This window comes from Lemur catta, chromosome 2 (genome assembly GCF_020740605.2).
Source record: "Lemur catta isolate mLemCat1 chromosome 2, mLemCat1.pri, whole genome shotgun sequence".
NCBI lineage: Eukaryota > Metazoa > Chordata > Mammalia > Primates > Lemuridae > Lemur > Lemur catta.
Genome location: NC_059129.1, coordinates 20,497,568 through 20,779,421, shown reverse-complemented (window position 1 = coordinate 20,779,421; position 281,854 = coordinate 20,497,568). Strand labels below are relative to the sequence as shown.

At 50.4% G+C, this 281,854-nt stretch overlaps 6 protein-coding genes and 1 long non-coding RNA gene across 27 annotated transcripts; 4 read left to right on the top strand and 3 right to left on the bottom strand.

Annotated features, from left to right (window-relative positions):
• Positions 1–7,934: 7,934 nt before the first annotated feature.
• On the top strand, positions 7,935–102,243 carry GNA12 (G protein subunit alpha 12). The gene is made up of 4 exons (XM_045541229.1): positions 7,935–8,325; positions 52,329–52,544; positions 97,554–97,604; positions 99,039–102,243. Exons 1-4 carry the CDS (start codon positions 8,020–8,022, stop codon positions 99,606–99,608), a joined length of 1,143 nt encoding a protein of 380 aa, XP_045397185.1. The 5' UTR covers positions 7,935–8,019; the 3' UTR covers positions 99,609–102,243.
• Positions 102,244–115,351: 13,108 nt separating this feature from the next.
• AMZ1 (archaelysin family metallopeptidase 1) lies at positions 115,352–123,918 on the bottom strand. The gene is made up of 9 exons (XM_045542137.1): positions 123,428–123,918; positions 123,029–123,152; positions 122,627–122,725; positions 122,268–122,505; positions 121,897–122,064; positions 119,161–119,289; positions 118,704–118,873; positions 118,053–118,229; positions 115,352–115,969 (listed from the first exon to the last, which is right to left on the bottom strand). The coding sequence occupies exons 1-9, from the start codon at positions 123,916–123,918 to the stop codon at positions 115,409–115,411; spliced, it is 2,157 nt and encodes a 718-aa protein (XP_045398093.1). The 3' UTR covers positions 115,352–115,408.
• An 18,231-nt stretch (positions 123,919–142,149) lies between these two features.
• On the bottom strand, positions 142,150–156,972 carry BRAT1 (BRCA1 associated ATM activator 1). Of its 4 annotated transcripts, none has more exons than XM_045543019.1 (14): positions 156,948–156,972; positions 153,780–153,921; positions 150,679–150,833; positions 147,736–147,883; positions 146,951–147,323; positions 146,548–146,667; positions 145,710–145,801; positions 145,327–145,445; positions 145,060–145,246; positions 144,774–144,847; positions 143,964–144,066; positions 143,760–143,858; positions 143,437–143,612; positions 142,150–143,066 (listed from the first exon to the last, which is right to left on the bottom strand). In XM_045543019.1, the coding sequence occupies exons 2-14, from the start codon at positions 153,904–153,906 to the stop codon at positions 142,371–142,373; spliced, it is 2,469 nt and encodes an 822-aa protein (XP_045398975.1). In that variant the 5' UTR covers positions 153,907–153,921; positions 156,948–156,972; the 3' UTR covers positions 142,150–142,370. The 4 variants fall into 4 exon arrangements, with proteins under 4 accessions (XP_045398975.1, XP_045398974.1, XP_045398973.1 ...); XM_045543018.1 differs by lacking the exon at positions 156,948–156,972 and adding an exon at positions 154,182–154,274; XM_045543017.1 differs by lacking the exon at positions 156,948–156,972 and adding an exon at positions 154,152–154,243.
• Positions 156,973–157,431: 459 nt separating this feature from the next.
• Positions 157,432–216,199, top strand: IQCE (IQ motif containing E). 16 transcript variants are annotated; one of them, XR_006733398.1, is made up of 24 exons: positions 157,432–157,618; positions 166,017–166,064; positions 167,863–167,908; positions 170,936–171,064; positions 171,834–171,968; positions 173,570–173,640; positions 179,674–179,787; positions 179,891–179,941; positions 183,340–183,410; positions 184,370–184,442; positions 184,724–184,773; positions 186,410–186,573; positions 188,131–188,189; positions 189,313–189,518; positions 191,216–191,320; positions 192,958–193,048; positions 198,012–198,182; positions 202,465–202,488; positions 207,502–207,612; positions 208,148–208,269; positions 209,266–209,363; positions 210,403–210,488; positions 212,085–212,246; positions 212,570–216,199. XR_006733398.1 is itself a non-coding variant. In XM_045543023.1 (23 exons), exons 1-23 carry the CDS (start codon positions 157,583–157,585, stop codon positions 212,181–212,183), a joined length of 2,157 nt encoding a protein of 718 aa, XP_045398979.1. In that variant the 5' UTR covers positions 157,432–157,582; the 3' UTR covers positions 212,184–216,199. The 16 variants fall into 16 exon arrangements, 13 of the variants coding, with proteins under 13 accessions (XP_045398979.1, XP_045398980.1, XP_045398978.1 ...); XR_006733399.1 differs by having other exon boundaries at positions 212,085–213,293; positions 213,386–216,199; XR_006733397.1 differs by having other exon boundaries at positions 212,085–215,674; positions 215,985–216,199.
• Positions 216,200–222,428: 6,229 nt separating this feature from the next.
• LOC123632571 lies at positions 222,429–227,502 on the top strand. The gene is made up of 3 exons (XR_006733396.1): positions 222,429–223,682; positions 225,082–225,200; positions 227,351–227,502. It is a non-coding gene; the product is annotated as an uncharacterized LOC123632571 (long non-coding RNA).
• Positions 227,503–227,974: 472 nt separating this feature from the next.
• Positions 227,975–258,777, top strand: TTYH3 (tweety family member 3). Of its 2 annotated transcripts, XM_045543015.1 has the most exons (15): positions 227,975–228,281; positions 243,860–244,029; positions 244,212–244,323; positions 244,490–244,710; positions 245,076–245,171; positions 246,443–246,515; positions 246,782–246,857; positions 248,383–248,438; positions 248,828–248,920; positions 250,161–250,253; positions 250,474–250,610; positions 252,646–252,819; positions 253,294–253,369; positions 254,290–254,390; positions 255,832–258,777. In XM_045543015.1, the coding sequence occupies exons 1-14, from the start codon at positions 228,159–228,161 to the stop codon at positions 254,368–254,370; spliced, it is 1,581 nt and encodes a 526-aa protein (XP_045398971.1). In that variant the 5' UTR covers positions 227,975–228,158; the 3' UTR covers positions 254,371–254,390; positions 255,832–258,777. The 2 variants fall into 2 exon arrangements, with proteins under 2 accessions (XP_045398971.1, XP_045398972.1); XM_045543016.1 differs by lacking the exon at positions 254,290–254,390 and having other exon boundaries at positions 228,054–228,281.
• Positions 258,778–265,180: 6,403 nt separating this feature from the next.
• Positions 265,181–273,695, bottom strand: LFNG (LFNG O-fucosylpeptide 3-beta-N-acetylglucosaminyltransferase). 2 transcript variants are annotated; one of them, XM_045543012.1, is made up of 8 exons: positions 273,202–273,695; positions 268,792–268,840; positions 268,230–268,329; positions 267,989–268,142; positions 267,752–267,837; positions 267,246–267,411; positions 266,724–266,809; positions 265,181–266,529 (listed from the first exon to the last, which is right to left on the bottom strand). In XM_045543012.1, the coding sequence occupies exons 1-8, from the start codon at positions 273,625–273,627 to the stop codon at positions 266,463–266,465; spliced, it is 1,134 nt and encodes a 377-aa protein (XP_045398968.1). In that variant the 5' UTR covers positions 273,628–273,695; the 3' UTR covers positions 265,181–266,462. The 2 variants fall into 2 exon arrangements, with proteins under 2 accessions (XP_045398968.1, XP_045398969.1); XM_045543013.1 differs by having other exon boundaries at positions 267,992–268,142.
• Positions 273,696–281,854: the final 8,159 nt, after the last annotated feature.

Genomic DNA, 281,854 nt, shown 5'->3' with positions numbered 1-281,854 from the left:
CTTCCTTCTTAAAGTTTATTTTGCTGTTCTTTTTCTAACTCTTTATTTCAGATGCTTAGCTCAATAATAGTTAATGTTTCTTTTGTAATATAATTTTTTTTTTTTTTGGGGGTAGAGACAGAGTCTCACTTGTTGCCCAGACTGGTCTAGAATTCCTAGCCTCAAGTGATCCTCCAGCCTTGGCCTCCCAAAGTGCTGGGATTACAGGCATGAGCCACCATGCGTGCCCTGTAATATAAATATTTAAGACTGTGAATGTCCCACTAAATTCAGCTTCAGTTGCATCATGTTTATTTTGATATGTGATAATTTCATTGTTATTTATTTTAAATATCCTTTAAATTTCATCTTTGCTTGATGAGATTATTTAGAAGTGTATTTTAATTTCTATAGCTGGAGTTTTCAGAAGATATCTTTGTTAATGATTTCACATTTCATTGCAACATGGTTAGAGAATGTGGTCTGGATGATACAATCCTTTAAAATGTGTTGAAACTTGCTTTATGGCCTAGTATTTAGTCTGTTTTTAAAAACATTCCCTGTATTTGAACAGAACATGTATTCTCTAATTCTTGAACACACAGTTCAATGTATCTATTAGGTCAAACTTGTTCATTGTTGCTTCAGTTATCTATTGGTGCATAACAAATCACTCCAAAATTTAGTGGCTTAAAACATTTTATTTGGTCCTGATTCTACACCCTGGGCTGGGCTCAGCTGGGTGGTTCTGTTAGTCCTTCATGTGATTGTATTCAGCTGGCAGATTGACTGAGGACTGGGTTCAGCTAGGTGGTTCTGCCAGTCCTTCATGTGATTGTATTCACCTGGCAGATTGACTGAGGACTGGGCTCAGCTGGGTGGTTCTGCTAGTCCTTTGTGTGACTGTATTCAGCTGGCAGATTGACTGAGGGCTGGGCTCAGCTGGGACACTGGGATGGGAGGAAATTTCCTCTTCCGCAAGTACTCTCAGGGCCTGTACCTTTCCCCATGGTCTTTCCAGTAGGGTAGCTGTACTTCTTACATGGCTTCCAGAGCTCCAAGAACACAAACCCAGGAGCTATCAGGCATTCTTAAGGCTTAGAGCTGGAATTGGCAGACTGTCACCTCTGCCACATTCTATTTGTCAAAACAAGTTCCAGCCCAATCCAGATTTAAGTGAAGGGGCTACATAAGGGCATGAATATGGGAGAAATGGTTGTTTAATGTAATTAATATAATAGACAACCACAATTGTATTTTTCAACTGCTTGAACTATCAATTACTAGAAGAGTTATGCTAAATCCACACCACACCCCAGAAGTGATGATGGATTTCTCAGTTTCTCCTTGATGTTCTGTCAATTTTTTGCCTTAAATATTTGAAGCTATGTTAATAGGTGCATTCAAGTTTAGAATCATTGTATCTCCCCTGTGAATTAAAGTTTTTATTGTATAAAATGACCCTCTATCAGTAGTAATTCTTTTAGACTTAAAATCTATTTTGTCTGCTATTAATATTGATATGCCATACTTCTTATGGTTAGAATTTGCCTGGTAAATCTTTCCGCATTCTTTTACTTTGATCTTTTCTGGGTCCTTAGGTGTGTCCCTTATGAGCAATCATGTAGCTGGACCTTGGTTTTATTTTATTCAGCGTGACTGTCTTTGTCTTTTAACTATTTTAGTCTGTTTACATTTGTTTTGGTGAGTCTTGTATTTGGATGTATTTCCACCTTCTTGTTTTGCCCTACTTGTACTGATTTTAATTCGTATGCTTCTTTTTTCTTCATTTCTCCCATTCTTTTGTATTGATTGACTTTTGTTTTCTCATTTCATTTTTCCCTTCTGTTAATGTGGAATTTAGACATTCTATTTCTCTCCTTTTGTGTTTACCCTAGAAATTTTAACATGAATATTTAACTTAACAAAGTTTAACATTAATAAAAATATTCTCTTCTCAAACAGTTCAAAGATCTTAGAACACTTTAATTGTGATGACTTCCTTCCCTACATATATGCCTTCAGTGTCCAATATTTTAGGTTTTTTTTCCCCTTAGTAAGTTAGAGTTATCGTCATTAATATAGTCAATGACATGAATTATCTCCAGGTTCACAAAATGTCCACCATTCCTTTTGAGAATTTCCTTTTTAAATTATTTTTCTTTCTTCCTGAAACATGTTGTATTGGTTTTCTAGGGCTGCTGTAACCAAGCACCATAGACTGGGTGGCTTAAAAACAAATTTATGGCTGGGCGCAGTGGCTCACGCCTGTAATCCTAACACTCTGGGAGGCCAAGGTGGGAGGATCGCTTGAGCTCAGGAGTTCAAACCAGCCTGAGCAAAATGAGACCCCATCTCTACTAAAAATAGAAAATAAAATTAGCTGAGCATGGTGGTAATCACCTGTAGTCCCAGCCACTGGGGAGCTGAGGCAGGAAGATCACTTGAGGCCAGGAGTTTGAGGTTGCTGTGAGCTAGGCCAACACCATGGCACTCGCCTAGGCAACAGAGTGAGAGACTCTGTCTCAAAAAAAAAGAAAGAAAGAAATTTATTTTCTCACAGTTCTGGAGGCTGAAAATCCAAATGTAAGGTGTCAGCATGGTTTGTTTCTCCTGAGGCCTCCCTCCTTGGCTTGTAGACGGCGTCTTCTCCCTGTGTCTTCAAACGTGGTCTACCTTCTGTGCATGGCGTCTGTGTCCAAATTTCCTTTTCTTATAAGGACACCAGTCATATTGAATTAGGGCCCACCCTCATGACCTCATTTTAACTTAATCACTTCTTTAAAGACCCCCATCTCCAAATACGGTCACCTTCTGGGGTACTGAGAGGTTGAGATTCCAACATAGGAATTTTGGGGTGGGGGGTGGAGGAGGAGACACAAGTCAGCTCACAACACACACTATTAGTATAAAATAATCATCTGTTTTTGCTTATTAAAAATATCCTTATTTTCCCAGTTTTCTTGGGAGATATTTTTACTGAGTTTATGATTCTAGGTTAATGTATTATTTTCTCATGATGCTTTTAAGATATCATTATCCATCTGGCTTTCGCTTTTGTCATTGAGATGTCAGCTCAGCTTATGTGGTTCCTTGAGGATTACATGAGTTAGTGAATGCAAGTGCTCAGAACTGAGCCTGACACCTAGTAATAAGTATAGTTATTATTATTTTCTCTCTGGGTGCTTTTAAGATATCTTTGTCTTTGATGCCCTTCAATTTCACTATGGTAGATCTGGGGTTAGATTTCTTTTGATCTGTCAAGTGAAGCAATTCATGTCATTTCTCAATTTAAAATTCCCAGCTATTATCTCTTCAACTATTACCTCTTCCTCATTTCTGTCCTTTCTGGAACTCTGTTTAGATACATGTTAGACCTTTTCCTCTCTTTCCTGTCTCTTTTTTTTCCATTCATCTTTTCCATACCTGTGTCTGTGTTGGGTTCAGTGTCATTTTTTCAGACCTATATTCCAGTTCATTCTTTTTCACCTGCGTTTTAACCTGCAACGTAACATAGCTGTTAAGTCTCTATTTCAAATATTTTTCATTTTTAGATGTATTAGTTGGTTCTTTCCCCCATTTTTTATATTCTCTTATTTCTTACCAATACATTTAATATCCTCTTATTTCTTTAGAAATATTAGATATGTTTATTTGATGGTCTATATTTGATGACTTCAATATCGCAAATCTTTGTGGGTATGATTCTGCTGTCTGTGGTTTGGGCTGGCTCTCTTGTTATGCCTTATTTTCTTGTGTTAGGGGTTTTTTGTTTTGTTTTGTTTTTTAATATGCACTCACTTTCCTTGGAACTTTATCTGATAAATGATTGATATCCATGCTGTTGGTTTTACCGGGTCATCCTTTCACTGAATGCAGAGCCTTTTGTGGGCCAGGGTTTAGGCAGGGGGTCTCCTATCAGACTCCCACCTGGAATGAGCTCTGTTTCCCATCTCTGCAGGAGGAAAACAGAAGGTCAGATTTACAAAGGTTCAGCAGATATCTTCGGGGCAGCTGGAGACTTTACTACTTACCAGTTTAACTCTGAATTTCTGCTTTCACTTTGATTTTGGCCTCTGAAACTTTCTTAGGTCAGTGACACTTAAAAAAAGGTTTTGAGTTGTTTGCACATTTTTAATTGTTGCTGCAGGAGGATCGTCTGGGTATTTGGCCCACTATACTGTCAGAAAAGGGAGTTGATTTATTATTTATTTAAATGTTTCCTCTCCTCTATCTCTTTCCCCTTCTTCTCTCTGGAACTCTTATCAGTCATGGGTTAAAGCTCCTAGATCTCTCCTCTAACTCTCTGATTCTTCCTCTTACAATTTCTAACTCTTTATACTTTTCCCCTGGGTTTTGAGATGTTTCTTTCATTTTATCTTCTACGTCTCTCATTTTGTTTTCAACACTTCTTAATGGTTACCATTCTCTGTTCTATTCACTTTTTAAAACATCATGATTTACTGTTGTGGTACAATGTGTTTACATGCGATGAACAGTTCTCCTAAGGTGGGATGATGATGGTGGTAGTGGTGATGGTGATATAAAATTCCCATCTATTTACCACTATTTGAGATATTCTACTTTATCTTCTCTCTGGCTCCTGGATCTCCTTAAGTCTATTTAAATTTTCTTTTTCTTACTCATAGCTCATTGATTTTCAGGGACAGCCTTCAGGGTCCCTTGTGCAAGATGTTGCTCCTTTCATGAGGGCCAAGAGAAGCTCCCAGGTCTCAGCAGTGCTACTGTTGGCAAGCTCCCATGTTCTGGGGTGGGGGAAATACCAGTTCCCTCCCCACATGCAGCTCTCCCACACTCTCCCAGGCCAGAGAAACCTTACTAGGACCACACAAGGAGACTGCATGTGTGAGACCCAAAGGGATCCTGTTCTCTTGGGATCCTGGGCCCCCTCCCAGGCCTCTGAGCTGCTGATCCCTTCATCCCCACCTAGCTGGAGAGGGAGAGAGTCCCATGGCTGCTCCCTTTTCTGGAGATTCTAGGTGAGCTCCCTGTTTCACACCTATGTTCCAGGCCCTGCCATCAGACCCTCCCTCCTGGCTGCTCCTTAGCTCAGGAGGTAGAATTGAACACTAGTTGGGAGGAGCATTCAATCCACCCCTCCTGCCTCTATAATGATTTTTAAACATGTGGTAGCCTAGGAAAGCATGTCTGTGGGCCATCTGTTTACAAATTTCAGTCTTGTGTATTCTTTTCAGGAATTGTAAGCTATTACATTTATATGGATGTACCTAAATTTACTTAACCAGACCATTTCCCAAGTTTTAATTTTAATATCATACAATATACTGTCCTTATAGATTCTTCGTCATCATGCCATTATTATTGTGCTAAATTTGCAGTACCTGATTCCCAAAGCTCCCTGATGATGATAATGTTACAACTTACTGAGTGCCTATTATGTGTTGGACCTTGTATGTGTTAACTTATTTAATACTTGTCATGGACCTATTTTTATCCTGATTTTACAAATAAGGAAACTAAGTCTCAGAGATGTTAAGTGACTCATTCAAGGTCACACAGCTAGTATTAATAGATGGTGGAGCCAAACTTTAAAGGTCTCATGCTTTTCACAATCCCGTATTATACATGGAGAAAGAACTGTCAGACTTTCAGTCCAGGATCTGCAATTTACTAGTCATATTTCCCTTGACAAGTGATGTTAGCTGCCTGGGACAAGATTGTTCTATTATAATCATCTCTGCCTTGCTACTCTCCCAGCAGTGTAGAGAGGACAACTGAGATAATGCATGTGGAAGGACTTTAAAAATTATAATATGCCATGCAAATGTATTGGGTATGCAAATGAGCTTCAAGCATCTTAGCCCATTGGCAAATGTGAAGGATATGTCCAGAGACCTCATCAAATGTTCCAACTGGATACTGCTAACAGCATATAATTCCTCCCATAAAATGCCATAACATGTCCCTAAAAAAGTATGAGACCCTTTAAAACATTTAATGATTATATAAATACAGGCATAAAAGCTATTTATAAAAATTTAAAATTATTTATAAATGTTGTCTGGAGCACTTGCTGAAACTGTTTTGTGAATCACCTTCTCTTGGTTTCTTTCCAGCGAATGAGGACTGAACTCTGGTTCTGAATTCCAGTCCCCTCTTTATTGGTTCAAAATTCCCTAGTTCTGTCTCAGAAACACTGCTTTCTTAGGCCTCTCTCATTTCTCGTCACTTCTATCTTAATACCTGTGCTTGGCTTTCATTAGCAGACCATTTTCACAAAAAAAAAACAAGACTTTCTTTCTAATCATCTTTCAAGGATTGCTAAGTACTTCATGAGTGATACAAATTCATACCATAATTTGTAACCTTTGTAGCAAATGGAAAATGCCACATATCATATGCATTCCAGATCCTTAGGGAATTTAGATCTCTGAATTAAATCCTTGAATATCATGGTTCTGTGGCAAAATGTAGGGAAGTATTTAGTAAGAATGAACTTAGTCTCCACTTTGCCCAATAATTTGAGCAGTCTGGCTCCCTAACTAATGTATATAAGTTTCTTGATGCAAAGGCTGTGTCTTTTCCATCTTCAGATTCCTCTCCAGAAAGCCCAAGTGCCTGTCATTTTCATGATTATGCAAAAATTATTTATAGAATGGAATCATTCAGTAATCATTCTTTCTATTGAGTACACCTGTCTCTAGGTAGAAGTAGAATGACATGGTAACAGTTCTAATTGACCCTTGTGTGACTTGGGTTGGTCGCTTTTCTGCTAGTCTTCATTGCATCCATCTGTACCTGGTAGAAAGGGAGGTTTGGAGAGGATAATCTTTAAGATCGTGGTTCTCAAATCTGGCCAATCACCTGAAGATCTTAAGGGATACCTGAGCTCCTTCTAGGAGCTTCTAATTCAGTAGATATTACAGGCAAGAATCTGTAATAAGACCAGCTGATACTTATCAAGAACTTATTTTGGGCTAGGCAGTGCGCTGTTTTGCAAGTTCATGTTCTCAGTTTATATCTTCACGACAATTTGAGGTAGTTTCTATTATCACTCCCATTTTACAGATGAAGAAATTGAAGCTAAGGACAGCAAAGAGAAAAAAAACTGCTTAAAAGGTTACGCAACTAGTACAACTAGTAACTGGTTGAGCGGAGATTCCACCTCGGGCCCAGGAACTCCAGACCTCGTGCTCTCTCAATCGCTGTGCTATAGAAGAGCTTTTCGGGCAGCTTCTGGTGATTTTGATGATTAAGCCCCCCAGAGGCCCGTGCAGCTCTCAAATGAGAGTGCATGTGTTTGAAATTTACAGCCCAGCCCTCTGCAGTGTTTCTGGATGGAAAATGGTTTAGGAACACGACCATCGGAAGAAATAAGACGAGCAGCTAGACCTCTCATCGGCATTTCGCAGCTTTGGGCCAACGTCCTCATCCACTGCGCTTGAGGTCCCTAGTCTCACAGGCTGACTGGACCTGGGAACCAAGGCAGACTCTTTCTGTACACCTGGCACTTCTGGTCATGCCCTGTTCCGCGAAGCCCCAATCCCAAGCTCGTTCTCCATGATTGACGTAACTTCAGAGCAATTACAATTGGCCATGGCGGACGGCCGCTCCGCCTCCCCGACGACCCCGCCTCCCTTTCATTCTGAAAGAAAGAACCTCGGCCTGGGAGTCCAATGAGAAGCGCCCCCACCCCAAAGATCCCGCCTCTTTCGGCGCCGACCCCGCCCCGAGGGCGAGAGGGATGCCCGCCTCCCGATGCGGATCGGACCAATCGAAGAGCTCGCTCGGCCGGACGGACAGCAGCCAGCCCAATCCGACAGGCCTCACCGGCGCCGCCCCGCCCCGCCGCGCCCCTCCCCCGCCCCTTAGCCGGGCCCGAGCGGCGGCCGGGCGGGTGCGGGCCTCGCAGCGGCGTCGGCGGCGGACGCGGTCTGAGGGGAGCGGCGGGCTAGCCGCGCGGGGCGTGGGGCGGCGCCTCGGCCCGGCTCGCGCTCGCCGGTGGGCGCGTCCATGGCCCCCGGGCCCGGGCGGGGCGCGGCCGCGGCCTGAGGGGCCATGTCCGGGGTGGTGCGGACCCTCAGCCGCTGCCTGCTGCCGGCCGAGGCCGGCGGGGCCCGCGAGCGCAGGGCGGGCGGGGCGCGCGACGCGGAGCGCGAGGCCCGAAGGCGCAGCCGCGACATCGACGCGCTGCTGGCCCGCGAGCGGCGCGCCGTGCGGCGCCTGGTGAAGATCCTGCTGCTGGGCGCGGGCGAGAGCGGCAAGTCCACCTTCCTCAAGCAGATGCGCATTATCCACGGCCGCGAGTTCGACCAGAAGGCGCTGCTCGAGTTCCGCGACACCATCTTCGACAACATCCTCAAGGTGAGCCGGCCCCGCCCGCCCGCCCGCACACCTGCGCCCAGGTGGGGCGCCCGGGCCGGCCGTGCCTGCGGCCTTTTGTGGCGGGTCTGCTGCGCTGGCCCGGCTCCCTTCATTGTCCGCTCCCCGGGCCCTGGACCCCCGGCCCGGCCGCTTCCCCAGCCCCACCTGGGCGGCCCGGTGCCCCCAGGCGGTCTCGGGGGCGACTTCAGGGCAGCGCACCGGGGATGCTCAGCTCTGTGCCGCCTGCGCATCCCGGGCCTGGTGGGCCGGTGGGAGTGGGAAAGCTGGCTGACTTCTGGGGATTGGGGGACGGGCGAATCCTGGTACTGGAGAAAGCCTCCTTCTCGCAGGGTGGCATCTGCCCGTTGCCCACTTACAGCTTGGTGGGTTGGGGGAGCCCAACTCGCCCTGCCATCCTGCAAGCTCCGACGAACAATGTAGCCTGGAGGGGAACTGGCCACGAGTCTCTCTTTTTAAACTTTTAGTAGGAAAATTTCAAGCGTGTACAAAAGTAGAGAAAATTGAAGGAGCTGTAACGTACCCCACCCTCAATCTCAACCGTGATCGTGTTCTGTGCCAATCCCGTGCACCTATGCCCTCCCCACAAGATCTCTTGGCAGATCCCAGACTTGGTGTGGTTGCATTAGACAATGTTGCAGTATGTGTCGCTGAAAGATAAGGCCTTCTTGTAAAAACATAACCACAGTACCGTTAGCAAACCGAAAAATTAGTAATGCCTCCTTAATATCACCAAATATCCAGCCTGTGTTCAGAAGTCTTCTGTTGTGGCATAATTGTTTTGTTTGTTTGAATCCGCATACAACTAAAATCCTTGCAGTGTGATTCGTCTTCAGGTTCTCCTTCTGTCTCTGGCCATGTTTGTGAGAGAAACTGTAGCATCAACAAAGTCTGGGTTCCGGTCTCACCACTGCGAGCCTGTGCTAAAGGCCCCAAAGAAAGGAAATCTGGAGAAAACTGATGATGAGGGAAAGTAGAGTCTCCTGCACCTAGATAGGATTTTGTTTTGTTTTGTTATTTAGTTTTATCTCTACCCTTTTCTTGTCCCCTCACCACTTTTTTCCAAGCCTGTTTTGGGGAAACCAAGTTACAGGTATGAGAAAAGTGTGTCTCAAAGCAGAGGTGGAGAGAAGTTTGTCGTACCAGAAAACCTGCCTAGAGACTAGATTTTATGGTGCCTGAGGGATTTTAAATTTAGCAAAGGGCTGTAGAAACCCATCTGGTACATTTCTTCCACTTCAACCACAGGGACGCTCCAGCTGAGCTCTGGAGATGAAGTGAGTCCTTACTGGGATCTCTGTGCTGGAACCCTGGGCTCCAGACTTCCGGGCCAGTATTCCCACTCTACGTATTTGTTATTAAAATGTTTCATTTAGACATAGCTCTTTTAAGGATTGTGAGGGGGAAAAAAATAATTTGGATGATAAAACATCCCTTTTCATTTCACCTCTTTCAAAAGCCTCTCAGTGAATTCGAGCTCTGGCCAAATATTTCATAAACTCTAAAGACTAGGTGCCCAGTGTCACTCACTGGGGATGGATTGTGTGTTTAAAATTCCCCTCATTTTCTGGGGTGAAGTGCATTTGATTGTCTCTCAGGACCTGCTCCCTAACTTCCCTGCCAAAGATCCTGATTTTATTTTTGCTGCTTTCCTGGACCTCACATTTAAGTCAAAGTATAGAGATTTGGCTATCTCCAGTTTCTTTCAACTCAGGAGGTGGGGAAAAGATTCAGAAACATAGAATCTGAAATCTAAATCAGTGTATTAGTGTGTTTTATAAAACTCAGTCTTAGCCTTTTCCTGATGCATATAAACATTAACTTTCGCTGACTTATCAACAGAAACAAGATGTGTTAACTAGTATTTTATTTTTTTTTATTAATTATAGTTCCACACTAAACTCACTAGTTGGAAATTCATCTTTCAATTTAAAACCAAAAATCCTTCCCTTCCCCCCACCCCCCCCACCCTTTTTATTTGGACAGATCCCTTCAGAAAGAGACTTTAAATAAATTGCCTTGTGCTTTAGCAGTGGACATTTGAGTGATACTGTCCAGAATAATATTTGTGTCTATGTAGAGATTTAGCGTTAACAGGCTATTTTTAAGCACTGTGTGCTATGAACATTGTGCCAGGTCCTTTCATATATGGCATTTAATTTTCAGAATGCTCCAGATGGTATTATCTCATTTAGCCAATGAGGAGATTGATAAGAGTTTAAAATCTGTGCAAGGTCAGTTGTCTAATTAGCAGGTGGCAGAGCTGGAATCCAAACCTAGTCTTTTTTTTTTTTAAATAAAACTTTCGCTTTCGAAATAATTGTAGAATCCTATGTGGTTGTAAGAAATAATAGAGATCCCATGCACTCTCCACCCACTTTCCCTCAATGGTAATATCTTGTAAAACTATAATACAGTCTTATAACCAGGATATTGACATCAATACGGTCAAGATACAAAACATTTCCATCCCTGTAAGGATCCCTGATGTGGTCCTGTTATAGCCACTCGGTCCCTCTTACCCTACCAGACCCTGGTGATGACTAATCTATTGTCTAATTTATGCAGAATGTGACCTTTTGGAATTGGCTTTTATCACTGAGCCTAATTCCCTGGAGATTCACCCAAGTGGTTATGTGTATCAATAATCCCTGCCTTTTTATTGCTGAATAGTATTCCATGGTATGGATTTACCACAGTACACCATTTAACTATTTACCTATTGGGGGACATCTGGGTTATTTTCAGTTACTGCCCATTATGAAGAAATCTTCTCTGAACATGTATGTACGTGTTTTTCTATGTACATAGGTTTTTATGTATCTGGGATAAATGGCCAAGAGTGCAATTCCTGGGTTGTATGGTAGTTAAAAATTTTTCTAACATGGCTTACACATTTCCATCAGCAATGTATAAGAGATCCAGTTTTTCCACATCCTTGCCAACATTTGATGTTGCCACTATTTTTTTATTTTAGCCATTCTAATAGGTGTGTAGTGATACCTTATTGTGATTTTAATTTGTATTTCCCTCATGGCTAATGATGTTGAACATCTTTTCACGTGTTTAATTGCCATCTGTATATCCTCTTCAGTGAAATATCTCTTCATGTTTTTTACCCATTTTCTGATTAGGGTGCTTTTTTTTTTTTTTTTGAGATGGGATCTCACTGTGTTGCCCAGACTGAACTCCTGGCCTCAAGTGGACCTTCTGCCTCAGCCTCCCAAGTAGCTGGGATTACAGGTGTGAGCCACCATGCCCAGCTATGGTTGCTTTTTTTAAAAAAATTTGTTGAGTTTCAAGGGTTGTTTATATAATCTAGTTACTAGTCCTTTGTCAAATATGTGGTTTGCAAATATTTTCTCCCAGTCTATAGCTTGTCTTCTCATCCTCTTAATAGGGTCTTTAATTTCAGTGAGGTCCATTTTATCAATTTTTCCTTTTATGGATCATAGTTTTGATACCAAGTTTAAGAACTCTTTGCTTAGCCCAAGATCCCCAAAGTTTTATTTTTTTCTTAAAAATTTTATAGTTGGACATATAAATCCATGATATATTTTGAGTTAATTTTTATATGAAGTATGAGGGTTAGCTGAAAGTTCATTTCTCTGCCTTCTAGTTCTAGTACCATTTGTTGAAAAGACCATCCTTCCATTGAATTGCTTTTGTACCTTTGTTGAAAATCATCTGGGTGTATTTGTATCCTTCTATTTCTGGATTCTCTGTTCTGTGTCACTGATCTCTTGTCTTTCTGCCAGTATCACACTGTGTTGATTTCTATAGCTATAAAATGGGCTTTAATATCAGAGTGATTTTTCCCACTTTTTAAAGATTGTTTTAGCTGTTCTAGGGCCTGTGCCTTTTTTCAGTATAAGTTTTAGAATAAACTTGTCTATGTCTGTAACAACAACAAAAAAAACTTGTTGGGATTTTGATAGCAATTGCGTTAAACCTATAGATCAGTTTGGGGAGAATTGACATCTTTACTATGTTGAGTCTTCCAATTTATGAATACAGAATGTCTTCATTTATTTAGGTCTTCTTTGATTTTCTTCCATCAGCATTTTGTACTTTTCAGCATTATATCTTATTCATGTTTTATTAAATCTATACCTAAGTATTTCATTTTCTTTAAAGCAATTGTAGGTGATATTGTGCTTTTATTTTCAGTTTTACATACATGTATTGTTAGTGTGTAAGAATGTGATTGATTTTCATATCTTGATCTTGTGTCCTGTGACATTGGTGAACACAATGGTTCTAAGAGCTTTCCCGTGGATTTCTTGGAATTTTCTACCCAGATCATCATGTTGTCTGCAAATAAGGACAGTTTTATTTCTTCTTTTCCAATAGATAGATGTTTTATTTCTTTTTCTTGCTTTATTGTGATGGCTAGAATTTTCATTGTTGAATAGTGGTAAACACAGTGATATCTGTTTCTTTCCTGATATTGGTGATTTGTGTCTTCTCTCTTTATTTTTGTCAGTCTTCCTAAGGTTTATCAGTTTTATTGACTTTTTTTTTTCCCTAAAAAGAACCAGCCTTTTATTCTGTTAATTTTTCTCTGTGGTTTTCCTGTTTTCAATTTCATTTATTTTCGTTCTTTATTATTCCTTCCTTCCTTCTTGCTTTGGGTTTATTTTGGTCTTTTTTTTTTTTTTTTTTTTTCCGAGTTTCTTGAGGTACAATCTTATTTGCTGAGACCTTTCCTTTTTTCTAATATAAAGATTTTAAGTGCTATAAATTTACCTCTTGGCACTACTTTATCAGTGTCCACATATTTTGATGTGTTCTGCCTTCATTTTTATTCAGTTTCATGTGTATTTCCTTCAAGATGTCTTCCTTGACCCATGGATTATTTATTTAGAAGTATGTTGTAGTTCCCAAGTATTTAAAGATTTTCCTGTTATCTGGTTTTGAGTTCTAGTTTGACTCCATTATGGTCAGAGAACACACTTTATATCATCTCAGTTCTTTTAAATTTGTTAAGGTTTGCTTCATGGTCCATTTGGCATATGTTCTGTGGTCCTGTGTTGGGGAATGTTCCAGAGCCACTTGAAAAAAATGTGTATTCTGTTGTTTGGTGGAGTGTTCTATATATTAGTTAGATCCTGTTGATAGTGATATTGAGTTCTGTATCATTGCTGATTTTATGTTTAGTAGTTCTAAATAGAACATTAGAACTATCAGTTCTGTCAGTTGCTGAGAGTGGGGTGTTGAAGTCCCCAACTATAATTGCAGATTTGTCTATTTTTCCTTTGGTTCTGTCAGTTTTTGCTTCATGTATTTTGAGGTTCTATTGTGTGGTACATAACATTTAGGATTATTAGGTCTTCCTGGTAGATTAACCCTTTTTCATTATGTGATGTCCGTCTTTGTTTTCAATAATTTTCTTTGCTCTGAAATCTGCTTTACCAGCTACTTTAATATAGCCACTCCTGTTTTTATTAATGCTTTCATGATATATTTTTCCATCCTTTTATTTCCAGCCTATCTGTGGTGTTGTTTTGAAGTTTTATATAGACAGCATATTGTTGCATCACACTTTTTCTATTAATTAGATAGTATATTTAGGTTATTTACACTTAAAGTAAGGTCATTATATGTGAGGGAATAATATGCCCATCTTATATTTTTGATTTTTGTTCTGTTCTTTCTTGTGAGTTATTTAAACATGTTTTAGGATTCTATCTTGATTGATTCATTCATTTTTTAGTATAACATTTTATATCATTTTCTTGAACCCCTGATCTCAAGAGATCCTCCCACCTCGGCCTCCCAAAGTGCTGGGATTAGGGGCACAAACCTGTGCCAGGCCTACTTCATATCTTTTTCTTGGTAGTTGCTCTAGGTTTACAATATATGTATATGTAATTTATCCCAGTCTACTGGCATTGGTGTTTTACAACTTTAAGTGTAGAAACTTTATTTAGGTCCCTTATCTTTCCCACTTATAAAATATAAACATCTTAGTATTTCCTATTAGACTTTGAGCACTACATCAGGTGGTTTTACTTCATAAAATATGATTTTTAAAACTCATAGGAAGTAGGATAATATGTCCCTTTTGCCCTCTTTTTACCTTTTATATTTAGCCCTCTTTTTACCTATTCTGATGGTCATCTTTCCTTTCTGAAGTTCTAAGCCTTCCTCTGTTGTCATTTCCTTTCTGTTTAGAGAACCTCCTTTAACCATTTTTTAAGGGTAAGTTTGCTTGCAACAAATTCTCTCAGCTTTCCTTTGTCCATGAATGTCTTTATTTCCTTTCATTGTTGAAGGATATCTTCACCAGCTATAGAATTCACACTGACAATTCTTTTCTTTTAGTACTTAAAAAATGTACCACATTCTTCTGTCCTCCATAGTTTCAGAAGAGAAATCTACTGTCATTTAAATTGGTCTTCCTTTGTAAGTTAAATGTGTTATTTCTCTGGCTGCTTTTATAGTCTTTTGTCTTTAGTTTCCAGAAGTTTCATTTTGATTTGTCTTGGCATAGATTTCTTTCAGTTTATTATATTTGGGGTTTACTTAGCTTCTTGAATCTGTACATTTATGTCTTTTGCCAAATTTGAAAGTTTTCAGCCATTATTTCTTCAACTATTCTTTCAGTCCTACTCTCTTTCTCCTCTTCTGGGACTCTGATGATAGGGCTGTTAGCACTTTTGTTATTGACCTCTAGGTCCCTGAGACGCTGTTGCCTTATTGAGTGGGGTTATGACATCAGCTCCCCTCTGGGCCTGCCCGATGCCAGGGAAGGGGAGAGGGGTAGCAGAGTGACAACCAGCCCAGCCTCCCAGCACCACCTTCTGCCTCATTGGTCCTGGGTGAGGGTGGAGGCTCAGTTCCCCAACTAGGCCCTGCTGATGCAGGAATTAGAGCACCTCCTGCTTTTTCCAGGCAGAGGATGGGAGGTTAGATAGCTGCTTGGCCCTGATGGACCAAGGTTAGATCCCAGTACCTGGTGGACTACTTGGATCATGCCTCCTGATTCCTTGGGGCAGGAAGAGGTTAACACTTCCCTGTCAACCCCATTGAAACCTCAGTGGATGGTTTATATGGTTTTTCTGTTGGTATTTGGCTGGACTAGGGCAGACATTGCCAGAAGGTCTTCTGTTGTAAGACCACCCTTTTCTGAGTCCTTTGGCTATGGGAACAGGCTCTTCTTGGAGCTCTTTTGCTCTGTGCCTTTTGGCTGTTCCAGCTTGGACGCTTCTGCAGTACTCTGTCCTGGATGGTAGGAGGCAATACGGACACCTAGGGAGCCCACTGCTATGTCATTGCTCAAGTCCTGAGATCCCCAGGCAGCCTGCCTCCTCCTTTCCACCTTCTTTTCTGTGCTTGCTTGTTGGGTTATTTCCAGAGCGTTTTTAGCTTTAAGGAGGCAGACCTGGGAGGAATGTAGCTCCTCCAGCTTGGAAGTCTCTGTTGTCCTGGTCTTTTGGATCCATGTTCAGGGCTTTTCCTTCATGATCACAGTGATGCCTGAATTTGAACATAGGATTTCTGTGACTTCATTACCTGCTATTCTCTGCGATTAGTTACTTGAATCTACTAGTTGCTTTGACTTGTAGCTTTCAAGTTGACGTGTTGATTATTTTAACCAAATCATTTAAGGGGAGCAGTATTTGACCTTCAGTCATCTGTCATGTGATATTTGGAGTATAGCTGTGCTTGATGCTAGATAGTGTTCTGTTGACAACTGTGTAATAAGAGAAATTATAAGCTAAGAGTGGCCCTATGTGGATCGTATCAGTTTTAAATGGAACTGAAGATTTAAACTTAAGGCTTATCTAGAGATGTAATTATAGGGTGATCTTCAAACCAAAGAAGCCAACATTGTGTAATGGATCTGGTGTTTAACTTGCGTCACCTGAAGGCCCGTGTCATTCCGTAAAGACAGGTGGGCTCATTTCATGCTGTAACTATTATAGTTTGTTTGTGTTTAAACAAAACAGATGGAGTCTTCTTTGCATCTTCTGTCAAGTGGACTGGACAAAGCAGCTGCTTGTTATAAACTGATTCTCCTTTGAGGGTGAACAGAGTATGAATAGTAGTTGCTGACCATGTGATAGGTTAGTCCTTATGTTTCTTTTGCAAATTAAGATATTAATATTTGTCTCTACATTAGGGTCAATGTTCAGATATGTCTAGGTACATTGGTTTTACAGAGTGGAAAACATTACATTATTTGCATTCTGTGTTAGTATATCTGTTAGAGAAGCCAATACTTTATACATTGGTTCATTGAACTGGATTTGTTTAGAATTTGAGCTCTGGAAGTGCAGCATCTATAGGACCAAAAAAGAAACAGTGGTTACTCTTGGGAGTGTTTGCAAGTGGATAGAAAGTCACTAGACAGCAGTTCATCTAGTTGTTCTGGATGTCAAGGAGAGGAAAATATCCCTGATCTTTGAAGCAGAGGCCAAGTAGATGGTAGCTCTTCCTGAGCTTTGGCATCCTTTTTACTGTCTAGTCTAAAAGCCACAGCACCAACTTTGTCGAGTGGCCCTGTTACATCAGACCACAGCAGCAAAGGCTAACTGTAATGGGTATTCACTGGTGTTAGCCAGCGCACTACGCCTTAGGTAGTCAAATAACTGCTTACACTGAGCTGAGCAGAAACTACTCACCATGGGCACACTCAGGCTCAAAGAATTTGTGTTAATACTGTCATTGCGTTGGTGGAGTGTTCCAGTGACGGTATATGGTATGGTTTCCACCAAGCCCTCAAGTGCCTGTTTGTGGCAGTCAAATGGAGGTTCCCTGCTATTGCCTGGGAGAGGCCAGGCTAGATGCTGAGTCCACGGGAAGACCTGCTGTGTTGTTCAGAGCCAGGCACTTTGTGCTGTGCTGCGTACACAGTGGTGAGTGGAAGAGACACGGTGCTGGCCTCATGGAGTTTATTCCTAGTTGGCTTCTCAGGGGACAGGAAACACAAGAGGAGGACAGGGCATGAGACAGAACATCACTGCTTAAGTCGCTTGGAGGACAGGGAAGCTCTTGCCTCGCTGAAGGAGGCCATTAGACCGTTTGTGGGATGTGTGAAGGCATTCATCCAGACTAGTGTAGCAATATCCTGGGGCCAAAATCAGTGATTCAGACTGCTGAGGAATTTGTAACAAAACAATTCAATGCTTAGTATTGGTCAAAGTGAGCATACCTCCATAGTCACTGGCAAAACACCATGTGATGCAAATTGCATTAATTGTCAAGGTGAAATTTTGTTCATCTTTGTAGACAAGATACACAGTGTTCCAAGAGAAAGACTTGACATTAACCGAGCAAGGAAAGGGAGTAATTATTTAAAGTCTCACCTTACTTCTGGTTTCCATTATAGATAAGAGGAAATAGCTAATTCAGATGCTTGTTTTTATAATTTTTACATACTTATTAACAGGATTTTAAATCTATTATCCACTCATATTCAGTTTTATGTCCATAATTCTTGGCACATACAAGATGACCAATAACTATTATTATTTATATTTTTCAAGAAAATGAAGTTCCGTAATTTCCCTTTGAAGGTGGGGAAAGGAAATGTTTGTCCCTCGGGTTCTGATGAGTTGATTGAATAGATGTAGGTTGAAGACTCTGTTAAAAGTGTGGAGTGATGTGGAACAGGAAGAGAAACTCCCTGGGAGATTAGCTGGTCAGAATTGAGAAATAGAAAACTGGTCATTTCCTTCTTATCAGTACGTAGTTGGTACGGCTATAAAGTAATGAGACTGTTTTTAAACAAACATACCAGAACTACCAGAACATGCTATTTAATGCAGATGTCTCATTAAAAGTAATCATCTTGGGAAGCCAAGTCAACAAATACCTATTTGTTGACTTAATGAATGTTTGTTTATGTGCTACACACTGCAGAAGCTGCAAAGATGGCGCAGACAGCCAGCCTAGAAGGAGTGATAAATGCCTTCTCTGTAATGGGAGCGCCGTGTCTGTTATCTCATTTGATCCTTAAGTAACCCTGCAAGCTTACATTGGGGTTTTACCCTGATGGGAAGGATTTCCATTTTTCTAGCCCCATGTTTCTCTGTGGTGAGATTTCAGCTACTGTGATTCTCTTGCCTTCTCTTGCCATACCTCGTCCCCCTTTGTTCAGGGAAGGAGGAGTGACTCCCGTGACTGGGGAGTTTTGAGAAGGCTGGGCCCAGTGCCCTCCAGGTTCTTCCTTCAGGAGCCACCCTGCCTGCAGGGAGCATGTTTCTCACTTCTTCCTGCCACAAGCTATAAGGGGCTACCTTGCCTGCATTTGTCCACCAGTGCCAGTGGCCAGGCCTACTTGGCTGAGATCTGAAACCTAACTCTTTAATAAGAAAGCCAGGATTTTGATCTCCATCTGTCTGACTCCTGTTTTGATTTCCAAATTGATTCATGACTTGAAAGTGGAAAAAGAAAAATTGAGTGTCATGCGAGTGTGAACACTGCAGCCCAAGGGCTAATAGTCTTCTCTTTTGGGGCCGTGTAGTGCTTCTCCTGACCTCAGCCCTAGCCCCTGAAAGTAGTACTGGGGAAAGAAGGTGAGTCAGTGCAGTCCTGAACATTCTCACTAATACTCTCCAATTTAGAGAGCAGCAGACCCAAGAAAAAATTAGGATAAAAACACTCAAAAGCAGGCCTTCGCAGAGGCAGAAATCATGGCACTGTCCAGAGCATTGTGCAGACCCAGAGCTCCCAGGACCAAAAGTGAGCTTGAGATCTGAGACACTCATCCTCGCAGCCCCAGACAGGTTTTCAGCTTTCTTCACCTCGTTTCCTCGTATATAGATTGAAGGGAACATCCATCTGTCAAACTCCTCCTCTGATCTGAGAAGACAAACAAGGTACAAATGGGATCAGGGCAATCAGCCTGGACCCCTTCTAAGAAGAGTAGTTGGGTAGAGAGTGAAGCACAGGAAAGCTTAAAGGAAATGATCTGGCAACTCTTGAGTACTGTGTCCAAAAAGAGAAAGAAGGAAAGAAAGGTGAGGGGAAAGATAGCATGTAAAAGACAGATGAAAAATCAAGATGTTAGTTGTCACAGCTGGGACGATAAATAAATAAATTTTAAAAAATCAAGACTGGATAAAAAGGTAAACTATGAATCACAAGTAGACTGCCCAAGAGTGCTTTGTATTGTATAAGAATAATAAGCATATTGATTATATAAAACAAGAGCTCAAGGATATGAGAAAACAATAACATGAGATAAAAAGGGAAATTGCAGAGTTAATGAAATAAATTGAAAACCCGGAGTACCATTATAGGTCTCGTAAAGAAGTCAGAGGCAGGCAGGACCTGAATAAACATAAATGAATAGTAAATTGGTAATGCAGTGAGGGGATGCGCCCAAATCCAACTCACCACCACGTCCCCCAAAGCTGTGGTGAGGCGTCGGAGAGACGACAGAACTCCCTCAAGTGTTTGCCTGTAAGATATACCTAAAACCTCAACATCCAAAGAAGTCTTAGGTTTTCTTATCTATCCCCAATGAAGGAAGTAAAACGTGTGTATTTGCCAATTCCAAGGCTACTTTCTCCTCTCATCTCTCTGATTTTAACCTGCTTGGGACAGGACTGTTTATCAGGGACTGCAGGTGCCTTTTTGTGCTGTTCGCCTCTCTGTTCTCACTGCTGTGTCCTTCATACTTCATTAAAAGGAACAGGCCATTTTAGTGGGTTTATGCACTAAAGAAGGACCTACTTGAGTAGAGGGAAAGCTATGTCTTCGGCCACCTGCTAAACTGAGGTCCTCAAGAGCAGGAATAGTTTTTTTGTTTGTTTGTTGTTGCTGATGTGTAACGTTGTGCCTACATGTAATAGGGGTAGAAGACTGGGGGCAGGCACCTACGACAAGTTTGTTAAGCAACTCTTGGGTTTTTCTCCCTGCTGCCTCCTTGGTACCACATAACACTGAAAACTTTCGCATGTGTGCAGCTTTACAGTTTCCAAACCTCCTTTCACAAAATTATCTTTTTGTTAACTGGTAGCTTCACAGTAACTGGAAAAAGACACTGGGGTTCTATTTCAGATAAGAAACTGAGATGGTTGACCCTTTGTGACATTTGACTTCGCCTATTGGGAAGCTGATGACAGTGGACTATGTTCATTTAGTTAGGTTCAGTCCTCTTAAAAAATGGAAATATTGCATAAATGGTGATAATGTTTCCAGCAGTAGTTTATAGATTTTTCTATACTCTGAGGTGAATAGTAGATTTGGGAACTCTAGCACATTGTAATAATTGCCACAAGTGAATGTAACCATGACTGAACCTCATGTAGGACGCAGTGTAAAACTTGGAAACACACACATGACCACACTTACACTCACACACCTGCACACTCACATACACACATACTACAAGATAGTTCATTTCCTATGATCCTGTTGTAAAAATATATGTAACCATACCTAGAAGAAATATCACAAGAATAACAAAATATTAAGTATTTATTTCTATGATACAATTATGGACTTGTTTCTTTTTAACATATTTTCTAGAGTAAATATTATTTTAGAAACTTCGTTGGTAGTAGCAATTTTATAATATGAATCCTTAGGGCTACAAGTTAACTGTCCAGTAGTGATTATTTAAAGCCTTTTCTCCCTGTGTTAATTCCTCGGCAGTTTTCAGGAAGTTTTCATTTTGAATTGTAGGTGTTTTAACTTAATTTCTGGCTTGAATCTTGCTTTAGAATTTTTGTAATCTTGAATATTTTCAGAATGTGTAAATATTTGCCGAGGAAACCACAGAATCTTTAGCATTTTTTTTTAAATTGGAAACTTGTTTCTTAATTTTTGGTAACTTCAGTAAAAGAGCCACCAACTTGAACTCTCTTGCCTACTATCTGGTACAAATTAAAACTCTTTCGTTAAAATAAGATGCCCTTTTCTAGCCTTTCATTAATTTAAAAAAAATAACATTAAAAATGAAATACTGGGGATAAGGAGAATGTTTTAAATGTAGGTGTTTTTGAAGTAGATTAAAAGACTTAAATCTTGAAATGAGCCTTCTAAAACATTTTGTCCAGCGTTTTTATATGAATAGTTAATTAGCAATACATTATAATAGATAAACATGTATATTTTCTGTGGTATGTTTTTATAATTAATACTCAGGTGATTCTTTCCTTGCATATGACTTCTTTTTCTGGGTAGTTTTGTCACTGATCCTGTCATCTACCCTGTTTTACATAAAGTCCTGGTGACTCCACATCCTGCAGCTGACAGGGAGGCCCCCCGCCCCACCTTGTGCAGTAGCCCCCAGTCAGCCCCTGATGGTAGTTGGTTGGTGGTGGTTCTCCCGGTTTAGTTGGTTAGTTAAAGTGGGACAATATTTGAATTTCTATGGGACATCAAAGAACGTTACCTAACCAGCTAAAGTTGCTTTAACAGGACCTTTTTTGGTTTTACTCTGTTATTATAAATAATTGGAGTAAAACTCACATCACATAAAATTAATCATTTTAAGTATACATTTAATGGCGTTTAGTAGATTCAATATGTTGCTCAACCACCACTTCTATCAAGTTCCAAAACATTCTCATCACCCCGAAAGGAGACCTAGACTCATTGAGCAGCCACTCCCCAGGGCCCTTCCCCCAGCCCCTGGCAACCACTACTCTGTTTTCTGTCTCTATGAATTTACCTATTCTGGATATTTCATATAAATAGACTCGTACAACATGTAACCTCTCGTGTCTGGCTTCTTTCACTTTTTTTTTTATGAGTAATCTTTATCTTCTAGAGCAATTTTAGGTTTACAGGAAAACTGAGCAGAACATACAGAGAGTTCCCACATACTCCTTGTCTCCCCCACCCCAAGTTTCCCCTGTTGCTAACAGCTTGCATTAGTGTGGTACATTTGTAGTAATTGATGAACCAATATTCATATATTATTATTAACTAAAGTCCATAGTTTACATTAGGGTTCTGAACCTCTTTGTGTTATATAGTTCTATGGTAGATTTTGACAGATGTCCACCATCACAATATTATACAGGATAGTTTCACTGCCCTAAAAATCCCTTGTGTTCTACCTGTTCATCCCTCCTTCCCTCCCTCCCCCCAACCCCTGATCTTTTACTGTGTCCATAGTTTGGCCTTTTCCAGAATGTCATATAGCTGGAATCACACAATATGTAGATATTTCAGATTGGCTTCTTTCACTTACCAATATGTAAGCTTCCTGTGTGTCGTTTTATTTCTTTTTAATGAGGAATCATATACCTTTGTATGGATGTACCACGATTTGTTTATTCATTTACATGTTGAAGGACATCTTGGTTGCTTCCAAGTTTGGGCAATTATGAATGAACACTTAAACACTTGTGTGCAGGTTTTTGTGCAGACGAACATTTTCAACTCATGTGAAGCATGATTACTAGATCATATAGTAAGAGTTTGTTTAGTTTTGCAAGAAACTGTCAAACTGTTTTCCAAATTGTGCATTCCCAGCAGCAATAAATGAGAATTCCTCTTGCTCCCTATCCTTGTCAGCATTTGGCATTGTCAGTGTTTTGAATTTTAGCCATTCTAGTAGGTATGTAGTGGTATTTCATTGTTTTAATTTGCAATGCCCTACTGATATATGATGCTGAACATCTTTTCACATGTATATTTGCCACTTGTATATGTTCTTTTGGTGAGGTGTCTGCTCAGATCTTTTGCCCATTATTTGAGTTGTTTGTTTTCTTATTGTTGAATTTTAAGAGTTCTTTGTATATTTTGGTCACAAGTTCTTTTTTTTTTCCCCAGCTCTATGAGAAGTTCTTCATTAGATATGTGTTTTGCAAATATTTTCTCCCAGTCTTTGGCTTATCTTACTCTCTTAAGCATAATGTTTTCAGGGTTCATTTTGTGTTGTAGCATCTATCAGTGCTTTATTTCTTTTTATGGCAGAATAATATTCCATTGTATATGTGTACCACATTTTACTTGTCTATTTATCAGTTGATGGGCATTTAGGTCATTTCCACTTTTTGACTGTTATGACTAATGCTGCTGTGAACATTTATACAAGGACATGTGTTTTGTGCAAACAGAGTTTTTCATTCCCTTGGATATATACCTAGGAGTAGAATCACTGAAACATATGGTAACCCTGTGTTTAACGTTTCTAGGAACTCCCAATCTGTTTTCCAAAGCAGCTGCACCATTTTACATTGACTCCAGTGATGAGTGAGGGTTCTAATTTCTCCACATCTCACCAACACTTGCTATTGTCTGTCTTTATTGTTATAGCCACTGTGGTTTTGATTAGCATTTCCCTGATGATGTTGACAGTACTTTCATGTGCTTATTTGTTTCGTTCTATTTTTGAATGACACTTCTTTTTGACTTCTTGACTTTTACTACTTCTTATTTAATAAAACCTCTGTTTGATTCATTATCTTTTTATGATGATCATATATATTTGAGAGCTAATGGCTATTTTGGGCACTCAGATAGCAAAGAATAGGAAATATCCAGTAATTTAAAAGAGCTTTTTTATTATTATTATTTTGAAGAGAATGTTGGGAATGTTGAATTGGAATGAAAGTACTTCAAAGACTTGTTCTTCCCAGCTGTCTAATTGCTTTAGGCCTGCATTTCCACAACAGCCCTCTGGCTGGCTTCCCTGCTCCTGCTTCCCTTGGTGTCCTATACGTGACGGCCAGAGTACGCTTTCTCAGATATTTTTCATGAGGCTGTTTTCCTGCTTTAGAAATTATAGCGGCCCTTAACTTCCCATCAGATCAAATAATTTCCAAGCCAGAGACGCCCACAATAGCTGTGCATTGGCACAAATGTACTCCCCGCTTACAGAGATGTCTGCCTTCTTCCCTACTTCATACTTTCTTCGTGAGGTGGCTTCTTTAATGTTATCACATCAAATGAAAACACTCCCATTTGGGGGAAAGGGAAAAAGCTTCCTCATGTACTGCTGAGGAGGAGCACATGCTGGGAGCTTCCACTTGCCCCCCCCCCCCATAATCTATATGGGTCAGTCCCCATGGGGGGCTTACCTGTATAGATTTCAAAGTTGTGTGCTTTCTGGCTTGTGGGGGGCCGGTGGGGCATGCTGGCAAGAGATCAGAGGGAGGGAGGAAACAGTGAGATCAGGGTATTTATTGCCCCCTGAGGTTCCTTCCTGTACTATTTTTTGTGGTATTCCCACACCTTTGTAATTAATCACTAATTTGAGTGTGCACTTTTTTCTACCAGGTGCCCAGATTGATTTAGGGTGCAAATTGGCACAGCCTCTTTTGAGGGCAGTTTGATGATTACAAATGGTCATGAAGACTTGTGTACTACCCAGGGCCAGGTCTCGGGTAAGACAAATCAGGTATCTGTCCATTCTTAGGCATAGATGTCACCCTTGAGTGGCCTGAGAGAGAGAGAGGAGCCTCCTTAGTCTGAAAGTGCTTCTTAAACTTTCATATGCATGTAATCACCTGGCAACCTGTTAAAGTGCAGGTTCTAATAAGCCTGGGGTAGGGCCTGGGATTCTGCATTTCTGTAAGCTCCTAGGTGACATTGGTGCTGCTGCTGGTCCTCGGCTATGCTTTGAGTAGCAAGGATATTCATTGCAGTATAGTTCACAGTATTAAAAACCCAGAACAACCTAACTGCCAACAGTTGGGGATAATTTTAACATGTAATGGTACCACACAGCCATTGGTAAGTCATCTAACCTAGTGGTCCCCAGCCTTTTTGGCAACAGGGACTAGTTTCTTGGAAGACAACTTTTCCACAAACCAAGGGTGGGAGATGGTTTTGGGATGATTCAAGTGCATTACATTCGTTGTGCAGTCAGACCTCTCTGCTAATGATAATCTGTATTTGCAGCTGCTCCCCAGCACTAGCATCACCAACCCAGCTCCACCGCAGATCATCAGGCATTGGATTCTCATAAGGAACAGGCAGCCTAGATCCCTCACATGTGCAGTTTACAGTAGGGTTTGCACTCCTATGAGAACGTAATGCCGCTGCTGATCTGACAGGGAGGAGGAGCTCAGGCAGTGATGTGAACGATGGGTAGCGGCTATAAATACAGATGAAGCTTCGCTCTCCTGCTGCTCACCTCCTGCTGCTCACCTCCTGCTGTGTGACCCAGTTCCTAACAGGCCAAAGACGGGTACCAGTCCATGGCCCTGGGGTTGGGAACTGTAGATCTAACCAATTGATATTTATTGAGCATCTTCTAAGTGTTAGGTGCTTCAGGTACATTATTGGGGGACAAAAAAACAAAAACAAATCCTTGCCTCATAGAGCTTATGTTCTAGTGTGGAAAACACAATAAACAGATACATCTTATAAAATGTTAGAAGGCAACAAGTGCTGTGGGCAAAAGCAAGGGCAGGGCGAGGGAGTTTGAGGGGAGCCACCCAGGAGAGCATGCACCTAGGGCACCTGTGTGGCAGGTTGCGTGGCAGGTGTGGAGTGAGAGAGGAAACCCTGGCATGGGGCAGAGGCAGGTGCAGGCCATTGTTAGGATGTGGCTTCAACGCTGAGTGGCACAGGGCTCCTTTTGAAGGTTTCTGCAGAGGAGTGACAGGATCTGACCTGGACACTCACAGGGTCACTGGCTGCCATCACTGAGGGAGATGAGGGTGACGCCAGCATACTGAGTGGAGATGCTGGGAAGGGATCAGATTCTGGAAATGTTGTAAAGGTGCTGATGTTGAAAATAACATTTTTGAGACATGGAAACATGGTTGTGCTATGTCTGGGAAAAGGAATGAAATATTTTTTGAGTACAAAATAATAAATGATGGTGGTAGGGTATAGGAAATGACATTCACCAAATGTAATGAGTGTTTATAATTAAAAGGGATTCATTTTTTTCTTACCTCTATTTTCTAGAATACACATTACTTTTATAGAAAATAAAAACTTACAAAATATTTTGCTTCTTTCTGTACATAATTTTACTGGCTGTCCATTATTCCATCGAGATTACTCACTTGCATCAAATTTTGTAGATATTTTTTGTTTTTATATACTGACCACCCCCCATTTTGTAGATATTGACATATAGTTTCTACTTTATTATGTCTACAACATGCTTTCTTAAATTTTATTTATTTTAGTTTTGTTTGTCTAGCCAACTAGAATTTAAGGTCTTTTGAAGTTCAGGATTGCATTTTTATTTTCTCTGTATTCCAGCTTGTAACAGATTCTTCCTAAATGCTTATTGAATGAATTATTCTAATTCTTTTGAGCAATAACTGGCCTCATCCAAAACAGTTTTATTTTTCTAAATCTGCAGAGGTCTATTATTAGCATGCTTGAAAGACCCAAGAATGATTGTCTGATTCTTTCAGGTTCTCATTCCTTCTTCCTCATGTTCTCTGTTCGTGTTTCCTTCCAAGTGCTCTCCCTACAGTCCATCAAAACGTTCTTAATTGGAGCCACAGTAGAGTTGTGGTGTCAGAGCACGCTTTTGCCCTTACTGCTATCAGTTCTTCAGTTAAAACCTTTTTCTAGAAATAGTTCCCTCTTGTCTATGTGTAGTTGTGTGAAATGGGTCCCTTGGGTTTATTTGTGTATGATATGAAGTGGGGAGGATGCTCCCAGGGAATGGGGCTTTCTCTGGACTGCACCAGGAAGTGGCCCCTCCAACAAAGCCTGCCATAGATGCCACAGACCCAACTTTTTTAGTTACAAATAATGTATGAATAGTAATTGCAAATTAAAATTACTTTTTTCAAGGCCATTGTAGTGGTTGGTAAATAGTGTTCCTGAAAGACTTACTTACTGTCTTTAATCTCTTAAACTGTGTTGAATTCCAGTAAATGTGAGATCAGGGAATGGGCAGAGGGACTCTGATGATAAATTCATGTGGCAACTTTTAGCTAGTGTTCTTAAGAGTGCACTTAAGCAGACTGTCTTAGGGATTGGGGGGTTGAGAATGTTTGTCTTGTTCGACTCCTTTGTAAGTCACTGTCTTTGAATCTTTATTAGGTTTTGAGAAAGGGACTCACTTAAGTTATATCTTATATTTGGGAGGTAAGAGTGTACCAAATCTAAGGCCCACATAATTCAGAATTATCACTCTTGGTTACTGGACAGTCTACAGATACTAGTTCCAATAGGTGGATCTTTGAATTCTGAAGAAATTGCCCCAGTGAAGCCTTAGATGTGAAACAAAGGAATGGAAAAAGCTGCAGAGGAGAACATCTCAAAGAAAGCTAGCTTTTTTTTTTTGTAGTTCAGAATTTGCAAGTTTAAGTAAAAAGTTATAAAACAGAATGAGAAGGCTGAGTAAATACATAGGAACATTTTTTAGCTAAGTTTATAAGTTTTGGTGTTAATCTGAATCATCTTTGTTTATGTACATGTTATATTTTACATAGTTCTAGTTGGTGTATCCTGGAACATGGGTCCTGAGCAGACATTCAGGAACCTGTTCTAGTTCCCCTTGTCCCTGGGGCCTGGCACAGTGCCAGCACCTAGTAGCCATTCAAATACTTGTTGGATATATCAATAAATACTTTCAGAGGAAAAAAGTCTGAATTACTTGAAAACCAAATTTTAATATTGATGATCTTGTAAACACAATAGTTTTCATGTTTAGTAACACGAGGTCAGGATTCTACTGATCAGGAATATAGTGTAACTTCATGTTTCCTGGCAACTAGCCCTTTGCTGGTACGCTTGCCAGCTGGAAGAAAAATCTCTTACCTGGTATTTCCAGCTCTCTTGCTAAGGTAGAGGGCAAAGTAGAGCGAGGAGCTCAGAAAACAGAATAGCTGGAGGAGTTTCTATTGTCTAATGGGGAAATTGTTCAGGGGTGAATTATTTTGCTTGGGGCCACCCAGTCAGTCTGGAGTTACAAGCCTCGTTTCCTTATATAGAGTCATTCATACAATTTGGGAGTTTCATGAGTAGACAATAAAAACAATTCCCTATTCATTATTTTCTGTAACTGACAACATGTGGGTATAATTTCTCTGCCTCAGCTGGAGACTGACATCCATTTTCTCACACTGTCTCTATATACTACCGAAGGGAACGCTGGTTGGTTAGTTCATTCCCATGGTCTTTCTGCATGGGTCAGCACCAAGGCAGTCAGCTAGCTGCAGGAAGTGGCCTGTCCCCTCTGTTAAAGGAGAGTCTCTTCTCAGGATATAGCTGCCGTGATTGGACTGATTGTGTTTCACAGCCTGTCATCTTAGAACATCTGTAATCTAAGCATCATCACAAAAATTCTTAACCCTAGCATAAGCAGAGCGTTAATCAGAAAATCATTGATTATTAGCATCTTGCACTTAGACATTTTTTTTTTTTTGTATAATGAGAGTAATTCCTGTGGAGTTTTGTCTGTATTGATTAAATGTGGTTGCACTTTCATTTTTAGAAGATTCTGAGACAGGGGCAATGGTGGCCAGTTATCCAGGAGGGGCTTGCTGGTTGGGGAGAGCAGGCCTGGAAAACAGGCTGCTGGCAGTGCGGGTGTCATTCCCACACCCTGTGCTTGACAGTACTGGAGAACTTTCAACTTTATATATACATACATATATCTCTCTCACTTTATTGAGATGTATCGTACTATTTACCCATTTAAAATCTACAATTGAGTGGTTTTTAGTATATTCACAGAGTTGTGCAACATCATCACAATCAATTTTAGAACATTTTCTTCACCCCAAAAAGAAACGTATACCCATTGGCAGTCACTCCCCATTTCCTTTCCTCAGCCCCAGGCACCCACCACTCTATTTTCTGTCTCCCTTGTTTTGCCTTTTCTGAACATTTCATATAAATAGAATCATACAATATGTTGTCTTTTGTGATTTCTTTCGCTTAGCATGATTTTCTCAAAGTTCGTCCATGTTGTAGCATGGTATCATCATTCCTCTACATGGCTGAATAGGATTTCATTTTGGTATACCACGTTTTGTTTCTCCATTCCTTAGTCAATGGACGTTTGGGTTGTTTCCGTCTTTTGGCTATTATGAATGATGTTGCCATAAACATTGTGTACAAGTTTTTGTGTGAATATGTTTTCATTTCTCTTGGGTATATACCTAGTTAGGAGTGGAATTGCTGTGTCAAATGGTCACACTGGGTTTAACATTTTGAGGCACTACCAGACTGTTTTCCAAATTGGCTGCACCATTGATGGTGCAGTAATGTATGAGGGTTCTAATAACACTTGTTTTTATCTCTCCTTTTGATTCTGGCCGTCCTAGTGATGTGAGGTGGTATCTCATTGTGGTTTGATTTCCGTTTCCCTGATGGTTAATCTGGTGGAGGAGCTTTTCATGGACTTACTGGGCATTTGGATATCTTATTCAGAGAAATATCTGTGTAGATCCTTTGTCTGCTTTTTATTTGAATTATTCATCTTTTTATTATGGACACTGGGGGATTTTTTTTAAGGAGACTGTTTTTGATTAGTGTTTCCCACTTATAATCTCACTTTTTAGTAATAGCACATACACCTCCACAGCTGTTTAGTTTTTTATTGCTGCTGTAACAAATTACCGCATACTGAGAGACTTAAAGCAGGTGTTAGCTCACAGTTTCTTGGGCCAGAAGTGTAGGCAGTTGGTTGCTCTGGTCTCATGAGGCTGAGGTGAAGGTGACAGCCAGACTGCTTTCTCTTCTAGAGACTGTGGGGACAAATTGGCTGCCAAGCTCATTCAGGTTGTGGCAGAATTCGGTTCCTTATGGTTGCAGGACTGAGGTCCCATTTCCTTCCTGGCTGCCAGCGAAGAGCCTCCCTCAGCTCCTAGGGGCCCCACTCTGGTCCTGCACGTGGCCCTGCATCTCAGAGCTGGCAGCAGCACGTGGAGGGATCCTGTGCACACTTGGAATCTGCCTGGCTTTTCCATCTTCCCTTTCTGTTTGTGAGGACTTGTGTGATTACATTAGGCCCACGAGATAATCCAGGATAAGCTCATTTTAAGGTTGGCTGGTAACCTTGATTACATCTGCAAAGTTTTTCACAGCTGATTAGTGATTGATTGAATAACCAGAGACATCTTTAGAATTCTGTCTACCTGAACAGCTCTCTGCTGCCCCGTGGCCCTGAGGCCATATGGTGAGGAGGCCAGAAATAGGTTGTGAGGGTTGTACGGCCCATCAGGGAGAATAGAAACAGAAAATAAAACCTACAAGAAAGGCTAGTTTGATCCACCTCCCTGGTTTTTTCTTTCTTTTTATTATAAATTAATATTTTCTTTATTACAAGCTATGGTTAGTTTGTCTACCTTCTAGGTCAGTGGTTCTCAGTTGGGGTGATTTTTCTCCCTGGGGGGACATTTTTTGTTGTCATGAGTGGTGGGTGCTGCTATCGTCTAATGAGTAGAGATGCTGCTAAACGTCCTACAGTGCACAAGACAGCCCTCCAAACAATTTCAGCCCAAAACATCAGTAGTGCCAAGGTTGAGAAACCCTGTTCTATGACAAGTGACCAGTTTTTTAGTGGCAGAATTACACTGTTACATATATTTGTTGAATTGATTTTAACATGTTGCATTGAATTTTAGTCCCATTTGAAACATTAAGAGTAATTTTATTGTGTTTTAGTGCATTTTAAACTATTTGATAGTGATTCATGTGTAGTGTACTTACGGAGACTTGAAAATAAAACTAAAAAGAGGAGAGAAAGAAAAAAGAAGGAAGGAGGGACAGTAATAAACACCCAAGTATTCATTACCCACAATTAAGAGGTGGTAACCTTTGTCATATTTACTATAAGTATTTCTCCCCCTTTATTTGCTTCCAGTATTTCTCTTATATTCCTCTCCTTCCCAGTTGATACTGGAATAGACTGCTGGGGTTGGAATCCTGAATTCACCCTTCTCCAGCTCTGTGACCTTGAATAAGTTGCTTTCAGTCATTTATTCCACAAATGTCTGAGTGCCAGGTGCTGTTTTCAGCATTAGGAACACAGCAGTGGCCAAAACAGAGTCCTTGCTGCTGTGGAACTTACATTCCGGGAGGTGGTGGACAGGTTAGGAACAAGTAGTGAATAAGTAAAGACATGTATAATGTCCGGTGACACATGGTCTGCAGAAAACTAAGGCAGGGTAAGAGAGGTGAAAACTGCCTAGGGTGGGTGGCGGCTGTGCAGTTTGAGAAGGATGGCCTCTCTGGTTAGGTGATGTGGGAGCAAAGACTTGCAGAGGAGGCAAGCCATGCTGATGTCTGGGGATAGCACTCACCGGGCAGAATAAACAGTGCCCGCAAAGGCCCAGAGCCCAGGCGAGGGGGAGAGAAGTGGGCATGGCGTAGGGGGATGAGGGAAGAGCGTACAGTCCTGAAGGCCATGGCAAGGAGTTTTTATTTAAGATGGAGTACGGAGGGGAAGCCATTGGAAAGTATAAGTAAAGAAGTGGAATGATCCGACTATGTTTGCGTAAGAACCACTCTGTGTGCTCAGTGGGGAATGTAGATGGGTGGGAGGTGGGTGGTGGGTAAGAAGGAAGGCAGGGACATTGCCTGGAGGGCTGCTGTTATCCAGACTGTTCCATTAGGTGGGAGCGGCGAATGGTAAGAGGTCATGGGAATGCATTTCATATCTTTCATCATTTCACTGGCCTCAGCTTCTGTGAAATGGGGATAATAATTGTAGCTATCTCACGGCTGATTTAGGAGTTAAATGAGTTAAGACTTGCTAGACTTGTGCCTAGACATAGTAAGCGTTCACTTAATGTCAGCTTCGTTGTTCTTGCTGCTGTTGCTGCCGCCCTTCTCCCCAGAGGAGACACTGTCATGAATTGGATATCTATTCAGTAGTCATAGTTTTATATTTGTATTACCTATATGCAGATCCATAATCAAATTTTTTGTTTTTAAGAATTTATATAAATAATATCATTTTGTATATGTCATTTAAAATATTGATTTGCTCAGCATTATGTTTGCATTCTGTCCCTGTTGATACATACAGATCTAGTTTGTTCATTTTACCCATCACATTACTTACAACAATTTATAATCCATTCCCCTACTAAAGCATATTTAGGTTGTTTACAATTTTCTCTGCTACCAACAGTGCTGCCCTCTGTGTCTGTGTCCACGTCTCCCAGGGCACTGTGGCCAGGGTTTCCCCAGGACATACGCTTAGATGAGGAATTGCTGAGTCAGAGGTATGTGCAGTTCCCGCCTTGCTGGGTCCTGTCAACTGTTGCTTCTTATGGAAAGTCTTGGTTAACAAAGCTCTTAAATGAACTTGAAGACTGTATTCCTTATTTTAGACAAATGAAAACTCCACTGTGTTTGTGTAGCTAGATTATTGAGACTTAATGCTAAGAAACATGAAATCCCTTATTTTTTTCTCGTCAAGCCTGTTCCCCATCTGGTTTCTCCTGACAGCAGTTGGGACAGTAGAATTACTTGAGGGGCTCTTGAAGGTGCTCAGCTTGGGCTCCATCCCCAGGGACCCTCATTTAATTGATCTGGGGTGCAGCCTAGAGTCGGGAGCTGTGAAACGCCCCAGGCAGTTCTCAGGTGCAGCTCAGGCTGAGAAGCACTGACCTGGGAAGAGGATTCAGATGTTAATGTGATACAGACTCACCTGGGGAGGAGGCTGCCAAAGCCTTAGGCATTGCCAGACACTTTCTGAAAAGACCAGTGGTGGATATTTCAGGCTTTGCAGGCCAAAGGGGCAGTATCAATGGCATCATGTGGGTACCCATACAATAGGAGAGAAAACAAATTCCTGTAAATTTTTTATTGATGAAATTCAAAATATAGCCGGTCGTGGTGGCTCACGCCTGTAATCCTAGCCCTCTGGGAGGCCAAGGCGGGTGGATCGCTCAAGGTCAGGAGATCGAGACCAGCCTGAGCGAGACCACGTCTCTACTAAAAAAATAGAAATAAATTATCTGGACAACTAAAAATATATATAGAAAAAAAAAAAATTAGCCGGGCATGGTGGTGCATGCCTGTAGTCCCAGCTACTCGGGAGGCTGAGGCAGGAGGATCGCTTAAGCCCAGGAGTTTAAGGTTGCTGTGAGCTAGGCTGACGCCATGGCACTCACTCTAGCCCGGGCAACAGAGTGAGACTCTGTCTCAAAAAAAAAAAAAGAAAGAAATTAAAAATATAGTAATGATAATAGGGTACAATTTTTTGTAATACAGGTATACTAATGAGAAGCATGGAATTCTTGGGGGGGGGCATAACATTTCACTTAATTGAGATTCAAAGTTAGTGTTACTTACCATCAAATCAATTACAAATATCCATCTGTAAAAGCCCATTCCTAGCTCACATGCCAGACAAAAACAGTAGGCACATATTTGGCCCACCTGCCCTGCTGGAGATGAGCGGGCGGAAGCATCTGTCCTGTTCTGATCTAGGGTCGTGAGTCCCGGCCTCTCTGTCTTGTTTCTGTGCACCAGGCAGAACAGCATTCCCTCCCGCTCCTTGGACTGGGGCGGTCTGGGGAGAAACAATTCAGACTGGATTGTGGGGCTGCTTAACAAAGCTCAGCTCTGAAGAATATGACTCTCAGATGACCTCAGAATAACGGTGAATGCCAGAGCTTTGAATTTGCTAGTACACATTAAAAACAATTTCTTAGAGGCTCTGTTCTCCCCTAATTCTGGTGCTGTGTGATGAGGGAATATATAAGTAGAATCCTAAGTTTTATTGTCATCTTGACCGATTGTGGAAAAATTTGAACATGCCTTCACCTTTCATAGCTTGGTAAATGAATAACCCGAAATGCCAAGCTCCCAAATGGGCAGTTTCTGAGTCTACTTTGGCAGACTTTCAAAGATTTTTTGATAAAATAATACTTGGACATTAAATCTCTCCTATTCCTAAATTATACTTTATAATATTTTTAAACAGTAGTCAAGGAAAAATCCATAAGACCCACGTGGGGCCTGGGCCACCATGATAGCCCTGTGCTTACCACTCCTTTTAGAATCTTCTCTCCCACACACTCCAGCCTCTCTGATGTTTTGTTTAGTTTTTCAAAAATGCTAAGCTCAAGGCCTTTGCTCACAGATTCCTTCCACTAGGAAGGCTCCTCCTGCCGCTTGCAGGCCGCCTCCTCCTTATCTTAAGGTCAGCTCACGTGTCACCTTCTTAGCAGCCTTCCCAACAAGACCGTTTACTTAGAGCAGCTGCCTTTGCTGTTCTTTCTGTCTGCTGATTGCTTTTTCCTTTAGCACACAATTACAGGTGCTGGATTGCAGTTACTGGGCTTATTTGTCTGTTGGCGTGCTTTTTTGTGTTGCACCTCCCCTAACTTGTAAGCTCCGTGTGGGGTGGCGGGGGGCAGGCCTGTCTCATTCACTGTGTGTCCTCGGTGCCTGCCACAGCACTGATCCCATGGTTACTCTGGTGGATGAACAGAACTGGACTGAAGGGGTTGAGTGTGGAGTGCCTGCTGTCTGTTAGGCACTAGAAGTGAAATGGTGAGTGTGTCACAGGCACCATACTCAGAGCGTGTGGCCTAGCAGAGATGCCTAGAAATCATTTCAGCGTGCTGTGGGGAAGAAAAGGTATAGATGGGTGCTGCAGCAGAGCACAGGGAGGGTGCTTAAGAGGTTTCATGGGTAAGTCAGGAAATCCTTTCTAGAGCATGTGTCAGGCGTAGGCCGATAAACTTTTGCAGAAGGCTGTTACATACAAGGAATTTACTTCTGGAGGGTGACTGACACAGTGCCTTTTAGAGCTCTTTCCAACTCTATTCTGTGCCGTGAAAAAAAAATCAAGCAGAAAAAGGAAATAAGGAATTTTGTGGTAGGGGCCGAGGTTTTAAATAGGATGGTCAGGGAAGGCCTCACTGAGAAAAGCATTTTGAATAAAGACTTGATGGTTGCAAAAGAAATTTCCTGAAAGTCTTGGTTTGTGACTTTGATTTTATTTGTGAGCTTAGATGAAGTTGAGAGGGGGTTTTATTCTGGTGTCTTTAATTCAGGTTATCGGAATTCTTAAGGATAACTTGCATGGTTGACTTGCATGGTTCTGGAACCATACGGAATGGAAACTGAAAGTGCTGCCATGTTGAGCACACACTGATTGCAAACCCTGGGTCCAGGGTGAGTCTTGCTTGGAGCAAGGCGGAGTCGCCTTGATCTCTGTATCAGTCAGGGCTCTCCAGAGAAACAGAACCAACAGGGCATAAGATTTATAAAAGATTTATTTTGGGAATTGGCTCACGTGATTATGGAGGCTGAGAAGTCCCGCAACGTGTGTCCGCACGGTGGAGGCACAGGGAAGCCAGTGGTGTTATTCAGTTTGAGTCCAAAGGCCTGAGAGCAGGGGTGGTTCTACCAATGGTAAAAATCCCAGTCCCCAGGAGAGAAGATGAGATGTCCCAGCTCAAGCAGAGGGGCAGGAAAAGAGCTGTGGATTCCTCCTTCCTCTGCCTTTTGTTCTATTCAGGCCCCCAAGGGGCTGGAAGATGCCCACCCACAGTCCGCTTCAGTGAGCCCACCAATCCCGATGCTAATGTCATCAGGAACACCCTCACAGACACACCGAAAAACAGTGTTTAATCAGGGCATCTCATGGCTCAGCCCTGCTCACACATGAAATAAATGATCACAATCTCTCTGTTCCCATCTTGTAGACAAGAAGTCCTTGCAGACTGGCAGACATAGGCATGGCCTCTAGTTCCAGAATCTTATAACTAATGGGAATGTTTCCTGCTTCTCCAGCTCCAGTGTAACACCTCACATGCTGATAGCTCCATTTCCATCTTTTATTTCCTTAACAGATTGGTCTGCTCACCATTGAGCATGTGTGGATTTTCCCATCTTAGAACTCTCCTGGAATGACTGTCATTTTGTCCCCAGCCTCTTCCTCCTGAGGTGTAGTGGATATTGACATTGCTTCCTACAAGGTGTGCTTTGCTTGAGTCAGACAGTGACTCCTTGGTGTCTAACCCCTTATGCAAACTCCACTGCCTGGGAATTTCTGTCTCCTCTGGGGATGAGGAGTCAGGAGAATGGGATAGGAGGGAAACTATTCCCTACATACCCTTTTGTACCCAATGAAATTTGTACTATAGGCGTGTATTCATCTATTTTTTTTAAATAATATAAAAAATAAAAGCATCCCTCTACTGAGAAAGAGCATTCTGTTTCATCAAAGCTTATAAATATTTACAATTTTGAAACTTTGTTTTATCTTAGAGCTAGAAAACAAACCATAACCTCTTGGTATTGGAGGTGAAGCAGTTACATTTTAAAGGTCACTAAGTTCTTTTGATGTTATGTATGTATTTATCCTTAAACCCATCAAAAAAAGGCCAAATGACTGTACTTTGTTTACCAGCTTTATCATTAGTTAGAGGTAGAGTTTTTTAGACATGTAGACAGACTTGAGGTTTGTGATAAATGTCTGCGTTCAAGTGGCTCTGGGAGAGCACAATCACAGAAAGTGGCCATGACTGAACAAGGGCACAAAGTCCCCTGATTTTAGCAAAAGCACCAAGGTCTAAGGATTCTGCAATGTCTTAGCAGCTTTAGAAGAAAAAGAAAGTAAGCCAAGAAAAACATCAAACGATTTATCATAATTTTGAGGAAAAGCAAATGTGAGTCCTTAAGGGTAGAATTCTTACTTTCTTGAAAACTGAAATTAGTTTTTTCATCAAATTAGTAACAAAAGGATTCACTCACTCGGTTTTCAGGTTTCTGATGAAGAGCAGGCTCAAATGCTGGTTCTGTTTAGCACTTGGAATCCTTTCTGACTGCCCCTTAGGAAGTTGTAGTGCTGCCTTACTGGGGGAACTTTCTGGAAGCTTCCCTCTACAGTCAAATAACTAATGTTTTGTGTGTTATAAAACAGATTTCCTTCATTTTCATGTGGAAGTGAAATGGGACTTTTTGCCTGGTTCTTAATGGAAGGTGTTTTTTGAGAAGTGGGCACTGGTGTCCAGCATGGCCTGAGGGACTGTTTTTTCAATAACAGACTCCATCCGAAGGGATCCCATGTCTCAGCAGGGTGTGCGCTGCTGGAAGGACTTGGTTGACCATGAGAAACCAGCATGGCTACTAGGCTGGCACAACAGTGTTGATCCGTGTTGCCTGATAGCATTTGATGGAGTGTTGCTGATTGGGAGCCTATCAAAAATGATTCTTGTTTTGCAATCCTTCTTTACTACTTTATAACCTTGTTAAATATGAGCAGTGCACATTCAGGAAAATTGATTTTACTTTGCTGTCTCTTCTCAAATGATTTTTTAAGAAGTCTACATAGTTAACAAAAACTTGATAAAAGTTATTTTAATGGTCATGACATAAGATGTATCTGAGTAATAGTAAGAGGCAAACTTATTCTTCTATACCTTTGAAACATGTTAACACTTCTAGTTGTTCTGGGCTCTGCCACAGTTGAGAAACCAGAGTTCTTTTTTTTTTTTTTTTTTTTGAGACAGTCTCTCACTGTGTCGCTCAGGGGTAGAGTGCAGTGGTGTCATCATAGCTCACAGCAACCTCAAACTCGTGAACTCAAGGGATCCTCCTGCCTCATCCTCCCGAGTAGCTGGGACTATAGGCACACGCCACGGCACCCGGCTAATTTTTCTATTTTTAGTAGAGATGGGATCTCATTCTTGCTCAGGCTGGTCTTGAACTCCTGAGCTCAAGCGATCCTCCCACCTCAGTCTCCCAGAGTGCTAACCAGAGTTCTTACAGCTTTATTGCTCTTTCATCTTGCATGTAAGTTGGCATAATATCAGCCAGTTCACTTCTGAGTATGAGGTAGTCACTATGCCCTGAGGGCTAGTAGAAGGGAAAGCACTGGTTGTGTGCAGAGAGCCAGGGGTCATAAATGTGATAAAGAGAAGTCAGCCCTACCCAGTTTAGGAGCTGAGCCAACCTTTTTGGACCTCAGTTTCCTCCCCTGGACCCCATCTTGCCCAGCCCAGGGGCTTTGGGCCTGGTTTCCTATAAGTCTATATTTACTTTCATATTCTGATCTCCTTTTGCTATTAGAAGATGAAATCCCCTCACTTGGCTACTCTAGGAACATCTGTTTCTTCTGATTCTCTGGACCTGCTGTCTCTAAAGGCCAGGCTGCTGGTCTGGGTGTCCCTGTTGAATTAGAGCATTCTGGGGCCTACTTCCACATCTTTTCTCATTATCTTGCCAGTGACTACTGGGATCCATCATTTGAGACCCAACTTTTTTTTTAATATTTCTAATAGGATCTGGAGCTACATTCCTCCTAAAGGATTTGACATGGTTATTATTAGGAGTACTACTAATGCTATTATTATTTTACCCACTTGTAGTGCTATGGTCTGAATGTTTGTGTCCCTTCGAAATTCATATGTTGAAATCCTAACCCCTTAGGTGATGGTATTAGGAGGTGGGGCCTTTGGGGGTTGATTAGGTATGAGGGCAGAGCCCTCAAGAATGGGATTAGTGCCCTTATAAAAGGGACCCCAGAGAGCTCCATCACCCTTTCCAACAAGTGAGGACACAGTTGGAAGGTACCATCTATGAACCAGGAAGTGGCCCTCACCATACACCAAATCTACTGGCACTTTGGCTTTTGGACTTCCGGCCTCCAGAACTGTGAGACATAAACTTCTGTTGCTTGTAAACTACCCAATCTATAGTATTTTGTTATAGCAGCCCTATCAGATTAAGACATGAACAGCAAACCCTGAAAATTAAGCCAGATACTTCATAAGAGATCCTCTCCCCCCTTGGGGTTGACCTTTTCTAATGTCAAAACATTTCCGTTCAAGACAGTGATTATGATTATAGCATCTGTTGACTGGGAAAAGGTATGATAATGGAAGGCTGCTCCGAATTCATCAGTGCTTTTCAAAGATTATTTGTATTTTACTAATCATAGTAGTATCTGTATACTTTGGAAAAAATCACACTCAGAGGTACTTCTGTGAAAATTGCTTCTTTTAGGTAAACTCTGTCAGTCAATTTTCAGCTTTAATTTACCCACAACAGTAAATTAAACTTTCTTCTTTCTGGTTGAACTTTTCCTGCCCACAGGCATTTTTCTTTTATCTTTGACATATGAAAAGAGGATTGTTTTAAAAGAAATTTCCAGACCCATTATACAACTAATCTTTTTTTCAAATAAAGTATGGGCCAATATTTGTTAGCCGCAATGATGAGCAGTAGTCATATGGTGAGATTTCCAATAAAAAATAAATTGAAATACTAACTGTGTTTGTTTGGTGTACTTTTTGACCGATTTTGGTATAAGGCAAATCTAACTAACATAAATAGCTAATATAAAATATCTGTTACTTCAGATATTCCTCACTGCAGTCTATGAGGTAGAAAGGCTTGTTGCCCTTATTTTGCAGATAGGGAACCTGAGGTTCTTTCATTCATCCAGTCAGCAAGGAGAGATCTACTGTGTGCCAGGCCCTGGGAACACGGGAGTGGATGGATAAAACAGAGACCCCGTCCTCATGAGGCTTGCCTTCTGGTGGGGGGAGAGATGATAAACAAGACGATGGGTGAGCTGTAGAGTATGTCAGCAGTAAGCGGTAAAGAGAAAAGTGAAAGAGGGAGCTCGGGAAGGATGGGCTTGCAGTGCAGGAAGGTAGTGACTTTGCAAGAGATGGCCGGGGGGCGAGGGGCTCACTGAGAAGCTGACTTTTGGGTGAGGACTAGAGGGAGGTTGGGGGAGTAAATCTGGGGCGATAGGGTTTCATTTGTCAGGAACCAGAAGTGCAAAGGCCTGAGGCAGAAACAAGGAGGCCAGTTCTGGGCCCTTCTGAGGACCTGGGCTTTGCTCTGAATGAGATGGGGGGCCTTGTAGGGTTTTGAGCAAAGTGGGGGTGAGAACTTAGGTTTAACCTGCTGACTTGGCTGCTGGTTTTGAGAATGGACTGAAGGGAGTAAGTGTAGACATGAAGAAACTGGTTAGAAGACTTGCAATAATCCAGGTGAGAGATAGTGGTGACTGGACCAAAGCGATAGCTGTGGGAGTGGCAGAAGTCATCAAATTCTAAAGATAGCTCGAAGATAGAGCCACAGCATTTGCTGAGGAGGGAGGAGTGGGATGTGTTACTCCTAGCTGGTGGAGGCCTGAGGGGACTAGGGTCCTCCTATGCAGTACAGGCCCTCTCTCAACTCCATCTGAATTCAGGCCTGCAGGGGTGGCTGACTCAGAGTACCTGGGCGCTTTCCTCCTTGGGCCAGCTGCCAGCCTGCAGGGGAGGCACAGGCTCCAAGGACAGTTGGTGATCTGCAGAGGGTACTGAAGTAACTTTTCTAGTGATACAATGGTAGCAGGGCCCATGTACTGCCAGTTATAGTTTATCCTTAGCTCAGGCTGTTGGCTACTGAAGCGTCCTGCTATAGGTAGAGTGTTGGAAGTCACTGTACATGATGCTCACTATTTCAAGAAGGGAGTTGGATGTGAGTGAGAAGGAAACATATTAACAGAATCCTGAAAGAGATATTGAAAATTTCAGAGACCAACTCTTTGCTCTTTTATAAGTGCTAATAAAACATGAATTAAGATTTTTGGTTTTAGCTATATAAACTATTACCCATCCAGTCCGCAGAAGAAAGACAGCTGGGAGCAGGCCTTCCTCACATAGTAGCCCAAGTCCTAAGATGACAGAAGCACCTAAAATAATAATTAAGTTTTTAGGTAATTTCACCTAATACTTTACCATAGCTCCTCCATGGGGCAAGGAGCAGAGGTATGTTCCTGAGAGTTCTTTTTAGCAAGCTGAGTTGCTGCTCTCTCCTAGTTCTGTTTATGCGTAAGACTGGCCACTTATTTTGAGATGCTGTGGTGTCTTTACGGTTTAGTGAGTCTGCCTAATGCTGAATTTAATTTATTGCCATGTCCTAGTGCATTTTTGGTGCCGTTTATGTTACCATTGAGATGATTTTCTACAGTAGTAATTTTATCTTTAAACTTTCCTCCAGTCAGTCTTATCACCAGCTTCGAACTTTCCACCAGATAGTTGCAGAGGCGTGGAGTGAGAACAGTGAGCAGGCTGGTGTGTTATCCTGGCTATTACTTTTCTCTTATACCTTATTTTAATGCCTAATTAATTCAAGGGGATTTCTGTTTATATAGACAGTAATTGACGTAAACTCTCCCCCCAAATTCAAGGCTCTCCTGATTTTGAAACTTCTAAGAACTCAGGCTAAGTGTTTGAAATTGTTCTTTATGCCTTGATATGGAAAGTTTTACTGGAAGTGTTGACTGAGCCTAGTTTTCTAGTTGGAAACAAGAGACTTTAGAAATTCAGACACGGTTGGGAAATTTAACTTGTTGGGTTCTATACTTCAAATAACCCCAGTGTCTATTAATTTTCTATTTTATCTAATTTTGGGTTTTCAGTATACATATACTAAATTTGCTTCATTTTCCATTGCTAATTATTGTGATTTCTCTTTGAGGTATGGTTTGAGAATGTGACTGCGTAAATATTATTGGAGAACAATTTTTGTGAAGCAAATAGATCAATAAAAAATAATTTGGGAGAAATTAAAGGTAAATAAAAAGTTACCACATATAAATGTGTAAATTGGTGAACCTTTCTGGATAGCAGTTTAATAATATTTATAGAAAGCCTCAAAAATGTGTGCATGCTTTTTGACCTGGCAGTTTCCTAATTCAACATGTAGGAATTTATCACAAGAAAGTAGTCATATATGTGAAAATCTGTATGTATCAAGGAGTTCCTTACATCATTGTTTATACTTTCCATGCATTGCAAATATTTCATATGGTCAGCAATAGGGGATTAGTTTAATTATAGCATATCCCATATGTTGGACTACTCTACAGCTATTACAAATCTTGGAATTGTGTAATATTTAATGACATGGGAAATATTGCTAGAACTGGTTTTAAACCCACATGAAGATAAAAAGAATGAGACAGATAACATTCTAAGACATTAATAACAGTTATTTCTAGGTAATGATATCTTTTAGGATTTAATTGTCTTCTTTATGTATTTCTGTATTTCCTCTATTTTCTACACTAAAAATATATTCTTTTTGTAATCAGAAAGACAAATTCCATGTTTAGAAATGTTACCTACTATGCAGCATTGCTGTCCAGTAGAAATATAATGTGAGCCACGTGTGCGCTTTACAGTTGCTAGTAGCCACATTAAGAAAAGTAAAAAGGAGGTAAATTGATTTTAATAATATATTTTATTTAACCCATATCCAAAATATAATTCTAACATGTAATCAATATAAAAAAAAATGAAAAGAAGTTTACATTTTCTTTTCATACTCGGTCTTTGAACTTCAGTATGTATTTATAATACATCTCACTTCAGATGGACCACATTCCCACTGCTTGGTAGCCGCATGTGGCCAGGACAGAGCAGTAGCTTAGGATGTTCTAATTCCGGGGTGCTGAGATAGTGTAGATGAATTAAGTTTTTTTAACTCTTCGGAGATTAGACTAAAGTAGAATCTGAACTCATGAAATTTCTTCTAATTTAGCCAGACTTAAAGCATGTCCTATACTCCTAGATTTTAGTTACTATTTTTAAAAAATATTTCAGAGAATACCAGAAATGTTGGGTCCTCAAAGGTCAACTCAGATCTGGTTCTAGTCTCTGTGCTTGCTGCTCGCTATGTGCAAGCAGACAGCAGACGAGACATCTGCTTCCTGCCTTTCTGTGTCCGTATCTCCCCAGACATACCGATAGCAGTAGAGAAGACCGTTTAAAAATCTCTCACTTTAGCATCACTAAATCACACTTGATAGCTGTGTAACTTTGAGCTTGTTTTCTCATCTGTAAAATGGGCACAATAATGTTCACCCCAGAGTTAGAAAGATTAAATGAGCTAATGATGGTAAGCACTTAACACAGTATTGTTCATATGGCAAGTGCTTAGTATGATGCATGATGCACATGGTTACAGCTTCTCTGAAACAGCCTTGTGGTTCGTAGACCAGCTTGACGTTGATGCGTGTCTGCATCTGCTCATTCATTCGACACCTCAGTCAGTATTTAAAGGCTTTGTGGAAAAGCAGAGGGTCACTTTTGTGACCTCTCAGCCTTTATTTACCACAATATGCTGAGACTCCAAGCTTGATCAGGTTGGAAGCAGTAGCAGTTATTCAGGAAAGGATTTTAATGAACAACTGCCACCACAAACTACACATCATGTTGGGGTAAGTCAGAAGGCAGTCTTTCTAAAGTGAATGTTAACGGTGTGTCTTCTTCAGTCTTTAATGGTAGATAAATATTGTGTGGTCACCCTGTGGTTTCCAGACCACACCTTGCAATCCAAGGTGGCCCTGACAAATGGGCCGAGAATGTGTTTCATCAAAACCAACCAAGTGACACTGCCCTCAAAGGACAAAGATTTCACAAATGTTCTCACATCTCCTCACACAGCTGCTTTCTACTCTGTTATCAATTCTTTACAAAACCCAGCTCATGACTGTTTGGACTCTGACAGGCAGCCCAGTTCTGTTAGGTTTGGAACGGTGGGGCATGAGAAAGGGCCAGCCTCAGAGCTGCCCATCTGCGAGGGTCCAGCCCAGTGGCACTCAGCAGTCCAGAGAAAAATTATGTTCTACCATTGGAACCCAGTCTACATACATGTGAGTGTTTGTACATGCACACACATATACGTATCCATCCATGGATATCTCTCCATGTAGATAAGTCTATTTTACCTAAAACAAAAATTCCATGAAACACTTACCTTTATTATTTATAATTTATTCAGATGTTTACCATTTTATTCTATTTCCTTTTTTAAAAAATGCCCACTAAATTATTTCACAGTGTGGATCCTAACTTGAATTTTGAAAATACTGAATTAGCACGTTAAGCTATGTTACCTGTTTGTAGTCTTTGTAGGCTTTTTCCACCTTGGAATAATATTTAGTATTTATTTATTCTCAAATTTCTTTAAAACTTTCTGTACTTAAGAGGAAGATTTCATTTCCTCACATACCAGTGTTGGCCATTTATTGAAATGTTTAAGGAAAGAATTTCTGGCTGGGCACAGTGGCTCACGCCTGTAATCCTAGCACTCTGGGAGTCCAATGCAGGAGGATCACTCGAGGTCAGGCGTTCAAGACCAGCCTGAGCAAGAGCGAGACCCCGTCTCTACTAAAAAATAGAAAGAAATTAACTGGACAACTAAAAATATATAGAAAAAATTAGGCTGGCATGGAGGCGCATGCCTGTAGTCCCAGCTACTTGGGAGGCTGAGGCAGTAGGATTGCTTGAGCCCAGGAGTTTGAGGTTGCTGTGAGCTATGATGATGCCATAGCACTCTAGCCCAGGCAACAGAGCGAGACTCTGTCTCAAAAAAAAGAAGATTCTGAGGCTGTGACAGCCTGACACCTGGAAGCGTAGAATAGAAAAGAGTTGGTTCGTAGATGGCTCCAGGAGGTGATTTCAGAAGTCTCCAGCCTGCTGGCCCCTGAGTTGTGAAATGTAGCATGCGTTTTCACATTCTAGTTTAGGAGCTCTGAGGAAATCTGGTCTGATGTCATATTCCTTTTTTTTTCCTTTTGACCTTCGGGAAAACCTTTTCGAGGCAACTGCAAAAAGCTGATGATAGTTTGCTTCTCCTGTGCACTTCCTACACCTAGAGTTTTTCCTATAGTTCCATCTATTCCCAGAAAAGTCTTTTCCCATTGCCCCATGCAGTTAAATTTGCCAAAAACTTACCCAAATGTCGCCCCTCCCAAGCCATCATCCCCTCTGGATTTAACTTGGGAGAACCTGGTTGGTGTTCTGCTTGCACAAACTGGCCTCTCACTGCTTTCCCTGCTCTGCACATCTGAGTGAACCCAAGTCTCTTGGTTTTAGATCTCATCATCTTGTGGTGGGCTCCTCGGGTGAGGGCACTTGGAGTCACCTTCCGCTGGCTCTCCTGCCTTCAGTGGCTGCTTGCCTGCTGCCTGTTCCACTTACCACGGGGGCTTCAGGCAGGCTGTGGCCCGGTCGTGCTTCTTTTCCAAAACTTTTGATTGTCTCCTGTTTCTTACAGAATAAATTCCAAATTTCTTAGCTTGCCATGGTCTGTCTTTAGGCTGCACCTCTCACCAACAGTGATGCTTCCGGTTGTGCCTACACGTGCCTCCTACCTCCACCGTGGGGTTTATCTGTGGACTCCGTGTCTGATGCTCTTGTTGCTTCTCTGCCCATGCTGTGTCCTGCTGGACTGTTCTGGAAGCTCTCAGAGCAGGAGCCACGTTCACCACCGTTCAGATCTTTGCCCCGTTGCCTGGCACTTTTCCTTACATGAGGCGAGCCCTCCATAGAGTTGCTGGTAGGACTGTGGTGGTGGTGGCTTTCCTAGAGAGATCATGTGCTTGTCCCACTGGAACAGCGCATTTGTTCCAGAAAGCAAACACGAAGAGTCATGGTGGGGACGGGGACGGGCTGGACGAGGAGGCCGTCCAGCTCTGCACTGGAAAATAGTAGAAGCTCTGGTGACTGGCATGTCTGCACACTGCTGCCCTTTGTCACTTTTCCTCTGACCTTTAAATTAGAAGCTATCCTGCACTTCAGTTTTAGAGGGAAATGAAGAGGCGCTGTTTGCTCTCTGGATTCATCAACTTAAAGACATGCATCCTGTTTACATTTCTGGCAGCATTTCTTTTGTTTGGATGATGGCCAAAAGCAAACAACTCAGCCTAGTGGGTTTTTAAAAACAGAGCTTTCCAAGTACACATGCTGTTGTTGTCTAACTGAGTGAACATCCCAAACCTTAAAATTTTCTTAACACAACTGTTTTATCCTAGACAAAAAGCTCATATTATCTACTAGCATTTTATGTCTGTCTTAGGTTTAGTATTTATTGTGGGAAGATTTTAGTAAGGAATGACTAATCTAAATAGATTTGGTTTGATTAGGGGCTAAACTAACAAAATCTATTTTGAAATGAGATAACAGGATTTGCAATTTTTGGTCTTCATCCAGTAAAACCTAAAACCCCCCCAAATCTACATCCCCAGCGGACAGGGAATCTATTCTTTGACTAGGAGTTTAAATTGCTGGATTTATAAGTTGTCTTAAAAATGTGATCTTTGAACAGTTCGAAGTGTTACATTGTATTGAGATGAAGTCATCAAATTGCTTGAGACTTTAACTGTTTATATTTGAGTAGCTGAATAACATATGGTTATTTAAAAAATTAATACTTCAGTAACATCATTTACTGAAAGAAGGACTTTCCTCAGAGTCATTAAAGCAACTTAAGTAAATTGTCTTCTATTTTTTTTTTCTTAAGTATATGTGAGTTTTAGGATTTTCTTGGCATTTGTGTTTTAGGAAATTGGTCTTTTATTGGAAAAGGAGAGGGGCAAGATGTTTTATTTTTATAGTATGCCTCCTATGCTAGTATTTTAAGACATTAACAACTCTATATATTGATGGCAAAATGTATAACTCTCAGTTCTGCAAAAGTACAGTGAATACAGTGTTGCCACATACCTTAAGCTCAAATGAGAGCTTACATCTCTCTCTAAAACAGGAAAAAAAAAAAAAAGTGAACTCAGAATTTAAGCAGATGTCCTAAAGTAGAAAACTTCTCTAGAGCTCAGTTTTGGATTTTTTCAGAACAAAGTTGGCAGAGAGCAGTTTTTGACTAGAATAATTTAAAAAGGCAAAAGAGAGACATTTTTTTTCTTGGTGCCTTTTTCCTCCACATGAAGTGAAAAAGGTATCAAAAAACGGGCTGTAGTTAACTGTTTTAATTCAAAGTTTGTCAGCAGTTTTGCCATCTTCCTTGGATGTTGAAAAAGAGAATAAGGAATGTTCTGTTTGTGGTTGGGTGCAGTTAATTTGGACCAGTTCCAGCTTGCTTGGGTGGCATTGTGCAGTGGGAATACAGACTGCTGTTGGATGGGCCAGTTTTGTGTGTTTTTTAAAGCAAACCTGTGTTCACCCCAATAATCGAGAAAGGCCTATGTGTGTAGTGTTAGAAACAGTCTTTGTAAATGACCTTCAGCTTTCTGAGTCCATTTGGCCCCCTGCCTTCATCTCCAATAGATAACAGTGAAGCTTCCCAGGGGTTATAGATTTGATTTAACTTGTGAGTGAGGTCATAGTCTTTGTGAAGCTAAACTTATTAATGTGTAAAAATAGCACCTGAAAAGATGTCTGGTGGGTCAGACCCAATTTGCTGTCCTTGAATTGTATGAGCAGGGCCTTTGCAGATGATGGGTGGGGTGGTGACCTGAGTGGGAGGGTAAGGGGTGGGAGGCTGAAATCCTGTCCAAGCCCCGTTGCCAGGCTGGGGACTGCATCTTCCTTGACGACGGGAGGCTTTGTTTGATTTGTACAAAGGTGCTGAGACCCTTTGCCAGAGACCTCTCAAGAGAAATCTGTGCTACCTTCTGTGTGCTCAGATAATTTTTGTTGTGTGTAATGTGGAAAATAGGAATCATCTTTGTTTCCTTGGGTTCTTGAACCTCTTTGGTTTTCTCCCTTTAGAAAGGCAGGAGTTTGATGTGATATAGTCAAAGAAAGTAGGGAGATGAGAAGGACCCAAAGGCAGGAATCAGAAGAGAACAGGGAGGATTTATTTAAATCATATTTGCCTTCTATATACGTTCTGATCCACTGTTGTCACATGTTTAAATGAACCCACACTTCAAAAAGCTCAGTTTGGGACCCGTCTCCAGTTAGGATTTTACCGTGCCACACCTTTTCCTACTAATAATCTCTTTTCCTTTGATCTCTGGTAACCTTCCATCTCCACTCCACATAGTTGGAACATACATTGCCATGATTGCTAGTTAACTTTAAAAAAACTTTTTGTTTTGAAATAATTATAGGTTCACAGGAAGCTGCAAAGATAGTATAGAGCAGTATTACCCAGTTTTCCCCAATAGTTATGACTTACATAATTACAGTACACCATCCTACCAGGAAATTGACGTTGGCATTATGTGCACGTGGGCCTGTGCCCTTTTTATCACCTGTAGATTTGTATAACCAGCACCATGATCAAGGCCACACAGATCTCCTTGTGCCACCCCTTTCTAGTTACCCCTCCCATTCCTCGCTACCTCTAACTTCTGGCAACCACTAATCTCTTGTCCATCTCTATAATTTTGTCATTTCAAGAATGTTATATAAAGGGAATCACATAGTATGTGACTGCTTGAGATTGGCTTTTTTCAGTTAGCATCATGTCCTTAAGGTCCGTCCAGGTTGTTGTGTGTCATTAATCCATTTCTTTTTATTGCTGAATGATATTCCATGGTATGGCTGTACTACAGTTTTTTTGCCAATTTTTGGCTGTAACGAATAAAGCTGCTATGAACATCACTGTACAGGTTTTTGTGTGGACATCAGTTTTCATTTCTCTGGGATAAATGCCTGAGAGTGAGATTGCTGGGTTGTATAAGTGTTTATTTAGTTTTTTTAAGAAACTGACAAATATTTTTCAGAGTGGCAGTACCATTTTACATTCCTACCAGAAATGCACAAGAGATCCAGTTTCTCTGCATCCTTACCACCACTTGGTATTGTCAGTATTTTTTATTTTAGCTGATTTAGTGGGTATATAGTGATAACTTATCAAGGTCTTGATCTGCTTTTCCCTGATGTCCAAGTGATCTTGAACATTTTCACCTGCTTATTTGCTATCGGTATGTGTTCTCTGGTGAAATATCCCTTCATGTCTTTGCCCATTTTCTAACTGCATTGTTTGCTTTTTAACTGTTGAGTTTTGAGTGTTCTTGGCATATTCTAAATGAGTCCTTTGTCAGATATGTGGTTGGCAAATATTTTCTCCCAGTCCATAGCTTGTCTTTCCAGACTTTTAAAGAGGGTATTTTGCTGAGCAAAAGTTCTTAGTTTTGATAAAGTTCAATTTATTGGTATTTTTCTCTTATGAATCATGAATTAGAGTCACATCTAAGAACTTTTACCAAGCCCTGGGTCCTGATGATATTCTTCTGTGTTACAGTTTTACATTCTCAGTTAGTTTTGTATAAGCTGTGAGGTTTAGGTCAAGGTTCTTTTTTATTTTCTTTGCCTATGGATGTCCAGTTGCTCCCACACCATTTGTTGAAAAGGCTCTTCTTCCTCTATTTAATTGCTTTTGCACCTTTACAAAAATTAGTTGGCTGCATTTGTGTGGGGCTATTTCTGGGTTCTCTGTTATGTTCCATTTGTCTGTGTTTCTCAGTTTGCCAGTACCACACAGTCTTGATACCTTAGCTATATACTAAATCAGAGAGAGTGATTCTTCCAACTTAATTTTTCCTTTTCAGATTTGCTTTAGCTAATCTAGTGCTTTTTCATGTAAACTTTGGAATAGTCATGTCTCTATCCACAAAAGATCTTGCTGAGATTTTATAGAAATTGTGTTAAATGTCAATTTAGGGATATTGTTACTATGTTGAATCTTTCAATCCATGGATGTGGTATATCTCTCATCAACAGTTTATAGTTTTCAGCCTACAAGTGCTATACATATTTTGTTAGAGTTATATCTATTTTTTAGTGACCATTGATAATATTGCATTTTTAATTTCGGTTTCCACATGTTCATTGCTAGTATCTAAAAAAAGAAAATTCCCACTGCTTCACTTGACTAGCCTTTAAAAAAATATTTTTAAATTGACTTTTACGTGTGGATTTTATATACTGCATCCTTGCTGGATTCATTTGTTTTCTTGATAGATTTCTTGGGATTTTCTACATAGATCATCATTTCATCTACAGATAGGTTTACTTTTTTTTTCTATCTGGTCTTTTATTTCTTTTTCTTGCCTTATCACACTATCTAGAACTTTCAGTACCATGTTGAATAGCAGTGATAAAAGTAGGCACCCTTATCTTGTTCCTGGTCTTAGAGGGAAAGCATTCAGTCTTTCATCATTAATTATGAGGTTAGCTGTACATTTGTGTCAGTGTTCTTTTTTAAGTTGAAGAAGTTCTCTCTCTATTCCTAGTTTGCTGAGAGTTTTTATTATGAATGGGTATTAACTTTTTTTTAACCCATATATCTGTCTCTCTAGCCAGATTCTGAGTTTCTAGAGATTAGACAGTACTTCTTCAACAGTTTGTTTTCTCCACAGTGCCTAGCTCAGTGTTTTGCCCTAAGTCAGCATTGAACAGATGTTTGTGGATTGGTAGAACTAGTCATGGTCACCGGTGGCAGACAGACACAGTTCTGAGGAGGGAATTCACAGGAACATTTCTAGCCAGACTGTCCTGGTCAGCTAGGTCTGGAAGAGAGTTTGTAACTGCTCTTTTTGGTCATCGTTACGTTTGACTCAGTGGTTCAAGGCAGAAGCAGAAGTTATAGACACCAAACTGATGCTGCAGCAGAGATGTGAAAAAAGCAGAATTGATTCATCTCCTCTGTGTGTTGAAAAGGAAACTTTTTAGGATAAGCACTAACTAAAAATCATTGAGTTGTGTACTCCAAGTGGGTGAATTGCATGGTATGTCAATTATATCACGATAAAGCTGTTATTTAACACATTGACTGCCACATACCTTGGGGCCGTGGTATTTTATTACAAAAATAGAAAAAAAACTTCAAAAACAAAACGATTCTTTCTAATTTAATGAAAAATTTGTTATATTTTATTGTTTTCTGTGCATGAGTTATATGCAACTTGAAAAATAGTTCTCGAGGCTCCCTAGGTGAAGAGACGTGTGAGTTACATATGCTTCACAAGGCCCCAGGCTCAACACTAGTGTGAGTTAAATACAACTCACATGGCAGTTAATATGTTAAAAAGAAATAAAAGGTAAGTGCCAGGTGGGCAGCTGGCCCCGGTATTCTCTGTCCTGAAGGATAGGGTGCTGCTCTCAGTCGGTTCTGAGTCCCCTAGACAGAAAGTCACGCACTTGACAGCCTTCTCAGGGCCCTCTGCTACTCCGCACACACCTGGTATTGATCATGCGAGAGTATTTGGTGTGTCCCCTCAGAACTCAGAAACTTTCGTGGATCCTGTGTTGCTAATTTTGAAGCATTAATCTAAGAGTGGTGAGCTACACCTATTCCCTGCACAGTGAGGCAGCTTCTGCTGAGACGGAGCATATTTCCCAAGCTGGACGCTTTCCCTAATACTATTTTAGTTTGGGCTGTTTCTCCATCCCCTTGACCCTGTCTGTGAGGTAAGAAAAGGGCAGAAATACTTACTTTATTTTTAACAGTGAGGAAATAAGCAAAAGAATGAAAAATACTTTCTCATCATCACAAACAATGGTGGCGTTAAATCTAGAAATGATCCCCTGGCTTCTTTTTGAGTGGGCGGCCTTCTTGGCTTGTGTTATGTTTTAGTCTTTTCCTGTCTCATGACTGCTGACTGCCTGATTTATATGTTTTCCCACCCGTTTTGAGTTAGAACAAGCAGTTGTATCCTTCTGGCATCAAGGAGCTGCCAGATCTCAGTCATGATGAAAAGTAGTAACACTGGGAGTGCTAATAGTAGTACATAGTCCCCCATCTGCGGTTTTGCTTTCCACAATTTCAGTTACCCACCGAGATCCTAAAATAGGTGAGTACAGTACAATAAGGTATTTAGAGAGAGAGAGAGAGAGACACCATATTTACACAACTTTTATTACAATGTATTGTTATAATTGTTCCATATTGTTTTTGTTAATCTCTTATTAACTTGTAAATTAAACTTTATCATGGATATGAATATGTAGGAAAAAACATAGCGTATGTTGGGTTCAGTACTATCCATAGTTTCAGACTGGCATCTTGGAATATACCCTATGGATAAGAGGGGACTACTGTGGTTGATGTTCTATGTAGTTGTTTTTAAAACCTTGTCTTTTTTGCTGATGTGGTTCATTTTCCAGTGAGGCTTGCTGAATTTGTTGCCACTTCTTTTCCCTCGTCAGTGTTCTCCTTCCCAGTAGCTTTTCAAATGAGTGACAGCAAAAGGCAGACCTGTTTGTGTGGTACAAATGTACATCTGTCTTGATAAGGTTATGTTATTAGGAGTTAAGACATTTCATGCCACACCAAAACAAACCAAGAGACAAATCCTTACAAATTGATAGCTTGTGAGTTTTCTGTTTTGTGATAGTTGGTGCCCATATTGTAGTTCTCTATTATGACTTAGTATTTGAAATACAATTAAATCTTCCTCTATTTCTTTTATTTCCTAGGGCTCAAGGGTTCTTGTCGATGCGCGAGACAAGCTTGGCATTCCTTGGCAGTATTCTGAGAATGAAAAGCATGGGATGTTCTTGATGGCCTTTGAGAACAAGGCGGGGCTGCCTGTGGAGCCTGCCACCTTTCAGCTGTATGTCCCCGCTCTGAGCGCACTCTGGAGGGATTCTGGCATCAGGGAAGCTTTCAGCCGGAGGAGCGAGTTTCAGCTGGTGAGTGGGCCCTCCTTCTGGGCTACGTGATTGTGGGTTTTTACAGGACTGTTTTTGACCGTTAGTAGAATTTCCTTAAAAACTATATAACAGTACAGACAAGCTGTAAATTGCCATAAATCCTAACATTCAGTGACTAAAACACACGATGGAGACAAATTAAGCTCCCTAAATTGTTCAAGAGGGAGCAGAATTCACTCAGGCTAGATAAATGTTTTTGTTCAAGGATTAAGAAGTATTTTTTATTTATTAAAGATGGGTGCAAGTCAAGGAACTGAAGTTTTTTAGAAGATCTTGTGCATAGTAGGAAATAATTGCCCCCCTAAAACAACTTTCTAGTCCGAGATGTGTGGATACAGGCAAATCATGAATGTTTTCAGATCAGTGCCTTGGAAACTAATCTGACCCCCGCGAGGAGTTCCCTTCAGATTTGTCCTTTCACTTTAAGGTCTGAAAGTTTCAAAAAGGCTAGTCATTTTAGTCATTTAGACTCATTTAGTACATGGGTCTATAACCAGAAAATTGTGTGTATTTTACCCGTTGGCATTCTGGTTTTTTCCTGATAACCTTTCAGCTTTAACTGTATGTAAAGAAAAATATCCGATTTCTCCCATAACCAGAATAGATGTGCACAGCTAATACTAATGCACACCCAGGATATCCAGAAATATACTGACTTTCATATCCCTGTGCCCACTGAGTACCCAGAATCCTAAATTTTAAGTCATTAGTCCTTTATCTTTCTTTATGCTTTTGTTATAGTATGTATTTATTTTTAAACAATATACTTGAGTTTTACCAATTTTCAGACTTCATATGTATGGTTTCTTAGTGTATATACTCGTCTGTGACTTACCTTTTCACTCAACGTGCTGAAATTTGTTCACATGATACATGTAGCAATGGTTCTTTCATTTTTACTGCTGATACTCCATTGCACAAAGATACTAGGATTCACACTTCTGTCATCAGTGCACTTTTTGATTGTTTTCATATTTTGCTATTACAAACATACTGCTGTGGTCTTCTTGGTTGTCTCCAGATGCGCGTTCAAGGGTTTCTCTAGGATGTATACCTTGGAATAGAATTTCCGGGTCATAGGGCATATATATCTTCAAATAGACGAGGCAATGCCAAATTATTTTCCAAAATGGTTGTACCAATTGTGTGTCTACCAGCAGTGGAAAAGCATTCCTGTTGTCCCGCATCCATGTCAATATTTAGTGTTATTGGACTTAAAAATTTTTAATTATATCTCATGGTTTAATTGAAATTTCCCTGAGTATATTTATTGACTATAAGTGTTTTCTCTTCCTGCAAATGCCTATTCATGTCTTTTGTGCATTTTTTCCTACTGAGTTATTTTTATTTTTCTCATTTCATCTGAGAGGTGCTGCATATAGTTTACTAACAATCCTTTCAGTTCAGTTTCCACATACTCTTTACTGAATTTCCCCAGTGTTTACATCTTAACACAACTGTAATACAATATCAAAACCAGAAAACTGACATTGGTACAAAACTATTAAACTATAGACCCTGTTGAAATTTAACATTTTCTGTCTCCTGTCCTTGTGTGCTAGGATCCCCTGTGTTTATCGTCACGTCCCCTTAGCCTCCTGCTATCTGTGACGGCTCCTTGTCTTTCCTTGTCTTTTGTGGCCTTGACACATAAAGAGCACTGGCCGGTTATTTTGTAGAATTTCCCTATTTGAGTTTGTCTGGTGTTTTCTCATCATTAGAATGAGGTGATTCATTTTGGGGCAAGAAAACCACAGAAGTGACTTTGCGCCCTGCTCAGAGCATTGTATCAGGATGTGCATAATATTGATATGCCCAGTTACTGGTGATGTGAGCCTCGGTTGCTTGGTTAAGGCAGTGTTTGCCAGCTTTCTTCACTGGAAAGTTACTATTTTTTCTCTATGTTGTTAATATCTATCTTGAGGAGATACTTTGAGACTACGCAAATGCCCTGTTTGCCTACTAATTTTAATGTCCATTGAGGGATCTTAAGGATGACCTTTTTACTAACCCTTTTTTCATCTGCACATTCTTTCACCAGTTGACTTTAAAAGTTAAAGAGTCAAAAGAAGTAGACGATGTGGTTGCCATAGAAAGGACATTTTAATCTCCTAAAGGGCAGGAATGTAAGAAACAACTGGGTAATACAAGTTAATACCTGAGTGTGGAATTAAGGGTTAAGTCTTTGTCCCCCATAAACTCACATGATCTGGAAGATGATATTCTAGTCTATTCAGAACTTGAATAGAAATTGCAGCTATCAATTGAGGATTTACAAAAGAAGGAAATATAAACACCAGAGCTGATTATTTACAACGAATGTTTAGTAAGTATTGTATCTAGGATATCAGTGTGGTGGAATGGCTTTGCCAGACTTTTGTCCTTTGCCTTATTCCATTGGATACCGTGTTTCAGAGCTAGAAGGGCCCTCTGAGCTTGGTAAGTCAAGCCCTTGTCTTGGCACAGACATGGAAATGAGCCCAGAGAGGCTATGGCTTGCCCAAGGGTACATCTTCTTAGTAATCACTGTGAAAAATTTGGGCCCAAAAGTCCAGTCTGCTTATTTCTCCCTATAGTCATCCATTCACTCAACACTTAACGTAGTACCTACGTGTGTGCCTGTCTCCAGAGAGCTTTTAATCTAGACATGGACTTAGCATGTGATTAGGGAAAGGTGGCTGCAAGGTGAGTTAGTAGGCATCCCTTTGTTTTGATCTTGGTGCTTCCAACAACAAGACTTTTTGAAGATATGACTACCTGGAAAACTTATTGTTCAAGTCAATTATGTATTTTTAAAGACTATAATAACCAAATGCAAGTATGGCAGTGTTAAATTCTTATTTATTGGGTAGTGGGTAAGATGGGTGTTTGTTATGCCTATATGTTGTACATTTCTGTATTTTTTCTTTTTCAAAAAAATATTTACAGAGCATTTTATTAAAATAGCTAGATAGTAGGTCCTTAATAGTCATCATTGTCAAGATGTACATTTACAACAAAATTCAAAGAACGTAATTGTCTTAATTCACTGTCATTAGGGCCCCTGTCCTGCCCCTTCAGGAGGCACTTGTTTCTCTTCTTGACTCCTTTTCTTAGTGGCAGAAACCTTCCCAGAGTGATGTTTTGGTGACTTGTTTTTTGCTTTTCTTTCCCCTTCCTGGCTGACCTCTTACAGCCTTTGACAGTCTCGTGCAGAGACCCAGCTGCTACATTCATCGCTGTCTGCCAGGTGTTAGGCTTCTCCCTGTTCCCTCTGTCCTCTCGGTTTCTCGGTTTTTCTTGCCATTCCAGTCAGATAGAAGCAAAAAGAGGAAGAAAAAGGGCTGTGTCTGGCGATTACCTTGTGACGGCCCTTTCTCCTCTGAGGGGAGTAGTGTGGGGGCCCGGGGGAGGGACGGGAAGGGGGTCTTCCCTTTCCAAAGAGGAGACAGCCTGGCCTTCTTCCTACTGATCCCTTGTTGTGTGTGTTCCCTGCTGTCCACTGCCATTTACTCACGTTGGGTACCCTCTGGACATCACTTCTGTGGCTCAACAGAAGAGAAAAGAAGAAGACCTTGCCCTGTTAGACCTTAAGTTTTAAAGCACAGTTAAGAAAGACACAGTAAGACACTCATCAGAGAGGTTTTTGTCAAAAGTATAACTAACAAAAACAGTATCTTCTTGTGTGCCTTTTTTTTCCTTGAGACAGGGTCTTACTCTGTCACCTAGGCTGGAGTGGAGTGCAATGAAGCAATCGTAGCTCATTGTAACCACAAACTCCTTGGCTCAAGTGATTCTCCCACCTCAACCTCCCAAGTAGCTGGAACTACAGGCATGCACCACCACACCCAGCTAGTGTTTTAATTTTTTTTATAAAGATGGAGTCTCATTTGTTGCCCAGGCTGTGACCCTCTTTTTTAATAAAAAAAGATGTTAGAATTTTTTAAACATAACTTGAAAATTATCATTAACTGATGTGCTTATAATATGCATACAGACGATATTGCTATGAATTATCTGTTTTCGATGACACCTTTTAATTTGGGGATCTAGTTAATTAGAATGGTACAACATGAGTATATCGGTGTCTTTGGTGTATAATTCCTACACTGAGAGTGACCTGAATTTGTACATCACAGTCCTCCTGCCATGCCATGTGTGGGGTTTTTCCAGTGAGTCCTTTCTGTGTGCCCGGTACTGTGCTAAGGACATCTATCTCATTTGCTCAAAGAGCTGGTCGGACAGACAGACACAGAAGCAAGTAATTGCAATAAAATGTGATAAGAAATATAGTTGAGGAACACACAGGCTGTATTAGGCTTAAAGGTAAAAAAGTAGGCAGTTCTACCTGGCAGGAAGAGGTCAGGGAGATGTTTTTGGAGATTTTTCTAAAGGTAGGTAGGGATGAGCCAGGGAGGGTTGGGATGAGGTGGCAGAGGAGTGGCAGAGATGGGGCCCAGGAAGCACCCAGCAGCTGCAGAAGTTCCCTTGACCCAAAAGTGGCAGGGGCTGTCCCTGCAGTCAGGCAGGAGCATGTCCCAATTGGCATGCTTATGGATACAAGTTCAGAAATCCCAGCCCAAACTGGCGTAAACCGTAGAGAGACTTTGTTGGCTCAAAACTGACAGGGTGTGGGGGATGGAGGGTGAGACAGGAGCACCCTGTGTGTTTCAGCTGTGTCTCTGCTCTTTCCACGGCTCTGCTGTGCTTCTCCATGCTGGCTTGTCTTGGGCCTGGCCTGCTCTGTGCGTGCAAAATGGCAGCACAGCAGGAGGCCTCACGCACACATCCAGCAGTGGCCCAGGCACGTGGCCGGGACATACTGTGCGTGGGATGGAACCCTCCATCCCTGCACTCAGCACTGAGGAAGAGGGAGTAGCCTGCCCGGACTGGTGGTGGGTGGTCCTACCCAGCCCACTGCTCAGTGGGGAGGAGGTGGCTTTCAGGAGGTAACATGCTCACAAAAGCCACATGTGCTGCACCGAGTAGTTTGGACTTACCTGTAGGCAGTGAGACACCACTGAGGTGTTTAAAGCAGAGAATAACAGATCCGAGTTGCAGTTTTTCCATAAATTGCTGTGAGCCTTACATAAGACGAGTCCACCTGGAGGGCTCGCTTAGACTCCTGTCAAGAGGCAGTGAGATCTAAGCCAGGGCAGAGGTGGTTTGGATGTCTTAGGGTTGTTTCCTTGCTAATCTTTGGCACAGCGCTTTGCTTCCCATCTAGTTCATTGTAATCTTCATCATCTTCCCTCCAGACATGCTGTGTGAGCAGGCTGGGAAGATCTCTAGGACTAGGTACAGAATTGCCTGAATAAATGAACCAGTTTTTGTTTTCATCACATACTCTTGAAATTGTGGCCCGTCGACAAAATGTGACAACTGAATTGTCACTATAGGTTTGGTGTGTCATTCTTGCTCAAAGCATTGGATAACTGTGCTGGGAGTTTGATGCATTCCTTAGAGTCCTTATATGACTTCCTGTTTTCCAGTTATGAGCCGAACATGTGCTTGCTACACAGATGGGTCTGCTGCTCGCAGAGGCTGGTCACTTTTTCTGTCCTCTGATACTTCATGTCTCACACTTCATGGATGTTAAGAAAATTCACTGTATTATGAATCATTTTTTACATCCTTTCACTTATTTCAAAGTGGCAGAGCATTGTCCTTTCCTGAAAATGTCTTCATTCATTCTTTGGCCTAGGAAGATGGAGTTAGGGACTCAGCATGGAAGAGTCGGTTTATGCTGATTGCACAGCGCTTCTTGGTTTCTTCTGGAAATCAGGTGATGGTGCATATTGCAGAGATTGTTTTTTCTGTCATATTTAAAGGAATCAAATCTTTGTAACGTTACTAGAGATTGCTAGAAAAGATTGGATGTATAGGATGGATTTTAGATGTGGAGAGAAAAAAAGAGGAAAAATATCCATGGTGGTTGTGTGTGTAGATACTGCTGCTGTAAAACCAAATGAGTGTCAAGTTTTAAGAGGAGATTATCCTGCGCCTTAGCGAGTAACATGCTAAGTATAAAAAGAATCACTGAAATCACCATCCTCGTGTCTACCCTGAAATCTACATGTGTTGCACTTAATTCTGGGAGCCATCTGACCCTCAGGTTAATTGCATAGCACACGCAGCCATGAGCTGGTTGTCAGCATGGCCTTCTCTCCCGCCCCTCCTGCCCCTCACCCAGATGTATGGGCTCTTTAAGGGCCAAGGGCTGTGGAAACATGGTTTACAAGTTCTCAGGCTCAGAATGCTTTTTTGGTAAAGCTCTAGGATAAAGTAGTGCCCAAAATGCTCCTTTGCATTCCTGGAACAACTGTCAGTTTATGCTGTGTGATAGTTGTGTCTTTTTAGGAAAGAACAAACCGATCACTTGACACCACAGGTTAACCTTTCTTTGGAAACTTGCCTATGCTTTTGCTGATATTATTTTAATTGACTTTCAAAATGTTTTCCCCAGGCTTTCTTAGTAAGCTTTTGAGACACTAGAGGGCTGGACTGCATGGAAGAGGAGGTGATTTGTAGCTACAGTAGCTTTTTGTAATTTTCTCTGAGACCATGAGAAGCAAAATGACTTATATGACCGATGAACAGCACTGCACATTTTCTGTAAATACTATGTCCTTCTAGGAAAGAAATCTATGTAGTTATTGGTGGTTACTGTCAGATACTCAGGGGACAGTTTCATTGTAGCTGGTTGATTCCAAATAAGACGTGAAGTAGCAGCAGTGCCTAAATGACAGGTTATGTTCCTGGGTTGTTTGGGGACAGCACATAAGTGTTTTCCATGTGTCCCTGCAGACTCTGTTATTGGTCATCTCTTTGCCCATCTGAGTTGTAACTAGGCCCACCCAGGATTAGATAATGACCCTTTTGCAAGTATGCTTTTTTGCCTTTTCCTTATTCTTTCCTCTTCTCTTTTATTAAGATACCCAATAGACTTGATTTTTTAAAAGCTGTAATCCAAGGTTTTAGTCAAGAGGGAAAAAGGAAAATCCCCAGGAAATGCTGATGAGGACAGTGCTTTTAGCCTCTCATGTTTCTTGTGGTAAAGTTCGGACATTTCAAAGTCTCTTTCTACTTTGGAACTATTTTATAGCTGGTGGCAGATGTTCCTGGGTATCTCTACTGCATGTGATGGAAAACCCAAAATAGCAGTGGAACTTAAAGTGGTACATTTTTTTCCCCGCTAATATGAAAGAAGTTCAGAGACAGCCAGTCCAGGGATGCTGTGGTAGGTCTATGTCCAGATTTGTCCCGGGTCCTGCTGCAGGGCTCCTGCTCCCAGGCTGGGCCACCAGACTGCAGTGCAGCCAGGCAGAAGGAGGGTGTGGAAGAAGAGTGTACCCTCTTCCATTTAGGATGACTTCCTAGTAGTTAGGAAATCTCATTGGCTGGAATTTAGTCACATGACCACACCAATGTGGAAGGCTCACAGTGCAGGCTCTTGGTTGGCAAATTGTTCAAAGGAGGAGGGGCAGGATGGGATGGGAAGAAGCCTTGAGCAGCCTGGGAGAGCCTGGACAGGTACGTAGGGTGGCCATGGGAGGTTTCTTCTGCAGATTCTAACTCCAGTGTTCCCTACATTTGTTTTCTCTCTTTCATGATTAACAGACTTGAGAATATGGCTGCAAATCCAGATTTCATTGTTCGCTTTCTCTGTGGTTTAGAGTAGCCATGGGACTAAGTTCTGGATCTTATTCTTGTAATGCCATTTGCCCCCAGCCTCTCTCCCCAGTCCCTATGGCTGATCAGCGTCATGAATCTGGTCAGCGTGACCCCACAGTTGGAAGTGGCACACACAGTGCCGCAGAGGCACCCAGCCCGTCTTGTTTAAGCCTCCGTGTCTTGGCTTGTAGCCATGGCTACAGTAGCTTCCTGGAGTGGCATTTCCTGGAAAGCGGGGAAGGAGGTGGGTGTCTGGGGTAAGGGAGAAGAGTGTTCTAGCCAGAAGAATAACAAGTACAAAGGCCCTGAGGGGGGCTGGGCTGCAGGAGGTTGATGTGACAAGGAGCCGAGGGAGCAGATGGGGTGAGCATTGGTTGTGAGGGGGCCCGTGAAGGCTGCTAGCAGGACGTGGATTTGGGCAGAGGAGGCATGATATGGTCTGGTTTACATTTTGATGGGATTGCTGTGGCAGCTGTATAGACAATAAAAACAAGACCTGTTTGGAGGTTCTTGCGGTAATCCAGGTGACAGATGATAGAGATGACAAGATGCCATCAGGGTCTGGACACCTTAGGACTGGAGAGGAATTTGGGGGCCAGTCTAACTGCTCATCTGGCTTACGGGCCTTGAGAAATTCTCTAACCAAATCCTACTTGATATTGAGACCACCTGATGCCTGACATGACAGCGCTAATGAGCAGCCTGGCCAAGAGTAGAGTGCAGAGAACTAGAATAGCCTAAGTAGTTTAATGCTTATCTGGATCCTGATCCCAGCTCTGGAGGGGGTGGGACACTTAGTTTTCCTCCGGGATGGTTCTTGCCTGAGGACACAGAAGCAGGAAGCTGAGGTATTTGCTATTCTTGGATCCTGTACTGGTGAGAAACTTTCCTGTTCCTGCTTATGGTGGTGGCCTTTCCCCTTCATTTCATTAATCATGAATAGTATTGTACACGTATAAACCTCTAAAAATCTACCCCTTTGGGGAAAATGAAGGGTTATGTATTTTAACATAGTTCCTTAAGCTGGTGACAGGGAGGCCCAGGGTAGAAATGTGATATATAATAGAATTAATAATGAAATATTTTTACATGATAGCAAGGCCCTAGGGAAACCCTAAAGGAAAACAATGGGTTTGATTACATAAACATTATTAACTCTTGTGTAGCAAAAGTCAGTGTAAAGAACATTAAGAGGCAAATGACAAATTAGGGAAAAAATTACAACATATTAAAAAAAGGTGTTTTTTATATGTTAAAAGGTACATAAAACAACTACAGGCTGCATGAAAGAGCTCTTATGAATCAGTGAATGAGGGATTTATCCCCAATGGAAAACAGTGAAGGAAGAAATATCACCAACCTTACTACTGATCATGGAAGTACAAATTAAAGCAATAATGAGATAACTTTTTGTCGGTTCGATTGGTAGTGATTTTAAAGTGTAATACTCGAGGCTAATTGGATCACAGAAAATAGGTACTGTCATCCATAGTGGTAGGAATAGAAAGTGACAAGGTTTCCCAGTTGTCAAAACACCAGTAACTCATCCAAGGAAGTTATCCTAAAGCAATAAATGTAAGATTTCTGGCTTCTAGTTATAGTGGGCTAGTTATCCAAAGACCTGCTGAAAATAATTTAAAATGCTAGATAAAATGTTAAAAATAACTTTACAAAAGCCTCTAAGTGGTGACAAGATTATAAAGGATTGCCAGGCCAAACCCTGAGAGAGAGAGTGAGAACCTTGAGGGAGAAGCAGAGCACTCGCGGCTGGTTTCCCTGAGTTCCAAACTCTGAACCTGAGCTGTGGCTTCTGACAGATCTGGGGGGTCTCGAAAGGGCAGGTGGAAATTTAATTCTTGTCAGAGTTGGGGGATCTGATAGGAGATTCCCCTGTAATGAGCTGGGACCTCAGAGGGTAAGGGTAAACGGAAAGGTGCCCACAAAGGGGTGGTAAAGCGGCAAAGAAAGGGGAAAAGAGAAGACAGAACCACCTATGGGCTGGCTCCACAGGGATTGACATCCCAACTCACAGCACCAGAGCAGTCTGGCAACCCCGACACTGTAGATTTAGTTTAAAGTGACAGCAAATAGATAATGTACCCAAGTGCCTGTTAGAAGCAAACAGAAATCCTCTCTGAAAAAGACACTTTCATCCTATACCTTGGAGATTCCCCACAGATGGTGTGTTTTTTTTTAAAGGCAAGGGCATCACAGAGATGACCAAACTCACAAGGAAACAAGGTACAATGCCTAGAATCAGAAGATATAGCAGACAGCTGAATCAGATCCATCCACAGTCTTCAGATATTGGACTTATCAGGCACAGATTTTAAAACAACTGCACTTAATGTGTTTAAAGAAATAAAATTTGGAAAATATCTTCAGGGGAAAAACTGGACACTATTAAAAATGACATAGCATATTTTATTTTATTATTTTTTTAAGAGATGGGGTCTCTCTGTCACCGGGGCTGGAGTGCAGTGGTATGATCATAGCTCACTGCAGTCTTGAACTCCTGGGCTCAAGCAATGCTCAGCCTCCTGAGTAGCTGGGACTATAGGCATGAGCCACTGTGTGTGGCTGACATAGCATATTTTAAAGAAATAAACTAGAACTTCTAGAATTTAGCAATATAAAACTAAAAATTCAGTGAGTATGTTAGGCAACAGAGTATTAGTAAACTAGAAGAAATAATGGAAGAAAGTATCAAGAATATAGAACAGGGCCAGGCTCGGTGGCCCATGCCTATTATCCTAGCACTTTGGGAGACTGAGGCAAGAGGATCACTTACGGCCAAGAGTTCAAGACCAGCCTGAGCAACATAGCAAGACCTCGTCTCTATAAAAAATAGAAAAATTAGCCAGGCAGGGTAGCACATGCCTGTAGTCCCAGCTACTCAGTGGCAGCTAGGAAAAGCAAAGTATGTCCTAAAGAAAACTTTTCTGAGAATTTTGCACTTAAGCCAAAATAAAATGGCTGATTTATTAACTTGTTATGACCTTTTTCTTTCTTCCTTTTAAAAAAAATTGTGATGAAACATGCTTTTTTTCTTTTTTAAGGCTCTTGTCACTAAACCTTTCTAGCAGACCAGTATCAACAATTGAACAAGTGTATCCCAACAAGGCTTTGGAAGAGTTCAGGTTAAGGTGGCGTAGCTAAGTTTGCGTGTGAGCATTTCCTCTAAGGGATTCTTTGTGAATGTGGATCCAGTTGTAATTTACCATTTGATAAACAGGACTTTGCAACAGGGAGTCTGCCCACAGCCCTCGGCAGTCTCTGTCTCTCTTGCTTCCAGAAAGAACAGTTGCCATCAAGCTTAGCTGTACAGACCCTTTTCACAGTTCAGATCTGGGACTTGTACCCCTGAACAATCTGATCCAGCTAGTCCCGGGGAGGTGGTTGGGGTGGGGGTGGGGTGCTCAGCTGTGTGTCTGGGAAGCTCCTTAGGGGGTTGTGGTGCACAGTCAGTATGGAGAGGCATTGACGAATCTCTGATATCTCTTCCACTCCCGATGTCATTTGGAGCCTGGTTCCTTCTACTTTACTTTTCAAAGGCAGAGTTTGATGGTAGACATACATTCCTAAGAAAACCCACCACTTTAGAACAAGCTGTTTAGCTATGACACAGCCAGTTGTGTCCAAGGTCCTCCTAATGCTCATAGGCAGTTCTGTTTTCCTGCTGTGTTTGTGAATAGAGCTGGCAGAGAGCTGCGGCCCCCGCTGCTGTTGAGATACTCACTGGGCACCATGGTGCTCCTGAGCTCTGGTGGCTAAGACAGAAGGGATTAGGAATCAGGTCTTTATTTTCAGATTATTTTTCTCCTCTCTGTTATTTTTTACCACTCTTTATCTTCCAGGACATGTGTAAAATGAAGAAATCTTTGGTATGTACAGCACAGTGAATTTTTACTTGTGTAGATATACTAATATAACCAGCCACCACCCGTATCAAGATAAAGGACATTTTCAACATCCCAGAAAGTCCCTCCTGCTTCTTCCCAACTGATACCATTCCTCCAGTGATAAAGCTATTTTGACTTTCATCACTATAGATTAGTGTTTTGCCTGTTTCTGAGGTTCCTTTAAATGGAATAGTTTAGTATGTGCTCTTATGTCTGGCTTCTTTGCTCAACATGACGCCTGCGAAATTCATCTGTGTTGCTACGTATTTTGGTAGTTTGTTCTTTTTTCAGTATAGCCTTCCATTAAATGAGTACACCATAATTTATTCCTTCTGTTGATGGACATTTTGTTTGTTTCTAGCTTTTGGCTATTGTGAATAAAGCTTCCTTGAACATCCTTGTACATATGTTTTAACGGGTATATGCACTCATTTCTCTTGGGAATATGTCTAGGAGTGAGATTGCTGGGTTTGTAGGGAAATGCTGCCAATTGTTTCTCCAAACTAGCCGTACTAGTTTATACGCTCTACAGCAATGTGTGACAGTTACTCCATGCTCTAGCTAATATTTGGCATTGTCCTAGTTTTAAGCATTCTGGTGGGTATCCCATTGATATTTTACTTTGCATTTCTAAGTACTTTGCAGACTAAATAAGTTCAAAACCTTTCATACATCTATTGACCAATGGAGTATCCTATAACAGGTTTGTGCAAATCATTTGCCCTTTTTTCTGTTGACTTGTGTGTCATTTTCTTGGGAATTCTTGGTATGAGTCTTGTCACATTGTGAGAATATTTTCACCTATACTGGATTGCCTTTTTCTTTTTAATAGCACTATTGAGATATAATTTATATACCATAAAATTCACTTGTTTTAAGTATACAGTTCAATGGTTTTTGGTAACTTTACAAAGTTGTGTAACCATCACCAATACAGAGTTGTCAGCTGTGGCCTCAGATATTGCTAACTAATGAGAGAGAAGTAGAAGCCCAGATAGAGCCAGCAGAGGCATTTCCCTAGCTTTCTCCTTGCTGTTCAGTCTGTACTCAAAAGGTTTCTCTTGGTCTCCGGCCAAGATGGATTACAAGGGACTGGATTTACCCACTTTGCCTGAAACAGCCAAAAAACTGGACAAAATATATGAAACAACAGCCTCAGGCAGTGAAAGACAGTGATTCCTGAGAGATGGGAACAAACAAGTGGCCCACACAGTTGCCCCACTTGCTGCCTTGAGAGAGTTTCCAAGGGGTTGCACAAAGAAGAGGACCCCAGATGGACCCCAGCAGACTCCTGAATTGAGAGATGGAACTGAGGTGCAGGGAGACCTCAGCAGCCAGAATTTGCAGGACAGATGTCAGAGAAGAGACTGCTGCCCATAGAGAACTCCAGAGATTTGCAGAGACCTTCCTCCAATAGTACAGTACTTATTGTAGCATTCAATGAGAAAGATACCCAAGGCCAAGACTAGTGGGAACAGTACCCAGTGCCATACAGGGTTGGGAATAATGCCTAATACACAGAAAAAATATTTGAAACATTTTGGCCAAAATTTGTCCAAATGTGCTGAAAACTATAAGACAGCAGGTCCAAGAAACTCAACAAACCCCAAGCACAAGGATCATTGAAGAAAATTACATTATGGCACATAATAATTAAATTGTTTGAAACCACCAGTAAAAAAATCTTAAAAGCAGCCAGGAAAAGAAGAAAAAAAAAAAAAAAGAGCAAAGACATTATCAGCAGATTTCTTACAAGTGAGAAGACAGTGGCCAGTGGAGCAACATCTTTCAGGACTGAAAGGGAAAAAACCCTTTCAACCTAGAAATCTAAAAAATATTTTTCAAAAATGAAGGTGAAATAAAGACATAGAAAAAGTGAATGAGTTTATCACCAGCCTTATAAGAAATGCTAAAGGAAGTCCTTCAAGCAGAAGGACTATGATGCCAGATCAAAACATGGACCTATACAAAGGGATACAGAGCATCAGAAATGGTAACTATCAAATACATGGTAAGTATACAATTTTTTCTTATTTAAATATCTTAAAAGACTAAACAAAATAATGTAAAAGTAAAATGTGTAATGACAGGGGCACAAAAGCTGGGAGGGGAAAAATGGAAATACACTATTATAAAGGTCCTATATTAACACGAAATGGTATAATATTACTTAAAGGAATGCTGTGGTGATAAGTTAAAGAGGTATACTATAAACACTAAAGCAACAACTAGAATAAGAAAACAAAAATATATAGCCAGTAAGCCAACAAAGGAAATAAAGTGGAATCATAAAAAAATCCTCAATCTAAAAAGAAGGCAGGAAAAGACAAAGAATAGATGAGACAAATAAAAAACAAACACTGAGAGGATAGACTTTAATCATATCAAAACACGTTAAATGGTCTTTACACCCCAATTAAAAAGCAGAGATTCTCAAACTGGATACAAAAGCAAGACCCGACTATGTACTACTTGTGAAAAATGCACTTCAGATATAAAGACACAAATGGACTCAGTGTAACGGGTGGGAAAAGATCATCAGGCTAACACTAACCAAAAGAAACTGGAATGACTATGTTAATGTCAGACAAAGTAGATTATTACCGGAGATAATGAGGGTCATTTCATAATGATAAAGGGGTCAGCTATCAAGAAGACATTAACAGTTCTGCACATTTATGTGGCTAATAACAAAGCTTCAAAATACATGAAGCAAAAACTGATAGAACCAGACAGGGAAAATGCAACAGCCTGATATCTGATATCTCAAAGTGTCAGAACATAAGGAAATGCTTCAAAACCAAAAGGATGGGAACATGTCAGAAGGACACAGGAGGCAACCTGAAAAGAGTTCCCAGTAGCCAAAGCTGGAAATACTTAAGCACCAAAATAAATAATGTAGCATTGGATTATAACCCAAGTATAAAATAAATATACATGAGTCCATACTGATATAAGTAAATGATTGAATAAATAAATAAGTTGGGGTGGAGAATGGGGATACATCTTACTTATAAAAGAATTGCAAATAATATATGTAGATAATCCCCCCTCCAGGAGGTATAGATTAATTCCCTCCAACCCCCTTGGGTACAGGCTGAATTACTTCCAAGAATGGAAAGGGGGAAGTAGTAACTTTATAGTAGCAAAACCTGGCAAAGGCTGCCTTAACCACGTGATAGTAGCTTTATGATATTCCACACCCCTGAGGATATGGTGCGAGTAGCACTTCATCTCTGTGTTGTTCTTCCCAGAAAACACATAAACCCCAGTCTAATTGTGAGAAAAAAGTTAGACAAACCCAAATTGAGGGGCATTCTGCAAAGTATCTGACCAGTACTTTTCAAAACTGTCAAGGTCATGAAAAAGAAGGGAAGATAGACACTGTCACAGAACAGAGCACAGAGACATGAGCACTAAGTGCAGAGTGGGGTCCTGGATCATGGTGGTGGCTGCACAGCAGTGCGAATGTACTTAATGCCACTGAAATGTACACTCAAAATGGCTATAATGGTAAATTTCTCTTACGTATATTTTACCACAATAAAAAATAGAACTAAAAAATGCAAACAAAAAATGGAATTATAAGGAAAAATGGGCAAATCTGTATTATATTTGGAGATTTCAAATAAGTGATAGAACAAATAAGCCAAAAATCAGTAAGCCTATAGATTTGAACATTATCAACCAACTTGACCTAATTGACCCAAAAACAACAGAACACAAATTCATTTTCAAGTTACACAGAATATTTCCTAAGAGACTATTTTCTGAGGCCATTAAAAAAAAACTCAATATATTTAGAAGGATTCTAGTCGTAAAAAGTATTCTCTGACCACAATTTGATTAAATTAGAAATGAATAACAGAATTTCTGGAAAACTCCCAAATATATGGAAACAAAGTAGCACATTTATAAGTAACTCATGGGTCAGAGAAGAAATCAAAAGGGAAATTAGAAAATACTTTGATGTGGTTGAGAATAAACATACAATACCTCAACATTGGTGGGATGCTACTAACGCAGTACTTAGGAAAACCTTTATGGCACTAAATGAACATAGTAGAAGAAAAGCCTCAGACTTCTCTGATCTCAGATTCTACCTTAAGAAACTAGAAAAAGAAGAAAAACAAAACCTAAAATAAGCAGAGGAAAAGAAATGTGAAAGATCAGAGCAGAAATCAATGAAATAGAAATACAAAAATTAGATGATCAATGAAACCAAAACTAGTTATTTAAGAAAATCAGTAAAATTGATCAACTTTTAGCTAGACAAATCAGGAAAAAAGAAAGATAAAAAATTACCAATGTCAAAGAGAGAGGTGATGTCACTGCAGACCTTACAGTTATTGATAGGATAATCAGGGAAGATTATGAACAACTTTATGCCAATATAATTCAACTTAAATAATAGACACAAATTTCTTAATGGATACAGATTACCAGCACTCAAGAAGAAAAAGATAACTTGAATAGTATTATAGCAAAGAAATTAAATACGCTTAAAACCTTCCCCCAAAGAAACACCAGGCCCAGATGGATTTACTGGCAAATTCTACCACAAATTTAAGGAAGAAATCATAGCAATTCTACACAAACTCTTCTGGAAGTTTGAAGAGGAAGGAATGCTTCCTGACTCATTTTATGAGGCCAGTGTTAGGCTGATACCAAAACCAGAGAAAGACATCACAAGAGAAGAAAACTACAGGCCGATATTCCCTCAGATAGAGATACAAAATTTCTGAACAACCCAGAAGAAACAGTCTATTGTGTCTCTTCTTCCCAGTTGGTCTCCAGATTCAACACAATCCTGCTCAAAATCCCAGCAGGATTTTTTATAGAAATTGACAGTTTGGTTCTAAAATATATGTGGAAATGCAAAGAACCTAGAATAGCTACAACTTTGAAGAAGAATAACAAAGTTAGAGTACTAACACTACCTGATTTCAAGACTTATTATAAAGCCACCACAGTAATCAAGACAGTGTGGTATTGGCATAATGATGGACAATTGGATTCATGGGACAGAATAAAGAGTCCAAAATTAAATTTTGTTTAATTATTTTTTACTTTATTTGTTTAATTTAACTGAAATTAAATTAATGAGTCCAAATTTTTAAATGTTCTGCCTTCAAAAGACACTGTTAAAAGAGTGAAAATAAAATGTTTGCAGTTGTATATCTGATAAAGGATTTTTGTCCAGAGTATATAAATAACTCTTAAAACTCATAATATTAATAAGAAAACAACCAAATTTTTTCTAACGGACAGAAGATTTGAACAAAAAGATTAGCATCATTAGTCATGATGTAAATGCAAATTAAAACCATGGTGAGATACCACTGTTCTCTCTTAGAAGGGCTAAAATTTAGAAGGCTGGCCATACAAAGTGTATGGGCTTGTGGAGGGATTCGAACTGTCATCTGCTCCAGGTGGAAATGTAAATTGGAACCACTGTTTCAGAAGAGTGCATGGCACTTTCCTAAAAGTTAAACATGTAGTTATCACGTGAACTAGATACTTAAAAGAAATGAAAATATATGTCCATATAAAGACTTGCACACAAATGTTCATAGCAGCTAAAAAGTGGGAACTTGTTCATCAACAAGTGGATGGATAAACAAGTGGAGGTACATCCCTCCACTGGAATACTACTGAGCAAGAAAGGGGAGGACTGCTGAGACATGCAGCCTTATGGGCGAATTTCAAAATAATCATGCCGAGTGAAAGAAGCCAAACAGAAAAGGGTACATGTTTTATTTCCATAGGATTCTAGAAAATGCAAACCAGTGTGGAGAACAGAGCAGATGAGCAGTTGGCTGGGTAGGGAGGGAGTGCAGGGGCTTATGCGGGGACAGATGGGACCGTTTTGGGAGATGGCTATTTGTGCACAATCTCAATTGTGGTGATGGTTCCACAGGTGAATGCAGATGTTAAAAGTCATCAAATTGTGCGTTTTGAATATGTGTAGTTTCTTGCAGTTAAACCTCAGTAAAGCTTTTTTTTTTTTTTAAATGCTCTTAATTCACTGTGTGTACTTACTGAGTCAGATTTTAAATGGAGTATTTTCCTGGTGCCATGTGAAAGTAACTCATTGAAAGGGGCTTCTCTGAATGTCGCTGTGTTGTTTTATATTAATATATTCAGCCCTATAAGCCTTGGGATTTGACTTGACAATGGTTGGGGAGGGGAAGGGAAAGACTGCCTTTCTCAAAGAGCTCCCAGAACGAAGCATCTCCCTTAGGTAGAGCTGGATCCTCCTGAGGGTCTTCCCTTTGCACAGCAGGCCCTGCTCCATCAGCCCCTCCTCCCTGGGCCAGTTGGTCCCATGACTGCCCAGCCCTGGAAAGCAACTGCATTGTCCTTCTTGATTTAAATAGGGCATTTCAGTGTAATTGTCTGAAGACTGATTGATATATTCCTTTTCAGGTTTACACCTGTTCTTGCCAGTCAGTAAGAGTAGTCTGCTGGAGATGTTTTATCAAGCAAGTGTGTGGTCATGTGGAGGGATTCGAGCAAGCTGCTTTAAAGTGCTTTCATGACAAGTGCCACAGAATTTGTAGAAAGTGTGATACAGAATTTGAAACTTTTAGCATCTATTAGAAAAATTTAATTGTCTAGACCTGAGGTCCCCAACCATTGGGCATGGACTAGTACTGGGCCGCACAGCAGGAGGTGAGCCGTGGGCTAGGGAGTGAAGCTTCAGCTATATTTACAGCCACTCCCCATCACTCACATAAAAGCTCTGCCTCCTGTCAGATCTGCGGTGGCATTAGATTCTCATAGGAGCCTGAACCCTACTGTAAACTGTGCATGTGAGGGATCTAGGTTGTGTGCCCCTTATGAGAATCTAATGCCTGATGATCTGACGTGGTGACGCTAGCGCTGGGGAGCACCTGCAAATACAGATTATCATTAGCAGAGAGGTTTGACTGCACAATAGATGTAATGCGCTTGAATCATCCAAAACTGTTCCCCCCACCCCTGTCCATGGAAAAATTTCTTCCCTGAAACCAGCCTCTGGTGCAAAAAAGCTTGGGGACTGCTGGTCTAGACCCTCCCTCCCTTCGCTCTCTCCTCTCCCTCTCTTCCTCCTTCCCTCCCTCCCTCCCTCCCTTCCTCCCTCCCTCGCTTCCTCCCTCCCTTCCTCTCTTTCTCTTTTCATTCCTTCCTTTTTTGCCTTTTACGAAAAAGAACAAGCTGTGTATGTGGAAGGCAGGGATATTTTATTGGGAGGAGACAAAGGGAAAGGGATGAGAGAAACAATAGGTTATAACCCAGCATCCCCATCTTGTTGCAATTTAGTTTAACCACACTAAACAGTAGGCTTAGTTGTTTTGCAACTTGTGGCACACGGGATGTTGTTTTGTATTTTCTAGAAGGCTGAAGGGAATGCAGTTTGCTTGCTGAAGTTTCCTGATCTCTGCACCTCAGGTTGCTTTCTTTCATTTTGATAATTTGGTTTGCTAATTCTACTCCCTGTCCATTTGCTGTGGCAAGAAGTCACTGGAGCCTGATGCTTGTTGTACCACCAGGTCCACGTTCATATGATCTTAAACCATTGCTGAAATCCTACAAGATAGTTTGGCCTGCTTAGGCAAGTGCCATTATTCCTTTGGTATACAGTGAAGGAGCAAATGGCTTTGATAATTCTGGTTTATTAATGATCCTGCATGAGAAACAAAGTTACAAGTGTATGATCTCATTAGCTCTGGTACTTAGTGAAGTCTAAGTCTAACATTTTGTTTGGTTGGGGGGTTTTTTTTGTTTGTTTTTCTCAGATGGGTTCTTGCCATGTTGCCCCGGCTGGAGTGCAGTGACTGTTGACAGGCACAATCATCATAGCGCGCTACTGCCTTGAACTCCTAGCCTCAGGAGATTCCCCCACCTCCCCCTGCCAAGTGGCTGGGACTACAGGCACATACCACCATGCCTGGCTAAATCTAAGATTTAATGCCAATTCTAGTAGACCAGCATTGCCCTATAATAGGCCCAGTTGAACTGTGTCAAACTTCATCTGTTTGTGCTTGATATGGTTCTAGAGGCTATTGAGCCACAGTGTATCTAAATTTAAAATTTACATGACCATATAATTTGATATTCAAATCAGGGCATGTTTTGCCTGACAAATAATTTTGCTAAGACAATAGGCTTAAACTGGGACTCTCCAGAGCAAACTCAAGGCATGTGGTTATCCTTTTTATAATATATTATGGCAATGAATTTCAGTAAAGTTGTGAATTTTAGATTTGTGACTATCTGTGCAGTTAATAATTTGAACATATTTTATTTTCATCACAATACTAATCTAGATCTTGAATATTAATCTCTATATGTCACCATGATCTATTTTTATTATGTTTTTTATTTATGAAGGTAAACATGAAAAAGTACTTGACCCCCTCCCTTCTCCCTTGTGATCAAAACAACCCTAGACTTAAACTGTAATGAAATATCACTTTTCACTCGTCAAATTGGGAAAAAATTAGATTGAATATATCCAGTGTGGTGAGGGTATAAAGAAATAGATATTTTAAACCTTTGTTCATTGGGATATAAATTGATACAAGCTTTTTAAGGGAGAGAATTTGGCGAGAGCTATGGAAAAAAATATTTTAATGTGCATACTTTTTGACCCAGCAGTTCTATTTACAGGCATCTAGCTTAGAGACATAGTTACACATGTCACAGAAGTGGTCTGCATGCAGATAGTTACTGCAACATTGAAGGTGGTAGCAGAGATTGAAACTATGTAAATGCCCACAATGGTCCTATTTACTAGAGAATATTGGCAGGATGGCTGTTAGAAGGAATGAAGATCCACATGGAAGTATGTCCAAGACATGGAAAGTGTAAAAACCAAGTTGCAAAACAACCTGTAGTATTTGATCCCACTTACATAAAACTAAACAAATCGTAAAACTATAAATTTCTACACATACATATACATACATTAAATACAGACACAAAGGTGGCAGAATGTACACCCAGTTGATAATAGTATGGTGGTTACTAGGGGATGAATATGAACTTTCTTTTATCCGTAGTTTAAGTTTTCTTTACCTTGAGAATGTATTCGCCTGTTATCTAATTTTATAAAGGAATTCACTTTTTAATGTACATAACTGCATTGTAACAATTTTAGAAAAGAAATAATCACTATTAGCATTTGGTTTCATTCTACTCTTTCTTTTCCTGTATATTATATCCATAATTTTTAAATTACTATTTTTAAGGCAGGGTCTCAGTGTGTCGTCCAGGCTGGATTGAAATTCCTGGGCTCACTGAAGTGATCCTCCCATGTTGGCCTCACGAGTATCTGGGTATCCATGATTTTAAGGACTAATCTCAGAGGACTCTAGGATGTCCTTTCATTTCAAGCAGCCCTCTAATGCAGTCAGTGCTTCACTGAGTTCCCCAAAGCAGAGAGATATTGAGGAAACCTTAGCTTGCTAAGGCAAGATCTAAAAAGGAAAGCTACTCACTTTCTTTGTGTGAAACTACATGACTTTGAAGCTGAGAGATATAGGTTCGAATTAGCAATTTCTCAGTCACTACATTTGGTGTATTTAAACTTTGAAAATGGAAACATTTCTGATGACTTATCTGGTGGCAAAACCTGATCTGACACAACTGGGACTTGTTTGGTAGCAAAACTGGCCTTACTCACTATTGGGCATTTATAGTCTCCATTAATATAACTGTGTGTGTGTGTGTGTGTGTGTGTGTGTGTGTGTGTGTGTGTGTGTGTGTGTGTGAGAGAGAGAGAGAGAGACACACACACACACACACACAAATATATGTTACTGTAGAAATATTAGCATTTTGATGAGGTGCTACCCCAGCCCCCAGCTGGTGATATTTTGTAATGTATAGAAAATGTGCCATATTACCTTTCCAAAATCTGAAAAATTCTGAATTCCAAAATACATCTGGTACTAAGGGTTTTAAGGTAAGGGATTATAATACAAATGAAGAAGTGAAGAATTAAAAATTAAATTTGAAACCAGCCAGCCAAGAGTTGATTTTAACTGCTAAAACGACTGGGAAATGGTTGCTCTTAGGTGTGTGATAGGCCTATATAAAGAGTATTCATATCATCATTGTTCATTATAGCAAAACACTGGTAATAGCCCAAATAGCTATCGAAAGGATCAAATAAATTTTTGTACACTTATTCAGTGGAATGTTTTATAGCTATTTCTTTAAAAGTATCAATCCTTGTATTATATGTAAAAATTAACTCAAAATGGATTAAAGACCTAAACATAAGAACTAAAACTGTAAAACTCCTAGAAGAAAACATGGGGGAAAAGCTTCATGATACTGGACTTGGCTTATTTCTTGGCCATGACACCAAAAGCACAGGCAAAAAGAAAAATAGACCAATGGAACTACATGACACTTAAAAACTTTTGTGTATCAAAGGAGACAATCAACACAGTGAAAAGGCAACCTATGGAATGGGAGAAGTATTTGCAAATAATATATCTGACAAGAGGTTAACATCCATCCAGAATATATAAAGACTCCAATGCAACAAGAAAAATCAACCCGATTTAAAAATGGGCAAAGTATCACTTCTCAGCCTTTTGGCTAAGATATGTGTAAAAATAAGCAAAGTACTTGAACAGACATTTCTCCAAAGATGATATACAAACAGCCAACAAGCCTATGAAAAGATGCTGGATATCACTAATCATCAGAGAAACCCAAATCAAAACCACAATGAGGTATCACCTCACACCCATTAAGATGGCTGCTATCAAAAGAGAACAAACAATATAGCAAGTATTGGCAAGGATGTAGGGAGATTAACCCTTGTACACTGTTGGTGGGAATGTAAAGTGGTGCAACCATGTGAAGGTTCCTTAAAAAATTAAAAAATAGAACTACCATATAATCCAGCAATTCCATTTCTGGGGATACACCCAAAAGAATTGAAAGAAGGGTCTTAAAGAGATATTTGCACACCCATGTTCATAGCATAGCAGCATCATTCACAGTAGCCAGAAGTTGGAAGCAACCCAAGTGTTTACTGATAGATGAATGGATAAACACAATGTTGTGTATGTGTGTATATAATAATATACACACATACACAATGGGATATTTTTCAACCTTAAAAAGGAAGGAAATTCTGACATATGCTACAGCAGGGATGAACCTTGAGGACATTATGCTAATTGAAATAAGCCAATCACAAAAGGACAAATACTGTCTAATTCCACTCATATGATATCTAAAGTGGTCAAATTCATAGAAACAGAAAGTAGGAGGTGGTTACGAGGGGATGGGGAGAAGGTATAAAGTTTCAGATTTGCAAGATGAAAAAGTTCTGGAGATGTATTTCACAACAATGTTTATTAATAATATGCTTAACACTACTGAACTGTACACTTAAAAATGGTTAAGATGGTAAATTTTATGTTGATGTGTTTTTACCACAAAAAGCAGATGTATATTGTGGTAATATGGAACAGAACATACAGGATACATTGTGATAAAAACAGTATACAGAACTCCCTGCTTGGTGGTGTTGATTTTTTTTTACCTTTAATTGAATATTTGAGTCACAAAACTTGGAGTTCTCAAGTTTACAGAGCACCCATTATTCTTTGCCCATTCATTGATTTAACACACTCTTACTGTATTGACTTTTGCTATCAGCCTGGCAAAACCGCTAAGTTATTTTTTCCTTAAGTTTTAATGTAAGTGATTATAAATGTCAAGGGTTAAAATTTTGGAGAGTTATTTGGGGTTCCTAGGATCCAGATTTGTGGGATTATGTTTCCTTTAAGAAAAGGTTTTCATTTTCTTCATGATACAGAGAGCAACCAGATTACTTTTCCACCATTAAAATGCAATCGACCTACCTCAACACTTTGTGCATTTAGCCTGAACAGAAGCATTTTAAATAATGAATGCTTCCTTAGGTCTCTAAGGATTTCATTCGCTAAGAGGATTGGGCCAAAGTAAGTCCAGCTGTCATTAATCTCTGCATTCCCTTCAGGATCCATTGGCACATGCTGTGAGAAATGAGAGAGGAGACTTCAGATGCTGCCCCAGTTCCCAACTGTGGCTAAAACTACGAGGGTTTACTCAGCTCCCCTCCAGTTTTCAGAGAAACAAAGGAAAACTCAAATGCATGCAGACGGAACCCCAGCTCGGAAGGCAGGCCTTGGCTTTGATTAAACTAGCAGATGGGCACTGGATCCCTAAACCACCGTAGAGAAAACAGTTCCTACATACGTTAGAAACTAAAGGCAAACCTGCTGACTGGATGCCAACAGAGAAGAGTCTGGATTATGACATGAAAACTGAGCTCCACCATGATAATTTTGAAAACTATTTGTTATTGGGATGGCTTGGAGGATTGAAATAATTGAACAAGTAAACATAGTGAATCTCAACTGTAATCTGCTCAGCAAAATCCCAGGAACATAGGTGCACATCTCAGTGAGTAATAAGCCAGGCAGAGGCCACAGTGCAGCAGCCTGAGGGAGATTCTGAGAATGCAGACAAGTGTCCCTTTAGGGCAGTGCTCTGTGCTGTTCTCCTACCGAATCTCTAAGGAAAGTCGGATAGGGGGCCAGGCAGACATGGTTTGGTTTGTCTGTGAGCCCCTAAAGCAGCGGTTCAGCAGAGGGGGCACCGCCGTGTGGTCATCTCACTGCAGAGGCCCTGCCGGGTGGCCCAGGAACCTTATTGCTCCAGGCCTCTGAGAGGGAAGCAGAGACTGTGAGAGAGAAGTTTGGTGTAGGAGAAGTTTCTTAGGAGAAACTTTGGTTTCTCTGGACATTCGCTGGCTTTCTCATTCTTTTGTTGTTGTTTTTATTTTAGAGACAGGGTCTTGCTCTGTCACCCGGGCTGGAGAGCGGTGGTATCATCTTAGTTCCCTGCAGCCTCCGTCTCCTGGGCTCACCCACCCTCCCGCCTCAGCCTCCCGAGTAGCTGGGACCACAGGCGCCACCACACCCAGCTAATTTTTTTTTATTCATTCTTATCTAATGAAACAGAATTTCATGAAAGAAACTCTGAGTTGGCATTTAATTGGCTGCTTTTTTTGAAATTCTACTTTCCTGGTAGAATATGTGCTCAATTTCATGAATACAAAACGTCTCCAATGATAATTTTTAAATTTTTTAAACTTTTTGTCTTGAGATAATTTCAAACTTATAGAAAAGTTGCCTGAGTAGCTCTGAGCACTTCAGCCTGCCCCTCACCTGACTCATAGCTTCATCTCTCCCCCGACCCCTCCCCTTCTTGGGTAGATAATTTTTTTCTGAATGGTGTCCTTACTCCTGGCCACCTCTCCACCTCAGAGTTGTAAGATATGCACATCCTGATATATGATATACTTCAGTCAGGTGCCAAAATGTTTTAATAAATTATGCAGATAATGATTTTCCCCCTTTTTCATAAGGGCACATTGTAAAGAGGGCTTTTTTCTAACTCTTAAGAGGGAGTAGAGGAGTTTTAGTCTTACGTGAAAAAGGATTTTGACAGTAAATAAATTTGATAAAAATGTGTAAAACCGAGCTAAACTGCCTTCTCAGGAAGAATGTCTCTGGGCCTGTGCTGGGCATGAGGCTCCTCCAGGAGGGAGGTGACATTTCCTCCCCTCAGACCCTCACCAGGAAGTCCGTCAGGGATGACTTCGGGAATTCCCAGGCTATACCAGGCCAAGAGTTTGCTTCTGCCTTTCTTCATAGGGGATTCTCAGAGACCAAAACTCTGTGTGAGCACAGGAAGGAAGGTGAGCTCAGCCCCGCCAGCGTGCCGGAGCTCGCAGGGTCGTTTGTGTTCCTGCATTTACTGTGGGAGCGCAAGCGTGGGCCTTTGAGGAGAGCACGCAGGAGCCGGTAGCTCCACTAAGGGATGTGTCTTGGTTGCTTAATTGACATTCAGGGTCTGTTTAACTTCCTGCTGCTGTTTTGTTAAATAACTGTGGTTTAATAAAGATGAAAACAGCCCTGTAGCAGACTTTATAATAGGAGCTTTACCTGCCTTGCAAATTTTGAGCCTCTGAAATAGTTCTTAGACCTGAACCAATGTTGAGCTACTTAGAAGTTATTAAGTGGGAGATGATTAATTCTCAGTGTGAGGCTGGGCGCAGTGGCTCATGCCTGTAATCTTAGCACTGTGGGAGACCAAGGTGGGAGGATTGCTTGAGGTCAGGAGTTCAAGACCAGCCTGAGCAAGCGTGAGACTCCATCTCTACCAAAAATAGAAAAACTTAGCCGGGCACAGTGGCTAATGCCTGTAGTCCCAGGTGCTCGGAAGGCTGAAGCAGGAGGATCGCTTGAGCCCAGGAGTTGGAGGCTGCAGTGAGCTGTGATGACACCACTGCACTCTACCCAGGGTGATGGAGTGACACTCTCTGTCAAAAAATGAATCAAAATTGTATTTAATAAAACATAAAAATCTCTGTATGAGCAAAACAGGAGCATTCTTAAGTAAATACATTGGTTTTTTTTTTATAGTGTACAATTTAATGACTTTTAGTAAATTTACCAAGTTGTACAGCCATCACCAAAACCAGTTTAAAACATTCCCAACATCCCAGGAAGGTCCCTCCTGCCCACTGTTGCTAACCCCCCTTCCCAAACCCCAGGCTGCCCCTCATCTACTTTCTGTGTCTAGATTTTCTGGATATTTCTTATAAATGGACTCATACTCTATGTGGCCTTTTGTGTCTGGCTTCTTTCACTAAGTGTGATGTGTTTGAGGTTCATTCATATTGTGGCATTCACTGTATATCAGGATCTTGTTCATTTTTATAGCTGAATAGTATTCCATTGTATGGATTAACATCGTTTTATTTGGTCACCAGTTGTATAATGGACATTTCAGTTGTTTCCACCTTTTGGCCATTAAAAATAATGCTGCCGTGAACATTCTTATGCAACTTTTTTTTTTTTTTTTTGAGACAGAGTCTCATTTTGTCGCCCTGGCTAGAGTGCAGTGGCATCATCATAGCTCACTGCAGCCTCAAAGTCCTGGGCTCAGGCGATCCTCTTGCGTCAGCCTCCCAAGTAGCTGGGACTACAGGCACGTGACATGATGCCCAGCTAATTCTTATGCAACTTTTTTAAAGAATAACTATATTATAAAGAATAACTATTTAAAGATAACTATATTAATGGCACTTATTAGATAAAGTTTTGCTCTTTGAGGGATGATGTTTACAATAAGTAATACTTTATTTTTGCCCCTCTTTCCTTCTTATCCAACCTTGTATAAGAATCTGGATCTCTTAATGATGGTAAGTTCGATGATCGTTTTGGTAAAAGTGACTTTTTGGAGAGGAGGGGGTCTGTCTTCCCCGGGGAACTTAGTACACAGCATTACGAAGTCAGTGAAGGGTGGGTCAGAGAGCAAAGTTTCCTCTGCGGTGTTGCTGTTTCCTGCTCTTTCCTGTAGTCCTCACTGCAGACTCAGCTGGGGCTGATCACCAGGAACTGCTTCTTGGTTCGCTGTATTTTTAATTTGTACTTCGGCTTCTCAATGAATGTGTTCTTTTAAAAGGGAACTTCTTCATCCACCAATTTTAGTATAGTGTGTGATAAAATGCTATATCTTCCCTGGCCAGCTAATAACTGAGCTTTAAGAAGCAAAATTTTGTGAAATACCCTTACTATTTACTGAGCTTAAATATCAAGCTCAGAAATACAAGCAAAATCCTCTGAGAAGGTGGAAAACATGTTGCTTTGAGAAGCAATTTATTGACACCTTTCAAATGTCCCCTTTGTCTGAGAGGTTCCTGCTGCTCATGCTGTGGGTGGCTTACGTTTCATTGGCTCAGCTCCTGAACAAATCCCTAATGTTGCTCTAAGGAGGCACCCCAAAAGTAGCCCGAATTTGGATTCCACACATTCGTGGGCCGTTCCGTGTAGAGCACACTGCTGTAGGTGGCACTTTGCTCACAAAGGTCCTCGTTCCAAGTTCTTGCGTGGCTGGCACCAGTTCTTGAAGGAAGAAAGCTGATTGGATATTTATTTCACATGCCATTTTCTAATGCAGAGAAAACAGACAAAGAATTGATCAAGAAATTTGGTTACCAATCAAGGTTTGATCTCTAAATGGCTTGGCAAATCAGTTTTACAAAAGTAATTTCATTAAGACTTTCATTTTCTGCCTTGAACTGCACGTTACTTCTGCAGATGATTTTGCCAGGCTCTTGTATTGAAGTTGTCTCCTTTGATGACAAGACCTAAATAAAGATCATTTTGTTCAGCCTGATTTGTTTGGTAAGGTAATTTTTTAAGACTGAAGTTAACTAACATGGTTTTTTTTTTTAGGCTAATTAAGAGTAGTTAGTGAAAGTGCCAAATTTTGAAGTGTGATAGCATGATCCAGTGATAAACAATAATAAATAATAAACAACACACATAGGTTCTAGGAGATACCTGCATCCAGAATCTTCTTTTTGATACCTATCATTTGGAAATGCAAGTGTTTTCATTGAAGCTCTTTCCAAATATTTCAGACCTTAATTATTTTTTGTTTTGAGCTTGCCTTAGATTGGAGGCGCATTTAGAGTTGAAACGCTACTTAGGTCACATGTATCAGAGCTTCGTCCTCATGCACAGAACATTACTGTTGCTGGGCTTGAAGGGCTTTGGGTAGCTTTTTCAGACAAGGCATTTACTCAGACAGTTGGCAAGGCCAAAGGAAGGACTCCTGTGTGGGCTACCTGTGCTGGAACTCTGAGTGTTCTCTGCCAGATGAAGCAAACAAACTGGCGAGTGCTTACTGGCATTCACGCCGTGAGCAAGTCGTGCTGTGTCTAAACCTCACAGCAACCCTCTCGTAGATTGTGGGGACACGAGTTTCTCCTCTGAATTACCTTTGGTGTTTATACCGTTCTGTGTGTGTGTGTGTGTGTGTGTGTGTGTGTGTGTGTGTGTGTGTGTGTGTGTTGGGGGTAGGGGGTGTCATTTGAAACCATGCTGACTTTTTGTCCACGGAAGATTCAAGAAGTGATTCTGAGAAGAAGACAACCCGGAGGCTGCTTGTGGGCCTCTCACCCGAGGCCAGGAGAGAGCCCTCCTGCCTCTTGTGGCACTGGTTCTGAGGGTTGGTGGAGGGGTGGGCGTGCTGAGTCAGTGGTCCTGTGGCCTGCAGGCCTGTCAGCGATGGATCAGCAAAAGAGATGGCACAGGTTTCCCTAAGAGGAGGAGCAGGAGGGCCCTGGTGCCGGTATCTGGGGCATCCCTGCCTTTGGCCTCTTCTCCTGCCAGCCACAGCGCAAGTGGTTCCATGATGCAGACAGAGCTTGCCTTTTCTCGCTTCAGAGAGCCAAACTGCTGTGTATCTGGATGACTCAGAGGAAGGCTGCCTGGGCACTTTTCTTTCCCTTTTGTTCAGCCTGTGCCAGGGGGAGGGTGAGGCCTGGCTAAGACTCAGCCAGAGGGCACCGCGGCCCCTTCCCCTGGGCACTCCTCCACCGTGAGTGGGGTGATTTCCAGGTGATTTCTCCTCTCGTCTTGCAGCTCTGTGCGCCACCTCCATGTCAGATCTTATCAGGAACTGGATTACTACAGACTTTTTACTTTAATTTTTAGGAAATGCAAAGGGACTTAACTCCTAAATAGGAAGCTTGGGATATGGTCATTTGGAGTCCACAGTTTCACTGGTCATCTCTCAAGCCCTGCACACAGAGTGGGTAACGGTGTGGACTTTGGATTGAGTAGCTTTTTTGACCTTGGCCAAATTAACTTCTAAGCTGTGGTTTCTTCAGCTAGGAAAATGGGAATCATTGCACCACGTTTGGATTAAGTGAGATGATAAGTGTCCAGTGCACAGTCACACCTTGCCTGACACCTGGTGACTATTACTGGTTTTATCATCCAGCTGAGTGATCAATTTATGCTGATTTGACTACATGCCCTTTCTGTGACCTTTCATAAATCAGATATCTGTTGGGCATTTATTAGCAGGGCATAATGCTAAGCCCTTAGAACTTCTCCTAGAAATGAAACCTGTGTTAACCTCAACCTCAGAGGCAGAACTTTTTGGTGTTTTCAATCAATATTTTTGCCATGTCTTGTTTTCACAACTTTCTTCGCTGCTTTCACTTTTGTATTGAGGGCCTGGAGGTGGAGATGGTAATTGTGGTGAGGAAGGAGCACCTGGCCACCGCAGCTGTGGGAGTGTGGTGTTCCGAGTGCTGGTGAGGCTGGGGCGCTGGTTACACTGGTGGGTCCTTGTGACAGGTGGGAAAACGTGAGCTAGTTGGGAGCTGAATTTTAAGTTGTGATCTAAAGAGTTGTTTGGTACTAACCACTGCTGAAAGCGTTAATGCAATATGTTGCTATCTTTTCACTTTTTTATTACAAATGGTGCTGATGGCCTTTTCATTTTCCAGTAACCCATTTTGGCAACTATTCCTTTTTTTTAAGCAAATCCAAATATTCGATCCAGGAAGAACCAATAGCTGCAAATTATAAATCAAATGAGATTTTATTTGCATTTAGGACTGAGAAGTTGGTTCTGGAAGCATGTCCTTTGTAAAGTGGGAGCTGTTTCTACTTAGAAATTAAGTAGATTAGATGCTATTATTCTGGAGGACAAAGCAGTGAGTTTCAGTAGCTGGGAAGCAGGATGCGGCTCTTTAAACTTTCTCTTTCCATTTGACCTGAGTAGCATCAGGTTAAAAAAAGTTTCTGGGTTTTCTTCCTTATTTTTACTTTCCTTCTGAAATATCTAAAGTTCTGTCATCACGTCAGCCATCCTTGGATGCATGTGTGGCAAAGATATCTGGGTTCAGTAAAGCAATAGCTGCGATTTGAGTGCTGCCCTGTGTCGTGCACATGCTCAGCCTGAAGACAACTCTGGGAGTCGTTCAGACTTTGCAGAAGAGGAAACTGAGGCTCAGAGAGGTGGTCTGCCACCCACGCCATGAAATAGTAGCTCTGCGGCTTGAACTTCCCGTGAACTTTTGTGCTACTCGTTGCTCAGAGTGACTTAAGGGGTCATTTTTTTCTTCTGTAAATATAACTCTGAAAGGATCCCCACAACTGAGACCCAGGTGATGCAGGAAACTGGGTTTTGTGAGGTATGCGCTGCATTTGTGGCTCCGTTTAAATTTTATTGTTTGGGGTCTAAAATAGTAAGCTGTCCCAAAGTGAGTCAGGAGCGGTGAAGACTGGTACCAGGCCAGCTTTGTTAAACTGGAAGGGATAGAACGAGGTGGAATTGGGAAGATTCTGGTCAGGAGACCTCCCTGCCCCCATGAAGCCAAACTGCTGAAGGATTTGACAACTGTTCTTCAGCAGGTGTCTGGTGACTCTGTAAAGCCATGTGGCTGCGATGGTCCCCAGCAGTGGAGAACTCGGCCATGTCCCTGGAGGAAAGATTAGAAATGGTAGTAGCTAAACTTAGCTCCCTGGATAAGCTGCCTGTAGAAGGAAATGAAGAAGGATTTGGAGGGAGGGATTGGGAAGTCTTAAAGGGACAGCAACAGGTTTGGCCTCCTTTGTGGGGAGGGTGTAGTGTGGACCTGCCTGCACAAGCTCTTGTGTGGTGCCCATCAGGGACAGCCCTGACGCGACATAATGAGCTGTAAGGGGACTTGGAATAAAGAATATGCTGTGCCAGAAGAAAGTGAAACCTCCCTGTGGCCTTGGCAGGTGGGAGGGCACACTGAGCTCTCGCGTGCTTGGCGATAGCTTGCTCCGATCCTCTGACTTGGCATCCCCCAGGGGTGCTGGGGAAACGTGCTGCTGACCCGAAGGATGTGTAGAACACAGGAGGTATGTGGACTTAGGAGAGGCAGCACCACTCAGAAGCAGGCCTGCGCAGTCTGTCCTGGTAAGTGCCCTCCTGCTTGGGGTGCTGAGTGCTGTCTTCCCTGAGGCAGAGACACGGGTGACAGGGAAGAGCGGGCAGCAGACTGCCAGGACACACGTGTCAGCCATACACGGGCAGCCACACGACACCCTTTCTTCATCCACGTACCCAATTTATATAGCAGGGGTCTTTGACCAAGAGCAGAGGTCTTTGATCTTTTAACGTTTTAGTTCCTCAGCCTTGAGATACCAGGTGTTTTTGTACTTTTTAAAAATACTTTTAAAATTGAGTGCTTTTGGCCGGGCATGGTGGCTCACGCCTGTAATCCTAGCCCTTTGGGAGGCCGAGGCGGATGGATCGTTTGAGCTCAGGAGTTCAAGAACAGCCTGAGCAAGAGTGAGACCCCGTCTCTACTAAAAAAATAGAAACAAATGATCTGGACAGCTAAAAAATATATATAGAAAAAAAATTAGCCGGGCATGGTGGTGCATGCCTGTAGTCCCAGCTACTCAGGAGGCTGAGGCAGAAGGATTGCTTGAGCTCAGGAGTTTGAGGTTGCTGTGAGCTAGGCTGATGCCAGGGCTGGCACTCTAGCCCTGGCAACAGAATGACACTCTGTCTCAAAAAAAAAAACAAAAAAAAAATTGAGTGCTTTTGTCACTTTTCTGCATTCATGGTCATGGCAAAGCCACTGTTTGCTCCACCCCGAGCGGCCTGCTTGGTGGGGTGGGGGGGAGGGGTGGCAGAACAAGGAGCAGAGCCTTTTAAAGGACCTCAGCTGGTTGTGTGGAGCTTTGAGGAAAGGGGCAAGGGTTTTTGCATTTGATGACATCTGCACACATTTCTGAAAAACTGCCCAGAAAGAGTGGCCTGGCCTTAAGGACTGTGTTTTAAATACCCTTCACTGTGTGTTTTTCTCTCTCACTTAGTCTATTTTAAAATTATGAAATATATAAATATTTCTCGTATCCTGTATGACTACAGAAGAGGGTCTGAAAATATATATGCACAGTTAAAAAAAAAATGAACCAAACAGATCTATACCTCCCATTCAGATGAAGAACATCAGCAGTAACTTATAACCCCCTGTGCACCTCTACCACCACCCTAGCGTAACCATGGAAACACTGAGTTTTGGCTAATTATTCCTTTCCTTTTGCTGTATTTCTACCAACTATATATTCCTAAACAGTAATATAACTTGGAACCACATAATTTCACACTTGGGCAAGGTACTTAACCACGTGTCTCGGTTTTATCATCTGTAAAATGGGGATAGCAGTCATACCTACATAGTGTTTCTGTGAGAGTTGAGTAAATATGTGAAAGGCATTTAGTAAATACTACGCATTAGTTTTTATAACTATCATTTTCCTTCTGCTTGCTTTTTAACTTCATGTAAATAAAGAACAGTGTAAAAATTTTATTATGACTTACTTCTTTAGTTCAACATTGTATTTTGAGATTCATCATATTGTTACATGTAGTTATAATCCTCTCATCCATTCTTTGGTGTTGTATTATATGAATAAACTGCAGTTTATTATCCATTGAACTAGAGGGAGACAGTGGTCACTTCCAGCTTCAGGCTGTTGTCCTGCTGCTGGGACATTCTGTTGTACACGTAGCAGTCTCTCTAGGTCATGGTTCCCTAAGTGTGGTTTGGGGGTCCCCAAGACCCTCTCAAGGGCTCTCCACGCTTCCTTGGAAGGCTCGCCTGATTAGATGAGGCCCACCAAGGTCCCCTCCCTTTTTATGAGCTTGAAGTAACCCAACTGCAGCAGTGATGTCCCATCATCGCAGGTTCCTCCCACACTCCAGGGAAAGAAATCATACAGGGGCATGTGTCAGGCTCGTCTTAGAATTCTGACAGCACAGAAAGCTATTTTTGTAATAATACTGAGATGTTATTTGCCTTTTTCACCCTCTTTCACTTGCCAAGAGTACAGCAGAGCTTTCCAGAAGCCACATGACGTATGACGATGTTATCACACAGATGGATAACTATACACGTGCTTGGATATTCTTATTTTGTTAAATGCTCTCAATTTCATTTCTAATACAATAATTATTGATAGTTTAGGAGATAATGAGTTTTGGAGGTTTTTGTCTTTGTTTTATTTGAGGATAGGGTAGTAAAAATAGAGGGGCTTTCCACAAAGAGCCTGAAGATACCAGATGCTGACTCATCCCATTTGTTTTGAGTTAACTAATGACTAATGCCTGAGCAAGAGATTTTTCAGACATTTATTAGGTTTTTAGAGCTTGTATTCTGTGTTAACCGTGCAGCTCCATTTGTAAGGGGCAGGGGAGAATCATTCCTTATTATTGCTATTCTGAGTTGGGCAAGCTTTTCTAGACAGGTCCTAGACAGTGAACAGAAGTCAGGAAATCACTAAGCTATTAAAGGAAAAATGTTTACGCTAGCAGTAAAAGAGTCAGGTTTGAAAAAATACATATCTTCATTTACTCAGCAAGCCTTCAGTACCTACTAAGGGCAAGAGACTGCTGGGACTAAGCATATACAAGGGAAGATCAGTTTTCCTTTATGGCTCATGGTTTTGTCCTAAGAAGTTCTAAATGTTTTCTGTTGCTGGATAACAAATTATCACAGTGTAGCAATTTGAAACAACACAGATGTAATTATCTCTGTGTGCTTGGGTGGGAAGCCTGGGTCCCCAGAGTTCGCTGGGTCCTCTGCTCAGGGTCTTGCAAGGCTGAAAGCAAGGTGTCACCTGGAGCTGCATTCTCATCCAAGGCTTGCTTCCCTTTCCAAGGTCACTGGGTATGGGCACGATTTATTTCCTTGCAATTGTATGACTAATGTCCCCATTTTCTTGCCAACTGCCAGCCAGGGCCCACTCTCAGCTCCCAGGGGATGCCCTCAGTTCCTTGCCATGGAGCCCCTTCCCCACACTGTTTGCTTTCTTCCAGGCCAGCAGAAGTGTACTTCTTTTTTTTTTTTTTTTTTTTTGTTTGAGACAGTCTCACTGTGTTGCCCGGGCTAGAGTGCCATGGCGTCAGCCTAGCTCACAGCAACCTCAAACTTCTGGGCTCAAGCGATCCCACTGCCTCAGCCTCCCAAGTAGCTGGGCCTACAGGCATGCGCCACCATGCCTGGCTAATTTTTTTCTGTGTATTTTTAGTTGTTCAGCTAATTTCTTTCTATTTTTAATAGAGACTGGGTCTCGCTCTTGCTCAGGCTGGTCTCAAACTCCTGAGCTCAAACAATCCGCCCACCTTGGCCTCCCAGACTGCTAGGATTACAAGCGTGAGCCACCACATCCGGCCGCGGAGTGTACTTCTTTTAAAGGCTTGCCTGATTAGATGAGGCCCACCAAGATCACTGCCCTTTTGATTACCTCAAAGTAACCTAATTGCAGTAGTGATGTCCCTTCATCACAGATTCTCCCCACACTTCAAGGGAAGAAACTGTTCAGGGCACATGTCATTGAGGCTTACCTTAGAGTTCTGACAGCACAGAAACCCTTTCCTAACCTAAGAGAGTCTCTCCTATTTTTAAAAGTCCTTAGTTTTAGTTTTTACCTTTAGATCTGTGATCCATTTTCAGTTGGTTTTGTATATGATATGGTTAGGGTCAGAGCTCTCCTTTTTTTTGTTTTTTCCATCTATACAGATACCAGTTTTTCGAGCACCATTTGTTTGAAGTCTTTTCTTTCCCCATTGAGTTGCCTTGACAACTCTTCAAAAATGAATTGGCCATATATATGGGCCTATTTCTGGGCTCATTTCTATTCATTTTCTCTATATGTCTTTTCTTTTGCCAATACCATAGTCTTTTACTATTACTTTATAGCAAGTCTTGAAATCCAGGCATTATAAAAACTTTGTTCCTTTATAAAATTGTTTAAGTTATCCTGTATTGTTTAAAAAAATCAATTTTAAAATGAACTTGTTAATTTCTACCCAAAAAATACCTGCTGGGATTTTGACTGGGATTGTATTGAGTCAGTAGATCAATTCGGGCAGAATAGACATCTTAACAATATTGAATCTTTCGATTCATGAACATGACATATTTCTTACTTTGGTTTTGGATTTTTTAGAAAGACTTCTACAGTTTTCAGTGAAAAGGTTTTTCACATTAAAAATTTTTGTTGTAGCCAATGCAATAAGGTAAGAAAAGGAAATATGAAGCATACAGATCACACAAGAAGAAATAAGACTGTTCCTGTTGCCAGGTGACATAGAAAATCCCAAGAAATCCACCCCAAAAGTCATAGACTAATAAATCTGTTTAGCAAGGTTACAGTATACAAGATTAATATATAAAAAATAAATTTTATTTCTTTATACTAATAATGAACACATGGAAACAAATTTAAAATGTAATACCACTAACAGTTGTTAAAAAAATGAAATAATTTGGTGTAACAAAACATATATAGAACTTGTATGACAAAAACTATAAAACACTCATTAAAGAAATCAGAAGATGTAAACAAATGGAGAAACATAATATGTTCATGGATTGGAAATCTCAGCATCATAAAGGTAGCATTTCTCCCAAATTGAACTATGGGTTTAACACAATTCCTATAAAAATCTCAGCAAAGCTGTATGTCGGTGGTGCATGCCTATAGTCCCAGCTACTGGGGAGGCTAAGGCAGGAGAATCCCTTTACCCCAAGAGTTTGAAGCCAGCCTGAACAACATAGTGATGGCTCATCTCTTGAAAAATGTTATTAAGATCTTTTGTAGATATAAATATTATCATTTTAAAATATATCTGGAAAGATACTGGGATAGCCAAACATTTTTGAAAAAGAAGAATAAAGTAGGAAGAATCACTTTAGCTCCAAGACTTATTATATGCCTACAGTGTTCAAGCTGTGCGGTGCTGGTGAAGGGATAGACACATAGGTCAATGGAACAGACCCACAGATAGCTCTACACAAGTATGCCTGACTGATTTTTGACAAAAGGCAAAAGCAATTCAATGAAGAAAAGATAACCTTTTAAACACATGGTGCTGGAGCAACCTCATAAACCATAGGAAAGGAAAACTGAATCTTGACGTGAATCTCACACCTTATGCAAAAATTAATTCAAATGGAATTACAGATTTAAATGCAAAATACAGAATGCTAAAACTTAGAGAAGATAACAGTAGAAACTTCCTAGGACCTAGAACTTGGTGAAGAATTCTTAGACATGATGCCTAAAGTATGACCCATAAAAAAAATCAATTTTGAAAAACGGTTATTTCAGTTTAATCAAAATGTGAAACTTTTGCTCTACAAAAGATCCTCCGAGGAGTTTGAAATGACAAGCTACAGACTGAGAGAAAGTATTTGCTAACCACATATCTGAAAAAGGACTCACATCTAGAATATATAAAGAACTCTCAAAATAGTACAGAAACAGTACTCAACAGTTCTAAAATAATCCAAGCAGAAAGTAAGCAAAAGATATGAAGAGGATGTACAGATGGCAGATAAGCACATGAAAAGATGTTCAGCATCACTCGCCTTTGAGTCATTGCAGATTAGGGGAAATGCAAATTTAGACCACTGTGCAATATCACAGCATACCTATTAGAACAGATAAAATAGAGAATAGTAAAAATACTAAATGCTGGTAAGGATTCTGAGAAACTGGATCTCTGATACATCACTGATGGGAATGTAAGATGGTACAACTATTCTAGAAAATAGTTTGGCAGTTTTTTTTAAAAACCAAACATACACTTATCATATGACCTGGCAGTCACCCTCCTGGGCATTTATCCCAGAGAAATGAAAACGTATATCCACACAAAACCCATACAAGAATGGTGATAGCAGCTTTATTTGTAATAGCTAAAATATGGAAACAACCAAAATGTCTCTAGATTAGTGAATGCTTAAATAAAGTCTGGTGAAATACTACTCAGCAGTAAAAAGGAACTACTGAAGGAACTGTTGACACAGGCAGCAACTTTGGTGGATCTCAGGGGCATTATGCTGTGTGGGAAAAAAAGCCAATTTAAAAAAGCCACATACTATATGATTCCATTCAAAATACATACTATTAATATAAAAGGGGAAACTATAGGGATAGAAAACAGATAAGTGACTATAAACTATTAAGATGGAAATCGGATTAGTGGTTGCCAGGAATTAGGGATGGTGGAGGAAGGAATGTCGGTGTAACTATAAATTGGTAGCACGGCGGAGACCTTCGTGATGGTGGACAGCTCTGAATCTCGATTGCAGTGGTGGTTACGTCAATCTACACAAATGATAAAGGGCGCAGAACCTACACATACACATTGTGCCAATGTCAGTTCCCTAGTTTTGATATTGTTCTATAACTATGTAAGATGCAACTATTGGGAAAATAGGTGACAGGTACACTAGACCTCTCTGTACTCTCTTTGCAATTTCCCGTTCATCTATAATTATTTCACAATACAAAATTTATAGCAAAAAGATTTATTCCTAAATTTTTGTTTCTTGGTACTATTGTAATGGAATTGCTTTTTTAAAATTTTATATTTCGGTTGTTTACTGTTAGTATATAAAAATACACTTGATTTTTGTACATTGACCTTGTAGCTTATGAATTTGCTAAACTCACTTATTCATTCCATTGTTAGCGTTTTAAAAGATTTCCTTAGGATTTTGCATTCGAACAGTTATGTGAGCTGCAAATCCTGTTTTATCTCTCACTTTCCAGTCCCTATGCCTTCCATTTGTTTGCTTTCTTGCACTGGTAAGTTTTCGAACACAGTGTCGACCAGAAGCGGTAAAAGTGGGTATCCTTGCCTTATCCCAAATGTTAGGGTAAAAGTATTCAGCGTTCATATGTTGTTGTAGGGTTTGATGTCCCAAGGTTTGGTTAAGGATACTGTGTCTATTTTCAAGAGGAATATTGGTCTGTAGTTTTTTGGTAATGTCCTTATCAGTTTTGGTATCGGGGTTATGCTGGCCTCATAAAAGGAGTTGCAAATTATTTCTTCCTCTTTGATTTTATGAAAAAGTTTGCATAAGGTTAGTGTTATTCTTTGAATGGTTGATGGAATTTTCCAGTGAAACCGTCTGAGATTGGAGTTTTCCTTGGGGGAAGATTTTTTAATAAATTTGATTTTTTTAAAGGTCTATTCGGATTTTCTGTTTTATGTTGTGTGACTTTTGGCAAATTGAATTTTTAAAGCAATTTGTCCATTTCATCGAAGATGTCGGTCTGTTAGCACAGAATTCATAGCATTCGCTTCTAAGGTTTGTAGAATTTGTAGGACGGTTCTTTCATTCCTGACACCAGGCAGTTGTTCTTTTTCTTACTTGATTCCTCTAGCAAAGAGGTTATCAGTTTCGTTGACCTTTTTGAAGAACCAACATTTGGCCTTGTTAACTTTTTCCATTGCTCGTTAATTTTCTGTTTGATTGACAACTGGTCTTGTTATTATTTTCTAACTTCTACTTATCTTGAGTTTTACTTTGCTCTTCTTAAGCCCTTTGAGGTAGAACTGTTGGTCAATGATTTTGGATCATTTTTCTTTTCTAATATAAGCATTTAAAGCTACAGATTTCTCCCATAAGTATTGTAGTAGCCACATCTCACAAATTTTGATATTTTTCTTTTCATTATCTTTAAATCCAAAATATTTTCTAATTTACTTTATGAATAATTCTTCTTCTAGCATTTCTGAGTATTCTCTCTTGGTGTTTCCATCTTTCCTGTTTGCATTACCCATCTGTTCTTGCATGTTGTCTACTTTTTCTGTTATCACTCCTAGCAAATTAATCATAATTATTTTAAATTTTCAATCTGATCTTTCCAAAACCTCTGCCATATCTGATTCTGGTTCTGATGCTTGCTCTGTCTCTTCCGACTGTGGTTTTTAGGTCTTTTAACATGTCTGTACAGTGGCCCCCCTTATCTGCGGTTTCACTTTCTGTGGTCTCAGTTACCCACAGCCGACTGGCAACCAAAAATAGGTGAGTACAGTACAGTAAGATATTTTGAGAGAGAGAGAGACCATATTCACATAACTTTTATTACAGTATATTGTTATAATTGTTCTATTTTGTTGTTAATGTCTTACTGTGCCTAATTTATAAATAGGTGTGTGTGTAATAGGGAAACGTAGTATGTGTGTGTGTGTATGTGTATATATATATATATATATATATAGGATTTGGTATTGTTCCAGGTTTAATTCATCCACAGGGGGGGTCTTAGAAGTACCCCCTCCATAAGGGAGGACTCCTGTAATTTTTCTTAAAAGCTGGACATATTACATCAGTTGCAGGCTCTAACGGCATCTTCTGTTCCTGCTAAGCTGTGATTCTCTGTATTTGCCTGTGTCTCTCCAGTTTGGGGGCAGCAGTTTGCCCTGTGACTGCATTTCTCTGATGGATCTAAGAAGAGTTTTTGATTTTCAGGGTTTTTTTTTTTTTTTTTTTTTTCTTGTAAGGAAGAGAGTGACAACTTCCAAGCTGTTTACATGTCAGACTAGAATAGTGTGATTTCTTCTTGGATCCATGGATTATTCAGAAGTGTGTTGTTTAATATCCTTGGCATGATTTTCTTCATATTTATGATGTTTGGAATTTGTGGAGCTTCATGAAATCTGTAAATTTAGGTCCATCACCAAATTTGGAAAGTTTTCTGCTTTTTAAAAAAATTCTCTGCCCCATTCTCCTTGTTCTTTCCTGTGGGATTCCAGCTGCTTACCTGCTAGGCCTTTGGCAATTGCCCCACAGCGGCCTGCATCTCATTCTCATTCCTTTTACCTTTTTTCTCTTTTCGAGATTAGATCACTTGTGTTAGTCTGATTTCAAAGTTCACTAATTCTTTCCTCTGTCATCCCAGACTGTTAGTAAGTTCATCCACTAAATTTTTTATTTCAGATAATGTATGTTTTAGCTCTACAATTTCCATTTGGTTCTCTTTATATTTTATGCTTTCTGCTAAGCTTTTCTATGTCTTCGTTCATTATTAAACATTTTTAACCTAATTGAGTATAATTATAATAGCTGCTTTGAAGTCTTTGTCCGGTAATTCCAGTATCTGGGTTATCTGAGTTGGTAACTATTAATTTTTTTCCCCTGACGATGAATGCTCCCCACATATTGAGTAATTTTAGATTCAGTCCTGGACATTACAAATGTTGTTTTAGGATTCCATATTCCATTATATTCATCCAGCTAATGTTGATTATTTTGCTTTGGCAGACAGTTAACTTGGTAAGACCAACACTACCAACTTGGTCACACCTGCATTGGCGGGAGCTCAGATCTTAGTTGAACTGCTTTTGATTTTCCCCACACATATGTGATTAGGGGCCAACCAGAGTCTTGGGTGGAGTTTACACACAGAATTTGAGGTTTCCCTCCCCTGTCTGTCTTCCTTTTAGGTTCCCTCCTCACCTCCAGCACCTCCTTCCTCTTGTTCTTGTAGCCAGAAAGATGGTGGGCTTCCCCTGGAGCGTCCGTTGTCGCCACACACCACCATGACCACAGTTCAGGGATGATACGATTGAGTCAGCGAAAACTGAATAAACTCTCCTGCAGGGGTGTTAGCTTGGTTGAGCATAAAGTCCCAGCAACACAAATGCCATAGGCAATGTTCTTGTCACCACAAGATACTGAGTGTCTGTGTGTGGAGTAGTTTGGTTTTTTTAGTATATGATAGTTTTAAAATCTGCCTTTGTAATTTATGTTGAAGCGAGCAAACCAAATTTTAGGATCCTCCAGCTCACCATTGGTTCTCAGTCACAGTGCGTGTGAATGATCCTGTTTTAGAATTTTTTAGAGCTAACCGCACTAAGTGCAGAAATTGTAAGACAGCTCATGATCGGTAGACAGGATTTGAAACTGAAAGGCCACCTGGCCAGAGCTGGAAGTTAGTGTATGTTTTCCTTAGGACCACTCCGTGGTCCTTGATCTTGCCCCATCTTATCTGATACCTTAGACCAGGCCACACTCACTTTGTCCTTTGTCACCCTCAGGGGTACCTAGACCACTGGTTCTTGAAGCAGAGGGGCTCTCTTTGATGCACACCCTCCACTGCACAAACCCATCAGCCTGTGACATTGACAGAGGACCCTGAGTTGAGCCATGTGGGTCGAAGGGCTCAGAAGACTGGCAGAGAGCACAGTGGAACCAAGCCAACCCCTAGCATGTTGACCTCAAGAGCCTGGTCTTGTACCATATTGAAAGATTTGAGGCTCTTTCCTCATGGTCCTAAATTAGCAGAAGGAGCTGCCTGAGGCCAGCAGATGTCTGTGAAGGGGCAGCCTCACTAATGCAGAGACGTCAGAGCGTGGACGGATGGGTGTAGCCTTGAGCAGCAGCAAACCCAGTGTGGGGGTGACAGGTGCTTCCAAGAAAGATTTGGTGAAGGATGTGGCTGGTTTGCCGAAATGCAGGCCTGTGTTGGCCTAGGCCTTGCCACTCTCTTAACACCACATGCACCTGTCTGTGCCTCGCACAGCTGCACAGGCCCCCAAATCAACCTGCTGTTTCTTGAAACAACCCCCTTTTCCCCACCCTTCAGCCCCACCTCAGACTCATCCCTTCTGCTCCCAACGAGAGGACAGTGCTGTCCTGGCAGCGTCGAGGCAGGAAGCAGACCTGTGTCAGGCCTGTGCTCGGTGGGCCCCCATCCCACCCTAATGAATTCACTTTGTTTCGTTTAATCCACAAGTCCATGTTCTTACTAATCTTAAGTGATTTAGATTTTTGAAACCAAGGAAGGTTATGAAAAGCCCATTTTGGATTTACTCTTTTTTATTGAACCATGTTCCTTCAGCAGCTGTCAAGAGACGACCCTAGGATTGTTTTGGCATCATGATGCTCTTTTTTTGTAATTCTGCTAAGCGGCTAATTTCATCTTGACATCTCAGTTTCTGCCACATGCTATTTCTTTGAAGAAATAGCTGAATTCTCCTAGTGTTGAAAATACATTGCAATTGTAAACCTACACTTTTCGATGAGCTGATGCCTTGGGAATTGAGGAGTCCATTGCAAAAATGACTGTCTCGTAGGCTACGTGCCGCATCAGGTGGTGCATCGTTCAGTGTCTGAAGCTAAGCCACAGTGCATAGTTCCAGCCCAGCCTGTTAGGATAGCCAAGAGCACGAACGTCAGTGATGGTTTCTGGTTTGCACAGGCTGCTGTGTCCCCGCTTCCCTCTTTTCCTCCACACCCTCAGTAGAGAGCTTTGTGTGCAGGTCAGAGGCAGCTTTAACACGGGCCCCTGAGGCTTTTAGTGAGACGAGGCCAGCCTGGCATGAAACTGGCTTTGACTTTTCTCCTCTCTGTGGTCCTTGCTAGACAGCAGAGGCCCCCGACCATGCAGAATGACTGAGAATCTTAAATAAGTTATGTACATTCAGTGTAGGGAAACAAACTGTGGAGATAAGTTAAATGAACCATCCTGGTAGAGAAAGAAATGATAAAGCTTTTTTATATTCTTAGCATTTGTTATGTTTTAAAGTACAATTGGGATGACCCTGATTTCAAACTCAATAGAGATATTTAAATTCAAACTGGGGGGAAATCTACTTACTTTTTAAGTACTTTCTGTTTAGCTGTCCTCTGAGGCACTTTGCATTTCAAGCCAGCACTGTTTGGGTAAATCCAAGTCTCAGTGTCTTGTGGCAACAAGAACATTGGCTGTGGCATTTGCATTGCTATGACTTTTTATGCCCAACCAAGCTAAAACCCCAGTAGGAGAGCTTATTCTGCTTTCTCTGTGCCTGGGGCCACCACAGTAGAAATGGGCAAGAGTGGCCCCGGCTGCAAGCTGCCGCCACTGCCCAGCCTTTGGAGGACTATGGGGGGTGCCACTGTGGTTCAGATGTGGCAGAGGTGACACAGGGACAGCGCACCTCCCAAGCCCTGGGTGAGAGGCAGGAGGAGCACAGAGGAGGGAGAAAAGAGGGAAAGAACGTGTCGTAAATCAGGTGAGGGTGCTGTCACGCCAGCAGCTCTGCCCCTGCCCAGCTGTTTCCTGTCCCAGCGTGGGAGGAGGCAGGACATGCGGACAGAGCAGGCGCTCCCAACACAGCTGGCAGAAGGGCCAATGGCCACACGCCGCCCTGACGCTGGCTTTCCCACAGCCAAGAGATTTGTCTGGAAGGGCGAGAGAGAGGCACAATAGCCAGTCAGTCGTGCAGGGAGCTCGGGGTGCTGCGGAAGTGAGGTTTTCATCTCAGAGCTCTGATGCTTCTCCCTGCTCCAGGGCTGGGCCCCTGGCTGCCTGCGGCCTCTGCAGAGCAGACTGCCAGGAAGTCGGCCTGTGCTCGCCGGGGCGCTGGCGCTGAGGGAGAGAAGTGTACTTGCTAGTTAGAATCGGTGCTGTGTACCATGGGGAAAATGTGTGTTTCTCTCCCTTAAACAAAATCCTCTCTTTTGAATTATCCAAAAGTCCTTCAGTCTAAAACCGGAAAGTTGATTCTTCACTAAAGGAAATTTACTCTTTGGTTTCTTCCCTGGACCTGTCTGGGGAGAGGAGGGGAGGAGGATGACCTACGCAGGAGCTGGCTGCTCCTGTCACTGTTCAACCTTTTTTGTGAAGTCACAGCTTAAGCTGTAACCAAGTGCCCTTCCAGTGGTCTTTCCTTCTAAAAATCTAGAATGTGAACTTGCCACGTGTCTGTGTGACCTCGCCACAGTGCACACTTGTGTGAGAGTGTAGAAAGCCATGGGAGCTGTGCCCAGACAGCCCGTCCCACAGCCCCTGATGTGTGGTAGCACATGAACCTGGGACGGCCTGGGTGGTAGCTGTCTTCCAGAGCAAAGTTCACAGTGAAATCTTTCAGAAAGCCACATCCTCTGTGTATACGTGGTAGAATTAATTTTCAACATGCTGCTTTCTAAGGGAATCGTGTACGTGCCTGTTCACTGACTACTTCCTCTGTGTTGCTTCATTTGAGTTAATGTTTAATGCCCTCTAAGCTCCTGTCCTGTCCTGTGTGTGCCATTGCATTTGGCACTTCCTAAAACAGGATTGTGAGTAATTCTAAAGGTGCACGTCTAGCTACAGAACACGTCTCAGTTTGTATTGACGTTCGGTCCAGAAGCAACATTTGTCATTCCACCACAGACATCCAAATGAAAGATTCTCCCTCGTTCTGTACCATAAATCAGGTCATAAGAATGTGTGAAGTAATAATGGAGTATTTCTAGAAACTGAAATGTTGTGTGCTCCTTCCCTGAAAGATTTACTGTCTTTAAAGATAATGTCTTGGGTCCATCAGACTGTCTTTGTCAGAAGCAATACTATGCACAGGAACTGAAATTTAAAATCCCAGTTCTTGTCCCATCCCACCCTGGCGGCGTGGCCGGAAGTGGGCCGGTCAGTCTCCATCTCTGGACAGGCAGAGGTTAGCCTGGCTGGGGGAGGGGTGGGGTGCGGGGGCAGCGTCCCGCCAAGCACCAGAATCCAGCAGAGGAACTTTGAAAAACACCATCTGAATTTGAAACTTGGGGTTGGAGCTAGAGAAATTACATTTTTAAAATTTTTTTAAATTGTGTTTTTAATTTTAAAAATACATGTGCATTCTTAGTCTTTTTACTTAGCTTTCCTGTTTACACAGAGGCAAAATAACACTCCTGTTACCCTGTTAAATTCTTCTATTTCCTCGTCAAGACTGAGTTGTGACTATTTCTTCTTCCTGACAGGGTGAATCAGTGAAGTACTTCCTGGATAACTTGGACCGGATCGGTCAGCTGGTGAGTAAAGACCCCCGCCCTGAGAATCTGTGATCCAGCATTAGAAAACATTTGTGTTGAGACCAAAGCAATCCAAGTAGTAAGGGCTTTGGCTGTACTTAGGGGCCTTATTTGAGATCAACATGAACAGTGTTGTAATGTGCTCTTCCTTAGACCTGGATTTTGTCTTAGGGTGGAGGGGGAAGAAATTGCTGCATAGGAATGCCTTCGCCCAGAGCACCACACCAGAGACAGTGGAGTCCTTTAGTGAAAGCAGGGTTTCGTTTCCTTTAACTTTCCTTATGGCAAATTCAAGCATATACAAAATAAATAGTATAATGAAAGCCCAGGTGCAGCAGTTATCATTCGTGACCAAGTTCGTGAACAGTTAACATATCACTCATGACCAATTTTGTTTCATCAACCCTACCCCCACCTCCAGCAGCAAAGCCATCATGTCATTTCATCAGTAATATTATAGAGTGTATCTCTAAAAGATAAGACTCTAAACATCATAACCATGATACCATATCACTCCTAAAAAATTAGCAAATTAGTTTTGAGGTTTTTCCCAATTGTCTCATGAATGTCGTCTTGTTGATGTTGGTTCATTTTAGCCATTTGAAGCCACGTAAGGTCCTAATAAGGTCCACACATTGCATTGGTCTATGTCACTCACATTTCTTTTAAGCTAGAGCTTTCTCCCTCCCTCTTGTATTTTCTTTCAATTTATTTATTGGAGTAACTGAATCATGTATCCTGTGGGGTCTCCTACAGTCTGGATTTTGCTACTCTGCCCCCGCAGTGTTACTGAAGGTGTTTCTCTGTCCCTACACACCCAGCACACCCTGTGGTTTGTAGTTAGCCCTGCAGACTGAGGCCTGGTCATATCCCTGCTTGGTTCTTGGTGAGACTGCCACCTGAGTGGCTGTGTGCACTAGTCACTGGGGGTTTGTAATAGTGCAAAATCAGAGTGATATAAGAGTTACTACAGTTGCCTGTGTGTTGCTAAAGACTTCAAGAGTTTTCCAAGAATAACATATTAAATATATTGCAGACTAAATTTAAACAGCATTGCAAAAGCTAAATTAGTTCATAGTAAGGCTTTGGAATGTATATGCTCTGGAAGGTAGAAAAATGAAAAGGTATGTGTCTGTGGTATTGAAACAAAAAGATGATAAATTTCCTCTGGAGGAGAAAATTGATGCGGTTTTACATTGGGGATGGGTAGTGATCATTCTGATCATTCTTCCTCAGACTAAGGAGCCTCCATTCATTTTGGAATGAAGTATTTAATTGTTTCACAGTAAATTTATAATTTTATAAATGAACTTTGCTTTTGGTATTTGTTTCAACTTCTTACAAAAGTCTAACCCCTTCTCTCTACCCTATCTTTTCACCATCTTTTTGTTCTTATTTTCTCGTGTTCTTTCTCCCTTACCCTATATTTTACAGAATTACTTTCCTAGTAAGCAAGACATCCTGCTGGCAAGGAAAGCCACCAAGGGAATTGTGGAACATGACTTCGTCATTAAAAAAATCCCTTTTAAGATGGTGGATGTGGGTGGCCAGCGGTCTCAGCGCCAAAAGTGGTTCCAGTGCTTTGATGGGATCACATCGATCCTATTCATGGTGTCCTCCAGCGAGTACGACCAGGTCCTCATGGAGGACAGGCGCACCAACCGGCTGGTGGAGTCGATGAACATCTTTGAGACAATAGTCAACAACAAGCTCTTCTTCAACGTCTCCATAATCCTGTTCCTCAACAAGACGGACCTCCTGGTGGAGAAGGTGAAGACCGTCAGCATCCAGAAGCACTTCCCAGATTTCAGAGGCGACCCGCACAGGCTGGAGGACGTCCAGCGCTACTTGGTCCAGTGTTTTGACAGGAAGAGACGGAATCGCAGTAAGCCGCTGTTCCACCACTTCACCACCGCCATAGACACTGAGAACATCCGCTTCGTGTTTCATGCTGTGAAGGACACCATCTTGCAGGAGAACCTGAAAGATATCATGTTGCAGTGAAGGGAAAGCCCTCTGTCGCCGTCCTTGAGCAGCCTCCATGGCTGTTGGTCAGATCCCTTTGGTGTGTCTTACCTGCATGGTTCTGGAGTGGGTTCTCGGATCCACGCCACCTGGCTCGAGAATGCTGTAAAACCAGCCAGGCCGACGAGCTCTAGGCAAACAGACACGGAAACTTTGATGTTAGCTACTGAATCCTGGGGACGAGTGAAACTACTGAAAATCCAAGTGCTCACTTTGGTATTAATGTGGAATACCTAATAACACAGCTTTCTTTCTTTTTACAGAAATGTCATTCTTTCTGACACAATTTAATTGAAGAGTGTGTGTGTATGTGCACACACATGCTCTCTTTAATGACAGAAACCAGCCAGCCTTGCAGATGGCTTTTCTCTCTAACTTGCATTTTTTCGCTGAGACAGACTAACCTGAAAGCTTTGCCTAATTGTAGCTTGTGGAGATCAAATGCACGCCGATGCTGCTAAACTCAGAGTGCCTGGGCCTCGCCCCGCAGCCCCAGCGTCCGAATGCCACTTCCCAAAGTGAACACGTTGCCTTTTAAAACTCTCGTGCCAATTTCCTAAGAGACCCTAATCCGAGCCTATTAGATTGAGCCGAGGAGCCGTGCCAAGGATCCCCCTCCCAGCTTTGAGGATGGGATTGGGAGTTTTGCAGGCGTGAACTGGCTTTAATGCCCCGATAGCACACATAGCTCCTCCTGCCCTGCCAGATTGCCCAGCAGCACAGCGAGGAGTGGACGCGGGATGCTGGCAGTGAATGTGGCTCTATCTGTCTGCACACAGCGGTGCTTTCACTTCTTACCTCCCCTCCCCTCGCCCCACCCAGTGCAAAGACACACAAACCAAGTAGCCTTGCAGATGCCTTTGCTGTCTTACTTCGAGTCATCTTCTGACACTGCAGTTGAGAGCATGTAGCTTTTCCTCCTTTTGGAAATAGTCGAGAATTTCATCTTCTCTTCTGGGGCTTGTGAAAGCTGGCAAGACTACTAGCAGAGCTTTTGTTAACGCCACAGCTGCTTGGCGAGTTCCTAACAGCTGACCTTTCTGGAAGCCCACCAACTGGAGAAATCTGAGTTTCTCCAAACTGCCACTACACCAGTGCCTTTGGACAGCCAGTCCCTGTTCTCGGCTCTCCTTTCAGTCTGATTCTTGTCAAGGGCTCTTGCTTCTATTACTGTGCACGCAGAACAATAAACTACCAGACACAGCTCTCGTGGGAGGAACCTGCAGAAGGCTGTGCATGTTGGCGTGAGCTGGTAAATCTTAAGCTCAGTTGACTCGTCCAGTTACCTGCCAGGTATCTTTCGCTGTGTTTAAAAATACATTGCATTCCAAACTGGTCCCCTCTGTGCATTACTCTACTAGAAAAGCCTGTCTAGTACGTTTGGGGACTTCTCCTAGCATTCAAAAGAGAAGGAAAAGCTTCCTCTTAACAGCAACCCACTGTTGCTGTGGCTTAATAACACACCCGGGGCCTTGTCCTGAGGCCACACTGTCCTGACCCTGCGTCCCTTTTGTGTCTCACTCTCAGCTTGTTTCCAGCAAGCCAGATAAACGTGAATCTTGGGGCAGATGCAGAACCAGAAGAGGGAGGACAAAAACCTGCTTCTGAGTCATCCTTGTTATCACAGCATTTTAATTAGGAGACAACATGGAATTCTCTTTCTCTTTTGGTGCTTGGGGGTTTGTGTCAATGTTTGCTGGGCTTTGGGCTCTTTCTTTGGCTGGAAAAAAAAAAGTTGCTGTTTTTGTACTGCTTCCTGTGGCTCTTCACAAACTGAAAGGATGTGACCCGGGATCAGTGCCGATGACCGTGTTTTGAAGGAAAAAGCTTGCTATTGGCAGGGTTCACTAGGCTGGTCTCGGATCACATTTTCAGTTTGCAACAGTGAGAGCCTCCCTGGTCCACAGTGAGGTGGGCTTCACTTGCCCAGGTCAGTTTTCTTTATCATGTTTGTCAGGCTCCATGGCCCAGAGGAAGGGCAACCACTGTTCCCCACCAACATGGAAATCCTCTTCGTGGTTCTGTTGGAGATCACTGCCGCCGTGACTGGCGTAACTGGGGGAATCATTTGAAACACTGTCCCAGAGGAGTGTAGGGCAGCCTTGTCAGCCAGGGCTTTTCTCCCTTAAACAGTTGGGCATATTTACTAGTCACTTGCAAACCCGGAAGCATGAGAGTAATGAGGCACCCCGACTTCTGTGTCGGCAGGAAGCGGGGTGGGATGGCCGGGAGGCCCGGGCCCAGGACCAGCTCAGCCCCTGACCCCACCGCCTGGTCTCGCACTTGGCTTTGCTGAGCCTGGACCGCCGCCCCTTCCCTGGGACCAGGGCGAATCAGAACACCTTTAAAGACGCCCCACTGTAAATTGGGTACTGTGTTATAATTGGAGACCATAACTACTTGCAAGGCGAAACCGAAATCATTTACAACTTTTCTACACAAAGATTATAGTCATTTTTTTCTCCAAAACCTTAGGCTTTTGTATTTTTTTATTTTAATTTCACTGTTAATCCTTGATTGTTGTCTTTTTTTATTGAGATGTTGGAGAAGCAGGAGGTAGTTGTGCCTCATCTATTATTGCAAAAATGTAACAATAAACTTCCTCAAAATAAGATATTGTCCTCCTAGTTATACTGTTTACACATAAGAACACATGTAGGTTTTTTACTGAAATATATTTTTAACTCTTCTGTATATAGAGAAATTGTTTCGAAGATTTGGAGTCATAGCTCTGTAATTTATAGAGATCTCTAGAGTTCTTATTCTTGTAGTTTTTCTACTTCTTTGATAAAAGAAAAGTGAGACTATTTTACCTCCAAGATCAAAAAAATAATCTTGAAACAAGATTATGAGTTATGACTGACTTGGGGTCCTGGGAACAGACATGCATGGACTCGGGGTCGTAAGGTAAAGCCTCCCGTTAGAACGAGAGCTGTCCGGGTCCGTTGCACGTGGTTGACCTTTGCACACAGCGTTAGCATGGACTGGGGAGGGGTCTGCTTTGAAGATGTGACCACCTTCAGTCTCTTTATGTTTATTAAAATAAATCCTTAGTTTTTCTTAATATAAAAATGCTACTAGGCATTCAAAACCAATACTAAATTAACTTTTCATTCCCAAAAATTCAGAGCAAATAACTCGAATCCTAATTTTATTTGAAAGTGGTTCATTATATGTTAATCACGGTTTTTATTCCCACATATCAAACACAGCCTGCATTAGGAGAACCATCATAAATGGGTTTGGAGTGAAAGCCCCAGGAACACATCTTCAAAGCATGTAGTAGCAGCATATACACATGAAGACACGCATGTGTGTGTGTGCGTGTGTGTGTGTGTGTGTGCGCGTGTGTGTGTGTGTGTGTGTGTGTGTGAGAGTGAGAAGCCCTGCTGCCTAAAACCGGGAAGCCCCGAGCCGAAGGACCTGGTGGTTCACACTTGATATGGTCCAGAGACCAGAGAGCCCCCAGGGAATGGTAGGGTGGGGGTTCTGTCATTGCCACCCCCGGGGATTATTGGTCCAGCCAGAACATGAGGAGACCACTCGCACGAAGCACGAACGCCTTCCAGTCATCAGCATGGTTTGTGGTCAGGGCTTTCTCCTGCTCAGGATTCTGCCGTAACTGGGTCTTCCGCACAACTGGGCATCTCTTCTCTTTCCCAAGCGAGCAGGTTTCCAGAAAGAGGAGTGTGGCTGTTGCTCAGTGCCACTGCCTGCGTGTGGCCGGTGGGGGCTTGAACTGCCCACAGGTAGGAAAGGCAGAAACCTCTCCAGAAAAATGGCAGCCACGAGCACACTGTGTCTCGACTGTCCACATGACTGTGGGCTGAGCTCTTTGAGTTTCAGTTTCTTCATTTGTCACAGTTGGACAGCGTGGCGATTCTCAGCTCTGGGGACACAGATCACCTGGGGGGCTTTTATCCAGACGCTGTGCTGAGCTGCCCAGGACCCAACAGATACGAACCGCGTACACCCAGACCTCCTGACATCCTAGGTGATTCCCATGTACAGCAGGTTATAAGCCACTCGAGTAGACGTTCTTGGAGGTGCCTGTCAGCTTTGAGGGGTTCTGTGTTCGGCACAGGGAGAACTGTATCCTTCCATGTAATGAGCCACCAGCTCTTCCCTCGCTGTGACCAGCCACCTCCCTCGAGGAAATGCAGTGACTGGGAGCTTTCTTTGGCTACTTAAGAGAAAGTCCTTGCTAAAAAGCCTTTCACAATGTGCATGTACCCCTTTCAGATCTTTTGGTGCCATTTTCTCTGTAAGGTACATCCGATGTGCTTAGCAGGCTCATTCTGAAGTGATTCCCTGAAATTCAGAAGACTATTTTAAGGCTTATTTAATTTGCATGCCAGGCCGAGGGAAAAATGGTCCTTAAATATGTAATCTCTGTGTTTCCCTGATGTCTTGGTATTTAGGGGAGCTGGCCCTGGTCTGAGAGCCGTCAGTGGGTCTACCGCTTGGAGGGCTGGATGCCTGTGAACAGAGGGCACCAGAGGAGAGGGGAGTGACACAATGTGGACTGGAAGGGGATGGTTGTGGTGACTTTGGCCTTTGAATCTCGTGCTCCTTTTGTGAGGCATCATGTTGGACCTTGAAGAGGAAGGGGTTGGGTTCCCCAAGAAAGGACCCATTGGGTTCAGTTCTGCCTGTTCGGAAGCTAAAACTGCCATGCGAACAGGCCTTGGCAGCAGATGACAGGCTGGTTTGCCCTTGTGTGCAGAGAAAGGTACGGTCTGAAGTTCGAGTAGCTTCATGTGGAGCAAAGGCTGTGGGGTGCGGATATGCAGTCCTGCTTGTGGGGTCCTACTTTTCAGGGTCGGTCTGGCATGTTCTCCTGAAGAAAGACTTCAGGTCTCAGAGACCTGCTCTAGCAGCTCCCCCCATCTCCCTCCAGAACTCTCTAGAACGTGAAGGCTGGTTATTTAGGGTTCAGGATGGCATACTGAAACATGTGGATTTGATTTCCAGACTGCAACGTTGGTATCTCTTCAGGTGAAACTTACATCAAACCACAAACAGGTTACTAACTGCCTGGGGTGCCCCCTGCACCCCTTCTCGCTCAGCTGTGTCTGATGCTCAGATGGACTCCCGTGAGGGGCAGGTCCGCTGACAGAAGGTTGTGACCACACCTCCAGGCCCTGAGCCCCGAGGCCCTCAGGGCTCCAGGAAGAGCTGTGCTTGGTGAGCGTGGGGCATCGTTTAACCTACATCTCGTTGAACCAGTCCCTTGGAGAGTTGAACATTTCTCGGCATTTGAATTTCCTATTCAAACGATGCAATCCCACAGCACAACAGGAAGGAGCGGGATGTTACTAGAAATGAGTGCTCAAATGTCCTAGCAAGGTGGATATTCCTGGGGATTGGTGCCCATATGTAGTAAGGGGTAGGAAGCGGGAGACAACTCAGACCATGGCTCCTGCCCAGCAGAGCAGACTACACATTGGGGCCACCGCGTCTCGCCGCTAGCTGACGGGGGTATGGTGTGGCTAAGAACAGGGTGAGAATCGCTCTTGTCTGTAACCCTGGCCTTTGGAAACTCATTCCTCTGAACATGCCATCGTTGCGAGGCCCTTGCTTAGACCGGCAGACTTGGCATCTGGTTGATCACGCGTGTTCTAGGAGTCACGCTGGAGAGTGGCCCTGTTGCTCACTTCACAGTAAAGTGGAGACTCAGTGTGGAAATGAGGTGCTCTGTTCTAGAGCTGGCTGCACAAGGTAGTTTTTCTCTTCAGGTGGTTTTCTTTTTACATGTATGTAACGGAAACCAAAGCGGAACACGAGAGCAGCCACTCTGGGGTCCTGAAAGAGCCTGAGTTTCCTACCGGCCTGGGACAGCCTGGCCTCGGGTGAGCAGGGTGGGCAGGGTGGGTGGCAGAAGGGCTGCCCGTCCCCGGCCTGCTCCTGCCTTGACAATGAAGGGCTATCGTTCCAGTCTGTCACTTGGGCGCCCTTTTATTAACAGTGAATCCACTTCGTTTTGTGTTTTTAAAAGCTGATATATTTCCCCCAAGTGAGCGTGACCCCAGCTATTCATAGTCAAGGTTAGAGTTTCCCTGCAGAACCACATTTTCCTGACAGGTTTCAGAGTCCAGCCTTGCCCAGCTTTGTCAACCTGGGCTGGCTTGGACCCCAAATCTCACCTGTTAAATGTGACCAGAAGTCCAGACAAGGAAAAGTTTCTCTCCACAGGGCCAGGCTCGCAGGCCGTCAAGAGCACAACCCTCTGGGTTGGGACATCAATGCGTCCTCCAGACCCGGTTCCAGTGTTCTCTGGTACCAGCTCCAGTCGGGAAGGAGGAGCTGAGAGCAGGGTTCCTAGGAATGGCCCCAGCGCCCGGCCTGCGGGCCCCATCGTCGCTGTCTGAAACTTCCGCCTCTACCCCGAAGTGAGGTTGAAGCTGATCTGAACCGTCCCCCAGAGTCTGGGGGAGCTTCGAGGTGGCATGCAGGTTGCTGGATGTCACGCTGTGGGCAGGGCCAGGCCCCCCAGACCGCGGGGTCCCCTTCTCCATCCAACAGCTGGCTCCTATGGTGGGCCCTCCAAACCCTGGGGGGAATGCAGGAGGGCTTCAGCACCTACGTCCGTCCCATGTGTCCTCACAAGGTCAGTACGAACTGTGGGCACAGGAAACTCGGTCTCGTAAGAGACTTTGGAACTCAGATGTCAAAAACCAACCCAGACTTGGGTCTGAAAATCAAACTAATAAAGTCATTCCTTTGCAGCTCTCCTGCTCACCCAAGCTGTGTGGACAAACCTGGGTACATTTTCCATATTCACCTGCACGTGGGTGGGCAGAACCTCTTGCCCACTTGATAGTGTCTGCAGAAGAGCCCACGCGCATCCCGAGACACGCGGGCCGTTGCTCCATTACACTTTCCTGCTGTGAGTCAACCTGTTAGATTCTTTTTTTTTTTTTGTAAGAGATGGGGTCTCCCAGGCTGGAGTGCAATGGCATCATCGTAGCTTATTGTAACCTGGAACTCCTGGGCTCCAGTGATCCTCCCACTTCAGCCTCCCAAGTAGGTAGGACTACAGGCGCACACCACCATGCCCAGCTAATTTTTTTTTTTTTTTTGGTAAAGATAGATTCTCGCTATGTTGCCCAGGCTAGTCTTGAACTCCTAGGCTCAAGCAATCCTCCCGCCTCAGCCTCCCAAATCACTAGGATTACAGGTGTGAACCACCATGCCTGGCCCTGTTAGATTCTTTAACAAGCCTATGTGTGAAACATTTTAAATAGATCTCTATCAAGTCTGTCAGTCTCTAGAATCTTGAAGAATTAGTTTTAGACCTGTTACGCAAATTGATTTAAAATATTCAAAGTGTCCTTTTCCTTAACTCTATGTGAACCAACTACAGTCGATTGGCAAGTTACTGTCTGTTGCTGTAAGTGCAGCCAGGGAGTTCAGCGTTCGCACGCTCAGCCCCCATCACCACTGTCCTGAACTCACCCTTCCTGGACTTTTCGTCCGGCGCCCACGTAGCGCAGGGGCCCAGGCTGCCGAGGCAACTTGGGGGACGCTGCCACAGGGACATGGTTGAGGTGGCACGTGAGCAATCCACAGCAGAAACAGCCTCGACTCCTCCAGGGTCGGAAATACGGAAAGGAAGGGGGAGCTCTGGCACGGACACCTCCCACGGAAGTGTCGCCGCAGCACTGGAACCACCAGGGCAGGGCCCGTTGTGCTATGATCGGTCTCGGTTTATGAATACCGTGTACTAGGTTAAAATACATGACAAAAGTGTACAGAATGTATGTTACAGCCACGGTGGTTAGTTTAACATGTTTTGTATATATGATTTTTATAAATCTATTAAAATTTGCCTTCAATCACGTCCATCTTCCCCGTGTGTTGTGTCCTGTCAAAGTGCCAGCCCCCGCGCGGTGTGTGTCAAAGCCTCTGAGCGTGGCCACCCACCTGCCACCTCTGAATGAAGAATATCGTAACTGGATCCTGGCCTGCGTGTCGCACGCTCGGGCTTCCTGGGTGAAATAACACCTTTAGGGCAGCCGCCTTTCCAGACACAGAGAGCTCCCTGCTGGCCTCCCTCCCTGTGTGCAGAGTATGTGGGTCAGGTTCGGCCACCAGGCAGGAACACGAGGTAAGTGGCATCGCAGTGCGTGGCTCTGGGCCTTAGACCCTTTCCTGTCCCCTCGGCTCTGCCTCCCCTGCCTCTGCACTCCTGGTGTTGGCCTCTCGGTTCGTGGTCCTCACACCCGTGGTGGGACTCTCTGCTGTCCAGCGTTTATGCAGCTGGAGTCAGTTCGTTCTGTAAACTAAGAACCAACACAAGCACGGGCCTGTCGGTACAGGGGAGACGCACGCAAGCAGCCAGCGGCAACGCTGCACCCACAGAGCAAAAGGAGAAAAATGCTGTAAGTAGAAATAATGACACCCCCTAGACAAGCAAGCACTAGCCTTGCCTTTTTGTGTTTTGCTGCACATCAAAAGCATCAGCCCCGACCCTGGGAAACGTGGAACGGGGAGTGAACATTTAGGAAGTAGCGCAGTTTGATGGATGAGGTTTGTAGACACCTCCAGCAGAGCAGTGGAGCGTAGGAGGTGTCCAGTGAGTGTCCCTGAGCGACGTACGCGTGGATAGATGACACCTGTCCGCTGCAGCAGAGGCGCAGAGGAGAGAACCTTCCGTCTCCAGAAGCTGTTTCTCACACGAAAAACTGACACAACAAATGGCAGTCGTACAGCTACTAATCAGGAAGGAGTTGCTTATTAAATGCAAACGATAAATACTGTTTTCACTTAGAATTCTAGGATTTCATCTCTTTAAGACTTTTTCCAGGCCAGGTGCGGTGGCTCACGCCTGTAATCCTAGCACTCTGGGAGGCTGAGGCAGGAGGATAGCTCAAGGTCAGGAGTTCGAGACCAGCCTGAGTAAGAACGAGACCCCCCTCATTTCTACTTAAAAAAATAGAAATTAGCTGGACAACTGAAAATATATAGAAAAAATTAGCTGGGCATGGTGGCACATGCCTGTAGTCCCAGCTACTCGGGAGGCTGAGGCAGAAGAATTGCTTGAGCCCAGGAGTTTGAGGTTGCTGTGAGCTAGGTTGATGCCACGGCACTCTATCCCAGGCAACAGAGCAAGACTGTCTCCAAAAAAAAAAAAAAAAAAAAAAGACTTTCCTTAATTTGGGTTTATATAGCATTAATTTTGAGAATGAAAATGTAATAGGTAAGCATTATAGGAAATCTGAATAACACAGAATTTATTCTGTGTATCAAAGTCATCTGTAGTCTCAGGGCTGAGACACCTACATTTAGGTGTATTTCCACTTGGACTGGGCTTTTAAGAATAAGAACAGTGCCGTACAATCACGTGATTAAAGCTCACTTGACTAGGGCAGAGTTGTTAACCTCAGGGGAGGCCTGTTGTGGGGCTAATGCTTCGGGGACCTGGGCTCTGGGCTCTGCCACCAGGGCAGAGAAGGGGGTCCACCCGGGGGGCTCTCCTTGCCTCTTTTAGGGATAGCTCCTGCTTGGAGTCCAGGACAAACGTTGGGTTGTGCCATCCGGAGCTCCACGTAAAACAACTGCTTCCAGGTGACACAGGTTGGAAGAGCGGCAAGGATGGAGAGGAGACGTCCCATGTCCTGGTCGGTGCCTCCCACCCAGGGCCCCACGGGCCTCGGCTCTGTTGGAGGAGGTGAGGGGCAGCTGGGCCACAGTTGTCCCGTCAGAGGCATTGGGGGGCACCCAGCACAGCTGCTGCCCCTGCCCTGCCCATCCAGGAAAGGGGCCCTGCCCTCACTAACCCTCACAGGATGCCCATGGGACCTGCCATCCAAAGGGGCGTGGGTGGAAGGCGGCCCGGTCGCCTTTGCATGTTTGTCCCTTCCCACTTCCTACTTGTACACTCTGCACCCCTGCCCGGTGCATTCTCTGCACAGACCTCCTTGCCTCCTTCCCGGAGCCTCTGGCCAAGCAGCTCCGTCCCCCGATTCCTGTGCCGCCGCCTCTAAGGGAAGGAGGGTGACAGGCCTGTCACTGAGGCCGAGCTGCTCCCAGGTATGACTGTGGTTGGGCATAACACAGGGAGAGCGACCCCCGGGAGCTGGGTGGCAGCTCAGCCCTGCACAGCCTGCCCAGCTGTCCCCGACCGGCTAGCACAGTCTCTCAGGATGAAAGAGGCCGGCCCACTAACGATGGACAGTTCTGCTGCATTTGAAATTGAGCCCTTACTTTAGACAGGTGTTGGAAGCAACAGTGAAGAGTAAATTGCCTTTTGTCACTGAAAGCCTGACTGAGGAGGGGAGTCCGCTTCAGCCTGACCAGACGCTGCCCCGGGAGCCTTCACTGTGCTCAGCCACCTTTGTCCTTGTGACAGGTGAGTCGGGGATGAACAAAACACGACGTCCTCATTCCTTCCCGCTGGCCACAGACTGATGGGGGAGGCCCCTTACAGACACATGCATGTGCTAAAAGGCATAAAGAACAGCAGGCGACCGTGGAGGGCGAAGCACCCACCCGAGAGAGGCGGATGCAGAGGGAGAGAGGCGGATGCAGAGGGGCCGCAGTAGCCAGTGTCGCAGGGACAGGATGGGGGAGTTTGGTGGAGCCAGTGACGCCGGGCCTGGCCCAGTTTCCATGCAACAAAAGCATGTTCGTGACAGTGCCCGGGTGGTGGGCATTTGGAGTGGCCTCGCTCGTGGCACCTGGTTGATTTAGTTTCTGGTTAATTTAGTTGCTGGTTAATTTTGTGAGCACGTGGGGTCGTGTCAGGGTGCGAGATTGGACAGGAGCTGCAGTCAGCACCTGGTGGGAGTGGTCCCCGTGCGGCCCTCGGGACCAGGGGCGGTTGCGTTCAGTGACGCGGCTCACACCTTGGATGGTCCCCGTTCTTCACGGGGAACACGGCAGGGGGAGAGCTGGACTGAACGCGTGGTGACCCCAGGACGTTTCTTGGAAATTGCTGTTTTAAAATAAACCCCTGACATGAGCTTGTTTTCATTTGCCTCTTTACCCAAGAAGCTGAGTTCAAAAATAAACCTCAGTTATTTCGGGTTCTCATTAATCAAGGTGATGCTGTATAATGTTGGAAAAGGAAAGACTTTGTTAGCCGTTTCCACCAGTTATTTGCATTTATTGGAACAGCTTTCACAAGCCACAGTTCTTTACAGTAAAGCGGGAGATACTTCCTAGGTTACTCGGCAGTGTTTATCTTTGGCAGCCTGTTGTTCTAAGGGCCATAAATCTGCTATTTCCTTGGGTTTCTTTGAAACTGGGCTCCTCTGCATGTAGTTGGCCCCACAGGGATCAGACCGACCAGCCTGACACGCAGCCACGGGGAGAGCGCCAGGCGCCCGGATCTGGGCTGAGCTGCCCCCCCCGGCCTGCCCCGGAAGGCGCTGGGCTTCAGGAGTTCTGTGGCCCTCGCTCCAGTGGGCACAGAAGGATGGCCTGTGTCCCCTCATAGCACAGGCAGGGCTCAGGGCAGGTCTGCGAGCCTCCTCCTGAAGCCCTGGTTCTCCCGTCTTCACGAGGATAAAAATATTCCTGTTGGGGACTCACCCTTCTTACGCAAACAAACCAGTGAAGCCCCAGCAACGCCAGGTTTGTTTTAGTTGGCATCTGCACCCAAGAGCACCGGCCACCCACCCAGGTCTCTCCTTGGAGAGCCCAAAAGTGCTGCAGCGGCCAGAACGCTTCCTGGTCATCAGACACCGCGGGGCAGGCGTGAGTCGGGGTGCAGGCCTTCAAGATCCTGGCACCTTCCCTGAGAAAGTCACAGAGCCAGGGAGGAACACAGAGGGCTCGAGTGAGAGCAGACGATGTCTGAATTTCAGCTCCACCTTGACCGAGGCTCGGGCATGTGACCAAACCTGCCTGGGTCTCAGCGTCTGCAGCCACAACAGGGGCACGATGACATCTGTCTTGCATGGCTATTTGGACAGTCGAGGATGGTGGATGGTACATAGGAGGGACTCATTAGGAGGTGGAGTTTATTGTGAGGGAAGCTTTGCCTCTCTTTCCTGAGTGGGTTCGGGGACAGCAGCCAGTCCCTCCCTCTGAGGCCCGGGTGCCCCTGCCCATTGGCTCTGGATAGCAGATCCTCTTGGCACCACACGTAGAACTTCTATGTGTGGGTGTGTCCCTGGAGTGTTCTAGCATCCCCTTTGAACTTGGTGGGATCTAAATTTGGACTCTTAGCTTGACCATTAGCTGCTTGACTAAGCCATTGCATGTTTATTTTTTTTAAGCCCTTTGGAGGGTTGTGTCATCAGGGAGGGTCTGACTTAGATGTCCCGTGGGGTGGCATTAACAGGCCCACATCTCTCCCTCCTGAAACGGGTGGGGTAGAGCTGCATCACCTTCCTGTCCTGTCGGCTCACACTGCGGCAGGAGTCTGAGGGCTTTGCGCTTTAGGGAGGAGGAGGGGTATGAATGGGGGGCCAGGAGAGGGGTGTCAGGGCTTTGGGGGCTCTGCATCTCAGTCCCTCCTCAGACTGTGGCTATGACAGGCGAGTGTGGCAGCTACTTTAAAAGGCGCGTGGCATCTTCCCTAGCCCCATCTCATGCACTAGCAATTGTGCAGATGATAGACGTCATGACCCTAAAATATTTTTAGCTCCATTCGAGCTCCTCTGACTTGACCTACTGAGATGTGTGAGATTCTCAGAAGAGGGGCCATCGTCCAGCGAGAAGACCTGTCCTCATGAACCTCAGACTTTTGTGGTTTTTTTTTTTTTTTTTTTTTTTTTGAGGCAGGGTCCCGCTCTGTCACCCTGGCTACAGTGCCATGGCGTCAGCCCAGCTCACAGCAACCTCAAACTCCTGGGCTCAAGCAATCCTCCTGCCTCAGCCTCCCGAGTAGCTGGGACTACAGGCATGTACCACCATGCCCGGCTAATTTTTTCTGTATATTTTTAGTTGTCCAGCTAATTTCTATTTCTTTTTTTTTTTTTATTTTAGTAGAGATGGGGTCTGGCTCTTGCTCAGGCTGGTCTCGAACTCCTGAGCTCAAACGAGCTGCCCGCCTCGGCCTTCCAGAATGCTAAGATTACAGGCATGAGCCACTGCGCCTGGCCAAACCTTGGACTTTTGACAGACAAGGAGATAAGAAGTAAGTTGACTTTGCACATTTTTTAAAATTAAAAAGAAAAAAGGCTTCTTGTTTTTTGGAAACCATTATCGCTAGCCCAGTTCAAGTCTTACAGTGTTCAGCTATGCCCCGTCTCAGCTCAGTGTAGAGACCCCCGTACCGTGATGTCACGAGGAGCTAGCACTCGTTATCCTTCCCCACCCCCACCATAGCCGTCTCCCTCGGTGACTGTCCCACATTACTCTTCCCCTTCCTCATGGACAGGACCTGGGGCTAAGATCTGAGCAGAGAAAGGAAACTTTGATCTCAGTTCCTAAAAGTTTTATTTTTAAAATGTGCCTCCCAGCAGCTATCCTAAAAAATTTCACTCCCATCTGCAACTGGTAAAGGCTGTGGATAAAATTTCTATTTTTAGTGGTTTGTTCCCTCTCACTTCAAAATGCTTTTTGGGGGCACTCATCACAGTTGGGAGCCAGAGGCCATGGCACAGCGAGATGGTGCTAAGGATAATAACAACCCCCTGGCCTGTGCGGGACCCGGATGAGCCACCACCCTCAGGCCGAGCCAGGCTGTTCAGGTTGTGGTTACCTCTGTTTAATCTTATGGCATTCGGTGATTAACATGCTGCAGAAGACAGAAGGAAATTGGAAGACAGGTAAGTTTATGTAGCAGGTGTGGGAGCCAAATCCAAGCAGCAAACACTGGGGCAGATTTTTCATAAATGGCCACAACAGTATTTTCCTCATTCTCTTCCAGAACATGTTCTTGCCAAGTCCCCATTCTGAGATGGAATCTCTGTGTCCCTCCCCACCATGAACCTGGGTGGCCTTTTGTGACCACTGTGATAGAGCTTGACAGAAGTGATGCTCTACAACTTCTGAGGCCGAGTTATAAAAGGCCCCAGAGCTTCCCTCTGACGCTCGGGGTGCCCGCCTTGGGACGGCAGCCACCATATTGTGAGGAAGCCCAGGCCCCATGGAGGGGCTCGAGTGGGCAGGAACTGAGGCCTGAGGCCCTGGCTGAGCCCCTGGCCAACTTCCACCAGCAGCCACGAGAGCGAACTGTCATCGAGGCAGACCCTCCTGCTGAGGCCCAGGGCAAACCTTCCCCACCAGGCTTTGCCCAAATTACAGATCCATAAGCTAAACAGATTATTGTGGCTTTAAGCCACCAAGTTTTGGGGGGCCCGTTTGCAATAATAGACACCAGCATCGGCCTTCATCTTCTGTTACTATATTGCAGTCTACTGGCACCTTCCACCGTCACTCTCGGAAAGGCCTGGCTCTTCTCCTCCGCCTTCCATCACAGTCACCTCCCAGGTCCCAGGCAAGAGAACGGGGCACTGAAGAGGTACAGTACTATTTCTGAGCTGCGTCTTTGCTTCTCTAAGTTCAGTAAGGGCCGGCCACAGTGGCTCACACTTGTAATCCCAGCGCTTTGGGAGGCTGAGGCAGGAGAATCGCTTGAGCCCAGGAGTTCAAGGCTGCTGTGCGTGCGTTGTGATCGCACCACTGCGCTCCAGCCTGAGTGACGGAGCGAGACCTTTTTTAAAATCCAGCGTGTATTCATCCCTTTGCATTTTCTAGGACTGGAGCCCTTTTAAATTTGTATTTTAGATTGTTTTTCTCAGAAGGCCCCCCAAACCGTATAAGCTACCCACCCACAAAACCTACAAACTGCCCAGTTCTTGCCCTTTCCCCAAGGGGGAAAGAGCCGTGGTGCCCTCCCCCCCACTCTGAAGGGCTTCTGCCCTCAGAGCTAGAAGTTTCTCTCCCTAGGACTCTCGCACTGCAGGCTGCCAGGGACATTTCACGCTGATAAACAGGTCGATTCACCAGGAAACATATGTGTATGATATGAAGGAGCTTTGAAATACATGAAGCAAAGTTGGTCAAAATTAAAGGGAAACAGACAATTCCACAGCCATGGTCAGATATCTCAACAACCCTCTCTCAGCCGGTGACAGAACGAGACAAAGCTGGTAAAGACACGGATCATCTGAGCAGCACTGTGACCAGCCGCCTTTGTCAGGAAACTGTCCCGAGAACACCCTGCTGTTTAGCTTCGCTGCTACGAGTGGCAACAGCAGCCTGGGAATAAGGTGGCCCCTGTGTCACATACACCGCAAGGCTGCGAGTTAGACACCCGCCTTTCCTGCAGCATTTGTCAGAAGGCGAAGCTCAGTGAGCAAATTCTCCAGAACTTTCACAGAGAACGCATGGACCAGAGCCGTTAGTGCTACAGAAAGTGGCCCTGGGTGGGGGTGTGTTTGACACTTTAGAGAGAAGCAAAACCTTGTCACATCCCCGTTGAGTGGAGACCAACCCGTACCAGCCTTGCAGCCGGGGTGGCAATAGCAGAGTCCGCTTGCCCCCAGGCCACCCCCGTGCCAGCGGCTGGGACAGCCACTCCCGCTATAAAGAAGGGAACAGACTCAGCAGGCCCAACCTCGCCCCCCGGAAGGAGGGAGGGAGCACCCTGCACGCTCCTGCCCTGGCGGCAGGCAAGGAGGCTCCATTCACTCACGGCCACGTCCAAATGCTCAATGACAGGCACTGGCAGGGGGCTGCGGGTGGGACACAGGCTGAAAGAGCCGTCTGAAGACAGATCTGCTGCAGCTCCTTGAGAGGACCTTTCCTCTTAATCCCCGGTGTGTCCGCAGCACCCTCGGAACCTGGACCGAGACAGCCACGGGACAGCCCATGCTATGCTAGTCCTCCTCTCCCTCCCGGCGACAGGGGGACGACTCCGCCCTGGAGAGTTTGCGAGCACTCAGCCTCCTCCTCAGGGAGGAGAACGTGCCCCCCAGCACCCTGCGCAGCCCCACGCTGTCTCGGCCCCGGGGCAGGTCCTGCCTGGTGGCTGGGAGCCGCCCTGTGAACATCTCCCACCGGTCAAGGGCATCCACGGCTTGGTCCACCCGCGCCAGTTCCTCCTCAGCCCCTTCCCTCTCCAGGGCCTGGATGCATGTGGCCAGCCACCCTTCATGCTCCTTGATGGCTTCTGCAGAGTCCCCGAGCGGCAGTGAAGCCTCGGAGGCCACCAGGGAGCTCAGCCCATCCTCGGGCTCCAGCTCCGGCCCCAGGGAGCAGACATGGCTGCAGGCGTCGGGCGTGAGGGGCTCCGACAGGCTGCTGCCGGGCTCCGAGTCGCTCTCGCAGCACATGCCTGAGTCGGCACTGACGGGCAGGGTGTCCTCCGACACAGACGGCTCCCCCGCCTCCTGGCTGGGCCACGTCCCTGCCACCAGCCGAGTCCAGGCATGGAGTCTCTAAGAGGGAGAAACACAGGCTGAGTTACTTGTCTAGTGAGGGAGCTGCCAGGAAACCCAGCTCCTTCCCGAAGGGGACCCACGGTTGTCAGCCACCCAGGAGCCTGTGTCCGGGTATTGGTGTGAGGGCTCTTCCGGCCAGCGGCCTCTGGGGACTGGGGCCCGGGCTGTGCCGGAGCCCGGTGTACCCGCTCCCAGGAGCCCCTGTTCACCTTTTAGGAACTTCAAAAGCTAGTTGTTAACCTAGCCACCATTCAAACTTAAATTGTATAAAGCTCATAATTGAAAATATCTAAAGCAAAGGTGCTCAAAACTCCTTACTTTCTAGATATTTTCTGCCTTTTATTCTGCTTTAAGGTTACTCTCATCTCCTGGATCTGTGTGGTGGACGTGCTGCGTGACCATGGCCACCACACACCTCCTCCCCGCTGGGTGCTCAGTGACAGGTGGTGGACACCTCAGACAGGACTCGCTCTGAGAGGACACATCACTGACTGCTGTAAACGGCGACAGAGACCTTTTCTGGCCAGGCCCTCTGTCAGTTGTCCAGCGCCTACCAGAGTCCTCGGGCTGGCCCAGCAGCCAGGGACAGCAGGTGCCCCCACATCTGCACCTCCCACAACAGCCAGGAAGGCCCAGGACACTCTTGGGTCTCCAGAACCCTCCTTTCGGATGGGCTTGGCCACCCTGGCGTGCCTCGTCCCAGCTCTCCTCCCGAAAGAGCCCTGCGTGGCCACATAAGATGGCACTCGAGGAGGAGGAGCCGCCTCCCCCTCAGATCCAGGATGGATCCAGGGACTGGGCACCAGGTTAGGAGTCTGGGGAAGGCACAGTCCTGGCTGGGGTGTGCAAGGGGGCACAGGAAAGTTAAAACAGCTCATGTCGGACGGTTGAACAAGACCCCATGGGAAGGACAAAAAGAGAAATCTCAACCCCTTTTGCAGACCAAGCCGTCTACACAGCCTCGTGCAGATAGTAAGAGCTGCCCTTGACCGGGCACGAGGGTAATGGCAGGCAGGGGGGCCTTTGTGGGTGAGGAAGGCCCCACTCCCTGCCTGGCAGATGAGCCCCGGAGACATGTGCTCCACACCCCAGCCCAGGCTGCCTCTGGCCTTCCAACTAGGGGGGTCATCTCCCCGGTACGTCACTGGTTTTCTCCTTACCCCCAGGGTCATTCAGAGAAGATCCACACGGGGCAGCTCTGTAACCTGGCCTCCATTTCAGGGTCCTCAGCTGGGGGGGCCAGACCTGTGAGAGCCTGTGCCAAGTGTAGACGCTCTGGCCCGGAGGCGGGAAGGAAAGCAGGGCCCAGCCCTCCGACCAGCTGGCCTGGGAGCCACACCCATGTCTTACCCCAGAAACCAGCCGCTCTGCTGTCCAGCCTCAAAGAGGAGGCGGCAGGGGCTGCCCAGAACTGCACACAATGAGGTTCCTTTAGGCCGGGCGCAGTCCGGGCGCGGTGGCTCACACCTGTAATCCTAGCACTCTGGGAGGCCGAGGCAGGCGGATCGCTCGAGGTCAGGAGTTCAAGACCAGCCTGACCAAAAGCGAGACCCCGTCTCTACTAAAAAATAGAAAGAAATTATCTGGCCAACTAAAAATATATATAGAAAAAATTAGCCAGGCATGGTGGCACATGCCTGTAGTCCCAGCTCGGGAGGCTGAGGCAGTAGGATCACTTTAGCCCAGGAGTCTGAGGTTGCTGTGAACTAGGCTGATGCCATGGCACTCACTCTAGCCCTGGCACCAGAGTGAGACTCTGTCTCAAAAAAAAGACAAAAAAATGAGGTTCCTTTAAAACTTTCAGTTTTAAAATTAAGCTGAAGCTATTTCATTGATAGCTCTCATGCCTTCATTCAATGAAAACTTTTAACTAACTTGTTTTCATCCAAAGGTAGATTTAAAGAAAAATAAACACCAATGGCCTTTGCACTCTGAACTCAAGAGTTTCTGGGTTTGCAAACAAATCCTCTCCAGCAATGAGGATGAGCCCCTTGCCCTGGGACTGTCCTTCCGCCTGGTGGTCTCCAGGTGGCGCTCGTGGGCTTATGCTCCCAGCTGCCGCAGTGGACGGCGCACTCACCTTGTACCTCTGGAGGAGCCTGAAGCCCAGGACGTGCTGCAGCTTCCGCAGGCAGATGGGGCAGAGGTCCAGGGGCCGCCGCAGCACCTCATCCAGGCTGAGCGCGCCCTGCATGAGGCAGCGGAGCCAGCGGCAGTTCCCCAGACCGAGGAGGTGGCAGAGCTCATGGCATGTGACCTGGGAGGGGGGAAGTCACCACCACTCTTGCCTTGCAGCCCAAGCCCAAGCCCTGGGGAGCCTCAGGAGCCTGATGCCCAAGCGCCCCCACTGCCCCTGCCCCAGGCTGCGTGGGGCACCGCTGGCGGCTCTGGCCCAGCCTCACCCAGGGGCCCATGTAGGGCCACAGGGAAAAAGGCAAACTGGTGTGGTCAGCTCTAGGGAAGCCAGACAGACTCGGGTTCTAATCCCAACTCTGTCACTTCACAGCTGTGTGGCCGTGGGCAAAACACATGGCATCTGTGAGCCCTGGTTCCTCATTCTGTGACATTAGGGGATCGTCGTCTTCACAGTGAGGACTGGACGGTGCAAGTGGCCAGACACAGGCACGCTCAACCAGCGTCCACACGAGTCCTTCCCAGCCCTTCCCCCCGCCCCTGTGCCATCTTCCCGGGCCCCTGGGCAATCCCCTCAGCCCCCAGCTACTGAGCCCACCTTGCAGCACTGGACCATCCCCAGGGCACTGAAGCACAGGGTCCATCCCCTGTCCTGCAGGGGGGTCTCAGGGCCATCTGCTGCCGCCTCCACCAGGGCCCGGTCAGGGGCGCTGGGCCCCGACTGCAGGAATCCCCCCGAGAACCGGGCAAAGCTGCAGACGCCCACTTCTGGGGAGAAGCAGAGACAAGGGGGCTCAGGGGGCAGCCTTGGCTCTGGGGAGCCCACCGCCAAACCCGCCTCCTCTCCTGCCACCCGGCCACAGCCTGAGGACCTGCAAGGCCCTGCCCTGCCAGCCTGTCCACATGAGGGCAGGCCTGGGGCAGAGGGCAGGCCTGAGGCATGGCCCGCGGCTGTTTCCAGACACACGTACCCTTCCCCGGGAGGGTGCCCTGTCCCGTGGGGGCCGCAGAGGCTGAGGAGCCACGCCAGCCTCCCTCCCAGGCAGGAGGCTCACCGTGCCCTGGAAGGAACTTGCCGAAGGTGTAGCTCCAGGTCTCTCCGGGGTACAGGTCGGACAGCGTGAGGCCCAGCACGCACAGCGCGTCACCCGGCTTATTGTTCTTCAAGAAGGACAGGATGCCGTCTGAGGGGAAAGGGCCAGGGGACAGTCAGGAGGCAGCTGGGGACATCCAGCTTCCAGCCCTGGCTCCCAGTCATCCTCCTCCTCCATCGGGACCAGCCCCTTCCCAAAGTCAGTCTCGAACCAGTAACGTCTGATCTGAGGCCAAGAACTCAAAGCTGCGCCAGGTGGAGGGAGGGCCATGGGCCTGGGCCGCCAGGACGGGTCACTTCTCAGGGTCACCAACTTTCCAAACCGTGCCCCCAAAGTGTGGGCTTAGCAGTTACTCGCTGAGCAGTGGGGGTGGAAAGCCCAGGGGAGACCCCTGTGGGTCTCGGTGCTGGGAGTCTCTGAGGTACCACAGTCCTCAGCGTGGAAGGGACAGAGGCATGACGTCCCTGCATCTCTCGGGAGAACCAGTCAGGGAGAAGGGATACTACCTGCGACAGCACCGCCTACGGCAGGGAGGGCGTGAGGCGGGCCGAGGCAGCGGGGCCTAGCCCTCGGTAAGGCGGGGGGGTCCTGGGCTGTTTGGGGGCTACAGCCAAGGCAGGTCATGCTCCCGGGGCCCCAGCCAGACCCTCAGGGGTGGGGGAAGCCCGCAGAAGTGTCGGCTGTGGCCCAGCGAGCCTCTGGTTCTCAGAGTGACCAAACCTGAAGACTGGGACATGGAAACAGAATGTGCCACCATGGGATGACAGCCAAACCCAGCCAGGGAGTCACTGTCAACCCTGAAAACTTAACACCAGCTGCTCCCCATAACGGTACACTAGGGAATGTAAACCAACCTCCACTAAAGGATAACCTAGCAAGCTGGGTGGGGGTGGTGAGCTGTTCTATATGTGACAATGGCAATGGCTCTGTGGCCGATGCATTTGTCAAGACTCAAGAACTATACACTAAAGGGAAGAATTTTACTGTCTAAATTATACTTCAATAAACATGACTGTAAGTAGATCAGAGACCTAATGAGATTAGAGCTCCAAGAGATTACGCTGTGCTGTTTCTGAGATGGGGGAGTGGTCTGGGTGACCCTAATGACATGCCCCTGACTCTGGCTGCCTCCCCAAAGTGTCACACCCTGGGAGGGATGCGGACTGTATTCCTGAGGGTCATGAGGACGGCATGAAAGTTTCATGTCTTTGTCCCAGACAGTCAGCCCTTAGGTGCCTGGCAGAGGGAAAAGAAAATACCCTCTAAGGCCGGGCGCGGTGGCTCACGCCTGTAATCCTAGCTCTGGGAGGCCGAGGCGGGTGGATCGCTCGAGGTCAGGAGTTCGAGACCAACCTGAGCAAGAGTGAGACCCCGTCTCTACTAAAAAAAAATAGAAAGAAATTATCTGGCCAACTAAAAATATATATACAAAAAAATTAGCCGGGCATGGTGGCTCATGCCTGTAGTCCCAGCTACTCGGGAGGCTGAGGCAGGAGGATCACTTGAACCCAGGAGTTTGAGGTTGCTGTGAGCTAGGCTGATGCCACGGCACTCACTCTAGCCCGGGTAACAAAGTGAGACTCTGTCTCAAAAAAAAAAAAAAAAAGAAAATACCCTCTAAACAAAATTATCACCCCAGGCCACAAATTCTTCTACACGTTAAACCCTAATTTTTTCAATAGGATGTGCAGCTAACAACAAAAAATAACAAGGCACACAACGAGGCAAGATAACAGACAGAATTAGCAGAAACAACAAATACAGCCACATGGGCACTCCAGAGGAGTCATCAGACACAAACTGTTAAGCAACTATGTTTGTGGACATACATGCTGAACTTAAAAAAATTTAGCAAGGAATTGGGAACTATAAAAAAAGTGACACTGCCAATTTGAAAAAGAAACCACTAGAAACTATGGGACTTAAAAATATGACAACTGAAATAGGAACTCAAGAGCACCGTAGATACAGCTACAGAGAGAATCAGTAAACTAGAGGATGAGAATAAATGAGACTAAAGCATGAATATGCAAAACAGAGATACAGAGGGAAAAAAAAGGTACAGAAAAGAAAGTAAGATGGATTAATATACATCCCATAGGAGTCCCAGGAGAGGAGAAAGAGGATGGGGCAGAGGCGATATTTGAAAGAAAGAGGCAATGGCTGAGAATGTCCCAGACCTGATGAAAGATGTCTATCCAGTCACTGCCTATCCAATGACAGCCACACAAAGGCAGAGCCCCAGCCCCTTCTTGGGGACCTCCCTAAACTTGAGCCTGGGTCTCCTTTCCATCTGAGAACCTTCAATCCATCTACACCTCTCAGCCCAGCCTTACTCTCTGTAGCTGCAGTAACCCGCAGGGAAGGGGCAGGAGTTTGGGGGTAGAGGCCTTCCAGACACACGTAAATTGGTTTACAGAGACAAAAGGCAGAAGAGATGCTGAGTGGCTACAGAAGGGCTTGCTTCACCTGCCCTGAATGCTCTGGAATTTTCCAGTGGATGCTAGTCAAGTCTCAGACACTCTTCTGGGTGGGAAAGGAACTCCTTGTTCCAGTCCTCCTTTCCAAAAGACCGGGAAATAGATGTTTTCCACCAAAAAAAAGTTTCCTTTCCTCCCCAGGCTCTGGAAAGGGCCTTTTGCTAAGCGGTGGGGGCCCGGCCTCCCTTGGCCTGAGCCATGCCCCATCTTCACTCACCTGTGTGGAGCTGGAGCCTGTCGGAGTCCCGGCTGGGGCGCGAGGAGCAGTGGATGGACGCGGCTGCCACCGAGGGCAGGCACTTGACCCGCAGGCCCAGGAAGAAGGCCTCTGTGCAGCTGCGCAGGCTGTCCAGCAGGGAGCCCCCCACCGGCCCCTCGCTCAGATCTGGGGGCAGAGCAGCACCGTCAGCCCCACTGGGCCCCCACACTCCCGGGGCCCACCCCCAGGGGACCCCTGCCGGCATGGCCAGTGGCTGAAGGACACCAACGTGGACCTGCCCTCCCAGGCAGACAGACAGCAAGCATGGCTTTTCCAAAAGGGCAGAAAAGGAAGAAAGGCCAATGCCCAGATGAGAGGACATTAGTCACAATCGCACAAGTGCTCGGGGAGGGAGTGGGCGGAGGGGCCCACGGCGGGGCCGGATGATCCCAAGGCAGGGACTGCTACCCAGGTGAGCAAGGCTGGCAGAGCAGGCAGGTCAGTCAATGGCTGCAAACACCAGCCCGGCTGGAGCAGAGAGGACGTGGGGTGCAGGTGCAGGTGCAGCTGGCATGGCCTCTCAGGGCTGGGAGCAGCCACCCAAGGAGGGACCCGCCAGAGCATGTGCTGGGAGGATAAACAGACACAGACCAAGGGTGGGGGCCAGGAGACCGGGGGAAGTGGTTGCAGCACCACTGGCCTCGCCTAGAGCCGCTTATGAACGCACAGCCGGCCTCGGAGCCCAGACCTGCGTTTCAACAAGATGCCACGTGTGGGCGCAGCTCTGAGCTGTCAGCAGGGAGGCGGAGGGAGGTGGACAGTTCCAGAGCAATTTAGGAGGCAGAATCTACAGGCAGAGACGGCAGAGATGGCAAATTGGCTGCAGGGTGACAGAGAGTGAGACCAGCAGACCCCTGCGGGATTCTGTCCCAAGGGGCAGGAAGGGGGCCGAGTGGCCCGTGAGGCTGACGACAAGCCTGCGTGGGGCGAGGCCGGCCAAGGTCCTGCCCTTCTCTGGCTCGCTGTGAGATGTGGCGCCAGGGGAGCGGTGTGGTGCACCGGTGTCTCAAGCTTAATAACAGCCCTTTCCTTTCCCCCTCTCCAGCCAAGTGTCACATGTCCTGTATGTCCTTCCTGCTGGACCACTCACTGCCACCCTGCCCTTGGCACGCCGATAGGCACAGTGGCCGGCCCAGCCACTCCTGCTCCCTGCACCTGGCGGAGCCCTTCCCCACGGGGCCCCAGCCCTCGGCCCATCCTGCATCTCCCAGTCTCTGCCAGACGAAGAGCTCTGGAGGATGGTGACCACACTGGGGCCCTCGGGTCCCCACCGTGTCCAGCCCCGCGTCTCCCAGCACAGCCTCAGGGTCACGCAGACCTGCACCCAGTGCTGCCTCTGCCAGTGACCTCTCCCAGCCTCAGCGTCCTCCCCTACAAAACAGGCTGATCCTACTCCCAGCCCCCAAAGGGGAAGTGAGCCTGTAAGCACACGGCACAGTGCCCGACACAGCACTGGTTTCCGCAGATGTGGCCGGGGACAAGCCAGCACCTGCATGCGGAACGGTCCAACGGTCCCATGGCCTCCCAGCTCCAGCCCCGAGTCCCGAACACATCCAGCGCCCTCTTCCCCGCCTGCAGGCCCTTGCACAGAGCACCCCCTGCATAGAGGGTCCCCCTTGTACTATCTACGGGCCTGATCCCCCCAGGAGGGTCCCGACGGCCCGGTGCCCCCATACCTATTGGCTGCAGGTAAATGTGCTTCCGAGCCAGGCTCTGCTTCCTGTGCTGCAGGGAGGCGTGGAAGGTCTGGAAGTCCTCGGGGGCCTCGGGGTGGCTCAGGAGCCAGTCGAAGGCCGTGCGGATGAGCAGCGTGCGGAACAGGGTCCTCTGGGGGTTGTAGGCCTCGGACAGGAACAGCCTCTCGGCGGGGGAGAAGGCGGAGACGTAGAGCCGCTGCAGGGCCGGGTCGGTGGACACCAGGGCGTCCTTCAGGGCCCGGGGGCCGAAGCTGAACTCCTGGGCCGGTCTGCACTGCAGCATGGTGGGTGGGCGGGCTCTGGCCAGTCCTGGGAGCCCCTGCTGCTGCCCATGGACCACCCGGGGGACGGCCCCAATCTCTTCCGGAACCTTCCCTCGGGCTGATCAGAGTGGCTGCCTGGGGCACCCGGCCACGGGCCCGTGTGGCCCAGCTCTGCCTGGCACTGCACCTCCTCAGCGACAGCGAGGGGAGGCATGGGCCCCTCCAGGCCCGCCAGGACCCTGCAGGGGACGTACAGAGATGCTGTCTCACTGCTGGGCACACACGGGCCATCGTCTCATGTGACAGAGGAAGGGCGGCTTCCTCTGGGACCTCGCATGAGTGTCACTGCGCGTCCCTGAGGAGAAGCCGCACAGGACGGTGCGTGAGACGATGCATCGTCCACGCCCAGGACCGGCACTGCCACCCAGCGAGGTCAGGGGGACACTCTTGTGCTTTCTCCTTCTCTAGCAGCCTGGGTCCTTCATCCAGAACTGAATGTGGGGAGCGTTCTCCCCTCAGCAGGGTGTTTCCATGGGACCCCCACAGAGGGCAGGGACCCCGATGTCCTCTCCCCCATTCACCCACCCAGCTCTGTCTCGAGTCTCAGAAAGAGGGGGCATTTGAGGAGAGACCCCCCACTTTGTGCTGGGTCGCTGCGATGCCAGAGGTGGCCCCCTCTCCTTTGTGGTCACAGTGCACATCATCACCCGGGCCCCTAACACTGGGACCCCCCCATCACCTGGCCCATTGCCCAGGACCCCCATAACCCAGGGTCCCCCATCACCCAGTACTCCATCATCCAGCCCCCAGCCCCTAGGACCCCCCCCATCATCCGGGCAGAGTGGGCTGGGGGTCTGGCGTTGCCAGCTGCAGGAGGGGATCCGAGTGGGCTCCGTGAGGAAGGTGAGAGCTAAGCAAAGACTCGGGGTGGGAGGAAGGCAGGGGAGGGCCCCAGCGGCCCAGGCAGAGGGAGGATGAGCACAGACCCGAGGCAGACATGTCGGGGGGTTCCAGGGATGACAAGGAGGCCAGTGTGGCCGGCATGAGGGAGGGGAAAGGGTGGGGGGGATGGGGCCGCATCGTGCAGGACTTGGGAGGCCCCACTCAGAGCAAGGTGGAGAACCGCTGCTTCCAGCGGGGGGCAGAGGGGTACGGAGGCTGCAAGCTGGTCTCCAGGAAGCCCAGCTGCTCCCCGGGCTGGCCCAGGCATCAGGGTGTGGAGGTGGGAACCCCCCGACACAAGCTTTCAGAGCGGTCAGTGGGCTGCAAGCCCCTGGCCACCAGGGCCCCCCAGGGCTGGGCACAGAAGAGGCACCCAGGAAACCCTTGAAGCCTGAAAGCCCTCAGCGCCAGCTGGGGCTCTAGCATGAACTTGGCATTCTGACCTTTAACCTCCTGGGCCTCAGTTTCCTCCCAGGTGAAAGGGGCATGACACCACCTGCCTTCCTTGCCCGGAGCACGGCTGGCCCAAGCAGGAGGTGGAGGAGCTCAGCTGGCGTCTGGAGCACCTGCCACCACGTGCGTCTCACCAGCCTATTTCTGTTCTGGACACTGGTCACACGGGCTGCTCACAGTCTCGTCTCCCCCCGAGACCTTCGCTCACAAACTCGTCACCCAACTGCAGCAAGAGGCCTCACCGCTCAGTCACCTCCACGTTATTCCCGCCATGCTACAGCCAGCTGGGAATTATTCTTTTTGTCACTGAGCATGGAGCATCGCAGGAGGGTCTGTGTCACAGCTGTCCAGAGGATGTGAAAATGGGACAGGCACTAACATTCTAGGTATCCCTGACCCGGCCCTGACCACCCACCATCTATCCTCATGTCCCAAGATCACTTTTTGATCCAACACCTCGGCTGACCTCCCTGACGACCCTGAGGTGTAGTGATCAGTAGTCACCCACATTATAACTGAGGAAACCGAACCTCAGAGAGGGAAAGCCACTTGCCCAGGGTTGCACAGCTCGCTAGGATCCTGATTGCCAGTGCAACGCCCCTCACTCCGGTCCTCATTTGCAGACCTACCTGCGTAGGGGCTTTCGGGCCAGCACCACCCCCCTTACACCACCCGAAGACCCTGGTCAGGGGCTTCGCTGCCAGCAAAGCCCCCACACCCCAGGCAAAACCTCAGGAGGGGAGAAACACCTGCTTTTAACCAAAAGTTCACAGGCCCTGCCCCGTTTGTCCCAGGCGTGACTAAACCTCAGGCTCGGCTGGGCGCGGTGGCTCACGCCTGTAATCCTCGCACTCCAGGAGGCCAAGGTGGGAGGATCACTTGAGCTCAGGAGTTTCAGCCTGAGCAAGAGTGAGACCCCTTCTCTACTAAAAATAGAAAACTTAGCCGGGCATGGTGGCGCACCCCTGTAGTCCCAGCTACTCGGGAGGCTGAGGCAGGAGGATCGCTTGAGCCCAGGACTTTGAGGTTGCTGTGAGCTAGGCTGACGCCACGGCACTCTAGCCCGGGCAAGAGTGAGACTCTGTCTCAAAAAAAATAAAATAAAAATAAAAATAAAATAAAAACTACCGAGGACCCGAAGAGCTTTTGTGTATATGTGTTATATCTACCCGTATTTACTGTGCCTCAGCTGGACACTGAGAAACGTGTACTCATGAGAGAAAGAGAAGAAAGGGTGGATCATAGCTCAGTATTGTGAAAACAGTTTTGACTTCGCAGGTCCACTACAGAGGTCTAGAGCGTCCCCGGAACACACTTCGAGAACCACTGTTTCCTCTCTGCATCCTCCTCCCTGGGGCAGCTGTGTGCCCACCACAAGCACAGCGGTGGGCACATGTGTGCTCAGGGCATCCATGTGGGAACCAGAGCCAGAGAAACAGCACGTGCACCCCACCACGGCGCAGAACCCACCAGGGCCCGGCCAACCCGAGACACCCAGTGTGTGGAGGGTCAACGGGACATGAGAGGCGAGGCCCAAAAACAGCCACCTCCCAGCACAGGCTGGGGGACGCCTTGGCAGGCTCTGGGCTGGGCACAGGGTGCACGAGTCCCTGTCCCTCCATGCAGGTCTGGCTCCCTGGGGTCTGGGACACGGATATCTGCCTGGACAGCATTTCCTCTCAAGAGGCCGCGTGTGGCCACATCCGTCTTCCTGGGTCACTAAGGGAAATCCCCACCCCACCGTCAGCTGCCCGAGTGCTTCCGTCCTGCCAGTCATTTCTGCACAAGACCACGTTCACGCAGAGCCAGAAGCTGGGGGTGGGCAGAGGCTGGGACGTGTCCTTGGCAGCAGCGGGGGGCAGGGAGGGGTGCTGTGGGAAGGGAGCTGACATTAGTGCATGTGCCAACCTGTCCACCTCGGTGAGGGTGGCTGTGAGGGCTCCAGCAGGGACACATCCAAATGGGGGCTCCTTGCTGTCCTCTGGGCCCCACCAGGGTCTGTCCCCCCTACCTGCTATTAGGCTGGTGCAAAAGTAATTGAGGTTTTAGCATTGTTGACATTTGCCGTTTGATATTGGAATACGTTCTTAAATAAATGTGGTTATGTTACACAACATTTTAATGCACCTTTCTCATTTTATGTTTTTTTGCTAATGACTTATTACTTACTGTTTATTTTATATTTATTTTAGACTATGGAAATGATGTTAGACAAAAAGCAAATTTGAGCAGTTTTATTATTTGAGTTCAAAATGGGTCGTAAAGCAGGGAGACAACAACATCAACAACACATCTGGCCCAGGAACTGCTCACGAACATGCAGTGCAGTGGTGGTTCAAGAAGTTTTTTTGTTTTGGTTTGGGTTTTTTTTTGAGACAGAGTCTTTCTCTGTTGCCCAGGCTAGAGTTCCATGGCATCAGCCTAGCTCACAGCAACCTCAAACTCCTGGGCTCAAGTAATCTTCCTGCCTCAGCCTCCCCAGTAGCTGGGACTACAGGCATGCGCCACCATGCCTGGCTAATTTTTTCTACATATTTTAAGTTGTCCAGCTAATTTCTTTCTATTTTTAGTAAAAACGGGGTGTCCCTCTTGCTCAGGCTGGTCTCGAACTCCTGAGCTCAAACAATCCACCCACCTCGGCCTCCCAGAGTGCTAAGATTACAGGCGTGAGCCACTGCACCTGGCTCAAGAAGAAGTTTTGCAAAGGAGACAAGAGCTTTGAAGATGAGGATCGCAGTGGCCACCCATCGGAAGTTGACAACGATCAATTGAGAGCCATCATCAAAGCTGATCCTCTTACAACTATACCAGAAGTTGCCGAAGAACTCAATGTCAACCATTCTACAGTCGTTCGGCATTTGAAACAAATTGGAACGATGAAAAAGTTCGATAAATGGGTGCCTCATGAGCTGACCGAAAATCAAAAAAATCATCATTTTGAAGTGTCATCTTCTCTTGTACGACACAACAACAAACCGTTTCTTGATCGGATTGTGACGTGCGACAAGAGTGGATGGCATACGACAACCAGGGACGACCAGCTCAGTGGCTGGACTGAGAAGCAGCTCCAAAGAACTTCCCAAAGCCAAACTTGCACCAAAAAAATGTCATGGCAACTGTTTGGTGTTCTGCTGCCGGTCTGATCCACTACAGCTCTCTGAATCCCAGCGAAGCCATCACATCTGAGACGTCTGCTCAGCAGATCAATGACATGCACCGAAAACTGCAGCACCTGCAGCCGGCATCAGTCAATAGAAAGGCTCCAATTCTTTTCCACGACAACGCCCGACCGCACACGGCACAACCAACACTTTGAAAGTTGAACAAATTGGGCTACGAAGTTTTGCCTCATCCCCTATATCACCTGACCTCTCGCCAACCGACTGCCGCTTCTTCAAGCATCTCAACAACTTTTTGCAGGAAAACGCTTCCACACCCAGCAGGATGCAAAAAATGCTTTCCAGGAGTTCTTCGAATCCCAAAGCACAGATGTTTACGTTACAGGAATAAACAAACTTATTTCTCATTGGCAAAAATGTGTTGATTGTAATGGTTCCTATTTGGATTAATAAAGATGTACTTGAGCCTAGTTATAACGATTTAAAATTCACGGTCTGAAACTGCAATTACTTTTGCACCAACCTGATCATTATGCATGCCGTGACAGCTGCTGACACACACCAATGCCTGCTTGCGGCCCGATGCTCTGCCCGATTCATTCAAGCCTCATGACCTTGTGGGGCTGCAGGTGCCACTGTGGTCCCCACATTTCAGATGGGGAAACTGAGGCTCGGGGACGTTAACTGGCATGGCCACAGTTACACAGCTGGTAGGTGGTGGGGCCTGGTTTCAAAGCCACGCCTCGTGCTGGGACCCCAGCTCTTAGCAAGGTGAGGGTGTTCCAGAAGCAGAGACATTCTAACGGGGAACAGAGGGTAGGATGTCACCTCTCTAAAAAGCAACGGCATTTCTGCCCTGCTGCTGTCAATACCCCGCCAAAATCCTCAGCCGGCTTCCCCTGCCTCGGGGGCACCCTCCCCCTCTGCTTGCCTCTTCTTCCTCCAAAGACTGGGGAAGGGCAGGCCCTTGTGCAGCACCTCCTCCCCCGGAGGGGCTGCCACTCCAGGCGACAGGTACCTGCCTGGCCAGGTAGTCACAGTCAGGCGGCCCCATGACTAGATAGAGGCCCTGCACCCCGGCAAGAAATCAGGTTTCCGTTCCTGTTACTCTGACGCTCTGCAAAAGTCCCAGCCGCCACATCACTGGTCATTAGCGGTGGCCAAAGCCCGCAAGGCGCTTCACGGCCCCAGGCAGACAGAGAGGTGCAGAGCTGGGGTTTCACACTTGTCAAAGGCAGAGGCCTCCTTGTCACCTCCCTGGCTTCCTGTCCATCTCCCCTCCCCCCACCTGCCCCCATCAGCCCCAGCAGGAAAGACCCTCATCACCGCCCCCAACCTGGTTGGAAAGCTCGGCCCGTGCAGCCCCTGCCCCTGCTTTTCTGGATTGGAGATGCTGCCTTGCCCTCCGAGGGGCAGCCTCAGCCGTCTCCATCAGTCCCCGGGGGCTGAAGCCTCTTCCCCACAGACACCGGCTGCAGGGAGCCCGCAGGTCGGAAGGACCTCTGGGGACTCCCACTGCGTTCGCTCCCGTTGCAGACGGGGCGCCTGTCCCTCCCTGGCCCGGCTGGGCCCCCTGGGTGGCACCGCACCAGACCCTGTCTCCCCCCTCCCAGGCCGTGCCCACCCACCACTGCCCAGACGTCCTCTGGGCTTGCAGGGCTGCTGCAGCGCAGCTGGGGGTGGCCGTGTCCCCACCGTGTCCCCGCCGCCTGCCCCCCGAGTCCTCCCCTCGCCCTACCTCGCAGCCACACGCCCTCCAGAGCCGGCAGAGGGGCCAGGAGCCTGAGGACCACCAGTGTGACAGGGCGGGACCCAGCAGGCCAGGAGGGAGGGCTGGGCTGCCACACCCCCACCCCCTCCCACATCCTCCCCTGTGCTGTCCCCGACACTGAGACACCAACCTCTTGCCTGCGCTCACTCCCTGTGGGACACCAGACACTCCCGGAAATACCCCGGGGGCGGGGCAAGCAGGTGACGGGTGAGCCAGCCGTGGCTCAGAGCTGCCCCAGCAATGTGGGGTGTGTCGCTGCCAAGACCTCATCCCTGATTGTCATCACACTTGCTGGTGTGTGGGTGGCCGTCCCCCTCCAGGGGCAGGAGGAGCAGAGAGGCAGCCTCAGGAGAAGAAAGCAGGAGGCAGAGCCCCAACACCCAGGCAGGTGGAAACAGGGGTCGAGTCCCCCACTTCCTGCCTAGGGTCTGGTAAATGCCCCTCCACCCCCTCTGGCCTGAGTGCATTTTAGTGGATTTCCAATACTCACCCCCCAAAGCGCCTTGACCGAGGATGAGCCCTGTCTGGGAGGCTTTTGCAGGGACTTCCCATCAAGCCCAGGTTGGTACCCGAAGTGCCCTAGGCCACGGGGTCGGTGGTTACCTGAGCTCAGAGTCAGGGGTCAAACACCTGGATTCTGGATCTGCTGCTCAGAGGCTGCCAGACCTTGAAAAGTCATTTCCCTGCCACCCCCCCCAAATGATCCCTGTGGTCTTCGCAGAGCAGGGGTGAGGGGCAGTCACCAGAGCGCTGGGCAGACAGCACGGCTCCGGTCCAGGCTCCAGGTACTCCTGGCTGGTCGGCGGCCACGAGGCTGGGCAGCCCGCTCTGCCCAGGCCAGCTGGGAGTGTGGCCCTGGCCCCCCGCCAGCCGCCCCCGCGGCAGAAAGAACTGCTGGTGCGGGAGGCAGCCGGCGCCCAGCCCTGCCCAGCCCTGCCACGAAGGCGGCATTATCACACCAGTCAGAGCCCAGAGGCCCTTCCCCGGGCTGCCCTTTTTCTCTCTGAAAACCGTCCTGATTCGGGCTTCCTTCGGGCTCGAGGCCAGCCGCCCACCCCCGTGCCTCACCCTGCAGAAATGCCCCCGCCCCCGGCAGCGCCCCCGCGGATGGCCGAGGGATTCGTCACCATCGTCCCCCAATGCAAAGGAATTTTTCTTGAGCCTCAAGAAACGGTGACACAATAGGTGTCTACTGCAGAAAATTTGTAAAATGATGAAAAATAAAACCAAAAAGAAGACCCTGTAATCCAACTGTCAAGGGGCAACCTCTCTTAACTTCTTGTCAAACATCCTTCTGATACTTTTCCCTCCGTATTTACATACGTTTTTAAAGGGATTCACACCGCACATTCCGTCCTGCAAGCAGCATCATCACCTCACACCCTTCACACCCATCGGTAGACAGAAATCAGCATCCTCACCCCGGTGATCTGAGCCGGATTTTGTTTCACGAATCACTTGTCACCTGGTGTGGGGCAGCTTGTCATCTCCCGGTTTCTCCCTGTCATATACGTCCCTGGGATAAACGATCTTGCTTCCCCTAATCTCCGCGCAGGTACCTGAATTCTTTCCCCCTTGGGATAAATTCCCACACATAGATTCTGGCTCAAAACGCTACACTTTTGGCACAAGTAGCTGCGAGGACTTTCCAGTTTACTGCTGTTAGGGACAGAAAACTTAGAAGCTGAGAGAAGATGTGTGTTTTGTTTTACAAAGAAGTGGTGGAATAGCCGCCTGCCCGCCCCCGCCCTCCCTGCTGCAGCTGCAGGAGGAACCGGAACATACTTGCATGTCAAGCCTGGTCGCATGGCCCTCCCGGCTGCAGCCGAGCACGGCTGTGCCCAGGGCCGGGGCCCCCGGAGCAAAGAGGCAGCCTGCTCACAGCCCAGCCACCCCTGCACGCGGGACACGTTGGCTCCAGAGCGCTCCGATTGGAGCCACCTCGTCAGAGTCTATTCTAGAAGTGGGTGGGGATATGGGAGCCCCATCCTTTCAGCCAAAGGGACGAAGAATGCCACCCCCACCTTCACCCTCATCACCATCCTCTGAGCTGGGCAGACCTGGGGTTGAAAGAGAGCTGTGGGCTGGGGAAGCTGTTTCCCCTGCTGTGCCTCAGTTTCCCCTTCTGTGCCTCAGTTTCCCCATAGTGGGTTGAATAGTGGCCCCCAAAATCTGTGCCCACACATATCCTCAGAATGGGAGTGTATTTGGAATAAGGGTCTTTGCAGATTAAAGGATCTCACAGTGAGCATGTCCTGGATTAGGGTGGGCCTCGATCCCATGGGACTGTCCTTGTGGAAGCAGAAGACACAGGGACATGCAGGGAGAAGGCCACGTGGACACAGACACAGATACTGAGAGATTGGGGCGATGCACCACAAGCGAAGCAGCATCTGGGGCCCCTAGAAGCAGGAAGAGGCAGGAAGGACCCTCCCCTAGAGCCTCGGAGGGAGCATGGCCCGGCCCACACCTGGATTTCAGACTTCTGGCCTCCAGAGCTCACATGAATTTGTGCTGTTTTAAGCCACCCAGTTTGTGGAAACTCGTTTCAGCAGCCACAGGAAACCCATACAAGTTAGAAACAGGAAATGCTTCATAGAGATCGTTGTAAGGCTTAGAACAAACTATATGAAGGTTCTTGGCACATGGTAGGTGCTCAGCTGTGGCCCCTGCTCACTCAGCAGCCACGCACGGGCTGTGGACGGGGCTTGGCTCTGCAGCCGGGTCCTGCCCGGAGGCCCACAGGCAGGGGTGCCACAGACGGAGATCCATGGGGCAGTAGGGGACAGAGGGCCCAGGCTAGTCTCACGAGCACAGCCAGGTGAGCCAGGCTCGAGGGGCGGGGACAGGGCCAGCAGGATGGAGGGAACCGAGTGAGCAAAGGCCTGGCAGTCGGAAAGCACAGGGCCTCTGGGCAGAGGAAAGTCAATGGGTGAGTCTGGAGTGACAGGCGCAGGGAGGGGGCTGGGCCAGAGAAGCCAGAGGGTAGGCAAAGCCACATCACAGGGGAGTCAAGGGGCTTTGGAGTCACGGGCACCACAGATGCCTCCACAGCCTGGCACCGAAGCCACCTGGGCACAATGGGAGAGCAGGCTGGGTACGGCAGGTGGCATTCAGGTGGGAGGCGGTGGGGCTGAGCCCCAACCCCAAAAGGGGCACAGGGCAAAACACCAGCACTGGTCTGTGGTCCTTGGGGTCTGCTTGCACGGAGCAGAGTCAAGGCCTCCTACAAGCTGGAAGGAGGGACTCCCTGCCTGTGCCTCAGTTTCCCCAGGCCTCCCTGCCCTGGAGCTGTAGGCATGCAAAGTGTAGCTACGGACCCTCCCACCTGCCGGATACTTCCCGGGCAGCCATTTTTTGAGGGACCATTTGCTGAGGGTTCACCTAGTGGTCAGCCCAGCCCCAACCCCCTGCCACTCCAGCCCCCCACCCCTGTCCTGGGGTAGCTGAGGGAGAACAGAAGGCCCTGGGCCCAAGGGGCACCCTGCAGTGAGGGGCAGAGCAGGGCGGGGCTCCGGATGGGTTCAGTAGCTCTGGCCCTGTCCCAGCCTCACTGCACCCAGCCTGTGAGCCGCCCTTTGAGCCAGAAGATTAGTATTCACCCCGGGTCCCAGCTCTGAAGGCCCTTGTTCCCTCCAGAGAACAGCCAGGGTGGCTGGCGGGAGGGCTGTCAGCACACAGACGCGCCCCGACACGCACGCACTGAGGCCTCCCCCGCTGCCCAGGCTCCCCCCGGGTCAGCCAAGGCTGGGGGGAGGGGCACCCAGGGGGCCATCTGTCCATCTCTTTGTCCGTCTGTCTCTCTGCTGTGTCTGTCTCCCTTTCTGAGTTCGTATCTGATTCTCTGTCCCTCCTTCTGTCACCATCTCCCTCCTCCACCCCACTCTCCTACCCTCTTGTGGTTTTGGGCAGTCAGGGGACCAGGGAGTGTCCCTGCATGTTGCTTCTCAAACAGAAGAGGATGCTTGGCCAGGCACATGGGGGACCTGCTGGTGTAAATGGGTTCTCCGGGCAGGGGCCCCGCGCCCTGTGACATCTGTCCCTGTCCGGGCCTGTCTGGGCTATGGGCTGCCTGTACATGTCCTCACAGCCCCCTGCAACTGGACCCCGACGATGACAATCACAGGCTCTGTCCTCTGTGCCTGCGGCAGGGTGCATGCTGGCTGGGCCAGGCTGACTTGTGGCTTTTCAGGCCTGAGCAAGGTCCTGCCCAGTGGCAGTCCCTGATGGGACTGGTCACAAGGAGGGTGTCCATGGGCAGGAACGTAAACAGTCGGCGCTCAGGGCCCTTGAAGGGTTCTGTCCCCAAGGCAGCCCTGCCCAGAAAATGTCAATCAACTCATTTTTCATAGACATGGGGGTCTTGAAGACTCTGGTTTGGTGGTCAGGCCACAGGGTGCCCACTGAGGCCATGCCAGGGGTCTGGGATGTGCTTGCCCAGGGGAGACCCACTGCCCTGACTTCATCCTACTCCCGGTGTGCCTGGCCCCAGGCTCAGCCAGCAGGGGAGGCTCAGAGAGGTCTAGAGTCCACTGGGGACATGCACCACGGCCACACCTGGGGGGATCCCAGCTTTGTGGCCAGCACCAGGCCTCGGACCCACAGTCCAGCAGCTTCCTCCATGGGGGGTGTGGAAATGAGGATGGTCCCTCCTCGCAGGAACCCCCCCTTCCTGGGCACCCGCAGCTGTCCAGGTTCAAAGGAGGGCTTGGGCTCCTGCAAGTGCCGGGGAATGTCCTGCAGGCGCTAGGCTCTTCTCATGCCCACCTGGCCTGGGAGGCCTGGGGGAGCCTGCCGGGTGGCAACCCCGGCGGTGCCCTAGAGCACAGAGCACCTGTCATGGAAGCTCCGGAGCCGCTGCCTGGTGAGCCCGAAACTTCTCCCCCCAGGGCTTCCCCCGCAAGCAAACTGCATCCTCCGGCCACTCCCAGCTCCTCCCCAGGCACCCACTGACGCCAGGGAGCATCTGGTCACAACATCTCTCGGCCGCCCCAGCCCAGGCCAGCTGCGCCCCAATAGCCTCCACAAACCCCCTCCCGAGCCACGGGGCCCCAACAGTGAGCCTTTCAAAGACCACGTCTCGCTGTGGCCAGCTGTTAACCGCGTCCCCTCAGCTCTGTCCCCGCTACACACCCCCGCTTCCCACCCCCAGACTCCCTCTGCCCAGAGGGCGCCCTCCTCTCCTGGCACACACTCCTGCCTGGGTTTCCTAAGCCGGGGTGAAGCCCCCCCACCCCTCTCTGTGCCACACGAGCTCTGGCCACAGCCCCTTCACTACCAGGCCGTCCACCGAGCCCTCTCTCCTTCCTCCCGGACCTCCCGGCCTCTGCACAGCCGTGCCTGTGCCCGGAGCATGTCCCTCCCCTCTGCCGGGACGACCCCCCTCCACACCGGGCTCCAGGCCCCCAGCTGCCTCTGCCCAGAAGCCCCCCTGTCATGCACATCCCTGACACTCACAAGTACCTGCACAGGGCTTCTTCGCAGGGCGGGGGACAGGGACAGCGGCCACATCTGTTCTCAGTCCGTCAGCACTGGCTGCCAGGTCCGGCCCATGGGGAGCGCTCGACCCACGTCGCAGGGCCACTGGCCCATCCCCAGCCCCGCACACACCCAGCACCTGCCCATTCGGCCATCATGCTGAGCACCCGCACCACACGGGGCTCCCTCCGTCCGCGCACACACACGCACGCACATGCACGCTGGGGCACCAGGACCTGCCCCCGTGCCCCCACGCACGCGCCCCAGCCTCCCCCACACCCGTGTCACACACAGCTGGGCAGCTCGCTCACGCCGGCCCGCGACGTCCCTCCAACAGGCACCGAGCTCGATAAGGCGAGCTGCTGTTGGCCGCCTCTGCCTGCCAGCATGTGCCAAGCGGTTTCCATGGTGACACGTCTTGGCTCTGACAGGAACCGAGGAGTGTGGGGAAGAGGGTCCCCGTGGAGCGGGCGAGGCGGGAGGTCTTTGCATCCTCGGGCTGCCGGCAGGCACAGGGGCTTCCAAAAGCGGAGACACCCCCACCCCACACTAGTCTTGCACCCTGAGAAGGAGGCTCTGGGACTGTCCCTCTGCGTTGCCTGGTATAGGAGCTGACTTAGGTCATTCAGTCATTCAACAAACCTTCTGGGAGAGCCGCCGTGTGCTGGCAGCTGGGGCTGCAAACTGCCTACAATGTGGGCTCACTAACAAGTTGTGAGGCTGGACTATCACCCTACAGCCCCACTGCAGGCCCATCCTAGGCAGGCCAGTCAAGGGTCCCCTGAGACCAAGGCCCACCCACCTACCTTCTGGGAGGCTGGATCTGTCAGAACCCTGGGTTTCAGCACCACAGGCGTCAGGGCGGGAGTCTGCCCGCGGCCCTCGTGTGCTCTTGGCCGCACAGAATGACCAGACACACCAGAGTGTCGAGTACAGACTATGATCCCGTCCTCTGACTCCTTTCTTGGAAAAATCACCAGCAAGGCCAAGACGAGAGTCACCCCAGGCAGGAGCAGTTTCACACGAGCAGCTCTTTACCGTAGGATAAGACGGTCCGTCTCCGAGAGTGGAGAGACAGACCGACTCACTGACCCCACTCACTTCTCTTTCTCTCGGATTGTTTCCTTTTATTAGCCCAGCCTGGGGGCGAGCTCTCGGGAGGTGTAGGCTGTTATCAAATGATCAACAGGTGTCCTCAAAATGCCATCAACCTATAAGAGCTCACTCTAAGAAAGCCCACCTGGGGCGGTGAACCGCAATGCAGATTCAAGCTAAGGGCACATTAATTGCCCTTAGGTTACCCTAGGTCACTTTCCAAATCTATCATGCCTGGGCTGGGGAGTTCCCAGATGGATGAAGCAGCCCCTCCTTCCCCAGGTGGAGCGGTCGCTTGGGATAGGGTTAAGGCTGGGGCAGCACCCAAATGGAGGATCCAGCTCATCCTTCCTCCCAGGCGGAGCAACTGCTCCAAACAGCACCAAAGCAGGGGGCCCTGTTCCGAGAAGAGCCAGAGATTCTGTCTCCCTAACAGATCCACGGGTCGAGGTAGAGCTGTGTGATCTTTGGAGTAGATCAGTTACAAAAGCGACTCCAATCTCCCCGCATCGTGCCCTTTGCCGTGTGACTTTGCCCAGCTCCTGCTAGAGGTGGACTCTATTTCCCCATCCTTGAATCTCAGCCTGTCCTGTGTCTTACTTTGGCCAATAAAAGGTGACGGAAGTGACACTGTGCCAGTTCTGAGCTTAGGCCTCGCAGGCCATGCATACTTCTGCCTGCTCCCTTTTGTACACCTTTCTGCAAGAGCGTGAGAGCAAGCCCGGGCTGGTCTGCCAGAAGGTGGGAGGACATGTGGAGCCTGGGTCACCCTAGCTGAGGCCACCCTAGACCTGCCAGTTCCCAGCCAAGCTGACCACGGATGTATCAGTGAGCCCAGCAGTGCTACCTGGCTGGCCCACAGACCCTCAGAAATAAGAAAGTATTACAAAGTCGTCTGTTTGGGGTTATTTGTTACACAGTACTAGCTGACCAACACACCCTCTTTCTAGGGCCCCAGCCAGCAGCCACCCAACCTCATACAGTCAGCACATGCTGGATGCCCTGAAAGTCCCCCAGGGGTGCTGAGAACCAGGCCGGGGCGGGGGAGAGGAGGGGCAGAGCTTGGGGGAGGGGGTTTCCCACTTCAAGTCTATGGCAGGAGCTACTAAAGCAGAAACACAAGTCTCCACTGCCTCAGTTTCCCCATCTGTGAAATGGGCCCATAGGCCTGTCCTGCCCACCCCCCAGGGCCAACTGGTGTCAGCTGTGCACAGCCCTGCGCTCGACCCCAGGAGTAGAGGTGCAGGTGTAAGGCCCTGTAAGGCTCTGACAGGCACCATACGCCCACGAACCACACCTGTCACCTAATTAGGTTCAATCTGGGGCTTTATTTGGTGTCATCCCCTGTGCTTCCTGCTGCATCTCCTACCTGTATGTTTCTGCACTCTAAGAACACAGGTTCCCGAGCCCTCCCTGGCTTCTTTGGTGTTCAAAGTCACTGTTGCTCTTGACACCTAATGGGGAACCTGAAAACCCAGCTGAGTTGTGGCAGGCCCCGTGCCCGTGAACTCTGCCCCCGAGGGCCCAGAGGAGCGGCAGCCTCCCCCGCTGCCCGCCCCGCTCACTCCCTCGTGCCAGGCACCCCCACCGCCTCCACACACCATCTCCTCCCACTGAGCAGGTGCCTCTCTCGGCTGGCACCTTCTCATCCTTTAGGGCTTGGCCTCAAAGTCCCCTCAGTCTCCCACGGCCCCCGTCCCCCTCCCTGCAAAGGAGACCCCTGCCCAGATTCTTGCTCCCAGACATTTTATTTAACGGCTCTTATCAGCACCTGCGATAACACATAATGACACGCACCTGCTTGCCCGTTCATCCCTCTCCTGCCCTGCCTGGTGAGTCCCGTAATGACAAGCACCAGCCACTGGGTGGTGCTGTCTCCCCAGCCCAGCCAGGGCGCCACACAGCCCTCCAGGTGCTGGTTGTTGAATGACTAACAGACTGCGGGGAAACCTGCCTCACCAGGGCGGCCCCCAGAGCAGACTGCGGAGGGCTGTGGCTCCTGAGGGAGGGGCACTGTCTACATGTGGCACGTCTGGCTGGTGACGGCCCTGCTCTGCGTGCTGCAAAGCCTGCGCTGGGAGGGCCTCCACCAGCTCAGGGCATCCCCTGCAGCTCCTGGTTTCTCCTGGTCTCTGTCCTCAGGTCACATCTGTGACAAGTAAGGCAGCACCTGTGCTGGGAGGGCTTTGGTGCTGCTGCCCACGGCTCAGCTCCTCCTCAGGCCACGCTGGAGGCCCGTGCACAGGTCAGAGTGCTCACCCGAAGACCCAGGCCGGCCTGTCCCGGGAGGCTGGGGAAGCTGGTGGCCGCTGGGTGGCAGACATGCCAGGTGCCCAACCCCCAGCTGGCAGGACCCACAGCAGGGAGGGTAAGTCCAAAGGGTCTCCCAGACCCCCACATGCTCCCTTTTCCCGCAGCATAATTGGAGCCCACGAGGCAGGCACGGAGCCCGGGGCTCCTCACCGGTGGGCGGGGGGCAGGGCGGGGGCAGTATGTTGCTGGGCACCACACAAGGAGCCTTAGGGTGCCTGGATGCCCTGGGGGACAAACCGCACACTCCCCATTTACAGATGAGGAGACAGTGAGGAGAGGGGGCTCATCCAAGGTCACACAGCCCGGAAACGGCAGAGCTGGGCTCATACCTGTTTGCTCCAGTAGGACCTGCCTGGCCTCAGCCCCTCCTGACGTTACCCCGGTTGGCTCCTTGCCTGTCCACTGAGACGCGGACTTCAAACCGCTACAACTTCTGGGTAGTCCTGGAGGTCAAAACCTGGGCTCGGATGGGCTGACATCTGGGCATCAGATACTCTCTGGCCTGTGCCACCTGCTTTCTGACCCCAGGCGTCACAGGGCACCTTGGCATTGTGCGTGCGGAGAGTCTCCCACCCCCTTCTCCAAGCACCCAACAAAGTGCTGACTCAGAGCCACTGTCAAATGCCAGCTCTTTTTTAAATTTTTGAATTGACAAATAAAGATGGATTATATTCAAGATGTACATCCTGATGATTTGACACATATACATAAGTTGTGTAACGATTACCACAATCAAATTAACACACCCATCACCACCCACATTGTACATCAGGGCCCCAGAATTTGTTCATCTTCTAACTGAACCTTTGTACCTTTGACCCAAATCTCATCCCCCAACCCCAGCCCCTGGCAACCACCACTCTATTCTCTGCTTCTGAGTTTGATGTTTTTAGCTCCCACGTGTGAAAGCCTGCAGCATGTGTCTTTCTGTGCCTGGCTTAGGTCACTTAGCGTGATGTTCTCCAGGTTCATCCATGTTGTTACAAATGGCCAGATTTCCTTCTTTTTATGGCTGAATAATATTCCACTGTATATAAGCACAATTTCCTTACCCATTCACTGATGAGCACTTGGGTTGTTGTGAATGGTGCTGCAATAACATGGGAGTGCAGAAGTCGCTTCAACACGCTGATTTCATTTCCTTTGGATAAATACCCAGAAGTGGGATTGCTGGGTCACATGGTAGTGACATTTTTAACTTTTTGAGGAACGTCCATACTATTTTCCATAGTGGCTGTGCCAATGTACATTCCCAACAGCATACACAAAGGTTCCTTCTTCTCCACATCCTTGCCAACACTTCTCTCTTGTCTTTTGACAGTAGCCATCCTAACAGCTGTGAGGTTATAGCTCCTGGTGGTTTTAATTTGCACATCCTTGATAATTACTGATGTCGAGCACCTTTTCATTTACCTGTTGACCGTTTACGTCTTCTTTCAGAAAATGTCTATCCAGGTTCTCTGCCCATTTTTAAGTTATTTGGTGTTTTGCTATTAAGTGTGTGAGTTCCACATATTTTGGATATTAACCATCATCAGATATACGTTTTGCACATAAGTTCTTCGCTTCCATAGGTTGCATTATTCCCTTAGTTGTGCAGAGGCTTTTAGTTGGATATAGTCCCATTTGATTTTTTTTTGCTTTTGTTCCCTGTTATGCTTTTGGTGTCATATCCAAAAAAATCACTGGGAAGACCAATGTCAAGGAGCTTCTCCCCTACGTTCTCTTCAAGGAGTTTTACAGTTCCAAACTCAATTTACGAGGCCAGCACTACCCTCACACTAAAACCAGATAGAGATGCTACAAAAAAAGAAAATTGCAGGCTAGTATCCCTGATAAACACAGACACAAAAATCTTCAATAAAATACTAGAAAACTGAACTCAACAGTACGTTAAAAGGATCATACACCATGAACGAGTGGGATTTATCCCTGGGATGCAAGGATGGTTCAACATATGCAAATCAATAAATGTGATTAAACCACATTAACAGAATGAAGGATAAAAGTAATATGACCAGCTCAATAATGCAGAAAAAGCATTGGACAAAATTCAACACCCTTTCATGATAAAAACACTCAACAACATAGGTCCAGAAGGAATGCACTGCAACAAAGGCCATACACAGCAAGTGCACAGCCAGGAGCATACTGAATGGGGAGAAGCTGAGAGCCATTCCTCTACGATCAGGAACAGGACAAGGACGCCCACTCTCACTGCTGCTATTCAACACGGTAGGTCCCAGCCAGAGCAAAAACGCAAGAAAAATAAATAGACGCCCAAATCAAAAAGAAAAAATAGTTTCTTTCTGCAGATGACGTGATTTTATATACGGAAAGCCCTAAAGACTCCACTGGAAAAAAGAAAAAAACTTGTTAGAATAAATGGATTCAGTAAAGTTGCAGGATATAAAATCAACACACAAAAGTCAGTTGCCTTTCTATACACTAACAACGAACTATCTGAAAATTAAGAACACGATCCCATTTATAATAGCATCATAAATAAAATACCTAGGAATAAATTTAACCAAAGAGGTGAAAGATCTGTATATAGAAACTGTAAGGTATCAATGAAAGAAACCACAGAGGACACAAATAAATAAAAAGATATCCTGTGTTCAGAGATCAGAAGAATTAGTAATTTTTAAATGTCCCAAAGTGATCTATAGGCTCGATGGAATTCTATCAAAATCCCAAAGGTATTTCTCCCAGAAGCAGAGAAACAATCCTAAAAACCATATGGAACTGCAGAAGGCCCGAAAAGCCAAAGCAATTCTGAAAAAGAATGCAGTGGGAGGCATCACACTACCTAACCTCAAAACACACGACAAAGCCACGGTAACCAAACAGCATGGCACCAGCACAAAAACAGACACGCAGGCCAGTGGGACAGAAGAGAGAGCCCAGAAATAAACCCTCACATGTATGGTCAACGAGTCTTTGACTAGGGCACCAAGGATACACGATGGGGAAAGGACAGTCTTTTCAATAAATGTTAGAGAACTGCACATCCACATGCAAAAGAATGACACTGGACCCGTGTCTTCTACTACATACAAAAATCAACTCCAAGTGGATTAAAGACTTCATTGCCATTTATTTTGAGTAGAAAATAAGCCACTTCTTTAATGATACATCAAAATGTGGGATTTTTTAAAAAATCTCGTTTCTCTCCCAGTCCTGGCTTCCCCGGAGGGCCCCTCGCGCAGCCAGGCTGGGCTGGAGCCGTGGGGAAGGCAGCGGCCCCAGGCAGGGCGAGGCACAGCCTCCCCCAGTGCAGGTCTCGGGCTGGGCGGCCTCAGTAGCAGTCGGCCTGGTTCTCCTGCAGGACGCCCACTGTGGCCAGCATGTCCCGCAGGAGGGACTGGGGGCTCTTCTCCACGTGGTCGCTACCCTGGGCCAGTGTGCCCCGCAGGCCCTCTAGGTCTATGGATCTCAGCGCGGCCAGCATGGCCTCAGGCTCCAGGTCCCCCAAGGGCTGGCCCTGCTCGCCCGCCTGCCACCTCTGCAGAGCAGCCTCCACGGAAGCTGAGTCTGGGCTGCCCCCTGCCTCCCACAGGCTGCTGTAGGCCGCAGTCTTGTCCCTCAGGAAGAGGAGGAGGTCACAGGACTTCTGGGCCACGGGTCGGTCACAGTCAAACAAGGCACGAAAGGCGAACTCAAAGAGCCGCACCCGGCAGAGAGCCCCCAGCGCCTCAGGGAGGGGGCTGGGCGGGGCTGCCTTGGGCAGGGCCACGGTGTAGGGACAGTGGGGGCCCGGTTGCCCCAGCGTCTGGCCAAGGAACACCAGCGCCAGCTCCAGGCCCTGGGCCCGCACCTCCCAGTCCAGGTCCCGGCTCACCACCTGCAGCACCGTGGCCACAAACCGCTCTGTGTCCCGGGCCACGTCGGCGTGGCCGCCCCTCAGCCACTCGGTGAAGACCTGCATGACAGCCCTCCGCGGGAAGCCCTCCGAGTCTGCAGAGAGGATGTGCAGGAACTCCGGAAGCAGGCTCTGGGGAAGGAGAGAGGGTGGGGAAGGTCGCTGGGGAGGGCAGGGCTGGCACAACAGGACCTTAGGCACAACAGGGGACTGGCCCCGGCCACACACTGCTCTGGCTCCTTCAAGTGCCATGCCCGGGAGCTGCCCTCCAACCCTGCGTGTACTCGCTGTGCAACCAGGGTGACCACAACTAAGTGGCAGGGGTGCCTGGGAGACTAAAGCCGGAGGACACAGGCACCCACCCAGCACAGCACCTGGCTCCTTGGTGGTCACTCCTGTGGCACTGCCCACAGCAGCAGCCGCCCACAGGCTGGAAGGCAGGCCAGCTTGCCCCCGCCCCTGGCAGCCCTGCAACTGCAAACAGCTGCCCACTGCCTCCTACCTGCTGGGCCTCTGGGTGCTCGGGGCTGGTGGGGGCGGCGTGCAAGCCCCGGCTAGAGAGCTCCCCCATGGCAGTCACTGCGCTGGCACGGACGTAACTCTCAGGATCTTGCAGAAGCTGCCAGGTGAGCTCGGGCACCTCTGATTCGAGGAGCATGTGTCTGAAGTCAGCCTGCTCTGGGGGTCAAAATGGCCACGGGCAGCTGTGACTGCGCTGAGCCCCACAGCCTCCTCCTAGAGCTCCCGGGGGCAGCCTGGTTGGTCCAGCCGAGAGCCAGCGGGAGACCTCCCACAGGCAGAGCCCTCCCTCCGCCAGGCACTCACCTCCCCAGTGCCTGCTCAGATGGGTCAGGAACTCCAGGGCCGAGTCCCTCACCTCCCAGCAGGGGCTACACAAGCGTTTCTGCAGCACAGGGAACAGCTCTGTGGGGCGGAAAGAGTGAGTCAGAGCTACCTCAGGTCACAATGCTGCTCACCCTGCCTGCCCAGCCCCCAGCTGCCTCCACCCCTGCAAGGAGCCGGGGTTACCTGGAAGGAACAGCGCTGCGTGGGGGCCAAGACCACAGCAGCCGGGTGTCCTGGCTGAGCTCAGGAGCCACCTGAGGGTAGCCTGGAAGGCCTTCTTCAGAACCTGGGCAGGCGAGGCCATGGGGCTGAGAGGAGAAGGGGCAGCCGTCCACCTGCCTCCCCCAGCCGTCACCTGCCCTGCCCTGGGGGACAGGCGTGTAGGGAGACGGGAACACGGGGCTTCCTTCTCATCAGGCAGCCGCATACACATAAGCGGCAAAACTAGCTTCCCAGACCACGCGAGAGGGAGGGGGAGACCCTAGCCAGGGGCCCCCACCTCTGGGGTAACAAGATTTCTACCTCAAAACGCAACAAATCATCCAGGGCACCTTTATCCTTAAAACCCCAAGAAGCCTCCGAGCCCTTCCTCCAAATCCACGCATTGTCCACGCAGCAGCGCGCACCACTAGGTCTGTACCCAACCGAGGGGTTGCGGACAGGCATGTGCACAACCGACGTTTGTAAGAACCCGGACGGACCCCAAGCACAAGCCCGTCCCGGCTCCAAGCCACTTCTCATGTCAAGAACTCCCCGTGGGGAGGCTGGACTGCTTCCCTCTCCTCACAGCCCAGCCAGGCCCCTCACACTCACGTCCACGGACGCCGGATCCCTGGGCCCGCACTGCACAGCCGCCCGCCCCTGAAGCTGGCTCTGAGCAGCGACTTCGAGGCCCGTTTGAAGGTCCCATTCCTAGAAGCTTGTGCCAGGGCGGGGGCAGTCCCACCACCTCTGCCTCCCTCCCCTCCTCGCACCCTGTCCCTGTCCCTGTACCGTGGGGCTGGAGTCGGGGCGCTCCAGGCACTCCAGGAGGACGGCAAACACCTGCGTCACCTGCTCCTGGGGGCCTGAGAGAGACGTGAATGGATCACCCACCCGACTCCTGCCCAGAACCCCCGGTGCAGTGGGGAACATGTTCATCCCAGCCCAGGAAAGCAGGACAAGGCCCTGCAGCCAGCTAGGTGCCCCCACATCCCAAAGGAGAAACGCAGAGGAACCACGGTTCCGTACAGCAGGGCCTGGGGCTCACCCAGCACCAAAGTCAGACAACCACACTCACCTGTCCCCTGAGACAGTGTCCCCAGGAAATCGAGGGCCGCCCGCTGGACGCGGACGCAGCCCGCCAGGGTCCCACAGAGGCGGCCCCCCACGCTGGAGGCGGGCGCTGCTGAGCCGTCACAGAGACGCAGTATTGTCACCACAGCCCTGAGCAGGGGTGCCTGGGGCCAGGGCGAGGGGTGCTGGGGCTGAGAGGAGGGAGGGAGGGAGGGTCAGCGAGGCAGCAGTCCCACCTGTCTGGACAAGGGACAGCCGGGGCCACACCCACCAGCGGCTGCAGCTCCTCCAGGTGGGCCAGGGTCCTGCACAGGAGGCCCGCGCAGGATGACTTGGAGGACAGGAGAGCGTCCAGCACCACAGAGTCCTCCGAGGTCCCATCCAGCAAGCCTGGAGGCCAAGCCAGGAACAGCTCCCTTAGGGCACCTCCGCCTTGCCAGTGGTCCCTGCCCACGGTCACTGCTCCCGGCACAGAGCAGTGGCTCACCTGGGGGACGGCCCACCCTGGCCACCCTCGCTCTTAGAGGGAGGCCTGGTGCTATCTAAGGCCTGGGTGGTGGGCTGGGTCTCCCCACCTTCCTTTCCCTGACCCCCAGGATCCACCCAGGAACTCATGTTCCATCCTCTCCCCAGCCCCGTTTCTGAGCCGGGTACCTGGGAGCCCAGAGCCTTGAGCGGTGGCCTTCAGGACACAAGCCAGGGGCTGGAGGAGGACCCCAAAGGCCTGGGTCCTCAGTGCCTGTGGGCTGGGGAGGAAACAGCGCAACGTGAGCCGCTGTGCTCCTGGCGTCCCGGCACGTCTGGGGCAGGTTGGCCAAAGCAGGGGATCAGGACGCCCCTCTGAGAAACAGCTTGTGTGCAGGCCACTGGCCAGGGGACCCCATGGGGTGGGCGTGGGGGGACCAAGGCCTGCAGAGCCCAGTCCTGGCATCCTTGGGAACAGCCACTAAAGGGGCCTCGGAGGCTGTCACTACTCAGTCAAGATGATGTCCCTCACTCCATTCTGTGGGCAGGACCTGCCCTCATGCTGGACCCTGGTCCTCTGTACCCTGTCCTCCCTCGGCCCACTCTCTCCCGAGCAGAATGGGGCTCACACTACACTCTCCGTCCCTCTGGGACCCTGGCAGGCCCCGCCTGTGACTCCAGGCTCTATGGCTCTGTGGCCCCCAGACCACTGGGTGGTGGGCACACTGGGAGCTCCAGAGCCACCCACTGAGGCAGCTGGGGAGGGTCAGAGGGCAGCAGAGCCCTGTGTGTTTCGTCCCTGAGGATCCCGCAGAGCTTTTGTTTGAAATAATTCTTCTGTCACTGAGAAGTGCAGAAGCCACCAGCCTACATCCAACCCGCATGGCTGCCTGGGCCCCCATGTGGCTGCCTCTGGCCACTGGTGTTGGGGGCTTCCCCGCAGCTCCCAGCCAGAAGGGCTGCGCCCTTGACCTCTCTGCCTCCCCCGCTCCCTGCACCCCCTGGCACAGAACCCCCTGGTTCATACCAGAGCTGCAGCTTCAGGACGCCCAGCGCCAGCGGCCCTGCCTGGGGAGGGGCCAAGCGGCTCAGGGCCTGAGCTGCCGTCTCCCACGGGCCACGGTCTGAAGAGCCGAGCACAGGAGAACTGCGGGGGACCCCAGAGAGAGAAAGTCATTCCTCCGCCCTCCAAAGCCCACTCAAGGCCTGGCTGGGGCTGCCTTGGCCCCTGGGCTGCAGCACCAGCCCAAGACAGAGGCCGTCCCCAGTGTCCCCACACTGAAGGCAGCATTCTTTGGGGGTGGGGGGAGGGGTGGACTCTCCATCCCTAGGTGCCAGTGAGACCTGCCCAGGTGTCACACCACTCTGGGACATCTGGAGGAAAACACGTGCCCACCCCAGGCCCACCAGCTGCGTCCTGGGGACCTGACCGGGCCACGCAGAGGAGCAGGTCCACGAGCGGGTGTGGGGCCGGGACGGGGTCTCTCTCCAGCAGACGGGCCACGAGGGGACTCAGCTGCTCCCAGAGGACTTCTGTCCACGGGCTCTGGCAGCGCCCAAAGGTGGTGGTCAGGGCATTGAGGGCCTGAGTGACCCTTGGGGTGTCTGTGGAGCACAGGGACTCTTCGATGTGACCCACAATCTTCTGGGCACACATGGGCCAGTCATCATCCCGAGGACAGGTGTGTCCCTCAGCCCTGCCTCCCATAGACAGGGCCAGGATGTGCACCAGCAGCTGACCGGCAGCCGAGGCCACAAACAGGCTGGCGTCTCCCTGCAGGGAGAAGACGGTGTCAACAGCACCTGGGCAGGCGACAGGGGAAGAGAGGAGAAGGCAGTCAGCAGAGTACAGTGGGCGAACTTCACAGTCTTGCACAAAGAGCCTGACCGGGGGCACCGGAGACGCCCCCAGACGCCCCTGCTGCAAAGCCAGAGGAGACCAGGACAGAAGTTCCTGGGAGATGGACACCTCCTCCCACCCGGGCCTTAGCCCAGGAAGCCCGGGATTCTCCCCAGTTAGTTTCGAGGACTGACTCCCTGACAGCTCGTCTGCAGGTGACTGACGGGGCCACCCCAGCTCCTCAGGCCTGACCTCTGAGCCAGAGAACACCGACACCCCTGTGAATCGACACTCGTGGATGAGAAGACCAGGTTCAGCCCCATGCAAGGACTCCAGGGGTCCTGCAGACGGGGCAGGGTGGGTGGGTGCACTCACCGTGGTCTGCCAAGAAGCGCAGGGCACTGGGGTGCTGCGCCAGGGAGCACAGGCCCTGGATCCAGCCACTGCGCACGGTGGGGACAGCCCAGACTGCTCGGCCCAGGGGTCCCGCCGCCCCAAAGAGCCCCGGCAGCAACTCCGCCTGCTGGGAAGCAAGGAAGGAGGTGGGAACTTGGTTGGGCTTCCAGCGACTGAGGCAGATCAGAGATGGGCTTTCTACTTCTCAGGGCTGGTCGGGGCACTTTCGGGGGCGCATTCACACCAGCTGCCAATACAGAGACAAGAGCCCCAGGCAGCTGTGTTCCGGGAGGTGGCAGATGGCCCCCCAGTGCTGGGAGGTGGTGGCGGGAGCTTTGGGGGAAGAAAGAACTGATTCCAATAAAGGTCCATCACTCCTACTATCGGTGACTTGAAAAATCCTGTCCTCAAAAGGCACCACCAGCTCCACCTTCAAAGGCCCACCCCGCTGTGACCTTCAGGGCCCAAGAACCCCCAACACTTCTCCTGAACTCCGGAGCCTACATTCTCAGCCCAGAGCACCCACCCTCCTCTCCCAGGGGTCCACAACCTCCATGTGTGAGACCCAGTGCACCTGTGGGTCAGGCCTGCCCCAGCATCTGCCACCTCCACACCCATTCTGATGCTTCACGACCCAGCTCCTCTGCGAAGCTGAACCCTGGCCTGCGGTGACTAAGTCCCCACAAGATCCCCACCTGCTACAGACCTTCCTTGGCACAATCACACCCACGTGCATAAGAGCCATGTTCCCGGCCGGGCGCGGTGGCTCACGCCTGTAATCCTAGCACTCTGGGAGGCCTAGGCGGGTGGATCGTTTGAGCTCAGGAGTTCCAGACCAGCCTGAGCAAGAGCAAGACCCCGTCTCTACTAAAAATAGAAATTATCTGGACAACTAAAAATATATATAGAAAAAATAAGCTGGGCATGGTGGCACATGCCTGTAGTCCCAGTTACTCGGGAGGCTGAGGCAGGAGGATTGCTTGAGCCCAGGAGTTTGAGGTTGCTGTGAGCTAGGCTGATGCCACGGCACTCTAGCCTGGGCAACAGTGTGAGACTCTGTCTCAAAAAATAAATAAATAAATAAAAGAGCCATGTTCCCCACTAGATGTCAACAGGGCGAGCGGAAAACCCCGATTCTCACTTGCTGACTAGAGACCCTTTGCTGGCACAGGGAGTCCCTGAGCCTGGAGTCTCGACTCCAGAAACTGCAGTCAGGGCCTGTGCCTAGCCCAGCCAGGCCTCTGGCTTCCGTCCAGCCGCTGCCTACCCTCAGGGGACAGGAAACCCTTCACCCATGGCAGATGCCAGGAGAAGGGCCCTTGGAGACAGAGATGCTGCTTCTAACTCGCTACAGCAGCACGGGGGGGCCACAGACCCGCCCTCTTGGTGTTTTTCCCTCAATTCGACTCAAGCCCAGTGCCTGGCTCACCACTGCGCAGCCACCTCCGTGCCCAGACCCCACTTCAGGATGGAGGCACCCACCCCCAGCTGAGGGGGTCTGCTGGCAGTGGGAGCCCCTCCCTCAAAGTTGCAGCCCCTCCCCTGCCTCCAGTGACCGTGGGCAGGTCCTGCGCCCAGACACGGGCCCCTGCGTGGTGAAGGGGCGGGTGGAAAGGGAGCACTGGCACAGAGGAGAGCAGCCTTTGGCCCTGCCATGGCCCGTGTCCCTTGTCCCCGCACACAGGGGACCAGCTCCGAGAGAAAGGAGGTAGGCGATGGCCGTTCAAGCCTCGAAGCCACAGCTGGCCTTGGGAAGGAGCCAGAACACGGAGGAGACGGAGAAGCACCAGGAAGTACCCAGGGGATGGCTGAGGCTGGGAAATGCCATTTACTTGTGACTGAAAATTCCCTTTCAGACAAACAAGTTGTATAACAGGTTACCAGACAGCTGGACTATCCAGGATCTAGCGTGAGCCCCACCAGTTCTGTGGGACTCTCGCATCGCGCCTCCGTTGTTTCCGTATCCAGAAAATGGAGATAAAGAGTTCTGACCTGCCTCTCGGCCAGGCCTCCTGAGATAACATGAAAGTGGTGTTCCAAACTCTAAAGTGCTTTCTAAACTACCAAGCCCATGCGAATGGATGTATGATTACAGGTGAGGGCAGGAAGCACAAAGCCAGGCCCTAGGACACACTGCATCATACAGAGGTGCCCTAGGATGTCTCGTGAGGTCCATCCCACACCAAGATGGTGCTTGGCTGGGCTCCCAGGGAGTCAGCAGTTGCTGAACCTGGTGGCACCCGTGAACGGCAACCTAACATCCCTCCCCACCACTGTCCTCTCCAAGTGACTCCAACACAGCACAGGGGACCAGAGGACAGGGACATGCCTTCACAACTGGCAAGGGTCTATGAGGTGCCAAGAGAAGCCATCGCTCTGGACTGGCAGGGGCCACAGACACTCATATCAGGCATCACCTAACAAACCCAGGGGTGCCCGTTTAGGGATGCTCAAGGTTTGAGACACATGGCTCTGGGGAGTCCCCCCAGCTCTCATGCCGTGCTATGCAGAAATTCTCACTGGTCATTCATTCATTCACAGGGCCGAGCGGCACAGGCACAGGTCTGTGGTCTCATGTAAGCCTCACAACAACCCCACGAGACAGGTACATTCTTAACTCTGTCACAGGCAGAAACTGAGGCTCAGGAACTCGGGCAAGATCCTACGGAGGGTCAGAACTGAGAGCCAATCCCGGTTCTGACTTTTTCCAAAAAACTCACTCCTTAATCCCCACATCATTCCTGGTGAATGTTTCAAAGGGGTTATATGTGGGAGTAAAAAATCTGCCCTACTAGTCAAGACACAGGGCCGAGGCAGGTCTCCGGAACTCAAGGACCGTGACAGCCACACATGCTTTATGTGTCTGCAGGAGAGAGCTGCCCACCTGTCAGTGGGACACTGGGCGGGAGGACCCCGGCTCACCTGAAGGTACTGGAAGCAGTCCTCCTGCGCTGCAAATATCCCTGCGAGGCGGAGTGAGAAGGAGAGGACGCCGGCGCTCACGTCCTGCAGTTTCGGCACATGGGATAGCAGCTCCACCAAGCAGGGGTTCTCCTGGAGCAGCAGGAGACTGGACTCTGCAGAGAAGCGCCCCACCGGGAGAATGGTCACCAGGGACACAGCACTACCATCCCCCTAGGGAACCCTCTTCTCTTGGCAAGTCCCAGACCCATTTCTCTTAAGGTGTTAGATTTACGGTCCAATGGGAAAACACATTTACAATAAATACAACAAATGACTCATAGATTTAAATCAATACGGGGTGGGGGAATAGAAGGCCCACACCTCAACAGGTAAAGGACACAGAGGAGAAATGCAAATGGCCAACAACTCTGAAAAAATGCCTGTCTTACTGATTATGAAAAAGAAATGCAAATTAAACCAAAAGACCAGTTTTACCCCTCAAATGGGTACTTTTGCACTTTTTCTCAAACAGAGAATGCTCCGTGCAAGGAAATGCAGTGAATGGGCTTCTTTTCCAGACCTGGCATTCTGAATTTCTACCTACACTGAGCCACGCTATTGTTCAAAAGCACTGATGGGGGAAAAAGACATGTTGAGGCAAAGGCCGGGAGAGTTTCCCAGAGAGAGGCCTTGTGGAAAGAGCTACTACAGGACACGGTTCAGAAAGAAGGAAAGGGAGCGCAATGAGAAGGTGCCCAGGGCAAGGGCCCAATCAGCACGTGGGTGGATCTAAATAAGCACTGTGTTCGAAAGCTAAAAATAAATGTCGCTGCAGGGTTTTGAAACAAGCTAGAATTAAAAATACTAAACAACAATAATATGGAACATTGCTGTGGTGGCCTGAATTTAAGGTGCTCTGAGATCCTTAAGTTGTGTGCATAGAGCACAAAGATTCTAATTAACTTCAGACTAAAAAAAAAAAAAATCCAGTGTGCATGTTAAAAATGTAAGGGGAGCCACTAAAGAACATAAATGGAATGTACAACTTCAAAACCAGAAAAAAGAAGATTTTTTTAAAAAAAGCTTTATCAGCCCAATGGAACAAAGTAACACATGGGAAATATAAAAATGTAATAGAATATGGTGGGAACAAGTTCAAATCTGACAGTAACCTCAACATCTGAAAGAGATAAAACTTATCTGTGAACACAAAGAGTTGCTCAGATTAACTTAAACACTAAAAGAGAGCAATGTATTGTTTCTAAGAAGCACTACAGTATGACAACCAGAAAGGCTGGGAGCAGGGAGGACAAGATACAACAGGCAAATTCTAATTTTACAAAAGCTACTGTAGCAACAGTAATATTAGACAAAAGGGACTGTAAAGCGAAAAGCATGATTAGTGCAAAAAAACCAGTTGTTTTTCACTGATCAAAGAAACAAATTCTAGGAAGACATAACAGCCCTAAGTCTGGGTGAACCTAACCTAACCTCAAAACATGTAAAGCAAAAAAAGACAGCATTTCAAAGAAAAACTGTTGAATCCACAGTCTTACTGTATGGTTTTTAAACATCTCTCAGAAACAATTAAGCAAACAAATTAGCGAGAGCATACCAGGTTTGAACAATGTAAGCTTGAACTAGGGAACAAGTATGGAAACTATTTAATATATAATTTCCATCACATAGAACACAGAAGAAATAAGTAGAGGTTGGGAGGGAGGAGGAAATAGGGATTGACTGCTAATGGGTAGGTACCCAGTTTCTTCTGGGGAGACAAAAATATTCCAAAATTAGATTGTGTTGATGGTTGTACAACCCTATAACTTTACTAAAAACCACTGAACTGTCACATTTTAAATGGGTGAATTGTATGGTATGTAAATTATATCTCAATAAAGTTGTTTAAAAATACTTTTTAAAGTTTGACCACAAACTAGGCCACAACTGAAGACTTACAAATACCAAAAAAAAATCAGTATCATATAGTGAAATCTATAGAACATCTGCAAAAATGGCCCATGTACTATGCCTCACTAAGAGCCTCAACAGCTATAAAAGAACCAAAACACAGGTTGTATTTCCTGACTTCAATGAAATAAATTAAAAATCAATAATAAAAAGACTGAAAAAACTCCTATTTTGAAACTAAAGGACACTCTTTTAAATAACTGAGTGAAGAAAAAAACTCATAATGAAAAGTATGAAATATTTAGAACTAAATTACAACAGAAGTATTGCATAGTAAAACTTGCAGAATGCAGCTAAAGTCATACTTTCAGAGAAGTGTGTAGTCTTACTTATAATATACTAATATTAGAAAACAAGAAAGACAGAGATATTCAACTCAAAAGAGTGAAAGAACAGTAAAATAAAGGAAGACAATAATGCACAACAGAAATTAATGACGTGGAATCTATCCTAAGGCAATTATCAGCCATGAGAGCAAACATTTACAGGTAAGAATATATACAAGAAAAGCCATTATGACACCATTTATAATAATGAAAATTTAGAAACATAAACATCTAACAATAGCATAGTGATTAAATAAATTATGGTCCATTCACACAGTGACTATGTAGTCAATAAAATTAAGGTGTTGCATGGAAAAGACACTCCAATGGCAAGAGAGAAAACGCAAGACCTCAAAATTGTATTTACAGTATGACCTCAGTCTTATCAGGAAAATACAGCTTTATGATGTGTCATGAAAAAGGCGGATGGTTTAATTTTCCTATAAAAAGTTTGATGGTTTAATTTTCTTCTTCATTCCTTTGTGTTGCATAAGTTTTAAAGACTATGGATTGCTTTCAATAATCAGAAAGAAAACAAACCTGATTTCTTAAACAAATGCACGAGAACAAAATAAGTCTATCCACGCCCTCTGCAACCACTGGCAAGAACTGAACGACAGGATGCCCGAATTGTGGCTGGAACTGGCTGAGAATTTCAAGCTAAGCTTCAGCTAGCCTTGCCCCCATCAGCCACAGAGAAAATACACAAAGAGAGCTCCTGCCCTTTCTCCAGGACAGCGGAGCCCTGGTGCCTTGTCCCTGGCTCTGTGTGCATCCTCCGGCCTCTGGACAAGCAGTAAACAGTAGCGCCCACCCCCTTACCTGCTTCAGTTACGGTTTTAAACCAGTCCAGCAGCTTCTCCAAACAGGTGTCATCCGCCACCGGCTGCCCGGGGTCTGCCAGGACGGCACAGACGGCCGGGAGGAGCCGGGCGCATTCGTGGTCCATGATGAAGCTGGGTCCCTGCACAGGAAATGTGACAGTCAGTCCTCAAGCCGCTCCAGACCCCACGGCCCTGTCACGAGCAGAGGTCCGAGCTGCCAGGACGGACGCAAAGCCTCGGTCCGGGTGGGGCAGGGGAGGGCCCTGGGCGAGCTGCCGTCCGGCTGGACGGAGGCGTGAGCGCCTGGCCTTGGAGCGCAAAGCCTGGTCCCCGTGGACGTCGGTGAGGAGGGGCATAGCCTGGTGCTGACCCAGGCTGCAGGCGAGCCAGCGAGGGGCACCTGTGGGCTCTGGGGTCATCCGCGTGCGCAGGGAACGTCCGTCCCCGCACCGGCCCGGGGGCAGGCCGGGCTGCGTCTGTCCCCCCGGGTCAGTGGTGGCTGCACTGAACAACCCTGCAGCCAGCAGAGGCGTGCGGAGGGGAAGGGCCGCGGTGTGCATCTGTGTCCGGCCGGGAGGGGACCGGGCTGGTCGGCGGCTCTGTCCGGACTGGGCCGCCCGTCCGCCCGTCTCCGCGATTCCGAGTCAGTTTGGGCCGCGCGCGCCGGGCCCCAGAGTCCAGAAGGGGCCCCGGACGTGGCGGCCGCGGCCGGACGGGAACCCAGCACAGCCCTGTCCACGCCCCGCCGCAGGGGCTCGGACTCGGCCCGCGCGCCCCCCTCACGCCCCGCGCCCCTCACCCCACCGCGCGCCCCTCACCCGCCGGCGGTGCGTCCGCCGTGCGTCCGCCGCAGGCCCCGCCCCGCCGGCGCAGGCTCCTCCCCCTGACTGTGCCACCTGCCGGTCCGGAGGGGAGCGGGCGACTATTACCCCCACCGGAACGCTCGGTGGTACGTGCCCGAGCATCCGGTAGGCGGAGCGCCCCCCGCGGGGGAGGGGGCTATCCACGAAGGGGCGGGGCTAAGTCATGAGGGGCGGGGCCTCGCTGGGCGGGGCGCCACGCGTCAGGGCAGGCGAGAGCGGGGAATGCGCGTGGCGGACGGAGCGTCCCGGTCCGAGCGCCGGTGTCCTTGGGCATCTGGCTACAGGGTCTCCAAACGGGCTCTCAAAGCCAGTGGATAAACAGGGCGTATGGTCCCAGAGCGTTAGTTTTACAGCAAGATTTTGGGGCTAACACCAGATGTATGTTAGGAAATGGCAAGCAGAAATTCCTACGGCTGTGAAGATAAAAATGACACTTTGAAAAAACATTGACTTTCATGGGGTCACTTTGGACAACCACATTCCCTGACCCTTGCGCCCTCTCCCCTTTAGAACGACACGGGTGAGAAGGTTTGAAATACATGGTATCTTTCCTGAACTTGGATTCTGCACTGTAAAGTGAGATGCTAATGGGATACTCACATTCGCTGGATTGGGTAGTTGTGGAGGAAATAAAAGTTACAATAGCCCTGTGCTAAGTGCTTCACTTAATATAAACTCATGAGATTTCACAGCCACTCAAGAACCTCACGAAGAAACGGAGGCAACGAGAGACTAAATCTTAAGGTCTCACAGCTAGTGGGGTGGCACAGCTTGGGTTTGAACCCAGTCTGGCTCCAGATATGAATACTATCAATATATTATACAGTCCACAATTTCTTACCTGAAACTCTTGGGGACAAGCATTTATCGGAATTCACAATTTTTCAGATTTTAGAAATGGAGACATGGCACATACACTATGAATATGAGATTACCATCCCAACAGGGTCTGATGCAGCACCCCATAATTAAATGCATTAATAGTTGTACTCATTCATATAAACGCTAAGTAGGATAAACATTATAAATAGCTTCGGCTCAGAGATTTGCCTCCCAAAGAGTTGAGGTCAGGACAGGTTTTTGCCATCAAATGAATTATGAAAGGGTTTGGAATTCAGAATCGAAGGTGAAGGCTATAGATATGCGCTGTCTTTGTAATTAAATAAGAGAAGGGCAGGGAGTTAGCAAAGCCCAGGGGTGGGAGAGCAGCAAGAGGTACTTAGGCATAGGTAGCAGAGATGGTAAAAGTCCTGGTATATAGCATGTGGATCATGCCTTGGAAACAAACGGGAGTTTTTAAGCGCGTGAGTGGCCCGGTAAAATGTGCCTTGTATAAACAACTCTGGTGACAACTGAAAAAAGTGTGGGGTTTCTTTCCTCTTAGGATGCATCAGAGAAGGTCTAAACAAGGAACTAGAATTTGGGGTGCAACCGCTACCTGACAGGACCTGACAACAGAGGAACACCAAGGAGTGGAATGGACAATTTCAGAACAAATACAATTGTATTATTTTAAATACCATTCAAGTCATAGAACTAGTTGCAAAGTGTTGCATGGTAGCTTCTATTTTTTTGAGGTGTTTACTATGTTCCAGGCACTGTGCTGAATTTTATTTCTGTTTGGTCCTTTGATACCAACAAAAGCCCGGAAACTATTTCCATTTTGCAGACAAGGCACGACAGTGAGACTACAAAACGCGGGCCCCTAACCACTAAGTGGCTCAATCTCCCCCGCTCTGGGGAAACAGACTTGAAATCACTGATTGGCTCACCCCCTTGGCTGTACAGATGAGGAAACTGAGCAGAAAAGGGCCAGGGACTCATAGTGGGGGTGGGGGAGCAGATCTGGAGTAACCTGCCCAGCATTCTTTCCACCGTACCACACTACCCCGGTGTGAGGATCCATTCATCCATTTATCACATAATAAATACAGCCACAGTGTACTCACTGTGGGACAAGCAACTGTTCTCAGCACTCCACAGATATGGACTCATTTGAGCCTCCCAATGGCCCTTTTCTCCACTGTACATTTGAAGAGACAGGTGCAGAGAAGTCATAGAACTTGCTGGACATCAAATACCTGTTTATTGAGCACCTGCTGTGTGCCAGACCCTGTTGCAGTCGGGAACAAAACATAGCCCCTGCCCTCAGAAAGCTTACGCCCCTGACACAGAATGTTCTTATGGATAATAAATGTCAGGAAGCTAGAAAAATAAAGCAGAGGCTACGAGGCGAGGCTGCCGTTTTAGACAGAGGGGATGGCCTTGGAGGCCTGTGTGAAGAGAGAGCAAATCATACTTACTCATAATTTCAATGAATTTTGAAGCCGAATGTTCCTAAACAGCATTTTGAATGCAATACAAGCTCTTCGTTTTTTTTTTTAATTGTCTTGTGGCTGGGTCTGACTCTGAGAGCCCACGACAAGAGATTATTAAGGAAGATAGTTTTCTAAATGTCACCGTTCAGAAATAGTTGCCTGTGCTGTTGGACAAGCCATTTCTCTTTCGACGTTGACTTGATAAATAGGCATTGATTGCCTGCTGTTTATTCATCGCGCCTACAACGCATCCTACACGGCCCGTGGTGAAGCTCCTGTGAGATCAGAGCGAGAGACGCACTTTGCAAACTGTCAAGCGCGACCCCTTTCCGGGCATTCGCCAGCCCTTTCAACTCAGCCCCGCGCTCTGCCCCGGCAACTCCGGGAGCGCTCCTGGTCGGCCCGTTGGCGTACACGGACTCTGTGCACGCACACGGTCGCCCCGGCCCGCGCGGCGTTGTCCTCATCCGGGGCCCCACGGGTCGGCGGCGCGGTTGCCATGGCAGCAGGGTCGAGGGTCAGCGCGCAGACAGGCCCGGAGGCTGCGGGCGGCCCTCGGAGCCCCACACAGGTGTCTCCGAGCCCGCAGCTCTGAGGGGTGGCCGGGCAGCGCCGCCGCCATGTCGCTGGGCACCGGGGAGGCGACCTCGGAGACGGTAAGGACGGGCGGACGGGCCTCCGCGCCGCCTCCCGCGCTCGCCGTACCCGCCGGCCTGGCCGGCTGCGGGGCCAGAGGCGCGGCCTGGGGGCTGTGACGCTGGGCGGCCGCGAGGCCTCGGCAGGTCCCCGCAGCACACCGAGCGCCGGGAGCCAGCGCGGTGGCCGGCCCGGGGGGTGGGGACGGGGGTGCATGCCCGGCTGGGGCCGAGTGACAGCTGCCATTATTGTTACCGCATAAGAGCGGACCTCAGGCCCCCGTCCCGCGTGCGGCCCAGCCGGACCTCGGCCACCGCCTGGCCCGCGCCCCCTGCCGCCTCTAGACCCCGCCCACCCTTGCAGAGGCCGCCGCTTCCAGGAAGCCCTCCGGGACGCTGCGCTCTCGCTGCTCTGCGCCTGCGAGTCTGCAGCCTCGGCCCGCCGGGCATCGGAGCTCACTGTGTAAGTGCCTCCCGGAGGGTCCGCTAAATCACCCCTGAGGCCAAGGGCCACGCGCCGGTCAGCTGGCCCCAAGCGAGCTGGCTGTCAGGAAGGAAGCCCCAGACTCGGGGAACCCAGCCTGGTCAGAGAAGGCTTCCCAGAGGAGCCGATGCCCAACTGTACTCCCTAGGGTTTGGGTGAAGGGCTGTCCTTCATTCCTCTACAAAGTAAAAAGTAAACGCCTACTATTGTGTTAGAGATACAAACGTGAGTAAGCCGTATTCCAGTGCCCGGAGAACAAGGCAATGAGCGGATAATTAAGATCATGTCGGAAAGTAAAAAGTGCCGTGCAGAGGTGACGGAGGTGGTGTTGGGGAGCTGCTTTAGGATGGGCACCAGGAATAGCCCTCTGAGGTGTTGACACTTGCCCTGGATCTCAAAGACAACTGTGTGGTAAAGATCTGGGAGCAGAGGGTGCTTCAGGTGCAGAAGTCCTGAGCTGGGAAGGCCCTGTGCTCCAGAGGCTGAAAGAAAGCCCGAGGGGCTGGGCAGGAGGGGAGAGGATGGAGGGGAGCATGGGCCTGATTATGGAGAGCCTTGCAGGCCACGCAAAGAGTTTGGATTTTATTGAGGGTACCGGGGAAGGCTTGGGAAGGTTCCATGCCTAGGGAGCTGTGGTTGCTTTGCTTCCTTCTCACAGAGACCGCAGGGCTGCACTGAGCCCCACCAGAGTAGGGGCTTGGTGCCACAGGCCAACTTGGAGCAGCTGAAATTTCCTACTTGTTGTTCAAGGTGCCAAGTCTTGTTGCATCTGGAGGGCCTGCCTGTCTACATCAGCCCTTAGTTACTGCTCCTTCATCCATCTTTAAAAACTGCTGATGCTGTGATTATAAAAATAATTCATGTCTAATGGATGAAAACTTGGAAAATCACCCATAATCTGGCCACCTGCCGAAAATCACAGTTAATATTTTGTGGCCGGGCGCAGTGGCTCACGCCTGTAATCCTGGCACTCTGGGAGGCCGAGGCGGGTGGATTGTTTGAGCTCAGGAGTTCAAGACCAGCCTGAGCAAGAAGGAGACCTCGTCTCTGCTAAAAATAGAAAGAAATTATATGGACAGCTAAAAATATATATAGAAAAAATTAACCGGGCATGGTGGCACATGCGTGTAGTCCCAGCTACTTGGGAGGCTGAGGCAGGAGGATTGCTTGAGCCCACCAAGGAGTTTGAGGTTGCAGTGAGCTATGATGACACCACTGCACTCTAGCCAGGGTGACAAGAGTTTTCAAAAAATAATAATAATAGTAATAATGCTATAAATATTCTTATATATAATAAAAATTTCTTAAGCACCTCTTACATGTCAGGCCCACACTATGCTCTGAGGACACAAAAACAAGTTAAGATCTTGTGCCTTGGTCTTGAGGAATTCAGTCTTATAGAAGAGAATGGTACGAAGCTCTCTTGGCATTTAGGAGACTCTCGGCCTCTAGCTTGTGGATTTTCTTCTGAGCTTGGGTCTGTTTTCCTAAACCAGACAAGAACCTGCTGAGGGCAATGACTCTTGTCCAGTCCATCCATTTCCCCAAGTCCCCAGGAATAGAGCTCCTCTGGGCTGGCTCTTGAACCTCTGAGAGCACCTACTGTTTGCCAGGGAGCTCACCAGCCATGGCTATGAGCAGGCCCAGCTGCCCACAGTGCAGAACCACAGGGGTGAAGTGGAAACTGCATAATTGCTCATGATTTGAGAGCCAACTTTTGTAAAGGGGTTAGTAGTTTCTAGAAGGAACGGGCATTCATTGAGCATGTACTATCTTTAAGGTTCCATGTCACGCATTTTACTACTCGGGCCCCCTACACTAGACCTCCTGGTCTTAACTTCACTCTAATTTCACAACAGTGCTACAAGGGAGCCCTTGTTCAGATTGGATGCTAACAAAATGCCAACAATCAGAGAAGGAATTTAGCCAAGATCATAAACCATTTGGAGTTGAGACCAGATCTTTGGACTCCAAATCCATGCATACCATCCGCCTTTATTTTAAATATCCTGTACTTTCTATTTCATAAAACTCCAGCACATAGAATTTTCAGAATTCAAGGGATGAAACTGAGGAGTTGTACTAAGGGACTAAGTAGGCAGAAGTGCTGGGTTTTGTCCTCCTATGAAACCCTGTAGCTGCTGTAAGGAATTCTCCCTCCGAAGATTGAAAAGTATAGGAGACATTTTCCCACTTCCATCTAACTGAAATTGGGGTTTTCACATTCATCCACATTCTTGTCTTCTATTTCATCCACATATCTGTCTTATTAGAACTGGCTATTAGGAATGTCTAAACAGTCAGCAGAAAAGAATGAATAGGTTATGTCAGTATTGCCTCATTCTGTATAGCTAGACCCATGTATCTTATTTAATTTTTCGGGTTTTCTTTTCTTTGAACATAAAAACCTTTAACATGTTTGACATTATTTTGATATAAGATGAAAGGTAAGCATCCAGCATTGTTGTCTAAGTGGCCACACAGTTGTCCTAACTGCAACTAGAGGATTGACTCATTTTTGAAAAACATCTCTATTGAGATATAATTCACATACCATAAAATCTATTTACTTAAAGCATATAATTCAGTAGTTTTAGTATACTCATAGAGTGTCTTTTCATGTGCTAATTTGTCATTTGTATATCTTCTTTGGAAAAATACCTGTTCAGATCCTTTGCCCATTTTAAAAATCAAGTTGTCTTTTTATTATTGAGTTATAAAAGTTCTTTATATATTCTGCATATCAGTCCATTACTAGATACATGATTTGCAAATAATTTCTCCCATTTTCTTTTTTTCTTTTTTGAAGTGGGTTAGTGCCATTTGTAACACGAAAGTTTTTAATTAAGATACAGTTTAATTCATCTATATTTTCTTTTGTTGCATGTGCTTTCAGAGTCATGTCCAAGAAACCATTGCCTGATCCAATGTTACAGAGATTCATATGTTTTCTTCTAAGACTTTTACAGTTTTAGCTCTTACATTTAGGCCAATGGCCCATTTTGCGTTATTTTTTGTATGTGGTATAGGGAAACAGTTCAGCTTTTTTGCATGTGGGTATCCAGTTGTCCCAGCACAATTTATTGAAAAGACTGTTTTTGTCTTTCATTGAAGAGTCTTAGCATCCTTTTCAAAAATCGGTTGACCATAAATGTAAGAGTTTTATTTCTGGACTCTCCCTTTTAGTGCTTTGATCTTATATGTCTATCTTTATGCCAATAACTCACTGCCTTGATTATTATAACTTTGTAATAAGTTTAAAATAGGAAAGTGTGAATTCTGCAACTTTTCTTTTTTGAGATTCTTTGGCTATTCTGGGACTCATGCATTTCCATATGAATTTTATGAGCAGCTTGTCAGTTTCTGAAAAAAAGCCAACTGGAATTTGATGGGGATAATGTTGAATCTGTAGATCAGGTTAGGGAGTATTGCCTTCTTGACAAAATATTAAGTCTAACAACCCATGAACATGGGATAGCTTTCTATTTTTGTAGAGCTTTAATTTCTTTCAACAGTGTTTTGTATTTTTCAGTATACCAACCCTGCACTTCTTTTATTAAATTTGTTCTTAAGTATTTTATTCTTTTTGATGTTATTGTGAATGGAATTTTCTTAATTTCATTTTATATTGTTCATTGCTACTGTATACAATAGTAATTGATTTTTACATGAAGCTCATATCCTGCAAACTTGCTGAACTCATTTATTAGTTTTAATAGTTTTTTAGTAAATTCCTTAGGATTTTCTATGTATAAGATCATGTTGTCTGTGAATAGAGATATTTTTACTTCTTCCTTTCCAATCTTGATGTTTGTTATTTATTTTTCTTATGTTCATGTCCTGGCTAGAACCTCCAATATAACCTGAATTGAAGTGATGAGAAAGGACATCCCTGCCTTGTTTCTGACATCAGGAGGAAAATGGTCACTCTTTCTCCATTAAGTATGATGTTGCACCAGATTTTAGTAGATGCCACTTATTCAGTTGAGGAAATTTTCTTCATAGAGTATTGAGTATTTTTATCTTTAATGGGTGTTGGAGTCTGTCAGATGCATTTTCTATATCATTTGAGACAATCATATTTTTATTCTTTATTAATATGGTGTATTACATTGAATGATTTTTGTATGTTAAGCCAACCTTTCATTCTTGGGATAAATCCCACTGAGTCATGGCATATATATTCTTTTGGTGTAATTCTTTTTATGTGTTCCTAGATTCCACTTACTACTATTTTTATTGAAGATTTTTGCATCTGTAGTCATACAGAATATTGGTTTGTAGTGTTCTTGTGATGTCTGTTTGTCTGGTTTTGGTAATCAGGGTAATACTGGCCTCATGGAATGAATTGGAAAGTGTTCCCTTCTTTTGTATTTTTTGGAAGAGTTTGTGAAGGTCTGGTGTTAATTTATCTTTAAATGTTTGGTAGAATTTACCAGTAAGACCATGTGGTTTCCTTTGTCCAGGCACTAATACATGCCCCTTTCTCTTTCCTCTCTCCTGGTCACGTGTATGTTTGTGCACTTAATAGTGTCCCACATTCCTCTGAGTCTCTTTATTTTTCTTTATTTTTTCTTTCTGTTCTTCAGATAGCAAATCTCTATTGCTCAATCTTCAAACTCGCTGATTCTTTTGCCAACTCAAATACGCTGTTAAGATGACCTCTAGTGAATTTTTCATTTTAGTTATACTTTTCAACTCCAGAATTTCCATTTGGTTCTCTTTTATAGTGTCTATCTCTGTTAATAGTCTTTATTTGAAGACAGCTTGTTGTCATTCCTTCCTTTTATTCTTTAGACATGGTCTCTTTTAGTTCTGTGAACATCTTTACAATAGCTGCTTTGAAGTCTTTGTCTGCTAAGTTCAACATCTAGGCCCCTTCAAAAGTAGTTCCCATTGCCTACTTTGTATATTGGTCACACTTTCCTGTTTCTTTGTATGTCTCATGGTAGTTTTGGTTGAAAACTAGACAATAGGTAATATGTTGTAGCAACTCTGGCTATTGAACCCTTCTGCCCAGGATTTAGTGTTGTTTGCTTGGTTGTTCATCTGTTTGATCAGTGACTTAACTGAACTGGCTCCGTGAAGTCTGCTTCCCTGCATTGTGAAGCCTCTGATTTCCTCCTCCTATTTTTTTTTTTTTTTCTTGTTTTTGTCACTTAGCCTAGCTACCCAGGGGTCACTCTTGGGTCAGCATAAGCCACTAGTTGGTCAGACAGTTGTATTAAAGCCCCTTAGCCAGTTAGACTTTTGCCCTTTACTGCTGGATGTATGTGTGGCTTGGAGGCTGCCATCACAATTCAGGAGTTTAAGTTTTTGCTCACAGTTCAGCCAGGGATGAGGAGCTTGGGTTTTCCCTTTTCAGTCTCTCCTGAGAAGGCATCCTTGGACACTGTCTTTCAAACTTCCAGGGATGTATATAATTTTATTTTTAATACTGGCTTCTTAGGGGCTGCTGTTGGGTCACAGTAGTTGATTGTTAAACCAGTTTTTGGTCAGAGGTTGTGCCAAAGCCCCTAGTACCAGAGAGGATTGCGGCCTTTGGTTGATCTGTGCATGGCCTGGGAATGTTTCTGAGTCTGCTCCACATCCTGCTCCCGAGTAGGTGCTTGCAGGCAGCCTCCCTGCCTCTAGGTTGGCTGTGCCCCCAGGAAGCCTTTTCTGGGCTCTTTTGACTTCTGATTGCTATGCCAGCTGGCTTTCTGCTGCAGTGGAGCAGCCAGGCTCCCATGCAACTGACTCTGTCCTTCTTACCGGGATTTTGCAGATGTTCTTGAATGAATCTTTCTCTATTGATGTGTGTGCCCCTTAGGTCATACATCAAATTAATGATTGTTTTATAATTTTCTCTGTTAAATGGTTGTTTGTTGAGGAGAGAGTTCTCCAAGCTTGTCACCCCAGCGTTCTAGAAATCAGCCTCCTAGATTAATGCATTCCTTCCCACTTTTATCATATACTAAAGTGCCATTTGTTTTCGGATCTCTTTCTGGACACGCTATGTCTTTTTTTCTCAGTGTTTTAATTAGTTTATGTATATTTTTTAATTCTTTTGAAAATCTGATAGGAGGATGTGTCCTTCTTGGATAGGCTGTGACTCAGAGGGCGTGGCCAACAACACACAGCTGGTGTGGAGCCAGGTTGCTAATCCAGGTATTCCCAGACTCTCAGTCCCTGAAAACAGGATGAGTGACTTTAGTCTAATATGGAAGTGTGTGACAGCCCCAGATAGTACTTGAAGAAGGCAGCAAGGATTGGCCATGAATGGTGGTTTGAATACTGTTCACCATCTCGTTCTGCTGACCGAGGGGGTAGATCCTTGAGCTGATCTGAGACTTAAGATATTTACTGTATTTCGTTTCTTCAGTTCATTATGATCGGCAGGCTGAAGAGTAGCATAGTTTGAAGGGTACTGATTAGGGGAGAAAACAATGATTATGGGTGAGATCGCTTTGTTTTGTTAACTACACATAAAATCTCATTCCTTTGTTGAATTTCAGGTCATTCAGAAAATCTTCAAGATTTTATTCAGAGCAAGTAATACTGAAAGTATTTACAAAGAAAGTTGTTGCTACTTTTTTATAGTTGTCAGCAGGTTCACATCCTGACCTGCGGGCGCGTTCTTTGTGATGCCTGGGAGTGAAACACAGGCTGTTGACTTGGCTTTCCTGATCCTCCACTTAATATATGCATGTGTTTTCTGACTGCCTTCCTAAATTTTGTACATCATTTTAAGGCACTTTGTTAAAGGAAAACATCTCTCTATAATTGTCATATGCTGTTTATACCTTAAAATGTCACCTGTTTAATGACCTCAAAAATCTAAGTCAGTGACTGATCTTTCTTTCTTTCTTTTTTTCTTATTTTAGCTTGACAAACTACTGACTTCTAAGTGGTCCATTCATTTGGAGTGCACTATCTTCCTTTTGCCCCTCCACATCTCACTGCACTTTTAACCTGGCCTCTCTGTGTTTGAAAGGAGTGCTGTTTAAGGGTGCCAGATTGTGAAAGTCAGTCCTCATCCGTGTTCTAGTGCAGCCGTGTATTTCTGGTAAAATTTCAAACTGCTTACAGAATTGTTGTTTAATGCACTGTTAACCTTGTAGAAAATATGTCTGCTTTTCAGAATGTAGTAAAGTCCCGTTGCAATTACTATATGGATTCAGCTCTACCACGGACAGACAGCTGAAATGTAATTACTTCCACCAACGCCTGTAGCATTAGTGGCTCGTAATAGGGGCATTCAGTCCTCACTTTCAGTATCCACATTATAAGTCAGCCATACAATACTCTTAAGGGAGTTTTAACTATTTTTTACTATCACTCTTTTTAGGATTTAAATATGAGTGAATGACTTAACACGGAAACATTCTTCTCTTTGTAAAGTTTCCTTTTGTCCTTGTTGTCCTAATGCTGACATTAGACAGTGCAACTTTTATTTCACTCCCTGGGCCAGGGCAGGGTCACTGAAATAAGAAGGCAGGAGCCTTGATAAGTCCAAGTGTCTTCCCGTCTCATAATGCTCATGAGCATTTTTTAAAAAATGACTTTGCCTTGTTCTTACCAAGAGGTAGTCACAGATACATTGCACTTTGATGTGAAGATGAATAAGAGAACATTTAAGCAAGGTGAAAAATGAAACACTTTTATCAAGAACTTTTTTTTTTATCAAGAGTATACAGCAATTGTGTGCAAAATAATGTTGCTACGTTTGGGACATGGCGCTGGCAGTGTTTGTGTTTCCCCGCACCCGCTCTTTGGGATGAGGCTGAACGCACTGGCTGCAGCCCAGCTTGAATGTTCTGAGCTCACTCTGAGTTGTACTTGTTGGGTTTCTGTTTTAGCAGCTGTGGATGGGCTATTTTCCCTTTTGTCAATCTGACAGTTGGAAATCATGCAGTTGCCTTAAAGTTACAATGTTTGCATCTCTTCTTCCAGGGAGATGACAGTCTATCTGCAATCACCTTTGACTCTGACTTTGAGACGGTGAGTGCAATTGGGGAGTCAGCAGTTTATCCCAATACTGGTTCTTTTGCCCTTGAAGAGCTCACTTAGATGTGTAAATAGGTCATTCTCCATGTATTTTGTGTTTAGAGCTGGAATATAAATTCGGAATGCTACTTGGTATTTGAAAAGTCTGTTCCTTAGTTGTATTTAAATAAATGCAATTTTCAAACTCTTATGCAGAAATTAATCCTGAATAGGGTTCATTTGAGGCAGATTACCAGTCTATACCCTGTGTCTGAGTTTGCCCTGCACCTGCCCACCCCCCATCCTGACACAGGAGGGGAGAGGAGGGCGAGGGCTCAGGGTGATGCAGTCAGAAGTACCTGGTGGGTGAAGGAAGTCCTTGGCAGCTGCGCCCTTGAGCTGAGCCACAGCTTGGCCTGCCAGCTGGCAGGGAGAGTGAAGGGAGAGCAGGGCAGAGGCGGCAGGACGGGCGGTCCAGTGGCACACTGAGGCCCCCAGCCTGGCCTCTCCGGGTTTGTATGGCAAGCTGTGCTGGCTAAAAAGCTGCTCTTACAGTGGACAAGCAAAAGAAGCTTATCTCACAGCAGACCCAAGCCCAGCAAAACCACAGCCCCTGGGCCCGTAGAGAATCCAGCACCCGTAAATCTCATTCCACGTTAGCAATGTGGACTCAGTGGGGAGCCTCGTGGGTCCACTGTCTCCCGAGAGAGACCTCTGTCTGCGAAGTTAAGAATTTTCCCTCCACATCATTGAGGACATGGCCCTGACATACTCCTGTAGGAGTAATGATCCAAACCCAGACCCCAGGGAAAATTCGGCCTGCAGGGAACAGAGTTCATCATCATTTCTGCTGGAGGGGAAGTTGGCCATGATACCATTACCTTCTCGTCTAGTGTGAAGCAGATGAGGAAATTAACATTTAGAGGGCTTGTATCATTTTCTGTAGGCCACAGAACTATGGGTTGAGCATCCTCTAATTCAAAAATCCAAAATGCTCCAAAATTAGAAACTTTTTGAACACCAACATGATACCACAGTGGAAAATTCCACACGTAAAAACTTAACACAAATTTTGTTTCATGCACAAAATTATTTAAAATACTATATAAAATTATCTTTAGGCTATGTGTATAAGGTGCGTATGAAACATAAATGAATTTCATGTTTAGACATGGGCCCCATCTCCAAGATATCTCATGATGTATATGCAAATATTTCAAAATCCAAAATACCTGTGGTATTTCAGATAAGGGATACTCAACCTGTATTAAGTAGTAAAACCAAATTTGTACCCAGTTCTGCATTTGGCATCACAGTTGTCATGGGAGACTGTCTTCCAGACGGGGTCTTCCTTTGCTGGACTTTTGTTCCTTAGAGGGATTGCAGTTGACTTATTTACAAGGGTTTCATCTTGCCAGATCCTCAGGAGTGCACAAAAGCACGTACCAGTGCTCCAGAGCTGGCCGTGAGGACACTTTCGATGGGAAACCGTACGCCAGGGCGTGAGATCTTCAGTCTGAATGTTAACCCCAGACCCGCTGGTTTTCTGTGATTAGAACTCATGCCCTGTGAGCTCCATGGGCCCTGGCTCAGCCTCCAGCACGAGGCCGAGTGCCGTTCCTGGGGCACATCCTGGGCCCCATGCATCTTCCTTTGCTCTGACTCTGCTGTGTGTCAGCTGAGTCAATTTCCCGTCTTGTGGCTCTTGCACTCCCTCTGACCCATCCTGATCACAGCAGTATCTCATGATGGGGACCACTTTTGAAGCTCAAGAAAGCTCAACATGCTTTACATCATTTCTTCTTTCTTTCAGAGAACAAAAAGGAAAAGTTTCCACAAACCTCCACCCACATCACCAAGTAAGTATGACCAGGCCTCCTTTCCCCTCGCATTTCCACATTTTAACTCTGAGAGGGTTTTTAAAAGCTGTCCTTCCTGGTGTCCTGGGAGAAAGAGGAAGCGTATTTTTTCTTTGTGCAGTTGGCACAGTTGAGACTCGGCACTCCAGCCAGTTGTCCCCGTTTGTGTGGCGACCTTGGAAGCACATGCTGCTAGAGTCCCTGCCGTCCCGAGCCACAAGCCAGTTCTCGGCCAGGGCTCCTGCACAGGCCCTCACAGGCCTCACAGACCAGACCAGACCAGTGCATTTCGGTCTTTATTTCCTCTTCTCTTGCTTTCTCAAATTGCTTAACTCTTCGGGTTGCTGCTGAGGTCAGAAGATGTTTTTCGTCTAGGATTTGTTCCCTGAGAGTCAAAGCTGCTCTTTTGGGCCTTGTACTAAGATGGTGTAGACATGCCAAAACAGATGGAAAGTTCCATTTTTTTTTTCTTTTGAGATTTCCCTGTGCTCATTTTGCTGCCAGGATTCTCTCCTTCCTTGTCCTCAGCAGGAGGAGGGCAGCTCTATCCCCTTCCTCAGCAGTGGCCAAGGAGGCAGCTGCCCATCCAGGAGGACATTGCCAAGATGGGGTCAGTCTAGGTGGCCACAGGCTTCTAGTTTCGTCTGTACTGCTCCCACACTGCTCTAGTGCCGTGATCCATGCGCCGATCTGACGCTTACGGGTGACAGACTGTAAGTCCTACGGGCTTCCTTTTACCACCCAAAACCTGTGACCTTCCCTGGCTTCATCATCTGTATATGTGTGTCTATATTTTATATACATTTATCATATTTCAAATATATTGAGTCGTGTGTAACACATTCAGAATATATGTGAACTTTCATACGGGCCCAAGGAAAACGTAATTAGAGAGGTAAATTCCTGTAAAGAAAAGAATGCCTGTTATATGTTACAAATAAATATAAACATCAGAAAGAAATTATCCAGCAATTTGGATTTTTGATGTCCGTCTTCTTCTTTCATGAGGATAATTGAGAATCAATATAAAGTAAAAGTACTGTGTTTTTGTTTTAAAACTTTTCATTTTAGAAGCATTTGTGTAAGTCCTTTTTAGCTTGAAGATAACCAAGGTAAATATCTATCTTTATTCTTACTGAAAGTCAAGCATTTCAGGTGTTGTAAATAGTAATAATCGAATTATTTTCATCTTGATCTCTTGAGTGTCGAAATTGTTCTTCCCAGCACTGAGACTGGCAGAGCCCTGGAGCAGGGCAGGCGCCTGCTCTCCCTGCAGCCAGCCCTGTACTTGACTCCTGTCCCGGACTCCCTGGGGACCCTGGGCTGGGAGCCCGCCTAACCCTCGCCTGCAGGGTGCCATGTCTCAGCTCAGCCCTCCCTGCCACATCAGGTCCCCTCACTTGCCCTTCAGGTTCTCGTTCTCAGAACTCGTGCGCAGGACAAGTTTCCCTGTCTGGATTTCAAGTGTCCTGAGAGTAGGGACCACAACAAATGGTATTCTCGAATGCCTCATCAATTCGCGTATGTGCTTGTAGTTTACAAAGCCTTCCGAGGCTTTCCAGGCTTTCTACCCCGCCAGCTGCACTGAGGAGGGCAAGGCAATGCTTCTCTTCTATCAAGAGTTTGATACTTTTCAGGCGGTATCAGATACCAGCATATTCCCACCATCCTGTTTTCATTTTTTCTTCTTCCTTCCCAGCTTTTATCCATATGCACATGTGTTTTCCTGAGGAATCCTGACTACTCATTGATAAATCCATATACCTTTAGAAGGGAAATATAATTTTGGGGGCTTTTCTTATGATTATTAATTTGCTTTTATAAATGACAACTTAAATATTTAAATTTTGGAAGGCCTTCAGAATATCTCAGTGGTGGGGTGCTGTGGTCCTGGGGTGAGTGAATATGCATCGAGTTCTAATGTGTCTTTAACTCTCGTTCAAATTATAATGGGAAATTTTCCATAAATTGTGAAACCATGGAAAAAATTTAGATATTTAAAAATTTTAAACATATTGGACTTAAATTTTCAGGACCTTCTATACATAACAAATTTCCTTGCAATTTAAGATATATAAGAATGTTTTGGTTGGGTGTGGTGGCACATGGTGCCTTTAGTCCCAGTGAGCCTGGGCAACTGAGCAAGACCCTGTCTCTTAAAAAAGAATGTTTTATGAGTACCTTAGTTTTTGCTTAAATTTGTCATATTTTATATAATTAAAGAGGTGAAATCCCAGATAAATCATTTTAAAAGCACTTCCCTCTTTTTTTTTTTTTTTTTTGGAGACAGAGTCTTGCTCTGTCACCCAGGCTAGAGTACAGTGGTATCATCACAGCTCACTGCAACCTCAAACTGCTGGGCTCAAATGATCCTCCTGCCTCAGCCTCCCAGGTAGCTGGCACTACAGGCACACACCACCACGCCTGGCTGCTTTTTCTATTTTTAGTACAGATGGGGTCTCGCTCTTGCTCAGGCTGATCTCGAATTCCTGAGTTCAAGTGATCCTCCTGCCTCAGCCTCCCAAAGTGCTAAAATTATAGGTGTGAGCCACTGCACCCGGCCACATTTCCCTCTTTTCCAGAATGCCCTGGAAAAGTATAATTTTTCTCATTTCTTTTAGATATTTTATATATTGAGCTCTAAATAGTGCTGCCACTAAGCAGCAAAGTAAAAAAGTATTTACAGTGTTAAATATAAAGGATACAAAATCATATTTTCACTGCTATTGTGAAAAATATATATGTATCTGAAGAGTTGGATGAGAAATTAAATACTGGTAGAATTATAATATTGATAGAATTATTCACATTTTTATTTTAAATTTCCCATTATATTACTTCTTTATAACAAAAGGTAAAAAAGAAATGTATATAAAATAACTGAGTTTTTCATTTTTGCCAGAATGTTTTTATCTGGGCCATCACAGCCTTGTGAATATTTTATTTTACTGTTTTTATCTTTCTAAAGCATGTGTGTTGAGGGGCATTGATGTCTTGTAACTCTGAAACCATGCATTGGCTTTTTAGAATCACCCTATCACTCTAAGCCAAGAAAAGTGTCATCCTGGAGGTCCCTCAGGACCGCAGCGAGCATGCCTCTGGGTGGTCGAATGTCCTTAACCCCACAGAAGCTGTGGCTGGGAACTCCGAAACAAGGTATGTGGTTGCCCCAACAGAGGCCCTTCCTGCTTGAGAGAAGAGTTTTAGAAATTACGGGGAGGGGGGGTGTGATTTGAGATGGCTTTTTAATATTGTTTGAATTACATTGTCTTTAATGTTCTCAAAGACACTGCCTAGGAGCCAGGCATGGTGGTGTGTACCTATATGCTCAGCCTCACCAGAGGCTGAGGTGGGAAAAGCGCTTGAGCCCAGGAGTTTGAGGCTGTAGTGAGCTACAGTCATGCCACTACACTCCAACCTGGCTGACAAAGCGAGACCCCATCTCTTAAAAAAAAAAAAGACATTGAAAAAAGACATTTCAAATAAGGGATGGGGAACCTGCGGCTTTAAGGCCACGTGGCCTTCTAGGTCCTTAAGTGCGGCCTTTTGACTAAATCCAAATTTTACAGAACAAATCCTTTTATTTAAAGGGGTGCAGCAGAGAAAGATGAAGCTGCTATTTTCTCCTTCGGTGCTTAAACAAGAGCAATCTTGAAATCAGAAGGTCGCAGGTTCCCCACCTGGCAGCTTGAAATTGGACATGGTGGGAATATTTACGCCATGGCAATTGGTGAAGACTACAAATCAGAGCTTTATTGATTCATTTTTGAGAGCTGGTTGCTAAATATTTATCAGCACACCACTGACTATTGGTATCTACTGGTGACTTAAGCTTTCTTCAACCCAGGAAGGTTGATTAGAAACAAAAACCTTCCATTGTGTTTGCTTGTACCTGTTGTATTAAATCCATGAACATTCAAACTAGGAAGTCTGACCGAACCCCTGAAATCAAACCTCACCTTGGAGCATGCATGGACCAACCCCCCCAGCAGCACTCCCAACTATCTGACAGAAGCTTTAAGAATGAAGAGGTCAAACCTCAGGCGTTCTGCCAGCAATGGTGAGCATGTTGATGGTGACAAGGTCATGAATAAGGGAAAGCAGGAAGGAAAATCTTTTAGATTTGAGGTATGCTTTGTCAGAGAGGGAATTTTTGGCTTCATGTACAAGCTCCATCAATAGGACATTTTGGAATGTCCTGAGGACAGTGACTTGTGAAAGTCCATTCTGCCCTCTTAGAAAGTGACTTTCATAGTGTGGATAGTGACATCTTGCCAGGCTGCAATTGTGCCTGCCTCCCTAAACTTAGAGTCTTATTTAAATTTATTGCATACATAATATTAGAAACAAATAAAAATTGTGAATAATAATAAAAAGCCCAATCTCTCCAAAAAGAATCAGTGTGATTTTTTTATGTTTCTGTATCCTCTCTAGTCTTCCCCGTGTGTTTTCCACCTTCCCTCTCCTTGGGGACCTCCATAAGGAAGAACAACCTCCAGGATGCATTGAAAACCTTCTCACTGTACCCCAGGAGTGGATTACCTTACTGCTTTTACTGGCTAGGAGTTATACTTTAGGCTTAAATATTTTAGATTTTTAATATATTAGTTATCATTAAACCAAAGTAAAACTTTACTTTACTTTTTTTTTTTTTTTTTTGAGACTGAGTCTCGCTCTGTTGCCCGGACTAAAGTGCTGTGGCGTCAGCCTAGCTCACAGCAACCTCAAACTCCTGGGCTTAAGCAATCCTTCTGCCTCAGCCTCCCAAGTAGCTGGGACTATAGGCATGTGCCACCATGCCCGGCTAATTTTTTTCTCTATATATTTTTAGCTGTCCAGATCATTTCTTTCTGTTTTTTTAGTATAGACGGGGTCTCGCTCTTGCTTAGGCTGGTCTCGAACTCCTGACCTCGAGTGATCCTCCCGCCTCAGCCTCCCAGAGTGCTAGGATTACAGGTGTGAGCCACTGCACCCGGCCAAAACTTTACTTTTTTACATTGGAATGGGTATTGAGATGCTATGTGCATTTTTTGTCTGGTTTTTGTTTTGTTTGCTATTTAGAATCTAAACATATCAGTTCTGCTTGTGTGACTCCCTTCTTTAATCCTTTTACTTTAATTAAACTGTGTTCCCATCTTTATTTTTCTTTTGCTCCCTCTTTGTATATTGTTACCATTTTTGGTTTCCTTGTTTTCTGCGAAAGTATCGCGATCAGGTTAAAAGCACTGAAATAAGCTACTAGGGAGGCTGAGGGAGGAAGATGGCTTGAGGCCAGGAGTTCAAGACCAGCCTGGGAAAGATGGTGAGACTCCGTGTCTTAAAGAATGAAAAAAAAAAAAGAAAAGAAAATGAGCCAGGCATGGTGGCTTGCATCTGTATTCCAGCTATCCAGGAGGCTGAGGCAGTAGGATGTCTTGAGCCCAGGAGCCTGACGCTGCGGTGAGCTATGATCGCACTATTGCACTCCAGCCTGAGCGACAAAGCAAGGCCCTATCTCTTAAAAAAAAAAATTGAAATAGTTTTCCTCTGCTTTTTTATTTTTCTCTTTTTCTAAAACAGTAATTTTATTATTAATAACTTCCAGGTTATCCTTAAGGTAGAGCCAAGAATTCTTTCTACTTTTCAGATAATCTTTCAAGATATCTGTGTATCTTCCTGTAGGTCATGTCCCTGGGATTCCTGTCTACAGAGAGAAAGAAGATATGTATGACGAGATTATTGAGTTAAAGAAGGTAGTATTTCTATCTGCTCTTTATTGATTTTAACTGGCAAAAGCCTTCTATAGTGATGTATTAAACAACCAATGTCTGGGATTTTCCATGTGGAAAGAACCTGGCTTTAGAGTCACACCTGAGTTTGAACCATGGCATAATGGCTCAGGAACTGGGGGACTCTGGTTAAATAAAGGCCTGTAGCACCAGCTGCATGGAAGGCAATAAGGTCCACATTCCACCTGTGTTCTACTTCTCTAGCAGGAAGGCGAAGACTGGGTAAGGACTAGATTAACTTCAGAGTCCCTTTGCATCTCGAGGGGTGGCATTATGATAAGGTCATTTGCTGTTATTATCACAGTACCTTCGATTCATGTAATCCTTTAGTGTTATCAAGATATCTCACATGCCCTGTCTCAGTCTCTACAGAAGCTCTGTGAGATAGGCAGGGCCATTTGTTACAGCATCATCTGGTATGAACTTGAGACTCAGAGAAGTTAGTTGTCTGTCCAAGGTGAACCAGTAGCAGAACCAAAATTCAAAGTCATCTGCCTCCCAAGGCGAAGACTCTTTATTGCCTCCTGCCCTCTCCCATTCACTAAAGTACGAATTGCACTGAAAGATACCACCATCATCATCGTCCTGCTGTTTCTAGTCACTACAGTATAAATTGCATTGAAATACATCGTCATCATCACTGCCACCATCACTATCATCACACTGGTTTTTAATAGTCATAAATATTTTTGTGCCCCTGAAGAAATTTTCTGGCTTCATTTCCTTCCATAATTTGAGTGTGTTTGTAGACCTGCTGTCCCCACTGTTGAGCTGCATCTGAAGAGCTGTGTTCAGTCCGGGCCCCAGCGGTTAAGCAGGGCATTGGCAGCCAACGTGCCCAGAGCACAGTGAGGGGTCTGGAAGCCACCTCACCTGGGGAGCCTGGGGAAACACCAGGAGGACGTGGTATAGGCCGTTGTGAAAAAGACAGAGTCTTCTATTGGTCCAGAGTGAACACTCAGATTTTAGGTCGTATGAGAAGAACACGCAAACCACGAGGCTGTCTAACAGGACAGTGCTGCCCAAGCAATGAGTACTCCCTGTCTTTAGAGATTTTGGTGACTACCTGTCAGAGATGGTGTAGAGAGAATTCTCACTTTGGTTAGAAGACTGTACTAACTGAACTTTGAGAGTTTCTGAAACTCTGAATAATCACCACAGTGGTACTCTTGGAAGGAAGCTTCTTGGGGCTAGAAATGGGTCTCTGGGAAAAATGATACTGACTTATATTTAAATTTGCCATCATGGATTTCTGGGTAAAATCAGCCTAGACTTCTAAATTCAGAAATGAGAGACTTTTGATTTTAGTACTCTGTTGCTCTGGGATTTTGAGCATCAGAGTGGTTTTTCTGTGGCAAGCAATGCCTGAGTTTCCTATTAAAAAACGGGGATGATGATAGTACTAATTTCATAAGGTTATTGTGAGGATTCAATAAAATAATCCATGAATGTGCTTCAGTAAAATACCCAATATACTGTAGGAGATCAATAAGTATATGTCATTTTTCAGAAACTTATTGGAAATAATTGTGGATTCCCAGGAAGTTGCAAAGATAGTAGGGAGAGGTCCCTTAGACCCTCCACCCAGTTTTCCCCAGTGGTTACGTCTTACTAACTGTAGTGTACTATCAAAACCAGAAAATCGTCATTGGTACCATGTGGGTATGGTTTGCTGTCACCACGTTTAGACTCACATCAGCAGCGCTTCGTCAAGGTGCCACAGAGATGTCCCTGGTGCTGCCCCTTTCTAGCCACATGTACCCCTTCCCTTCTCACCACTGCAACCCCTGGAGACTATGAATCTGTTCTCTGTCTCTATAACTTTGGCATTTTGATAATGTTGTGTCAATGGAGTCATACAGTGTGTGACCTTTGGAAGTTGATTTTTTTCACACAGCATAAAAGAAAGAAAGAAAAGAATATGTATTCTGTTATTGCTGGGTGCAATGTTCCATAAATATCGATTAGATACTGTTGGTTGATGGTGTTGTTGAACTCTTCTGTATCCTTGCTGATTTTCTGTCTAGCTATTTTAACAATTGTTGAGAGAAGGGTGGGGTTTTTTGTTTGTTTTTCGAGACAGGGTCTCGTTCTGTCGCCCAGGCTAGAGTGCAGTGGTGTCATCACAGCTCACTGCAACCTCAAACTCCTGGGCTTAAGTGATCCTCCTGCCTCAGCCTCCTGTGTAGCTGGGACTACAGGCTACACCACCACACCCAGCTAATTTTTTCTATTTTTAGTAGAAACAGTGTCTCACTCTTGCTCAAGCTGGTCTTGAACTCCTGAGCTCAAGTGATCCTCCTGCCTCAGCCTCCCAGAGTGCTTAGGATTACAGGCATGAGCCACTGCACCTGCCACCAATCTCTTTTAATGGGTTTGTTTAGATCATTTACATATACTGTAGTTATTTATGAATTAAAGTCCCCCATTTTATTTTTTGTTTTCTGTTCTGTCTGTATACATTTCTCTGTGTTCATTTTTTGTCTCCCTGTAGCTTACTTGAACATTTTTTAGAATTCCATTTTGATTTCTTTGTAGTGTTTTTGAGTGCACCTCCTTTTTATAACCTATTTAGTGGTTGCTGTAGGTATTCTGTTTTATATACGTATGTGTATATACACACACAGACACATGCTCATCACAGTTAGCAATATTGACGTCTTACAGTTTCAGTGAATAGAAACTTCACCTCGCTTTATGGCCTTCACCCTCCTCAACTCACACATAATTGTCTTAAATTTTTCCTCTATATACACTGAGAACCACGTCAGACAGTTGTTTAATTTTTTGCTTCAACTGTCAAATATAATTTAGAATACTCAGACTGGTGTAGTGGCTCACACCTGTAATCCCAGCACTTTGAGAGGCCAAGTCAGGAGGATCACTTGAGGTGAGGAGTTCAAAGACCAGCCTGGCCAACATAGCGAGACCCTGTCTCTATAAAAAATAAGAAACAAAAAATTAGCCGAGTGTGGTGGCACACATCTGTAGTCCCAGTTACTCAGAAGGCTGATGCAGGAGGATCACTTGAGCTCAGGAGTTGGAGGTTACAGTGAGCTATGATCATGTCACTGCACTCTAGCCTGGGTGACAGAGAGAGATCCTATTTCTAAAAAAAAAAAAAACAGTTATTTTAAAAAATTAATAACATAGAAAACTCAAGAGGAGAAGGAAAGTGTGTTGTATTTACCCATATTTTTTCCATTGTTCTGTCTTCCTTCCTTATGTTCCAAGATTCCTTTTATCAGTTCCTTTCTGTTTAGAGAACTCCCCTTAGCCAGTCTTTTAGACAGAGTAGGTCTGTCTCTCGGCCTTTTGGCTAGGATCAAGTGTAAGTGTTGACAGAGCAGGTCTGCTGGTGACAAATTCTCTTAGTTTTTCTTCATCTGGGAAGAAAAGAAGACATTTCCCCCTTCACCACTGATTGACAGTTCTTTTCTTTCATCCCTTGAAAATGTTTTTTTACTTCCTCCTGGCCTCCATGGTTTCTGGTGAGAGATTTGGCGTCATTCAAATTGTTTTTCCCATTTACATAAGTTAAGGTGTTGTTTCTCTGTCACTACTTTCGGTATTTTTTATTTCTCTTTATCTTGGAAGTTTGCTTATGATGTGTCTTAATGTGGATTTGCGGGGAGGTTATCCTGTTTGGGATTTTCTGAGCTTCTTGAATCCGTAGGTTTGTCTTTTGTCAAATTTGGGAAAATTTCAGTCATTGTTTCTTAAAACCGTTCTTAGCTTCTTTTGTTGTAGTGGCCCAGGTCCCTGAGGCTCTGTTCTGGTTGATTTCCTGTTTATTTTCTTGCATTCCGATTGGGTAATTTCCACTGCTCTGTCTTCATGTTCATTATTCTTTCCTTTGTCCTTTACACTCTGCTGTTGAGCCTGTCGCTGAGTTTTATTTTAGTTAGTTTATTTTCAGTTCTGTGATTTCCATTTGGTTCTTTATATCTCTATTTTGTTGCTGAGACTTTCTAGTTTTTCATTTTAGTATGTCCATAATTGGTCACTGAGGCACTTTTATGGTGGCTGCTTTCAATCTTTGTAGATTGTTCTAACATCTGCCATCTCAGTGTTGGCATCTGTTGATCGTTTTGTTTTCACTCAGCTTGAAATAGTCTTGGTGCTTGACAAGTGATTGCAGTTGAAACCTGGGCATTTTTGAGAACTAAGTTTTGAGACTCCAGATACCAGTTACATGTCGTGTTTTAGCAGGCCTCCTCTGACACTGCTCTGGTGGGTGACACAGGGGCTCCACCTCCTTCCTGCCAGGTGGGGTGGAGGTCCGGCTCCCACACGGCCTTCACTGACACCCACGTGGGGAGGGCTTCTCGTTACTGCAGGGAGGGATGGGAGTTCGGGCTCCTGCTAACCCTTTGCTAGAACCACCCAGGCTGGGAGAGAAGGACCCCTCGTACCTCCCCATGCGGCCTTCCTGAGGGAAGTCCCAACTCCGCACCAGGCCTCCTCCCAGCCATCACAGCGCAGAACGGGAGGACACCTTGATGCAACCTAGGAAGGGAGAGCATCTAGGCTCCCCACCCAGCCGTGGGGCAGGGTGACCACAGTGATTTCTGGGGTTTTGTCTGGGGTAGAGCAGTTACTGGCTGTAAGTTTTCTGTCCTTTTCCGGGTCCTTCTGCGAGAGAGAAGAGGTGATTCTTGGGGCTCTTGTGGCCTGGGTGCCTTGGCTCTCCAGGTTGTTGCTTCTCCAGCACCCAGTCCCGATGAGGCAAAAGGGAAACTGAAGGTGCTCCCTGTGTCCGTCCTGGCCCCGCCCTCCGGCCCGTCTGCCTTCTTCTTGCCGCCTATCAGAGTCTCCCCGTGTCTGCGTTACACACGTGCCCGGGGTTTTCAGCTCTGCTAACAGCAGGCATAGGGAAAGGCGAATCTGCCTCATACTTCTGGGAGTAGAATTCCCGTTATTAGATTTCCTGTCTTTCTTAGTGGCTGCACATTAGCCAATGCATTCAGCGAACACTCACTGAGTACCAGTTATCCATCGTGCTGCTCGAACCCGTAGATCCGTCTGTAGCGATCCCCAGGCCGCCGCTCGTGGGCTGTGCACTCGGATCGTTTCTGGTAGTGGCAACTGGTTTTGCTCAGCCATGTAGTCTCTCGTCAGAGGCCACAAGGCCCTTTAAAGGAGAGGGCCATTCACAAGAGAAGCGGCCAGTTGGATGTAGGGATGCTGGAAGCTAGTGAGCTGCGGCACGGCCTGACCGAGGCCTTTAACCTCTTGCTTTTCAGGCTTTTGGGTTTCACAGACTAGTAAAAAGTTTTTTCAAATGAAGACATTAAAAACAAAAATTAAAAAATACCCTACCATCTCCGTTTTATAGAAGGACCATATAAGTCTGAAATAGGAAGGATCTAATTTGAAAATAGTTACAGAAATTGAATAAACTGAATTTTATGAAAAATCGACTACACAGTCTTTTTTCCCCCTATAATTCACCACAGATTGGTGACAGATTCATCCACAGACGAAGATTGGGAGCACTGCTACTCCAGTGGAGCCTTAGTGGAAGATCAGCATTTGAAATAAATATTAGCCTTTGATGAGCTATAGTGATGTGTGGTGTGACAAAAACAGGCTTTCTCGTGTGGTCACGGAAGAGAACATGTGACACTGGCACTTTCCAGAGCCAGTGTTCACGGCTTTGATTTGCTGGTACATTCTCGAGAGCCATGTTTCTCAGTGAGGGTGCTATTGGCATTTTGGGCGGGAGAATTCTTAGTTGCTTGGGATTTTCCTTCACATACAGGGCATTTTTGCCTCCTCTGATCCCCGCCCACTGAATGCCAAGAGGGCCCTTCAGTGCCCCTCGCTGTGATGTCCATGTGGCCCAGCCCTTTGCCCCCTGCCACACACCGTGCCCTGCATGGGACCCAGGCAGCTTTTAAAATTCTTCTCCAACTGAGTGTTTCCCCGGGTGTCTGTGTGTACATTGTGTGTGCACGGGTGGGTGTGTGCGTGCATGGTCCTTCTTTTCTGCAGTCATTACACATGCAGAAAAACGATGTGGATCTGATGAGGACAAAGCTTCGGCGCTTAGAAGAGGAAAATAGCAGGAAGGATCGGCAGATAGAGCAGCTCTTGGATCCCAGTCGAGTAAGTTCCGGGCCCTTCGTGGTGGGCTCCCGCCTGCAGGCATCCGACTGGTGGGGGAAGCCAAACTGAACGCCGTCTTCCCGTCTCAATCTGCTTACCACAGGGCTCGGATTTTGTTCGGACTCTGGCAGAGAAAAGGCCTGATTCCGGTTGGGTGAGTATAGTCTCCAGCAGGAAGAGAGCCTTCCACTGAGGCCCGGTCACTAGGAACAGCCACTGGTACAAGAGGAGTAGCAGGCGGAGGGAGGGGCGCAGGACTCCCCGAAATTGTTCTCCGTGGCACCGTGGGGATTACTGGAAGACACTTCAGGAGTTGTCGGGAGGAGCAGGGGGCCAGCAGACTTACCCCAGAGGCCAAACCAAACGCCGTAGAAAAAATGGACAACTGCCCCACCGTACCTAAAAAAAAAAAAATACATTATGCTTAACAACTGATACCAATTTAAAACAGGGAGGCACCTGTCCTGTGTCTCTTGGTGGGTACCTTCCAGGAACCCGGGGGCGGCTCTCATTCCAGTTGGCAGCATTAATTGTCCCCACCAAGTGTTAGCAGTGAGGTCACTGCAAGTCCCACCCATGGCCTGCTGACAGTGTTGACCCAACTGGGGCCTTCTCCTTCCTGTGGCCCCCACCACCAGCCCTTCCCCAGCACTAACGCTTTGTCCCAGGCCGCCTCCACCCCCAGCAGGGCTCAGAAGCTCCCTGCCTTGTCTTCTGGGCCACAGCAACTCTTCTCAGTGTGTCTTTTGCTAAATATGTCCTTTTTATATAAATAAAAGATGATTTGGGGAAAAAAAAACACGGAAGCGAAACCCAGTAGAATGAAGCCTTTAAAGTAGATACAGATGCCCTGCCCCTCATATACTGTGTAATAATATGTAACAAGTTGAAGGAAACTAAATGATAGAAAATGGAGCCATTGTATGGTTAGCACCTGGCAATAAACCACAGCAATTGGAGGAAAAAGGACCTCAGTGGGCTTCAGCTGAGTCAAGGAATTACCTTTGGGAACTGCCAGAAGAAAATAAAAGGATACAATTTTGAGATTATTGAATACAAAGAATAAGGTAATATTGATGATGTGATTAATGGATTTGATAACATGAAATTTATATAATAAAAACCCAGAAGACTAAGATGGAATCACTGTATTGGCGTGGGGGAAGGATTATTGAACAAGACAACAAAGTTTTCTGTTCAGAATATACAAGAATGCTATATAAATCTCTAAAAAACAGCAGTCTGCTCTAAAATAGAATATATAGACTATATAAACATTATATATTTGATATACATGATTAATGCCTAGTTCTGTACCTAGAACAGCACAAAGTAAATTCTTAACAAATGCTTGTGAATGAATCCATGTGTTTCCACAAGAAAATATTTTTTGGATAATAGCAAATCCTAAACATTGCAGAGTTGTTCAATTTCCACATGTATATGATCTCATTTGGTTTTTGTGTAATGGGACTTCAATCCCCATTTTTAAAATCAGGAAACTGAGGTTAAGAGATTGGGTTCCTAGTTAATGACCAAGGTCTGTGAAGGCAGGAGTGGGGTCTGTCTCAGTCCCTAGCATTTCACTGGCAGTAAATACTTGAGTGAATAAATTATTTTTATTTTATTACTATTATTATTTTTGAGACAGGGTCTCGCTCTGTCACCCAGGCTGAAGTGCAGTGACATGATCATAGCTCACTGCAATCTCGAACTCCTGGGCTCAGGTTATCTTCCTGCCTCAGCTCCTGTGTAGCTAGGACAATAGGCGTGTGCCACTTTGCCTGGCTAATTTTTAAAAAATTTATTTTGTAGAGATGAGATCTTGCTATGTTGCCAGGGCTGGCCAGGAAATTCTTTTAAATTACTATGAGTAAAGTCTCACACCTTAAAGTAGCAAAATTAACACAATCAAAACCAATATTGGCAGAGTTTAGAAAACGTATGCTCGGAACTTAGACATTGCATTTTAAGTTATTAATAATATAACTGTACAAGGCAATGATATTTAAAATTGTGCCTACCATTATCTAATACTGCTCTTTTTAGGACTGTGGCTCAAGAAAATAATCCAACATAGAAAGCTATTTGCACAGGATATTTATAGCTGCCCATAAATTGAGAAAATTGAGGCGAAGATCGTTCAAAGTGGAATATAGCTATCTCAAAACATTTTTGTAAAAGAATTTTTTAAAACAATATACAACAGTACAGCTATTTACAGAAATGTCTACTTGATTAATTTGGGTGAGGTAGAATTCTGTAAATAATGGGTACTTTTATAGAGAAAGGACTCTGTACTTTTGTTCTGATGTGTGTGTGTGTTTTATTGAAGTTTATTAAAAGTAGAAATTCTAGATCATAGGGTATGTGCAGTATTCATTTTAATGCCCACAGCAAATTGTCCTTCCAGGTGGCTGTGCCCTGTGATTGAACATTTCTACTTATTATTATCTGCCCTCAAGAAACATTTGCATTTTGTGCTTTGGGCAGTTAGTACAAAAAAGAGAGAAAAAGAAAAACATTTGCATACGTGTACAGGAAGGCTTAGCCAAGGATTTCTATTGAAAGATTGATTATAACAACAAAAGTGGTTACAAGTTATGTGTCAGAGACGCTGTGGTGTGTCATACCGTGAGGACTGACACAGATACACGGGGACTGCCGGGCTGGATCACCAGGAGGGCTGTTGAGTGTTACATGTGGTAGAGTGCCGCTTCTGTAAATAGCAAGCCCTAGTTCCAGGGCACGCACACGGACATGCATGTGATAAGGGTGGGACGGGGCACGCCGTGTTGATAACAGGATTTAGCTGGGTGAGGGAGTGGCAGGGTCAGAGTATTTTAGCCTTGTCTATAATGGCTTAATTTTTTTTAAAGAAAATATGTATTACTAACATAATTTAAAGCTGCTTTAAAATCCAATTATATAAAAAGTTGTCTGTTCAAAAGAAAAAGCATGTTCTCTAAGGAATATAAGGGTGTTCTCTCCCCAAAGGAGACATGCATAGAAAAGGAAGTGACGAGACCAGTGGAGCTGTTCTTCCTCCCCCAGGTGAAGGTACAGGGTCTCATCGGGACCCTCACAGGCTGCTATCCCTGTCAGCCCTCCTCTCTCCACGGAAGACTGAGCCCTGAGTTGCCCTGGGGGACTAGGGGCAGTGGTTTGTCCACCTAGTGACCATGGTGGCCTCCTTTATTTAAATACCTGAGGGTGCATCCTGCTCCTCCCAGGCATGTGCTGTACTCAGGGGAAGGCCCTGCCTGTTGCTGTGACCGACGGGCCACCTCCTGCACTAGCAGGGCATTGTGCCCTCTCGGTTACCCACTCAGTGCCACCCAGTGAGTGGGCAGGACGGCAGGGGCCCGTCTCTCCTCACTGAGCCCGGGGTTCTGCAAGAGGGGATGGTGCTCAGCAGGGATGACGTGCAGAGGCTGCGGGTCACCTGCAGGGGACAGCCAGCCTGGTCTAGGGAGGGATCTGGGTAGCTGAGTCTCGGGGAGGTGGCGGACTTTGGAAACGGCCATACTGGACGCAGTGCTCTCTCGGCAGGTTGTGAATGGGCTGAAGCAGAGGATCCTGAAGCTGGAGCAGCAGTGCAAGTCGAAGGACGCCACCATCAGGTACGGCGCTGCTCCTGCCCCACTGTCCTCCCGCCAGGCCCGTGCCCTGTCCCCATTCCCACCCAAAAAATGGAGGTCAATGGAGCTGCCTGGTTTTTTGGTATTATTTACACTCCCTCCAAATTTCATTAGGGAACAGTATTTCCCTTTAACTTCTTATTATAGTTAAGAGTGCTTTCTCTCCTTAGTGTTCTGTGGACCACTTTTTATTTCCAGGATGAGTTAGTCACATGCTGTCCTTGTGCTGGTTTTGCTGTGGCTCCTAACATTTCTTTACCTGTGAAGGGAGAGCGCTTCTCGACTGTGCTTTGGTTTATTTAAGGAAAACTGAGGCAACACGTCTCTTGTCTCAAGTCTCCTATTCACACTGTAACAGTTTCCCCCTTCGTTTGTTTCTCGCTGAATTTTGTCAGCTTAAAATAAATGTGATTATTTGCTGATTTCTTCTGTGTTTCAGTGCTGAACTGTGACTTTACTTTCACTTCTGTGTTGATGCCTTTTATCTGAAGTCTGCTGTGCGTTGCGAGCGGATGACAGCGCTGACAGCACAGGGGAAAAGGGATTCTCTTTTCTTTGCAAAGCTAGTTACTCTCCCCACCTGCCCCAGAGGTGGTCTGTCCCCTCAGTTCTGAGGTCTTTCTTCACCATTAATCCAGTCTTTAAAGACAGCACTGTATTTAGAGAAGAATATCTTTAGAGAGTGTTTTCTCACTTTGGAAAGTGGCTGGTCTGACCCAGAAGGGATACTTCTGTGTGAGGAATTCTCCCGTCAACCTCAAGACAACTCATCTGTTCAAGGCCACAAACCAATTGAGGGGCAGCTCAGCGCTTTTCCTGCCTATCCTGGTTCTCTTCCAAAGCCAGTCCTTCTCTTGAATGTTCTGGGAAACTCTGTTCCTCTTACTTTGTGCCCTGGGAATGCTGGCACTGCCACGTTAACTCTGAACTTGGGTTTTTAGCAAACTCCAGACTGATATGAAGACCACTAACTTGGAAGAGATGAGGATCGCCATGGAGACATACTACGAGGAGGTGTGTGTTCCCTCAGCGGTGCAGTGGGCAAGGGCGGGATGAAGCGTGGGGGGAGAGTCTGCCCATGGCTGGGGTGACGGGCTGAGGCCAGGTGGCAGCCCGGGGGCCCCACTCTTGGGGGCCTGTTCTCCTCTTTCAGCTTGACTTGAAAATAAATCACAGAAACTTAGTCTTTACTTCGTACCACTAGGTAGTAATCAGGAATCTGATTACAGATTTTTCAGAGGAAGGTCTTCATGCTCGTTCTGTGTTTTTAATGCACTGTAATTTGATATTTACAGATTCATCGTCTCCAGACTCTCTTGGCAACTTCTGACACTACAGCAAAGAAGTATGATGATCTGTTTGGGAGCCAGGTCTCATGTGTTGTCCGCATATTATGGGAGCTACTCTAAGGGCAGTGTAGTCATCATGGGGAAATGGCACACGCTGCCCTAACTTTGCAGTAGTGCCAGCACTACACCTGTCTTACCAGTGGTTAGAGTTGAGATGTTTCCATGTGGGCTGTTTACAGATGTTCACTTGTAACTACCACTTGTTGACAGCTGACATGTGTTCAGTGCTCCATGCATTAATTGTGTGTTCTATATAGCATCTTCCAGCTTAGAATTAGAAAATTGTTTGTCAAAGCGTATCTACCTTATTAAGAAGACACTTAATACAAGTACGAGTTTATTTTGTCACTTAAAGTTTTCCCACATAAGTTTATTAGGAGAGATGTCAGGGTTCTCCTTATTTTATAGATTTCTCATATTCCTTTTCCAAATGATGTGATACTAACTAGGCTTTCAACAAATTCTAGAAGGGTGATCCCTTATAGATTGGGCCATGTCACTGGCCTCTGCAGTAAACCTCTAACATTTATGGAGTGTTTACACTGTGCCAGGCATGGTTTTCTCTCTCTCTCTCTGTTTTTTTTATCCGTAGTGGTTTAAAACAGTGGTTGGAAAACTTTCTGTAAAGGGCCAGATAATAAATATAGCCGATTCTCGTTATTCCCCATAGTGATAGTCTGTAAAGTGTCCATGAATGTCAAATTAGCGACACTAAGCCAGTACACCTAGGGGAATTACAAGGTTCACTTCCTTTGACCCTCTAGTCACATTTTATCAACTGATCAATACATAACCTGTTTTATTTGTGTTTCTGTTTAAAGACATTTATCATATTCAGTGGATTCCTTAATGTTGAATTTATGGCAGCTCTATAATTCCTGCCTAGACAAGCTTGTCTAACATGTGTATGTTTTCTGTAAGGCACATCACAGCCTTCCAGAGCTAGTAGGTGCTAGCCAGACTCAGCACTGTGGTTCCAGGCTGTATTAAATGGCAAAGTCACCAATAAAAAGCCAAAAATGTAAAAGACGTGGCGCTAAGTAGACTGCAAAAAGGACACTTGTTCACAGTATGAGCATCTCCTCATTCAGCCTCACCTGGGAACGTGCAAGTCAGTGACTCTCATTTGTTCATCCTTCCGTGTGTGTGCGTGAATTCCCACGAAAGCCCTGTGACTATTGATTTTGAGATTGCAGATCAATTTTAGCTAGTAAACAAATTTGGCAATATGGACTCTACAAATAATGAGGATCGACTATATTTTAGACTTTGTGGGATAAGAATCAAAATGAAAGCTATTGTATAGCTACTTAATGTAACAAGAGAGAAAATAGTTTCCACAGAATTTTTAGTGATGATATTTAAAATGTAACGCTAATAATTGAATATAATATTTTGTTATATAGGTTTACTGACGGTAAGAATGGAATTCTATCTTAGGGGTTAACATTTTGCTTATATGAGGTTCAAGGTTATTGTTACTTATTTGATTGCGAATATTCCCCTTCAGAAACCACACTGATCTCACAGACCAGGCAGAAACGAACTTTGATTTGTCTACCCCTCGTTGAAAACATTTATTGAACCAGTTTAGAAATGCAAACCTTAGACCCTTGATTTGGCTGTCCCTAGGCCTGCGGGGGAGAAGAAGGCGGGTGCTAAGAGGCAGAAGAAGATGAGCAGTGCTCTCCTGAACCTGTCTCGGAGCGTCCAGGAGCTGACAGAGGAGAACCAGAGCCTGAAGGAAGACCTGGACCGTGTGCTGAGCAACTCCCCCACCACCTCCAAGATAAAGGGTATCTTCCCCAGCGCCACTCGAGGAGGGACACGTGAGGACGGAGGTCACGTCTCTTGTTGTATGAGGGAAGACACAGGGTGGCTGCCAGAGGGAGTCCCGAGGCAGGGCAGACCCTGGCCTGACACGTGCTGTGTGAGCAGCCCCTCCTCCCTTCAGCCGTAGGGACCCTACTGTGTGCCACGCAGCGTCCAGGCCCCAGCATTAGAGTGCTGAAGGGAAGCATGCAGACATTCCTCGTGGAGATGCTGTGATGGGGGGAGGAGTCACTGAGTGGAATCTGTGTCAGGTGGTAACAGGTGCTGTGGAGAAAGGTGGAGGAGGGGAAGGAGATGGCAGGTTTGGGGACCGGGGGCAGTGGTGTGCAGCTGTACACAGACAGGGTCACCAGGAAGGCCCGACCAAGACAGTGACTGCTGAGCACGGCCTGGAAGGGGTGAGGCCAGCCATGCAGGCAGCTGGGGGCAGAGCCCAGGTGGAGAGCAGTGAGCACAGAGGCCCTGGGTGCTGGGAGAGCAGGTGGGGATGGAGACTGGTGGAGCGTAGTGGCCCGAAGGCCCACTGGGGCAGGTGCCGTGGGACAGTCATGGAATGGACTCAGGAGCCTGCTCTGCTTCCCAAGGACCCTGGCTTCTGTGCTGGAAGTGGACCGTGTGCAGAGCGGGGATGTTGGCAGGCAGAGGCCTCTGCCCTTGCCCTAGTGAGGGATCTGCTGGCTGGGCCAGGGTGGTAGCAGAAGTGGTGAGAGGGGTTGGGTTCTGGATGCACTTTGAAGGTGTGGCTTATGGGAGACTCGGAGGTTGGGCATAGCCTATGAGAGAGGGACGAGTCAGGCTCCAGGGGGGTTTATCTCAGCAACTGAAATGACAGAGCTGCCGTTTCCTGAGGTGGGGAAGGCAGAGGAGCAGGTGTGGGGAGAGGGGGCAGTGGGGTCTGAGTCGGGGGGCACGGGCCCAGCAGTGGATGTGTCTGGGGTTCCAGGCAGAGGCCTGGGCTAGGCCCTGAGCATGCAGCTTGCAGTGGGAGCCCAGTGGGGCCACCTGGCAAGTGCGTCTGAGGAGAGGGGAGGGGCGGGGTGCGTAAAGGTGGAGGTGAACCTGCACAGCAGAGGGAGGAGCAGCACTGAGGTGGCCGGGAGAGCCAGGCATGTGGAAGCGTGGACACAAATGAAGGGAGGAAGGCAGGCAGCCGTGCCGGCGGAAACATGAGGACTAAGCTCTGAGCTTTGGATTTGGCAAAGTGAAGTCTTTGGTGACCTTGATAAGAACCACCTTAATGGACTGGTGAGGCCAAAGCCTCACTGGGGCAGAATCAGGAAAGAATGCCGCTGAGACACTTGGAGACTGTTAGTACTGAGAACTCTTTACAGCAAAGGTAGAGAGAAGTCATCGTGTTGAGGGAACCCCTTGGAAGGCAAGAATCTGCCTGGGCAGGTCTTGTGGCTCAGCTCTAAAGCTGCTCCGGCCTGTGGGCGGGAAGCCGTCAGGCCCTGCCTGAGATGGGTGATCGGGGCTGAAGTGCCCGTTGGGACGGTCCTTCCAAAACCTGTCGCTTCCAGCAGGTTACGTGGAGTGGAGCAAGCCCAGGCTGCTGAGGCGCATTTCGGAGCTGGAGAAGGTGGGTGGCATCTCAGCAGCACCCTGCCGTTCAGGGCAGTGTGTCCTGTGCACCAGGGGCGCAGACTTAGAGAGTGAGACGGGTCACACTGAGGATGCAAACCACAGCTGTCCACTAGCCGGCACAGCGTGCAAGCAGCAGAGTGGACTTCCCCAGGTCTAGACAAGGCCTGAAGGTGTGTCTCTCGGCCCTCGTCTTCTGGATGGCAAAGCCACATGCCTGCAGCACACATCTTTGGGCTTTTGTGTGGCCTCAGTGGATACCTGTGACCCTAAAGCCTTCAGCAGCCCAGCTTGGCACATACTTATTATGGGCTTTCCATTGCCAGTCATTCACCAGCCTGTTTTCCTCACTGCTTGTCTAATATATGAATTTGCAGAACACTGTTCATCACACTTTGCCAGCCAGAAAATTTGGGAAATTAACATTTTCTTATATCCCCCATGTGACTTTGCAAACTAGGAATCAATCTGATTCTATTGGGATGGGCCAGAAGTGTTGACAGCTTTGTATTCTAAATATGAAGTTAGCGCTGTCTCTGTTGTTGGGCTAAGAGTAAACCTAGAGGAGAAAATGTTTTTTAAAAATAATTTTACATATTTATCAAGTAGAAAACTTAAGTTTTTATAAATATTCGGTATGTGAAAAGTAAACCTTGTTAGGAAATGGAAAGAACGCAGAGGTGGCTCAGAGTCCAGTGGGGAAGCATGTCCCAGCCGAGAGCACTGGGGGTGGCAGGGGGACACTGGGGGCTCAGGTCACTTTGCTGGCAAAACTGGAATAGCATTTGAAGTTGAAAACGTAAAGGTTGAAGGTTTCAGACATTCCAGGGAAATAGGGTGAGTGAGCACAAAGCAAGGTAGCTTCTGAATTCCCCTCGTGCTCTGCTTTCTCCGATTTATCTTGGATCTCTCTTCTGATCCAAGAGAGCTGTGCTGGGCAGTTGCTGTCCCAGTAGATTTGCCTCGGTTGGCATCTGCCAGGTACCTCGGTCACCCAGCTAGGCTTTTCCTGTGCCCCTGCAGCAGACTCGGTTCCCTTTGGTTGTCTCTCTTTTCTGGGTTTCATAAATGGAAAGTAAAAATGAGCAATGACATCTAACCAGTGCCTGTGTTGCCTCCAGAAAATCAGTTCTATGGAGAGCTCAAAATCACACGCCTCAGACCTGGCCAAATCCAATCCGCTGGCTCGTCCTGCATCAGGCTCCACGGTGCACAGACAGCCACGAGGGGACCAGGACCACCAGGAGGACCAGGAGCATCTCCAAGAGGCCATGAGAAACCTGACGGGGGAGCGGAATGCCCTGCAGATGCAGCTGCTGGAGAGAGAGTAGGTGCTCCTGGGGCCCAGGCCACGCCTCCGTTCCCCATGTAGACCGTTGCTAGGGTTACACTGCTATGAATTTGGGGAAATGCTTAGCTCATAATAGTTATTACATGAATATTTTTATACAGTTCTAAAACTCCTTACATTTCAGTTGTGAAATAAAGGCAGCATTAGTGATACAAAGAAGATGCTAACTGCCTGTATTATGTTGCCCTAAGTATGGGCAGGAGCACCATTTAAATCTTTACACTGAATTCCAGAGGGATCTTCAAATTGTTTGTTACAGAGGAACTTACTTTCATTGATTTGTGCAAAGTCAATTAAATCTTAAGCAGAGTGGTTTTAAAATTTAGTAGTAAGTTTATGACATATGATCTATATATCAAATAAGATGTAAATGCTGTAAAATATTCAGTGCAACCCTGAGAGTTGGAAAGGCCAAGCCTTGCTGTGTGTTCTTTGGTTTTGTGATCTGTAGCTCACTTAAAATTCGGCCTGGCTCTTGCCTCCCTGCTGTTTGCTGTAGCTTCTTTAGTTCTCTAGCTCTGTCACGAGGAAGCCAACCCCAACCCTCGTCTGAGATGACTGAGATGACATTTCTCTCTCCGGTTTGCAAGAACTGCAGTGACTTGCTACTCAGAGTGTTCTGTGAAGCCAGTAGCATCAGTGTCACCTGGCAGCAGGTTAGAAATGCAGGATCTCAGGCCCCGGCCCAGCCTCTCTGACCCACGCTCTGTGCCTAGTGAGACCCTAGGTGGCCTGTGTGCACGCCAGGTCTGAGAGGATTCTGCAGTGCTCTCAGCCTGCTAAGTCCTGCTACCTGCTGTTCACAGCAGAGGCGGATTCCTCCACACTCGCCTGTGTCTCCCCTCAATCAAAGTCTCACGGTGCATGTGTGTACATTGATAGGTTCTTCGTAAAAATTAGTATTTCATGATAAGGTTTTATAATTAAGCTAGTCATACTGAAAGGTAAATACTTCTGAAATTCTCCATTAAGCTATCAAGTGACATGACACTAGCTACCCTTTATTGAGCCCTTACTATGTTAGGGGCACTCTGCTAAACACTCAATGAGTTTTATCTCATTTAATGTGGAGATTAAGGAGCACCTTGAAAAGTTAGGTCACACAAACAGTAAGCAGTGGATCTGAGGTTCAGCCAGAGGTCTCCTCTAAAGTGAGTTTGTGGCCACTGGGCCATGCATGGGACTTGAGAAAACCCATCTGGGAGGGTCCAGCCGGAGGTGCCTGGGTAGCATGCCCTGTCCTCAGGCTTGGTGCAGGCAGCACCACAGTCTAGGCCAGGACAGGTCCCCCCTGTGCTCAGACCCTGCACTCACCTCCAGCACACATGTGGTGGGCGTGAGCTGTGTGCTGAGTTGTGTGACTGCTACACTGGTGTCTCCTGCTCAGTCTGTGGGGCCCGAGGGGGAAGGACTCAGCTGGTTTTACTCCCGTCAGTCCCCGACCTGACAGTCCCTCGCACACAGTAGGTGCTCAGTAAATGGGGGTCAGGACCCTCAGTTCTGTTCTTGGCTCTAAGTGATTAGAATAAGGACTGCTCTTGAGCCTTCTGCCCTGTCATCCACGGTCCTAAGGAAGGGAGTTGAGCAACATTATTTTCCTGAAGCGTCCTCCTGCTGTATGACGACCTTTCGCTTTAGTGAACACTGCAACGTCCCTGGTTCTGTGTCCTCAGGCTGGAAGTGAAGCAGCTGCTGCAGACGAAGGCTGACTTGGAGAAGGAGCTGGAAAATGCGAGGGAAGACAAGGAGGAGAGAAGAGAACGAGAGGAGGCTTTGAAGTAAGTGACCTGAGGTAGCGTTCTGAAGAGAATTGCACATTGCAGACTCTTCCTGCTGCCACGTGCGGCCCCTCCCAGCCCCCTGCTCTCAGCATCACTTCCAGAGTGGTTTTTATGAAGGTCATACTCCTCTTCCTAAAATCGTTCAGTGGTTTTCTGTGACCTTCAGAGTGAAAACCCAAACTCTGGAAAAAGGCTCTTCACGATTAGGCCCACGTTTGCCTGTTTGGCACACGGCCAGCCCCTCGCGATTCACACCTCTGTGCTGGGCTCTGGTCAGGAAAACCAGGTTACGTCTTCAGGGGGGTGCCTCCCACGCTCCTCCGTAAGGGCGCTGGTCACAGAGCCAGCAGGTGGAACCGCCCCAGTGTCCCTCCACTGACGAATGACTAAACGAGCAGGTCTGTCCATGCAAAGGAATAACAAGGAAGGGAGCACTGACACACTCTGCAGTGCAGATGAACCTTGAAAACATGCGCAGCGAGAGAAGCCAGACACAAAATGCCACATAATGCATAATTCCATTTATATGAAATGTCCAGAACAGGCACACCCATAGAGACAGAAAGGAGAGTGCTGTTGGCAGGGTTTGGAGGAGGGGAAATGGGGAGTGACTACTAACAGGTAGAAGATTGCTTTTTGGGGTGACAGAAATGTTCTGGAATTAGGCCAGGCTCAGTGGCTCATGCCCATAATCATAGTACTTTGGGAGGCCAAGGCAGGAGGATCGCTTTAGGTCAGGAGTTCCAGACCAGCCCAAACAAGAGTGAGACCCCATCTCTACAAAAAATTTTAAAAATTAGCCAGGCATGGTGGTGCGCACCTATAGTCCCAGCTACTCAGGAGGCTGAGGCAGGAGGATGACTTGAGCCCATGAGTTTGAGGTTGCAGTGAGCTAAGCTGACGCCATGGCACTCCAGCCCAGGCAACAGAGATAGACTCTGTCTCAAAAAAAAAGGAAGAAAGAAATGTTCTAGAATTAGATAATACTAAAAACCACTGAATTATACACTAAAATAGTATATTTTATGTTATGAATTTTATCTCGATTTTTTTAAATGCATCAAAAACTAGATTAGGAATCTGAGCAGAAATATTTAGCACTGAGAATAATTAGTAAGACACAGATTACTGGAATGAATAGAACATTTCATTTTCAAAAGAAATGTGACTAAATTTTGTCAGAAGGCTGGAATTATAGTAAACCAGAAAGGGCAAGTATGCAAGATGAGTTATTTTTACTTTGCTTCAGTATCTGTAATAAGGACATAAATTATAATGCCTTCCATTCACATTATTTATTAAAAACCCCAGTGATACCTACTTATTTGTCATTCATGCAGTGAATGTTTTTTTTTTTTTTGAGTTCTTACATCATTTAAGGAAGGGTGCTGGGTCCTTGGAGTTCCCAGCCCTGCCCTCGTAGGGCATCCTGGGGGGAAGAGAAAGTGCTATTCTGCGGCAGGGTCTTTGGTACAGTTGGGTCCCCGCTAAGGGGCCCCATCGCTCAGGGAGACGTGGCTTCACCGGCTCTGTGCAGCGTCTGTCTGTCTAAACACAGCCTGCCCGTCGTACCATGCAATGGCCTTCATCACACAGCGGCAAGTAAAGTGTCATCTTTTCCCTTTCCACCTTAGAGAGGAAATTCAAACACTTATCAACAAGTTTCAAGAACTGCAAGAAATTAGGAAAGAAGAGAAAGATGATCCCGTGGAAACTACTCATGAGGTACAGTGTGGCTGTATTTTGTGTGGTCTCTGTTTAGACATGGCGGGACTTTCCACAGATACATGGTGGTCTGGTTGCTTTCATACCCAGAGGTTTTTCTGACCGTGACATTGACAACCCAATTTCCCTGTCATCACAGTCGATTTCTATAACTGAAGTCACAGGTAGAGAAGTCTGAAGTTCTGAATTAATTGATTGTCAGTGAATTGACTTCTCAAACTAATATTTGAGTCTTAGATAGTTGGGCTGGTGAATGAAGATCTTCCCCAAACCTCAAACATGCAAAAGGTTTAGTTGCACGGCAAGGGGTTGTCTACGGGGAAGGTGAGGAGGAGTTGGGAAGGGCCTGGAGTGGAAGGAACGAATACTTAACAAGGCCTCCTGCACTGACTGGACGTGCATTTTCTCCTCTTATGTGAGTTCCAGAATATTTTCTTACAAGGCCTCAAAGGACATGTGCTCCCCAGGCAGGGTTAAGTCTCCCGGTCCCTCCCTGCCTGTCAGTGAGCTTCTCACTTGTTCAGTGTTGAGTGATTGTTTGGTGAGGACCTTGCAGACAGCTGAGAGGTAACTCTAGGCTGACATGCTTTCCCTGCCCCTCCACTCCCTGGTGTATGTGGATGCCACGAGGGGGGGCTGAGGCGCAGTCTGTGGCTGTGAGGGTCCCCTAGCCCCTCTGCCTCCCTGGAGGGGCAGAGGCCACCCTCTGGTTCCTGCTGGACCAGTGCTACCTGCACTTGCACTTCAGGTGGCTAGCAGTGCCTCCTCACTAATCCTGGTTTCCTGTAAATGGATTCTTCAGATGACAGGTGTGATCTGATACCTGTTCAAACAAAAACCAAATAACTTTGGTGTTAAAATACTGCAGCTGCCCATCATGCAAATATGTGACAGATAGGACCAGCTGGTCTAGGACACGTTCACACTGAGCACACGTTAGAAGTGGGTAAGGAGTCTATTACAACAGCTTCTTTATGGTCCCGTTACTGTGACCCTTTTTCTGATTATTAAAGATCTGACTAATACCTGGGATTCCACCAGGATGTCAGGTCTTTACCTTGACCACTCATTTTAGCCATGAGGTTCTGTTTCAGAAAACCACTCCCTGTTCTGGTGGCAAGTGTCCAGTAGAGCTTCTTGGCCTCTGGGAGCACGGGGCGTCATGGGGCTGTGGGAGGCACCATGTGCTGGCGGTCGGAACAGAAGTGTGGGGCCTTGTTTTGTTGTGACTCTGGGCTGGCTCTCTCAGCTGGATTCCTAATATAGCCTCTCATGTACACATGAGACTGTGTGTACTTTTAAAAGTGAGAGGCCGGGTAAGGTGGCTCATGCCTGTAATCCTAGCACTCTGGGAGGCCGAAGTGGGAGGATCGCTCGAGGTCAGGAGTTCGAGACCAGCCTGAGCAAGAGCAAGACCCCGTCTCTACTAAAAATAGAAAGAAATTAGCTGGACAACTAAAAAAAATATATATATATATAGAAAAAATTAGCCGGGCATGGTGGCTCATGTCTGTAGTCCCAGCTACTGGGGAGGCTGAGGCAGGAGGATTGCTTGAGCCCAGGAGTCTGAGGTTGCCCTGAGCTAGGCTGACGCCATGGCCCTCTAGCCTGGGCAACAGAGCAAGATTCTGCCTCAAAAAAAAAAAAAAAAGTTAAAGAATTTGGAAAAGCTGATTAGCACATTTTTAATTACAAATGGAGACAAACCACAACACTGACAGTTAGGAAAAAAAAAGAAAGTGTTTTCACGCTGTGCGCTAATTGGGTCCCACACAGGTAGTCCAGTGACCTTGGTTCTGGCAGCTCTTCTGGCCAAGTGTGAGGGGTGGACAATGTGAGCCCGTCTCGATCCCTGCAGAAAAGTATTTTTTACTCTCAGTAAAGTATATTTTTTGTCCTTTCCTGTGGGTGTGTTTCTGTGGTGGTTTTTCTAGCACTTTGGGTAATGTTCTCAGTGACACAGAGTCACTGTCCCAGCATCCAGGGAATTAGCCACTGTCCATGTGACCATCACTCTTCACGAGACCTTGTGCTTACCTGAATGTCTACGCTGTCTGCCCAGCTGAATATGACCCCAGGTGATGTCTTCCTGGGGACCTCATTCTTGCCCAGTGGCACTTTGTGACAGAGAGCTGGGCTTGAGTTCTCTGGACTCTGTGTCACCATCAGGCATTATTAGACTCTCTCCCACATGGGGTGCTGGTGGGGACCTTCGAGTTGCAGGGCTTACTGACATGACTTGTCTCCTGGCGCCCCGACCCCTGAGAGTGCTCAACAATAAGTAAGTGTAGGTGTTTCTGCCTATGTTTTAAACTTGCCACTCAAAGTCATATATCCCTTAGGGAGAATGTTTTCCACATACATCAGAATTGGAAAGAGCGACTTTGTTTATGGAGTCTATCTGGTTGTTGAAGACTCCTCTTTCTCCTTGGCTACTCAGGTTTTCTTTAGATCCTTAAAACCAAAGAAAAACAAGTTTATCCTGTTGTGTTATTGACATGTTGATTTGAAGACAGAAAAGATGTCTTAGCACAGATTTCCCCCGGGTGCTAATTGGACACAAATCCAATCAGGAAAGATCCCTTGTCCCTCTTAGCTCTGGTGTGTTCACTGCCTCAGCTCTAGCTCGGATGATGCCAGGTCCCCCCCTTCTTTGAGGGTCTTACTGAGGAGCTTGCTGCTTTCTCTGGGTCGGCTTCTGTAGTGTGGGATTTCAGTCCTCCACTAACACAGAGCAGAGTGGCCGTGTCCGCAGAAACTCCTGACAACAGGTACTTTCCGCCGGGAATGACGTCCTTACTCAGGTGTTCCCTTTCTCCTGACAGAGGCTTTAGGAGATTTTGCTTGGTGTCACAATTTTACGCGCTATTTTTTGTTTTGGCATCTTCTTGTATGACCTTGAGATTTTGTGTTCCTATGAATGACAGGAACAAATGAGAATCCCAGTTCTCCTCTCATTCTTTCAAAGAGAGAGGCCAGAGAACATGACCCATACTCTCTGCAGAGTCACCAGCACGTGGAAGTCCACGGCAGTCCTGCTGGCAGTGGGGGGACCACAGCAAACGAAAGAGCAGAGACGCGATAGTCATCACGCAGCGGTGGTGCGCCGGCCAGTGGGGTATTGTCTAGACAGCCATTGTGTTAGCACAGACAAAATAGATCTCTGCCTGTTGACACAGAGAGTGCCTGTGACCTATTGTTTGATGGAAATAATTCCCTCGTCCAAAAAAAAAGACACATAGCATTGATCCCTTTTTATTAAAAAACAAATTATACTTGGAAAAATGTCTGAAAGGACTGTCAAATATAGCTTCTTCCGTGTGGTGGCATTATAAGCATTTTTTAAAATTTCTTTTAATATTGTCTGAATTTTTCATAATAAGTATATATTAATATTAGCTTTTTTTTCCTGCTTAAAAACATTTTTATTTTAAAGAGAAAGAACAGTGGGCTTAATTAGTATTATCCACTGTCCTAAATATGGGACTCAGTTCTCAGCATTCATATGTGAATGGTTAACCGTAGGTTTAAATGGAGTGATGAGAGTCAGGTTTTTAACAGTTGCCTCAAGGCATTTGTAAACATATCAAAATTTAACTGTCTGCCAAGAGTTGTTTAAATAAATGTTCCTTTATGTTCCAAGTCACTGATTTTACCTTTTTGATCACATAGGCACTGGCCACACCTTGACAGATTATCTTGCTTTAATGGAACAAAGGTCTGAAAATGTGTTAGGATTGAGGGAAGGAGATGAGACTCTTCTTAGGATTATAAAATAGGACTGTTGAGGCTAAGTATTGGGAATGTTGGCACGAAGTAACTTGGTGACACAACTAAAAAGAACTGACAAAGCCGGCTGTGTTAAAATGTACCCAGATTTGTCTTCATCAGGGATGTCAACACACATAGACATGGAAATGACTGTCACAGGACATTTGTACTCATGGGTCCCTAGAAACAGGAGGCGGGCACGCGGGGCCTCAGGGGAAGCACCGGGGGTGAGGGGAAGACATGGGAAGGGGGGTAGTGAGGATTGGCTGCCTGGAATCATTTCAGCGGGCTCTGGGCTGCAGGGGTGGTCTCTGGCTGTCCAGGACCTGGCCCTGGGGGACTGGGGCAGAGGAATTTTGCCTCCTTGCATGTGAAAACCAGATGGAGCAGGTGATTCTGAGTGCGGGCACTAGATTCGTTGGTTGCTTAGGAAAGTCGTGCTCTAAGGCAAGTCATTTACTCTCCAGGAATTGGCCCACCCTGGGAGGGGCATTCTCTCCAGGAGCAGCGAGGCTCTAGGATATCCAGGCATCATAAAATAGAGAAAATAAAAAACTAAATACACTGACTAATTCATTCTGGATGCATTTTGTTCAAGTCTCTTGGCAGGCCAGTGGTCCCAGGCGTTTTGCCCAGGTGTGGACTTTAGCAGTTTTGTGTGTGTCCCTCTCTCTGTTGAGGGCTTTCTGTAACAACTTGTGTCTCCACTGAGCTTGTATTTTTTATGTTAAAAAAATAGTCCAGTATTTTTATTTCTATTGAGAAGTGTCCTGTGGATAATAAATTTGGACCCCTAAGTGATAGATATTAATGTTATTTCGATGGTCGTAGTAGCAATTCCTGCTGCTTTCTACCTTAAAAACCAAGCTAGGAATATATTACCTTTTAATCTCAGAAATCCCATTTTTATAATACAGTATTAAACTTTAAAAAGATCAGAAAAGAACCCTAGAAAAACAGACAATTCTTGCAATAACAAAATGCGACTGACAGGAAATGTCACCCTCTCTCCCTCCCAGATAGAGTCTAGGGAGTTAAATGAAAAACACATCTAAATTTATGACTCCAGTGCAGCTCTTTACATGAATGATCTCGACTCCCCTGATAAGCTCTGCCGGCCGTCACGCCCAGTAACATCCTGCACCCTACCCTGATGTTCATCATTTTCTTTTACTCCTTCCATTTCCTGCAGACCCAAGAAGAGCTCCGAGCTTCCGCTCCCAACAGCAGGCACTCTGAGCCAGACTCGAATGCAGACTCGAGTGAGGAGGGGCCCTTGCGGTCCCACCCCACCTGCACCAACGGGAGAAGAGACACTGCGGCCAGGACCCTGCAGGCCCAGTGGAAGTTGTACAAGCACAAGGTGAGGCTGTCTGGAGAGACCCAGGCACACACAGGAGTCACTTGTCCAGCTGCAGAAACGTTCATTCAGCCCGCGTTTACCTCTGACATGCCAGACTCTGTGCTAGGCGCTGTTGACATGTAGGAAAATGTAGGAAAGACAATATAAACAGCTAAAACTAATGCAGTGTGAATAGCGCTGGTGGAGGGAGAGGAGAGGGAGACCTGGAACCCTGGTGGTGGGACTCCCACTGGAGGGAGGGGGGCCAGGAGAGTTTAGGGAAGGGCCACCTTTCAGCTAGTCCTTGAAGGATGAGCACATGGAAGCAAGGCAATGGCTTGCTCTGGAACCTGACCTGTCACACAGCAGTGGGTGTCTCGGGAGGCTGGGTGGGTCACACAGAGCCTGACTTGGTTGTAACCCTGACGGACGTTCTGGAAACACTCGCCTGTCAGCCCTGAGCATAGGATTGAAGAGCTTCAGGGTACTTAGGTTGCTTGCTGAGAGCAACTGTGGAAAATTGTACACCGACAATCGTCAGCCCCTTTTCCGGGGTTCCCTGGGAGAAGGCGACTTGGAGGAGTGGTCCTTCTCAGTAGGAGTATGGAAAACCTGCTTCTCAGCAGACACCAACTGTGACTAACAGGCAGAAAGACCCCCATCCGAGCTAAGCACATATACCCCAGGCTCAGGGGCACATGAGGGGCTGTACATCTTCACTGGGTTGCTTGGGGCACGGGGGCGTAGTGGGGTGACAGGGAAATAGGGCTCCTTCCCTAAGCTCTTGGAGTGGCTGTCTAGGGACATGTGCCACTGAGGGTTTAGTCTTTAAAGATGGCATTTTCTTTATATGCTCTAAATGCTCTAATAAAAGATCTACCTAGTGTCATAAAAAACTTTACTGTCTTTTTTCCCCTAGTTAACCAAAGAAATAAAAACTGTAGAGTTCACTATTTGCCTGAATATGATAAGATCTTAGAGCAAGGTGTGGTTGCTCACACTGGTAGTCCTAGCACTTTGGGAGGCCAAGGTGGGAGGATCGCTTGAGGGCAGGAGTTCAAGACCAGCCTGGGCAACATAGTGAGATCCTCTGTCTCTACAACAAACAAAGAAATTAGCTGAACGTGGTGGTACGCACCTGTAGTCCCAGCTACTCAGGAGGCTGAGGCAGGAGGATCACTTGAGCCCAGGAGTTTGAGGCTACAGTGAGCTATGATGATGCCACTGCACTCCATCCTGGGCTGACAGAATAAGACTCTGTCTAAAAAGAAAAAAAAAAAATTATAGAAATTGGCTCACACACACACATAAAAGATCTTAGCCGCAGCAGATTACCATTGGAGGTTTTTTTTTAATCATCATATCTTCCTAGCTTTTATTATGAAAGTTTTCAAAATGTACAGAAAAATTTAAAGAATTTAGTATATTCAGCAATGAACTCTACTCATTCTTTCCACCACTCTGATTCAACCATAGTTAACATTTAGCCCTATTTCTTTTTTTCTATATATATGATTTTTTTCCAGAACTATTTGAAAGTAAATTTTAGACATTATGAAATATCAGCATATATCTTCTAAGAAAAAGAACATTCTTCTACTTAACTGCAATACCATTATTATACCTGGAAATTTAACAATAATTTTTTATCAGCATGTATATAATATTTCTATTCAAATTTCTCCAGATGTTCCAAGATGCCATTTATAGCTGTCTGTTTCACGCCAGGGTCCAGGCAGGTTGGATGATGATGCACACCCAGCCCAAGCCTTGTGTCCTGTGGTTGAAGTCTCCTTAGCTTGGGTTACAGCAGCCCCTGCCTTTTCTTCTTGTTAAAGATATTTTCTTTTTGAAGAGAACAGCCTGGTATCTTACAGAATGTTCCATATCCTGGATCCGATTGTCTCCTTGTGATGTCATTTGACTTGCTCCTCTGTCCCTTTTATTTCCTATAAAGGTCTGCAGGCTTGATTCAATTCAGGTTAAACATTTTGGGCAGGAATCTCTCATATTGAGGCTGTGTAATACCACATCACCTCAAGACACAAGTGAGGTCAGCTTGTCCCGTTTGTGTTTCTAACTTTGATTGCTTAAGGTCGTGGCTGCTAACTTGTGCCATTGTAAAGAAACAGTTTTCCCTTGGGAACTGTCTGGCAATCTGTAGAGGGTGAGTGTGGCCTTAGCCAGCGTCCTGTCCCAGGCTTTCCCCTGGTGGGCTTTAGTGTCCTTCACAGAGCCTTACTCAGGCAGTGATCTCAGATAATGGCAGAAGCGCGGCTGTTTTCAAATCCCATCCTTCTACCTAGCAGCTGTTCTCTTCTGTAAAGCAGGCTCCTTATTGGCAGGCATGACTCCAGCTCCTCCTGGAAAGGCAGGTAAATGCTTAGCTCTTTCCCTGCAAGCACTAAGTAGACTCTGGTTTCAGAGTAAGGAGACAAGTGAGTGTCTCTCTGTCTCTCTCTCTCTCTTTCTCTTTTTCAGGTGTGGGAGCATTACTGTGGACTAAACAGTTTTAATTTATTCAATCTTTTAAAATGAATTACAGTCCTTATTGTTTTTACTGTTCATATTGTCCTGAATGTGGCCAAGCCAGGTGTGGTGGCGTGTACCTGTAGTCCCAGCAACTCTGGAGGCTGAGGCAGAAGGATCCCCTGAGTGCAGGAGTTCAAGGCCAGCCCAGGCAACATAGTGAGACACGTCTCAAAATCAAAAAAGAAAATATAAAAAGTGCCCAAGCAGGCCGGTGCTTTCCTTTCCTCAGACCTGGACTCTGCCGTTTCTGAGCCACTGGCTTTCCAGAAGCTATTTACCTGTTTGTACACTTCTTTTCCTCTCACCTTTCTTCTGCTCAGCCCTTTGCTTAATTAAAGAGATAAAACCCAAGTCAGTGCCGTGACAGCGCTGTCCTCACCCAGGGCTCGCTGTGCCCCACCCCTCCTGCTCACCACAGGCCCCCAGCACCTCAGCCCTCCCCCACTGGCTCCATGTCCCTGTCCCCTGTGCGTAGCTGGAGCATGGCTGACCTCTCAGCTCACAGGAACTGAGTCTCTTCTATTTTCATTTCAAGATTCTTCTTTAAAACAAATTCAAATGTGTGTGCCTCTGGGAAGATAAACTAATGCATCTGAAAGGCCACCTGATTAGAAGTCAGGATGCTGGAATTTAAGAAGTCTGGGGTCCTCTGGGTGCTCCTGTCCTCGTCTGCTCTCACCTCTCGGCTTCACGGTGGGGGTAGCTGGAGGCTTAAGTCCTCCAGGAAGACCATGAGTTCGCTGGAGCCCCTTCAATCTGCTGTACACCGCCCTCCCCAAAATAGCTAACCTGGGGAGGGACCGTCAGTGCCCCGGGGGCACCTTGACCTCATAGGCTTCAGTCAGCATGTGTCCAGCACACTGTGACTCACAAAGCCAATTTCTGTGGGTGTCCCCCAAATCCTGGCCAATATCTATCCTTACCTGCTGTTTGATACTATCTTTGCCACAGTCTTTATTGCTACTTCCATTAAGTGTCTGTTTCTTTGCCTCTGTTTTACATCCTGCTGGTCCTTATACTCAGTTTCCCTCGTCTCTCAAGGGGCAGATCCTTTTACTGTAACAAGTATGGCCACATACTCTGATCGATACTGAGAATCCCCTGGTGAATGTACGTGTCATCTAGTTGTGGTCGCTGAATGCCAGTAAATGCACGTTTATAATCTTAGCAGTCACACCTTGGAGAGACGTACGCTCCATTTACAGCTATAAAATGTGCATGCTCAGGGCCCCTCCCTGATGACTGTGGTTCAGCAAATCTCGGCTGCAGCCTGAGAAACTTTTTCCTAAGGCCTTGGTGATTCCGATGACAGTCCAACTTTGGAGGCCGGCAATGCAGACCCCTGGGTGGGGGTCCCCACTGTAGCATCTCCAGCAGGCAGTGTCCAACCTCTGAATTCTGGGACCCATCGGAGAGGACGTCTGCACTAGGATCACTTTCATTGTGAGAAAGGACCGTCTCTCATTGAGCTGAGTGACGTCCTCGGTGGCACAGGTTGGGCCTCATCGTGCCCTGCTGCCTGGGGACAGTGCCATTCACTGGGCACCCCTCCTGAGACTCTCCCTGCGGGATGTTGCCGTCCTCGTTATGTTTCCTGCTGTCATCTTCATTACACACGGGTTTGGTTCCCTCAGCATCAGCGAGGACAGAAGAGGTGGCAGGGCGTGTGCAGCCCCACGTTGACTTGTAGCAGCTCAAGTTCAAGGAATGGAAATGACTATGAAGAACTCACCCTTGTCATGCTAATTCATACTTTATTTCTTTATTTCAGAAAAGAAAAGCTGTTCTGGATGAGGTAAGCAAGATTTATTTCACCAATTTCAAAATACCTGTTTTTATGTTGCAGCAGAGTAACTGAGGGGACATTGAAAGACGCCCCAGTGCTCATTCTCATGAGCTCAAGCAGAGCCAGCACTGAGTGTTCGTGACGGAAGTGACAGAGACAGCAAGTAAACACGTGGATAGCTTCACACTCATCCTGCCCACACGCTTCCTCACCCCAGTTCTGTGTCGAGCAGTCTGACACAGGTGGACACACAGGTGGACAGGTCATTACGGCCCAGGTGGCAGGTGGTTTAGGGCTGAGACCAGGGCACTGTGGGGGCTGCTGGCCCTGCATATGAAGGCCAGGGGGACCCTGCCGGGGCGACGAGCGAGCTGGGCATCGCAGGACGAGTAAGAGCTCACTGGACGAGAAGGGAGGGACGGGGCATCCCGGGCAGAACTGGCAGGAGAAGGAGCAGCAGGTCTGTGTGACAGGCGTGGGGAGACTGGAGCGGAAGTTAGAGCAGATGGCAGGCTGGCACGTGCTACATGTGACTGGCAGAGCACTCATGGAGTTGTGAACAGCGCAGTTCCGAGCCATGACCCTCATTTAGTGAGGAGCTAAAAAGTACAATCTCTATTCTGTTGAAGTCTCGAAGGCCTCTCGAGCTCCCCTCTTCTGTCAGCTCCTCCTGGGGCAGCAGTGCGTCTCCACTTGGACCCAGGTCACTAGGAATGGGGGGGTTGCCAGGCTTCTCACTCCGCCTTCCTCCTCGTCTGGGCGCCCTCCTTAATCTCAGGACAGACCAGCCAGCCAGTCTCAAAACTCGAGCACTTTATCCTCTTCAGTCTGACAGCCAGTAGAAACGTGTGGTCAGCCTGCTGCCGGCCCCGCGGCCTGTGGTCGCAGGGAGGGAATGTTGGCACTTGATGTCCGAGTCACAGCAGCGTGAGTGCCCTCTGTCGGCAGGTTGCCAACTGCCCAGCTGGCCCACGACACCCCCCCCAGGAAGGTCCCCCATGTGCCGCTGTTCTTGTCCTCAGCCTCAGCACCTCAGCTCTGTAGTGGCCACCTCAGTGCTGGCCTCTTAGTCCCTGGACCTGCTGCTTTCAGGTGGTCTCACCCCCACCTCCTTCGTCACCTGCCCCTGTGGTCTCACCCTTGTCCTTACCAGTGTACAGCGACAGTTGCAGATATCTCTCTCTCTGACCTCCTTTCCCATCTTCTGGTTGCTCTTGTCCACCCAGGTACATGACTCAGGCAAAAATCTCATTCAATGGAGGTTTATTAAGCCAAGATTTTGAGGATGCGCCTGGGAAAAATACACACCACAGACAAGCTGTGGCTTGTGGGAAACTTCCGCGTTTTAAAGGCAACAGAGAGAAGGAAAAAGGCAGGAGGAGAGGGGGACTGATGAGGCAACGTGGTTACATTCTTGTGAGGCCCAGGAAATCTACATTTGACATACAGCGAGGGAGTGAAGGAAGCATCAGTTATGTAGCTGTCCCTGGGCAGGTGGAAGAGTGTCTGATGGTGCCTGGTCTCCAGTTGTGCTGCTGGAAGATACATGTGTAATCCACTATCAGTGCGGAATGGAACAGGCTTTGGTTTTAGGTGCTGGACATAGTACAGTTTGCACGTCCTTGCTTCTGGGAGGTCAGCAAGGAATGTCCTTAATGAATGACCTGTGGGGCCAGTTCTCACAGGTGCCTGAGGCTTTTACCTTCTCTTTGGCGTAAGGAGATGGGGGTGGCCCTGAGACTTTGATTTTCTTTTTAAGCTCCACTGTGCCCCCTACCTGCAGTTCTAAGGCCCTCCCTCGCCCCAAGATCTTCCACCTTTTTCCCCTGCCACGCCCTGCTCAGGTCCCTCACTTCCTCGTTACCAGCTGCAGCTCTAGCGTCTGGTGTCATCGTTCCTTCCCCAGCCCCCGTTATACTCCCTGGCAAGACCCGGTCCTTGGTGAAGTCCTCCCCCTGCTCTGCAGATGTACCTGGAGATGAGTGTGTGACCCCAGGCCTAGGGGCCTTCTGATCGGTTCATCCCCAGTCCCTGGGACAACCACATTATACTTCACTCTCCTCAAATCCCTAACTCCTCCCACTCTCAGCCGGCCACCTTGATTCTTGTCTCTCTGAGGAGCAGAAACAGCGAAAAGAGACCTGCCACCACAGTGACACACCACTGCACACCACCAGGACAGCCACAACCAAACCCGACAGTAACAAGTGTCGGCGAGGGTGTGGAGTCTAGGGCCTCACGCATTGCGGGTGGGAATGTGAAATGGCGCGGCCACTGGGAAAACAGTTGGCAGTTCCCCAAAAAGTTAAACAGCATTATCGCATGACCCAGAAATTACATTCCTAGGTGTACACCCAAGGAACTGAAAACAATTTTTCAAAACCAACTTGTACACAAATGTTTACAGCAGCACTATTTGTAACAGCCAGAAGGTGGAGACAACACACGTCCTCAGCTAGCAAGCGGGGAAGCAGAGTGGTGTGTCCATACAACGGGCTGGTTTTCAGCCATAAAAAGGAACGAATGTGGAGGAACCTCAAAAACATTACGCTAAGTGAAAGAAGCCGGACTCAAAAGGCCATATTGTATGATTCACTGATACGAAGTGTCTAGAATAGATAATGCCATAGAGACACGACAACCCAAAATAAATGACCGAGGCAGAGAACTCAATCCATGGAGGTTTGTTCACCCAAAGTTGAGGACGTGCCTGGGAAAAACACAGACCACAGACAAATCTGTGGCTGTTTTTCCAAAGGGGAGTTTGGGAGCATCAGGATTTAAGGGGGTGGAGGGGAGCAGTAAGGCAAATTGCATTCTCATGAGGACCAGGAAATTTGCATCTTACTTAAGATGAGGCCATTGTTAGAAGAGAAAAAGAGAGTGGGGGAAGCATAGTTACATAGCCCTGGGTGGGTGGAACAGTGCTTGATCCTGTCTTGTCTCTGTTCTGCACCTGGAAAGGTGAACTTGTACTTCATTATCAGTGTGGAGTCGAGCAGACTTCAGTTTCAGGAGCTGGACGTAGCCTGTGGACTGAAGTGACAATGTGCTGTCCTTGCTCGTGGGAGGGCAGCGCTTCACAGGCGCCCGAGGCCTTTTCCTTCTCTTTTGCATAAGGACTTGTAGGGAGTGATCCTGAAATTTTTATTTTCCTTTACAGACAGAAAGTGGCTTAGTGGTTGCTAGAGGCTGGGGACAGCTAGTGGGGGACAGGGTTGCCGTTCAGGGTGATGAAAAAGATGTGGAACTAGGCAGTGGTGATGGTCGTGCAACACAGTGAGTGTACTTATTGCCACTGAATTGTACACTTTAAAATAGTTAACATGGGACATTTGTTGTGTATTTTACCACAGTAGAAAAAAGTAAAAGGGGGAGAGAGACCTCCCTCGTTTTCCTTCTCCCACTGCCAAATCTGCTGATGTCCTGTTAAAATAAATACCTTTCCACGCTCTTACCCAAAGCTGACACCTCCCCAGGGCTCTAGAGCCCTCCCTGCCCATGCGGCGCTGTGCCTGGGCCCTGCTCACCCTTCCCCAACATTCCTGGAAAATTCCATGCATGTTCCTGCCACAGGACCTCTGCACTTGCTGCTCCTCTGCCTAGGAGGCTGTTTCTCCAGATGTCTGTCCTGCCCCCAGCTTTACTGAGGTCTCTGGTGGAACAGTGCCTCCTCAGAGACCCTTCCCTGCACGCCCACACTCCCCACCGCTCTCCAGCCCCAGGCCTGATAGGTTTTCCTTCCCCGCATTTATCCCCTGTCTCACATTGTGGTTGTTGTCATTGTCCCGTCAGCTGTAAGTTCCGTGGAGGCAGGACCGGCTCCATCTTTCCCACTGTGTCCCAAGCTCCTAGACTGCCAGCATGTGGCAGGCATTTGGTAAATATTGTCAGTGACTGGGTGATGAATGGGTCTGGACCCCTCAGTGGGCTGCACACCACGTGTAAACAGCAGGCGCTGTCTGCCGCTCTTGCTTGGCCTCCCCAGTGCCCTGCCCTCCACTCCGAGGTAAGGGTGACAGTGATACTGACTGGGGCCATAGAGAGGGTTGAGTCAGACGGTGTGTGCAGAGTACGTGGCGTGGGGGAAGCTCACCCCTTGCTGTGAATTTCTCCTGCTTTGGGAGGTGTGATCTCAGCAGCTGTTGCCCCGCCAGTGAGGCCACCCCGTAACTGGCAGCAGCTTTCCTGGAAGCCTTCTGGGTGACTCCAGATGGTCCCCGTACTTCCAGTGAGTTGTTGTCCTTAATCACTGATGTTGTCTCACCTTCCCTTGGCGTACTTGTTTCTTAACCTTACGTTTGTGACATTTCCTTCATTTTGCCTTCAAAAAAATACAAAGGTGTTCTCTTCCTTTGACGTTATGTGGGCTCCGTGGGCCTGTCATTCTCTCAAAGCGCCTGGGAGCTGCGAGGGTCCTGCCAAGCTGCGATGGCTTTCACCAAGGCTACAGGCAGATCGTTGAGAAAAGGGTACTTCCCCTGAACACAGAGCATTGACTTCAGAACTTGCGGGGCTCCCATTCACGCATGCTTCTTAAGAAAATATTTAAGATTAAGGTCAAAGGATAAATAATTCCCTTATGATCGTTGTAGAGATCTTTCTCTACCTTGCTTGACTTTAGAAGATGTATATGGAAAGTAGATGAAGGAGAATAAACTATTCCAACGTGGAATGAACTACCCCAACGTGAAAACATAACTATGTGTAAAATACAATTAATACCAGCAGCCAAATATGGTTGTGTTTGACAGCTGACTCATACACATTCCAGGACTCAGTTTACTGTGGCATCAGGCGTCTGTGCCTCCCTCTCCCTAGAGGATTAGTTTATTTCTCACCAGAGGAGACTGGGGAGAGTGAAAGAGAGAAAGCCTCTTTCCGAGACTCCCGTGACCGCGGCAGTGAGAGAAGTCGTCGTGTTCTCTGTCGCTGTAGCTCTTCCCTCTGGACTCTCCCCAGTCTCACCTGCCATAGCCCAGGGAATTCACATCTCTCTTCTTTCCCTCCTTTCCCTGCCAGGTGGCTGTAGTGCTTCAGGCAGCTTTCAGGGGACATCTGGCTCGGGCGAAGCTCTCAGCAAGCAAAGCATGTGACTCAGAACCTTCCAGCATGCCCAGCCTCCCAAATCAGGTAACCGGGAGGCGCTGGACACAGGCCTAGGAATTCTCTCTCCATTACTTCTTCTCTTAAACTTTACCAACCAAGCAAGCACAGGGCACTTTTCAGCCTTCGGGCCTCCTTTGCCCCGCAGGTGTGCCCTGTGCCCACCCTGTGCCCACTAGGTCAGGCAGCTGCAGCAGTTGGCAGGCCCTGGACGGATTTTGCTTTAGAGGCCGGATTGCTTTGAAGGGCTAAAGAATCAAGCACCATGTCTGTCTCGCACCGAAAGCAGCTTAAAAACTAATCAAGATAGATGCTTCCTGTGTCACTCCCTCCTCTATCAAAAAAAAAAGACAAGATGTTTGCTTTAAGGCTCTCTAGAGTTTAAAAGTTAAGAACGTGCAATCAAGAGGTTGCTAACTAACCAGCAGTAACGGGGGTGGGGGTGCCTGAAAGGGAAACCGCTCTTACTGCTCCCTGATGCCAGGGGGGCCGCAGGGGCCACCCCCCAGAAGCGGCAGAGCGTTGCCCAGCGGTTCTCTTCCCTGCTGTCGCCACGCCCCAGAGCTCTCCCACGTCCCGCATCCCGAGCCCCATCGCCCAGGCCGAGGGCAGCCCCAGGCAAGAGGAAGCCATCACTGTCATCCAGTCCGTCTTCCGGGCACACCTGGCCCGGGCCAGGCACAGGTGAGCTGGGGTCACGGGACACCTCTGTTCTTTGTCACAGGGGAATGCCCAGCACAGGCCCTGTGGGGGAGGCTGCCCACTGCAGGGTCAGCCTGTGCAGCGGGTGTGGGGGTGCAGTGGGCAGGTGGCTGAGCTGCAGCACAGGTGTGGGGCGGGCCACGCCTTCGGGTCCTCAGAAGACGCCTTCCTGGAGTCATTTCTCCGTACTGGGAGAAAACAAACAGAAGGGTTAGATGTATAGTTCAGGTAGCCGTCAGTTTGTGGCCCGGCTATTGGCTTGTGCTAATACCTTGTCCCCTTTTAAAGAAGAACGTGATGTGATCCCAGTGTTCAGGGCGACGCAGGTGTCATCAGAGGCCTTCCCACAGCAACACACGCTGGTCCTAAACAGTGACACTCCTGCTGGAGCTGCCAGTGTGTGTGTTAGGACCCTCTTGGTTGCAAACATCAGAAACCCTCTAAGTCAACTTGGGCAAAGGCTGGAGTTCGTAGTAAGGTGAAGGGATGGTCCCGCCTCACCGCACGTTGGGCCCCTCCTCCCTCCTGCCCTCCCGCCTTCTCAGCCTGCGTGCCAGAGGGCGACAGCGCCCGTCTCTGTTGAGTCTGCATCTCGTGATCCTGATTCCGTGTGACCTGGGATGGGTCAGGGGCTCAGCTGAGAAGGGGACCCCTCCCTGGGCAGTCGGCCACAGCTGGGAGGTGGAGAGCTGTACGGCCTGTCACCGTGTGCCCTGGGAATGGGGCAGCTGGCCCTACCCAGAGACCAGAGGGGGAAGGAAGTGTCTGTAGCCAGCTTATGGAAACCGTGCCGGCTCCACCTCAGCCTGTGCCCTGAGGAGAGGGACAGAGGACATGTGTCTTCACAGCCAGCCTCCTTCAGGACCCTGGGCGTGACTGGGGTAGTTCCCCCAGGCAAATTAGTGAGCTCTTCCTCGGCTCAGAGAGGTTTATATTCTTTAAAGTGCGAATCAACTGGAGTTTTCATCGTTTTTCCAGTGCTACCGGTAACGGGACCACCGCCGCCTGCGCTGAGAGGTCTGCTTCGGCCACACACGAAGAAACCTCCTCTCCGCACTTCCTTGCAGCTCCTCCTGGTAATTTCCCTCATTTTCCATTCTGACAAGGGGCAGATGGCCCCCTAAGGGTTCCGCCAAAAGGGTGGCCACCTTCCAGGGACCCGCCCATGATGTGAGGGAGGTTTGTTTCCCCGGCAGCTGCCCCTGAACTAAGTAACACCTTATGCTGGGAAGACCCTTGACCAGGCCTCCTTGTCCCAGCTGGTCCCTGTCCTTGGGACTGTAGTGGACAGAGAAGAGCCCAAGGGACTCCGTGAACTTGGCAGGCTAGAGACTGGTCTCCTGTCCGTGGCCTCCGGGCCACACAGTCTCAGCTTCCCGGACTTTGTGTCTTTATTTTCATTCTCAGTTCCAGCTGAAACGAGGTGGCTGCCTCCCTTGGGCCATTGTTTCTGCTGTTGGTTTGTGTTTTAAGTAAAACTTTGCTCGTATTTCTCTTTCTGCTTCATTAAAGTCCAGACACTGAGAGAAGAAATCCCGGGCACTGGCGGGGTGCTGCACCCGAGCCGTGAGGCCCCTGCTCTCCGCCCCGACACTCTGTGTGTTCCCCGGCGGGTCCCTGCCTGTCTCTGGGCTCAGGCCCCTCCTGTGCAAAATGGAGAATGGGGCCAGACGGCTGGAAAGTCACCCTCAGCCCCCAAAATCTATGATGCTGTGCGTGTGCTCCAGACTCGTCTTGCACAGCAGTGGGAAAGCCCTCGGCGGCACGTGCTCGCTGGGCCTGTTACTGTAACGCTGAGGATGGGTAGGGAGGCGCTGCCTTTGAGAACTGGGGACTGTCATTAGATGGAGAAGTGTAGTCTTGAGATTTTAGGTATGAATACAGCACGCAGGATGCCATGTTATCCATCAGACCTCCCTGGGGACAGTTTCTAACAGAGAACTTTTGTGAGTCCTTAGGTCCCAGAGGTGGAGTCAGGGAAGGACCGGTGAGGGAGAGGATAGCGAGGAAAAACCACAAAAGGAGGCCGTCTTTCTGAACCACAGGTGTCAGGGTGAGAAAGACGGCGGGTGAAGGGTTGTGCGGAATGGCCGCTTCAGTTTTCTGTCCCTTCAGGGAAGGAGGACAGCGAAGCCAGCAGTGGGGAGACTGCAGGGATGAGGATGGGCCAGGGAAGTCGGCAGCCCCGAGGCCCTGCCCTGGTGAGTGTGGGGGCCATGGCAGGCAGAGGTCTCACGTTCCCAAGGGTCTCAGGTTAGGGAAGAGGCCATGGCCCCAAGCCTGCCTCAGACCCCATGGACTGAATGCCCTTGGGGACCCCTTTCCATGTTGGGCACGACCCCTTCCATTCCCAAGGGAGCCAGTTAGGGGATGTGTTTTGGAGAATCTCTTACACAAGCTGAGAATTTTACGCCATGTTTGACCTGGAAATCGCCACGTTTGAAATCGCATTTTATCCATTTCAGTCATTTTTTTTTTCTAGCTTTGTCAGAGCTGGAAAACTTTGAACTTTGATATTCTCTCCAAAACTCCATTTGTAAAGCTCAGCAAACAAAGATGAGCAGCTCTGGGATTTAAGGGGAAAATGTGCAGACCTGCAAAGCCTGGGAGGCCGTGGGGCCGTCCTGTAACTCTCGGGCTCCCCAGAAGGCTTTAAATTGGTCTCCAAAATCCCAGCTCCTGCTGATTTCAGTAGACCCTGCATTCGGTGACCTTTAGATTTGGGGCTAAAGTGTTTACTTATGCTGCCCTTTTCTGCTCTTGTTAAATGTAAGTAACGTTAAAGGGTCAGATTCATCCTCCTGCCTAAATGTATCACCACAGAATGCATCTAGGTATTTAGCTCTTATTGACCTAAGGAAACACGTCTATGTGAAATGTGTAAATCAAGCCCTTGTTTGAGCTGATTGTGTTTTTAAAGAAAAAGAAGAAGATAAACACTTTCTGGTGTTTTAAATTTCTTAAGTTTCCACATTATTATTAACTTTTTTGAAAGTTGCAGGAAAAAAGCTGACGCAGTTCCAGTATCTGCAGCACAGAACTTCCCTTTTTAAAAATCTTAAGTCAGTGATTGATACTCTTTTACTTCCATCTTTTGAAGCAGCAGGAGTCAGGCTCTTCCCAGGAGCCCTGGGCTGCGGTGTGGGGGGAACCTGCCCCTCCCTCAGGACTGGCACCCAGTCCACAGTGGGCACATGGTGGCACCCGTCCCTGTCCAGTCTTTAGGTGGCATCTCATTCTAGCACAGAAGAAAAGTTTGGAAAAGTTTAGATGTGTATGAAGAAAGTAGTATAAATGGAGTGGCCAGACGGTTTGAAAACTCGCAGCTGTCACTGGCATTGCCTTGCCCGTCCTGCCTTCCCCACCGTGTGCCGTGCCATCCGGGAGCTGGTGTGTTTAACTTGGAGACGGGCTCTGACACACACAGGTGGCCCAGCCACCCACCGCGCCCAGACTCCTGGGATGCTGCGTGGGAGTGACTTTCAGGGAATCCTCCAGCACAGGCTCAAGCTTCCTCACTGTTGGCCAATCTTTACCTTTTGCAGGTTTTTTGATTTGGGGAAATGCCCAAAATATTCAGACCTGCGTTTGAAGACTAGGAAAAAATGAGAGGGCTTTCTGGCATAGTGTGTAAGTTGATTCTGAAGGTCTGGCCCGTGGCTTCCCACTTCTGGGTGTGGCCTCCGTCCCGCCTGCCGGGGAAGGGCGGACGGTGTGAGCGTGTCTGCGGCTGGTGGCCCTGAGAACGGCCCCCAGCCCAGCGGTGGTGTGGCTGACCTCCCTGTGGTTCCTTTCAGCAGCGCCCTCTCCCTCTCGGTTCCCGGTGCCTCCACCCGTGGATGACGTCAACTCCGATGACTCCGATGACGTGGTCATCGCCCCACCTCTGCTTGTGAGGAAGAGTTCTTCCCCGGTCTAGGTCCCCAGCCGTCTTCTGCACATGGCCATGGCTGTCGGGGGTAGGTTAGGGTTCAAAGGACAAAGCCTGTTCTAGAGGACAGACATAATAACCACAGTTGGAAAGATAATTTATCTTGTTAGGAAAAGAACAATACCTACTGAACACCTCAACATCTGCGTTGGTTTTTCTCTTTGTTTTTGCATTTTTGTTTGTTTAAGGAACCCTGAATGCCTTTATTTTGTTCTTTGGGGAGGGCCAAGCGGTTGCATCCCTCCTTCACGTCTGGCTGTGGTTCAGAGGGTGCTTTTTTGGTGCCGACAGACACATCTACCCTGAATTGGGGGCAGCCAGGGAGGCCTGCAAAGACACGTTCTTTTATAGCAACTTACAGCCTGCCCGTGACCTTGGCTGGGAGGAGCCGCCTTACAAGGAGCCAGCACCACACCACCCTCATCCTCCGCCAGCATCTGCTCCAACCTCTGCCCCTCCTGGCCAGGCAGATACGCCCTGCAGTGCCCTTCGGAAGAGCAGCCACGAGACAGGCTTCCCCCATCCCTACAACAAAATGCAGACTCCCAAAGGCTAAGAGAGGCTGAAGATACCCAGGTCCCCAGATGAGCCCCTCCGTCCCCCTCACCACACAGTCCATTCTTCTGTCCCCAACCCCTGGGTACAACCCTGAGAGCTGCCGTTCCTAGGAAGGAGTCTGGGCAGAAGTTTGTCCCTGGGTAGACTCAGACTTTTAAAATTCCAGATTATAATCACAAAAGCAGCATCACACTTGCCTTTGAAATAAACATCAGGGGAAAGGCTGTCCCCAAGCAGGTGGCAGGTGCTTCAACCTCTGCAGGTGACCAAGGGGAAGAGGAAGAGAGGGCAGGGGGAGGGCAGCTGTCACTCCAAAGGAGAGCAGAGCTTCTCGTGCCACACTTCATTCTGTGTCTCGGGACACCCTTGATTGTGGTGGCCTCTGTACAGGCCACAGGCTCCACAGCCGGACGTGCTGGCCGTTCGGAAGCCGGCAGCTGCAGCTGTGCGCAGTGGAGTTCCTGTTAGGAGCTCACCGTGTCGGTCCGTTGTCTGTCTGTGAGATTAGCCCTTGCTGGTGAGCAGAAGTGAAGAGCCTGGATCGGGCAGGACCACAGGGGCACGTAGACCCCCGTGCAGCCCCGGTCTGGTGTCTGAATCTCCCTGCAGAATCCCAGCCAGGACGGACCAGCCTCAACTTGAGCCGCTCAGGACCTGAGAGCCCCTCTGTCCTGCACCAGGTCGTCCATCTTAGGAGAGCGCCGATGTCGGAAACCTCTCTTAGACTGAACCGATGGATTCTCCCAAGGGTGCTGCCCACCCTTGGGTGCCTCCTCTTCCCCAACAGAACATCTGATCCTCTTCAACATGGTGGCCTTCTCATGTCAACCTCAGGGGACGTCGGCTGAGCCTGAGACCTCCACGGTGGTCAGAGGCTGCCAGCTCCAACACAGCAAGGCTGTGGCCAGGAGCAGGGAGCTTGGCATTGACCACCTGCCACGTTGGATGACGGGGTGGGGGGGGGTCCCCCCAGCCCAGCCCTGGGATGGGGCCACGCAAAGTCCTGATCACCCTATGGTTCATCACCTGGCCCTGTCTCCACTTAGGCTCTGTTCACACAGTGGGCCAGGAGCCTGGCTCGTTCAGTCTTTTTTCCTTATTTGGACCGTGGGCTGTCAAATCAGTTTTCTTTTCTTTTTCATTGAACTGATTGGTAACATGACTGATTCCTAAGTGACAGAGCCTTGTGTGGACCCTTGCCTCATTTCATCCGCTTGGGTCTGTCTCCTCCCCCACCCCCTGTTGCAGGTTCAAGGCTGCAGGTCTGTAGGAGCCAGTTTACCTATGAAGCGTCAAGAGGGTGACACAGGTTCCTATAGGTTCAGTGTGGGGGAGGGGGGCCTTGATTCTGTCCCTCCCTCTCCCTCAATTTCTCATCGTGTGCTCACTCTTAGGAACCGGTGGCCTAGAGTTCTAGGTCGTAGATGTTGAGGGAAGATTATCACCATCAGGGACGTCCCTGCTTCAGGAGAAGGTGCTGGGGGCAGGAGGCACCAGGGCAGGCTGTCGTGGTGTCAGACCGCCATCCTGTGCATGAGGCTGTAGGGGCCTGGCCAACAGGCAGAGCTGAGAACAAGGTCAAAGTCAGCCAATGCACTTTTCCAAGAAAATGGCCCTGAGAACTGTAAATATGTAAATTTTTCTATTTGTCCCCTTTTGGTGCAGCCCTGTTGATCTTTTAAAAGCGAACGTTCTGTCTTGAAGCTACCTCAGTAGATGACAATACCTCAAGCCTGTGTCTCAGGCTGATGTTGAGTGTCCAGTGCTGGCCACCCAGGCCTCTGTGCTGGGGCAGCCTGCCCAGCTGCTGTGTGACCCCCCCAACACTGTGTGGTTTTGTTCCATGGAGAAAGCACCAGGCGGAGGGGCACACTTGTAGGATGCCCCAGGGAACCCCTGCTGGCTCAGCAGGAGAGGGAAGGGAGCCCCTAGAGTGGGTGCCCAGCAAGAAAGTCAGCCGTGAACTCTGCCTTCCGTGTCGGTGTTACCCTGCAGGACAGGCCCCTCTTCCTGTGCTTGGCGACGGAGGAGCCAGTACCGACACCAGGCCTGCCAGCTGGAGCTGTGGGCGGGCCGGGGGCAGTGGCAAGACAGACAGCCCTGGGGAGACTGGGCCAGGGAGTGAGTCCAGCAGACAGACCTCGCCTTTGGCGCTACGAGCCAAAGCAGGCCCAGCTGTGTGCACTTCGGGGAGTGGTTGAGTGGCACGTGTCACTCATTCTGCCCTGACTTTCACTGTAATACCTCCACGTCACCTGGAACTTAGGAACGATAGTGAAAATTTACCTGCTGTTTGGGGCTGTTAGGTAGTCCAACTTTCCCCATCCCGTGCCCAATAAACAAGCAGTCACAGATGTGGAAGTCTCCCTGCGCCTGGCCCAGCTGCGGTGGCAGCAGCCCCACCCATTGATGCTGCTGAAGTTGGCCTCTGTGAAGGAGTGGCAGCTGCAGGTGCACCTGACCAGGTGTGCATGGAGGCCGGTCCCCTCTGCTCACTGCTGCTCCAGCAGAGGCACCATCTGGAGGTCTCCGGGGCATCCCTCGAGATGCACGGAGGCTAGCATGGCACGGGCCACAGCCCTTATGGCGCCTTGTGGGATGCTGCTCAGCCTGCATGCGCTGCTCTCCCAGCACAGGGAGAAAGAGGATACCCCAGGCTCAGAAGCTGGGAAAGACTCTTGTGTCACCCTTCTGAAGATGCCAGGCAGTGCCATGGCACCCCTGCATCCCTTGGTCACATCGCCCACCAGAGCAGCTAAGGAGAAAGTGCAGGAGGGGCAGGGACCAGCCAAGCCACAGGAAGCCGCAAAAGGAGGCAGAGCGAGGTGTGCGTTGCCCAGGGCACAAAGCAGGTGGCAGGTGCCTTTCCGTGGAGCTCCGTGGGAGTTTCCGTACAGGGTGAGCCCAGAAAGAAGCATGCCCCCTCTCAGCTGGTGGGGAGAGGGGAGGAGGGGCCCACTGAGGGAGGAGGGGCCAGAGAAGACTGCCAAGACCACTGTCCCTCGGGCCTCGGGTGGTGACCCGACTTGGAGACGAGGAGGCAAGAGCCAACCAGGGCTAAATTCCGGCCTATGAGGCAGCTTGCTGTAGTGGGGTTTTGCTCATTTGTCTGTGTATTAAGGAGGGACTCTGTGACACAGTGGATGGCCCTGCCCGCCTGTGCTGGCGTATTCTGTCTGATGAATGTCTATTTTTGTCTCCTGACAAGAGAAGTGAGGACCGTGCTCTCTGTCCGTCAGATGGACCAGAAACCTGCCTTGCAAAAAGACCAGCTGGGTTAGGAAAAGACAGACCAACCTAGCTGGGATCTACCAAAATAAGCACAGCAGAACTTTGCTTCATTTCTCAGAAATCAATAGCTTCTGGGGAAAGCACCAATAACCTTTGAGAGCTGAATAAAAAATCTGTTATAACCTGTCTTAACTAATTGCAAGATCCCTCTTTGGTTTTGGAAGCAGTATTTGCTCCCCTGTGGCTCCGAGATCCTCTGAGGACCAGAGAGTTGACACTCAGCCCTGTCGTGCATAGGGCTGGCTCTCTCTCAGGGCTCCCACCTTGACAAGGTCCCAGGGGCCTGCTGGCAGCGACAACACCGTGCCAGCTACCCATCTGGCCCAAACCACACTGGGGAAGCATCCTTAATAGCAAGAGAAATTATGTCTGGAAGCTGAAATGTGAAACTATCAAGATGGGTTAGAGGAAGGAGTAGATCCACTGGTCTTTGGCACTTTTTAATTTAGAACTATTCTACTTTTACACATAATTTATACACAAAGCTTTTGGGAGGGATGAGGTTTTCATTCTTGCACTACTCATTATTGGCCTTTGTCAATAAAAAGTTGTGCAGGGTATTTGTCCTGATTACCTGCAGAGCCTTCACTCTTAACCACTCCCAGGTGTGCTGTGCTGTGGCTCTTGCTGCACAAACGCCTCGTGCGGTTGGTCTGCTGCAGAAACCCCAGTCCTCTTGGGTTTCTGGCATTTTGCTTTGGCCGTAGTGCAGGGTCGGGATCGAGGCAGCTGGGGGGAAGGAATCCCACCACCGGCTCCCTGCACGCATGAGTTCCGATACATCTGCCGACACCCAGGCCCTCTTTAAATTTCTGTTCCTTGGACACAAGCAAGGACTTGAGCACCAAGAAAGAAAAATGTGTTTGCAAAAATTTGTTCAAATTTTATTTAATTTTTGTTTCAGGAGCAGGGAAGGAATAGTTTACTTAAGAATCAAATACAGATGGCAAAGACAAAAAACCGGAGTTGATATCTGGGTTTGTTTTCCAGTATCTTCTTGCACAAAACAAGGTGCATCTGTGGCCTTGTTTCTGAGTGGCTGCCTGCCCTGGGCCCTTAAATCCCAGGTCGAATTTGTCTGAAGTCCCTACATGTACTTGTATGTGGGCTCCGGCATTTTCGCAAGCCTGTCCTCATACCCCAATCACCTGTATCTTGTTGGCAAATGGTTCATTTGGAAACTTCTGCTTGCAGAGGAGTTGGTAGAGCCTTAAGGGGCCCGTGACAGTGGAGAGCACAGGGCACCAGACACTTGACCCCAGCCACAAGCCCGCTGTCACCAGCTGTGGCCGCCCCGTGAGGCTCAGGTCTAGGAGCAGAGGAGGCAGCCGAGGGGGCTTCTCAGCTGTAATTGGCAAGAGAAGAGAGACGGTCCAACCTCGGGCCTCCACCCAGCCTTGGCTCGGGGATAAGTAAATGCGTGAATATAGCTAAACGTACGTATCCACGCTTATATGCACAGACACACAGAGTCGCCCCCCCCAGCCCCCCAGTCCTGCCACTGGATTTTGGTGTTCTCGGACATTCTCAGTTTACAAGCAGGGCCAGCTTGGCCAGGAAGGAGCACATCGGCCTCCTTAAAGACCAGGTGGAAGTAACCCCAGGTCCTTGCCAAGATAATTTTAAATATGACATTCCTCCAGGGTCCCCAGGGGACAGAGAAAAAAAACAGTAAGTATCTGAATCCCTCCCTTTTAGCACTGCTGTTGGGTTCAGAATGTGAATGAGGAGGCTGAGAAGCAGGTTGGCGGCTTTTCGTGGGAGCCAGCGAATGGCCTTCGGCCAGCACTTCCCATCGGCCCATTAGACGGTGCCTGCCTGAGGAACGGGGGGGAGTTTCCATGGTGCTGTGTCCCTTTCTGAACAAGAGGAGGGGGTGTCCCTGAGCAATAATTAAGCCCCAGAAAGCCTGGGATTCAGAGCAGAGTCCAGTGTGCACCGGGGCTCCCGCAGCTGCCACCCACGCGGCCTGGGCTGGGGCTTTCTTCCTCCCAGCCCTTCCATCCAGCCCCTGCTTCCAGAGGAATGAAAGCAGGGAAGGTGCAAGTGGGTGGGCTGGGGGCACAGCTCACAGAAAATGCAACAGGGGGCTGGTTCCTGCTGACAGCGCCTCTCCCACGTTCCCTCTCGGCTGGCTTCCTCCCTGCCCCGCCAGTTCCCTCTCTGCAGCATCTTACCACTGACCTCCCTGCCTTCCGGATTTCCTCCTAGCCCTCTGGCCCTCAGCCCCTTCCTCTGCCTCTGTTAAACATGGGTGTCCCCAGGGGTCCATCCTCAATGCCCTGACCTGCCTGTCCCTCTAAGTATCGCGTTGTGTCTCAGATGCCTCTAATTCAGCTTGTCCCAGCACCTCCAACCCTGCTCCTGTCCAGTGAACAACATCACAAGCCACATGGCTGCCCACACTAGAAACTTGGAGGTCATCCCTGTCTGCCCCACCTTCTGAGCCCTCCAGCAGTCACCAGCACCCCTGGGGTTACCTCCTCAGCAGCCCTCAGCTGTGCTGCCGGGTCTGCAGAGGCTGGGTGCCCCAACCAGGACAAAACCCAGCTCCTGAACATGCCATACTGCTACATACAAACACGCACGCACACAGAAACACTCAAACACGATGCAAACATACACAAAAACACACATGCATAATCATACATACACAAATACACACAGAAATACAAATATGCATAAAAACATGCATATACATGCACATGCACAACTTGCATGTAAACAAACACATGCATACACAAAGCCACATACACATGTACACATACATGAACAGACAAATACACTTTCGATGCCAGCCAACTTGAGCTACAGTGAGTCTCCTTCACTTTTCCAAAGACAAGATGGGGAAAAAAAGGAAACATCTGGCCAACTTGAAAATGTGGAATTTTTATAGATGTGGATGAAATTGTCAAATGCCAACTTGTTAATAATTAATTTGTTAATTTGGTCATCCATCATACATATTTAAAATATCTAAAATAAGAGTGATCTGGAAATACTCCACTGTTGGAGCTCACGGGCGCCTGCTGCGTTAGCACCTTTGTCACCGTGTTTTGAGTCCTCTAGCGCGGTTTGCAGTACTTGTCACCTCGGCTTCCATCTAAGCTGTTTGAAGTCCATATGGTCATTTAAAACCTGGACAGGACATGCTGTCATTGGAACATTGCTTCCCTAGCCACGAATGCCCATGTGCACAACCCCAGGACACAGGCGGAGGTGGTCATGGTTTTATGTTCACGTTTCCACTGTGTAACCACAGGCTGTATTTTTAAGTCACTTTTTAAAGGCTGATTCACAGTGACACCCAATGTTAGCAAATGTGAGGTTCCACTCCTTGAGTAATGACTAACCTGAGTTAAGTCTATTTCTGGTATCTTTCCAGGCAACCTCGGCAAGCATTGCTGCTAGCGTTCATGTGCCTCTGTCTCTCCCCAGACACGCCAGGGCTGTCAAAATAAACTGAGAGCCTCAGGCTCTGAGATACTTTCTAAGGACTTAACAAGGCAGCTCCCGTTTTCTTTTTTCTTTTTTCTTTTTTTTTTTTGAGACAGAGTCTCGCTCTGTCACCCAGGATAGAGTGCAGTGGCATCAGCCTAGCTCACAGCAACCTCAAACTCCTGGGCTCAAGCGATCCTCTTGCCTCAGCCTCCCAAGTAGCTGGGACTACAGGCATGTGCCACCATGCCCGGCTAATTTTTCTATATATATTTTTAGCTGTCCATATAACTTCTTTCTATTTTTAGTAGAAACGGGGTCTCACTCTTGCTCAGGCTGGTCTAGAACTTCTGAACTCAAACAATCCACCCGCCTTGGCCTCCCAGAGTGCTAGGATTATAGGCGTGAGCCACCGTGCCGGCCAGGACTGGATCTTTGAGTCCAGGAAATAAATTCATTTACTCACCAAATATCCACTGGCCTAGGTGCCAGGGACACAAGGCGGGTAGACCCCTGGTTGAGGGCTCCCCTCCAGGGTGGTCGGGACCCAGGTGGGAGAGACTTGGGGCTGGGGGCACGGGGTGGGGGAGCTTCAGCCATGGGGTTCAGGAACCCCATGTTTCCTCCCAGAGTGGGGACTGGGGCTGAGCGGATGGGGAGGGAATGTCTTCCAGGCCCAGGGGACCATCGGTCCAGAAGGACAGGGAGTGAGGTCCGCCCCTAAGATGTGGACGGGGCCCCGAGGTGGCTGCACACAGTTGGCCAGGGGCAGTGGGGGCCATGGGGCCAGGCTAGGGGGGAGCACTTGCACGTTCTGCTGAGGAGTTTGGACCTTGCCCTGAGAGCTGTGGGAACAGGAGAAAGGAAGGTGGGATTTGCATCTTGGGGGAAGCTGGGAGCAGGGGGCACCGATGGCTCATGGGCTAATGAGGAGCCCTGTGAATGCTGACCCCACGTGAGCCCCCTGCCAAAAAGAGCTCAGGCATCCCCAGGGCCCCTCAGGGAGGGGACAGGACAGGCCTCGCTGCTGGTCACAAGAAGCAGAAGGGACAGAGGCCTGGGCAGGTGTGAAGCAGCCTCTCAGGGGGGCCCATTCCCACCCCTCCCTCCTGCCACCAGCCTCTCTGTATTCAAGGGACCTTGTGCAGCAGAGAGGGTGGGGTCTTCGGAGGCTGGGGTTGGCCTGCAGAGCCCTGGGCAGACTGAAGGTGAGCCCGGCAGGGTCTCCTATGCCCCAAGTCCCCACCATGCTGCAGTGTTGACTGGGAGGTCTAGGGAGGAAAGGGGTCCCTGGGTCTGCAGGCAGAAGAATCTGGACTGGGGGTCCCAGCCAGTCTATTCTGGCAGGCAACCTGGAGTGAGCCTCAGTTTCCCCACCTATAAACGAGGATGTACTGGGCATGTCCCGGGCAGCTGTGAGCAAGTGGCTGGGGCTGTGCCAGCCAGTGGAGCTCAGCATGAGCAAGACGACGTTCATTCCAGAAACACACATCGAGCTGGCCCTTATAACGTGGCCACCGTGGCCTTGCTTCCAGAAGCCTCTACCTGCTCCCCTCCTGCCCCCTGCCCTTGTCTGCCCTGCACCCCGCTGGGGAGACATGCCCAGGGCCATCCCAGGGGCAGACGCAGAGGCTTGGCCAGTCCTGGGGGGACTTTGGACTTGGTCCTGAGGCTGCAGGAAGCCAGGAGCATGTTCAAGATAAAGGGCATGTCCTCACTGCCCTGGGGGCCCTGGAGCAGGCACTGCCTTTCCTGAGCCCAGAGCTGAGGTCAGCCCTAAGGCAGTGAGCCAGGCAGGGGTGCTGAGCTGGGGCCTCCAAGGGGCAGCATTCTGGAGAAGGCCTTTTGGGGTGCTGGGGGGCCTGCCTTGGAGATGGCATGAAGGCCACAGAGCCCAGCCCCAGCAGGAGCTGAGGGGGACCAGGGGTCCCCAGAGGCTTCCCAGGCAAGGCATCCTGGCCTGGAGAGGGAGACCCTGGGCTACCCCAGTTCCCTGGACCCCACCCTGGCCAGAAAAGCAGCCAAGGAAGTTGAGTCAGGCCCTCCCTACACATATGGGGGACAAGGTTTGTCTGATCCAGGCTTTGAACCTAGAGGATGCAGACATCTCTACGCAGTGGCTGCAGGGTGGGAGATAGGGGCCCCAAGGGGACTTGGGGCAGGGCACTTGGGGGAAAGGTTATGTGGGGTCTGGCTTTGGGCACCCCTTTTCCACCCAGGGAGGGAAAAGTGACTGTCCTTTTACAGCTAGGGAAACCGAGGTTTGGAGAGTCACCTGGTCTGAGGGTCTCTGCTCAGGGAAGGGAACAATGTCACCATGGCAGCTCAAGCCTGTGACAGGCTGCAGAGCCTGCGAGAGCAGCTGACTCAGGAGAGGGAAGTGAGACTCTGTCCCCCATCCTTCCCCCACCTGTCACTTCCCCAGCTCCAGGCAGGGGCTCTGGCCCCCTCCACGCCCACTGCTGAACTGCTCCTGAAGGCCCGGGAAAGACGTCTTCTTTCACCCAGCCAGGGGTAGTGGGGTTGGCAGTCCATCCTTCCAGCAGCCACTCCACCAGCCTTTGTCACCAGTGCCAATCCAGGTCACAGAGTGGCCAGATGACCCCTCCCGCTGCTCCTGGGATTGGGTTCTTGAGGCTGCCAGGAAGTGATGACCCGGCCTTGGCCCTGATGAACATCCTCTCCCCAGTGTGGCTCAGACCCAGCCCTTCCCCCCACCAGAGAGAAAGGGGACAAAGAACCCCTGAAAGCACCAGAACCTTAAGAGTCTTTCACCATCTGGAAAGTCCCCTGAATCAAGATTGTCACAGCCACAGCCCCAACAAACCACATGGCCCTGTGTCTATGCCTTGGTGGTTTCCTCCCAGTGTCCCTGGGCTTGGCTGTGTGGCCGGCTCTGACCGACGAGTGTGACGAAATGCGACACATGCAGAAAGTGTTCCTGCTTCAGGGCTTGTGCCCTCCTGCTGTCCCCAGACGCCAAGTGAAGAAGCTCCAGCTGGCCTGCTGGGGCCACATGGCCCAGCCGTGGGTGAGGCTGCCTTGGACCCTCCAGTCCCAGCCACTACGTGACGTGACGGCAGGTGTGTGAGTGACTCTGGTGACAGCAGCAGAAGAGCCAGCCAGCTGAGCCCAAATTGCTGACGCCTAGAGCTGTGAATAAATATAGTGGTGGTGCTTTAAAACCACCATGATCTGTGGCGGCTCATTACTCAGCAATAGATAACTGAGCCATCAACCTTTTAAAAATGCCTCACTCAGTGAGCTGCGCTGGAGAACTGGCCCAGGAGTGAACGGAGACCGGGGTTTCCTTCTTGTCTCTGCACCCGATTCTCTGAGGCTCTGTCTCCTTCTCTGTAAAGTGGGGATGGATGGTGGTCGTCTGTCTTGCGTGAGGATTAAGTGACACTCTGGGCGTGAGAATGCACCATGGCCTGGCGTTCGTGGCTACCTGGAGTTAGCTGAAAGTCTGAGGACACAGTCCCCAAGACCGCCTCACTTCTGACACCAAATTCAAGTTCTGGGAGGTCCCTGAGGCCACTCTCAGGTGTGATACTTTGCTGGAAGGACCCACAAAGCTCCCTGAAAGCTGTTACACTCATGGATATGGTTTATTACAGGGAAAGGATGTAGATTAAAACCAGCAAAGGAAGCAGTTCAGAGGGCAGGGTCTGGGAGTTCCCAGTGCAAAGCTCCTGTCGTCCTCAGGGTGCACGGCCCTGGCAGCATCAGCGTGTGGCAGCACTTAGGACGCACTGCCATCAGGGAAGCTCCCCGGGCTTCGACGTGCAGTCTTTACTGGGGCTTCGCTGCGTGGGCAGACTGATTGACCAACTGCCCACATGGTTACTGGTTGAATGATGCCACTTGACCCAAAGCCCCATCCTAAATCATTTAGGGTGGTCTTTCTGGCATAGCCAGCCCTCACCGGAAACAAAGACACACCTGTCAGGTGCAACATAGACGGCCTCCCTGGAGCCGAGGGCACGGGCCAGACCTCAACCTGGGCCAGGCCGACTTCCTTACAGCTGTGGAGGGCGACGCTGCCTCTGCCTTCCCGGCTTGGGGCCCCGGGAGAGCCACTTCCCCCTCCGGACTTCAGCGTCCCCGTCTGTAAAGTGAGGATGTTAACGCTTCCCTCCTGGGCTGCGAGGATCGAGCGTGTGGCCAGAGTCTGGTGGGTGCTCGTGCACGGTCACTGTCCCCTTCCGTAGGAAAGTTGCTAATGTATTTCCCCGTTTTCCTGATGAAGCAGGGTTGTGGTTTGGGGCTGAGCTGCTTTCCTTCTCAGAGCCTCGGTTTTCCCATCTGTAAAACATCTGTAACACTGGGCTCAGTGGACACTAAGTCCCCTGTAGGTGACATGGGCCCCCAGGGGGGTCATGGTGGGTGGGCAAAGCCTGACAGAGATCCCAGGTCTCATGACTCTTGCCACAACACTCATCTCAACAAAACTCGCTGCTGGGTCAGGCTGGGTAGACAGGGGCTGTGGGGGATTGCCTTGCACCAGGGGAGGGTGTCACTTGATTCCTTTTTATGGAAGTGCCCGTCTCCTTTCTGGCTGTCACTTTTCATGTCAACCTCATGGCTGCCTCCTTCTGGGCGCTATTTTTGATCTATGTTGGGCTTGGGACCCAGAGACCCGAGCTTCTTAGCATTGTGTGCCAAGTAAGAGTAAAGAGGCTCTGAGCGAGACACTCAGCTCAAGCGCTGGGACTCAGGATGGTGTCCTTCCTTGGCAGCTCAGAGGCCACCCCTGCTGGTCCCCTGATTCCCAGTGGCTTTCTGGAGTGGGGGAAGCTGCTGGCTGGGTGACTCCATATAAGTGAGAGGCGCTCACATCCTCCCTCTGGCTGGGTGTGCAGCTGGCTCACTCTGTGGCCCTCTCGGGGACGGTGCTGGCTGGCATCTCTCCCAGCCTACAGTGGCCAGATTGAAAGCAGTGCTCCTGTGGCTTTCCTGTGGCCGAGATCCATCGCCGGGTGTCTGTGGGGAGCCGGCCAGGGGCGGGCTGTACAGCCAGAGCATCACCCAGCCTCCGCCCCGCAGGCGCCAGGGAGCCCAGGCCCGCAGCTTTCCCTCCGCCTGCCAGTTCTCGTGAGCTGTCTCAACGGAGAACGTGAACCTCTCTGGATGGGGTCCAAACACAGGGAATTCCATTGTTCTGGCTTCCGCCCCAGCATCCGGGGGCCCGGGCCGGGCCTGGCCACACTCAGCTGGGCCTGGCCTCTCTCCCAGAGCCTTACGGGTCAGTCGTGGGACAACCATTCAGGAGCCTCAACCAGCCGTTTCCCTGGCCCAGGAGACAGACCCTGGGGAACTCATAGCCTGGCTGTCCCCTCCCTCTTTCCAGATGCTTCTGCCAGATGCTTCCAAACAGCTCAGTCCTCAGCGGTCTCTCCTTGCAGACTTTCTCGTGCCTGTCTTTTGCTCACAAACCCTGCTTCACTCGAAGGAAGGGAGGGAAGGAGGGAAGGAGGGAGGGAGGGAGGGAAGGAAGAAAAGAAGGGGGGCGGGGGGGACTGGCTGGTGGAAGTAGGCTGACCCCTGGTTCCCTCACTGGGTGATTCTCGCAGCTTCCTGAGCAATGGCGGGACCTGGGCCTCAGTAGCTCCATCTATGGAACGCGACTAAAGTCCAGCATGAGCCCCAGTTGTCCCAGGACGGGCAGGAAGACCCACCGCAGCTCTGGCCGGTGAGTGCCAGGCGTGGCAGCAGGGTGGGGAAGTCCCCTGTGTGCCCTGTCCCCGCCAGACCCTCCACCTGGCCCCCTCTCCTCTAACCCGTCCCCTCTGGGGACCTGGGGCTTCTCAGTTCTGCGGGGATTTTCTCCTCGATGTCAGGTTTGGGGGGCTCAGGCTCCACCAGCAGAGACTGCGGCTGTGCTTTTCCAGAACCACGTGTTGTGGGCTCCTTTTTCTCCACCCTGGGCCCTTCTGTCATTCTTCCTCCGTGTACCTCCCCCTTACGAAAAGATTTCACGGACAAACACACCGCAAGTGTTAATCAATAATTAGCTCCTTGTCACTTCATACCAAACAGAGACACAGAACGCCTGCCAATGGGAAGCTCTGCGTAACCCACTGTACTGGTTTCCTAGTGCTGCCGTGACAAAGTTCCGCAAACTGAGGGCTTCAAACAGTCTCACAGTTCTGCAGGCCAGAAGTCTGAGATTGAGGCAAGGCTGGTTCCCCAGAGGCTCTGCAGCGGAGACCGTCCCAGGCCGCTTGCCAGCTCCTGAGGGCTCTGCAAGCCAGGGTGTTCCGTGGCCCACGGACATTGCCCTCCCATCTCTGCCTCCGTGTTCGCCCCGTGTTCTTCCCTCTGTGTTTCTGTGTCTCTGAGTCTCTGTGTCCAAATTTCTCTCTTCTTATAAGGACCTTATCATTGGATTAGAGCCCACCCTAACCCCTATGACCTCTTCTTTAACTTGATTACATTTGCAAAGACCCTTTTTTGCCACATAGGGTCACAATCACCCCTAACCAGGGGTCAGGAACTGACCATATCTTTTTGTGGGACATAATTCAACGCACTGCACCTGAGTCATCATTTCACATAATGTTTGGGTCAGACGTTCTGTCCTTATCAGAAGAAAACACACAATTTTGTGAGGCTTCTAGAAACATGGAAAGGAACTCACAAGCACCCTGCCTCCCCATGTGGACCCTGGCAGGGCTGCCGGGCTGGTGCTGGGGGCACTGGAGTGGGGTGAAGTCTTCGGCTGGGGGAGCTGCTGCTAATAGCAGGGACCAGAAACTGTCCCCATCCATGAAGACAGTCGGCTGCCGACAGGGCAGGATCCTATGCATCCTTGGAGTTGTGCATTGCAGAACCCCAAGGTCACAGTCAGCTCTGGAAGGGGCAGTGCTGATACCCTCCTTGTGCAGATGAGACAGGCTAGCTGCCGAAGCAGTGTCAGGCCAGGAGTGGGCATCCTGCCTGCTCCACCTGTTCACAGTGAGCAGTCACCAGGTGCCAGGGAAGAGGATTTACCTGACCAGGTGCCAACCCACCCCTAGAGGTGGCCTTGGTCTTTCGGAGGTTTGGAGGAGGGTACTTCATTCTGCCCAGAGCTCCCAGCAACCTTGGCATTCAAAAAAGAGGAACCTGAGCCAGAATCCCCCCAGAGTTCCTGGCTTTTCAGCCTTTAGGGATGGAGAATGTGACCTCCCTCCTGCTCTGCCGTTATTTCCCAAATGGGCGGTGTCTCAAAGTTATCCAGAGAGTGGAAACCACAGCTTTGCAAAGGCCTCTTGCCTCAGGCCTTATCACCGGAAAACAGGCGAGTCAGGGCAGTCAGATGAGCGGATGGCCAGGCCTCCTGGGGAGCCACCACTCAGAGCTGTCCCTGCCTGCACAGCCTGGCCTAGCCTGCCCACAGAGCTGGCGGGCCAGGCACAGCAGATGGCAGAGCCCAGGTGTGGAAACCTGTTTCCCAGAACTCAGGAGGTCCCGTAGTGAGGCCCAGGGTGGAGATGAGGCAGTGCCAAGGGTGCACTTCCTGCCCCTGGGGTGAGGATGGTGGGGCACCTGGGCCCAAGCACCTACCACATGTCCATCCTCCTTGCCCTGGCAGCTCCCACCTCCACTTCAGCAGAGGCGGGAGGACGCCCCTTAAGAACTTTGGCTTGTGGCTCCAAAGCCCTACTTGGCGGTTGCCTGAATGTCTTCGGGGCGCCAGGACAGGGCACTGTCTTTGCCTTAGGTCTTGACAAAAGATGCGACCCCCCGAAAGGGCAGGCCGGTGGGAACTGATCGACCTGCCACCCCCCCCCCCCACACGCTTTCGTGTGCCAGGCCCTGACTGAGCATTTTCCTCTCATTTAATATCCCCTCTTCCAGACGAGGACGTCGACGCAGAGAAGTGACTTAATCCAGACCTGCGCCTCCCGCGGCCGGGTCAAGGGTCCCAGGCGGGCGCGGAGACCAGCCGGGCCCTGCAGGCCGGACCCCACGGTAAACGTGCAATAAACGTGCAAAGGTCGAGTCAACGAGCCAACGCGTGGAATGCAGCGCAGCCCCACCCGCAGCCAGGGTTCCACTCCGCGCCCACGTGGGGGACCGGCCCGTGAGGCCGGGCTCGGGGTCCTCCTGCGTTCGGGGCTGGGCGCCCCCCGGCTCGCGCAAGGGAGTGGTTGGAGCCTCAGCCGGCGGACCAATGGTGGTGCAGAGGCGGGGCCAGCCGGTGGGGGTCGTGGAGGGCGGGGCCACTGGGCAATGGAGGGGCAAGCGAGCGCAGAGAAGGGGCCAGAGGGAGAAGGACCAATGGAGGCACAGGGGCGGGCGGGAGGCGGCACGCCAAAGGATGGAGCCGGCGGGAGGCGGGCCAATGGCCGCTCGGAGGCGGGGCGGAGGGCGGGCCATCTGTGGGCGGGGCATGCGGGCCGAGGGCCAATGACTGCTCGGGGGCGGGCCCGGTGGCGGGCGGGCGGGGGCGCCGAGGGGGCGGCGGCGGCGGCGGCGAACAAAGAGGCGGCGGGCGCGAGCGGCCGAGCGAATCCGAGCGCAGCCGAGCCGGGCCGAGCCGGGCCGAGCCGGGCCGGGCCGGGCCCAGGAGCGCGCGGACGATGCGGGCGGCCGGGCCGGGGTCGGCGGGTCCCTGAACCCCTTGGCCGGGCCAGCGAGGGAGCCGGAGGCGGCGGGGCCCGCCATGGCCGGGGTCAGCTACGCGGCGCCCTGGTGGGTGAGCCTCCTGCACCGGCTGCCTCACTTCGACCTGCGGTGGGAGGCCACCAGCAGCCAGTTCCGGCCCGAGGACACCGACTATCAGCAGGTGCCGTGGGGCCCCTCTGCGTCGCGGGGTCAGAGGCCCCGGGTCATGGCCCCTCCCCTCCCGGGGTCATGGCCCCTCGCCGAGGGTCTGAGGACTCTCCACCCCCACCCCCATCGCGGGGCACGGCCGCCTCCCCCTCGTGGGTCGGGCCCCCCTTCTTCTCGAGGGTCTCCCTGGCCATGGGCCCCCTCCTCGAGGGTCATGGCCTCCTCCTCAAGGATCCAAACACCCTCCAACCCCCGTCGCGGGTCCACGGCCCCCTCCGGATTCCAGCCTTCTCGTCTGGTGGCACTCAGGCCCGTTTCTAGGGTTACGTGGAGCCGTCTCCCTCCCCTCCGCGGATCCCCCTGCCAGTTGTCTGTTCCTACCGCGGCCCCCTCCCTCACTGGGGGCGGCCTGGTGCTTTCGCGGCAGAGCCTCCTGCGAGGACCCAGGGCTCAGAGGCCGCAGGGATGGAAGCCTAAGCACTGGGTGCAGGCGGGAGGGGATTCCTGGCCCCCTCACCCCAGCTGGGGAATCCCATTGCCAGGCTCTTCGTAGGTGAAGCAGTGCCAGCCCTCTGTGGCCGGTAATGACCCCATGCTGGGCGGTCAGGTTGTGGGATGTACACAAAGTGCCAGGCGCGGCTGTGGGAGACCAGGCTGCCAGGAGCCCCTGTGGGAGGGAGGCCTGGGAGGGAGGCCTGGCCGCAGGGATGCACACTGGGCCTCGGCCTGGGAGGCGGCAAGTGGCCAAGCCCAGGCAGAGTTGGGGGCGGCGGGGGCCCTTCGAAACCCTCTCCTAGTGGAGCCCAAGGCCTGGCACCATGCCAAGCCCCAGCGCCACCCCCTTCCTTTAGCCAGTGTCATTTGAGTGCAGGGCAGGGGACCAGGCTGTGGGCATTTCCTTCCTGCCTGGGGATCCGGATTCCAGAAGCCCTGTGACCTGGGTGCCTGGTCACCCGCAACACCTCTGGGTTTCTCTCCAGATGGAGCATGGCAGAGCCCAGGGTGGGGTGGGAAGGGCTTTGCCTATCAAAGTGGCTTGGGGACCCAGTACCCCATGGACTGTGTAACACCTCACCTAATTAGAACTGTGTTGTCTGCGGCCTCCCTTATCCAGAGGAGGAGAACCGGAAGTAGAGCAGCAGGGTGCTGTCGGGCAGCTGGCTCCGCAGGGGAGCTCACTGCCCCCCAGCCTCTGTGCTCACCTGCCCCCAGGTGCCCCAGCCCTGTTGCCAGCGTTTCTAAACGGATAAGAAGGGGGCGACGGATTTGCCCAGGCACGCCCAGAGACAGCAGTGAGGAAGGAGACAAGGATTTGTATAAAATCTCATACCCACATTCTAGAAGCCCAGCACTGGGGAGCCGTTCAGTTTGGGGGCAACACACACTTCTCTGTGCTCCCCAGGAACTTCGATGTGTGACGGCTTTGTCACGCTTGTCCCTGGAGGACTCTGTTTAAGCTGCAAGGAGGGTGTGCCTTACTTGGGAAAGTTCTCTGCCCTGAGGATTTGGCCCATTTGTCAGTTCTGAAGCTCCAGGACAGCCCTGGGGCCCCCACAGTGGCTGTTACCTGGTGGCCTGGGCCTGCCACCTGCCCATGCTGACAGCCACAGTTGGACTTGCTGCCAGCCCTCCAAGGTGCCCAGATTCTGGGATGCGTGCTAGGGAGTGAGTGAGGGGTGAAGCCTACAGCTAGCTCATGGGAGGCTGGGGTGGTGGCCAGGCCCCTCACTCAGCCTGGGCTCAGCCTGGCCTCCTCCAGCAGGCCCCTCTGGCCCTGGGAGGCCCTGGTTGGGGTCTGGCCTCTGGGAGCGCTGTTCTGCCCCCTCCCCTGCTCCCTGCTCCGCTGTGGGAGGGCTCTGACTCACTCTCCTGCCTCCTCTCTGAGGAGCAGAATTAGCCACTGAATAATTCACGATATGGAAACCAGCCTGTCTCCATCCCCCGCCGCCTCCGCTGCTGGCAAAAGGCCGGAGCAAGCAGACCTGGACGTGCATCCTGCCCCGGCCCTCCGGGTGCTGGGGCTTTTGGGCAAGCGCTTGACCTCTCTGAGCCGCCATCACCTCATCCTGAAATCTGGGCCGGCTGTGCCTTCTTTGCAGGGTTGCCTGGGGGTGGAGGGCCAGGAGCTCCCCTCCTGCGGGGGCGCCGCACGTGAGGGTCCTTCCTGCCTCCATTGGTGAGGTGTCACCAGCTGTGGGGCTGGCTGCTCTGGTCCCACTGAGGGGGATGGACCCCTCATCCATCCTGACCCAGGGCAGTCTGTGGTCTGTCCCCAGCTGTCCCCCACTGGCTGTGCCCTGCTAAGGAGGAGGCTTCTGCCTTGTGGGCTTTCTGCGGGAAAGGAGGGGCCTGGCACCAGGAGTTAGGGGCTGTAGCATGGGGACCAGCCTTTGTCCTTTGCTATTTCCTGTCCCCGTGGTCCACTGTTGGGAGCCCTGTTTCAGAGCCTGTGTGGGGCTGTCTGTCATACAGCCCTGGGAGGTAGGGACTGTTGCCTCCATTGTATAGATTAGCAAACAGGCTCCGAGCAGGGGATGGGCCAAGATCACAGAGTGAGTATGTGGCGGAGCCTCCATCCTGCTCAGGCCCCTGCCCCTGCCCCACGAGGATGCCCCACTGCAGGGGGGTGTGACTGTGGCATTAGCAGTGATGGAGGCTGGAACCTGGGCCCCCGAGCCCCAGCTGGCCCTATGCTGAGGGCTTTAGCAGTCTTTTCCAGAGAGAGTTGGGATTCTGTAGCCCACAGGTTTAAGATTTCTCTTGGGACTGAGGGTCTCAGGCCACCTTCCTCCCAAGGCCCCCATACTGGGGCCAGGGAGAGCATGGCCCATCGTGGGGCCTGTGACGTTTGCTGCACGGATGGAGCACAGGAGGTCTGCGGGTGTGGGTCCTGTGGGGGCTGGTGGCATCTGTGGGAGGGCTGGAAGGGCTTCTGGGGTCTGCTCTGTGCTGCTCCACTCTCATGCCTGTCTCGAGGGGCTGCTGGCCGGGCTGCCCGGGGCTGGGCTGTCACCAGCCCACCCAGAGCTCCCTGCGCTGCCTCGCTGGGGCTGCCAGGGTCTCACACGCGTGAGGATCTCGTCTTACAGGGGAGAGATGGGAGGCCCAGAGGAGGCATCAGACTCCTGGTGGCCCTGCAGGAGCTGGCAGGGCTGGGCCCAGATGCCTGGGGACCTGGCATAGCCGGGCCAGTCTGTCCTCTGGCCGTGGGTAGGGGGTCCCTGAGGGTCAGGTAGCAGAGCCTTCTCTTTGGCTGGAGTGTCCCGGGCCTGGGTCCCAGCTGTGCCGCTTCCTCCCATGTGCGCTTAGATGGCTTCATTTGGTGGGTCTTCCCACCCAACTCTTGCCAGCTCTTCACAACCTGCATGACCCTATGTCCTCAGGCAGGGACTGAGTTCTTGCTCTCTGCCTCCGGCCCCTCACTCTGGTCTGCTGTCTCCACCAGCCCAGAGCCAGCAGTTGCTGCCGCTGATGCAGTAGAACAGTTATGGCTAGTGGTCAGGGAAGGCTTCCTGGAGGAGGTGTTACTTGGCCTGCTATGGAGGCTGCCAACGCCCAGCGGGCTGGGACTTGCCTATCTCCCCCAGGTGCCAGCCTGGACTCCAGTGCACAGTGGGCTTGCCGGCCTGCCAGCCTTCCAGGGTAGGTGGTAGCACTTGCCTCAGGCTCTCCTGGCATGTGGGGCTGTTTCCCATTGGAGCCCCGAGTGCTCCGGTGTTTCGGGTGAGACCCTGATGAGAGACTGAGGTAGCCATGCAGAGACCCTGGGGAAGAGGGCTCCAGGCAGCGGGAACAGCACGTGCAGAGGCCCTGAGGCAAAGAGAAGCCTGAGGCTCAGGGAGGCAGCCTCAGCCCCAGACAAGCAAGCGTCTGGGAGTGTCCCGCGGGTGTGCCCGTGCGCGGGGCGTGTGCTGCCCCAGGAGGGGTGAGCTGTGTCTGGCGGTGCGCCAGCCCAGGCCCAGCAGCCACTCGGGATTTGAACTCGGGGTATGTGGCCCTTAGGGCCGATGGTCTCCTAGCAGAGCTTGGTGCCCGGCTCCTAAGACCGCAGCACCTCGGGCCAATGCTGTGACTCCCGCAAGGTCAGCTGCATGCCCAGTCTCAGGCTGGTGGCAGAGCGGCCGTTCCCCTGGGCAGGGATGGACAGCCTGTTGGCCTCCTCCCCACCTCCATGGAACATTTGGGAGAAAGGGAAGAGCATGAGCTGAAAGTTCCATCCAGCTGGTTTTGTCCCAGCACGTGTATTTGTAGGGTGGGTATCACTTAAAGCTAGAGTGGCACCGTATATGGCCTTGTTGCTGCCTGCTTTCGAAACATCACGTGTAGCGTTGGGCAGTGTCCATGGCTCTTGGGTCCAGAGGCTTGTCCATCATCCCACAGCACAGGTCAGGATTCTGAAGTTGCAAGTGACAGAGTGTACCAGACACAGAGCACCCCTAGGGAACTGGATGGAAGCTTCTAGAGAAAGCCCTATGTGGACAGGAGCTGATGAGCTAGGCTCGCGGGTGCAGGGAGCAGGGGCCCTGCAATGGAGGGTGGGTAAGGAAGCCCCAGCTGGTCCCGTAGACTCCAGGGTTTCCCTCTGGGCCGGTGTCTGGTCCCGGGGAGAATCTGAGTGGCTGAGTCTCGTCATGCCTGCCTTCTGGCCAGGGGAGTGTGACGCTGTTGGCTGGGACCACTAGGTCCATAACCCTAGGGCAGGTGTCTCACCACCCGCAGCCCGGCCTGCTACCTGGAGTCCCGTTTTGGGCGTTTTGCTGGCTCCTGACTTTTGTGATTCTGGGGCTGCTGTGGCAGCTCTGTCCCTGGGAGTTTCTGTGGGTCTCTGCTCGTTTCCTTATGGTGCAGTCTGGACCTTCAGGAAGTCCCCGAGAAGGGAGGTCTTCAAGGCTTTTCCTGGGGGGTGTCGGTGCTGGGAGGCGATTCTTCCTCAGGGCACCGGCTGCCCCTCCCTGGCTGCAGCGGTACCGGGGCCACTTGGTCTGTATCTGCCCTGCAGATCCCCCTGGACTCCAGGGCCCCTCTTCCGGGAATCCTCACGGCGCTAGGGGACAAGCAGGGAGGGGACGTCAGCTGTTCTAGCTGCCGGCCGGGGCTCTCGGTCATGTTCTGGAGGAACAGAGGGGTCTGCAGTCAGGCCCCTAGGCCATAGCTGCTCTGCCCAAGAGGCTGTGCTGTTTGCTTCTAAAGCATTTTTTGTCGGGGAGCCAACCAGTGGCCCTGGGAGGTGGATACCGTCACCCCAACACAAGCAGCAACTGAGGCCAGCTGGCACGGGGGTCTGGAAAGCGGGGGCCGGGGCTCCTTGCCTCCCCACGGACGTTTCAAGAGCAATTTCGAGCCTGGGGTGGAGGGTCCCTGCCAAGGAGGCTTGGGGTGTCTGGACCATAGCCCTCCGCCGGTCAGTTCTGTGAGGCCTCTGCTAGAGCAGGGGCGCTGAACTGGGGGGACTGAGGTTGAGGGCAGGGGAAGTGCCTTATGCGTCCACTGAGGAACTGGGTGTGTGACTGCAGGTGCGGGTGTGGCGGGATCCTGGGAGGGCCGCTGTTCCCGGGCCTGCCCCCAGGTCTGTGGGGAGCCCTCCCCGGCCCTGTGCTGGGCCTGCACGCAGCCCCCAGGTTCTCATGGTCAGAGTGGGGAGCAAGGCCACAAACCCACCACCGCTGCAGCTCAGCATGGGGAGGCCCGGGGGGAGCACACGGCACCGTATCACCAGGGCCACTTTCCAGAGATGTCCCTGAACTAAGGTCTCCAGGAGGGGCCTGCCCCTGCCCCTCCAGAATTGGGAGTGCTCCTTGCCTGGGTACCCTCATGCTCCCAAGGCCCCCAGGGCACATCGGCCCTCTGTGGAGGCACTGGGTGCCCGTGGTGGTCTGGTCTGCTCGGGGCCGTGAGGGCTGCACAGGGTCGTGGCCAAGGCCGGACCTCCAGCCCAGTGCCAGGGGCAGGACGGCCCCGCACTTGATGCCAGCTGGCCACAGGCTGCTTTGTTCTTGTCTGAAGCCGGAGAAAGGCGTGGGGTGCTGGCATGTGCCCCCAGGGTACTGGCCAGAGCCTGCAGGTGGGCCAAGTGGGTGGGCAGCCAGAGGGCAGCCAGTGTGTCCCCCAGTGGGCACATTCCAGTATCTGCACGCACGTGCAGCCCTGCACGCATGGGCTGCTCTCTGCCCTCAGTTGGCGTGTCCCTCTCCCCCTGAGAGGAGGCCAGCTGAGGCCTGAGTCCCCGTGGGGGCCGCACCCGCTGTGGCAGGGCTAGGCCCGGCGTCGGCCACGGCCATGGGAGGAGGCCAGGCTGTGCAAAAGCCCGAGTGGCCAGTTCTGCCACTGAGGAGGGAGCCCTGCCGGCTCTGGCCATGTGCACTCTGGGCTGAGAGAGGGGCTCTCCAGCTCTGACCCCAAGTCCAGGGTTGGGCCGTGTCCTCTTGGCCGCCTCTCCCTGGTGGGGGCTGAGCCTGGGGACAGGGCTTCAGTCTGGTGGGTAGCCGGGCTGGGTCTGAGGCCTGCGGCTTTGTCGCCAGGGTGGCTGGTTGCGGGGTGCTCGCAGGCAGGCTTGGAGAAGAGCAGGGGATTTTCTGGGTGATCACGCTGGAAGACGTGTCAGAGCGCGGGGACCAAAATAGACACACTTGCTGAGCAAGGCCATGCCTCCTGCCGAGTTCTTTGGTGTCTGTTCCCACATGCGGGGGAGGGCCAGGCGTGGGCGGCAGGACAGCTGGGGCCGGCAGCCGTGGGGAGGCTGCGAGCCTCTCTCTGAGGTCTCAGCCGAGGAGTGCTGCCTCGCTGGGCCTCCTTCCAGGCGGTTCCTGGAGAGCGAGGTGGCAGGGAGTGTATCCCGAGGGCGTGTGGGGCCTCGGGGGCGGGTCCCCATACAGCCTGGTTGCCTGGACCTGGGGCTGGGGCTGGGACAGGCAGTTGGGCCCCCCCCCCCCCCCCCCGGCTCCCTCGTGGCCGCTGCTGGCTGCACTTTCTCCAGGCATGGCAGGAGCTCACCGTCATGGAATTCGTGAAACCCAAGCCCAGCGCAGAGGAAAATCTGTTTTTCATTTTGGGCAGCATCGCTGGGAGCCTGGGCCCCATATGTTGTGGGATGGGGGCTGCGGGCCACGTGGCCAGTTGGGGCCTCGCACCCACCTCCCTGGCCAGGGCCAGGGCCGGGGCTGAGGCCTGTGACGCGGGAGCCCCGCTCTTTGTGAGATGGGGCCTCCCTGCCAGCCTCAGGCTCCGGATCTGTACCGCCGGTGCCAGCCCCACCCCAGGGGTCTGGGGACCCACCAGGCAAAGGAGGTGCTCTGGCCCAGGCTGGTCCTAGTGGAAGTAGGGTGCTGTGTGGTGGGAGCCCCTTCTCAGAGGGGAACACCAGATGGGGAGTGGTGGCAGCAGCTGGTACACGCTGAGCCGACCCTGGCACCCCCAGTGAGGGCTCGGCCCTCCTGGTGCTTCCGGCCAGAGCCGCCAGTCTGCCTTGGGGTATGGGAGCCTGGCAGCTTCTCAGACACCCCCAAACCTTACCTCTTCCTCAGGTGGAAGGGACTTGGCAGTTGTAGGGTGAGGGTGGGACAGGGGGTCCACCCCTCTTCTCTCTCCCACCTGCCCTGTCTGCCCCCTGCCTGTCCTCCCAGAGCCTCCACTCTGCTGTTGGCCACTGCAGGCTCGGCCCGACCAAGCCTGGTCTCAGCTGCCAGTGGACCTTGGGCACGTAGGAAACATCGGTGGCCTTTGCTCACGCTGTCCTCCACCAACAGTGCACTGCCCAACTAGCACGATGCTTGACTGGCCCTTACTGAACCCGTGACGGCAGTTTGCCAGTGTGACCAAGTTCCTCTTCCTGGAGCCCATAGCGTCTGAATTTCCCAGGCTTGTAACCCCCACCATGCAGTCCTGGAGCGCCGTGTCCATCCCTGGGCCCCTGGCCACACCCCAGGCCTGGGCTAAGTAAGATGAACACACATGCTCCTGTTCCAGAATCGCCCCAGAGTCAAATAGGGGCCAGTGGCCCTCTCTGTGGACACTCAGTCCCCACTCCGGGGAGGCAGGTGTGACTCCACATGGACACCCAGTCCCCACTCCGGGGAGGTAGATGTGACTCTCTGCAGTGACTCAGTCCCCACTCTGGGGAGGCAGGTGTGACTCCGTATGGAGACTCAGTCCCCACTCCGGGGAGGTAAATGTGACTCTCTGCAGTGACTCAGGCCCCACTCTGGTGGGCAGGTGTGACCATCACCCTACTGTGCCTGTGCACATCAAGGCGCATTCTGGCGAGGTCCAGGTCCCTTGGTGGACTTGGCTTGGACTCCCCTGGAGCTGCCCGAGCTGCCTCTCACCTGAGGCTGGGCTGGCAACAGGCACAGGGCAGGGCTGAGCTGATGTTGCCACCACCTGCCCTCAGGGTTTCGGGACCTCCTCCTGCCACTGTTGTGTGCCCCTGCCGAGCTGTGCACTGGGGCACAGGGGCCCTTGCTGGTCCCTCCCTGTGTGGTAGGTCCTTCAGCTGTGTGATTTCGGGCCAGTCCCTGGCCTCTGTGAGCCTGGTCCCCACGTCTCCCTTCCCTCCCGTGCTGAGCACCAGGTGCCTGGCCGGCCCTCACCAATAGCCCAGCCAAGAAGGCAGCAACTGTGGCTGGTGACAGCAGGGTGGCAGGATGGTGCCCGCGGTGGCTAGGGTTGGGGGCCCCTGTAGGCTTCCCATCAAAGCCCCTTCGAGGACCTCTCAGTGGGCCAGGGGCTCCCTAGCTTGGGCACTGGCTGTGCTGCCCAAAGAAGGTTGAGTGGACTGGGCAACTTGCAGGTAGTTGCCAGGGGAGCTGCTCTCCCCGGGTGTGTGTGTGTGTGTGTGTGTGTGTGTGTGTGTGTGTGTGTGTGTGTGTGTGTGTGTGTGTGTGTGTGTGTTAGAGGCATGTGTTCTGCAGTTCAGCAGGCCAGCTCGCTGTGGTTTGGTGTGTGCTCCGTGTGCTTCCTGGCAGGTTGGCGTGCTCAGGTGCTGCCACCAAGGTACTCCAGGAACTGTGAGGATGCCCAGCTGGTGCCACCTATGCAGGGCAGATGATGTGCCCTGTCCTGCAGGCACGTGCAGCTCTCCCGCTATGGTGGCCTGGGGCATTTCTGTGTGGCCTATGCTGGTGCTAAGCCTGGCATTGCACATGTGGGTGCCCGTGCCTGCGTGGCTGAGGACTGCAACGTCCAGGCTTGGCCTAGAGACGGGTGGCACATGAGCAGGGGCCATGGTAGGCGTCAGGGTGCAGGCTCACACACACCCTGTCCCCGCACCGTGGGTCCTGTCTGTGGAACGGGACCTCCTGCCGCCCAGGCTTTTCCTAAGGACTTGGTGGCACATGGGCCCTCCCCTCTCAGAGCAGGGCTGGCTTGGGGCCCCACACCTACGCAGGTGGCCGGGATGGGGTTGAGGGTCTTTGCTCTACATGAAAGACAAACAATATGATTTGGGCTCTGGTCTGTGACATCTGGAGACATCCTAGAGAAGGTGGCCTGTGCCGAATATTGGGGGACAGTGAGGTTCCCTGACAGGGAGAAGGTTCCAGGCCCAGGGACAACATGTGCTCGGGTCTAGAGGCCAGAAAGCACCGTGCCCAGCCCAGTCTGCACCCTCCTTGCCTGCTGCTGCCCCTGTGCCCTGCCAGGCTGAGCCCCGGGGTTTGGGTCCCTGACAGGCCTGACAACCTCAGAACCGCCTGGTCTGACTGGGACGGGCTGAGGCCTCAGGCCCCAGCTCTCAGGCTCGCTGGGGGTTTCCAGAGTGGGTGGCGGTTTTCAGGGTCTTAGGGCCCCAGAAGAGAGTCTGGTGCAGGGCAGCGAGGGGCCCCTGCTTTGGGGGCAGCAGTGACCTTGGGAAGGCTGAGTGGGCCAAGTGGAGAGGGGTGACCCAGGCCACAGGCAGGGGTCGGCCGGGCCCCTCTGTGCCTGCGCCCTGCCGGCCCAGCTGGCTGCTCACCTCGCCTGACCGAGCCCTTACATCACTTCCACCGCAGACGGAAAATTCCATTTGGTCAGAGCGCAGATGCTGATCAGACATTTCCCATTCTCTTTCTGAATGGGCCCGGGAGGAGCGGAGGGGCCGCCAGCCGCACGGAAAGAAGTGGCTGGGCCATGGGAATGCCATTGGCACCCTGGCAGGAGGCCATCCCCTAGAAATCTGGCCTCAGGCGGCGGGGGCAGAGGTCACACTGGCAACAGTGCTCTCCCTGCAGACAGCCGGGCTCAGGCCTGGTGTGATAGGTGCCCAGGCCTCTGGGCAGAGGGAAGCAGGGGCCCAGTTTGCTGGGCACCCCGATGCCTGGCCTTGTGCCCCAGACAGGGACAAGCTCTGCATGTTCTCCGTGGTTGGCTGGGACCCTGGTCCCCTGCTGGCCTCCCCTTGCTGTAGATTGGGAGGGTGCTGTCCCTGTCCTCTCTCTGGGGGAACCGAGTGAGGCTGCCCTCTGACCCCAGCAGCCTACCAGTTTACAGCTGGCCCCTCTGGGGAGAAACATGCCTGCCAGAGAGAAAGCTGTCCCAGCCTCTTGGAGTTTGGGGGGAGGGGAGCCCCATGTTTCTCAGCCCCTTCTGTGTGTGGGCTCCACGCAGCAGTCCTGGGAGGTGACCTGGAAGGTGGGCATGGAGAGGCAGGGTGGCTTTCCCTGCTCTGTTGATGAACTTGGTGTAGCCACCCAAGAGGTGCAGGCAGACCCCGGGACACAGAGGGTGGACATGGGGGCCCGAAGCGCTTCCTGGCACTGGATGAGAAGAGGGGAGGAGGAGAAAAGACACGGGATGCGGAACACCTGCTTCCCTGAATCAGGGGAATGGGGGGTACTGGCACCTGGAGCTCTGCCTGTCACTGCCCTGGGGTTGGAGTGACTCTTGAGTCCCTAGGTGACCCCCCCTGCGCCCCGCTCGGAGCCCCAGGACATGTTTTCACCCTCATCACCTGGCCTGGGGTTTCGTGGGTGCTGGTCTTGCCCTCACCCTGGCCCAACTGAACGGGAGTAGCCCATGGCATCTGCAGGCCAGACCCAGGGTCTTGGGCCCCCAGGCGCTGTTCCCAGCCTCTACACACATTGGCTCATTTCATCCTCATTGTAACAAAGCGATGTCACTGTCTCCATTTTATACATTTTATACATTTTATAACTGAAGCACGGACCCCAAGGTCACATTCTAGAACCTGGTGGAGCAGCCATTTGAGCCTCAAGGCTCTGGTTCACCAGTAAACCAAGCTGCCTTTCTCGGGCCTGAGTTTCAGGGGTGGCTATGGGGGTCCTGTCCCCTGCCCACAGCCCCTCACTCCCCATGGCTGTGTCCCCCAGCAGGCACATGTTGGCCTCTGGTGGCCCCTGGGGGCGGGGTGCCAGCAAGACTGTCCACAGTCATCACAAACTGAGCAGGGCCCAGACTCTGGTTTCCTGTCACCTGCCTTGCAGATGCCAGGCCCTTCTCTCAGGTGACAGCCCTGGGGGGGGAGGGGGATGGTCACAACCATTTCACAGAGAAAGAACGAGGCCCAGAGGGTGGCAGGGCCTGACCAGAGACGTGAAACCCACAGGTGGTGAAGCTGGGGCTCAGACCCCTGCACGGCAGCGTCCAGGGCCTCCCATGCCCGCTGAGACAGCTCCGACAAGTTCCTGTTTTTAATAAGGAGATAGTTCATGCTCATGGTTAAAAAAACGTGACAGCCACGTGAGATGGATGGAGAGCACAGCCCCTCCAGCCCTCCCAGGGTGGCCAGCAGGGGGCTGCCCTGGTGCCTTGCTGACCACTCTCGGTGGCTCGGCACCCTCGGGCCCTAGCGCTGGCCCTTCCTGGACGTGGATGTGGAGCAGGAGGCCAACCTGGCGCTGTTTAACATCTCCGACCCCCTGGTGCTCCCAGCCTGGGCCACCTTCTGTTTTCTCCTAGCACCTCCCACCTTCCAGCAGGCCCCACAGTTTTCTTATGATGATGTGCAGGTGGCTCTGAGGGCAGGGGACTCCGTCATCTGCCAGGTCTCTGCCTGTGCCTGGCACCCAGCACCTCGCCTGGTACCTGGCAGTGTCTGCCACCAGCTGTGGGCACCTCCTGCGGGATGTCACCCCTCTGCACGAGGCGGTGCGGCCGATGGGTGGGAGGGATGGGCTTGCCACGCCCCAGATCCTGTTTGGCCGGTAGTGTTTATCTCATCTGGCAGAGGGGAGTGGGTGGTCCCGGCGCCGCTGAGGAGGTGATCCCAGCCTGCAGGCTCTTTGATGTGTCGCGATGATCACCCGAGCACCGGTGGACACGCCAGGCTGCCAGAGCCAAGGCTTGGCGCCTGCTTAGGTTCTGCCTGCGCATGCCTGGGACCAATACCTCATGTCCCCAGGCCCCAGCTTCCTCACCCCCAGGAGGGACTTCCCTGCGAGGATGTGAGCTCTAGGTGAGGGATGCAGCCCAAACAGGCTCTCCTGGAGCTGGTCCCATGGTGAGCAGGGCGGGGCTGACTCCAGCCAGGCCAGGAGGGCTCTGTGAGCCAGGAGCAGAAGGAGGGCTCACCAGAGGGGCCAGGCAGGGCTGCGGTGGGCTGGCTGACATGGCCCCGCATTCGTGGGGAGCCCCAGGGTAACCCTGGCTATGGAAGTGCAAATGTCGTGGGCCCAGGTCCTTTAGAGCAGTGGCCCCCGGAGGAGTGGTCAGCTGCCCTGCAGGTGTGCTCTGCCCCTAGCCTCTCACCTGTAAGGAAGAGACTGGCAGGGCCTGCGGTGACCAGGGGTGGGGTCAGCACCTCCTGGCCATGCCCAGCCCCATGCAGGTGAGGGCAGACCCAGGACATTGCTGTTCCAGGCACCGTGACGTTTACTGATAGCTGTGTGCAGAGCCTGGTGCTGGCGGGGTGGGGGTGGTGCCAGGCTACAGGACCGGGCAGAGGTGGCCCCCACCATGGGACGGGCCTCTGAGTCTCGGCGGGTGCTTGATTCCTGCCCAGGGGCCCCCACTGCAGCCTGGCCTGTCTGCCTCCCTGTGTGATCTCGGGTGAGGGCCCTGGGGCCTTGGAGGCCTGACTGTGACGTGAGCACCTGGGACCTCAAGGGAACCCTGGGCTGACGGAGGCTCTGGTGCCAGCTCCCTGCTCCCCTCTCCTGCCCAGCCGGCCAGCAGGTGCCAGGGCCTTGGCAGACCTCTCCTGCCATGCAGGGGTGGTGGGTGGCTGTGCCCGGCTGAACGAAAGGAAAGCTGCCCACCCCGGCGCCCTGTTTGCTTATTGCTGGGCAGACAAGGGCAGTTGGCCGGACAAGAGCTGCAGCCTGTGACTGCAGCCTCACGGTGGAGCCCTGGCCTGTCCCTCAAGGGCCCTCCCATACTGTGCCCTGGACAGGGGCAGAGGCCCAGCCTCCAGACAGCACATCAGCCCCCAGAGCACCAGCATGGGCCCTGGTCAGCACCTCCCTGGCCAGATGGAAGGTGGAGAGGCCTCCTCTGGTGTGGGCATCAGCCAGCTTCTGGGAGGGCAGGGAGTGCCATCCTGCTCGCTGCCTGGCAACTGTCTCCTGGGAGAAGGCCTGCTGGGTGCTGGGGCTGCCGATCCTGGTCCCAATGCCCTTTGTGGCGGAGCCTTTCTTCCCAAGGGGGACCAGGCAGGGGATGTTCTGCCTCTGCGGCTCCCTGCCCCAGCCCCAGGGAGGGCTGTGTTGCTGAAGCGTTGAGATGCAAGTGAGGGGGTTTCTCTGCAGCAGCTCCAGCGAGGGCAGCTATGGGGTGCCTCATGGCCACCCCACAGCACCGATGGCTACCATGTTGACATCCACTCCAATGTCCACTCCTGTGGGCACCTTCCCCAGTTAGGCCCTTCAGCCTCTTACAGTACTTGGCCCCCTTGATGAGGCGCAGCCCAGTGTCTACCCCACCCTGGCACAGGAAGTATGCAGACCTTCCGGAGGGATTGTGCCGTGGGCAAGACCACATGGCCAGCAAGTGTGGGCACGTTGGAACCCAGGAGTATAGGGTCGTGAGGCCTGGGTCCTTTCTCTGTCCCTTCTCTGAAGCCCGATTCCTTTTTTTCTTTTTCTTTTTTTTTTGAGGCAGTCTCACTCTGTCACCCTGGCTAAAGTGCAGTGGCCTCATCACAACTCACTGCAACCTCAGACTTCTGGGCTCAGGCGATCTTTCTGCCTCAGCCTCCCCAGTAGCTGGGACTACAGGTGCATGCCACCATACCTAGCTAATGTTTTCTATTTTTAATAGAGACAGAGTGTCGCTCTTGCTCAGGCTGGGCTCAAGCAACCCTCCCACCTCGGCCTCCCAGAGTGCTGGGATGACAGGTGTGAGCCACTGTGCCCAGCCTGAAGCCCGGTTTCTTCATCATGCAGTGGGGGCGAGAGCAGTGGCTGGCACAGGGAGGAGGGTGGTGTCCAGGGAGGAGGGGCTGGCGCCTGACAGCTCTGGGCTGCAGCCAGCACCCTCCCTTCCCCCCAGCGGGTGCTCAGGAAACGTTACTGCTGCATCAAGTAAACCACTTCCTGTGGGGGATGCCGGCCTTGGATAGGAGGGTCCTGGTGTGTCCGAGTTCTATGTTGTCTTTTCTGTCCGGAGGCCTGGGGGTGCAGCACCAAAAGGCTGTTCTAGAAGCCAGGCCCCAGCCTGGCTGAGGAGCTCTGTGTGCCGGGACCATCCATCTGTAGCCTGTGCGAGTGGTGTCCCCAGGACTGCTACCACGGCTATGTGAGGCTGGGCCACCATCTCATCAGTGTGGTGGGACTCCACCAGGCAGGCCACTCCCCACTCTGCACTGGGAGGTCCCTCCCTCACACAGCCCCCAGACCGACCTTGTGATGGGGCCGCTGCACTGCTCACCCCTCCTATGATCATGGTAGCAAGGGGAGCTCAGCCCCTAATACTCAGCACTAGCACTGGGGAGGGGGCTCCCTCCCAGGACCGAGGTAGGAGCTCTCTGGGCCTGGAAGGGCAGGGCCCTGGTGATGAGGATGGGAGGTGATGCTCACTGCCCGGCCCTGGCAGGGTGACCAGGATGTCACCTCTCCAGGGGAGGCAGCACCATCCCTTTCTACGAAAGAGAAAACAGGTGCAGGAGATCAAGGGACCTCCTCAGCCACGTGACCAGTCAGCAAGGGTGCTGGCCCTGCCAGCCTGCTGGGTCCCTCTGTCACCCTTATCCCCTGGCTGCCCGCCACCCACTGCCTCTTCTCAGGGCCTGGTCAGACACCCTTGTTCAAACATGTCCTGAGCCCCTGCCCTAGACTTGGGGGCCCAGGAGGTGACAGGCTCCCATGGGGAGGGGGGAACTAGGCCTGGGAGGCATGGAGGCCTTGAGTGGGCCCACCTGGCCCCTCCTAGTGGGGCTTGGAGTTCTATCTTGATGTCCTGCAGAGTTGAGGATGACGAATCTGGGGTCCCAGGTGTGGTGTTCAAGTCTGGGTGAGGACAGGAGTGTCACTTAGGTGTTGGGAGCCTCCATTCCTCACCTGTAACTCGAGGACAGGGCCCACCTCCTAGGGCTGTGGGCAAAATTAAATAAGAGTGTGCGCCAGGTCCCTAGGTCGGGGACAGGGCGCGGAGTTCGCTGTCACAGTTTTCTGGGGGTGGAGGGCGGGGTCCAACCCTCCAGCACCGCTTCTCACCCGCCTGCAGGCACTGCTGCTGCTGGGAGCCACCGCCCTGGCCTGCCTCGCCCTGGACCTCCTCTTCCTGCTCTTCTACTCCTTCTGGCTGTGCTGCCGACGGCGCAAGAGCGAGGAGCACCTGGACGCAGACTGCTGCTGCACGGCCTGGTGCGTCATCATCGCCACGCTGGTGTGCAGGTGAGCGCGGTGGGGCGGGGCCGGACGGAGGGCGGGGCCGGACGGAGGGCGGGGCCGGACGGAGGGCGGGGCCGGACGGAGGGCGGGGCCGGACGGAGGGCGGGTGGGGCGGGGCTCGCGGCAGGGATGGGCGGGGCCGAGGGACGGATCGCCCCTGCCCTCACCCGGCCCTGCCCCAGCAGTGCCGGCATCGCCGTGGGCTTCTACGGCAACGGGGAGACCAGCGATGGCGTCCATCGAGCCACCTACTCGCTCCGCCACGCCAACCGCACGGTGGCCGGCGTCCAGGACCGCGTGAGTGGCCAGGAGTTGGGTTCTGGGGAGCTCTCCTCCTGCTCCCGAGCCCCCGTGTCTGTGCAGGCGGGCGGGGCCGCTGCGGTGCGGGCTGTGCAGGAGGATCCCGCGCCCACGGGGACTGGGGCGCCCGTGCCTGGCCTCACGCCCGCTGGCCCTGGCGCAGGTATGGGACACCGAAGCAGCCCTGAACCGCACGGCGGAGCCCAGCCTGCAGAGCCTGGAGCGGCAGCTGGAGGGGCAGCCGGAGCCCCTGCGGGCCGTGCAGCGGCTGCAGGGCCTGCTGGAGACGCTGCTGGGCTACACGGCCGCCATCCCCTTTTGGAGAAACCCTGTGGTGTCGCTGGAGGTGCTGGCAGAGCAGGTGGATCTCTATGACTGGTACAGGTGCGACTGCACCCGCTTTCCTGCCCGCCCCACCAAGCCAACTGGACCTGGGTTGAGCATCACCTTCCCTGAGCTAGTTTTGCTCTCAGCACCTAATTTAATACTTGAGGTTTTGCAGGTGGGGGCAGCCAGGGCCACTAGAGCTCACAGGCAGTGACAGGAGTCCCCCAAGTGGACTTTTTCAAGAATCAACATTGTCCCCATGTGCCAGAGCTGCCTGTGGGGCCCCTCCTGGGTGCCAGGCTTTTTGCCCCTGCTCTGCCTGGCCTATGCTGGTGCCTCCTTGCCCCCTTGCCCCCTCCTCCCCCCACCTCTCCCCGGCCTGCGTCCGCTGGTCCCTGGCCTACACCCACGGTTGCCCGCAGGTGGCTGGGCTACTTGGGCCTGCTGCTGCTCGATGTCATCATCTGCCTCCTGGTGCTGGTCGGCCTCATCCGGAGCTCCAAGGGCATCCTGGTCGGGTGAGTCCGGGTGGGGAGTCAGCCACCTGGGAGGCGATGGCGGAAGGACTGGGTGAGGTACTCATAGCAGCTACCCCCAATCTGTGGATCCCAGCCACAGGGTCTGCAGTGGGACCTGCATGAGACCCTTACTGGCTGGTCTGCTCTGAGATGCTCCTCTGGCCCCATGGCTTGTGCCATGTGGCCAGCGTCCTGGGCACACTTGCGCTCACCCTGGTCTTGGTTTCCTGCTGTGCCCCTCTTCCTGCAGGAGTCTGCACCTGCGGTACTTATAGTCCAGAGACCGGAAGCAGCCTGCCCAGGTCCCCAAGCGCTTGAGGACCCAGATCAGGCTGGGGCCTCCTTTCTCTGCCTTGCCCTGTCCTTGGGTCTTGAGGCAGCCTGGGTTCCAGCCCTGGCTCTGCCACTTACTAGGCTGGTGACCTTGGGCAGGTGGTTAATGAGTGCTGAGCCTCCATCTCCCTGTCTGGAAGACAGGTGAATGCTTATGCAAAGGGTCGCTGTCCCCACTGCACAATTGCACAGCCATGTCCTGGCTCCTCCCTAGGCCAGGCCTGAGAGAGATCAGAGGACAACAATCCAGCCCCAACCCGAGTGGCACTCACAGGCTACGGGGAAGATGAATGAGTGAAACGTGCCATGTGCTAAAAGAGAGAGCGTCCTGGAGCAACATGGAGCCGGGGCGGGAGGCAGTGGGAGGGAGTGCGGACCAGCAGGGACTGCAGTGTGCTCGCTCCGCCCAAGGAGACCTGGGAGAAGGGGCGTTGAGCAGAGGCCTGAGGGAGCAGGGAGCACTTGGACACCTGGGAAAGGGTGTTTGATGCCAGTGTGCTCAGAGCTGCGGGAGGCCTGTGTGTCTGGACCGGAGGGGCCCAGGGAGGTAGGTGAGCCCAGGCCGAGGTTAGCCCCTTGGGCCACTCTGTGGACAGCAGGCTGCGGGGCCCAGAGTGAAAGTGGCCACTGTTACCTGCTGAGGAGAAGCACCTGGGGAGGGGCTGGGGAACAGGATGCGACCTGGCCTTCCCCACCCTCCCTGCCTGCAGCTCTGAGCTCTCCGGGCTCCAGCCCAGCCCACCCCAGCCAGGGAGGGGCATCTGTCTGGGCCCCGGGCTTTGGGCAGCTCTGGCTGAGGCCAGGCCATGGGAGGAGCCACAGCCCCAGTGGGGGCTAGACCCCCAGATGGGCCCTGGCCCCTGCCTTCTGGCCTGCAGCCCGCAGGCCGCACATCCCCCCCAGCCTGGGGGCTGCTGACTGGCTATCTTTGCCCCAAGGGTCTGCCTGCTGGGCGTCCTGGCCCTGGTCATCAGCTGGGGCGCACTGGGCTTGGAGCTGGCCGTGTCTGTGGTGAGTGGAGGAGGGGACTGGCGAGCCCCATCTGCTGGGCCTGGGCACGGGGCAGCCACGTTCCTTTCCCCTCCCCGTCTCCCCCAGGTCACTGGGTCCCGAGAGCGGAGGGAACCTACCATAGGCTCAAGCACGTCCCTGTCTCCACCCTCCTGAGCCAAAAGCAGACCCTGGGGGCCAGGTTCTACCCCCGAGGTCCCAGGGTGGGGACAGCTTCCCTTTGAGGCCAGCTTGGTCACCCCTCTTCCTGCCTGCACCCATGCCAGGGCTCCAGCGACTTCTGTGTGGACCCCAACACCTACGTGAGCAAGATGGTAGAGGAACACTCAGTGCTGAGTGGGGGTGAGTCTGCGGCGGGGTCGGGGGGAAGCGGGAGGGCAAGGCGGCTGAGGCAGAGGTGCCCCTCTCACAGGCCGCGCTCTCAGGGAGACAGGTTGCGGGAGGCTCTGGGGGATCGGGGGACCAAGCGATCTGGTCAGGGAAGGCCTGCCAGACAGGTGGCGGCAAAGTTGAGCCAGAGAAGGCTGCATCTTGTGCTGAGGCAGAAACGTGATGAGTTTGCGAGGCAGGAAGTGGACCAGTGGGGCAAGGAGCTGGGGGAGGCCACAGGGCTGGGTCACAGTGGTGACCCTGGGCTTTAGAGGGAGGGAAGCGGAGAGATGGGACCCAATAAGCGGAGAGATAGGTCCCTTTGAAAGCTTCTCCGGGCTGCTGGGGTCACCAGGGTGGTGAGGGGGACTCCTCAGGCAGGAGAGAGTGGAGACAGCAGGGGCTGAATACTCGGGCGGAAGGTGCACGGGGCTGTGCTTTGACTTCCTGGTGAGCGGGGTGCAGGGGCCCTGGTCTGGGCGGCTCCTTGCAGCAGGGCCATGAGTCGTGTGGGGGCTGGGGGAGCAGGCCGGAGGCAGGTCATAAGTTTTGGCCAAGTTTGCGACTCGGGGTGGACATCAGAGAGGCAGGACGTGGGACTCTGGGAGTCAGGGTGCAGTCGGGCTGGGCACTGCTAAGCTTGTGGGGCCCCGTTATGGGAGTATTATGCGTTCCCTAACAGAAAACAGAGGGGCTGTCCCTGCGGGGCACCGAATGACCTGGAAAAGCCCATTCCTGTCAGGACCGTCCTGTCACCCTTTGTCCACCAAAGCCACGGGATTAGCTTGTGGGCTGGTTTTATAGCTCATTTTGTGGAAGGAACCAGTTCCACCGAAGCCTGAGGAGCCCCTCACCTTACCCTGGGGGTGAGGGTGGGAGGAGTGGGCCCGCGCTGCTGGGGCTGGCAGGGCTGGTGACCACTGGCCCCACCCCGCCCTCGGCCTTGGTGCCAGCAGCCTGGGCTCTCCGGGTCCCCACTGCTTGGGCTCGTGGGACCTTGGCAAGCATGAAAGCCCCCACCGTGCTCAAGTAAGCACGCACACACACGCACACGCACGCACACAGGTGCTTCAGTGCACACGTGTGACTGTGGGCTCCAGCCTGCAGGCCAGAGAGCCCCGCACAGAAGGCTGCGAGGCCAGCTGGATCGGCTCCATTTTACAGGTGGCTAAAGTGAAGACCGGTGCTTTATGTTTCTGAGAACTTTTATTAGTTTTTCAACTTCTAAAACCTTCTTTTTTTTCTTTAACATCCTTTCATAATTGGAAGAACTAAACTTGTAGAGAGTTCAGAAGGTGGAACCCAGGCAAGGGGCAGGTGTGTGGGGACCCCAGGCTCGTTGAGGCTGGATGGGAGCCCAGAGCCCAGCGCTGGGTGCAGGGGCAGGTGCAGGTGCACGCAGACACACGTGCGACATGCATGCATCTGGATACACACGCACACGCATGCAGTCACATGCTAACGGTCTGGGCTCAGCTGCTGCGCCTCCTCTCTGCAGATATCCTGCAATACTACCTGGCCTGCTCGCCCCGTGCTGCCAACCCTTTCCAGCAGGTGAGAGTGAGGCTGGCCCTAGGGGGCCAGGGGTGGGGGCCGGGGTATGCGGGGAGAGTCTGAAGCACCCCATTTCTGTGTGGGAGAGGCCCTGCAGCCTGCAGGACTCCAGGTGCTATGGGAGGTAGCTGAATGGGGGCTGTGCTGGGGTTACTACCCTGTGCCCTGGGCGCAAGCCTACTGGGGCAACCTGGTTAACACACCCCCATCCTTGGGACTCCTGGGGCTGCCTGTGGTGTGAGTGAGAGGGGCCCCGGGGACACCTGCAGCCAGGGAGTGGTGCCCTACTGGCCTTGAGGGCAGGCTGCCCTGTTGGGGGGCCTGGGGAGGGAGGGAGGGGCAGGCCGGCCCCCGCCCCCACTGCCATCAGCCACCTCTCCCTGGAGCAGAAGCTGTCGGGCAGCCACAAGGCACTGGTGGAGATGCAGGACATCGTGGTCGAGCTCCTGAGGAGTGTCTCCCAGGAGCACCCGGCCACCAAGGTGAGGGCCTACAAGGCAGAGGGGAGGTGCGGGCAGGGACCCTCTTTTCTTCGCATAAAAGGAATTTGGGGTACAAACACAGCTCAGGGCAAATTTGGGAAAGGCAGTGGGCTGGCCAGACAGGGACCTGGTATTAGGGCTGGGGGTGGTTCCTGTTTGCTTCCCACCCTTTCTACCTTCCTTCCCTCCTCACTCCTTCTCCCTGGGGTTTTGGTAGGTTTTTAAAAATAATTTTGTTGGCTGGGCATGGGGACCCATGCCTGTAATCCTAGCACTTTGGGAGGCCAAGACGGGAAGATCACTTGAGCCCAGGAGTTTGAGACCAGCCTGGACAACATAGCAAGATCCCATCTCTACAAAAAATGTTTAAAAATTAGCCAGGTGTGGTGTGCACCTGTAGTCCCAGCTACTTGGGAAGCTGAGGCAGGAGGCAAGCACAGATGCACTACAAGATCAGGCTTACTCTGCACAGAGAGTTTTCTGTGCTGTTTTGTAATTTAATGCATCCTGAGAATTTTCCCTTGTCTTTAACTGTCCTTTAAAATACGATTTTTGGGCCGGGTGCCGTGGCTCATGCCTGTAATCCTAGCCCTCTGGGAGGCCGAGGCGGGTGGATCGCTCGAGGTCAGGAGTTCAAGACCAGCCTGAGCGAGACCCCATCTCTACTAAAAATAGAAATAAAAATTATCTGGAAAACTAAAAATATATATAGAAAAAATTAGCCGGGCATGGTGGCGCATGCCTGTAGTCCCAGCTACTCGGGAGGCTGAGGCAGTAGGATCCCTTAAGCCCAGGAGTTTGAGGTTGCTGTGAGCTAGGCTGACGCCAGGGCACTCACTCTAGCCCGGGCAACAAAGTGAGACTCTGTCTCAAAAAAAAAAAAATACGATTTTTGAAGCCAGAACAGGTCCCACGTCAGTAAATGTGTGGGTGGTTTGCTGTTTCTCTTACGATAAAGGGAGGTCTGTCTTCACATGGTGGTGGCCACACTGGACAGCCATCTGTGGGTCCTCATGTCCTCGGCAGGCCCCGTGAGTCCAGGGCACATGCTGAGGTTGCCATTTCCGAATGGCCAGGGTCCCCAAGGCTTGCCCCAAGACCACAGGATTGAGGGTGGTCTCAAAGGCAGGTTGTTGGATACAGCGAGACCGGGGTGGGGGGGTGGCTCTCAAGGGGGCGTGGCTGGCATGGGGCCCCCTTCCAAATGAGGTGCTGACCTCGCTTGGTGCTTGTGCCCCAGGACCCCCTGCTCCGTGTCCAGGAGGTGCTGAATGGCACAGAGGTGAACCTGCAGCACCTCACCGCCCTGGTGGACTGCCGCAGCCTGCATCTGGTGAGAGCCCACTGCCTGGGCCAGAGGCATTGTGACCTGGGGGCAGGGAGCAGGCGGGCAGGCACTCGGGAGGAGGGGGACTCAGGGACAGACAGTGGGTCCTCAGCTCAGCCTCTCGGGGGTGGGTGGTCCAGGGCACCATGGCTGGGCCAAGGGCCTCATACTGCCTGTCCCCACTTCTGTCTCTGGGTCTTGCCATCTCGTCCCTACCCGGCCTCAGGACTACGTGCAGGCGCTGACTGGCTTCTGCTACGACGGCGTCGAGGGCCTCATCTACCTGGCCCTCTTCTCCTTCGTCACTGCCCTCATGTTCAGCTCCATCGTCTGCAGCGTTCCGCACACCTGGCAGCAGAAGAGGTGAGGGGCTGAGCGGTGCTGGAGCTAGGCTGCATAACATGCAGGACTTTCAGGGGCTTTCAGGCCCTTCTGAACACCCATGACCCAGTCCCCAGAGTTGAGGGACAAATGCCTCCTCCCCTCCTAGCACTCTAGGCCTCTGTAGCATCTCTGAGGCCACCAGCTCCCAGGTGAGCATCCCCATTTCACAGAAGGAAACTGAGCCCAGAGGAGCTCCCAGCCTGGGTCACGCGAGTCCAGGGCAGGCAGGGAGGACTCTGCCCCCCAGGCAGGCATCCCCCACCCCGGGCTGCAGAGCTGTGGGTACGAAGACAGCTGTGCAGACTCAGCTTCCACAGGAGGCAGTCCTGGTGGCCATGGTCTCCAACCAGGTGACCAGGATAGGAGCCAGCTCCCCAGGAGCCGCTGTGTGTTTATCTTCGAAGTGGGGGTCCTGGTGGCCCCTGCCTCAGTCTCCCCACTCAGTATCGGGTTGAGTGGTGTCTGGGGGTATCAGGGTCCTTCCCTTGCTGGGGCACCCATGGCTCAACTTTCAGACTCCATCCTCCTTCCAGTTTGGGCTGTGGCAGCTTTTTTGGGGCCCAGCTTGGATGGCAAGTAGCTCAGCTCAGATTTCTTCTTTTGTCTGGATTTCTGTTCTGTTATCTCCGTTGTGGTGGTGACAGTGATTGTGGTGGTGACAAAGAGATGGTCATGGTGATGGTGGTGATGGTGATGATGATGGTGGTGGTAAAGGTGGGGTTGATGATGATGGTCATGGTGATGATGATGTGTGTTGGTGGTGGTGATGGTGGCATTGATGGTGATGGTGGTGATGTGATGGTGGCATTGATGGTGATGGTGGTGATGTGATGGTGGTGATGGTGGTGATGGTGATGGTGATGATGTGATGGTGGTGATGGTGGCATTGATGGTGATGGTGATGATGTGATGGTGGTGATGGTGGCATTGATGGTGATGGTGGCATTGATGGTGATGGTGATGATGTGATGGTGGTGATGGTGGCATTGATGGTGATGGTGATGATGTGATGGTGGTGATGGTGGCATTGATGATGATGGTGGCATTGATGGTGATGGTGATGATGTGATGGTGGTGATGGTGGTGGTGATGGTGATGGCATTGATGGTAATGATGATGATGGTGGCAATGATGGTGATGGTGATGATGTGATGGTGGTGATGTGATGGTGGTGATGATCCTGATGGTGGCGATGGTGACAATGATGATGGCAGTGGTAGTGATGGTGGCAGTGGTGGTGATGGAGTAGCTATAAGCACAGCCCTGAAACCACATGGCCAGGTTCATATCCTGATTCTACCCTTGCTTATTGTGTGACTGTGGGCAAGTCTCTTAACCACCCTGGGCCTCAATGTCCCTAACTGTGAAAAGAGAGTTGTAAGAGGACACACCTTGAGGGTCGGGTGAGCACTAGGTAAGCCTGGTGTAGGCCTGACTGATGGTCACCCCTCAGCCACCAGCAACCACTGTCCTCACCACCATGAGCCCAGCCCAGCATCCCATCTGGGCCCAGGCGTGGCGTGGAGGGCTCCAGAGTAGCAGAGGCCTGGCCCACAGCTCCCTCGCCCCGCCCTGCAGCAGCCTGCAAGGAGGACTGGACAGGAAACCAGAGGGCAGCAGGGCAGGGAGAGCCGGCTCAGGCCACTCAAGGGTGCACATGGTCCCTGATGGCCCTGCAGAGCCAAAGGAGGGCATCCTGGCTTCCAGGCACTGGCCTTCTGTGGTCCTCCAGGTGGGGCCTTGGGCCCTTCTTTCAATGAGCAGACAACATCGCCACGTGCAGGCCGCAGTAAGGGCCTGGCACTCAGGTGATCCTCGGGTCTGTTAGCACCCCACCTCACAGGGGACAAGGCTGGACACAGAGCCATGGGACCTGCCCACAGTCCCGCAGTGTGTACGTGGCCAGGCCAGGGCTGGGACCATGGGTATCTGCACCAGAGCTGACCGCCATGGGTCTTGTGGCTGGCTCCTTCCTGCCAGGGCCTGAGCCTGGGCTGGGTGTCCCTCCCTGCAGAGGCCCCGATGAGGACGGGGAGGAGGAGGCCGCCCCAGGGCCGCGGCAGACCCACGACAGCCTCTACCGCGTCCACATGCCCAGCCTGTACAGCTGCGGGAGCAGCTACGGCAGCGAGACCAGCATCCCGGCAGCGGCCCACACTGTCAGCAACGCCCCGGTCACCGAGTACATGTGAGTCCTGGGGAGCAGGCCAGGGCCAGCCTAGGTGGGGCCAGGCAGAGCCAAGGCCCTGGGCAGGCGCCCACACTCGCTACGTGGGGTCAGCCTGGCCTGGCCTGCCTCCTGCTCCCAGGGGAACCTGGGCAGGGGTGGGGGGAGGGGCATGTGGTCAGAGGGAGGTTCTGTGTCTAGGGCACAAGGATGCTGCGGCCAAGGACCCTGTACCCCAGCTACACGGTGGGCTCTGGCCAGGGCAGGCTGGTACCCGTGGGCCCCCCTGAGCCCTTGGTTACTGTGGACCCAGCTATCCGGGCTCCCAGTGAGAACACTGTGCCCACAGCTGTGGAAGGCAGGACCGAAGGCAGTGCTGGGCAGAGCTGGGCGGGCACAGGCTCTGCCTGGCTCTAAGATGAGGCCTCTCAACCCGGATCTGGGACCACTATGGCCACCGGTCACTCACAGCCACTCTCTCCCCTCCTGCCTCAGGAGCCAGAATGCCAATTTTCAGAATCCCCGCTGTGAGAACACCCCACTCATTGGGCGCGAGTCCCCACCACCCTCAGTAAGTGTCGGGGCAGGAGGGTGGGTGGGGGGACCCTCAGCCTCAGAGGGGGTCTGCTGCGCCGCTGCCTCGGTGGTCTGGTGCGACTCTCACGGGCCATGTGGGCTCTGGGGGCAGCTGTGAGCGTCCAGCACTGGGGACCAAGAGGGCTCTCTCTAGTCGGGGCCTCTCGCAGGGTGCCTGGTCTCAGTGGACAGGGACAGGCGGGCCGGCCTGCCCCTCCGGGCTGGCCTTCAGGCACTCTGGGGACAGAGTGGGCCAGCTGCCTGGCAGGTCAGCTCTGGGCCTTGTCCTGGGGAATGGGAGTGGGTGGGCAGGGTGTGACCCTGGAGGAGCTCTCCTGGCTCACGCGGGCCCTGGCGCCTGTCTCTTCCCACCCCACTGGGTCTCTGGACGGTGGGGGCCTCTCCCTCCACACCCCTGCTCCCAGCGGCCCGGGCCCCTTCCTCTTTCTGCCTTGACTCTTCTCCCGAATGTCCACCTGGCCTCAGCCCATGGCTGCTCCAGAGTCCATGGCATCCAAAGAGTGCTGGGCCAGGCCTGGGGTCCCCTCTGACCGCGGGAGCGCGATGAAGACAAGCGCAGGCAGGGCGGTTTTGGTGCCAAAGGGAAGCAGTTTGTGGAGAGGCTGGGGGGAGGGGACTGGGCCACAAAAACAGAGGCTAAAGGCTGTTTTGCTTCCAAAATACCTGCCTCGTGGCCGCCACCATTGTGCCTGCAGCACAGAACTGGGCCTGGGGTGCCTGGGAGCAGGGCCTGCGAGGACCAGAGGCCATCCCAAGCCACAGGCCTCCATGTCACTCAGCCACCCTTGTCCTCATCACATGGCCCCACGGCCTGCTCCCACCGGGTCCCGCACCCCGGTGTTGAGGCTGCCCTCTCTCTCTCTCTCCTGCACCCCACCCCCCGGGCCCTCCTAGCGCTATCTGGCTGCCCTGGACTCTGGCAGCCACGCGGGCTGGCAGTTTAAGCCCATGGACAGCGCCCGAACGCTGTGGTAGCTGTGCCCTCAGAGTGACAGGTACTGACCCACCGGGTCCCCCACCCCGCACGGCCGCCCGCCTGCGCCTCCATGCCTCCGCCCTGCGCTCACTGCCACCCCCCTCCAGCGCTGGCCTCGGGCTCCATCGGTCCTGCTCCTGCCGGGCCAACTCTGGGCGGCACAGCCCAGCCACACACAGACCTGAACGCCGGCCTCACAGCAGGGGCACGAGCCCCCTCCAGACTCTGCCACCAGCTGCAAGTGGTCCTAGGCCCTCTTGTCACCTCCCAGTGAGGAAACCACCCACCCAGGCCCCTGTGTCTCCTGGGCTTGGGTTAGAGAGTGGGGCTCGGCCCCTGGGTGTGTGGCCGGCAAGCCCGGCCCTTGAGGTGCGGCCTCGTATTGGCCCTTCCCCACCCCGTGCCCCTGCCCCGCTGCATGTCCCTGGAATGACATGGCTCCTGGGGCCACTGCTCCTCCTTCCCGCCGCTCCTCACAGCCGCCCGGCAGGCTGCTCACATCCTGTGTCCCAGGAGGGCTCTCAGGGGCCCAGGGAGCATCGTCCCTTGGGATCTGAGGACTCTGGGGAAGGGCCTGGGGCCCCTGGGGTTCTGGAGCCCATCTGGGGTACGTGGGCCAGCCTGCCCGGCCCCTTACCCTGGTGGCCCTTGGCACATGCCTTGGCCTTTGCCCACCATGGGCATGTGGGCCTGAGTACACACCTCGTCCACGTGTGTTGCTCTGTGAGCGCGTACCCACATGTACACCCGTGCACGCACTCGCACACACACGTGCACTGCTCGACGTGGTGAGGGTGGTCAGGTGTGCGGCCATCTACAGAGCCGGGTGCATGAGGCTGCCCCTCCAGCTGCCTCTGTCCGAGTCTGGGCCCTGGGAGGATCCTGCAGCTCAGTCTCCTGGGAGTGAGGGACAGGGCACACACCGCCTGCTCATCCCTGCACCGCGCTCCAGCCAGGGGCCCTGTGTGGCTTCTGGGGGTGACCGGGCAGAGCAGCTAGGAGGGAAGGCTAGGGTGCCCCCACACTGGGGCCTCCTACTCCTGTGGGCTCGGCCCCTGGGGCCTGTGGCCTGGCTTCAGGAGGACCCTGCATGGCACAGGAGTGGCCTTTGTGTCCTGGGCATGGGGTGCAGATAGGGTCTTTGAGCTCTGGCCGAGGGAGTAGCAGAGCTCTGCCTGGCCCGAGGCCCAAATGCCACCAATGTGGGCGTGGGGGGCCAAATGTGCCCCCTAATGGGGGAGGAGGCAGGTCTCAGGGCAGGCTTATGTGCCCTGGGGGCCGCTGCCGTCCTCAGCCCCAGCCGGCCCTCCCAGAGCCCCCTCCCCATGGGGTTTGTCAGCCAGGCCTTGTGCTGTCACATTCTGTCCCCAGGGTTGGCTCTGGCTCCCGGAGCCAGGCCCAGCTGAGGAGGCCCCGGCATGCCCAGCGCCCTCTGACCAGCACCCCCTGTCTCCCTGCAGTACACCTCCAGCATGAGAGCCAAATACCTCGCCACGAGCCAGCCTCGCCCCGACTCCAGCGGCAGCGGGCACTAGACCGCGCTCCAGGCAGCCACCCTCCCCACGTGCCAATCGCCCCCTCCCCGTGCCAGCACTGCCGCTTCCACCCAGGGCCATCCCCGGATCTCCGCGTGCCACGCCAGGCCCGCCTCGGACAGGCGCATCTGCAGGCCGCTTGCCCCTCCTCTCCCCTGCCCGCAGGGGCACAGTTGAGAATCGGGGGCACTGGACCCGTGCCCGCAACTTGAGTCACACACCTGAACGCTGCTGCCCTGCCCCTGCCCTGCACGGCCACCCTCTGCCCCTGGATTCGCCGAGCCCACTCTGGGCAGGTGCTTGTGCCGTGAAACGATTGTTCCCTCTGCCGCCGATGCCGCTCTCACCCCCCCGCCCCTGCCGGCACCCTGGTCTGTGCTGTCCCTGCTGGGCCCCTTCCCTCCTGCAGCTCCGACGCCACCTGCCCAGGTGCTTCTGTGGACCCCTTCTTAGTTCACAGGCATGGCAGGAGCCCTCTGTGCTGGGCATCCCCTGGCCACCAAGGGACAGGGCACACACCACCTGCTCGTTCCCACACCGCAGACCTCACCGCCCCTACGCACCCGTCTCTCTGCAGTGTCAGTGGTCCCCTCGCCCATGTGGCCCAGCTGACCACAGCTCGCCTCTCCCGCCAGCTGCCAAGCCTCTCGGGGCCCTCTGCCTCCTGCCGCCTCTCTCTCCCTCAGCGCCTGCCCTGCGGAGGCGCCAGCCCTCCCACCTCCCAGTGCTGGCCTCCTACTTGGTGCCAAACCCCCTCCCCCAACCCCAGAGACTGGGCAGCTTCATCTGGTTCGTTTTTTTGCACTAACCACATTTGTCATCTCCAGGGCAGGCCAGGGCTGCGGTCTGAGGGGACCACTGGCCCCTTCCCTCCCTTCTTGGTTCTGTTTCCATCCACGACAGGTGCACAGTCCCCGGAGCCCGGCCTCAGGGGCTGGACCCGAGCTGGCTGGGAGTGTGCCCTCAGCCCCTGCCACCCTCCCAGGACTAACCACTAACCTCACTCCCAGCTCCATGGGCGCCTCTGGCCAAGAGCCAACGAGTGTGACCCCAAGTCCAAGCTGGAGCTGAAGCCCAGCACAGCTGGCCAGGAGCCGGGGCTGGGGTAGCTGTTTCTTCGTGGGGTGCTGCTGGGGAGGGGCCTTAGACCAACAGGTGCCCCAGAGGGCCAGAGACCCCTCCCTGGGCAGCTGCGGTGCCAGGAGGGCTGCGTCCTTGGCAATGAATATCCCACAGGCTGTGGACTGGGGTCACTGCAGCCTCTATCTCCCACCTGTGAAGCGGGAACAAGGCTTCCCTAAGGTGCTTTTGGCTCTAGTGTACGATGTTTGCTTCCTGCCGTGGAGGGTAGAACCACTCCCCAAATCAGGACCGGGACGTTCTGCCCCTTCCAGCCCTGGCCCTGGCCCAGATGGCGGGGCCGAATGCGTGTGCCAAGGCCAGGGGCAGCCAGAGGGCCGCTGGACAGCCACGCGCAGGGGTCGAGGCCGGGCCCCGCGGGGAAGGGGGCAGGCAGCCCCAGCAGTTTACAGACACGTGGTTCTCCCTCCCAGAGCAGCAGGGCAGCTCCCTGTACCAGAAATGTCCTCATCCCTCCCTGGGCCAGCTCCCCCTGCCCCTCGTCCGTGACCCCTCTTCCTTTGTCCTGGTGTCTGGGACCAAAAGCGGGAGGGAGCCAGTGGGCCAGGGGCCCCAAGCCTGGGCATCTGAGCCCCCCGGGCATGACCAAACCTCGTGGAGGAGGCTGCTCCAGGCCCTGCCAGGGCCGTCGTTCTGAGCCACATGGGGCGCGGCCGACCCGCCCAGGCTTTCCTCTGGGTGCGACCCGCCCTGGGAGCTGCCCTGACTGCGGATCAGGAGGGGCACTGGCACCCCTGCCTGGGTGCCCGCCGAGCGCCGGTGACTGCTCAGAAGCACAAATGCTGCCCGCGGCCGAGAGGCTGCCGCAAGGTGAATGTACATAGCATGAGAGGCGGGCGCTGCCCGGACGTGGCTGTGACCCCGTGCTGTCTTGGGACTCCCGACTGTCGTGTGCGTGCGTGCCCCGTCTGTGACTTTTTACTCACCGAGGTTGAAGACAGGAAAAGGGAAAATCAAAAGGGGTTCAAACCCCACCTCAGTAGTGGCGGGGAGCGGCTCCTGCCGGCGGTTTTCTTTCTGTCCTGAGTGCCGCGTTCCCAACCCCCCATCCCAGCAACCTCTCCACACCCACCGGGGGGCGTCAGGCCAGGGCCACCCGCCCGTCGCCGGCCCCACGCTCACCCGCACCAGTGGGCCTTGCCCGCCCAGGCCCTGCAGCATGGGAGTGGGGCAGGGAGGCCCGGACCAGCTGGTGGGCTCCCCGGTGCCCGCTCCCCTGCCCCCCTGCGGGTCTGGGAAGAGGAAGGGCCTGGCTGGGAGCCCCTGACCCTTTCCCTGCCGCGCCTACCCACCCATTTCACTATGCAATCCAGTTCCAAGCACCGTCCCCTCCTGCCCCAGGGCCTTCTGTGGGGGTCCCTGGTCTGGCCATAACGGTTGTGTGCCGCACCACTTCCCATTTGTTCCATATTATATATATATAAATTTCTCCGCTCATTCCTCCCCGGCCCCGGCATCTCCCCACCCCTCACCCAGCGGACTTGACAGCGGGGCAGCGCTGAGGCCTGAACCATTTTTGCATTTTCCCCTCCAGCCTCCGTAGGTCCATGGCTGTACGTACTGTCGCTGTGTTTTCGTTTTTGTTTTTTAGAACGGAGTTTGGGGGTTGATTTTTATTTCTTTGGGGGCTTTATTTTTCTTGGCAAATACTAAAAATCTCGTCAATGTAATTTCTGTGGTTTCTATTCAGCTTGGGTTTCATGTTTTAAAATAAACAGGTTTTGAAAAACAGGCCCCTCTTTTCCTGCGCTGTTTCGGCTCCCGCCTGGGCGCCTCCGCGGAATCCTCCGCGCGGCGCGGGGCGGGGCGGAGGGGCGGGGCCTCGCGGGCCGGGGCGGGGCCTGGGCTGCGGCGCGGGGTCCGGCCCCGGGGTTTGGGGCGGCGCGCTGATCCGCACGAGCCCGCTGTAGAAGCTTCGCTCTGCGGTCGGGACGTGAGTGCAGAGGAGAGGGAGGAGCCGGGGCGGGGGCGGCCAGAGGCCAGGTCGGAGTCCCCACTCCAGCCACTCCCCTTCCCTCCAGACGCCGCACCAGGGTGGGGGAGGCCCTCTCCGTCTGTCCCGGAGAGCTCCGGCTCGGGAAGATGAAGCCATCCCTACACACACACCCCTGCAGGTAACGCCACTCACCACACAGGCGCCTTTACGACCTCTGAAGTCGGGAGTGGGGGTGGGAGGCCCCTGTTGACCAGCGAAGCATTCTCCCCCAAGCCTGGGTGCACAAGCCCAGAACACAAGTGGGCAAGAGACCTGCCAGGCCCAGCATAAGTCCCGGGACTCTCTGTGGCTCTCAGCTTCCGGGGCACGTGTGGGCCCGGGGGCGGGGGCGGGGCAGAGCTCCTGTCACCTGCCCCAGCACACACCAGCAGCCTTGTACAGCGCCTTCTGATTTAACTGCTGATTTAGCTGCTCTGGGAAGGGACCAGGACAGGTGAGCCCTGAAGGAGAGCCGCTGAGCTCCCAAGGGTGGCGACCTTTGAGGCTTCCAAGGTGTCATGTGACAAGGACAGTGAACTGGGGACGTTTGGGCCTGGCCTAGGAGCCCAAAAAGGCAAGAGAGTCCCAGGCTTGGAGTGAGAGCCTGGGGCCTCAAGGGAAAGACCCCAGGCCCACCCCTCCCCTCTCAGACTCAGTCGCTGTGTCAGTATCAGGGACACCCTGTTCCTAACGGGGTGGCATACCATCCATTCGTGTGCCCAGTGGGTGTGTTTAAGCCCAGGCACTGTTCTAGGTGCTGGAGTGCAGCCACAGATGGGACACAGAGCTCTGCCTTGGGAAGCCCGTGCTCCAGTGGGAGGACGTGAGAAGGTGGCAGGTGCTGCAGAAAGGGGACCAGGGCAAAGGGCTTGGAAGGGCGGGGCCTGGTGAGGGCCAGGTGCAATTTTCAGCAGTCAGGAGAAGTCTCCCTGAACGACTGGCGGCCAAGGAGAGACTGCGGGAGGTCGGGAAGCATGTGAGGTCCCCACTGATGCTGTGACAAATCACTGCACACACAGTGGGCGCAACACACATTTATGTTCTTACAGTTCTGTGGGGCAAAGTCTCCCTGGGCTAAAGTCAGGGTGTTGGCAGGGCGGCGTGCCTCCCTCGGGCTCTGGGGACAGAGTCCAGGAAGAGCCTATGTCCTCGCCTTTCCAGCTTTGGGAGGCCACCCACATTCCTTGGCTCCTGCCCCCCCCCAGCTCCAAAGTCAGCAGCAGCACCCTCAGAGCTCGCTCCGACCCCAACTCCTCCACCTCCCTCTCATGAGGTCCTTTGTGATGATACTGGATAATTTGGAATAATCTTTCCATCTCAAGATCTCTAATGAACCCATATCTGCAAAGTCTCTTTTGCCATGTAAAGTGACATGGCCACAGGTCTGGGAATTAGGACAGGGACATCTTTGAGAGCCATTATTCTGCCTACCATGGGAAGCTAGTCCTGTGGCTATCTGAGGAAAAGAGGGTTCCAGGCAGAGAGAACAGCACGTGCAAAGGCCCTGAGGCAGATATATGCCTGGTGTGTTCAAGCAAGGGGGTGAGGGTCACACAGGGCTGTGGGCACCGTAAGGATTCTGACATTTATCCTGAGGGAGGGGGGAACCCGGAAGCCGGGGGGGGGGGGGCTCTGAGCAGTGTCACATGACCTAACATTCATTTAAACATGATCACCCTGGCTGCTGAATTGGAAAGAGGGCAGGGCCCTCGTGAGAAACCAGTTAGAAGGCAACGGCAGGCGAGAGCTGATGGCAGCCGGGCTGGGGTGGAGCAGTGATGGGACAAGGTCGGGTTCTGGAAGGTAACAGCAACACCGCCTCCTCCAGACTGGGCATGGTGTGGGTTGGGGCTGAGCAGTTGGGGGAATGGTATTGCTATAAATTGAGATGGGATAGTTGGGAGAGTGCAGGTTTGGGGCGGGGGTGGTCAGAAGGCCAGTTTTGGACGTGGTGAGCCTCAGGTGCCTTTCAGCCATCGCAGGGTGTGGGGAGGTGATGGGGCGTGCAAGTTTAGGTTCTGGGGAGAGTGCTGGGCTGGAGACAGGTCTCGCTCGGTCGCCCGGGCTGGAGTGCAGGGGCGTGATCATGGCTCACTGCAGCCTCGGGCCTCTGGCCTCAAGCAGTCCTCCTGCCTCAGCCTCCTGAGTGGCTGAGATTATAGGTGTGAGCTGCTGCACCCAGCAGTATGGTGTTTAAAGCCGCTAGCCTGGGTGAGATCACTCACAGAGTGGGTGTCAAAAAGAAGACAGGAGGACCTAGGACTGGGTGGGGCCCAGTGTTCAGGGTCTGGCACAAGAGGGCTGAGGAGGGGAGGGGAACATAACAGCGAAGGGAAGAGCCCTGGGGAGTGGGCGTCCTGGAAGTCACGTGAAGTCTCGGTGACGACAAATGCCTAGAAAGCCTAGCAGTCGGTCCAGGACAGCGCGGGGCAGGAGGGATCGGCACAGTAAAAATGAAGGCCTCTGGGGAGCTCAGCTGCAAAGCAGAAAAACAGGGCGACGGCTGGAGGCGGCGTGGTCCAGAGAAGCGGGGCTGTGTGTGCGTGTGCTCAAGTGTGCACACGTGCGTGTGTGTTAGGCTGGTGGGCAGCAGAGAGAGGGGAAGGGATGCGGGGAGGAGAGAGGAGAGTTGATGGTGGGGCTGGGGCCCCGGGCACGGTGGAGGGTTGGCCGCAGCAGGAGCTGGGGGGATGGGATGAGGGGCTGGGTCCCGGAGGGTCTCATGAACTAGGAAGCCAGGTTGTTGGCACATTGTGAGGCTGGGCAGGAGGGGTGAGCTGCAGGTGACGGATGTGGGACTCCCCGAGAGCCCCCTGAGGCCCGTGGTCCGGAACTCAAAGTGAGACTGGGGGTGGGGTGGGGGCGTGTGAGGCCGGCTTTCTCTGGCTGTGCTCCGGTGTCGGTCGCTGCAGAGCAGGCAGAAGGCGGGTGTAACCAGATCACGGTCACAGCTTGACCAAGAGAGAATGTTAAAGGTGAGACCAAGCCCATGAGATTCCAGCCAGGTGAGGACAGCCCAGGCGGGGGACTTGGGGGGGGTGAGGGTCAGGACGTAGGAGGGGTGAGGGCAGGGTGTTTGCAGGGAATGCCGAGGTCACCAAGGATGGACCCAGGAGCAGTGAGGGAGAGGATGCCTGGGAGCCGGAGCAGAAATCTTGCTGGGACAGGGGACTGCGGGTGCCCAGCAGGGGGCGCTGGGGGAGGGGGGAGGAGGAAGAGGAAGAGAACAGTTGGCTCCTCCCACCCCAGAGCTCCCCAGTGCCCAGGGGCTGCTGTGGGGCCCGGCCGCGACCGGGGTGTCAGAGCAGGAGGGGTGCTGCGACGCCGCACTCCCAGGCCGGGCGCAGGCAGGGGCCGCGGGGGGCCCGGGCTTCCTTCCGCAGGAAGCTGACTCGAGCTCCACGCGGTATCACCCACGTTGCAGGAATCAGACTTCAGTCCTGACGTCACAGGCACAGGGCTGCAGAAGACCCTTCCCGAGACCATTTGGGGCTGCACCCCCAGATCCGGCGAGGGTGCCAGGAAAGGTGGGACTTGGAAGGGGAGAGAAACCACCGCTGTGGCCACCAGCCGGCGCCCGAGGACTGTGTGGGCCGTGCATGGAGCAGAAGTGGGTCCCAGAAGCCTAGGCAGTGGGGGCAGCACAGATGTGAGCCCCCAAATTCTGCGTGGCAATGTCGTCTGGGCAGCCTCCAGGCTGCAGCCTCCCCGCCCTTGGGTCCCTCTAGTCATGCACCGACTGCCTTCTTGTGTGTCCAACCTGGGCTCTGAGAGTGGGGCTGGGGAGGGCAGACGGCCCAGGTGGCAGCAGAACTCGCCCATGACGGGTCTGGCCCCGGCCCTTGCCTCCCCTCTGACCCCAGGCCCAGCACCAGAGCCTGTGTGGAAAGCTCTGGTTGCCTGCCGGTGTGCGCGTGGGGAGGGGGGATCATGGAGACCCACCGCAATGCTCATCCTACCTCCCAGCCTCCCCACTGGTCCCCTCTCTGCACCTGTGCCCAGGCTGGCCCCGGGATGCCCCTCCAGTTGAGGTGCCTCACCCAGGAAGCCTGCCCTGAGGACCTCAGAGGGGAAGTTCCTTTAAACCGAGGGAGGAGGGGACCCGCCCTAGCAGCCCTCTCCCCACCTGGTCAGCCTCTGCCCTGGCTGGGGCTGAGGCCGCCACCCTCGCTGCCCACCCAGCAGCCTCAACAGCTGCAGTTTTACTTGTGAGTTTCAAAGGCTCCACAAATGAGTGGCAGTTTGTCGGGGCGCCTGGCTGGACCAGACTCGGGGACGTGGAGCCCCCGGGGCCATTGAGGGCCATTTCTGATCAGCCCTTAGTCTGGTGTGTGGGTTGGGGGGGACGATGACGCTGTCAGTGGGTGGGGCACAGCTGTCCCCAGAACGTGCCTGGGGGAGAAATGAGTTCACCTCTCCTGCCTGAGTGACTCACCCTCTGGATGGGGGGGGGCTTCCTCCTACCCCCGAAGGCAGCGGGTGGAAGTGATCAGGCTGCCTGTTCCCCTAAGATCCTCCTGGACCATTTCCCCTTCTTGGGGAGAGAAACTTCCCTCCCTCAGCTTGGCGGAGGAGAGGGCCAGGTGCTGCCCTAACCCTAACCCACCCAGGACCGCCCAGGCCCAGAGCATTTTGTCCCCAGTCCTCAGATGGCAGCTGAGGCTTCCTGCCAGCTCCTCTGTACCCGCTCAGCAAGCCACCGCCCCGCTCCCCTCCTACTGGGACTTGTGAACAAGCTGTGGTGACCTGTGATGCTGTGGTGACCAATGGACTGCACCTGCCCCAGTAGCGGCCACACAGCTGTGCCTGCAGGGACTGTCCCCACCACTGGGACAGCCAGGCCTCAGCCCAGGGCCCCTCCAGCTCTGTCGGGAGGTGATGCTAGCCATAGGGGACGGCATGGGGGCCAGGGCAGAAGGCACCAAGCCTCTGACTCACGCGGGCAGGAAGGAGGCCCACAGCCTCTGCTCGCAGCCGGTTCCACTGTGACCCCACCCCCAGCAGTTTCAGCTCCCCCGCCCAGAAGCTGGGCCCTGCACCACCCCGAGTGGTCAGCACGTGGTGGGTGCTGAGGGAGGACAGCAGCCGAGTCGGGGGTGCCCCCTAGATGGGAGTCAGGCCAGGAGAGGTGAGGGTCCCTTGTCCCTCCCACCGCCCCAGTCATGGCCTCAACCCCCCGCCCCACCGTAAGCTGCTCTGCTGACTCAGGCCTGTCCAAGGCTAAGCCGGGACCAGGCCCTGCCAGCCACCCCCAAGGCCAGGGCGGCCACCAGCTAGGGCTGTGAGGAAGGGGCCCTCCTCAGCCATGTGGGTGCTGAGCGCGTGGGCGCAGGCCAGGCTGAGCTGGCACAGGAGGGGCTGGGCTCCGGTTTGGAGAAGAGGAAGTGAGGCCCTGGGGCTGCCGGGAAGGGAACCCCTGCTGGGGGCCGCCTCTGCCCTCGCCTACTCAGTCTACCCGCAAAGGCTGGACTTGAGGAAGAAAAGGTCAGACTCTTCGCCCAGCCTCCTGGGACCCACTGAGGTGGGGGCTGGGGCCGCAGCCAGCTGCGCACTGCCCACCTCGCAGGAGCCCCCTCCCATGAGCTGAGTCAGGGTGTCAAGACCTTTCAGGGAAGGGGGTGGAGGGCAGCGTGACCAGCACATGGGGGACGGGACCCACAGCCCACCCGGCCTCTGAGTCTGAGCTCCTCCAGCCCAGCTGCCTGTGGGCAGCATCTGCTCTGAGCCTCAGTTTCCCCATCTGCAAAATGAGACAAGGCTGTGGACTCTGAGGGCTCGTGACAGGGATGGAGCTGGGTAAGGAGGTCCCAGGCAGCTGCCATAGTTACTGACCCTCCTGCCGGGGCTGGACTTGCGGGCCGGGCTGCAGCTCCAGAGCCTGGGTGCTGCTCCCCGGCCTGGAACATAGCCCCCAGCAGCCCCCACTTGTTCCCTGGGAGGCACAGTGCCCGCCTGCCCTAGGGCTGGCACCAGCCATAGCCATTCTGACACCGTTTCCTTCCTCAATAGTTGGCTTGGAGAGTTTTCTACCCACCTACGCCACAAGGTGCACGCAAGGCTGAGCCTCTCCCTCACCTGTGTGCCCCGGAGCCCCTGGAGCCGCCTCCAATGGACCTGGGGCTCAGGCCCCACTTCCAGCCAAGACCAGGACTGCCCAGGTCGCTGCACAGAGCACCTTTATTCACAGCAAAGGACGTCACCATAGCAACAACACTTCAATTCCCTGAGAACATTCCCTTACCACTGGCTTTCCTAGCTATGCCTTTGCAAAGAGAGAAACAGAACACAAAACGCCCCCGACGAGACAGGGGAGCCGAGCTGGGCCCGGCGGGGATGGCGGCTGCGAGGGGCAGGGCGGGAGATTCCAGATACTGGAACATAAATACATAGAGCGTCACACACGGCCACTTCAGCTTTGACAACAAAGACCATCCCAAGTTTGGCTTCTGCTTTTTCTGATCCACAGAAAAGATAAAATAAGACCCTCCCCCACCCCCTGAAAACACAAAAACACCCTACTTTTTACCCACCCCCTTGCAAAAAAAAAAGGCACAGTAAAAAATTACTGTCACAATATTTACAGACACACCCACTGTGGGCGACGTTCTCTCTACTTTGGAGAGGAGATAAAATGCTCGGCTCTGACTCACCCGATGCTGGGGAGACAAAGGGAAGACCCTCCTAGGAAGGCTGAGAGGGGAGCCACTGGTCACCAAGCTGGACGGCCACCAGGGGCTTCATGGGGTGGCCCCGGGAACCAGGGACTGGGCAGTGTCTGCTGTTCCTGAGCCACTGTGCCCAGGCCAGAGCTTAGCAGGGCGGGGGCAGGGAAGACCCTCCTAGGAAGGCTGAGAGGGGAGCCACTGGTCACCAAGCTGGACGGCCACCAGGGGCTTCATGGGGTGGCCCCGGGAACCAGGGACTGGGCAGTGTCTGCTGTTCCTGAGCCACTGTGCCCAGGCCAGAGCTTAGCAGGGCGGGGGCTGGGACCACTCACCCCAAAACCAGCCTCCCCTGTGCTGAGCACGGCGCAGCTGTGCTGGGGGCTCCGGGCAGGGGCCAGGCTCCCAGGCACACAGCCTGTGCTCAGCAGGGAGAGAAAGGCACCCACGTGTCCCTGCAGGGTAGCCCAGCACTCCAGGCTGCAAAAAGATCCAAAAATACTAACAGAACTGCCCTCAGAGTCACTTCCAACATCCAAATCCTCTGAAGCCCACAGAGCCTCAGAGCACAGGGACACAGACAAGTGGCACTTCTGCTGGCCCCTGCAGAGCAGAACTGACCAGCAGTCTGCTACACAGGCGGGCACACGATACACATACACGCACGTGCAGGCACAGCCCTGGGAGAGCCTCGAATGCCGAGGCAAGGGCGGCACGACGGGGTCCCTGGGCCCTTTGGATACCAGGGGCACCCAGGGATGGGGTCTCAGCTATGGCTGCTAGAAGATGGCAGTGCGGGGACACCAGGGTGTGTCCGGGTACAGGTGGCAGTGGATGGAGCGGAACCTGTAGGGACAGAGTGGGGGGCTGGTCTGTGTGGGGTGGGGTATACAGCACCTGTCTATAGGCCCCACCCCACTCTGAGCAAGCAGGACTCCGGGGTCACCTCTACATAGTCCTGCTGCTCAGGACACCCAGCCCCAGTCCTGCCCACCCCCCAGGAACCTTCACAAGCCCCTGTCTTGCCTCAGTTTCCTCACCTGGATGGGTCAGCCTCCACCGAGAAGGGCCCCTTCATGTGGACAGCGTTCCGCTTGTTTTCAAACATGCCATAGCTCAGGGTCACCTGTGGGGAGAGGAATGGAGTGATGCCGGGAGGGGCCCCAGTGTCCCCGGGCTGTGTCCAAACCTGGCCACATGGCCCTGAATGAGGTGACAGCCCTGCCTTGCCCTCCCCTCAGACCTAGAGAGACACCTGCTCTGCACACCCAGGAATAAAAGTCCGACACGGTGGCGACAGTTCGGGCTGGTCGAGTCGCCACTTGTGCACAGGAGAATCTCTACTAATTCTAGAAAAGACCCGAGAAGCCCAGGGTAGGTGCGTCACACTTCAGAGGAACAAGGGGAGGACAGACGGCATGCTGGGGCCGGTGGCCACACTGCTGGGGGAGGCAGGTACCCAATGGCCACTGACGGTGGGGTCTCCCCGGCCACCCCAAGTGGTCCCTGCCAGTCCCTTGCCACTCACATCCGAGTCCAGGCCGGGCCCCGGGGTGGCGTACCTGCTCATGGAGCTTGGAGGCAGGCACCTGCTGGAGGTTCTCCAGGTGGGAGTGGAAGAGGCCGCTGCGGATGAGGGGCACGCCCAGCAGGGCCTCCACGATGTAGCCGATGGTGCAGTCGTCGGGGAGCCGGATCCGCTCAGCCGTGCTCATGAAGTGGCCCCCGCTGCGGGAGGGAAGGTCCCGGACAGTGAGCGGAGGCAGGCCCCACCAGGCATCCCATACGGGAGAAGGCGCTGGCCCAGAGAGGAGGTGGCCGTGCCCCAGGGGCAGGGTGCCTGCAGCAGCATGCTCCTCTGCACCGCCAGGGCTCGAGGGCACTGAGTGGGGTGCCAGGTGGCTGCCCCTGAAACCCAGAGGGCAGGAAGGGGAAGGCAGGCAGGAGGGGCCAGCACCTCGCAGGAGGCTGGGGGCCAAGCCAAGCCAGGCCCCCACAGTGGCGGAACCTTGGGCCCTGGGGCAACCTGGCTGGCCGGTCGTCGGCCTCACCTGTGCAGGGCACTCACCTGGCCCACGGGCTCATCTTCAGGGCCAGCCCACGGCTGATGCAGAAGCCAGCCCCACCCGTGGCAAACCAGAAGTGGACAGGACGCTGAGGGAGGGGAGATGTCGTGAGAGGGGGAGACTGGGACCCCCCCCACCACATCCAGGCCACAGGGCTGCCTTCAGCCCCTCCCACTCTGCGCCTGGGTGTGTGTGTGTGTGACACAGGGCAGGGAGGGCAGGGGAGGGCGGGCACTCACCACCTTGTTCTCGCTGACCCGCTCGGTGGCCTGGATGGGCCGGTCCAGGCTGGGTTTGCCGATGTAGACGTCCTGTGTGTGCGGGTAGCTAGCCAGCAGCCGCAGCAGGGCCCGCAGGTTGACGTAATTGTCGTCGTCCACGTGGCAGAACCACCTGAGGGCAGGGCCATGGGGAGGGCATGAGGGGGTGCAGGGGCTGCCAGGGCAGGAGCGTGGAGGGATCTCCGGGGGCCACACTCACTTCCTCCCCGACTCGATGAAGTGGTCGTATTCCACGGCCATCTTGCAGGACAAGGCCTGGCGGCTGTGGGCGGCTGAGCAGTTCGTGTTGACCACGTTGCCTGGGGGCAGGGGAGGGGCTCTAAGTGGGTCTGAGCTGGCTCAGAGCGGGCCGGCCTGGGGACACAGCAGGACCCCAGCGGCTCAAGAAAAGCCCCCAGGGTTCAAGCCTGGCCTGCAGTGGCCTTACCCCCGCTACGCAAGGGCCCAGGCCAGCTGACCCTCCCCCAGCCCAGCCCCCTCCCAGGCGCCCCGCCCTGGCCCATTCACACAGCTTTTTCCCAGCACTCGCCACCTGTTGCTGCCGCTGGGGCTCAAAGGGACCCCGGGCCTGAATGGGCCTCATTTGCATGAGAATTGGGGGGCCTGGAGTGGTGGGGCGGGGCGTTGAGCAAACCTGTTGAGTAAACTGCCCTCCCAGGCCGGCTGCCCACGACCCCTCTGCCCCCAATGGGGGGAGGGGCAGAGGGAGGGTTTCGCTGGGATTGAGGCCGCGCCCCTCCCGCCCCAAGTCCAGGGCTCACCCGTGTGCCTGGCCAGGGCTTCGTCATCCCCGTCCGTGAAGATGAACGTCTGGAAGGAGAAAAGCGGCCCTGAACAGGCAGCTGTGTCCCCACGGAAGGACGAGGGGACAGGGCCAGGAACCCTGCAGTTTCCGCAGCTGGAGTTCACGCACCTACTCCCCACCCTTCTCCGGGCCTCGGTCTCCCCACGTGCAGAGCAGGCCGGGCTGGAGGCGCATGCAGAACTCGCTTTCAGGAGGTGGGGCCTCCCTCCCAACCTCGACAGCTGGGCCCAAGGTCACCCAGGCACGAGCCAGGTGGGGTGCCCCACCCACCCACCAGGTAACCGATTCCGGCCTGCCCTGTGCACCTGGCAAGACACACACCCTTATTGACACAGCGCCCAGCCTGCCACTTGGAGGCTGCGGGAGGGGGCGGGACGGGTTGGGGGACAGGCGGAGGAGTTCGGCTTTGGTAAGCCAAGTCTCAATCACTCGGGTCGGGGACAAAGGCCTCTGCTGGGCGGCTGCCAAGCCCTGGCGGACAAAGGGCCCGGAGAGAGGATGAATCACCAGGCATTGTCTGCCAGCTTTGTCCTGGGCCGCTTGGAGAGGGGCGCGGGGCTGGCCTTAACTCGGCCGAGTTAAGCGGGAGTGGCCGCGCTGCCATTACCATACAGCTGGCTTGGTTAACTGGGCCGGGTTGGGCACGAGGTCCCTCGGGCAGGGTGCAGCCACCAGCTCTGCAGCCCTCCAGCCTGGGCCTCTACGCCAGACCCCGGCCCCCGCTGTGTGGCCAGCCAGGCACGTTACCCTCTCTGAGCCAAAGCAGCCTGAAGTCACCTAGCTGATGGTCAGCCGGGTTGTGGCAGGAAACTGCAGGTGTCCCCAGCCCACGGATCAGGGCCCCTGGCACCCACGCAGCCCAGGCCCCTCCTGCTGCTCCAGCAAGAAAACCTGGTCGCAGACGGGCCTTGCCCAGGGCCACGGCACAGGGCAAGGCTCCACCTGTGCCAGCAAGAGGCCACCCCCTGCCAGGATAGCTCTGCGGAAGAGGAGGGGGCCGACGGGGCGGGGACAGGAGCCGCTGGCGCCCGCCTGGGCCTGTCGGCACATGGGGAGGAATGTTCCTTCCTCTGCCTGGCCCGCCCAGCGCGTGCCGCCCAGTGCACCCTGGCATGGCTGAGTGCAGAGCCTGGGGCGGGTGGGGGATGCTCTGAGCAAAAGCAGCAGGGCACCCACCGACACCCACCCGGCCTCAGTTTCCTTCCATGTTCAAATAGGTCCAACGGAGGCTCCAGCATGTGCAGGCCTGGAGCACAGTGCATACCCAGGGGCCGGGGAAACCCACCCCAGCCCAGGAGGGGTCCCACCCTCACCTGGGCAGCCTCAGCCCTGGGCACAGTCTCGGGTGAGGCCATGAGCTGGGGATCATAGGCCCAGAGCTAGGGGGTGGCAGGCTCCCTCTGCACCTTCTCTGCACACACCCCTCCTGCAGAGCCCAGCAGACACCCCAGGGCAGCCGCACGCACAGACTCGCACCCAGCCCCCCTGCCCGCTCCCCGAATCTCAGCCCAGGAATGCCGTGGGAGGCAGAGGGCCGGCCCGTGCAGACGCTCCGCTGCTGCCGCTGTATTAAAAGGAAAATGCTTTCTTAATGAGATCAAGGGAGGCCTGTTCTCCCGCGCTTTGGTGTGCCCTAAAAACCCAGCCCCGGGCTACAGATTAAAGTCACCTTTGTTCAGCTTGGGGAGCAGGGAGGCCTCCAGGAAAACAGCATCTGAGAGGGCGGGACTGTGGGGATGCCAGGCCCTGTCTCTCCATAACAGAGCAACCAGGAGAGGAGGGCAAAGGGGCTACCCCACCATGGGCCTCACCCACTCTAAGAGTCTCAGTTTCCTGCTCTGTAAAATGGGCATAACGGAGTTCACCTGCGTGGAGAGCAAAGTGGAGACAGATTCTCTTCTTTTCTCTCTCTAGCGGCCTTCAGGGGCGGGCACCATTACCATCCAAGGTACAAGAAGTGGGGAAACTGAGGCCCAGAGAGGTGCAGTCATCAGCCCTTGGTCATACTCTGGAGCTGAGGTGGTGCTAGACCAGCCGAGCCCCAGCTTGTTAAGGACCCAAACCCCCAGCGCCCCCCAACTTCCCTGCCGGCTGGAGGAGGAAGAGCAGGGCAGCAGGGTGGACGAGGGCGGGGGTGGGGGGACACCCACAGGAAGCGGCATTGTTCCTGGAGCCGCGATTCAAAGAAACACAGGATGCCAAGTTCTCCCCCCACAATTGTGGCTGCTGTGGTGGCAGCCGCTCCAGCCTGGCCCGCTCTTGGGAGGGGCGGGGGAGGCACATGTGGGCCAAAGGCCAGGCTCTTCATCCTGGACGCCCCTGTGGCCAGCCCTCCCCCCACCCCCCACTCCAATTGCTGGAAGCTTCTTGCTCAACCCCATGCTGTGCTCTCAATGATGGGATTGCCCTTTCTGGGCAATGTTTTTACTCTCAGTCTAGCTCAAATGGCACCTCCTCCAGGAAGTCTTCCCTCCCGCCCACTCGCATGTGGTCAGATGCCCACTCTGGGCTCACATACCCTCTCTGGGTTTTCCCCTGCACAGCCCTGACCTCGCATCTCCCCCAGCAGACCAGCCTGAGTCACCCTGCACCCCAACTTCCTTTGCGGGGAGTTCCAAGGACCCCTTGTCCACAGCACCCCACAAGAGGAGCTCCAGCTTGCTATGCACATGTGACTGATGCTGGGGGAAGATCAAACCTCTCTTGGGTGGGGTGAGCTGGAAAAGGAAAATCTGTGACCCTTCAAAAGGGGCTTCAGGGCCCAGACAGAGGAGCAATGGCCTCCATCTCCTCTCCGAGTGCCTGTTGGGCTCACGCCTTTGCCGCCAGGTTTTGCCAGGCCTCTCTTATAGTACGCTATTGGAAGGGCCATGTTTCCCCCATTTCAGAAATGAGGAGACTGAGGGTCAGAGAAGCCCTAGGTCTTGCCCAAGATCACCCAGCCCAGCTGGGACTGCTACCCGAGACCCCTGACTATATATATCCCCTTTGCTGGAAAAAGGTCCAAAATTCCATGATGCGAGGAGCTCAGAGCTGATGGCAGCCCAGAGTGGGCTGAATGATGCCCAAAGTCACACAGCAGGAAGGCTGAGTGCTGGGGGGAGAGGGGGCTGGCTCATGGCTGGTGCCCCACAAGGGCTGTCAGTCAGGGATGTTGGGGGGGCCACAGGCCCTCTCATCGCCAGGCAACCTGAGTGGTCAGCGCGCCAGCCGCGGTTCCCATGGAGCACATAGCTGCACACAAGAGGCCCGACGCCTTTCTCGGCTGGAGAAAGGGGCTTTGTTACCTTGCCCAAGGGGCCGGCGTGAGAGCCGCCCGGCGCTGGGAATCCTAACGGCCCAGCAGCCAAACAAAACCCACGGCCCCCGCCGCCCCCTCCTGCCGGCCCGCTGAGCCCCTGGGAAAGGGACGCTGTGTTCCCAGGAGGCTGCCATGGGGTTCCCAGGGCCCCCTCCCCATGCCAGGACCAGACAGGACCCTGACCTCCATGAGGCCCTGCTCCCAACCTCTGCCTTGCCCCAAATGGGCTCAGACAGGCCAGAGGCCCTGGGTCCCTGGGGTCTGAACAGGGAGGAAGGGGCGCAGGGTCTTCTCCGAGACCCCCCTCACACCAACTGCCCCTGCATCTCCCAGCCTGGAGATGCCCAGCCCCCCACACACACTGCACACAGCCCATACTCTGTCCCCATCCCGCCCCAACTCAACCGTCCTGATGTAGCCTCAAGGGAAATTTTCAAAGTGGGGTGTGTCTTTATTATGCGCTTGCAAGAAGCTGATGCTCAAATGGGCCGTACAGAGCACAAGCTTCCAGGCCTCAGAGACGCTTGCGCTGTGGGGGAGGGGGTCTCCACACAGACCCCAAAACCCAGGCTCTTTCTTCTGAGATGTCCTCCCTCGGGCCCACCAACCAGCAATGGCCAGTCCCCCATACCGGAGCAAACTGGGATGAGGTTGGGGACTGGCCCAGGGGTCTTAACCCTTCACATCACCTCTAAGGGAAGAGCCTTCCTCCCCAGATGGGGGTCTGAGCCCAGGGTGGATGCTCCATGACGGGCCCAAGCAGGTTTGGGGACAGTAATGCCCTATTAATGCGCTCCAGTGTTTGCGGGCAAGAAGCATTGCAGGGCACCAACACCAAGCCCTAAAGACTGGTGCGGGTCACTGCAGCCATCCGGGGCTCTGGGGCTTGCCTGATGGTGGGGTCCCTCGGACACTTACACAAAAGTGTGGGGAGAGTGGCTTTGCGCCCCAGAGAGCCCCAGCAGCTGGACAGGGATGCAGCCTGGCCCCCAAGGGTCGCTGCCACCAGCTGGACAAGACGGTGTGTCCCCACCCCACCCACCCGCCCAGGCCGCCGGGGCTCACCATCTCCTTGTGGCGCGAGATCCAGGTCTCCAGCAACAAGTCGAGACGCGCGCGGTGAAACTTTTTGGTAGTCTTGACCGCAATGAAGACGTCACGGGGCGCGAGCGGCTCGGCCGGGGGCCGCGGGTGGCCATCGGCGGGGCGGGAGGCGACCCCGGGTGGCGGGGCCGCGTCTCTGCGCGCGCGGGTCAGCAGGCTGAAGTACTGGGACAGGCTGTGCACCTCGCGGGCCAGCGCTCCGGGCGCCGCCGCCGCCCCCAGCCCGGGCACCGGGGCCGCCCCCGCGGGGCCAGCCAGGCTGCGCAGCGCGCGCCGGCCGCGCTCAGGCAGCTGGGGCGGCGGCGGGTCGGCGGTGAGCACCAGTAGGCAGGCGAGCAGCGCGCCCGCCAGCGCCAACAGCAGGCGCCGGCCGCAGCGCTTGAGCATGGTGGGAAGGCGGCAGCGCGGAGCGCCCGGTGCGCCCTGCCCAGCACCCGCGCCCAGGCCCGCGCTCCGCGGCGCCGTCCAGCTGTGCGCCACCGGCGCCCGGCCCTCTTAAACCTCCCCGCCCCGGCCCCGCCCCCGCGCGCTCACTGGCTCCCGGGCCCGGGGCGGGGCCTCGCGCGGGGAGCCCCTCGGGGCTCGCCGACCCACGTGGGGCCGCGGCGGGGGGCTGGGAACCGCCTGGCGGGCGCTGCAGAACGACCCCGCCCCCGCGCACGTGCACACCCCGCCCCGCCCGGGTCACCCCTGGGGGCCGCCGGGGCCGTCGGGCTGTGGGCCGGGCCTTTGCCCGTGTCCCCGAAGGGGAAACCCGGGCTGGCCAGCGCCGGCCGGGGATGCACCGGGCGTCCGGCACGCGGAGGGGCGCGCCCTCGGCGCTCTGGACTGGGGTCCTGGGACCTGGGACCGGGCTCAGGCGCACCGCAGGGGACACCCCTACTTCCTGGCTGTGGACTTCCCCTCCCAGCGCCCGGCCCCTTCCCCTCGGGAGGGGGCAGGCAGGCACACTGGGTCGGCGCCCGGGTCGTCCCGAGCGCCCGGCTCAGGACAGCCGTTATTGATACGGACCGGGAGTTTGGCCACCTGTGCCACAGGTGGGGACACAATGCTCTAGCGAGAAAGCGCCTGTACCAAATTCCACCCCTTTCCTCCGGGCTAATTATCTCGAGTCCCGCCCCTGCGTCGGCAGGTTGGTCCCCCAAAATCCTCAGGCGCCCCAGGGCGAGGAGAAGGCAAGGCCGCCTGTTCCCTCACAGGATGAAAGGCCGCCTTCTGGCCCATTTGGTCCCTCCGCGCTTGGCCCAGATGTGGCCCAGCTGTGCGCCCTCCCCGCCCCGCCTCCCCGGCACTCGGGCCCCATCCTCCGGCCCTTCCCACGGGCCCGGCCGGCCCCCCGCACGAGCGGGGGCGGCAGGAATGCGCGCCTGCAGCCGGGGTGAGGGGCTAGGGGCCCGGAAGTGGCCAAGGGTCCCTCGGAACAGGGTGCCAGCCCCTAGCCTTGCATCTTCCGGAAGCGTGGGGAGGGCGGCTCTGCGCTCGGCTGCGCTTCCTTCCCGTCCAGCCTCAGCTCCCGCGTCCCCTGCTAAGGAGATCCTTTGCGACCACCACGCCTAACCTGGCTCCCCCTGGGCTCTGCCCACCGGCCCGTTATCTTCACACCTGAAAAGGCATTCTTAGTTATTTACATGCCACTTTGTTGCGCCTCCCCCTCCTTCTGCCTGAACGTCAACCACAGGACAGCAGCCACCTCCTGTAATCCTGACCTGGACAAGTCTTCGAACAGAGTATGCTCTATAAAGATTTATTGAACGAACGTCTGGCCCCACCGCCAGACCCTGACAAGGGGGCTGTGGCCCATTTGCTCTTATGGCCCTGGGGGCCCCACCCTAGTCTCTCTGCCATGGGCGGGGTGGGGGATGGGGGTTCCCAGGCCTCTTCCTGCCCGCCCCAGGTAATTAGGAAGCACCACCTCGGGCAGGCAGATGCCTGAGCAGATGGTGCTGGCTATGTCCAAGTGACAAGTCTCCCATGGCGTCACCTCCTGCCATAAACCCCTCCCCCATCAGCCACAGCCTAGCCCTGGAGCCTCCAGGCAGCTTGGGGAGGCTTGGGGTGGGCAGGAGAGAGAAGAGCCCAGTGGCTGGGTTGGCTGCCCCCAAGCAGCTGAGCCCCAGCCTCAGGCCTGAAGGGTCTCCATGTCCCCTCACCCCGTGTCCTTCACTGTCCCCCCACCAACTCCTGCCTACCCATGTCTGGGCTGTTTTGAGACCGAGCCCCTTCAGTGCCGGCGTCTCTCCTCTGGACCATGTGGGCAGCCTCCTCCGGGTCTCCCTGTCCCCAGCCTACCTACTCTATTTATTCTCCACGCAGCAACCAGGCAACTCCGAGCATAACCGCACCCCCCACACACACGAAGCACAGAATCCTCCATAGCTCCCCACTGCCTGCAAGTCCAAGTCCCGGCTTGGTGCCCACGCGCCTCGTGACCTAGTCCTGGCCCATGGCTTGCTGCTGCCTGCAAGCCTCCTCATTCCCCAGCAGCCCAAGAGTGCCCAAGCCCCCGAGTCTTCGTGTCGGCTGTGCCCTGCACCTGGAGCTCGTCTCTGGCATCCTTAGTGGGCAGGTGCTGAGCGTCTGGCAAGAGCAGTGAGCAGCCAGCCACCTTTCTCCCACCTGGCAAGGCCCCAACCCCTGCCGCTGCCCTGGGCCCTCCTGCTGCCCGGCCCACCTGGCCGCGGTACCTTTGACCGCAGGCGGTTGAAGTGGTGTGCCCATTGTACAGACAGCAAGCCGAGGCTCAGAGGGGACCACCGCACCGTGCTAAGGGGCAGCCGTGCAGAAGGCAGTGCCCAGCCTGGCAGGGGCACATGCACGGAGCTGGGGGCAGGGACGGGGGAGTTCCTGCATCTCTCTGTGGCCAGGCTTGGTGGAGTGGTGGGCCCGGCTGCGGCTGCCTGTCTGGGAACTGCAGGACAAGGCCTTATAGCATTCTTGTGGGGGCCGCTGGCTTTGGCAAGAGTGAATCAATTTCTTTGCTGTCAGGAGAATGGAATTTCGTGGTGACTCCTTGAGGTCTGAAAACTGTAGGGGGGTGGCCGGTCTAGCCGCCCCCACCCCCTTCCCCTAGGAGGCTCAGCTTTAGCCTGAGGCACTCCCCTCCCCCTCCCAGACCCTTGGGCTCCCTCCAGGGACCCAACAGGGCCAAACTGCTCAGGACAGGAAATGGGGAGCTGGGGAGGGGCTGGAAAGGGCTGACCAGGTTGCCCGGGAAGCCGCTTGGGGCCTTAGGGTCCTCCGGAGGAGGCTAGGGATACAGGCTTGCCCCAGGGCCCAGCCAGACTGCCTGCCTTCCCATCCCAGAGGGGCCATTTCTCAGCTTTAAGACCTTGAACCCATAGCATTACTCTTCTGAGCCTCAGTTTCCCCACCGGTACCATGAGGATGACATTACTGTCCACTTTATGAGGTGCTCGTGGGTAGTTGGTCAGACACAGTGAGTAGCCTGGCCCTTTGGCCCAAGGACATGGGTTCCCTGCTTCCTGGGATGCCAACCTCCCCTGAGCAGGGCCCCCCTCCAGCCCTGATTTGGGGGTCCCGGGCAGTGAAGGCCTGAATGGCTGGAGAGACCTGCCTGTGGAGGTTGAGGTCAAGTGGGAAGGTGGCCCAAGGGGCTGGGGACTCAGATGACGAGGGAGGGCCCCACCCCACTTCGCCTGCCTGCATCAGGCTCAGAGGCAGTGTTACATCCCCATCTGGGTTCAGGACCCCTTTCCCTGCCGGGGGCTCAGCCTGGGGTCTCCTGCTGGGTCAGCACCATCCGGTCCTGGAAGCCGTGAGCTGGTCTACCCTCACCTTGGGACTGGCTTTGAGGCGACCATCTGCCTGCGTTCCCCTGCCATGGTTTTGGGGGCTGCCTCAGGCCTGCCTTCCTGCAGGGTCCTGGAAGATCTGTGCAGACATAATGGGTGACCCATTAACTCGGCAGGAAGTCATCTGAGGCCCATCCACCCATCGCCCCTGCTCAGTGTCCCGGGACCCAGCCTTCTCCAGCCTAGCTGCAGAGCCCAGAGAGGGCAGCAGTGTCCCGGGACCCCCCAGCAAGGCGGTCAGGAAGAGGGTTGGGGGGGCCTCAGCAAACCTGGCGCCTTTCTGGGCCCCCGTCCTTGTCTGGTACAGACGCAGGAGTGCTGGAGCCCCCAGATGCTAGGTGCCCGTGGGCTTCCTAAGGGGCAGTGGCCCGGCCAGGGTGGCCCAGTGAGTGTCCTGGCCCAGAAGCTTCTGGGTGAGTGGCCACTGCTGGCAGGAGCGGAGGTGGGGGTTGGCTGGGAAGCTCTGCCTAGCCGGGCTTCCCTGGCAGGAGGGAGGGGCACAGCATGGTGACAGCAGCTGATTCCCATTACTGCAGCTGGGGTGGGCGCTGCCTGGGACAATGGGGGCAGAGCCTACTGTCCCACATGCTGTGTGGTCTGGAGCCAATTCTCTTCTCTCTGTGGGGCTTAGGACTTTATGATGGGGACATGGCTGGCGCGTTTCCTGCCCTGCCCACCGGGGCTGGCTTGGGGTTGGTGCTCTGCAGGCATAAAGCAAGGACCGCTCCACTGGCAGCCTGGCCTTCTCACCTAAACCGTGGGGCCAGGTGGGGACAGAGAGGCCAGGCCTGTTAGAATCCAGCCAACCTGGTCTTGGTGGCTGAGCAGGGTTTTGGGGGGCACCCTGGCCTGGGCATCCTCCAAGGCCAGCCAAATGCTCCCTTCCCAGAAAGTCCTCCCCAGCCCTGTTTACCCCCCATCCTGGTACTGACCCCGTGAGGTTGTAGCTGCCTGTTCACCTGTCTGCCTCCCCGACGGCAGGGACTGCCTCTCAGTCCTCATCAGGGCCTGGCACAAAGTAGGTGCTCAGTAAACACTGATGGGACAGATGAGTGGGGGCATGGATAGATGGATGGACAGACAAGTGTATAGATGGGTGGATGGGTGGATGGATTGATGGATGGACAGATGCATGGATGGATGGGCAGATGGATGGACGGATGGATGGGTGGATGGATGTATGGATGGATGGATGCATGGATGGATGGACGGATGGATGGGTGGATGGATGGATGGATGCATGGATGCATGGATGGATGGGTGGGTGGGTGGACAGATGGATGGGTGAATAGATGGATGGATGCATGGATGGATGGATGGACAGATGCATGGGTGAATGAATGGATGGGTGGGTGGATGGTTGGATGTGTGGATGGATGGTTGGATGCGTGGATGGACAGATGCATGGATGGATGGACAGATGCATGGGTGGATGGATGAATGGATGGATAGATGGATGCGTGGATGGATGGATGGGTAGGTGGGTGGATGGATGCATGCAAGGATGGATGGGTGGATGGGTGGATGGATGCATGGATGGATGAATGGATGGATGGGTGGGTAGATGGATAGACAGCTGTGTGCATGGCTGGGAAGGAGGTGGATGCCAGCCACATGAGAGCAGGAACACTGTTGTTTTTGCTGTGTACTAGGGCCTGGGACAGTGCCTGGCATAGATTAGGTGCTTGATAAACATTTGTCAGGCAGAAGTTGTAGGAAAGGGTGGAGGGGGTGGATGTGCAGGCACATAGAGGCTTCGAAGGAGCTGACCCCTGCGTCCGTCCCCCAAACACTCAGGCCGTGGGAATGTGGGTCTCACGGTAAGGAGACCTGGCAGGGTAGCCCTCCGGCTTCTGAGCTGGCATAGGTCATGGGGCCTAAGGGGGGCTGTGGTGGGGATGAGTTCTCAGTGGGACCTGCGGAAGTGCCTCGTGCCCACCCTGGGCTGGGAGCGTTTCCAGACACCACCTCAAGAAGGCCTCAAAGGGCCTCCCTCACACTGCTGGTGTTCCAGATGGGTCCAGGGGTCTGGAGAGGAGAGCAGGCGTGCCCCTGACCCAGCAAGAGTGGGGGAGGGACCCGTCAGTCTTGGGGCCAGGGTTTGTCCACACCAGGAGGGTAGCAGGCCTGAGCCTGGCAGCTGCGCCTCTTCCTGGGGACTCTGCCTTGGGGCCAGCTGGACCGTGGGGCTGGCCTGGGCTAATCTGATTTGCAGCCCCCAGTAGCAGAGCCCGGCCACCGGGATCCACTTACTGATGTCCTGCAGAGGCCAGACACCCACCAGGGACACACCAGAGCCACCCTGCCCCGGCCGGCCTTTGTCTTGCCAAGAATGGCTAGCTTGTGTGGCAGCCACGGGTGGGCAGGGGTGGGCCATGGCCATGCTGGTGCCTGTCAGGCCCCAGGCACAGCCCCCCGTCCCGGTCATGACCCTGTGCCCGCATCCATGGGACCACAGTGGGAGGAGGGGCTCCAGGCTGGGTGGAGGTGGCCGGGTTCAGAGTCTCAGCTCAGAGGGGACTTGCTTACTGTGCAATGTCAGGCTTGTCCCTGTATCCCTGACCTCGAGCCCCTCCTCTGCAGCATGGGCTGATGTGGCATCCTCCCCCTCACAAGGGGTGGGGGCGGATATGGCATTGACAGATATTCCGGGCTGTTCTGGAAGTGGGGGGTGGGGAGGTCGTGTGCAGAGATGAGCCTCCTCTGTAGGACCAGAGTGTTGGGCTCAGGCTCCACCCACCGGTCTGTCTGTCTGTCCACCCTTCTGTCCACTTCACCCATTCACCCAGCAGCATCCCTGAGCATCAAGCCCAGTTCTTCTTGGCGCTGGGGGATTTCAGGGGTGACTCAGACACAGCCTTTGGCCCCAGGGGGGGTCACAGTCTCACGGGGATTCAACAGCCATGCAGATGTCCCCAACACAGGCAGAGGGTGGTAGGGGCTGGAGGACGGGTCAGGCCCAAAGGTGCCCAGGGCCTGGGTGCGGGAGGATCCACTGTGTGCCAGGGCTAGCGGGTGGGAGGTTCTGGAAAGCCTTCAAGGTAAAGAGGGTGACGTTTGCCCTGGGGCTTGAAGGTTTGGGCAGGGGGAGGTGGCTGGGAAGGCAGGGCGGGGCCGTGGAGGTGTCTGGAGAGGCTGTGCGGTCAGGCCTGGGTGTGGGCAGCAGGGGGGGCGGGCGGGGAGGTGAGCAGGAGCCTGCGTCCAGGTGGGGCGGATGCCACAGGGCACCGCGGGCTGGGAGCAGACGGAAGTGCTCTGAGCTGCATGAGAAGAGACAACCCTGAGGTTCCCCTCGGACAGTGTGTGTCAACCCCGAGCCTCCCTGTCTATCTGTCAGTCCCTCGGGCCTTGTGTCCTTGTGGCCAGGGAGGGAGGAAGCCGGGAGGGGAACTTTGTTCTCCCTCCTCCCTTCCTTGGGAGGCTCTGCCAATGTTTAAGCTTAGTCTGGGATGGATTTGCAGAGGGAGGGCAGGGCCAGGTTGCTCAGAGCTGGGGGCCCTAATGGGAGGGGTGGGGCAGGCGGGCATGGGGAGGTGGGATGGGGTCTCGGGCTCAGAGATTGGGGCCCCGGAGGCTCTGCCCTCTCTCTGTGGCCCCGTTTCTGTGCATGCTGTCTGCAAGGGACTAGCCCAGCAGGGCTCAATCAGGGGTGATGTTGGACCCCGGGGACATGTGCCAATGAATTCCTGCAGGCATTTTCAGTTGTCACCACTAGGGTCAGGCTGGGTGACAGCAGTGGGCTCAAGTTGATGGAGGCCAGAGATGCTGCTGCGCAGCCCACGGCACCAGGACGGCCAAGGGACAAACTGCTCCAACCTGCGACTCGGGTGCCACGGTGGGGGCACCATCCGTGAGACGGCAGGGCCCTCCCAGGAACAAGCCTGGGGGGCTCTCGGGGTGGCTCTCCTGCGGGCCTGGGGTCCACACACGGTGGGCATGTGCCGGGCAGTGAGCCCGGGCGGCTTGTCCCGCCTTCCCGCAGGGGGTCGGTCACACAAGGGCAGGGTGTGCAGGACAGGGAGGCCGCCCTGGAGCGGAAGGATTGCACAGGGGGGGTTCCGGGGGTGGCCGCCGAGGGGGTCGGGAGGGGGCAGGGGCTGGGCTGCCCAGGCTGTGTTCCAGGGCTGGGTGAGGGCAGGGGCGATAGAGCTGGTCAATCCCCCAACCCCTGCCACCCCACAGCCTCCAGGTGGTCCCAGCCTCAGGACAGGGCCAGGGATGGGGGCATGTGGGTGGAGGGGGGCCTCCTGGAAAGCTGTTTGCTCAGCCGAGGTTTAATCTCCAAAACAGGAAGGCCGTATTGACAGAAGCAGCAGCCGGAACCACGGCCTGCCAGGTTACCTCCCCGGCCCCCCTCCTGCCCTGGCTGGGGGCTCCCCACAGAGCCTGCCCCCAAATACAGATGCTCCCACCCACCACGGGCTGGGCTGGGCCTCGAGACCCCACCCAGCTTGCTCTGCCAAGGCAGGGAGGGTTGGAGCCCCAGCCTGGGGCAGGGAGGTGGAGAGGCCCGGGGTCACAGGCCCGGCAGGGCGGGGCTCCGAGCCTAGCTCTGCAAAGGAGGAAGCTTGGGCTCAGAGAGGGAAGTGAGCGGCCTGGGTCACACAGGGCGGGGTGGGGGGGTCTTCGTGGGTGTGGCTCTGTTCCCCGCCACCCATTCCCGAAGGCCCTCCTGTCGGGCCACAGGGAGGCCCGGCCCCAGGCCCTGTACGGCTGTTGGTGCCACGAATGTTTGCCGACATCATAAATCTCCCAGAGGCCAGAGGAAGCGTGGAAACAGGCAGGGTGCGTGCCAGCTGCCC

What these genes read in the sequence shown, in the direction of transcription:
- GNA12 (XM_045541229.1), top strand. Translation starts at nt 8,020, where the DNA reads ATGTCCGGGGTGGTGCGGACCCTCAGCCGCTGCCTGCTGCCGGCCGAG. An exon ending in GGAGGAGCGAGTTTCAGCTG is followed by an intron (nt 52,545 to 97,553) that starts GTGAGTGGGCCC and finishes TCTTCCTGACAG; the next exon opens with GGTGAATCAGTGAAGTACTT. An exon ending in TGGACCGGATCGGTCAGCTG is followed by an intron (nt 97,605 to 99,038) that starts GTGAGTAAAGAC and finishes TATATTTTACAG; the next exon opens with AATTACTTTCCTAGTAAGCA.
- AMZ1 (XM_045542137.1), bottom strand. Translation starts at nt 123,918, where the DNA reads ATGCTGCAGTGCAGACCGGCCCAGGAGTTCAGCTTCGGCCCCCGGGCC. An exon ending in CAAGTTCCTTCCAGGGCACG is followed by an intron (nt 118,874 to 119,160) that starts GTGAGCCTCCTG and finishes GCTTCTCCCCAG; the next exon opens with AAGTGGGCGTCTGCAGCTTT. An exon ending in GGATGGTCCAGTGCTGCAAG is followed by an intron (nt 118,230 to 118,703) that starts GTGGGCTCAGTA and finishes CCCCCCTCCCAG; the next exon opens with GTCACATGCCATGAGCTCTG.
- BRAT1 (XM_045543019.1), bottom strand. Translation starts at nt 153,906, where the DNA reads ATGGACCACGAATGCGCCCGGCTCCTCCCGGCCGTCTGTGCCGTCCTG. An exon ending in TCAAGGCTCTGGGCTCCCAG is followed by an intron (nt 145,446 to 145,709) that starts GTACCCGGCTCA and finishes CTTGGCCTCCAG; the next exon opens with GCTTGCTGGATGGGACCTCG. An exon ending in TCTGAGCAGGCACTGGGGAG is followed by an intron (nt 143,613 to 143,759) that starts GTGAGTGCCTGG and finishes TTTGACCCCCAG; the next exon opens with AGCAGGCTGACTTCAGACAC.
- IQCE (XM_045543022.1), top strand. Translation starts at nt 157,583, where the DNA reads ATGTCGCTGGGCACCGGGGAGGCGACCTCGGAGACG. An exon ending in TGGAGACATACTACGAGGAG is followed by an intron (nt 184,443 to 184,723) that starts GTGTGTGTTCCC and finishes TGATATTTACAG; the next exon opens with ATTCATCGTCTCCAGACTCT. An exon ending in CTGGCCCGGGCCAGGCACAG is followed by an intron (nt 208,270 to 209,265) that starts GTGAGCTGGGGT and finishes TCGTTTTTCCAG; the next exon opens with TGCTACCGGTAACGGGACCA.
- TTYH3 (XM_045543015.1), top strand. Translation starts at nt 228,159, where the DNA reads ATGGCCGGGGTCAGCTACGCGGCGCCCTGGTGGGTGAGCCTCCTGCAC. An exon ending in AGGACACCGACTATCAGCAG is followed by an intron (nt 228,282 to 243,859) that starts GTGCCGTGGGGC and finishes ACCCGCCTGCAG; the next exon opens with GCACTGCTGCTGCTGGGAGC. An exon ending in GCGAGTCCCCACCACCCTCA is followed by an intron (nt 253,370 to 254,289) that starts GTAAGTGTCGGG and finishes GGGCCCTCCTAG; the next exon opens with CGCTATCTGGCTGCCCTGGA.
- LFNG (XM_045543012.1), bottom strand. Translation starts at nt 273,627, where the DNA reads ATGCTCAAGCGCTGCGGCCGGCGCCTGCTGTTGGCGCTGGCGGGCGCG. An exon ending in TCTCGCGCCACAAGGAGATG is followed by an intron (nt 268,841 to 273,201) that starts GTGAGCCCCGGC and finishes TTCTCCTTCCAG; the next exon opens with ACGTTCATCTTCACGGACGG. An exon ending in CCTCCAAGCTCCATGAGCAG is followed by an intron (nt 266,810 to 267,245) that starts GTACGCCACCCC and finishes CTCTCCCCACAG; the next exon opens with GTGACCCTGAGCTATGGCAT.